The following is a 260,476-nucleotide window of genomic DNA, read 5'->3' on the forward strand; positions in this document are numbered from 1 at the left end:
GGTCACATGTGTTTAACCTAACCCTTCCGTGAGATGCTATGCCCATGCTAGTTTATGCATATTCCCATCGAGGTGAGAAAAAAGAGAGTTGGTTTTGTGTTGTTCACGCACCTCGTCCCGCAAATTATTCATCCATTTTAGCTTGGGGTTTTTATAAGTGGATTCTTACTCCAAGGACAATGCACAAAGTGCTAAATGTGTTCCCCTTTCCCCTGATTCGTGATCAGAACTACACAAGTTACACATAGCATATACCATCATGAACTACAAATTGATGGCATGTCTTCTTTGAAAATAACAGAAAGTATTTTGGTTTCTCTTTGATGTAAATGAGGGTTTGTCAACTAGTTTCTATGTGCTCTAACCTAAGTCTTGCATGAGAACAACCATAATGTGAGGTTCATGCCAAATGTTGTTGATCTCTTTGTGAAGGAGAGAAATGAGAGTTTGTTTTGTGTTTCTTGCTTGTTTATACGCCTTCTCCAGGCTCCCCCGACCATTAGTTTAGTTTTGTGATCCTTTGTTGTAAACCTTGTGTGATATCATTAATGTGTGAGGTTGGAGCTAACATTGCTTTTTACTTAAAAATAGAGAATTTGTTTTGCTTTGTCAAACACCTTCTCGTAAGATTATCATGAATCGCAAGTTAAAGACTAGTCAAGATTTTTTGTTCACCTAACAATCTTTAGATAATAGCCTCTATGACTGCTAACAACTATTTTAACATATATATTACTATATATCTCTCATGTAAGGGTGAACTCTTCCCTTGCGAAAAACAACTATATTGTTATGGATTGAGATGTCCAAACAATAATTTTATGCTACTAATGCCCACTTAGATGTATCAATACATATACTCTTGCATTCAACTTTTGTTCATATGGATAGCCTAACTTGTTCATTAAGTTAAATAAGGATATGTTCAATTTAGTTGTTGCTTTGTCTTAAAGATTTCAACATGCAGAAATTCATCCAAGGTGGAGATGACGAAATGGCTTATCGGTGACAAATAAAGAAAACATGTTTTGCCCATTCAACACCTTTGGAGATAGTCATCAATACTTATCCAAATAGCTTGTGTTAAAAACCTCCTCATAGACAATAGACCAAGCAAAGTAATAATAGGTGAATAGGTTGGATAGAGGAACCCGATCCTGTAACCACCCTTGAGCTATGATCAAAACATAGCCAACCTACCACCAATGTCCCATACTTATGGATATTAGGACAACTAATACATTGGAAGAGGTAGCACAATTATCGTGACAAAATTGTAGCTCACACCGTTAGTGTCTCGTGAATTCCACAACATAATGTACACATAACGATAGATAAGCTTCGTTTTATATATCTTCACAAGACTTCACTCATGTTTTTGTAAATATCAGTGACCTACTCTAACTGATGTTACGTGTACATAACATTATGTATAACTTTAAGTGGATACAATACGGTGATCTGCAGGGTTCGGATGATGTTCAATGGCAATGACAAGTGACCTTTAAGAATCGATGGCAATGACTTCACTTTTTTTCGAATACAATTGCTAGTCCGAAGTGGAATTATGTCATACCTTCTTTTATGTTGGATAGTTGATAGTATTGTTTTATATATGACATTATCTATTTGATCAAATGCCTATACTAGCTTTTGTATCTTACAATAAGAAGTGAGATGAAATGTCTCCTGTTTTTTCTATGTATAGTTTTCAAGTAATATATACTAAGGTGCATCTCTACAAGCAAAAAACAAACAAACATTATGTATAACTTAAGTGCAATATATTATGTTTGGTGTGCATAGATGCAAACAATGAGAGATCTATTAATAGAGTTTTACTTCGCAATAGTTTGTGCATGGTTTAAAACATAATATTGGCATTGAAATTAAAGTGGCCAGAGGCAATATACAAAAATAGTCCAATAGTCCAATCTTTCTAGGTAAAGATAATTACATTTCGCACACCCTCAAGTTGCATTCTCTCATAAAGCTTGAGGGTTTCATCACCATTTCCATTCTCAACATATCCTTATATTAACGTATTCCATGCCTCCACAAACTTTCAACATGGAAACAAATGCTATAGCATTAGGCTGGGCACCTTCCAAGTGCATCATTTCAAAACATTCCAAAATGCTAGTGCAAGGATATGCCTTTTTCCAAGGTCAACCAAATGAGTTCCATTAGGGGAAACACTTATATTGGCTATTTGTTGTGAAATTTGAAGATTTTTTCTTAAATTTGTCTTTACAAGAGCATCAATCTCAATGTTCATCACCGAAAGAGATGTTGTTCTAGATTTATTTAATTTCCTCAAAAGGTCCAATGCACTCCACTTGTACCGCCGCCAAGAACAAATACTGTTGAAGATGTGTAGGAGAACTGTCATCTTTGGTTCAACTTCAATCTTGCCATTGTTATCCAACAAACGTAATAATTGATTAGATGTTAAACTGCCTAAGTTTTCGAGAGTTGACATGACAAAATGTCTTTCATTGTTAGTTAAAAAATAGTTGAGGCATCCTCCTTAAGCAGTCACCAATTCAGAGTAATCAACTACTTATTTGTTAGCTAATATTCTTATCATTAACAACCTGATATTTCTGTGAATGACATTGGCTTCTTGAACATGTTATGTTCATTTTAGTTCCCAAGTAGTACATCCTGGGAGTTGGATAAGAAATTGTACGAGGTGATGATGATGGACATGATGAGATGATGTTGTTCAGGGGGGGGGGGGGAGGACTTGGCCAAACCCTCGTTGATGCAAAAAAGATAGGCATATGCACCCCAACACCCTAGACATATCACAAAATGTGGGTTAGAATTTTTTTCCCTAGCTTGACGACAATGAACAGAAAGGTTAAAGTGAGAAGCATGCACACAATCCTCCAACTTAACACCATCTAGTCGACGACATTTAATTATTTACGCAACCAAAATTTATAAGTTGTTTGTCCATTCACAAAACATGTTTAAGCAAACAAATGTATAAATAATGCAAGGTGTAAGTGAATGTTGGGATGCAAGCAACTTTTAATAAATATTGTTGTGTACTTTATCAATGGTTTGTGGTTTAGAATCGAGGTTGATGTTCCATGGACACATTTCATCTAGATTATACCCGTATGGTTTAGTAGTGATATATGTTTGATTGTGTAAATATTCAGTTGATGACAGATAGGGAAGTAGTAGGCAAAATCCATTTTAAAAAAATGGATATGTTCACGCATTAAATCATTGTTTTTTCATAACCAACTTAAGAAATTTTATATCTCAAAGATATTTATAGAAAACGTTGAAAGAATCGATGTTAATTTTACCAATTGTACTGCAGAAAGTGTGTTTTTGATACCATATTTAAGGAAAAACAATTTAAAGCAAACATATTGTTTTCATCCTTGAGTTGTGAAAGTGAAATTGTTGTGCATTGTTGTTACTTTGCCGACATTGGATCATGGAAATCACATTTTTGGGAGATTTATGAAATGAAGAATCAAAGCCATTTCAATAGACTTGAAGTCATAACCTTCACTTTTAAAAGCATAAGCCAATTTGATTGGGGCACCTATGACAATGTAATTTAATTGTGACCAAAGTAGCTCATGTTCATCAATATCTCATAAATTTTGAGTGTGTGGAACCACTAAGTTTCATTTACTTTTTCTTACAAGTGTGAAGGGTCCTGCTTGAAAGTTTACTATGTGACGTTGAAAGTGATGCTCACGTGGTGCTCTGCACGCAATGCCTCGTTCTCATCTCGTCACAAAGCTTCATTAAGAAATTGGTGTATGACATAAATTTATTCATTTGTTTGAGGCTAATGTGCATTCCCTTCTTTTGGTTACTTAATATGACAAATATTAACTCATTGTTTATATGTTTTAGGTTGACCTTAAAAGTTTTTCCTTGTTTCCTATATTAAGGTTCACATGGGCGTCATCGTAATGATGTTTCATCCAAGCATTTGAATCTCGTCTTCTTGAATTGTGTTCTTCTTTGCAAGTACCCCTATAGAATGCAACCATCCATGAGTGCAAATTTACTCATGTGTGGGTGTAATCACATGGTTTGTGGAATCCAAATATTAGACTCTAGAGCAAGGAAGATGCTCTCGAGGAATGTGCCAACAACCTACAATGGTTGATAAAATTAATGAACATTATGTGTATTATCACATATCAAACTAACGATGAGCGAAAGAATAAGACATTAATGAGAGGAATGGATTAAGGGTGCTTAACCACATTGACCACCATTGACCGAAGAACAAGAGACAAACATAAAACATCATCAATGTCCCATGATATTGTGTATTACCTTAAGTTATACCTTGGTTGTTGAACAAATGGTCCAAAGAAGAGAGCTTAGCCTCGCCTTAAAGTCTCGACAATGTTTGAAGATGTTGTTATGAGGGGGGTAGCTATTCCCCTTCATATAACTCAACAATTAAGGTTGCTCGACCGCCATGTCTTCCCACGTGTCATAGGTCAAGATCTTAAGATAACTTATCTCCTCACCATTGTACCCTTAACACATTCAAATTAGATATAGAATTAGTTTGTAAGGTTGTGCATATAACACATACGCACATGCAATGATGCACAACCAAAGCACAACATGAAAAAATGCTTATAAACACCCATGAATAGATATCACTAATGTGTTAGTTGCATTTGCCGACTTGGGGTCTAAGGGGATACCAAAACACCGACACTGTAAAACATATTGGAATGTTATAGCACGGGTTCCAAGAGGATTCCTAAATATTGGCAGATTCAAAGACATTGGAGCGGTGGACTACAATCCAAGAGGATTCCACAACACACAACAAGATGTTGCTAATGTGATAACGATATCGGGAAGCAAGGTGAAGTGTCGTTGCAAGGGGCAGAAGAAGAAGATACACTTGACAAACTATATAATGTCGTTATGTATGTCATTGAACTGGAGTTGACGAGAATTCCAAAACTTGAAGACAGTTGTCACATCAAGATTTTGATAATGCAATAAAGATATTGGGAAGTATGTAACAATCGACAACGGTTCGGTTTGAACCAAACCATGATCCCGTGGCTTAATGGTTTAAACGGTTCTATTTGGTTTCAACAGTCAGAGGTTTTACCGGTTTAACGGTTATTTATTTATTAGTTATTTTTTAAATTTGTAAAAAAATTGCAAAAAGTTATTTTTAAACAATATTTCCATTTGTAGACCTTATTCTCACATTTTAGGAACATCTTTACAATTTAAAAAATTTAAAAAAAATGAAAAAGTTTAAATTTAAAAATTAAAATTTGACATAAGTTGAAAACCGAAACTGAACAACGGAACTGCGGTTTTAACGGTTTAATGGTTTGAAAATTTTTTAACGGTTCGGTTTTGTCCCTCTCAAACCGAACCGAACCGTTGCCGATTGTTAGAAGTATGCGAGAGGGAACAAAATGTGTTACCTGGGGCCGTGGCACCACCGGAACATGTACGCACCATCACTCACTCACTCACTCACTCACTCACTCACTCACTCACTGCCTATGGCTCATTGCTAAGTATGTATCCTCAAAAGCAATACTGCTTCTGATTTTGTGATCAATCACTCTTTGACTCATGGCCATGATAAGTATCCACAACTCGCCATGTCTAGGCTTGAGCCTCTGCTCACCTCGCAAATCTCTTCCTCCTCCTCTGTTCTCCCACAGAAGAAAGTATCGCAATCGCCCAGTAGCATTGTTTCCCAACCATTCCCAAACCTCCACAGAGATGTCTCCTCCCTCTCCGAAAGAAGATATCCTCCGCAGATTCTTTGAGAACAGAATAGGACATGTTATACTCTCGAAGAAGCTCTTTGTTGCCGCCGCTTCCTTGGCTTTGTCTTTTTCTTTACTTGGATCTGGGGTGGATTCATACGCCCTTGTTTCATCCACCTCTCGACGATTGCAAAGTGATGAAGTCGCTACAGTGAAGCTCTTCCGAGAGAACACGCCGTCAGTGGTCTATATCACAAACTTAGCTGTCAGGTATGTATATTTCTTTGATTCAATGCGAGGGCTTATTTTCTATACAGTATGCATTTTATCATCATTGATATGTAGCTATTTTTTTCTTGAATTGACGTGACAACTTGTTTTTCACAATGGGTTTGTGGTACTTGGGATTGTGTTTGTTTATTAGTTGTCGAAATGCATTAAATAATAGGAAATGTCGCAAAAACAAATTTGCAGGAATTTAAGAGGTGATGTAATAAGAAATGCTGAGGAAATACCACAAATTTATAGGACTGCAAGAGAATACCAAAGATTTATAGAACTTAAGAGAGAAAATACCAAGAATTTATATAACTGCAAGAGAGAAAAGACAACAATTTGATGGAAATTTAGTAGAAGATTTAACAGGAAACTCAAGAGAATACCAAAAATAATAGAGATTAGTAGAATATAATGTGAAATGTTGAGAAAACATCACAAATTGTTAGGAATTTACTGTGTATTTTTGTTGGATAACCCCATCTATGCAGATAGAGATAATGTGTGATGTCCCATTGTGTGTTCGATGAAGATATGTATAAGCAGTAAGGGAACTAAGAAGATATCTTATTGGCTATATTTTGAGTGAGAATTTGAACTGGAAAGTCACAGAGGACTTCATAATTTATAGTGTGAATTGACGTTCTTTTGGATGAAACATGAAGGGGAACACCAATGTTTCTGCGATAGCCCCTGCCATTATGTTGTAAATAAGACATGAACGCTTTCATTTGGATCAGGTGATTTCTACTCCTTCCCTAGGTGTACTTGACACTTGATCTATTGGAGTGTGGGTTGAAGATATGAATGCTGGTCCTTGAGACTTGATTATATATGCAAGTTCTGTGTGGGTTGATGGTATGGGATGCCAGTCCTTGAGCCAAGGATTAGCTCATACTCGACTGGCGCCTGTGCTAGTTCAGTGTGGGTGAGCTTATATTGGTTCTATGTCTGGGAGAAAAGTGTGATGCCCATCCTTAAGGTTGCCTATTGCGAATTTGTCTGGGTCACATCATGCGTATGCCAGCCATGGGTAGAGAAACCATTTTCATGCGGTGCTTGTATGGCTTGGTCTCTAGAATAATGAATAACTGGCTAAGGAACTTATGTGAATATATTATATGACTGTATTTGTCAGCCCTTGATAACCATGACTACTTTATAGTATTTGTATATGTGTTCATTTTACATCTTATTATTATTTTTATATTTTTTATTAAGGATTTCACTGCTGCTGGGCAACACAAGTTGTAAACAGGGTTTTTGGTCTTGTACATCACAGTGGTATCTTGTAACAAACATTTCTTTCATCTTTCCCTGGTTTCAAGCAGGAAAAAAAGCATGCTGAAAGAAAAGTCCAAACATGCCATCAAGGCTACCCTGCAGAGTGGGACTTGTTACCAACTAGTGCGAACTCCCTTTAGCTAATTCTACCCTTTACTGGCTTAGGAGCTTTGCGGATTTCTGAAGGATGTGGTAGTATTTCTAGTACCAACAGGGTTCACTAGAAATGCTTAGAGTAAGATACATCTGTAACTCCCAAATACACTCCATCACTTTGCTAGGCATACACCAGATCAAAAACCCCCATGCCATTTATAAGGTCCATGTCGTTATTGCTGCCACATGCATTGCTGGTAAACTAGTTATCTCATGCTATATCTCAGGAAAAGGAGATTTACAAAACAGCAATATTGCTGCAACATTTCGAGTGACTATGACATACCATCACTGTTTGTCTATGGGAATTATTTCAAACTGATATGTTTGTTCAGTGAAACATAGATTCTCAATTCTTTTTGCTTATGCAGACGAGATGCGTTTACCTTGGATGTCATGGAAGTGCCACAAGGTTCTGGATCAGGTTTTCTATGGGACAAAGATGGGCATGTTGTGACAAACTACCATGTTATCAGAGGGGCGTCTGATCTTAGGTATACTCTAATATCTAGAACCTATAGCAATCCGTACCCTTCTGATAATACATACCATATTAATCTATTTATGTCCAATTGTCAGAGTGACATTAGGAGACCAATCAGTGTATGAAGCAGCTGTTGTTGGCTATGATGAAGATAAAGATGTTGCAGTATTGCATATTGATGCGCCTAAAGACAAACTTAGGCCAATTCCAGTTGGAACCTCAGGCGATCTTTTAGTTGGGCAGAAAGTATACGCCATTGGAAATCCGGTAGGTAAGTTGATTCAATGCCACTGTTTGAAGCATGGGCAGTTATTGCCGCACTGCTTGATTTTACGAAACTTACAAGTGACCATTGTATATGGTTTCCAAGTTCCAACTTCTAATTCAAACGAGAGTAATCTTGGATAATTTAGAATGTTGACGTGATCTGTTGTTCTTTTAAGAATTTAATGGACATAAATGCATGTTATTTCATATATTATTTAGATAGATATTGTACACGTTGTGTGAATTTTGGAATGGAATCAAATGTTTATATGCTGTAGATTATCTCTATTGTATTTTCTATGCAAATTTGACGACAGGTGCATTTAATATACCGATATGAATTGTTTTAATGGATAGGAAATTTGATGAACAATGAATTCAAGCATATGTAAAATCCATAAAAAACAGGCATTACATGAGGGAAAAACATATTAGAATATAGTCAAGTTAGTTTAAAGCTGGATATCCTTTAGGGTGGTGAGTTTTGGCTGTCATAGAAATACTCAATGGTAAACACTAAAAACCCTTGAAGAAATGTGCCATAGTATGAAAGTACGTATTCACTCTTTTTTCAGATTGGCTTGTAGGATGCTTAATGACAATCATGAGGCTGGAACATTATTTTTTCAGCACTTCACCTATTTCATATTTTGCTCAAGAGTGTTGTCGATGTTTTACAGTTTGGGCTGGATCATACACTGACAACAGGAGTGATTAGGTATGACTATTGCTTGTTCCTTCTTTCCTCCTATGATATGCTTGCATATGTTAACACTTCCTAATATAATGGCAGTGGCTTAAGGAGAGAAATTAGCTCAGCTGCTACCGGACGACCCATTCAGGATGTGATACAGACAGATGCAGCTATCAATCCTGGAAATAGTGGAGGCCCCCTTCTCGATAGCTCTGGATATTTAATTGGAATCAATACTGCAATATATTCTCCATCTGGTGCATCTTCTGGTGTCGGCTTTTCTATTCCGGTGGATACGGTAGGAGAGACATGTTTATGACTGGGACATACATTGCTTCACTGTGTTTGTGTAATCTATAGAAATATATTACATTATGTAAATGTCAATACTCTTTCCTTGACTAGCAAAAATATGCATCTTAGCTATAGTGTTTAGTATAACTCAATTTGCATCAGCCTTATAGTTTTAACCCTCATTTGGGATAAGCTCGTTTATTTGGCTTCTGTTCACCTCCTGCCTCCTCTCTCCGAGAAATAGGAGTGTACTACTCAATCTGAGCAACATCAAATAAACAAAAAATAAGTCAATAGAAGGATGGAGGTGAATCACAAGCAAAGGGACATCGTAATTTTAAAATTATGATATCCGAAAACCTAGCAACATCACAAACTGAAGAGAATGCATATGGAACATTCTCATGGCATAACTGATGGACAACATTGGTTATAAGAGTTTCACTTGATAATGTACAATCTATGAGATCCCAATTCAGATTGCACTACTCACTCTGAGCAACATCAAATAAAAAATATAAGTTTGAAACTCTTTGAGGCCATAAGGAGCAGATTGTTCGAGCCCACCATCTAGATGAGCTCAGTTTTAAGCATTCAGGTTGGGCTCTCTCTATTGTTGGGTTATAAGATATTATGCCAGTTGTGACACTGTTCACCCGGCCGTTATATATTTTTCGCTTCACAATGGTAGCTCCTTCCTCATGATCCTTTTGACAACTTTCATGTTTATAGGTGCACTTTGACCTTGCAATTCACATGCTGATTCAAGCATAAAACCTGATTTTTGGACATCTACATATGTGAAGATCCAACAAACATCATTCGGTTCGAGAGTGTCAAAACCAAACCATTTAAAAAATTTGAAACTTGAACCGAACCAAACCATATAAACCGAAACTGTTTGAATTAAAACCGTTTAAATCAAACTGCTACAAAAAATCCAAACCGTTAAAACTGCGGTTTCATGATTTGGTTTCGGTTTTCAAGTTAGGTCAAAATTCAAATTTAAAATTTTAAAGTTTTAAATATTTTTCATGATTTTAAATTATAATTTTTCAAAAATTTAAAGATTTTTCGTAAAATGTGAGAATTAGGCTTAAAAATGAAAAGGTTGTTAAAAAAAATCAACTGGCAACTGTAAACCATCAAACTGTTTAAACCGAACTGAACTGAACCGTTCGCTCCAAACCGAAACTGAACCGTTAAAAAAAACTTAAACCTGAACTGAACCGTTGCCGATTTTTATTGATAATATGAGCTCTTGTTGTGTAGGGTAGAGCCCATAGAAAGATGATATATTACTGCTCTGTTGAATTCCTCAAAACCTACACAATGTCATGAGCTAAACTCATGCAAACTATTGAGGTACCAAAGGATATGCGGTGGGGGTTTATGCATTGTATGAGTTGGAGTATCAGTATCAAATAAGATGACCAACACCCTTAGTGTGAAACATGTACCCAGTCGTATTGGGTAATGAGTTGGGTAGAGTCATACGTGTACTTCCATATGAAGATAATATCTTGACCGCAGACTCCCTAAAGGGCTTAAAAAACATCTTGAGGCTCTACTTGCATTGTGAACTTACAAAGAAGCCAGAAGCAATAATCCAGAATCATCACATGACATGTCTAAGATCTGATCCCTTTCTCTTCTATGTAAGTCATAACTTTTGTGGGACAGCATTGCAGACTGTGCTCTGTGAGATCTCCGAACTAATCCTGCAAGCTGCTAATCAATACATGTCTTTTGATATGCTGCATGTTTAATTTTATATTAAGGCGTATCTTTTAAACTCTGGATCAAGTGCTGACTTCTATTTGGATTGTCTGTGTAAGTGGCAATTGACACATACACTGCCTCCTGGTTGACAATTCTGTTGTAAAGATATTATCTGTTTTCTCCTTGAGTCAGAATGTCATGTACTTTCTTTTGAAAGGTGAGATAAAGCCCCTAATTATTTTTTATTATAAAGACTAAGCCAATGATTTGCATCTTGTTAGGGTACATGTATATATGGCGTCAAAAACTCTGCCAGACAAAGATATACCCTGAAAGATTCCTATAGTATTGAATATGCAACTTATTCCATATTGTCATAGTATTGAATGGTAATAGACCAATGATTTTTGCCGTAAAGCCAGATATATAATATGTACATAGACATATATACATATGCATCATTGGAACTGGAGGTTTGAGTCAAACCTGACGAGAATGTGGAAAAGCGAACAATAGTATGTGCATGTGGTTTGACTTGAATATGCTGAGAATGTGAACTAGTTAATAGCAGCATGTGCATGTTCACTTACAATGTATCATTTTTCAGAAATGATGTGATTGTTAACATTCCTCTACAGATTTGACAAGTAATCATAGTAATATGATCACTAATAATAGTCTGAAAGTTACTATGCAAAAAAAAAACATATACATTTCAGGTCAGTGGCATTGTTGATCAAATTATCAAGTATGGGAAAGTGACTCGGCCAGTGCTCGGGATTTCATTTGCACCAGAACAGTCTGTGGAACAACTTGGTGTCAGTGGTGTGCTTGTACTTGATGCTCCGCCATCCGGACCGGCTGGAAAAGCAGTATGGATTTTTTTGGTTTTGCCTTTAGCATGGATAAATGCTTACGAAAACTTAGTTAAAATCCCTGCTTTTACTGTTACCATGCATAGATATCGAGGAGAATTTACTTAATGGTAGCTCCTTTCCACTGTCTCACTGCTTCAGGGACTAAGACCTACCACTCGGGATGAATTTGGACGCCTTGTATTGGGTGACATTATTACTTCTTTGAATGGACAGAAGGTCACCAATGGAAGTGACCTGTACAAAATCTTGGATCGTTGTAAAATTGGGGACACGGTAAATTTCTTTAACTGAAAAGTCTAAACTCTAAGTCCTAAACTCTAAATCCTAAACTCATGCTAATGTTTTTTATAGGTTACAGTTGAGGTGCTGCGGGGTGATAAGAAAGTCGATGTTCCCGTGACTCTTGAACCTCGAGACTAACACCTTGATAATGTTTTTTCTATTTGTGGATATGGAAATGAAGATATAATCCTATAATTGATATGGTGTGTAAATTGCAAGCCTCCAAGCTGGACTCAAACGTCAATTCACAATTCAATGTCTCCCAGAATGATTAATTAAAGTTCATCTATCTCTTTGGTTTGGTTTAGAGGTGCTCAACCAACATGAAAAGGAAAATATCCACATCAAATATGCTATGAAATCAAGCAAATGCTACAAGTTTATTTTTCGCTTGTATGGCTATTATTTCGATGATGGGAACAGAGGTAATCCTTGCACTTTGTTATGCAATCAATGACTACTAAATTGGAAATTAGCTGCCTCATGTCTGAACTATCTAATGTTTCCTCAATTCTCTCCTCAAGCATTTACGTAATCCCTGCTTTTGAAGGCTACCAAATCAAAGAAAAATATCCTATTTTTGAAATTATCATGTCTCATCAGTTCTTTACCATAGAATGTTTTTGAAGGTAACCAAACCAAAGGGGAGATATCAAATTTAGTGTCGACTAGAAAGCCATATCAAAAAATTGTGGGATATGTACAAATAATTCTTTATCAATGCAGAAATGTTAGTGTTTGATAAAATCCTCTGTTGTAATGGAAATGCCATTTGCCTTGCATTTTTCTTATAGCTCAAATAATTTCTTGCTGCTTGAATTATGCCAATCAATATTATAGGACTAACAATTTCTCTATTTTATTGTATCACAATCTACAAAATACATGCAGAAAATTGCATGTTCTCCAATATATTCTTGTATGGTGATCATGAGAACCCTGTGAACAATCAGTTAATGTATGTTCCATTATTAGCATTAATGAAAACATCACGTGCTATTGTGTTTAATTGTCAACACATCCTTGTATCATAGTCATAGTATGGTCAGTACTAGATTGTAATAGTTTAATGAGCTATGTTATGGATGATCATCAATTATAGCAGTGTCCAAAATTAAACTGTGGCACACTAAGGGAGCTCTGAGATCCAAAAATAGTTTGATGTAAGACAATGTGTGAAATCTGTTGTAGAAACATGGGGAGGAGCTATAACATCTCAAAGGAGCATTTATATTACATTTGGGTATTCATTAGGCATTGAATGGCTATTCACAATCAAACCACTCCAAACATATCTACCTCAGATTCGCCCGACCTCGTCCTAAATCGTATCAGTTTGCTTTTCAACAATTGTTGACTGTCATTGTTAGCTTACACATGATTTGAACGCCGGTGAAATCTTATTTGGCACCTTTGAAAGTCTCCAAAATTTCCAGACATTTTTCAATAAATGGCTATTCTTGATTGGCTATGAATGACGTGTTATTGGAGAATATATATAATATATATAATATATACATAGGCTATATATATAAACAGAAACCAGTAAATCACCATGAACAAAATATATATACCCTCTCAAATAGGTAACACTAAAGTACATGTGCTCTATCTAGGAATTACCAATCATCACTCCATATGTTTAATAATAGAAAAACAAGATACTGAAATGCTACTCAAATCCCAGTTGATTTGGTTTTATTAGGCTTTGTTAAGCTGCTCGACATTCCGGCTTTCTTAAAGTTCGCACTCATGCCTTGAAAATCTACAAGATCTTCAAACAATCTGTCAGCAGGGTTAGCATTCTGTGATGGACTAGCTCCTTTAGTAGTCCCTTGCAATCGCTGATTACCAGAGACACTTCCAGATGAAGACAAATTCCCAATAGACGAAACTTGGGATCTCTGATATTGAGCATCTTGAATACCCAAATTCTTAGTCTGCTCTTCTAAGGAACTGACACTCGACGCAGCATATGTAGTCTGATCCGTCTGCTCCGGAAAGTAGCCATGCCTCTCTGTGTAGTTCGTAGGAGATCCAATGGTTGGTGGCAAATGTTGTCCTTCGATTTGAGGGTTATAAGAACTAGGTTGCTGGTGATTCCCAATCACTCCTGAATGCTGATTCAATGCACTTGACTCTGGCCTAACAGAGGACCATGGTGCAACATAACCACTGTAATCCAATTCTTGTAGATATTGAGAGGATATATTCATATGGGGGCCTGGATTTTCTGAAATGGGTATTCTTTGTTGCTGAGTCGTTTGTGGAGGTATGGCTGTAAAAGTTGAACCAGATGCGAATGGATTGTATAAAGAGTCATCCAGCTGCTCCTTTGTAGGACTTGTAAGAGCTGCATTTGCAGGGCTTGCAAGAGCACCTGGAGTTTTGGGGGAAGAGTCTTTAATGGACTCTCCACTGAGAAGATCTATTGTCTTCCCCTTTGTACCTGGAGGTGGATTAAGCTTTCTAATAGGCTGAGGTGGTGGTGGAAGTGCAAATGGAGCACTACTGGATCGGCCTTCTTGGCTACTAGGTGCACGATTTGGTCTTGAGCTTGGCCTGCATAAACAGTTTAAAACATTACATATTCATACAAATGCAAAGATTTACGAGCATGAAAAAAGTTGCACACTTATGTGCCAATTGGGAAAAGTCATCCTCAGCGTCATCATCCTCTGGAGCATATACAGGAAAACGTTTTGGAGATCCTGACTTGACCACGGCTGGTACCGTGGCCCCAGCCACAATAGCATCATACTTTGCTAGAGCACGCTGCATTTCATCGTTCAAGGCAAGACCTTGACACAACAATTGTTCATCCCTACACACCATTTAAAATGACGATTAAAAGTCATTTATACCAAACACAAATTCTAACACCTTTACAGAACTATAAAATTTAAAACTTACAATGTAGAATTAACAAGATTCAAGATACCATTCTGACTGGTCCGGCATTGGTCAACAAGTTGGATGATCACTTCATTTTTCACAGCCTACAAATAATCAGATTTAAATAAATGACAATGAAATATAGAGGAGCAGTAATAAGGTGCAAACAACAAAATGGAGGAGACAGCAAAAAAGTGAAGAAAAACCCAAAGGTGTTTTAAAGTGACTCATGAAATGTTGAGCAGTCAATTGAGTCATAAGGAAAGAACAATGCAGAACAATTGTAAGCTTGACTTGACGGTAAATGCCTGCCCAAAACTAGAAATACTGCTGGATCATAGTTACCCTTGAAGGCAGATTGACATAAATGGTCAGGCATGTGAAGATGTCCAAAATAATATTCAAGTCATTTCTTGACTCGAATATATGGGTTGACTATTAAAGAAGAAATATTCGAGTAATTTCTTGAGGTTTCACCATTTGGATAGTAAAGAGCTTTCAGGTTTGCAATGTTCTGCCAAGCATATCATATATCAGACATCGACTCAGTGAGAAGTCATTGTCTAACATCATAACTAATAAATGCTGCTAATCATGTCCTCAGTTGCATCACATACACCAAATTTGTGAATGTAGTTCTCTGCCAAGATTCTAACACGAGAATATCCTAGTTGTATTCCTTGAAGGCTTAATGCAATGACATGTGCTTGCATTCTAAAAGGTGGTGCACGATCTCTTATGTGGGAAAGAAACATTGTGCAGTCGTGTGTTAACAGATTGCGAACCTACCTACCAGGCCCTAGGCCCACATAACAGATTGCAAACCTACCTATGATGTAAATTAATAATTGATATGGTTTACATGAGAGCTAGAGGTAAAAGTTAACATGGTTAGAGGTTCAAGCTCCCCTTGTTTCATCTAATTTGCAGATTGCAGGTGGATCAAGCTTTCTTTCCATAGGTTTGCTGGGGTTTAGTGTTTCCATTTAGTAGGGCTTCAGGTTCTACTTTTGCCATTTTCTTCTTCCTTGCAGATTGCACCTTACACTCTTTCTACTCATCCACATAAGCCCGAAGCGTTGTCTGGTATGGTCCATGTTGTTCGTGGATAAACTAAAACTAAAGGTGCTCAAATTTTAGTTAAGTACTTCTCTTTAAATTGAGGCTGAAATTGTTCTTTTCTGCTTACTACCTGGCCAATCAGAGTTTGCCTATCAGGCCATCTTGGATCTAAAGCTCAGGTTATGATACTATCTTCCATCAATATTAATTCTTCGGTCCTGGAGTTTCAAGATGCCCTATTTTCAAGATGCCCTACCTTCTATTGATTTTCATCTGACATGTTTTCCAGTAGCTCCATGCAGTCCATTAACAACTTTCACCATCTGGTTCATAATTCTGTAACTTGATCCACTGGTGCTAAGGACAGCACCCAAACTTTGGTTTCCAGGCAGCTGATTCTTTTACTGCAAGTCATTCATAAAATTTAATTGCACCTGGTCAAGCATAATGGCTCGTGCCCTTCACTCATCTTGTAACATTTCTGAAGGGTGGCAGCTCCAGAACTGTACTTTCTTTCATCTTTACAGCTCGGACTGTCTCCATCTAAACATGACCAAAGTGGAAAAGAATAGTGGGATCTGAACTGATATTATTGACTTGGAAAACAAGATAACATGGATCAGCCCCAAAATATCACTTGGTACATAGATGGCCCACAACAAGATACACTTTTCACACACATTGGGGGATGGATTCATCATCAGGCCACCATATATGGACATAGATCTATCCAATGCGCTGCGCAGTGTGATATGGCAGCTGCGAACTTCATCACATCCGTTAGAGATTGAGGTGGGCTGATATACACGAATAACTCTAGAAGAAAGCATTTGCCAATTGTGTCATCAAGAGTGGAATCCGAAGAACACTATGTTTGTTATTCTAGTGTCTTTTATGAAATAAGAGGGAGATACCATTGCCACTTTAAACATGGCTTTGGCCCACTACGCAAGGTAATGGAATATGAGGACCAATGGTGCCTAGTTGTTGAAAGACAATAGTACTACCACACATGCTCATCCACAAAGAGCAATCGCAACTTTCTTTAGCCCCATCACTCCTACCCCCAGTCAATCAAGGGATAAACAATCAAGGAAATAAAAAAAAGGGATTACAATAGATCAGGCAATAGCAATTTGTCATGCACATAGGCCCCGGTTGCACAGACCACAACCTCACCACCCTTGTCATTGATAGATGAAGGCCATTATCTCCCACCATTGCAAGTGCTTCCCCCGCTTTGGAGACCTCTCCATTCTGCATTGACCTATGCTAGAGATCTTTTGAAGACAAAAGTTATAATATATCTAACTTGAGAATCTTACATGTGTTGAAAACCAGATTCTTTGGTCTCTTTTTATCCTATTTACTTTTATATTTACTTGATTTGTTGTTCTCAAATATGAGACGATATAATCTCTTGTTTGGTTTTATAGGCCATTTTGGCCTCTTAAAAGACGTTATCAACAGGCTCTGCTCTTTGGCTATATCTCTACTTTGTACAATTATTTTCCTACAGCTGTCTAACAGCATTCTCAAAGCTTGGCTCTGTCTATTTTATTTCCAACAGTTCAACTGCTGTTATTAACTACTTTTCTCACATTGTCTCCATAGCCTCAGCCTGATTTTTTGCCAAAGAGTACATAAACCTATATTCTTTTATTCCTCCCTCCCAACCCTAAAGAGGAGGTTCTCTTAGCAGTCACTTCCAATCCTAAGAGAATGTTTCCCTAATTTGCGCCTCACCTAGCACCAAGGGAGGAGTAGACAGCCTTTGAGCATCTACTTACAGCTGCTGTAAACAAACCAGTTGTAGTTCAAGAGGAGGATATCCATGGCATCACATGCCACCATTGTTTCGACAACCATTCCCCAACTCCCCAAGGACTCCATCTTGGAGGGGAATAACTACTTGCTACAGACCTTGCTACAGTACCATCATCTATGGAATTTGGTCAATGGTAGTGATAAGAACTACAATTATCTTCATTTACTTCAACCACATCAGGTGCTGGTTCACCTAGAGTTAGAACTGAAGCTTGGCTAGATAAGGACTCTTGTGCTCATGCTTTTCTTGTGTTTAATATTAAACCTACCATTGCCTGTCAATGAGCTATGGGAAGCCATCAACAGAAGGTATGATAGAGCTAATCCTGCTCAAATGATAGCTGTTGAGAACTCAACTAGTAAATTTCAAGATTCATGACACTCCAAACGTTATAAATCAAAACATACTATTTGTTAATCTCCAAAAGGAGCTAATTTCCTTGGGAAGCAAGTCAACTGAAGCTGAATTTGTGCATCGTCTAATGACCAAGTTGCCTGAATCATTCTCGGACAATTAAACTTCTTCCCAACACACGTAATATGAATAAATTTGTTGGCATGCTTCAAGAAACGACCACAAGGAAAAAAGGTGCTCAAACCTCTAATGAAACACTCTTCATGCCAAAAGTAAAGGAAAGTGGAAGCACAATGGCAACTCCAACAACAAACCCAATCCAAGACCAACAAAAAACTTGGCTTACAAGGAGTTCGCTTGTCATTATTGTGGCTATAAAGGCCAAATTCAGCCCGGCTGTTGGAAAAAGAGAAGAGACAATGCCAAGAAGTTTTCTTCTACCAAAGGTCAGCCTACACCAAAATCAAACACATCCCATCAACCAAAGAAACAATTTTCTTTGACATTGAAGAAAATTCTTCACATTTGGTTGGACCAACTACCTCCATCATTGATGAGTGGCTAGTAGACAAAGGTGCTATTGTACACATGACTTATGACAAATCTATTTTGCATGATGTCCCAGCTCCTTCCAGAATATTCTTCACATTTGGTTGGACCAACTACCTCAACCATCGATGAGTGGCTAGTAGACAGCAGTGCTACTACACACATGACTTATGACATATCTATTTTGTACGATGTCCCAGCTCCTCCCAATCTCCATAGGAGAGATGCCTCAAACCTTGAGATTTCCTGTGTGGGTAATGTGTTTCTTAACACTTCTTTGCATGATGAGCCTGCTGTTCTTCAAGATGTGCTACATGTGCCATCACATAGTTGAGGAGATCAAAGCACAAGGGGATGCCAAAGCCTCAAAAACTACTTTGTGCTCCATCCTTTCATGATTTATAATCTGTTGACAGAGTTGAGACAATTGATCATCATGGCTATTCTGGTAATCGCAGTCATCTCTCCAAGGCAGCTGAACTCGTTGTCATCATCATAGTTGTTTCTTTCTTTATCCAGTTAAATTCGTGGCAGGGTCAGGTGTCTGCACTTACAGGGCCTCTCCTTTCATTAGTAGTACCATTCTTCTGTTGGTTAATGCCTTGCTGCATCCTCTTTGTTTGAAGCCTACTGATAATGTTTATTCCAATCCCTCTCCAAAGGTATCTCTCTTTCTTATTTCTGCTGCCATCTATCAGTATTGGGCACAGAAAAAGAACTTAATGGATGAAAGAATCAGTATGGGCTCTCATGGGAGTTCAGTGTCTATCATTATCCATTACCTCTGCAATAGAAGAGAAAGACATGTCTGCAAATTTTACAATGTTCAATTTGTTTACCCTATCCCCCTTTAACAAGCTCAAATTACTCTAATAGGTAGAACTCGGCTTTGGGCCTATGTATGTCAATGTGCATCTCATACATTCCTAATCAATTCACTGCAGGTATGCTTAAGAACTGCTTATGATACATGACCTTAACTCCTACAAATTTGGTTATGCATTTTACTAAACTGTCTTTATCCAACAATTGAGCCACAATTCTAGTCTGTAAGTGGGTTGATAGTTTGATGAAATGCCACATGAGCCAAGTGAATGTTAGATTGTTTTCCTTCATTTCTCAAGAGAAGACAGTCCATATTTTAGATTAACATTGTTGTCAGAATACCTGCTTATCATGAGGGTCAATTGCATTCAACATGTCATTTAGAACATCCAGCTCACTCTGGGCTCTGTCCATGTCTTTTGAGCTGTGAAGGGCATAGTTTTAGGATTCTTGACCAGATAAGATAAGATAATATTATGAATAAATGGAGTCAATGCAAGAAAAAATATGCTCTTTCAACATCAAACATTTAAAATAACCTCACCTCCATACATGCCTACCATCTGCAGTCACAGCCATCATATCTTCTAGTGTTGATACATATGGTGGCGATCCATGTCTTGCATTTGGAAATGAAGATGAGAATGATTGTGGGTGTGTCGGTGGTGGGGTAAACATGGGGACAGCACTTTCTGCATCTCTTTCAGGAAATTCGACACCACAGCGCTACAAAAACAAATTATAGAAAGAGAAGGTTATAAAAACTGATTATAAATTAACCAGAGATTACTAATAATGCAAACCTCTTTCATTTCATGATGTCATATTAGGAAATAGAAAATAATAAAGTGAACAGCTTCACCAACCAAAATTATGCTAAAATGATCACCCAGAGCTAGACTCTTATTAGCAATGGGCACGGTTCGGTTCAGTTTCAAGGCAAAGAAACTGAACTGAACCAAAACCGAACCGTTTATATAAAACAAAAACCAAACCAAACTGTTTAGGGGAAAGTTGAAACCAAACCGAACCATTTAATAAAAATTTTAAACCAAACCATTTAAAACCAAACCGTTTAATAAAAAATTTACACCTAACCATTTTAACCAAACTAATTAAACATCTAAATAAACAAAAATACATTAAATTAAATAAGCATTTAAGTTAAATTTATTAAATCAATAAAAGAAACTTTAATTGAATCATTAAATTAAATAAACATTTAAGTTAATTTAATTAAATCAATAAAAAATCATTAATTTAATAAACTATTAAGGTAAAAAAAAAAAGTTAACCAATAAACTGTTTAACCATGGCTTAACGGTTCGGTTCGGTTCGGTTTGAGCCGAAACCGTGCCCATTCCTAACTCTTATGTCGCACCTCATTTCTGCATATCAGATGAATTCTCAAGATAATTTTGCATGGCTAAATTTTAGTGAGAACCCTAGAGCTTACCCTAAGGTCATCGTATGCCATATAATATTGTGGATATCTTCCAGAAATCCCACCAAAAGCTTCTTGCCAAGAGTCTAAAAGCACTAATATTTTGTCCCTCACACTCATATCTGTCTGCATGAATAAAAGAAACATATTTCACTAATGAGACAGTTTACCTTAAAAAAACCATTACTAACAACAATACACATCTATAAGAATGCATATTCTTTGTACCTTCTTCTTCACTATTTTGACCATTTCAGGTAAGATATCTTTTTCAGCGACACTATGATGAATAATTTCTCCACAATTCTTCATTATTGTTTCCAATACCTATAAATTTACATATGATTGAGTACTTAATTTTTTATTGATAATTTTTTGAAAACCTGCTGCTTAACGGAGAAAGCACATAAAAATTCTCCAATTACCACTAAAGCCAATAGTTGTACTTTTCCATTTTTATTTCCTAGGCGCTTTTTTATTGCTTTAACAACCTCACGTGCTTGCCTACATCCATGAATAAACAAACCCTTTAGTCATTATAGTTTAAGAGAGATTAATGCAATACAGCACCAGAAGAAAACTTTAATTTTAAAATCAATAACCAGAATTAGAAAGAATAGAAAGAATTACATATAATATCATTGTGAACTCTAACCAAGAGCAAAGTTTATTAAATAGGAAAGACTAAATGTATTGCTTATCAGCTCAGAGTCTGATGAACATTACCCAGTTAAATGTAAGGTAAATAGTATTTAATTTCCAATTATGGTTTCAAGTAAAATCTTCTCCTTGATACAGAAATCTTATCCATTTATGTTGTAGTTCAAACTATAATCATGCAAGCATAACCAAATTTCACGTTATCTCTTGCTTCCCTAGTCATGACTCATCATTATGTGCACAAGCTTCTAGAAATCAAAGATCGCTGTAATCTTAATCTTCCATAATATACGGTTGGTACCATCAAATTCCCTCCTGAAAGCTATAGAGATTCATCCTCAGGCAACCTCTTCTAGAAGATCAATGTGATTCACTAATCAATTTCACAATCCATCAAATTGCGCTTCTTTTCAATTGTTTCAACTTCCAGTTGTCAATGGTGATACTCTTATTCTTGTTCCTAATTTGCAACTTGCATCACCACTCTCGTAAACAGCTACATCATACACCTCTCTGCATCAATGGAGTCAAAATCTCTTGTTCTCATAATATGCACCTTTAATTTAATGCATACGCAACTACATTTCCATACATCTAGAAAACACAACCGGATTGCTTGCTTGATTAGAAATATTGGGGTGCAGTCAATTGACACCTAGATCGCCAACTATTGTTGTTCAGTCCAATGAGATAGCACTTCACATTTATCATAATACAAGTCACTGACTATCAATAATAACTTTATCTATGTCAATTATATATCTTTGGTGTTAACTATTTGTTTAAATATGTTTCTTTCCTTCATTTTATTCACAGTTCATAATTCATAAAGTGGATACATTTTGATGTCCTCCTGAATGGCAAACATTCACCATAAAAGAATAAATTCTATCCCATTTGGTTTCAAACTTTTCCTGGTGAATATATGCTGTATACCACGTCAATTGAATGATTGTTGAGAGTCATCACAGTTAAGAAGGAATTGCTTCAGTTAGAAAACTGCATGTGGATGTTTACTCAACTCGAAGCCGGGCGGTTGCACCATGTAAACTTCCTCCTCAAGCTCGCCTTGGAGGAATGCGTTCTTTGTAAGTCTCAGGTGCTTGGTCCACCTCAAACTTCATCATGAATGTATAGCGATGCACCATACTCGTACCCAAACCTTACTATTGGGTTCTTTTGTTGGCTTGATTGACGGACTTTTCCATTGGCCACCTCCGGGGCCTTCTTTACTCCTGGTGCCTCATTATAGACACACCATACTTGCCGTTGACCGATTGGGGTGATTGATTTGAGTCATCACCCAATGTCGTGCTCTAGGTCTCTTGCTCAGGCATCTTGCCCTTTTTTTTCTTTCTGTGGGTGTAGCACCAAGGTGACACAACATCAAAGGTTTCTTCATGCCATGTAAGACTCCAATTGCTGGACAACATCTCTGGTCCAGTCAGCTGGAGTGAGGGGAGACTCTCTGCTGGTTCTCTACCCATAATGGCCGTCAACCTCTCTTCTTCTTCACTCCCAAAATCTGCATCAGATCCGCTTGTTTCGAACAAGTGGGGGTCACTGATCCCAGGCCATATCATGATGCCACTTCATCAAATACCACATCTTAGCTTATTCGTGATTGCCAAGTGGCGGGGTTAAAACACTTATAACCCTTTTGCTCAAGAGAGTAAGCAACAAGGATTATCTTCTCCGACTTTCGATCCAACTTTCTCTGCTTCTCATTGGGTACATGCACATATGCAATGCATCCAAAAACCTTCCAGTATGAAAGGTGCGGCGTTCTCCCAAAATACTTCTCGTGAGGGGTGATGTCATGGACACCCTCGGTCGTGCACCCATTGATGAGATTCATGGCCGCAAATGCTGCCTCTGCCCAATAGATCTTTGGCACGTTCTTCTCCTGCAGCATGGCGCGGGCCATCTCAAGAATTGTGGGATTCTTCCACTCAGCAACATTGTTTTGTTGTGGTGTGTATCGGCAAGAGAATTCCCAGTGCATCCCCTTCTCTACCAGAAAGGCCGTGAACTCCGTTGAGAAGTATTCTTGGTCACCATCGGACCATAAGCATTGAATCTTGCGATTTGTCTCATTTTCTACTTGATTCTTTAACTTGAGAAAGTGAGAGAAGACCTCACTTTTCAACTTCATCGGGCATATCCAGGTATCCCTGGAGTAATCGTCAATGAAGGTAACAAAGTACCTACACTGCCAATTGTCTCGTTTTGACCAGGCCCCATAATCTGAGTGGATGATGTCCAGCAGGCCTTTAGTCACATTCCTTTTGCTCAGAAATGGATAACTATGTTTCTTGCCTATTGCTAGCACACCTCACATACATTATCAGGATTTTTCGAAGTAAATCATGGCAATCCATGCCCAACTCCTTTTGTTTGCATCGATTGGAGTTTACCGCGGTTTACATGGCCAACCCTTTTCTGCCACAACTCGATATCAAACTCAGCCTTGAGTCCCTTTGCATACATCGCTATGTCCACCTCAATCGCGTCAAGGATAAACGTGCAACCTTCTCTTTTTGCATGAGCGATAAGTTAGCCCTTATCCTCGATGAAGCAACATTCTTGGTTGAAACGTACTTGCATTCCTTGCTTGACAATTTGGCCAATTGAGACCAAATTCTTTGTGATTGTCGGGATATGCAGTACGCCCTTCATGTAGCCCTTGTTATCATGATTGTTAAAAGGCCACATCTCCAATGTGCTCCATTGTGTGTGTGGAGTCATCATTGGTCTCCACCACACCGGGTCTCTAGGTTTCCCTCATATTCATGAACCATTCTTGATGACTTGTCATATAATTTGAGGCACCTGAGTCCACGAACCAGACATCATCAGGTTGGGAAGTGCTTGTTATCATGCTATTCGCCCAGTGTCACATAACAAACATCCGCCCTTTGTTATCTAGACCAGCCATCACAGCGTGGTTCGTTGGCTGTCGGGGTGAGGCAGCCGAGTCATTCTCGTTCTTTCAGCACTCTGCTTCAAAGTCACCAAGCTTTCCACAATACCAACACTAGGTTTGCTAGTTTTGCCAGGTTGATGCAGGCTGGTGGAGCTCCCCCTTTTTGCCGGACTTCCCTTGGCTGCTTCGACCTTGCTGCCTGGAATTACACTGTTGTGGGCCTCGTCCACCTCTTCCTCGGCCATTCCTCCCCCGATTTCCACTACCGTGACCTCGACCGACATTAGCCTAGGTATATAGCATCTGCCCATTAGATGCAGCGCTTTTCGACTATGTAAGGTTCTCCTCGACCATTAGCATGGGATGCAAGTTGAAAAAGCTCCGGGGTTCTCCCTTGTTATGGCAGCCCGAAATGCACCATACTTTTGTGCGAAGCCACCAACGCAAATATGCACCATCTCGTCATCATTGACTGCGAAATTGATGGAGCCGAGTGAGTCACACAAGTCTTTGATCTAGACGGTATAGTCCGTCACGGACATACCCCTTTGCCAAATATTGTTCAAATCTTGCCGGAGTTGAAGTTTTTTGGTTGTGGTTGAAGCTGCAAAAACCTTCAAGTTTTCCCACGCTTCCTTTGGGGCCTTCGCATCTCGAATATAGCTTAACATGTGATCTTACACACATGTTGCCAAGCAGTACATTACCCTGCTAGCACCATGCTGCCATGGGGGTAGTTGAGATTTATAAGATTAAGGGTTGTTTCTTGAGTTCCCTTGATATAACTCCAGTACCCCTTGCTCAACTAGGTAGTGGTGCATCTTGTACTCCCAAGATGTGTACTTGTGCTTGTCCAACTTCTTTGTTGGAAGTGCGCTACCCAACTGTGCATTTATCTTTCGGATTTAGCTTGATTCATATGCTCATCTTGATGTGAACCTCTTGTTGTGCAACACTACAACAACGATGACCAGTTTGAAACGGCTCTCTAATTGCTCACATAGTTTCAATGGTAGAGCTCGGTGAAGGATCTCTAACCCTCACACTCTAATACCATGTTAAGAATCTAACTCTCGTAGAGTTAGGGTATGTGGAAGCATAGTGCATGTGTGAGAGTGGGTTTGTGAGCAAGAGAAGGAATCAGAGAAAATGACCAGAAATAATAAAATACACAGTAGGGTGAAAGATTATGCACTAAAGAGAAAACTATATTAATCAAATAAACATCATCAACTTAACACAACGAGCCAAGGGTGTTTCATATACAAGTCCTCAAGGGACTACCACATTAAATGTGGTTGGTGGAATCTAATCAAGATGTCCACTCGAGTACGATTTTGTCATAAGAATATCTTATATTCTTTTGACCACATTTACACTTGACAATTACACGGATTACAATAAAGTGTGCTCACACACTTTTTCACACATTGTGCTTTTCTTCATAAGCATATGTTCACACGAGTTAAGCTTGATTCTCAACAAGTTCGTAGTACATGTGTATATGATAATCATATACAATCAGGGTTTACCCTGGGAATTTTCTTTAGTGACAATATTTAACAAAGTTTGCTGTTCTTGCTCTTCACTCCATAGTTTGCATTGTTTTGGCAAATTGCAGCCCCGTTTCCAAGTTTTCCATAGGAGTTGTGGAAAACTAAGAAACATCAAATTTGAGGAGAACCTACTCAAGGGTAGTATTTTACTTGCCACCATTTCAAAACCAAAGAAAAAAAGAGAATGTTAGCACCTTTGGGGTAACCCTATATCTTCACATACATAGGTCATGATATAAAGGCATATATCATGAAACAAGCAAACTGCTACCAATATGTGTGTACCATTACTTAGATTTGAAACCTATTGTGGAACTCAAAAGGATCATTTTTGGTTCCATGTAAAACTAAAGTTTCTCAACAATTGAAAAGAGGGAGCTCCTAGAAAAGCCAATAACATTGATCTTTAGCCTTGAATAGAATAAAAAATCTCCCTCAAGTCCCAAAATAAGTTTCAAATTAATGTACTGGTGTGTATCATACATGTATAGGTATCATTATCATTATATATGACATGCATAGATAGCTTAGTGAATACAAAATTGAGGGTTTGTAAACAAATCGGTAATTTGAAGATTACATACAAAGTTTCATTGATGCTCATTACCATGTATTATGTAAGACACAGACAATGAGCCAAGGATGTTGACACAGCATGCCCAATCACACCTTCTACATGAGCCACTCATTGGAGATCATGATAACCTTTCTTGTAATAAGTATATGGGAAAAGTTATCTGTATTAAATGTATAATTGTAAACTTATATTCCCTCGCTCTTTCATTATGACCAAGTGGTTTACTGATCCCGTTTAGTACACAAAAAATATTGTATATAAACAAAGTTCTCCCCATGCAAATGACACTGGCTATTCTCCTTGTTTTTACCTTGTTAATCTAAGTTATTTGCCTTTGGTCACTCTCTGCACTTCTCTCTCCTTCTCCTCACATATACATATCACGTACACACACATACGTTCAAATGATCTCCACTGTGTTGTATCAAGATCCTCGGCAAAACTTTCTTAAGGTTGAGTTCTTCACAAAGAAAAATCTACTTACGCACATACCAGTGCTTCAAAATAAAGACTAACGGTTTTCAAATATTACTTTTGATAATTAGAAAAATAATTATAGGAGGGTTAAAGATACATAATCGGATTCAAAACTTCACCAATGTATGCAAAGTCTATTTACTCAAATATATTTCATGCGTAAGCCATTGGGAGGATATCAAAGAATTAGATGTATACACACAGACATGGTGTATTCTATAACTGGTAACAAAAAAATTCATAAGCTTGCATTATCTATGTTTGCTAGTTCTAATTCAACTCCTTGACAAGGTTGGGCTTTAAAGCACGTACTATGAATCCAAAAAGAAAGAAAAAGTAAAGACAAACTTGCCCTGGATCACCATTGATAGCATCGCAGATCTCTAAATTCATTCCCCAATCAGGTCCAATGAGAAGGTCACTAGTTGCCTTCTCGACGAGGCTCGCCATTATATAATTGTATGTAGATGTAGAAGCAAAACCCTTTCTCCCTACTTGTACAGAAATTCAAAACTGATCTGAAAAATCCATAAAAAACGTGGATTTTAAGTGAAAAGTATTTGAGTTCTTCTGTTGTAAAATTCAGGGTTTTGGCAGAAGAAAAACGGAAGGATCAGAATCTGTACCTGCCTGCACCTGAATCAATATTGCTGTTTCCTGTATTAATTTTTTTCCAGAGATTCTAAGGCAAGAAACGGGAAGAGGATCGGTATCGGTGTCTGTTGCGGTGGTTTTCTGTACAGTGAAATTTTTAGGGTTTAAGATGCGGCACACAGGGAGAAGATGATCTTCAATTCAGGTCGAGAGAGGAGGAGAATCAGGGCGAGGGCTTTGAGGAAACACAGTCGAGAAAGTGTGTCGTTGAAAAAAAACCAAAAACACAAAGAGGGGGGAGAGAGAGAGAGAGAGAGAGAGAGAGAGGGAGAATCGAAAAGGATGAGGAAAGCTAGGATTGAGGCAAGAAGTCAGAAGATGAAGATGAAGAAGAAGCCAAAGACGAAGATGAAGGAAGGTGAAGATTGATGGAAGGATTTCCAAAGAATGAACACACACACACACCCAGGTCCCAGGTCCCACACACACTCTTTGGGTTGGGGTTGGGCCACCGCCCCACTTCCTTCAGTGCCTTCAATTTTGTTAACATGCTTTCGGACCCACCCCCATTGACTCTCTCTCTCTCTCTCTCATCCATCCTCACATTCCAACTTTTTCTCTTTATAGCCGTCAACAATTCGAAAGAAACCTCTCTCTTTTAGCCCATCCGAATCCGGACTTCGTCTCTGTTGTGCCCCATCCCATATGTTTGATCCACATGACGAACATCATCGATGATGACCTTTCACCTTACATAAGTGTCAGTCTTTGTGTTATAGATTCCTTGACTCTTCCAACGAGAAAATTTTGCCCATAAGGGACTCTGAAGGCTTGAAGGACTCTAACACTATGAGGATTCGAAGGCTCATGGGACTCCACGGCTCGGACGGCTCGAATGCTTTTAGGGACTCAAAGGCTTGGAGGACTCGAATACTAGAAGGGACTTGAACATTGGGATGCGAACATAAGGAGCCGAAGCTTTGGCCTCTTTGACTTCCCTTCTCTCGTCTCCTCGCACTCTCTTCCACAAAGACACTTAGGAGTGATTAGCACGTGGGATTACGCTTAATACACTTGGTTAGCCAAGTACATGAGATTAAGATAAAATTGTCCACGTATTAAAGGTAGATATGCTCAATTAATTAAGCAAATCCCTTTATAGAGTAGGGTTTACAAAATGTTCATAGTGATTAAGAACAACATGGGGTAATTACAAGATAACCACTAAGCATAAAATGGAATTAGAATTTTGATTGTCCATAAAGAGGCCAGTTTTGACCTATGGGACTAGGGTATACATGTGTTCTTGATATATGTCTCCTTCCTAAGAAGGGTTATTCATACATTGAAGCACAAAATCTCTATGTGTGAATAAAGCATAGACATATGAGCTCAATCTTCTAGATGGTGTCTTAAGTATGGCACTTAAGTAATCACTCCCTCTTAGTATGTCAGTACATCTTGAACGAATTGCACTATATACTAAGCATGTGAAGAGCAAGTGAAATTCATCCTCTACCATGCCTTCATTGCATACTTTACATGTCTTCGAATTCGTTACATTTTGATACCATGATGCAACTTCAATACCTAACTTGTGAGATCGAGTGCGAAGTAGTGTAAGAACTCTGCGAGCATTACTACTCATATTGGTAATGAGATAATGTTGGATATGATCAATAGGGATTCTTGCTTTATATTGAGTTCAACATTAAGGGATGACATTTGCAATGTAATATTCTAGCTTTGTCCTTTTAGCATCTTCCCATTTCATCCTTAATGATTCCACCAACCTTTCCTCGATCATTACATAATGCACAACATCGCCTGACTAGATGAGAGAATATTACTCTTATGATTCTTTCGTAGCTTACATCCAACATTCCAAGCAAGATGTGATAATCGATGATTCGACATATTATTGACTTTTGTAATGTATTTATATACTCTTTGGAGTGTCAATATTTCTATGGGTCAAACACCTATTTCCAAGAGCATAACTTGGTAAGAGGTAGTGCATTTAACTCCTAATTGCCTCCTTAAAAACATCTTTTGAATTTTCTCAATTTCATTCCATGCATTAAGAGAGATGGTGCCACCCCATACTTCTACTCCATAAAGCAATATTTGAGTTACCATGGCATTGAACAACATTAGTTTTACTTCCCATCCACAAGTATCACTTTGGTTGCATTGGTTCTCCAAAAGGTAATACGATTTCCAACCAGCTCGGAGCCTAGAATCAAAGCATGCATTCCATTTATTTGTGGCGAGTACATCAATACCAAGATATTTAAAGCTTCGAACAATTTGCATATGTTCACATCTATATATGAGCATAGGGTAATGATGAGGTTGGATGGTTTGCACTACCATCATTTTTGTTTTCTCCACATTCACTACTAGTCCACTACTATGGCAAAATTCTTGTAATACCCCAAGTAGATGTTGCATACTATCAACATCATATAAGAAGAGTACCACATCATTTGCATATAGAAGCAATAAGATAACATGTTGCATCAATTTGGGGACATTCAATCCATCCTCTCTTGCAACCTTATTCACCACTTCTTCTAATTTATCAATACACAAGCCAAAGAGTGTGGGTGATAGTGGACATCCTTGCTTGACCCCCATGTTACTAAAAAAGTGCTTTGGAATCCACTATCCATTTTTAGTTGGCATTTAACTTGTTCATATAAGCGTGCAACTGAAACTTGGGGAGGTGGTCAAGTGGACTGTCGAGACCTTACCTACATTCAATGACAACGGCCTTCAAGTTGAAGTAGGGTTATCAAGCCATTTCGTACTCTCCTTCCACAACTAATATGTGAGGTTGTCGAACCCCTTCTTTGAAGTTGCCCATGTTGTCTCCTCCCTCGGAGATACACGTTCGATTACTCTCCCTGAGTAATCAGGTCAAGGGATCGTGGTTACGTAGGAGGGTATGACATGGTTGAACATGTCAATTAGTTATGAAATGGCCAGCCACAACCGGTCTTATGACGTATGACTTATGAATAGGATTAGAACTCAACGTAAAGATGAACATTGAAATGACACCAGTATTAAAGAATTACTGCATATATCGACAGTACTATTACTCTCTCTCTCTCTCTCATAACAAAAAACAGATCTACATATAGCATACACATATATAATTCTCTCTTCCACGCTCCCTTTTCTGGTGTTGCAACCTGCTTTATATAGTTTCTATGTCCCCTCGGCGCACTCCAACCACTCCTCTAATTTTAGGCCCTTATTCTCGGTTGCACGTATTTCGCTTAGCTACTTTCTTCACGCTTGGGTTGATTCTCCTTTTCACACTCGCCTACTTGTTTCCTTTATACGATTGGTTTCACACCTCTTGGCTTTTTGTCTCATGGCTAACAACCCACACGTAACGAGCTTGGTGATAACGAAGACCACCTAAGTAAAGAGAGGAGGTAGCGAAGAAGTGCAAGAAATGATATACCTCCATGTGAAAATTCAAGGTTGAGCTCCAAATACTGAAAGATGAATGTAAAAAATAGAGAGCTCTTCATTCTCCTCAGGCCAACAAAATGCAAAAACCCTAAAATAAGAAGAAAGAAAAAATTCTTTTGAACAAAAAAAATCGAAGAAGACTAAAAAACAATCGAAGAAAACCACAAATGAGTTCTCTTCCCCTCCTTTTATAGGGAGAGAGGCACCTCATTTCCATTAAATACAAATATTCCTCTTTTTCTTTGAAAAGTCCAGAAAATATTCAAACTCTGTACTTATAGTATTAAATCGATGGTCATTTTCCACATTCCGGCAAAGCCACATCATGACAACAATCGTTGCATCTCTTATAAGCATTGTTGTCATGGCTCATTCACAAAGGTGCGCCATTGTTATTTCTTTCACTAGATGTCACATTGCTCAAACTCAAAGCCAATCAAACATTTTGCCTCTTAAGAAAGAGAGATGAAAAACGCAACATGTTATGTGTCCTACACCACCACAACTCAAATGTAGATGGTTTGCTCAATATTGTTACTTCTTAGCTTTAGATAATGGCCCTCAACAACATGTCACCTTGATCTCCGTCCCATCTGTTGAAATAGTTTTCCTTCTTGTCTAGGCCTTGAAGGTGGTGTCTCTACCATCTAAGCATACATCTACTCTTATTTGGGGTGTAACATTTATAGATGATCAAAACAACACTCAAATAGACTATTATCACATTGCATAGCTCCACTAGTTGTGTATATAAGTGAATTTATGCTTCTGTAAAAAGGTAAGAAATAAACCTTTCATAACATAGCCCATGGTGGACTTCTTTCATTGTGCTTGGTGGCTAGTCTGAATGTATTTTACCACAAAACGTTTTATGCCACAGTGTTATTTTGCACTTCCAAGGGTTATTATAAAGTTCTATGGGGTTGCCTTCCTCATGATTGGTTCGTCCCATGATTGGGGAAATATAACAAAATCGAGCAAATTGTGGAATATAATAAAATATCAAAAAAAGGAATTCATTAAGGTTCTTAACCACAATTATGACCCTTGGGTGAAGAGCATGAAACAAATAAAAATTATCATCTTTGTCTCATACCATCCAATATTATGTCATGTTATACCTAGGTAGTTGAATAGAGATCAAAACAAAATATGGAGTGAAGTTGTAGCCACGCTAAAGAACCAATACAATGGCATCATAGGTGGATCCGATGGAGTCGAAAGACAACAATTAGCTTTCATCCAACAATAGTTGTCCTCTCCCTTTCTTGAGTCAATGGGCCTCCACATAAGATGGAACTTCGAGTCCCTTTTTGGGATTTGCACATAAGATTCTTAGCTATAAACCTTATAACTAATGGCATCACAGGTGGAACTAATGGAGCCGAAAGACAACGATTAGCTTTCATCAAACAATAGTCGTCCTCTCCCTTTCTTGAGTCAATGGGCCTCAACATAAGATGGAACTTCGAGTTCCTTTTTGGGATTTGCATATAACATTCTTAGCTATAAAACTTTATAACTAATGGAAGGAGTTTTGTTTTTTGGAAAAAAAATAAAAATCGGATCCAACGAAGAGAATTTGGCCTCACCTATATCTTCAATCGAAAATACTAAGCTCAAGAAAAACTATCACAAAATATTTTTACATAAACATGACATTATTTTCCTTACCATACGACTATAGGGTAGACATTTCCTCCATATGTTGTCTTGATGTGACGGGCTTGAAGGTAGAAAATGAATTAAAAAGGGGGTCCAAGTTCCAACCATAGTTACTATGAGAATAAATATAGGGCCATTGACTTAATACAACAAGGATAGAGTTCGAATCCGTGCTAGTGTGTATTAATGAATATTTGTTCTCCTTTTGTATTTTCGAAGTAAAAAGGGAATATTTGCATTTAATGCAAAATGAGGCGCCTCTTCTTATAAAAGGAGGAGAAGATGACTCATTTAAGGTTCTTCATTTTTTGGGTATTTTGGGATAAGATGGGGTCAGATTTAGGAGAAGAAAGAGCTCTTCATTCCAATGTTCATCTTTCAAGGATTTTGCATTAAGGTATACCGTTGTTTATTTTCACTTGCTCTTCTGTCCTCCTCTTCTACTCCAATGTCTTTGTTGTCGTCATCGCCACCACCTAGCTTGTTAGGCGTGGATGGCTTCGTGAAGAGATTCGGCTAGTGTGCTCAACGGTCGTTTGAAGGGAGCACAGAGTGGCTTGGGGACACTATGCCGACACCAAGGTGTCGTAGTTGTTGATAGTAGTCATGATCTCGAAGGTCCACTGGACTCACCCATTTTCGTGCTTTCATTTAATTTCGTGCTACCTCATTCGTGGCATATCATTTGGTGACATTGTTTTGTTGTAAGAAAGAGGCATTTCTCAATAATATCCTATATTTTGAACAATAATAACGTATTAGTTGCCTATCACCATTGTGTGTGAGTGTGACGAGGATTAAACGGTTGACAACAAACGAGTATTGCCACTCTTCTTTCATCTTAGGGGCATTCACTTCATTTCATTCCTTCACATCCTATATTCACATCATCATCTTACTTTTGAATCCCTCGTGATTCCGTTTTTGTGACAACGCTTCCAATAGACAATATCTTGTTTCAAGCAACTTGATGTTGAATTTGAACAAGGGAAGGCGTAAACTTCCCTTTAGTTACAAGATGATTGAAAACAATCATGAATTATTCTTGAGAGTTTAATTATTGCATTATCTCTTGCTAACGATCAATCATTATTACAAAGATTTAACCAAATAATAGTTAGTTGTTCAACTACAAACTAGCTAACACTCTTTTCACTCATAGGTATGGACAAAACTCAACTAAAAAAGATTGATAACTTTAGAGTCGTTCACCAAATTTATTTTTATTTTTGACAAAAAGATATGCCTTGGTAATATAAAATCATAAGAAATACAAAAGTTGTGTTGGATATACCAACTGATTCCCTTGTACTCTCATCATGCGCCTTAGTATATTACTTGAAAACTCTACATAGCAAAAACAGAAGGAGACATTTCATCTCACTTCTTATTGTAAGATACAAAAGCTACTACCTTCTTTTATGTTGGATAGTGGATAGTATTGTTCTACTTGTTCATATATGACATCATTTGCACTAGCTTTTGTATCTTACAAAAAGAAGTGAGATGAAATGTCTCCTTCTGTTTTTCTAATGTAGACTTTTCAAGTAATATACTAAGGTGTATCTTCCTTAAAATAAAATAAAAAGGTATGACATAATTCCACTTCGAACCAACAGTTGTATCCGAAAATAAGTGAAGTCCTTGCCATTGAATCTTATAGACCACTTGTCGTTGCCACAAAACATCATTTGAATCTTGCAGATCATCATATTGACCATGTACTGTGTGAACAAACCACATCCAGAATTCAATAAGCATAGCGTTGAGATGTATGTGGACATTGTTAAAAATATAATCACATCTCGCTTTCCACATTATCCAAAGAGACAATGACGTAATAGTATGCCAAATGACCAGATTTTTAATTCTAAACTGTGAAATAGAAGAAGGAAACAAGGTGAGAGAGAGGTGTCCATAAGAAAAACGAAAAACATGAGAAGCATGTATACTTTCATACCCCATTACCTCTCCATGAAGGACACCGCACAATACTGCACCCCCAAAGAATATTGAACGAGAGTAGTGTTGTCTCAACAATAAAAACAACTTGCTCCAAAATTCTTGATCTTGGGACATAACCAAAACACATGCAAAATCGATTCAGTAGGTGCGTCACAATGCAATCCACAAGCATATTGTTGATGTTTTTTGCTGACAAAAAGATATGCCCTGGTATTATAAAATCATAAGAAATACAAAAGTTGTGTTGGATATACCAAGCGATTCCCTTGTACTCTCGTCATGGCCGATTTGATGTTGATGTTGTCTCAACCAATCACCAACAGGAAGAACATAATGAATCAATGGAGAAAGTCGATTTTTGGTGGAAATGGTAAACATTTGGAGTTTTCCAATATTTAGTTAAGCTAGGTAGAAATTTGTTGTTGCAGTCAAAATATCAATGCTCTACTGCCATGAAGCACAAGTCTAAGACTAATGTGCAGGAATTACAACTTGCAAATTTTTGGAAATGGTTGTGGAGCATCCAGTTGCCAAAAAAAGTTATTTGCTTTCGTTGCATATTGATTGAAGCATTTCTTATCGTGTTCTTTAATGCTCTTCAAATAATTTCTTCATAAGTTCATGAGACCATCCAGTCCTATCTTTATCTCCATAATTTGGTTTGTTCATGTTAGCATCTTAGTGATGAGACATCCATTGATTCTCTTATTGAGATTTATCAAGAAGGCATACACCGCATTTGTAAGTACTTCCAACCAACTAATTTGAAATATCAACACCATGTATTACTGTAACAAGCAACAAGAAGAAAATATTCTAATTGTTCTGAAAAGGGATGATAAGTATGAAGCCCACATCTTGCACATATCAAATACTAACTTATCAAGGATTAAGAAGTAACCCCAATGCTATATATCTTGTATAACTTTTCGTAGTTGAATAACAAAAAGATCATTTTCTTGTAGGTGCAGGTGCAATAGAAAAAGCATCCCCCATATAAGGAGCAATATCAATTCTACCCCGTATTGTTTCTCAATTATTAATACCCCAATTATGAATATCAAGGGTTTGTACAATTACTGGCTAATTAAAACTCCCATGAAGGAATGGATGACCTATGAGTTAGCCATATCCTTATAGATAGTTTAGAATATATATTCCGTTAGTTCCTTCACATAATTGGATGAAACACGATATTGTACCACCAATCAAAAGCCAATATGGAGAACGAGTTACTCTCCTTGATATCTACGTTTTTTATTCTCTATATGCATAAAAACATGACAATCACTTTTGGAGGACATTTGAATTGTGCTCATGTGTGAAGCCATGAATGGACTAAATACTCACCATATATCTAATTAAGAAGCAACATTTTATCTTTTTCACTTAGTTTATCCTATTTTTAGAGGATTCAATAAGTTTTACACAATAATTGAGCATAAGGGACGAGTTCTCTATTATTATTTATATACAACGACAATTTTGCATCTAGAATTATGATTTTGTTCTTTCTCATTGGCTATGACAATAATTGATTCTCCCACAACAAGGTCAACATGACAACTATTAAACAATGACAAATATATGTGAGAAATGTGTAAGAAAAATCTCAAAAAGGTTATGTTGTCTTAACCTTATAACAAATTAATCATTTGGAGATTGGTTTCATATTTAAAGCAACACAATACCGAAATGGTTTTCAAGTGATTTGACTTACACAAAGAATATAGAAGACTACTTTAACCATGTTGAACAACAAGTTAGTCATGTTGACCCAAAAACTAATACATGAAGGCCATGAAATTTGAATAATGATTGTTGTTGAACTCCAAATGATGAAGATGGAGGGATGAAGGGTGGTATAACTTTATTGAAATGAAGAGGGAGGCAGTGAAGGGTAGTGAGAAACACTGAAGATGATGGAAGGCTGTGAAGACACATTGTCGTGACTACATAATGAAGATACTACTTAAAGAAGATTAAAACTACAAAAGTGAGACTATGGATATGTGTGGAAATGAGAATGAGAATGAGAGAAGAGTATGTTAAAACTTAGTAGGTTAGGGGCATGAGAGGTTGGGAGGAGCATTGTAACCACAACTAGTGAAGATAGAGGCAATGACATCGACCTTGGTTTTGATGTTGATGATGCCAAGGATATTAGCATCAATGGCGGCACACCAACACACCTCTATATCCAAACCGATAAGGTCAAGCAAAGCACAACAATCACTCTCCTTGGGGTTACCAAGGATGCCACGAAGAAGAGGCACACAAACTCCAAGCTTGACAATGTTAATGGGGCAAGTCGGAGGAGGAAGAGTTGTGGGTGGGGGAAAGGTAGGGCTAGATGGAGGTATACTATTTGGCGGGGGTGAGGCTTTTGGTATTGTCGGGGGTGATAGTGGTGTAGTAGGGGTAGTTGGGGTGGTTGGTGTAGTTGGTGAGCTTGGTGAGCTTGGTGAGCTTGGTGGATATGATTTAGCATGGTGGTGGTGGTGATGATGATGATTATGATGATTGTGTTTACTAGCAGGTGGTGGGCATGGCACTGGGGGATTAGCCATAGCCCCTTGCATCACCACCATCATGAAAGTCATGCCTAAGCAAACTAGGAGATTCATAGAAGAATTAGCCATTTCTAGTGCTTTGTCGATAACTGAGTATCATAAATGAGTAACTCATTCCTTATATAAGCAACCAAATCCTAGGGGGGACATATAAAATTTAAAAAATGTGACATCATCAAAAAGCTCCACATCATTGGCAAATATAAATTGTTAGCACGTCTGATTTTGGCTTTGGTGAGATTGCTCCCGTGACTCTACTAGGACCAACTATAGGGGTGAAAAACAAAAAAAATGTACACATAAAAGAACATTTGCTTTCTTTATAGTTATGTGTCTTTACCATCCAATGAAAATATGACCATTTGATAAAAAAACTCTTATCCCTCAGAGAATATGAGTTATTAAAATATGAGGATTGGGAAAACTCTTACATGTTAACCATTGGATAGCTTTTATGTAACCATCGGAAAAGCTTTTAAGTGAACTCTAGAGTAGCTTTTCTATCATAGAAGGACGAGGGTAAAAAACAAATACATTTTTCTCGTTGTTGTCTATATATTTTCATATATTTGATTATAGATAGGTTATTTCTGCATATAGACTTCAAAAACAAATTGTTTCATGTAGAGCCTCGTTAAAGACTCGTGTGAATATTTGCAAATGAGCCTTTTACATAATCCCCTTTAGTAAGGAAAAAAAAGGGACAATAGAAAAAGCTTTCAACCCATAAGAAAAACAAGACAATTTTGCTTGTTCACACTTTTATGTTCTAATTGTTTAGCATCAATTATCAACACCCTTCAATAATGGTGTATAGTCCTTGAAAAGCGACCACAACTTCATTTATACATGTTTTCTTGTAGCCATGCAAATTGGCTTGTAACATATGAGTTGTATATTATCCTATGTACTTTTTCTTAACTAATGGAAATAGTTTTTTTTTTGTAAAAAAAAAAAGCGACCACAAAGAAAAGCTTGTTTCTATCACTAGGTAAAGAAACTCCTTCAAGCATCCTAAGGCTTGCATAAAGGCTTTTTCTTTACAATTCAATTGGCTTTTTATCATGCATAACACTAGAGGAACTTACAAGAAAATAGAACTATATTTTTTCCTTTATAAATATTGTGCTAGGACAATTGTAATCCAGAAGCTCCAAAAATCAATCAATATTGAATTAGTACAACTTTTCTCCAAATTCCACCAAGATCTTTGCTAAAACTTCTGGATATAAACTTCCCAAAAGTCTTGTTTTACATAGAGAAATATAAGAAATTTTATTAGTTTGGAAAATAATGAAACTTTTGAGCTTTTATTATTCATGATTTCCAACCTTAAAATATACACTCTCGGGACGGTTAGTTTTGGCTAACAATAATCAAGAATTGTGTGTATAATTTACAGGCAAGCTTTGAACATTACCTTCTTGAATAAGGGTGTCTAATCCTTGAAAAGAGACCAAAGGAAAATGCATTAAATTTTTTACTCCTACATGCAAGAAGAACAAGTAAGGCATTGAGCCTCATATTTTATTGAGATTCTAACATAAATGATCACCCTTCTTGACAAGGACATGAGAGAACTTAAAAAGAGACCTTCAAGACAATGCTTTTTAGAAGCTTCTTCCAAGCACAATGCCTTAGTTGTCGACAATTGATAAAATCAGTTATCATCTCCTTCAATAAAAATATAAGAGTCCTTGAAAAATGACCACAAGGAAAAGTTTTTTCTAATCTAGAAAGAGCATTAGAATTTCCTTCTTCCTTCAATTTCCACTATAGTCAATGAGCATAACAACAAGCCAAATAACAAATATACCCTTGAATCCGAAAATTGCAACTGGTAATTTTGAGATATGGCGTTTGTAAGTAATATTACACTTTGGTGTACATCTTTTGAAGTTGAGATGTTTGAAAGTATTCCAATATGTGTCACAAAGGCCCACTAAAACAATTACTAAGATTTTGACAGAGATTGTGTATAACCTAAGAGGTTGTTTGGATAATATAAAAGGTGACACTCAACAAGTTGAATTGCAACAATTGAAGTTTCATGCCACATGGGACAAAGATCTATTTTATTGGCATTTTTTGATAAGATGGAGTGGTTTTACTCTACAATAAAATATTTATTTGAGTTGATGACGAGAATGTAAAAAAGGGGGAGATAGGTACATGCATGTAAAGTAATTTCTTTTACACCTCAAAGGAATTTTCTTAATACTAATGAATTATTTTTCATTGACAAAAAAAGAAGCTAACTAATTTAGAGTGGTGATACTATAACATCTCGGCATTCACTCATTTTTTATAATTATAATTTCCAATGGTTAGCCAAAGGCGATGATTTCACCTTGTTCTTTAACATATATTCTTTTGTTTATTTATATTGTTTCGGGGTCTAGTCGTCAAGGTGCATAGGATGCTATAAGACATGAAAAAGTTGCTTTATAGTTATCTTATCTCTCTATCTTTGGGGTGAAAATGTTCGGTAGCATTTTGTTGAGCGAAGTTTCTTCAAGTCAAGATAGAGACATGACACATGATCCTACTTCTTGAGGCCATATCACTTTCCATTAATATTTGTGCATAGAAATGGTTGTTAACTACATGCTTAAGGTTAAAACAATCCTCACTTTGACATTCTAAAATTGCTTGGGAAGAAAGTAAATAAGTTTAAAAGACACACAAAAACATAATTCAATGAGTTCAAGGTGGATGTAAGATATGAAGAAATGGTTTGGACGATGGAATGCATTACACTTACTTCACAATGTCTCACTATATTCCTCGGTGAATTGGGACTTTCACAAAGCCCATGTATCACTTCTTTGAAGATTTATTGAAGCTCACTTTCACACATTATATTACATATGTTCGGCCTTTGGTAAAAGATAATATTTCTTTAAATTCCCCTTCTCACAAGCCTACGATGTAGCCTCTCTTCTGTCTATCTTTGTCGCTTTTATAGTATGTTGGTTGATAACTTTCATCTCACACACAAGTCATTTTGAGCTTTAACAGACATTAACACTATATCTATCATTCACTTGTTCTTTATTTTTTTATCTCATTTCATTGGGTTTGTATTGTAGTGGTAAGTTTTTTTTCCCCAAAAACAAAACTTCTTCCATTAGTTATACAATTTTACAGTTGAGAATGTTATATACAAATCCTAGAATGAACTTGATAGTTCCATCTTATGTGGAGGCCCACTGACTCAAGAAAGGGAGAGGACGGTCATTATTGGATTAAGGTTAATTGTTGTCTTTCGGCTCCATTGTATTGGTTCTTTTGCGTGGCTACAACTTCACTCCATATCTCTTGCAATAACATCACTTGGTACATGGTTTGATTGGAGAAGACCCTCCTACAATATTGTTTCCAGACAATCCATAATGTTATTGGGTTGCCAATTCCAATAGGACTTGAGTTTTGGCATTGATGGGAGTTGAGTGAATATTGTGGGTCGTGGAAAACAAGATCTCTTATGCCTTTATCAACAACATTAACCCCTCCTCTTGATTTCATATCTATTAATTGGGGCCTACCATGATAACCAACATACATTCCCCCAGTTGAATGTGCCTTGCACCTAACATAATTGCAATAGTAGACTAAACCCCTGCCGTATTTGATGGGTAAGCCATATTTTTAATTAGCATATGCACCAATGTGTTCCAAAATTTCCCTTTGCACTATTTCACTAGACATGGTAAGGAATGTAAGAGTTGAAGTCATGGCTATACCATTGTGATGCAAATAGTAAGGTTCTCTATCATATTATTCATGTTTCTATACGTTCATCTTTTTGGGATGGTAAAAAACTATTGCCCTAACATTTTTACTTGACGAATCTAATAACTCTATTTCTCCACATAAAAGAGAATATGAAATATTGAGTTGTAGAAGGGGCAATCTAAAATGCAGGCCTTATAGAAAGGGTAATATATATTTGTAGACTTAAAATATGGGCATATACCGTTAATTAAAAGTAAGAGTCCTTATAGAAAGCGTAATATATTTTTTAAGTCCTTACATAAAGGGTAATACATTGTTATAGTCTTATAAAATATAGGCATATACCGCTAATGGATTAACCTACCTCACCAAGTCAATATGATTGTGAATATTTGTAGCCTATTATGAGCATACAAATCTTATGGCAAGAATCTCTCTAAAATGCATTCAACTTTTAGATTTAGAGGCAAATATTAATATCGCAACTCTTTCTTCTTGGTAAAATGCAGAATTGGATTTTAACTCCTAGTCACTGCTTTTAGGTATAGGTATCTACTTACTTTAGGTAGTCAGTTTGAAAAACTATGTAAGTAGTCTCATTTTCTGGATCTTGATCTGAGGGAGATTCCCCGTTTTGTGTATAAGCTTCCTTGTATAGTCTCCTTGTAATAATCCTTCCTAACTAATGGGAAAGTAGCTTTATTTTGGGGAAAAAAAAAACACTCCTAGTTTTTAAACTACAATGGTTAAAGTTGATATTAGATCAAGGCAATGGGGAAAGAATGAAAAACAGGCAAGTGATGGCGGAGATGATATTGGCAATGATTCTGTTGAGCGAACAAACAATGGGGAAAATCTTTGGGAGTCTATCAAGAAGCTTACTGGGACCATGGCGAGGAGCAGGAGCAGAGCATGGCGGGAAGAGGAAATGGCGAGCAGGAGCACGGTGAGGAACGCGCGTGCTGGCTAGCTGTGTGTCGCTGTCCAAGATCTCGCGCAGCGGCTATCGTAGGAGGGAGTTTTGGCCGCTCGTCAAAGGCTGTTCTACTCTGTGGGGCTGTCAGGGTTGCAGGGAGGGCGTCGAATGCAACCGATTCCTTTCTCCTACAACGAGTCAACGTCACAACAAACATTGGAGTGGTTGTCGGCTGCATAGAGCGCCTCAAATGAACCACATTGATTGTGAGTTTACCTACCCCTACAATGTCAGTTACGTTTTTATTAGGGAGTAAGGCTAAGAGTAGAGCATTAGAGGGCAAGGGAGCCAAAGGGCAACGGGCTACAAGAGAACATGGTGGCAAGGGAGCCATCTGAGGGTAGTAAAACAGATTCAATGTCATCGATTAAAGTACCAACGGGAAGGGTGCTGCCCGTGCGGTGGGTGGAGTCGAGGTATGCATTACCAAGGATGGTTAATGGTCGTGAAAAGCAACAGGCTGGGAATTTGGAACATAAGGAAGCAAGAGACGCTTGGAAAGTTGTAGGGAAACATATTAATGGAGGATCTGGCAGGATATGTAAGGAATTGGTGAATCAGACAGATAAGAGGGGATGGATGGAAGAGATGATTAGGGCCCCTTCCAGTAGTATGGCTACAACCCTCTTCGCAGGTGATGGCAATGAGGATTCGCGTGTGTGGGGAGAATCAGAGGTTTGGAAAGTAGACGCACGGAAGCAAGAAGCTAGAGGAGATCATGCCAACCTTGCATTATGGCAAACAGACGAAGAGGGGCAGCGGGGACTGCAAGGAGGATCGCCTCAATGGTTGCCTATGGTGGAGAGTGAGGCCACGGAGTACACGTTACAAGTGGAAAACCTTTTGAATGAATGTGGTCAGGCACATAATGCACATAATGCATGCATGAGAGGAGATCATGATAATGAATTGAAAATGGTGGAGACTTCTGATGTATTGGATGTTTTTCTGTCCGAAGAAGAAAGTACAATCCTAAATGCCGAGATCAAAAGACTAAAGAAATGTTCGTTCATTTGTAAGCTATTTGGTGGTAGGCCCAATAGAGGTATGGTCCGTGATATGCTACAGGTAGCTTTAATGGATAAGGTCCCGCATATAAAGAGCGTGGATAATATGGGACAGAATTTCTTTCACATTGAAGTGAATGAAGGGAGTGGTGTATCGCAAATTATCAATATGAAATGTGTAGAACTCAAATATGGAAGAGCTCTGTTGTTGGAGTGGCATGCTAATTTCAATGTTATGGATGAGGCTAAGAAAATTGGTAATCCCATGGTGATATCTATGGTATTCCCTAATCTGCCTCGACACTTATATCTGTTGATGCAAAATATTGGGGAGAAGATTGACACAATTTGTCCTTCAAAGGCAACCATGGTAGACAAAATCCGAGACTCCCCTAAGATTAGGGTGCTTGTGCAAAGTTTGTCCACACTTCCCTCCCTAATTAGAGTGCATGATGTGGAGGGAAGATTGATTGATGTGGATGTGGAATATGAGGGTTTACCTGGCCAATGTTTCTATTGTAAAAGAAAGGGCCACATTGCCAAGGAATGTCCAAGGAAGATTAATATAAATGTAAGGGGGGAGAAGGATACAGGGCCAATAGATAAGCAAGAGACGTTGAGGGCGTCAAGATTGAGTAACCTCAATGGGGCTGAGAAGGCGAACAATAGTGATGGTTGGACTCATGTTTTGGGACGGAAAAATGGCTTGCAACGAGTAGTCAACATGGATACGCCTCAGGCAGATTTGAGAGATCGTTTTGAAGTGTTGCAAGAAGAGGAGGACCTAGCACAAGACTCAAAGAAAACTATTGTTGAAGAGGTGGTAGTATGTACACCTGAGGTCATGTTAAAAAGTGGAACACTTACACAAGAATCTGCCATGGGCTCCCCTTCCTCCATTGGCAAAAGTGGAAGTATGGGATTGAGAGCAATGAAAGACTGGCTGCGTAATGGGAGGTGTCAAGAAAGCTCATCCATCACTCCTGAAATTCAGAAGTTGCAAGTGGTGGGACAAGGAAGTAAGGAGGCAAATGTTAGAGTTCCAATCAAATTTGTTAGGTCAAAAATATTGGAAGGGGACAGGCTGGACAAGGGATATAGGTTTAGTCAGCAAGCTCTCACAAGACTGACTGATTTGTCACAAGGGGAAGCTCTAGGGCTAAGGGTTTATGTAGTTGTTGCTGAACGAAACAAGCTGGTAGCTATAGGCATCTCTTTTGATCTAACAGACCTAGAGGTTACAACCAGTAACTTGCCACAGATCTCCAACTTTATAGAAGTTAAGGCACACAAATACTTCCACGGCCTGCCTATCACCTGGAATGGAGATCAATGGAGGTTGATGTGGCTGAATGCTGGAATGATATGTGGGAGTTTTCATGATTCTCGCATTAAAAAACAGATTTTACTATGCCTAGAAGAGACGATAGACTCCCTCGATGAGGTGTTGCACTTCCACGAGGAGGAAATGGCAGAAGCTACAAGGCAATATGTTGTTTTAGGATGGGAGAGGATCAAGGCAGGAGGTTGGGCATGGGCTCGTGGGGAGGGACTATGTCCGGCTTGGGAGACTTCACAATTGTTCTCATGAAATTAATCACGTGGAACATACAAGGTCTAGGCGGTAGCAAATGTATGTTGGAGAGGAAGAACCTCCGCCAAGAGTTCAAATCCCCTAGCTTTAGGGGTATCCCAGACATTTTGCTCTTGCAAGAGCACCATTTGAGTGTGAACAGAATCTCGAGTATTGGCAATCCTCTAGCGGGGGATTGGCATACTTTTTGGTCCCCAACACAAGGTGAGCATGGTAGAAAAGGGGGTGTTTGTACATCTATCAAGAATAATCCAGATATTATTGTTGTGGACCAAGGCACCATCGTGGAGGGACGTGCCATCTATGTGACGGTCAGATGGCAACAACGTATCATTGGAATAATAAATGTGTACGCGCCCAATTCGATAGCGATGCGGGCCCTTTTTTGAAGGCATTTGGCCGATGGATTGTCGATGGCAGATGCATGGATCCTCGCAGGGGATTTTAACATGACTTTGCACACAGAGGACAAGGTGGGGGGCATGCATACGGCGGTGCAGGGGTCAGAGTTAGTTGCATGGGATTTGTTGATGGGCAGAATGGGAGTGAAAGATGCTTGGTATGTACTAAAAAAGCCTCAGAGCTCGCTATGCTTCTCAAGAGTAGGCTGCAATATAAATGGCTATTGTATGTCTCGCATAGACAGAATACACATAAGCTCGGAACTGGAAAAATATGGCAGCAATGTTGAAATCATCGCAGGTTCAGCTTACTCTGATCACATGCTGGTTACGATTACGCTGGTCACTCAGAGGCTGAACAAAAGGGACTGCAACTTAAGGATTAGTAGTAAACTTTTTGAGGATGTGGAGGTGAGAAGTAAGATAAGGAGTATATGGGAAAATAATCTAGTTGGTTGCGGTGCTTTGGATAATCTTCAAGGAAAGATTATTGAAACTTCAAAGTATTCGCATGAAGAGACTAAAAATAGATTTGAGAGGTCCAAGGAAAGAGAGGTGAGACTAAGAAGATCGATAGTGGTTGCCCAAAGAATGCTTCAGAAAAATCCCAAGTGTCTTTGGTCGAGATCAGGTCTGGAGGCTGCTAAAGAAACACTACAGCGACTGATTGTGTCAAGAAATAAGATGGTATTAAGGAGTTCAACAGCTTGGTGGAGCAGGAATGGGGACAAGGTGAACCAACAATTTTTTAAGTTTAAAAAACTGAGCACAAATGGTAACTTCAATCCTAAATTGATCAAGGAGGATGGTTCACTGTCAGAAGATGTATCGGAGATCATGGAGGCAGTCACATCTCACTATAGTGGGCTACTATCAAATATTTATAGTCTCCCAACCCAGCCTTCGCTGGCAGAATTTGTATTGGAGGGAATGCAACCAAGAATTTCAGAGGTTGCACAAGTTAAGTTGTCAGGGCCACTCTTGGAAGAAGAGGTGTCAAACGCTTTGGCAAGTATATGTAGTACATCTTGTCCAGGCGACGACGGATTATCAAAAGATTTTTATGAAATTTTTTGGGAACTAATTAAGGTTGACCTGATTGCTGGACTAAATTAGGCATGGGATGATGGGTACCTCCATGAACATTTTAAAGAGGGACTAATATTTCTAATTCCTAAGGTAAAGGGTATAGTTACGGATGTGAGACAATGGAGACCGATTACACTGCTCAACACAATCTATAAGATTTTTTCTAATATGCTGGCCAAGAGGGTCAAACCCCTCTTACATGCGCTAATTAGTGTTGGACAAACAGGATTCATGGAAAATAGATGTATAATTGATAATGTGTTGACCTTTTGGGAAGCGATTGCCCTGGCGAAGAAAACCAATCAACATATTGCATGCCTCATGCTTGACTTTGAGAAGGCATATGACAGAGTACAGTGGCCTTTTTTAGACAAAGTCATGGAGCGGTTGGGACTACCCTCAAAATGGAGAGCAGCTGTGTTGGCCGTTTACAAAGGAAGCTTGAGTAGGGTGTTGGTATTAGGGCAACGGGTCCCATCAATGCCATTATGCAAGTCTGTCCGGCAGGGGTGCCCATTGGCCCCCTATCTTTATTTATTTATTTCAGAGGCATTCTATTTCTTTCTAAATAGACCGGATGCAGGAATTCAGGGTTTGGTTGTCCCACATGCTTGCAAGGACTTGTTGGACTCCATGTATGCAGATGACACTATGCTCTATTTGCAAGGCAATGATGCTAATTTACAGCAGGCTGAAAAACGGATTGAGTTGTTTTGTGAAGCATCAGGGGGGAAAATTAATTGGAAAAAAAGTAGAGGGTTTTGGGTAAGTCCAAACTCCAGGCCGCATTGGCAACCTAATGCTGATTTTCAATGGGTTCCTAATGGAAGGGCGGTTAAGTATTTGGGCTTTTTGGTGGGAGTAGAGATTCAGAAAAATCAGCAGCTTGAGCAAGTGAAAGACAAAATAAGAAAAAAGCTTCGGTTATGGACATCAATAAAGCTTTCCCTTGCAGGTAGAGTGGTTGTGGTAAACCACATTTTGTTGGCCACCATGTGGCACTCGTTGGCATGTTGGATGTTAGATAAAGATTGCATCAAAAATATTAAGGCAATGGTGAGAGGGTTCCTTTGGTCGGGTAGAGACCATGAGACAGCGTCAGCTAAAGTGGCCTGGAGTTGTTTGATCAAGGAAAGAAGTCAAGGTGGACTTGGGCTGGTGGATTCGGTTCACCAAAGTAAGGCTTTACTTGGTAATCTCTTGGTGCGAAGTCTCCAACCTGGACCAGAATTGTGGAAATTGCTTCTTAGAGATAGAGCTAAACTTTGGTGTCTGAGGAATGGCGGCCCTTGGACGGCAAAGACATGGTGGCTGTTTAGTCCAGGTCTAACGTTAAAAGAACCTACTAGCATGGAGGATAGGGTGGCCCGCTCCATAATGAGGGCATGGTCAAGTTTAAGAGAGGGGCTTGTCTTAATGCAACCAAAAACAATGGAGGAACAACTCCGTCAACCTCTATTTTGGAACCCCAGGATTCGAAGTGATGATGGTATGATGCTTGGTCAGAAAAAATACTTGCCATGGGGAAAAATGGTAGAGTACAATGTTAGTTCAGTAAGAGACTGGGAGGAGTTCAAAAGGAGAAGAAGGGAGGGACTGGTTGGTAGCCCTAGATTTACTGGCAGGCTGGAAAAGATTACCCATTTGATAGATAAGGTTGTTGATGGTCTAGCTAGGATGAATGAAGAAGAGGGGGTCTGGTTTGGGTGGTTTGTGGGTGAGGACGATGCACAAATTATCCGAGGCAGGTGCCCATCTAATAAGTATTGGTGGTGGGGCAACCTAAGTGCTTTGGCAGACAATGGCCAGTGGTTGGCAATACGAGTGGCAATGCTAGAAGGTAAGAAGTGGCAAGTAAACCCGGACCCAGGGAAGCTGCAATCTTATTGTAAGCTTTGGATAGTTGACAACAAGCCCATATGTGATCTGGATTGGGATCCACTAGAGGTGTGGTGGCAGAAACCGAGAACAGACAAACTTGAACGGTTTTTCGAGTACACTACCAAGCTAGGAAGGCAAATCATTGGATCTAAATCGATGGGTGTTGCCCTAACTCGCAATAGCTGGAAGGATAATGGCATTTCTGATGGCTGGTTGAAGTCATTTTGGAGGAGGCTATGGGCGTTCGATATGCCAAAAAAAATAAAGCTTTGGTTGTGGCTTCTCAGTCACAAAGCTGTACCAGTGGGGGAGTGGCTTAGGTGTCGTGGTGGTGAGGCTGGATGCAAAATTTGTGGTCACCATTTGGAATCAATTCCTCATTGTTTTTGGAATTGTAACGAGGCTATTAACATTTGGGGTAGAAGTTTCCGGATAGTGGCAGCATGCGGCGTGAATGGGAGAGTTGTATGGGGATCCGTACAGGGGCTGAAGTTAACAGGGGAAGGTTGGGCTGAACAGTTAAACCCTCACGGACATGGATTTATAGTGCAAGGTGGCAAGGTGTTTCAACGGGCTGGAGTTCGACCTAGCACTAACTCAGAACTTTTTGAAGAGATATGGAGGATGGTGGCTTGTTTATCGGTCTGGCACATTTGGACCAACCGATGTAAGTTTGTTTTTCAACAACAAAAGATCCCTAGTGGTGAGGTATTAATAAATATCTAGTTTGAGTTGGTCTCTTGGCTGCGGGGACGATACGACTCGATTAAGGGGGAATCTGATGCAGCTGAAAGATCTCGATCAAAGTTCTTGCCGAAATGGGGTAATTCTCCTATGGTCGGTAGATCATCGTCAGGGCCTCAATGGCACTACCAAGCACCCCGATGGTTGTTCCCCCCAATAGTTTCCAACAACGTCTAGGTGCTGTAAATTTATATAGTTATGGTACAAATAACTAGGTTATTAGAGTTGTTTGGATACGTTTGTTGAAAATGAGGTGGGGACTATGTCCGCTTTGGTGGGAAGGCCAGAGTGAGGGCTGTTGAGAGGAATTTTGAGAGTTCTATGATGTAATTTTGTTTGCTAACTAATGCGAAGCAGTATTTTTTTGGAAAAAAAAAGAGTTGATATTAGAAGACCATTTTTTTTATACCTCTTTATATTGGGTTATATTTGAACCTTCTTAGAGTAGTTCAAGCAACCAAGGGCTTGTTCTTGTAGTATACCAATGCATGCCATTTCCATTTGGGGAACAAAATCATCTTCTAGTAATTGTTTTGTCCATTGAGCTTTCCATACATTTATCAAATCATGTATGTTTTTCCACATTGTTGTTTATTGTTCATCGACATCTTCATCAAACTTTGTTTGAGACCTTGTACACACAGAATGCTTAACTATTAGAATAATCAAGTTTTGGTGTTTTTAAAGGATATGAATAACAATTGTGAATAAGCTTCATGTTACATCTGCAAACAAAATTTCTTTGTGGATAGTTGTAACCTTTTCATGCACAATTAAACCATCTTACTGTTTTCCAATCTCTAATTTGTGGAATAAAGTTTTACTATGCACTTTCATTTTACCACAATTCCTTATGTATTGTCACCTTCATCACCAATAAAGTTTCTTATGCCTAAAATCCAAAAAACTTTCTCTCTTGAGTTCCGCTTTATATTGTACCTATTATGTTGTGTATGTCCTAAGTTGTCGTATTATTAGGCATGCCTAAACATATGTTGCATAGTACAATAATATTCTTCACATTTGTCTCTTTTGTCTCAAATGCCCAATGACGTTCCTCGTGTAGGGAGAGTATAACAACTGCTATGATATTTCACCCCATGGTTATAATTTAGGTTCATGTTTTACTGCAACAGATGTTTTTAACTGAATTGTCAAAATTTGCTAAGTTTATTGTAAATTTAATCTTTAACTTATTACAGTGTGAATAACACATCACTATCACATATTGTATACATTCGTGTTCAATGTTTATGTGATCAATTCAATTAATTGGAAACCAAGAAAAGGTTGACCACATCCATAATATGCGACAAATAGAATCATAGATCAATATAGTAAAATACAATCACAAATGTCATCATCTAATAAAAAAACATTGAAATGAATATGATACGCATAGAATGAGGAGATCATAATAATATGGTCAAAGAGAGCGAGAGTAAGATAAGGAAGGGAAACAAGTAATATGTGTCTTCCTATATACTAGTATTCACTCACGAGACTTCTCAATGCCAACTTATATCAACATGAAAGAGGTGAGGTCGCACCTCAATGAGGTATCCACTTTCTTCTTCTTTTTTAAAAGAAAGATGCACCTTAGTATATTACTTGAAAACTCTACATAGAAATAACAGAAGGAAACATTTCATCTCACTTCTTATTGTAAGATACAAAAGCTAGTACATCTGATCAAACATATGATGTCATATATGAAACAAGTAGAACAATACTATCAACTATCCAACAGAAAAGAAGGTATGTCATAATTCCACTTCGGACCTACAGTTGTATCCGAAAATAAGTGAAGTCCTTGCCATCGGTTCTTATAGGACATCATCTGAACCTTGCAAATCATCATATATGACCATGTAGTGTGTGAACAAACAACATCCAAAATTCAATAAGCATAGTGTTAAGATGTATGTGGGCATTGTTAAAAATAGAGTCACATCTCGGTTTCCATATTATCCAAAGAGCCAATGATGTAATAATACGCCAAATGACCAGATTTTTAATTATGAACCGTGGAATAGAAGAAGGAAATGAGGTGAGAGAGAGGTGTCCATAAGAAAAAGGAAAAACATGAGAAGCATGCGTACTTTCATACCTCATAACCTCTCCATGAAGGACACCCCCACAATACTGCACCCCAAGAGAATATTGAACGAGAGTAGTGTTGTCTCAACAATAAAAACAACTTACTCCAAAATTTCTTGATCTTGGAACATAACCAAAACACACGCAAAATCAATTCAATAGGTGCACCTTAATGCAATCCACAAGCATATTGTTGATGTTGTCTCAACCAATCACCAACAAGAAGATCATAACGAATCAACAACCAAAGAAAGCAAATAACTTTTTTCGGCAACTGCATGCTCCACAACCATTTCCAAAATTTTGCAAGTTGTAATTCTTGCACATTATTCTCAAACCAGTGCTTCATGGCAGCAGGGCATTTATACTTTGACAACAACAACAAATTTCTACCTAGCTTAACCGAATAATGGAAAAACTCCAAATGTTTACCATTTCCACCAAAACTCGGTTTTTTCCTTTGATAATCAGTCGGATCCTAGTCCAAATTATGAAGAGGTTTTTTTTTAAAAACCCACAATGAGCAATACAACAAGCATTCTTGAAAGGGTGGATCCAAAGACCATTTTTTTTCCCGATTTTGCAACTACTTGAATAGCCCAAGTGTTGGTGGACATGGCTACTGATTTTGTTATCAAACATCACAAAGTCTCGTGATTTTCTATTTGTCAACCAACAAGCATTAGGTTAAATCAAGCACAACTTATGGCTTATGAAACTAAAAGAATCGCAACCGCTTGGACGTTATAAAATTGGTGGGGCAAATTTATTGCTGATGAAACCTTGGTAGTTTAAAAACAAGCCTAGTCTTTCTAAAGTTGAAAATATTTTGCTTCTCTTTGGCTAAATATTAGCTATATTATCTTAACTTATTGGCAAATTAGGCCAATCTTTAACAAAATATAACTCCTGATGATTTTACTAGTGGGTTAATGCATTTAATCAAGTAAGAACCCAAAAAACATGGTACTCATGCACTTCTAAGTAGATGTTTTTTTTAGAACTTGACCCCCCCATATGTGTACATCACACATTTAATCAAGCATGAACCAATCAAAACATGGTATTTATAAGTACTACGAAGGTTGTGTTTGTTTTAAAAGTAATGATATTGTCACAAAATTACATACAATTATAAGTGTGCACACACAATAAGAACATATCCATTCTTGCATTTCATCACTATTACCAACCTATCCATTTCCTTCAAGCTCAAGCACAATGTGAAGGTCTTAAATTTTAATCATCTTTAGTATGAATTGATGTGATTATTTTTTTCCAAGAAACAAACAAAAATAGATTGGTCTAGTTAAAGCATGAACAAGATTAAATAGAAGTTTTGTAGAGAAAGCAGATTTGTTGGTTTAAAAGGCATGATCAATTGTGTATTGGTGCAAATTGTATTGTTTGTTGCAAGTGGAAGGATGAACTATTTAAGTGGTCCAAATTTATTGTTGCTTAACTCATGGATGAAGGTGGGGGAGGTCAATTCTAATATATGTACTCAAAATCACATGTTCTAGTAACCAACATCTCTATACTAGCTATAATGTTTCCAAACTTGATCTTGTGAAAGGTAGTGTAAAGTAGCTCCAATTTGGCAAAAACATTACTATAGAGATCTCATACCATAACACGTAAAGATATATTCCAACAATTAAGTCCCAACGTTGAGAGACATGATATTATCCTTTAGTTCCTTTTATTGGAGATTTTCCTACATTGCTCGAACATTTTGGATTGAGATTTAAGGAGTATAAGAGTTGGGAAGGACCTACAATAGGATACCACACCTTATTTATACCAACATACTGGAACAATATCATCATCATAGAAAATGTTTGTGTTGTTGCTCCATCACACAATATGGAGATGAGAACTTTATCCACATAAAAGACAACTCGAAACTACACATGATTGATTATAAATCCAATATATTTTCACATCATACATCAAAGATGCACATATTGAAATATCCAACAAATCACAAACCCTGTCTACTCTAGATTCTCATTCCAATTTCATAAATATTTCACAACCCTTTGGCACCATCCAACCACTATACTCTCTACATTCACACCCCTCAAAGTACAAACTATCTTCTATCACCCAAACACTAGATTGTCAAAGTGATACAACAAAATTTGAACAATATATTGGCTTGTTACTTTGAACCAACGCATGTATATTTTATCCATCAAGGCTCAAATCAAATGCATCCTACAATATATTTATTTTGCACAATGCTATTTCAGTCAATCATTCTAACGTACGTATAAAACTCGCCACATATAGGCATAACCACCTTCATTTCTTACACATTTATGTAGCCCTTAACTTGCATTTACCTATTTAAACACCATGCATATCCATAGTCAGGGGATGAAGACACAAAAACCACTATGCCAAAGATCCTTTACGGGATTGGTTGTTCAAATGCACCATCTTCTCAGTTTATCAAGTCCCTCTCCAATGTTATATACAATAACTAGGAATCGTAGAGTCACTAGCTTCTTGAGACATATTAAAGCTACTTCATGTATAAATGTACCTTACAAGAATATATATCCATGTACACAGCATGGACCATTTTGCTATTATTCACTTATTGAATATATTTGGAATACTAACAATGAGAACCAGATTTTCTTATTAATCCATATTGACTACTGAAAATATTTGAGGTAATAGCATGGCAATAACATGAAACTGAAGTAGATCATTCTATTACAAATAGCATACGTTGACATGCAGATTATTTCATGGAAAAGAATGAGAGCCTCATTGAATGTGTTGGTCAGAGTTTTGAAGGTGTATGGAAGCAATATATATCTAGATAACAAGGATTCCAGATTTGGACCCATTAGGTGTGGAGTTCAATGCCTATCAATGGCATCATTATCATCATCAACATTAATGCCTTCATTATCAGTATCACAATTTTCATCTTTATCAATCGGAAATCTTTTCGAGAAGATTTCATCTGTCATTTTCAGCACAAACCGCAATGAAGGGTCTTTCGTGATTGAGCCTTTGGACTTGAGCCGATGCACAATAGAGAATCGAGGGGCAATTCTCTTCTGAAGGCTATAAGTGAGATACTCTGGATAATGCAAAATTTCATCCATACCCCTCTCTAGAACCTCAATCAAGTATTCAATCTTCCTTGCAATACTTTCTTCAGTGAGGCAAATAAGCCGAGGATATCTTTGAACCATTCGAATTGCGTCTGTGGGGGAAATACCATGATTGCTTTGCAAAGCTTCAAACCTTGATAGCAAAGTTTTGGAACTTCTAGAGCTCCAGTTTCCCAAAGCACAAAGACCAGCCTTAGTACTAATCTCATGACCAAAATGCTCAAGAAGCTCAAATCTCTCATACAATCCTTTATCTGACAATGTCAATATACTCGGATAAGTTCGCCAGAGCCATGAAATCGACTCATTATCCAATCCTCGATCCCGGAAGATATGAAGCTTAACACGAAGATTCCTCTCCAAGTTTAGGGCAAAAAATGATGGGAATCTATCAAGGATTCTTTTTATCCCCACAGAATCTAACCCAATTTCATCTCTAAGGAAGATCAAATGTCTTTCTATGTTAAGCAAAGAAAGAGAGATGAGAGACTTATTACCTGAGCCATGGGTGATGAGTTTGAGGAGGAGGCGGGGGTCTTGGATGCAAATATTGTCGAAGAAATCAATTTTTGATTGAATGTTGAAGAGTCTGAGGCGAACAACGTTTGGGCACTGAGCAAGGAAACGTGCTGATGCCGGCCCTGAGACACCGTGATTCTTCAAGAGAAGAAGTAATGAAGAAATTCTTGTATCAGAGACTGAGATGAAGAGTCTTTTGTTGGGTCCTTCTAATAATGACTTGATCTGTTGCTCTGTGAAGCCTTGCTCTTTCAGGATCTGAAGCTTTGATGTGGAGGGGGAAATGCTTTGGCGAAATTGCCCATCGGTAATAGAAACAGAGCAAGGAGGTGTAATTTGTGTGCAGAAGGAGGAACGAGAAGGGCATGCTAAGATTAGAGTTTTCTTGCGTGTATGTAGAAGAAACCTAATCCAACCACTACTCATCCCTGCATTCTGCATCAGACACAAAAACAGAGAGATCTAAGTATTAACTGAAACATACATTTTTACTTCAAGCATGAACTAATTACTAACCAAGGCTAAGATTCCACACTCTCTTCAGTGGCCCCTCCGAAATCCCATGCGGATGCGATGATGCGGCACAAAATCATTGGCCCATGGTTACGGGCGAGATTGCACAATGACATGGCACAAAATCATTGGCTCTTGGTCGTAGACGAGATTCCACAGTGACATGGCACAATGATGCAGCACAAAATCATTGGCTCGTGGTCACAGACGAGATTCCATGGTGACATGGCACAACATCACTGAAACCTAGGGGTCTTGCGAGCTGATACGTCACGTACATAGTTATTGGTTTCAAGATAAATGTGAGCCTGAGTCATGTCAACCACTATAAGGCTTGGATGAAAACCCCTATTCATGATGCGTCACAAAACAATTTTACCACATATTGTCTTATTATGTGTTAAGTCGAAATCATGGGCTCACAAAGAGTTCATGTACATACTGATGACAACGGAGTGAAACCAAAGAGTCAAGTCAGGAATGAACTAAATTTGCAAAGTTCCGTAGTAAGCTATTGAGCTTTTTTCAAATAGAAACAAAAATCTACAATGAGAAATTGAAAAACTTTTGAAGGAACATGCTTGGTTCAATCTACCATACCAGTTATGTGAGACTATATTTCAAAAAACTTCAAAAGAAAGATACCCAGTTCTATAATATCTCTCATCCAAGACTATGTTTATACTTACTCATATATCTTCCGCAAGCATATCTTTGAAAATCCTTCATAAAAAGGGTGCTTGATTTTTTTTTAAATCGCCTCTTTCAGGTGTGTACCAATTAAGAAAAAGTCCCCACAAAAATTCCAATGGTTTGAAAAACTTTAGTTTCTTTGCATAAATTCTGTACTCTATTAGTTCTAACAGGTAATATCAAGCTTACCCTGGTATGTATCATTTAGTTTAGCCCAATGCAAAAAGTACACTCTAAAATTTGATATTTTCTGTTCAACAAAAAGCACTGGATCAAATATGAATATTTGGATTGGCATTGAGATATACATGATTGCATATGAATAAAATGCAAAAACTAAGGGGCCATCACTAGTTTAGTGTGAAGCATGGAGTGAATTAAACAAATTAAGTAGACTTCCAATCACAGATGGTTGTGTGTGCAAAATTCTCCATTCAAAATTATTGAAGCAATATCGCCTAAACATGCTTTTTAAATGCATGGGAAACTCGATCTTACATGCAATTATTCTATGTAGCATCAAAGACATAGAAACAATTAATCAATTCAATCGAAGACAACATACCATGGTAAAGGCAGAAGAGCCTAGCATATGCATTGAGAGATCACAGTAGAGAATACAAAACCATTTATAACTTGGATCAAACAGAGAGCAAACATGAAAATTCCTTACCTTAGTCATTCCACAACAAAAGAAATTTCCTGGTAAATTGAGCATTCTAAATGCAGTCTATTGGTGTTATGCATCATAATGAAGGCAATTGTATTACATCTACAAGATCTTCCACATATAAAGGTTTTGGTAGAGCATCACCTTTCAGGTTCATAGAGAAGTTGCACAAAAAGGATATGATATCTGGTGCTAGAGGACATCTGACATATGCCGATCAAACAAAGGATGCAAGTTTTAGCAATAAAAGTGTACTAAAACAATTTTGTTCAATCATGTCACTTAGGATAAGTACTTTTTATCCATCTTATATGATTGGATAGGCAAGATATTCTTGTTAGCAATATTTCTAACTTCATTATTCATTTGTCTAATCAGTAAAATCATCACTCGAACTGATCCTGCTGCCTTTCTTTTGAGCATGTCGTAGCTTACAGCAACTTCTCTTTCATTTGACCTTAAGTGCTGGCAATATCTGTGAACATAGTTATAAACCTAATGAAGGGCAAGCCAATTTGAGAACATCTTGATATCCTTTCATAACCGGGAGAGATACATGTGGTTTGCCTATATACATCTATAAAAGAATAAAGACCTTGTCACATATTCTTCACATCATGAATATATTTATGATCAAAATACTCAAGATTTTTTTGGAATTGAAGTAATACTTTGGTACAGTGGTCTGATCTGGGTTTTAATGTTATGTATCCCCTTGAGGTTTCCTTTTCTTTCCAAGGATAGCTGCTCTTTCCATTCTTGTTCCTTCAAGCCGCCATTTCTTAAATGCCGTCATAGACTCTCGACCTGCCTGAAATACTATCACCCGTATTGAATATATTCAGAAATCCATCATTCAAGACTCACATGTAGATAAAGTAAATACAATGATGTGCCAAAATCCTTATTATTGTAATTAATATTCAAAAGAAAAAGTTGTTAGCACCCCAGAACACAATACATTATATTTTCACCTGATAATGTAGGATTAATTATTCACTTCAAATTACTATATTGTGTTCAAAAATAGATTCACACACTATGTTGTAAATATATGATTCCTAATCAGATAAAAGTTGAGGAAATGTAACTTACACAGTGTTTCTTCCCTGGATAAAAGTTGCATGGTTTTTGGTGTTGTGGAGATGGAAGCACTGTGTGCTTTGCTGAGAATATCTTTGTAGCGTCCCCGTAGAGTATACAACAGAAAGGATCCTAGGGTAGAGTCATTTGTTCTTCCAATGATTATACCACCGAACACCAAACAAATAAGTTAATAACATACGGAAATGGAAAGAAAAAGTTTGAAAATTTTACCACCATGAATCAGCCTGAAGTTGCAAAAACACTCTCTAAAGAAGGATTATTCTAAGGATGAGGTGACTCGACCATATAACAGATAGTGATACTTATAAATCTAACTTCGAATACTACTTACAACGGTGCCATCTTGCAGCCCACTTCATAGAAATAAGGACATCTAGATCTGATATCCACACAGCCGGGATCAGCTTGAACCTCTTTTCTAACCCTGCAAAACATAAAAGTAAAACAATTTGCCATCATTCAACCCAGATTGGACTATCTTGAACTAGTATGCACTAATTGATACTTATCTGAAATGTTTCATTTTTTAACAGTGTGCTCATTATTACCTTTGGTTGAAAAAACTGGGAAGATTAATTAAAGCAGCCTGTCTATGGAAAAGGTCTTCAGCAAGCCAAAGTGGCATATCAACTTTAGCACCTTGCTCAACCTGAATCATGTAACAAAATGTTAACACACGATTATGATCCACCAGCTTATCCTTGAGCAGCAATAGCATTATTCCGAAATGTTTTGAGATACTCGTATGAGATGTGTTTCGCGCTAAGCTTTTGTATCTTCATCAACATACCAGGAAACCAAAAATATCTAAATTGTCCACACTGGACAAAAGACGCTTTTGTCTTCTTCAGTGCATTTTAGTAATTTCTGATGGGTATGATCGACTGTACCCACGTATCTTTTAATGTTCAGATTTGCCTTAGCCTTTGAGACTTGAGGTTATTGGTGGTGATAAATGCAGGAAGGTGGAAATGCTTAAGGAATGAAGAGAAGGCTACATTTTAGCGAAATCAAGCATATCTGATATGCCTAAGGATAAGTGATGAATGTATAGAATGTGCAAACTTACATTATTGTCTTCTGAGCTCGGATCCAAAACTCCGACTCCATCAGCAGCCACGCGGAATATAACAGAAACGGGCTGCGAAGGAGAAAATGGATCGATACGGAGAGAGGAGAAGAAAATAAAGAGCTCTTGAAAAGGAGATGGAGTTAAGGTAAGAAGAAGAAGAAGAAGAAGAAGAAGAAGAAGAAGTAAATGGAACACACAGGACTACCTCTTCAGCTGCGAGGAGATCGTCGAGGTCATAGTATGAAGAGGAAGCAGGTGCCATGGCGTTTCTTCGAATTCTCGCGCGGGAAACAGGAGAGAGAGAGAGAGAGAGTGTGTGTGTGTGTGTGTGTGTGTGTGTAATAAGCATATGTATATGTACATATACATAGTTTTCTGAGACTTTTCTCTACATATGATGAGAAATTAGAATTATGATTCATAATATGTCTGACCACTTCTCTTTTTCAACACTAAAACTGACAATATTCCCAATTTCTCTAAATAGCAAAAAAGGAAGAAAGGAAAAGAGGTTCCGATGTTATACCTATGTATATACTTTCAGTTGCGATAGAGATACATTTGCATAATATAATTGTATGTAATGTGTGTATGTCATGTACATAGTTCTCTTTGTGTTTGTTATTATTCGTGTTATTACAGTGATGATGATGCTTTTACTAGCCGGGGATTGATCATCTCGTATGGCCGGACAAAGCATCTTATAGTGAAATATGGTTCGTTCAAGAGGGATTGTGTCTCATTGTATAATGTGCATATGTAACCCACAAAAGGCTTTTCGACCACGGTGGCCCCACACAGTAATGACGACTCCTTTGCCCATAACATATGCTACTTTTGTATGCATTATCTGATTAGTTTCGAGTGTTTTGTGGTAACAAGTTTATTCTCTATTGTTCATTCTCTTGTTGTTCTTGGGTGATAATCACGTGGTCGCTTTCATCAGATCATTTGCCAATTCTTGATCCACAATATAATCAAGGAAAGCTTATACAGTCGCGTGATCACTTCCATCAAATCGAAGACACGACACATTGCATTGAGATTCAAATTTCAATGCAATGAGTGTGAGTTATATATATATATATATATATATATATATATATATATATGTCTGGATGCAATGTAGCGCTTAAACGACAAAGACACTGGAACTCGGAAAAGAAGGCTACAAAGGAAGCATAATCGGAATGTATTTCATGTGGGTGTGTGTATGCCATATAATAAGCTAAGAACGGCGAACACAACCCATAGGGCAGGCATGGCTGACCTGTTTTCTCCGTCACCAAAGAAATCTAACCTTACAAGCATTGGATAAGGTTTGAGGGAGTGTGTGTGTGTGTGTGTGTGTGAATGAATAGGGAGAGCTGTGTGTGTTTTCTATGGAGCAGTGTGAAAAGAAGCTTTGTCTATGGAGATGATACAAACACTGAAGGTATCCTCATGGCATCATCACCCACAACAGGTAAAGACATTCTCTCATGATATCATACCTCAGAAGAAGTAATAAAAATAAATAAACAGAGCTTCTTCTTCTTGATGGAATCCATTGAAATGCTTAGTTTGTAACAGAAAGATCAGAAATCTTGGCTGTGGGTCTTGAGTAGTATCGCGGGAAAATACATTCAGTGTTTATGTTTTAGATTTCAAATTCTTTTATAATACCTCAAAACAGAGATCTTGATGCAAAGAACAGTCTAATCAAAATATAAGACACGATACAGAGAGGTGGAGAATTTAGGTTTCAAATGCTCTTATTGTACCCCAAAACAGAGTTTTTGATGCAAAAATAGAGTTACTGAAATGTAAGAATTATCAAAGTGTTATGGAAACGATACATAAAGGTGGAGAGTTTAGGTTTTAAATGCTCTTATCATACCTCAAAACAGAGTTATTGATGTAAAAATAGATTTACTAAAATGTAAGACACTAACAGAAAGGCGAGGTTACAATATAGGATATTTTCATGGATTGGCTAAACTATCCACAAACTAGTCATTTCTTCCATCATAATGGCAAAACATTTACAGACAATGTTGTCGAAAATCAGACTTATTGCCGACATACATAAACACACAGACAAATGCATACATACGTACGTACGTATACTATAAATACATAATTAAATGTGAGCATCCAATGGTTTGGTTTAGGCTGAATGCGATATTGAAGATAATATTTCAGCCAAACACAACTTTGAAGCTAGAAGAGTTAAATGAATTTTTCTGAAAGACCCATTGGCTATTTATATCCTGTTGGCATCTATTTATGTATATGATGAGCAAATGAGTTTTCTGTTTCATGATGCATGTCATATCAGTGAATGACTTGCCTGGAATCATGAAGAGACATGTCTTAAGTAGATCCCAAGGTTTATTTTGAGGATGATCAGCCTTCCTACATGCATGCACACTGAACATACACATACATATATATTCGTATGTAGTCACAATGAAGACGTGGTCTACACCTACAAGTTCTATTACTAGGAATGCATGATTTTGCCAGAAATCATGAACAATAAATCTTTGGAGGCATCCTCAAATGATGAACGTGAGACAATTTTCTTGTGCATGGGGTCAAATTTCTTTTTTTAAAAGATACATTGAAATTGCTAAAACATTCAAGGCCTTTATTTCTGATGACAATATACAATTTCAGTTCCAATGGCAATATATTAGGTTGGGTTTTCTGATGATCTTTTATGTTTAAATGTCTTTGATCAAAGAAATATATGAGCATGCATATTAAGGAGAAAAGGGCAAGTTTTTGCCATCACATTTTGCTAATATTGAAGCTAATTTCTGCTCAATTATTGCTGTGGCATTTGATAAGAAAGTGACGAACTGTTTTTTTGTTTTGTTTTTCAGTTTTTTCAACCAAAGTTTCTTTGCAATACTTCCTTTTTCCATCACAGTAATGCCTCAAACAAGAAGATCCAAAGGGATAGCTTGAGAATTCCAACTCAGAAGGAAAGGAACCTCTTAAGGTGTCATGCAACACTTGTTGATTTTCCAACAGATTATGATGAACTATTGAAGCAGGTTTTTACACCCATTACGTTATAATTGTTGTGTACATCATTATACATTTGAAATATTTTCAATTTCAGTACTCAAATACAGTTACACTATGTCTGAAACCATCAGTATAACAAATCAGTGCCATCCATGGGGCTGAAAGCGAAAAACATTTGCTTCACCTGATCTCTATCAATCTTCTCTTTTTCTCTCTTATTAGAGAGTTTAATGTATATGAAGTAATCATGCTTATTTAATAGAAATAGAGCGTAATCTCCATTAGTTTCTACTATCGTCAAGACACACCTCCACGATCATTTCACCATGATAATAACACACACATAACCTTTATACTAGAAACCAAGATCCATAAAAAATAAAGTAGAATGCTTGTAAATAATTCACATCCTACGATTCCCTAAGTTCAAGTCCACTATGCACGATTCATAATCAAATACATGAATTTTAAGCTGGTATCCACAACTTATAATCAAGGACCACAATCTAGAAATTTAATATCTCGGATAATGTAGCCACAAAATTTAATGTAAAATAGAGTTTGTCGTTATCAATGACCATAATCCAATTCATAGAAACCATTCTTTGCTATTCTTTTTGCTGTGATCCATAATGCCACAGGACTGTTTTTAAAAATAAGTAGTGGAATCAAATATTCCAGAATCTCCCTAGTACAAAAAAAAGATAAAAACGAGATTTCATAATGTAGTCAATTTTGGCTGGTACGTAATCCAAACCAAATCCATGTATGATTATCCTGATGTGGATATATATAGAGTTACATTACATCTACATAGTCTTTCACATAAGTAAAAATAAAAATAATTATAAAAGTATTTATGACATATCATATAAACCATCATTCAGGGTTGGAACAAAAATTCAGTTGAAACATTTTGTGCATTTTTATGGAAATGTTTTATTGATTTCAAGAGTAAGGAACTAAAGGGGCTCAAGTAATTTGCATAATCCAATTCATAGAAACCATTCTTTGCTATTCTTTTTGCTGTGATCCATAATGCCACAGGTCTGTTTTTAAAAATAAGTAGTGGAATCAAATATTCCAGAATCTCCCTAGTACAAAAATAAAAATAAAAACGAGATTTCATAATGTAGTCAATTTTGGCTGGTACGTAATCCAAACCAAATCCATGTATGATTATCCTGATGTGGATATATATAGGGTTACATTACATCGACATAGTCTTTCACATAAGTAAAAATAAAAATAATTATAACAGTATTTATGGCATATCATATAAAACGTCATTCAAGGTTGGAACAAAAATTCAGTTGAAACATTTTGTGCATTTTTATGGAAATGTTTTATTGATTTCAAGAGTAAGGAACTAAAAGGGCTCAAGTAATTTGCAAACTATCTTTGTTTAGTGATTAGGGTGGATAAAGGCTCTTTAAAAACAATTTGTACTCTAATGTTTAGTGATTCTCTTGTCATTACACTGTTTTATGCTTCATTCTTCCAAAGAAAATCTATTCAATTGGTTGTCTGTATGTTCTAGTTCTTATTTAGACCTTTAAGGTTAACTCATCTATTATTGCACACAATACTATTACTGATCTTTACCATAACTTAGGCAGAAAATGCTACAAAGGAAGCTTTGAAGGATGGGAAAAAATTGTTGGTAAGCCTTAAAGCCTATGAAAACTCGGCATTACAAATATTACAGTATGATATCTGCCATTTTTTGCTTTTCTTTGGAACAGGAAGTTGAATTTCCAACAGCGGGTCTTGAATCTGTCTCAGGTAATCAACCTGTATTTTTATATTGGAAATTGGATTGCTGATCGATCGATTATACTTACGTTGTAAGATCAAGAGCAATCTAATAGAAAACAATGCCACAAAATTGATGTTGAATACATTGTCCACATTTCACCATTATTACTTATCAAAGTTTCGAGCAAATACAAGATATGAACAAAATCTTTTGCACTTCTTTACTTTAATTTTTTAAAATTTCTGAAAATTATGGATTTTAGCAGAGATTCCAAGGAAATATCTATTGTGCTTGTTTAAAAGGAAACTAGTTTCTTAAAGCTGGTATCATTGAATTTTGATAAAGAAATATAATACATTATTAGGTCGCTAGCCCTAATAGATTTCAATATTCATTTACGTGTTGTGTTCAAATTTTGATTGGAGTTCACTATTCATTTACTCTTATGTGTTCGAACAATTAGACCTTAGTATTCCTTTAGTTTTCTGTGTTTGAACTTTAATTGGAATTCAGTGTTCATTTACGTTTTTATGTTCAAACATAAATTGGAGTTCATTATTTATTTACTGTTTTCTGTTTGAACTCTGATTGGAGTTCAGTATTCATGATTTTAACCTTTCGAGTTTAGCATTCATTTACTTTTTTGTGTTTAAACTTTGATTGGATTATTCATTTAAATTGGGTATCCAAACTTTGGGATTAATTTAAATTGTGTTGGAACTTCAATTAGAATTTGGTATTCATCTAATCTTTGTGTTTGAAGTTCAATTGAACTAAAGTATTCATTACTTTTTTGTGTTCAAACATTTGTTTTTCATGATTTCAGTGGTGCACTTGTTTTGCATATCTCTGTGATTAAATAGGAAAGATCAGCTATTTTTAGCTTACAATTAAAAGTTTGAATTGTATAAATTGTTTTTTGTCATTATGACAGGTGATGCAGAGGGAGGGATTGAGATGACTCGGAGTATGGTTTTGGTTCGTGATTTCTGTAGCAACTTCCTAGAAAACGAGCAATATGCTCGAACACGAATTGTGAGCATTGCATTACATTACTCAAATTACTATTTCAGAAGTTTCCATCTTATATTTTGTATTATCTTCATCTCATAAATAGATCTCTCATTTGTGAAATTTATTTCAATGTATTTATAGTTAGTTTGATCCATGTTTGCATATTTACAATGCTAGTTTTTCCCAGACATGAGTGAAGTGGCCAGAGCAAAGGCAGAGGTGTTTGAAGGGACATTTTTCAAACTAGATTACTTAACCAAGCCATCTGGACTTGGAGATCTTGGATTTACCGAAAAATTGGCGATGGCAGATCGGTTAAAGCCAACTGATGAGATGGTGGTGGTTGCTTACCCTTATTTCAATGTCAATGGTAATGATAATAAATGATGGATAAGATCAATGTCCTATTTCAGTTTTCAACTCTTGGCTATATAAAATGGTTTAGAAACACTGAAAACCTCCAACTTGTTGGGTATATTATATGGTGAAGTTTGCAACACTCTGTGGAAACTTACGAGCATTCTAGTACTTTGTGAAAACTTATTGTGCTCTCATAAGTAGTGAAAACACTTATGCGTATTTTGGTGAATATCCAATTTAAGGTATGGGCATTTTGGCCTTCTATAAATTATCAATTTGTCATTTGGTTTGCAGAAATATTAGCAGTAGAAGACCTTTACACGAATGCAACAGCTGGGTCAGAGATACCAATACTTGTCTTCAATGGAGAACTTGATAGAATAAGAAGCGGATGTATCCTTAAACAATACTTTATTATTCTCAATGCACTCATCATTTCCATAAGAATTACATGTATCACATATGAGTTGCCTTCTTTTAACTATCAATAGAGGGTTTGATAGATATTACTTACCTAAGATACCTATTTTGTCTCCACACAAGCTTTGCGTTTTATCTGTTTTACATTACATGCATGATATTCTATGATCTTAATGCCACTTATGAAGCATGTTTTCTCTCTTACATTAACTCTAAAGATTATCCATCATTCTTTTACCCTAAACTTGGAGCATTATCCAAGAATTTTCTACCAAAATTTGAAACAGTATATTACATCCATAACTTCAAGGGAAGGCATGGTGGCACATTGTTCAGGTAGGGTAATATTACCATCTCAAAGATCAAATGACCTTAAATCCCAAATCCACTTTCGTCTTTATTTTTGTTTAATAATGTGTCTTTAACATTATGTCCAAATTAGCCATTTTGGTCTTCAAAAATAAAACTCTGTATCTTAATTTTAAAACCGTTCACATATAAATGTAAACGGGTAGCTACTAATGAATTTCCTTTTATTTGGTAGAGTGTATATAGGCATTCAATTCTGTATATATGCACACACGGATAATACAAAAATTTCAACATGTGTGAGATCTTATTCCAAGTTTAATTTCTATGATGATTTGTAGAGCTTATCCTGGGCCGTGGCAAGTACTCCGGAAGATTGGTGATGTTCATTCATGCATTTTGCAAAGAGAAACAATGCCATCTTTGAAAGAAGTCGCCCTTGACATTTTACCAAATGCTTGACGAGTTGAATATTCATTTTTGTTTTGTAATTGAATGTGCATCATGTGTTTATAAACATAACTCTCATGGAAAAAGTATTAAAGTCATGTAAAGTATATGTTGTTTGCCTTGCATAAAGCAATACAGCTGATAGTTTTAATGCTATTGTTCTCACCGTGTTTTGATGCTACGTTGTTTTTGCAGTGCGTTTTCTCTCTATGTTTTTTTATTTCTTTGAGAAAATTGAAGCAATTTGTTTTGAAAATATTACTTAATGATCAAATGCACATATAGATAGAGTAGAAATTCAGTAATGTGTGACATAGCGAACCAAATTAACTACTAGTTACAGGTTTAGGGTTTAGGGTTTAGAAAAAATTGCAGACAAGTTACGCAGCCAAACTTCATATGCAAGCTAATATATGTATGAGATGGTTGAATACGATTCGGGGTCGAATGAATTGGTGCGAGGTGACAGTGTGAGAATTTGGGAGAAAAGGGGTATGATAATAATGCTTTGATGCAGATGATTGCATGTGCTGTGATGTTGAGTTTGGATCAGCCTGTTGTCTTGCACTTGCTGGACATTCCCCATGCTAATGAATCCTTGAATGGAGTGAAAATGGAGCTGATTGATGCAGCCTTTCCTTTACTTCAAGGTAGTAACACTGATATGATCTTCTTTTCCATTTATGTTGTCAGGATAATTGAGATGGAGGTTTATATACATGGATATAGAAGTGAGATTAGATGTATGGATGTATAAATCCTGACAGATGCAATCAGTCCTGAAACGGAATTCTTGCCATCTAGGCAATAATGCCCTTGAATGATTTCAGAGATAGGATCTAACCCATAGTAGCATGATATGCATGGCATGAATCTTGAACATTTAATAGAAGGACCATTGCAAATTTTCTTTGCCAGGGTTTTTGCTACAACAGATTTGGAAGCTTGCAAAACATTGCAAACATTGCAATGGTGTAAATATTTGAGCTCTTCTACATAGGATGGAAAGAAAATATGACAATAAGCAGTTGTGGGAAACCCTTGATTTGGCGTGTCAGAGTCTACAATTGACTTGATGACTAAAATTTTCAACCCCCACAATTTGAAATAGTATTTCAACTTGTATAGAAATTACGTGTCGTTCTATTGTAATCAATGTCTCATTTCATCCTGGACCTAAGATTTTATGGAGATTGACCCTTGGCGAACATTTTTACATGAGATGTTGAAATCTTTGGTAGGTAATGGATTTGTTTTAACTTTTAAACATTTGTTCTCTAAAGCTAAAATTTCAGGAGTGAACAATTAGTGTTCATGATCTCAAATTAAAGTTTTTGAACGTGCATTGCATTTCTATATTTTAATGTGAATCCCTATATTGTTTATAAAGCCAAAACGTTCATAATATAATATCATGTTAATTTATTAATGATTTTGTAAACAGTATATTTGTGTTATGCTTGCAAGTTGCAACTTAGTAATGTTAGATCAAGTTTTATATGTGGAATGTAAATGCATGCGTGTGTGAAACCTAACAGGGTGCATTTGTATACGAGAAGTTTACAATACATAATGTTGTATATGTATGTATTATTTTCAAACAAGTCAATAGTATGTTTGCATATGCATTTAGAATCACATCCAAACTTATTGATGATGCAAAATCCGTGGAACATTTATAGGTGTGGGTAGGGCACAAGCAAACCTTGTGCACCAAACAAACGAAATTCCAGTATGTGGAATTTATATTACATAATATATTAAAATAATGGTAATGGGTGCACAATCTAGAAATTGCTCTCATTTCCATATTAAGAATGAGATAGCTTCTCACAAATTACAATGGAATGCCATTTTTGGAACCTATATGTGATGTACACTATTTTGTGGAAACCTTTATTCTTTATGAAAAGCTCTATAGAACCCAATACTTTAGATAGGAAAGTAAAAAGGAAATAGTCACATTGATTTCGTAGGATTTGTCACCATTGTAGAATAATCCACATGGTTGAGCCCAAACGTCATACTAAAGAATATTGATAAAATAAGTATCTGCTTGGACAATTGCAACTTGCAAGCTAAATGCAAACACTTTGAACGACCTCCTTTTTGCATTTACATTTATATGGACACTCAAAGTGATGAGGATATTCTTCGTCTTTTATACACCATGACCTATACTTCATGAGTACATTGACTTGGTTTCACCGTAGCCTCAGGGCTCGTGGTTCGGGTGGTGGGAGGTAGGGGATTCGTGGATGTCAGCCGACCAATCGTAGTAGTCTATGGAGAGGGAGTCGTGGAGGTGGGACTTGGAGTTGAATTCGGACTCATCGGTGGTGTCGAGGGGGTAGGAGTTATGAGGAGGAGAAGAAGAGTGGGAGGAAGTGGTAGTGGTATTTTTAAGGCACCTCTAAAGCTTTTTTGTCCCAAACCAGTTTAGGGATCCGTTTGGTTAAGGTTTGAGAACCCCAAAATGGTTTAGGATTAACCAGTTTGGCTTGAATAATCGAGTACCCTATATATGTGTGTCGGTACATGCATAGCTTGGCAATGCTATAGTTGGGTCGTTAAAATGTTTTTTATTACTCAACCTAGGGGGAAAAAACAATCCTAACCATATGGTAGATATACTCATGATTAGTCGTTGCTTAAAACGTTAATTTTTTTACATAATGTGACTAAAGTAATTATTTATTTTGCCAAGAAAAATAGTGCATTAGTATTAAGAAATGTCCTAAGGTTGTTCATGGAATATATAGATATCTAGGTAATGACCTCCATGCTAAGTTCTAACTAGCGGCTTAAATAAATACTTTGGTGTAGAGTAGAACCACACAACCTTGTCCTAAATTTGCCTATAGATATTGTTGTGACTAAAGTAATTCAACTTTATATTATCTAACTAATCAACAATTATAATTAATCTTGGATAACAAGTGTAGATCCCAATCAATATAAAAAAACACGTTTGTTTATACGATTTAATGCATAATCGCAAAGCTATGGTTTACGTCAAGATAAAGATAACTACATAGACAAAGTTGACTAATTGAAGAAAGCCCCATTGTTTCGTTGTGTTGCTACCATTGTAATTATGTGTTTTATGTGAAGAAAAGTAGATTTTAAATAATGGTATGTAGGTGGCTTTGTAGTGGGCCATTGTTAATGTGTTTGTTCAAAACAAAGAAATAGCTAGAACCATGTAAAAGTAATAGCATCAATGATGCAAAATATAACATTTGATGGTAAGTCGGTCTTTGCTTCGATTTGAACTCCCTTAATCGACTCTTATCCCCATATTGGCTTTTTTTAAAAGTTGATTTCGGGCCTAATTGATTATATAACAATAAATGATAAATTAAGTGTTTAATTCAAGTATTTGAAGGCTCACATTAATCTTCAAAAAGATCCTTAATGTAGCATTTGGGTTAGAGTATTGAATAATAGAAAAGGATCGTGCATTTAATTAGAGGATATATTGATCTCAAAAACGATTTAATGCGAACCTAACATTTCCATTTAGAAGTGCACAATGGTTTATCAATCTAGATAGCATTACTTTTCACTCGGGTTTGGTTAAGGAGATGTCTTTCTCAATGTTATGCCACTTGTGGCCTTCATCGGGCCCTTTTTGCTAAAAATGTGACATTAAATGGGACTTAAATGTTTTAGAATCAATTTTACACCAGAACACAGTGTTAAACATTGCAATTTTTGTTACCTTTCTATGTCAGTTCGCTTAAGTGTCATTGAAATTCAGATTGTTGTTGGACCCACATGCTAATTAGAACTAACATTGGCCAATCTCCTAACATCTCAATTAGACTATGCTTCTTTGACGTGACCCTTTGAATGTTGACTAGAATGTGGAATTTCACACAATCTATTATATTCAAGGTTGTCTTTCATGCACTTAATGATTTTTAGAAAATGGATAGACTTTTAGCTTAGCTATGTAACTCACTACAAAACAATGAGAGACATTTGGCTTATCTATTTGAAGGGTCATTATTCTTCATACTTAACATAGATTAGACCAAGGCTCAAGAGGTGGTAGAGACAATAGAAGGTTGTGTAGGAAGGTGGACCATATGTTGTTCACTACAATTATCAACATCGAAATGCATACTTTGTTTTGGGGAATGATGTTTAGGATGAGTTCAATGGTATGCATTTATATTAGTTATCTCTAACTATGCATAAAGAGATAAAATTAGTTAAACGTTTCAAGTTCTCATGGTAACATGTATTGTTCGTGCAAATTATGGTTATGTGGTTTAATGAACAAATAGGGAGATAAATTTAGATGTGCATGTGAGAACCAACGTCCCAAAAATCAGGACTTTATAGGAACTTTTTTGGGGGACTTTATAGGAACTTTTCTCCCCTAGATTAATTTTTATGAATATTAGATTGAAGGTACAATAACTACCTCTAAATTATGAGATGGTTGTAACTAGGGTTAAAAGATCACCATCAACAAAATTAAGATGCTCATTACTGCACAATACATTGTCGTCTCAAGCAATTCAGATGAAGCTAGGTTGCATCGACACGGTGCAAAAATGCAAGCATTGGAGATGGGGTGGATCAAGACATGATGAGGGTTGCATGACACAAATGATCAACCTTTTAGATGCTAGTGAAAGATGGGGTTGGACAAAGGGTGGAATTTTGTGAGGCACACATCGAAGAGCAAAAAACTTGTGGTGGCTGAGGCACAAATGGACGGTCTTCTTCAATCTTAGGGGTGAACGAATCTTTGGAAGAGAAAAAAAAAATGATACTAGCAATACATTACAAAGATGTTATTCCTATTTAGGATTGCAAAGAATGTAAATTGTAAATTGTAATAATAACAATGAATGATCCAAGAATGTAATAATAATGATGATAAAAAATAACCTTTGAAATCTGTGGTGGCAAAATATAGTCTCAATCATTGCTCCTCTCTCTCTCTCTCTCTCTCTCATCCATGTGTAGCTAGCTAGCTAGGCTATATATGAAGAAGTAAAAAAGAACCAGCCCACAAGGTGTGTTAGATCAGGATAAAAAGAGGACCTCTCTTTCTCTCTCTCTCTCTCTCTCTCTCTATCTCTCTCTGGCTTGCTTGCTTGCTTACACCATCATGTTGGAGGGCAAAGCAGCCATGGGGGAGACAGACATGCCTGTGGTTATGCAACACCATGCCATGAGATGTGCAAGCAGAGCTCTGGATATCCATGATGTCAGTGATTGCCAGAGCATAGCTGCTTACATGAAGAAGGTGAGGCTTAATAATCCTACCCCTTTTCACACAACATTTGTTAAAGTCTTTTGTCTCATTAAAGATCAAATATTTCCCCAAGCTCATTATTTGTTCATTGGTATATACGCAATTTTGCATTCACTTGTATCCATCTCTTGCCTAATGGGTATGGATTGATTGGGCCAAATTAAGCTTTTCTGATTGGAGTTACTTTGCTAATTCACTGTCATTCTCTCATCATGCCAACTTACACTTGTTCTAATCACTAGTCCTAGAAAGCACCATCTAAGAGTCACATGTTAACCACTCCACATACGCCAATGTCTATCTATGGATATATCTACTCGTGGGGTAATGTTACATTAATGTCATTCTTCTCGATCTATGACTTCCCCTACACATACACAGCACTTGTTCAATGCAAGATCTAATATGCAAGAACCACATCCATCTCAATAACATATGCCAACAGCTTGATGTCATTCCTATTGATGATTATCTATAATGCTCAAGAAGCACATCCACATTGATAATAATATATGCAAATCCCATTCCTATTGGTACATGTTTGTATGATGGCATACACTTATAACATTATCTACATACTAACTCCTATATGTTCTTTGTAAACTTTAGATGATCCCAAGGTTCAAACGATGACTCATTAATATGTTACATGTCTATATAATTGATGCACTAATTGCCTTCTCAATTCCGCTTTTCTCCCCTAAGCCAAATGTTGTTCTTCATGTGGTCTCAAAACAAGTATCGCGTCAAAAGATTTGCTAATGGCATTCCTACTAGTCAATATGCATACTCTACTTCGTTTATCTTGTGTTGTATGACCAATTATTCTCTTCCATTCTTCATTAATGCAAACTAGTTTGTGGGAGTGCTTGAATCCATCTACATATGCTCATCATTAAGGCTTAGTATATCGGATAGTTTTCTAAATGAATGCTCATATTGCACATTCTGTTGTCTAACCCTCTAATGAAGTATTTATCTCGTCATGTTAGGTGATGAATGAATATTTATCATAGTAATGTATCAAGATGATTTTTCTTGTTTTATAAATGAATGCATGACATATTATACATTGTGTTGTCTAACTCTCTAATGACGTATTTATATTCATCATTTTAGGTGATAAATGAATATTTATCATATTAATGTATCAAGATGATTTTTTCTTGTCTCAGGAGTTTGATAAATGTTATGGTCCTGGATGGCAATGTGTTGTTGGCACACATTTTGGATCATTTGTGACTCATGCAAGAGGAAATTTTATTTATTTCGGTTTGGAGAAGCTCGCTTTCTTGCTTTTTAAAGGAGCACCCTTTTAAACCCAAAAGCCTCGACTTTGCATTACCCATACCATTGTTATCTATAATTTGCAAGAACAACCTTGAGAATACATTACATATACCATAGTTATCCATAACCTTTTCACCATTCTATTAATTGAGAGCTATCGTCCAGAAACATTTATCAATTTAATCAAATAAATGTCTTGTAAATACTTACATCCTTTGTTTTGATCTCTCTTTCATTGACAATGCAATGCAAAAGAAATTTATTCTTATTTTCCCCTTGCTTTTTGTGTCGGACATTACGATTTGATGTGCAACCTAGAGTCTACACCTTAAAGGGACATGTCTTTTTAGAATATGACAATCTTATTGGAATGTCAAATTTCTATCTTTGTAGGTAGTCCATCAATATTTGAAAAGCTCAAATACACAACATTTTCATAAATTCACATGATGTTATAGAAAATGTCGTGTATTTAGTTTCATAACTTGATATGATAAAACATGTAAAGTTTACTCAAACATACATATAACATTATAGAAAGATGAATCAATCCACCATGGAAACCAATTAATGAGATAAACCCATAGAATAGCATGAAAGATAATATTTCTACACATAGGTTAGAAAATACTCATTAATCAACACTATGTTTTTGAGAATGATTGGATTCTTCTAATTTGCGTATCTTTCCAATCTTTAAAGCATTTGCTTCGGATAAGCTCTTTGAAATTGGTATATCTATTGATAACCACAAACATAAATAAGCTTAAACTTTCAAGAGAGATTTGATTTTGATGCAACACGGGATATAAAACAATTTCTCACCCTCATAGTAAAATATCATCATTCTCCTTTACATTCTTCTTGGTTAATCAACGTACATGAATCCTTTCCAAAATGATTGCATAACACATGTCAACATGCTCACATATCACCTAATTTGTCTAGTTCTTGGCTATAGTACTTTTGACAAGAGAGCTTCGTAGTGTAGAATATAATGAGGTCATTCTTCAAATGATCACATAATGTAGTAATTAGATTCGTTATGTAGCTTTGACATAAATGGATCATATTAGCATTTATATGTCATATTTTTAATGCATGTTCACGTCATCACCTTTATAGATTAGACCAAAGGTGGGTTATGACCCGTTTAATGTTGTTTTTACATATATGACATTTCAAAGGCTCTGGATGGATGAATGGATGTCAAAGTCTTTACGAGTTGTCGGCGTTCTTGCTATCCCTATTTCGAAAATGATGGTTCAATTTTTTTCCAATGAGATTCCATGGATGAAATATTAAACACTTGTCCTTGTGGTGACCATGGATATTGGTTTTGATATACTTGCACTTTATGGAGTGAAATAAAATGAATTATTGTCAAAGTCTTCTTTGGCATAAAATAGTTCATTCGATAATTGCATCAAATGATCGCTACAAGACACCACACCGATTCATATCGATGCTAAGAACCATTGCAATAAGGCTCTAATAGAGCAAAGTAGAAAAGAATAAGCACATTAAATAATGAAGAAATTAAAAAAGAGACTTGTCACGGGCCATAACATTGGATATATGATAGAGAACAATGGATATTCACTCACTCTTGTAAATGCAATTAGAAAGCTTCTTTTGCAACCAATTGTAGCAAAGTTTTTGTACTTGGAAATGGAGAGAATCCAATCCGCAACCAATATTTCTTTCAACAAAATACTCATTCCATTTGTTAATGAAGTTAAAACCCACATTTCGATGCTCATAATGATCTTAGGGTACAATTTTTTCATAGAATTCCACTCGTTCAATTTATTTGTTGATAACAATTGAAGTTAATCATTAATACCTTGAACTCTTGAGTTTTTAGCATCCCAAGCAAGACAATTAGCTACACTTTACTTATTAAAGGCTTCATGCAGTGCAAAACCACCATTCTTCTCACTTCCATAGGATTAAATTATTATTTATGGTGGTGTGCTATAGGGTTATGTTATTTGGCATAGATATTGCTAGCTATATTTCTAGATCTTGGGTGTTTGAATGATACTTTTGCGCATAAATTTCAAATGGCACATGGATTGACGTGAACTGTCATTCCCCAATATGGTGCCCAAACAAGAGAGAGTGAGTACCCACCATCATTAACATATCTCTAGACCTTGATCAAACCATGGATTATTCATTTGCTCCAGTTTATTTATTTTGCAGGGTTGTGTTGTTGCTAATGGCACATATCGGGAACCACCTCTAAACCAAATACAAATGCTCGAAAGCATACTATTTAAAAGTAATCATCATTGTACGTAAAAGATAAATTTTTTGGGAGAAGATTTTGAGTCTTCTACATCTAACCTATGAAGCAATGTAGATACTAATAAGGTAAAAAAGAAAAGAAAAATTGAAGCATGTACACCAAGCCCCTATGTATGTAAGGGGGGATAATTAAGCTAAAAGCTTTCTATTGTATGTGTAGAGTCAATCTAATTAAATATAGTGTTCATTGTTAACATTCATTTTGTGTTTATCTTTTTTCTTTTGAGTACAAAGATATCGTGGCACAACTTCATATTATCTTTGTACTTTTGTGTATAAAAGTTCTTGTGTTCAACTCCCTATCCCACATTACCCTCATCACCCTACTCTTCTTACCCTAAGAATCCATGCCACTTTCCGTTAGCCAATTCTTCTTCTCGAATGTTGTCAAAATGATCATCATGCAACTCTAAGTGCCACAATAAATGGTGAGATAAGGCATAGAATGTTTCAAGCTAGAGTGAAAAATGTGTTTAAAACTTAGAAAAGTATGGCATGAAAATTGAAAATTGAGCTGAAAACTTAGAAAAACATGCAAGTGCTACAATAAATGGTTAAAAAGTGTACTTAATTTTGAAAACAAAAAATGGTTAAAGAGTCTTTAAAACTTTGAAAAGGATGGAAAGAGCAAAAAGTTCAAGATTTTTGCAACATTATTCATGAAAAAGTGCAAAAGTGTAGAATGTTGGAGACGGTTTATGTCATTGCCAATACAAGACCAAGCCAACATCCTCCATGGAAACAGGGGTGGATGGGCTATGAGATCTGAAATAATTAACGCTCTACTGATTAGGGAAGATGCTCATCAAAGGACGACAAAGGAGAAATGGATAGGTTACAAGGAGGAGGGCTCTTTGCTCCCAAGAGGTAGGGACACACCGCATAGGATTGAAGGCTCTGAACTACAGGACAATGAGACATCAACACAACATAAGGCAATTCGAGTACTAACATATACTGGGCATAAATGGATTGTAGATCTTGATCCAATCAAAGTACAACCAGATTGGCACATATATACTCATGAAAACACATGGCTACGTAAGGTCAGTTGGGACCCTTTGCAATGGACATGGTGTGATCCTTACGCGGGTCAAGGAAGCAAACCTATCCCTTTCTTTTAATTCACAACTAGATTGGGTCGTCATATTATAGCCACTCAATTTGCCCGAGATCTAGATGCTGCAAAGGTTTGGAAAACATATCATGTTCCTTACACAATTATCACCAAGTTTTGGCAGAAACTCTAGAAACAACAACACGCAAGGCGAATCACCATTTTCCAATGGCTATTAATACATAGGTCACACCCGGTTGGTGCATGGCAGCGTGGGAACCTCAACTCTCCTAATTGTGTAGCGTGTCCAACTCTAGTAGAATCAATACGACACGCTCTATGGGACTGCCCAAAGTCCCATCGAATATGGCGGGGGGTTGGCCGCTTATTGCAATTATGCTAGGTGCAAGGCTCAATCAAGTGGGGGAATGTATGTTGGCTATCATGGTAGGCCCCAGTTGACAGATATGAGCATCAGGAATAAGGGATGACTTTGGTTATAAAAGCACAAGAGGTTTTTTTTCTTCACCATCGACAATATCCACTCAACTCCTATTAGTGCCAAATCTCAAGTTGTGTTGGACTTGGTCAACCCAATAACTCTTTGGATTTTATGGAAACAACGGTGTAGACGAGGCTTCTCCAACCAAAGCGCGCAACCAATAATGTTAATGAAGAGATATGGAGTGAAGCTGTAGCCACTCTAAAGATCCAATATGATGACCTCAAGGGCGACTCCGATAGAGTTGAAATACAACGACTAGCCTTTATCCAACAATGGTCGTCCTCTCCTTTTCTCGAGGCAGTGGGCATCCACATAAGATGGATCTATCGTGTCCCTATAGGGATTTGTATATAATAATCTCATCTGTGAAATCTTTATAACTAATGGAATGAATTTTTTTTGGAAAAAAAAAGAACTTCTAGAAAAGATCCAAAAAAAAGAAAAAGTTCAACATTATTTATTGAAAAATGTGCCAATCTTAAAATGTGTTGCAATATTCATCCTTGATTACTCCCTCTTCGTGTTCTCCATCTTTCTTCCTCTTCATTCTTGCCCGTGTCTCCTACCTCTTCTTGTTTCTTCTACCACTCCTTCATTTCTTTCCTTTTGGTTCTTCTCTTATAGTTGCTTGTGTTTTTTTTTCCAAAACAAAAACTCCTTCCATTAGTTATAAAATTTTACAAAATAGAATGTTATATACAAATCCTTGTAGGGATGTGATAATTCCATCTTATGTGGAGGCCCATGGACTCAAGAAATGGAGAGAATGACCATTGTTGGATGAAGGCTAATCATTGTCTTTCAACTCCATCAGATCTACATATGAGGCTATCGTATTGGCTCTTTAGAGTGGCTACAACTTCACTCCATATCTCCTGCAATAACATTACTTGATGCACGGTTTGGTTGGAGAAGACCGTCTACACCGTTGTTTGTATATTAATAGGAGCTTTGGCATTAATAAGAGTTGAGTGGATATTGTCAAAGATGGAAGAAAAGATCTCTTGTGCTTTTATCACAAAAGTCATTCCTTCCTCCTAATATTCATATCTGTCAATCGGGGCCGACCATGATAACCAACATACATTTCCCCACGTGATTGTGCCTTGCACTTGGTATAATTGCAATAGGCGACCCATCCCTCACCATATTCGATGGGTCTTTGAGAAGTCCCACAGAGTGTGTCGTATTAACTCTATTGCATTTGGGCGCACCACATAATTACGAAAGCTTGGCTCCCATGCAACCATGCTCCAACCTGTAGTGACCTAGGTATTAATAGCCATTGGACATAGTAAATCGCCTAGCGTGTTGTTTCCATATTTTTTTGTCCAATATAGTTGCCCGTGTTTATGTACATATATCGTAAAAATATGATATGCATGTTTCAATAATGGCACCTTTCTCATGACTAAAACATGTCATTTCAAAGAGAAACATTACATGGTGATACGTTGGTCATAATAGCTACAACCTAGAGAAACCTCCTCTTGCTTCCATAGTGGAGTCTTTTGCTATGGTTGTATTCCATTTGATCAAGTCTCTCCACCGTTTCATAATCAAATATCTCCATCATTTCATGCTCGTGTTGTCATTTGTTAAGCTTTCTCCTCTACTTTAGTACGAAGTAAGCTTTTCTCATCTACTTTAGGAAGTTGTGTTGTGATTTGTTAAGCTTTCTCCTCTACTTTAGTGGGAAGTAGCCTTTCTCATCTATTTTGGGAAGTTATGAACTCAATTTTGTTGATTAAATTTTATCATTGTCTTCTTTCAACTTTGTCAATTTTGAATTTAAAAGTGAATGAGGACATATAATATCGAACAAACTACCAAATATAATGTCGATTGTGTAATGAAATTGAAAAACTACCAAATGTGTTTTTCCATTAGATAAGCAATTTGGTCATGCTAAAAACGCATTTGTCATGCTATAATATCTAGTCACCTTACCTATACACTCTCTTGTAAGAAGGAGACTGCAATCGGGTCATCGAACAACTTATTGGATGACATGCAAAAAAACACCACATGTTGCGGAAAGGGAAAGAAAACAACACGAATAATGAAAAGAAAGAGAAACTTTTGAGACAAGACAAACACAACAAATGAATGCAAAACTCGTTTGTAGTATAAAGAATCATAATTTGGAGAAAGGAAAAACAATTAAAAATGAATAAGAATAAAGTTTTAACAATAAGACAAAGCAAACCAAGGGAATGAGAGGAAAGGTTTTCCAACATGAGGATTAACAAGCTACATAATAGAAAAGCCAAACAAAGATTGACAAAGAAGGAGAAAGTAAATAATGGTGTTTGTGATAAAACAAATAAAATAATCAGAGAAATATTTTGTAACGAGGCAAAGGAAAGGATTGTTGACAAGAATGAAGAAGAACAAAACCTAATGGATAAGGCAAAAGAAATTAAAGAAAGATTTTGGTATTGCATGAATAAGAAGAAGGAATGCATTGTTGATGAGAAAAAAGACAATGAACAACAAGAGATGAGGGAATGTTATGGAAACAAAGATCTATGGGTCGATGCCAATGATGCAAAGAAGAATAAAAAGAAAGAGACATTGGTTTGTGACAAATAAACATCACATTGAAGGAAAACGTTACTCTACAAAAAGAGTTCCTATTTGTGGTGGTCCATGGTTGAGCAATCCTCCACAAGAAAGGCTCTTCCATCCAAGTTTCTAGAGCCGAGCCAAAGGTCTCATCTCCATCTCTTATCTTTTCTTGAGAAAGAGCTTACACTTGCATGGTAGGGTGTTGAGAACCCACTTGTGTGTGTACACTTTTAAATCAAATAGTGTCTTTGAGAATGGTTATTACTACCAAGGGGAATGTACACATATGATATCAAACATTGTTGACAATCAATGTTAAACTTTTCACTTGTAAGTTTGGGAAACACAAAGTGTTGTTGATAGTGTGAAATGCACATAGAAATGGTACACCACAATAGGGACAAGCAAACCATCAATTTCTATATCAAGGTAAATTTCGTTAAAAACTAGACGAATCTTCAACACTATGTTTTCTCATGTCTAGGCATTTTCCTTTATTTCACTTGATTCATGTTAAATTCTCTCCCTAATCATTTAGAAGATAGTGTTATGTTGAGATGTTATGAAGTTGAAGGCGAGGGTCAATGGGGCCCCTATCTAGTTGCTTGATGTAGATTGAACTTCCATTTCTGCAATTGGAAGTGGATGTTTCTATTCCAACTCCCTACAAAGGATAGTGTTATGTTGAGATGTTATGAAGTTGAAGGCGAGGGTCAATGGGGCCCCTATCTAGTTGCTTGATGTAGATTGAACTTCCATTTTTGCAATTGGAAGTGGATGTTTCTATTCCAACTCCCTACAAAGCCCTCTAACTCAATTGCTATGCCTCTTCATTTTCTCATTGTGTACTTTACCCTCTTCATTTTCGTGCTTCTTGAACACTAGGCTTTAGTAGTATGATGGTAATTATGTTTATTCCAAAAGACCACCTTCCTTGTCTTCATATTGAGAGTCTTCTCACGCTTCCATTTCAGGGGTCATCTTTCAATACAATCATGTCTGATGGGTCATATGAGCACTTCGGTTCATTTGTGAATATAAGATAAGTAATTCTAATTTGTGTCATATATCGTCTAGTGATGACGTGTATTTTGTTCATAGTAGTACTTTGCTACCTATAATCGAGCATAACCTTTTAATGCTTCCATAAAATATCACATATGATACCATGACAAAAGAGATGCACTTGCTCCCTTTGTCCAAATGAATTTCTAAGCCCATCTAATAGCTTGTTCTGTTTAGGGCATTGCTTTCAACATATACATATTTGAGTGTCACCCTTGATCATACAGAGAGATTAGTGCTTGTGTTTTCGTCGAAATGTGCCCCAAGCATGATTTAACAAGATGCTCGCAACATAATAAAACGAGGGGAACTTACAAAAACACTCCTCGGCTTTATAAAACACCCAAAATACTATACACTCTAATTATCTCTTTCAACTTGAACTAATAATCCATCTCTCTTGCAAATCGAACAAAAGAAAAGAAGAAACATTCTCGACAAACTGCCCTGGAGATGTTATGTAACTTCGAATGTATCAATACAAAAAATACAAATACGGAGTTCGGACACGGAAAAAAAAGGAGTCTCAAATGAGATACATAAATTGTACACAAGGGGTGAGATTGTGGCGGAGGAATGATTAAATAGCAGTTTTATAAACCGCCAGCAATGCATACATTCACCCCTTCCCTTCCTTTCATGACAATATAAAGATACACACCTTTTAGTGGTTAACGTGGCAATCCTGCAAATGATCCCCCACTTCAGATTTGAACCCGGATCGATTGACAGGGGAAGTAAAAGAAACCCGGCAAGACGGCAGGAAGCGCATAGCTCAAGCTTCTTCATCTCGAAAGTTCCGAGCAGTTATAATCTCTTCTTTCTGCTTCGTCACCCGCAAGCAGGCAGTGTTATTGTTGACTCTCCGTGCCGTCATTTGCTACCTGTGCTTAATCGTACAAAGAGAAGCAGCGTTGATCAGGGCCATTGAAAGTTTGATGGAAAAACGTGAAATTGCACTCAATCAATTGTCATACAAAGACTCCAGATTCAGATATGTATATGCAAGAATATTTGATAGAAAAGCCTGAGTCCGCAAATAATCATGCAAAGATTTACCGGAAGAATGCTCAAGACAAGAAAATAGATGGAATTCTAGGAAAACCTGACAATGAAAACAAGTCAGAAGTATTGAATCTGTTAAAACAACTGCTTTTAATGATGTACACAGCTAATCTGTTTTGAAGAGATTAGTGTACAGATTCATCTTTTATTTGAAGAGATTATTGTTCAGATATATGCAAGAATATTGGATAGAAAAGCCTAAGTCCACACATAATAATGCAAAGATTTACCAAAGAATGCTCAAGACAAGAAAATGGATGGAATTCGAGGAATACCTGATAGTGAAAACAAGTCAGAAGTATCAAATCTGTTAAAACGACTACTTTTAAGGACACGATGCAATTTTTTTCAAGAGATTAGTGTACAGCTTCATCAGCTCCATTTAATTGAAATGAAATTGGTGGATTTCGCCGCTGGATGAAACCTGAGATAAAACACGAATTTAAAGTTCTGAATCTGATGAACAGTAGCATTTAATAACATAGAAACTTTGACGAGACTAGTAGACTGATTACTTGAAACTGTAGAACAACTTTAAAGTACTGAAACTGGTAAGCAGACGTATTTAATGTTCTCAAAGCTTTGATGAGCCTAGTACATATATTTATCAGGTCCATTTCAATGGAAAACTAAATGGCGGAAATCTATAGATGAATGCCTGAAGCTGACAAATTTGTATAGCGTCAGAGAGAAAAATCAGGCATTTCTTTTCACATTCATTAAAGTATCAACATGTTAAGAGAAAGATGTAAGAACATCCAATCGAACATTTAGAAGACATGCAATGCGAAAAGCTTTATGAGGCCCAATGCCTTATTCAAAACTTGATGTTTCCATGACGTGTGTAGTTCCAGCTCATATTCAAGAACGTGGCAAAATGAGTAAGTATTGGATGAGGTTTTTGTGCCATGAATAGAGTGTGTGTTCTCATCGACATTATGGTTATGTGACTATCCTTCTGTTTGCACACTCTTTCTATTTTTCATGTATTAGTAGTTCTAGAGGTTTAACTCAAAGAAGTTTTGCTTCAAACTAATATATATGGAATGTTCTATTTATAGGTATGCTGTATTATTATTGCTTTATGGTGGGACTCCTATGGCTTACAGGTTTCTTTACTTAAAAGCAAACAGATTGATTTCGTAATTTTTGGAATGTCAACTAATTTATGGATTCTTTTGTAGGATTCGACACTACAAACGTCCTTCACCTTGCTGAAGCAGGAACTTTATGTATTTTCTGATGTCTCTATCTCAATTTATCTTGCATGCGTATGCCAGTGAAATACAAAAACTATGACCATCTTTTTCCTTTACTAGAAGGAAATTCATTGCTATGGTCAGGGGAAACTTAGCATCACTTTAAAGAATAGAGGAGGCAGCTTCAATGCATGATTGTTGAAACAAGAATAGCTTATGAATTATTTCACATGTTTAAGTGATACTCGAATGCACAACACTATAGTGACAATATATGCAAACAAAGATAGTATTTGATTAAGTATTAACCACCATGTAGCTTGTGGAAGGATAGTACATGAAGACAAAAATATTTCATGGATTAGTGCATATGGAATCTCCTGTTGCTGTGAAATCCCTCTCGCAGTGATTAAACCTTAATCACGCACTTAATAGTCCAATGCACTTGTAGGAGGTGACTCTTGATAGACTCTCACATGCAAGGGTGATACATCTCTTTCTGGAATAGAAGAAGCTGAATAAAATGGAATTTTATTTTTGAAATGAGAGGTATGCATCGTGTGATTATAGGGAGGGTGCTGATATCAATTTATTTAAGGCACTGTTAAATTCAACTGTAGAAAGAAAGGTCTAACATCTATTAGATCAAGGGTCGAGTCTGTCTAAGATTGAATGTGGATGAGATATTCAAAAATTCTCATTTGCCTCATGGACTGTCATACTTTAATTGCACGAAATGTTCATAGTGTATTATTGGTGTTTTCAAGTTTATATTTTTCTGAAAGAAGAGTGTTTTATTATGTGAGTCATGGTCCCAACTTCCAATAGGGAGAACTGAAAGAGAGATTCTAATTATTGTATGAATGGTGAGATAAATGGTTGTGAGCCACTACTCTTACCAGGCCCTCAAGAGTATTTCTAATATAAATGACTCAATTTATGGTCCTAGAAAATGCGAGAGTAGTGCATTTCTTCATCCACTGGCTGTGTGAATCAAAAGGGAATTTGCATTTGGAACTTGTATTTGCTTTCCCTCTTATTAGGAATATACAACATTTAATGAAGATGCTATGACAGAAGTTCTCCTGTGGTCACTGATTATAGCTCTTTCTACCATAAATATCAAGAGGATTTGACTTTTGAGAGAGATGTCTTCCTACATCCATGAATCAGTGAAACCTCAATAAGTTGAATATGGAGATCAACTTTAATATTTGAGACTGATTCTTGAGCATAAAGCTCATCAATCCTAATTCGTTGTTTTGTTTTTCAATTGCTGGTTTACTTTATAATATTTCCATGCAATAAGGCCAAAAAAAGGAATTTGATAAACATCAGCAACATATGAATGAATTAGATTATAACTTCAAGCCTTCTAGGCTTTTTCGTCATTTCCATTAATTTTCAGAGTAGAGCTGGTCAAGTGGAACTAACACTGAATTTGGTTTTGTTGCTTGCATATACAAGCTTATGAATGCTCTCGATTTAGCAAACAAACATCCGTGATTGCATTAGACTCTTTCTCTGTACAGTTCTTTGCAGTTACTGATTGTTCTGATCAGTGCTTGAACTGCAAGCCTTATTTGTTAGATGTTCCACCATTTACCCTGGAGTCACCAGTTTCTTATGTACAATTTACTTGCACATGGATGAGAGATGCAGTGGTCGTAAATAAAATTAATGGTGATTGTGAATATTCTGGTACTTTTGTTCCAAATCAGTACTATACGTACAATATAACTGCAAAACTCAATGGTCAGGCTTTCTCCAGTCAAATCAAAATTGTCTTCATCTCAGGTATTGATTTCATACAAATATTTCGTATAAAGTTTTGGTTAGTGGATTGCAGAAATATAAGCTGAATGTTATTGTACATGCATGTCTCATGATGGTTCTCAAATGCACATAGAACAGTTAGAATGTAGGATTAGTGGTGTTGACTTTAACAAATCTTGTAATATATGAGTTCATGCACTCGTTTATTTCTGGCCAGAGAGATTTGTGTTTCATTATAGATATTATAATTTCTTTGTGGGATTATCTCACCAGGGAAAGAATCTATATGCATTTGAAGATGACTCTGGTTCAGAATGTCCATCTATTTCACATCTATCATGCATTCCAGGATGTGTCAACATGGTATTATGTTATTAAAGACTGAAAATAAGCAACAGAATAGTCTGAACAGACTTTGCTAAACTAATCATTCTGGTTGACCCTCTCTTCTAGAAATTTCCTTTATATAAAAACATAGATGTGTCCTGTTAGACTACTCTCAAAAGATTTCAAGGGTATTTTTGAGAGAGGGAATGTAGATAGATCATGCTATACCACAGCATATAATGGTGACAGAACATGGATCAAGCTTGATAGACTCCCATGAACCTTGTATATTTTAAAAGGCTATTTGGTAGGATATCCACTTAAGAAAATAACAAAAGTTAGCAGTACTTGTTCTTCTTCATGCCCAGAAAGTTTTTGGGAGCCTGTGCTAAAATTTCAATGCTTTCCCTACGATTAAATTCATAGCATTGTCATGTAACTATTTTCAGAATTGTTTAAGTTTATCTCTAGAGGAACAGAAGATATTTTCACAATGCATTATACATCAGAACTGAACTAATTAATCAATTACTTGATAATTTTGAATGATATAACAGGTCCATTGTCTGTAGAAGATTGTGGTCCTCTAGAATGGTCACCATATTCCCCCAGATCACTGATAGCTGGGAAGACTGCCAATTTCACAGTGGCATTAAGAGATCATGTAGGATCTATAAAGAACACAACAACGGTTGAAGTAAATGACTCTGAGAGGATGATGTTTGCTGATGCTTTCACAGTGAGTTTTAAGAATGTAACCAGAAATTTAACATCAGGCTTTAACATTCCCGATGGATATATGTGGGTTTCTTTTACTCCTGTGACGTGTGGATCTTGGAGAGCTAATGTTGGTGTATCACATTGGGGTTTGGATTATTCATTCAAGGCATTTCAAGGTTCACCTTTTGATATGACTATTAAACCAGGTCGATTATCTTGATGCCTTGCAATTGGATCTCTTGATTTTTGTTGGAAATGTTTGCAAAATACATTGCAGTTTCAATCTCATGATAATGATAATAGAGATCATAACTTGGTGCCTAAATATTGTAACCATCATCATCATCATCACCACCACATCAGTAACCACAAGTATCGTTTTTCCGTTTTCCATTTTAAGTTTGTATTTCCAAACCATCATTATGAACAATAATAATGCTAAATGCTGCGATTATTTTTCTCAATATTGCATTAGTCCATATTTCTGTTAAGATATGCATTAAACATTCCAGTAAGGATATAATCTGCGGCATTTTGCATGCTGCATTCATATGTATATATTTAAGATTGTGTATGCTAATGTGAATCTGAAAAGAGAATGTCAAATATACATGTAGTACAGCGGCAAGACAGTCATTTTCTCGTTCATAAATAATTGTATACTCATCATGTTCATATATTTATATAGATTTACGTGTTTCGCTTTTGATCATGGATTTAGAAGATAACCATTGTATGCAATCAATACCAGATGTCTGAAGATATATAGTGTTTGTGCTGTTCAGGTGATGTTTCTGTAAATAATTCAAAAGGGTATTTGGTGAACAAAGTTAATAACTTGAGTGCTGGAGAATTTTTTACCCTGAAGGTGCTTTTGGTGGATGCGTATAAAAATAACATCACTGCAACCACAGCACAGATAGCTACTTATCCATTCCATGTTTTCTCAACAGCTTTGACTGCCAGGATTGCTCCTTGTAAAATTTTGAACTATACTGATGAGGCTGGATATTTAGTTATTAATGTTACAAATGAAATTATTGGTTCATATAGGCTGCATGTTGAACTCAATAACAGTACTCGAATAGTTGGATCATCTTTTCTTTACTCAGTGAACTCATCAGGTACTCATTTCTTTCTGGTTTAATAACGTTTATAGGGTATTTTGAAGGAATCACCTATAAAAAAGCTGTATCCATTTCTCCTTGAAGATATTGTTGGTATAAATATATTTTCTATAATTGTGTAATATAAGTTTCGTCTTTTGTGTTACTCTAATTAGTATCCGTTCATGTATGCTCACATAATTACTAGAAGTAATGCTTAATCAAAACTGACAATTACGATTTATAGAGATGATGATATATGATATGTCTTAATGTAACTAACATGACCCATGGGACCAATAATCATTATAAAGCAGTGGGGATTTTAAAATGCTTGACCAAAACTGAGATAGTAAAAGATGAAATGAAAAACTAAACCTGTTCCTAATTTCATTGTTTAGATTTTCCACTAGTTTGGTCCTTTGGTTCAGTAGATGATCAACAACCAGTCCTAGTTTCACGGGTGATGGTTCTGTCCTTTGTTAGGAGTTCTGTAGTACAATCTTGTAGGAAGATGTCCTAATATGGAAGACATTCCAAAGTGACATCTTTTTCTTGTTCTGGTATCTTCAGGCAGCATAGGTCACACATGTTTCTGCTCAATATTCAGCCAACCCCTAGTTTCCATTTTCAATGCTCGTGAGTGTGTGCGCATTAGTGTGATCACACATCTCGCTTGCTTCAGCATGAGCGTTGGCATCTGCCTGCACCCCTCTGTAATTTTCCAAATTTTGAGTATTAATGTGGCCTCACTTGCACTCACAATGTGTGGACTTTCAATGTATCTGAGTAAACATGACTCATGTTCTCATGTCCATTTCTTTTCTTGTGTGCACATCCAGATATTCTTTAATATGCCATCTTGCAATTTATTTATTGATTTCTTAGACTCAGCTGGAGGAAAGAAATTGCTTTTCTGGTCTGTGATAAGCATCCAAATTTCCATCCACCCTTGGGGAAGTGATTTTGAGGCATTTTGAATACGTACCTATAAATTTTTTGAAGCACCTAAAATTCTATTGGACTTCTTCCAGTTTCACAAAGCATTACAATCTGGAAACTTAAAAGCAAATTAAATTGTACCAAGAAACTAGGTAGCTACCTTATGGAACTAGGCTGAAATCAAGATACAATGATACAGGGATGATGTGTACAAGTAATCGTGCCCAAAGGATAAAAAATAGATGGGTATGATGCACAAAACAAAAATATATCTGCGAGAGATTGTAGATTCTCAGCAGGTCATCCCATGTACACTCTCATAGAATGATGTCATATGAGATTGATGATCTCTTTAATAAATTGTCTAGAGGTTCTTGCTCAAACTGGGGCAATAATATCATGTATCCTCTGATGCAGGCAATGTCTCTATGTGTTGATCTGGCCAATGAACTGCTCAAGTCAAGCAATATCCCTGCACAAGGTGGTGATTGTGCTTGCTCTTAGTTCTGTTGGCATGATCTTCTAATTTATAGGAATCAGCAACGTTTCAATTTGAGTCAAAACTGACCATGAAATAGTGATTAACAGTGACAGTATCATTAGATTGGAAAATGGTTTGGTTTGGATTGTATCAGTTCCGTGGTTTACAGTTTATCAAGCTTGAAACTGTGGCTTAAATTATCTTAAACTGCAAATGTGTGCTGGTTTAATGGCTTATAGGATCATTTTTATATTATAAATTAATATAAAAATCATAAACCCTAATAACGCTTAAAGTAAACAACAATGATTTAAATGCTTTGGTCTTAAACAGTTTAGGTTTGATGGATTCTTTCTTAAACAGTCCAGTTTAGGTTTGAGGATGTCTTCAATAATTTGTGGTTTTGAGGTCTAAACTTTAGCTTTCAAAATTTTAAATGGTTTGAGTTTGAGACTGCCAAATCCATTGGAACCGAATACAACCTCCGATTGACTGCTTCTAAAGAAGTTTGACATCTGTCTTTGCAGAAGCTTTGCTGGCTGCAAGAGGTTTCTCCGTTTATCTTTACTGATTGAGTTTTGTCTAAGTCTGCAATGATGGTCCAAAACTGGTCACTTAGTCTCAACTTCATACTTATCTTAACTCCATAAAGAAAGAAATATATTAATGTCTTTTAAGAGTCCAAAATGGCCTATAAGGCCAAATTAGAGAAATATAATGGCCTATATGCTTTCTTCCTTCAATGTTCAAAATCTATGTATCTGTTCGAAAACTGATAGAACAGCAGTAAATTATTTACATGGACTGCAAGCCATGATAAAGTTCAGGCCGGGTTTCATAAAAAATCGTAGTGACCATTGATTGATTCACGAAAATTGCATCCATGTGGATCTCAATACTGTGCCAATTGCCTATGAAACTTAAGTTGTCTGTAAGCAAGGTAGTTGTGCTATGTAACTACGTTGTCATCACATTGCAGTGATATAAGGACCATGACTATAAGTAATGTTAACATCCTTTGGAGGACGAACTCAACCTATGGGACAAATTGATACATCCTTATTAATTAGATTCCAATTTGGATGGAATATAGTGAAAGTCTTGGTTGATGTAAATTATTCTAAAAGTTGGATTCAACATTATTACATCCCTGGGGAAATATGTGGTGTTTTCTTTGGTTTGTGGAATGTTTGGATGTTTGTGTTAGCTGAGAGCTCTGTAAAATGCCCATTTTCCTTGGCTTCATGTTGGGGTTAAGAGAGGCTCTTTACTTGAATGAAAGAGACTGATGATGTTACTTGATTTCAGGAGAAGTGTACATTGAAACATGTACAGGAATGTGGAATAAGACAACATTTATAGCAGGACAAGTTGCCAAGATGACTGTGGTAATGAGAGACAAATATGGTAATGAAGTGACACCATTACCCGAACGTAACAACTTTAGAGAGTTTAAAGTGATAAGGTATGATAGCCCATTGAACAAATCCTATGAGTTTACCACAACCCTCCCAGTTCCTCCAACTCAACGTGAAATGGTGAGTTTTATTCCTACTAAAGCTGGGAGATTCTCTTATCATGTTGAAAGTGCAGATCGCCGGTCAATCAAAAGTACCCCAGGAAATATCACCATCTTACCTGGTACCCTTCTTGATATTAATTAAATATATCTTAATAAAATTTAATATAACTTTTTTAAATATTTGTCTCATTCATACAATCTATTGTAATAAAATTGGATGTAATGTTTTTATAAATTTTCATAAAATCTATCTTTATAAAATTGAACATAATGTAAATTTGTTATGTGCAGTCTTTGATTTTGCTATTTTATGCATAAAGTTTTACCATTTTGATGGTTGCTAATTTACAGTTCATAACTGCTTAAAGCTTAAAACACTCCAACTCACTCTAACCATCTAAACCACTTGCCATAACAAAATATGCGTCTGTAACTAAAATATGCCATGCGATATTTTCAAAGCATTGATGAAACCCTAGCACTTACAAATACATTAAATGTAGTTCCATTTGACATAGCTGCCAAAGGGTGCACTGTGTGGTGTAAGTGCTTCTAGAGACATGCTTTTTATTGTCTTTTACATGAGCTCGGTTGGAACCGCATGCCACAATTTGCAGTGCCAAGGCTTAAGACAATAATTTATAGGGTCTGAATGTCAATGTTCATTCCACAATAATTTCTAGTGAGAAAGTTTAAATATTCGACGGATGTTTTTGGTGAATCCCGAGAGTATAGACAATCATATGTAACCACACGCACATAGCCATTACATTAATGAATAACATCAACGAAATCAATTAGGCACACTAATATCTGGAATTTGAATTTGAATTCAAATGCAATTTGTGTGCATTCTTCAACGTATAATATAAGTCATGAGAAATATGATGACTTGTTAGACGGACATGCTAATTTAAGTGTCATATTCAAATGTCTACCGAGAAGGGTGAGCACATTGTGCAAGTATTATTTTCACATAGATAGGTTTTACTGCAAAATAACAAACCCCCTTCTTAGGAAGGACGATAGGCCTTGGCCCCATGAACCAGATACGCAATTTGTCGTGCACATAGGCCCTGGCCCCAAAGACCACAATCTCACCACCCGTGTGATCGATAGACATATAAAGGCCATTATATCCTGCCATCGCAGGTGCTTCCCTCGCTTTGGAGACCTCTCCTTTCTGGATTCACCTATGCGAGAGATCTTTCAAATACAAAAATTACAATATATCTGGCTTGAGAATCTTACATGTACCAATAACAAGATTCTTTAGTCTCTTCTTATCTTATTTACTTGTTTTACATAGTAACATTATTTTATTTTGATTTGTTGTTCTCAAAGACAGGACAACACTTAAGTTGTGACCTCTGGTTTGGTCTTATTGGCCATTTTAATCTCTTAAAAAAATTAAATATATCTGACTTGAGAATCTTACATGTGCCGATAACAAGATTCTTTAGTTTGTTTTTATCTTATTTACTCATTTTATTTAGTAACATTTATTTATTTGATTTGTTGTTCTCCAAGACGAGACAACACATAAGATGTTTGGTCTTATTATATTAACCATGAATGTGTTGGCTGCAATAATGGTTTTGGTTTGGATTCACTTGAGCTTCCAAACGTTTTGTGTTTATCCACCTTGACACGAGATAACTACTACAATATCATGTATATTGAGAGGGATTCCCTTAATAATGTGATTGACAAAAATTAACATAATCAAATAGTAAAATCCAAATAAAAGCTAGGAATGTTATGTGTTCTCACCAACCCAGCCATATATGGTTGAGTGATAGATATTGAACACATTCCTAAGCATTGCATTGCATGAAGGAAAATGCTGCTGAAAATAGTCTTCTAATATGCAAAATAGCCTAAGAATACAACAGACTTATCAATTGTTTCTTTTTTTGGATGCTTAAAATAGTCTTGGAAGGCGCAAAATAACCTAAGAATACAAGAAGCTAATCATATGGTTATTTATCTCACAATTTTCTGACAAACATTACATGCCATTACTTTAAAAGCATGTCTCACTCACTATATAGGCGTTCATGACAAATATAAGACAATGATACATAAGATGAATACAGAAGAACATATCTCACCAAATAAATAGGTGGTGAAACAATCAATTGCAAAAGAGACTTTTAAGGAAGTCAAAATGGTCATGGTTTTGTATCATTATAATTAAGAAAAACCTAACATGTTGATGTCTTTCCAGGTCCACTATTTATCCCACGTTGTAAAGCATCTTGGAGGAATGGAAGCAGCCAATTCTTTATTGGGAAACAAGCGGTTATGGTAGTGAAACTGGTGGATGAGTTCGGGAACAATGTGAATTTCTCGACTGTGCCGCCGCTTTTTAACCTTACGTTTTCATCCTCGAATGGAACAACTTTCTCACAACCTTATTCTCAAGAGGTGCATAAAGAAACAGGGAATGCACTCATCACCGTCAATGTTACTATTGGCCAAGGATTCTGGCCATGCCATGTCTTTTACAACTCAGAAGAAGTACCAGGCTCTATTGTCAATTTCGTAGTTTATTCAGGTGCGTCAAAATTCTTTCAACACTCTTACAAGATTTCTCTTTTTATGGATTAGGTATCACTCATACCTCAGGAAGCAACATCCGCAGTATTCAAACCATAATGTAAATGAAAATACGCAGAAAAAGGTTTACTGCAAACTGATCATAATGATTACTCTATAAACAAAGTTATCGAATCAAAAATCTATGTTGAGACCTTCATTTCTTGTTAGGATGCTAAGCAGTCGACTTAAGATAGTGGAGCTCTAAATGAAATTTTTAATCTACTCCAAGTATTGTCATCCAAGATTTCTCAAGCCTCTTCATTACTAATCTAAGGTTTATGTACAATTCCTTAGGGTTTTTGACCCAATCTAAAAAGAATTACTGACCACTTGTTATCAGGTGCTATTCTTTCTTGCTATGTCCGTGTGGCATGGAAAAACAATGTGAGCATATTTGAGGCAGGACAACCAATGTATCAAGTTGTGGATGTAATGGATGCTTCTATGAATCCGCTGGATCTAAAGAGTGTAAACTATACTGTAAGCTTTAAAATATCTGAAAGTATTGGCTCACGCTGCTACCCTATGGGTTACACAGTGATGGAACAATTAGGTCGCCTAGAGATGTCTCAAGTATGCTTACATGTGGGAGAATTTTCTGGTATTATTCTCATAAATGGCACTTTTATCAGCAATTTTATCTCATATCAAATAATCCCAGGTACCACATTGTATTTATAAGTCACACAACTCTCATTCATATTTGTATTACCTTAGACTGGAGGATTGATCAATGAATGAGTCTGCATTTGTATTGTTCACTTTGTTCATGCGTCATCCAAGAAAGATGGCATTTTGTATATAATTTATTCCAGCAAGAATTCTATGCATGCCAGATATGTTATGAACAATGCTTGACATTTCTAATCTGTCTTGACATTTGCATGCAGGACCTGTATATCTTCCATATTGTTTAGGCACCTTGAAAAATGGGATGACCAACTACACTGTAGGAGTAGATATTATTTTTGATGTTCTTCTCAATGATGCATACAATAACACTGTAAGCAAAGCCAATGGAAGGATGGGTCAAGCTGAGCTGACCTATGTGTTTACTTTTGTTGCAACTAAAAAAGCAGTTTCGTCACTGAACTTCACAAGCTTATCGGAAAGAGGTTCTGGCCATGAAACTATTAGCTTCACCTTCATAACTGCAGGTTCCTATATTTTACATGTCAATGGATACCAACAAGCAGCAAGCATATATGTTGCTGATATGAAAGGCCAACTAAATCTAAAAGAAATTAGCTCTAGACAAGTGGAAATAAGGGGTTCACCTTCCACATTCAAAGTTATTCCAGGTATAAATAATTCTATTAGGTTCTGAATATATATTGTTCCTGCATCAACAAATTGTTCTAGTAATTGTTCAAAGGTGGTGAAATTTTTGGGCACTTCAGTTCTGGCATTTGTAAAATCTACTCTTTCACATTGTGGTCAAGTAATTGTTTTGCCATGGCACATTTTTGAAGCATGAGTCACATATGAGAAGTAAAATGATATATAAAAGTAGAAAATGTATAAGTTTTCATGTTTAGGAGAGGCCGACATGCCTTAGGAGAGCGAATGAGAGATAACTTCTTCAAGCATTGTCTCATCTTTGAGAACAACAAATCTAAAATATATATATAAAGAAAAGTATAGTAAATTTGTCTAAGCTACAAGATAATTGATAAGAATCTAACTCTTGTAGAGTTGAGTATGTGGAAGCGTAGTGCGTGTGTGAGCAAGAGAAGGAATCAGAGAGAATAACCAGAAAATAAGAAAATACACAGTATGGGTTTTTTGGAAAAAAACACAATAGGGGTATGGCAACTTATGCACTGAAGAGAAAAATATATTAATTAACTAAAGATGATGAAGTAAACACAATGGGCCAAGCGGGTTTTATATACAAGTCCTCAAGGGATTGCCACATTAAATGTGTTGGTGGAATGTAATCAAGATATCCACTTGAGGACGATTCTGTCATAAGAATATCTGATATCTTTGACCACATTCATGCTTGACGTTTACAATAAAGTGTGTTCAGACACTTTTTCACACATTTTGCTTTTCTTCATAAGCACATGTTCACACAAGTTGAGCTTGATTCTCAACAATAATCTTGTTAGCTACAAACTTTAACATTCTGAACTTACATGGACTGAAAGTTCTATTTTTGAAAAATCTCCAACATGGGAAAGGTCTTTGAAGTGATAGAAGCACCTTTAGTGTCAGGTGGTAATGGCCTTGGATTTTAAATAACAAGGGTGGCAGAGCCATGATCCAGGTTGACATTGTGTACATGCAGTTGGGGACAAATTTCTATTGACTGATCTATTGCAAACCCTTTCAATTGTCGTGGTCAAGACCCTATTTTTGTAGCCAATGATTGAGTTTAGCATTACAAGAATTAATGGAGCTAAAGAATGTTATGATGATTCTTTGTTAATGAATATTTATTGTTTTCTATTTCAGCAGCTTCTCTCTATGCATCATGATTTCTTATGAGAAAAGTCCCAATCATCGTTGGTCTTCATACTCCATTATGGTGTGGAGAGGGCGAAGTTCTTGTTTGATGAAGCAACAGCAAACATAGTGTTCTGATTCCACATCATGATAGCACAATTGGAAGATCTGTTGTTCCATAGGCTTGCTTATGTATCTTCCTGTGTCAATCTCTCTATCTGAGACGAAGATCTCTTGGGACATTCTATCACACTATGAGCAAATGAGAGATGTGCATCGATAAAAGAGGGGCCTGATGATGAATCTGTCCTCCAACGTGTAAAAAGACGGCCTTTAGTGGGCCACCTTCCTATTAAACTTCTTGAGGGTTGATCCACGTTCTTTCATTATCCAATTCAAGTGATCTAGTGCATTCACATTTTTCCATTAGCTGAACAAATCTCAAAGATCACTTGCCCAACTCGGAACCAGCACGTTGCTCCTGTGCCTTATAGGGAAAAGGATGTGTAGACATGTTTTTGACTTTAGTCACATATATATAGACTCATTCTAGAACAATCACCTCAATTGGTCTTCTTTTTTATTTGTTGTTCTCAAAGATGAGACAACACTCAAGATGTAATCTCTTGTTTGGTCTTATAGGCCATTTTGGCCTCTTAAAAGGCGTTAATATATCTTTCTTTCTTGAAGCATACTAGAGTATAGTGATGTGCTTTTTATTCGCAAATGGTGCCAATATCTGCAACCCAATGTCCTTGTTGTGGTCGGTGGGCCAAATGAATAGCTTTGTCATATTGGTATAATTGTTCTTGCAGTTATTTATGGATTTATAGTATGCAACTTTCTTACTCAAGGCGGTTCTCCATACATTTTTTCCACTTGTCACATCTATGATTGATTGGATATCTACAACAAAGGTATTTTCTTACTCAAGGCGATTCTCCATACATTTTTTCCACCTATCACATCTATGATTGATGGGATATCTACAACAAAGGTATTCGGAGACTATGGAAATCATTGAGAGGTTGTCATTTTTGTACTTGAAGGTAGACAGGTGTCAACCATAAAATTCTAAAAAACATTTTCATTGATAAAGGGAAATTGATATATTAACGTCTTTTAAGATTCTAGAATGGCCAATGAGACCAAGCAAGAGATTACATCTCAAAGTGTTATCTTGTCTTTGAGAATAGCAAACCGAGATAAATGCAACTAAGTAAAAAAGTAAACAGAAATAGAATAATAAGATGTGACTAAAGAATCTCGTCATCTATAAACGTGAGATTCTCAAGTCAGATATGTTGCAATTTTGTCTTCAAAAGATCTTTAACATAGGTTGATCCAGAATGGGGAGGTCTCCAAAACAATGGTAAGAGATAATGGCCTTTATCTATCAATGACAAGGGTGGTGAGATCATGGTCCACGAGGCTGGGGCTACATGCACAACAAATTGTGTAGCCTTTCATTGACTTGTAGCGTGACTAGGAGTGGGAGGATAGAATGGCCTAAGAGACCAAACAAGAGATTACATCTCAAAGTGTTATCTTGCCTTTGAGAATAGCAAACCAAGTTAAATGCAACAAGTAAAAAAGTAAACAGAAATAGAATAAGATGTGACTAAAGAATCTCCTAAACCCTAAACGTGAGATTCTCTAGTCAGATATTGCAATTTTGTTTTCAAAAGATCTCTAACATAGTTGATCCAGAATGGGGGGGTCTCCAAAACAATGGCAAGAGGTAATGGCCTTTATCTATCAATGATAAGGGTGGTGAGATCATGGTCCACGAGGCCGGGGCTACATGCACAACAAATTGGTATTGCCCCTTTCCAATGTCGTGGTGGATCATTGAGTTGTGTAGCCCTTCAATGACTTGTAGTGTGACTAGGAGTGGGAGGCTAAATAAAGTTGTAATTATTCTTTGTTGATGAGCTTGTGTGGCTGTATTGTTATCCTTCAACAACAGTTTCTCCTTGTGTTTCTTGAGTTCTAGCAAGAAAAGCCCGAAGCATTGCTGGTCCTCATTTTCCATTACCTTTTGTAGTGGCTGAAGCCTTACTTAAAGAGGCAATGATATCTCCCTCTTATTTCATAGAAATAGTACAACGACATCTCCCTCTTATTTAATAAAAACGGTACAATGATAAGCATATTGTTCTTCAGATTACATTCCTTGATGACATGATTGGCAAATTCTTTCCTCTAGAGGTATTTGTTCATATTTGCTTGCCTCTATCTCTAACTGATGCGAAGAAGTTGGCAACTGCCTATCATACTACATAATGCATAGATATTCATGTGCTCCAAATTTAGCTAAATATGATCTCTTCTTCTTCCTTACGAGACATTGGAAGATTGTTCTTGCTTGTATGTGTGTATAAATCCCCAAGTTCGCATTGCAAGCATCTCATATCATGACATTCCTCATCGTACCAACTCTTTTGTATGATTCAACCAGGTTTGGTGCATTGTCAGTTTTGTGGGAAAAGGCATTTCTGGCTGCCTTGTGCAATGACCGTAGCAATACTTGTGTAAATTCATCTAGGGGTGTGAAAGGATCCAATTCTAGTATGCCATTATATACTCCACAACTATACACATAAATTGTATCCAGATTAAATTGGTATTTCGCCATCCCACTCTCCTTAGCGTATTCATCCCTTGTGCATCTATCCTTCACCTCAAAGTGTAGATATGCATGACCTATTGCCAAGCCAATAGGTCTATAAGAGATAGTGAACTTTGTTATTTCAGGTTTAAGAGATGGAGATCCCATCAGGTAATTGACTTTGCTTGCTCCTCCTTTTGGGTTCCATAATGTCAAAGAATCTGATCTAGGCTATTGTGACACATTATATATCACAAATCCATGTGCACTTCCGAAGGCTAGAAGGTGTTTGCCAAATTTTTGTTGCTTCACTCATATCTTGAGTTTGTTGCATTAGACCAACTTCTTCTGTGATAATTTCTCCATACATAGCCTCACTGGTGTCAAACATAGTTGGCAGTTCATCCTTAGTTCGTGCATTGAAGTCCCCAATTAGTAATATATCCCCATAGTACCAAATCTTAATATATCATCATAAACTTGCATCTACATCTTTATGCACAACATGCACTCTATGATGGCGATCCTTTTTGTACAACTCAGCCACTCTTCTGGCGCCTCTAGTGCTTTTTCGTATCTGTAGTTGGAGAGAAATAATTTAGATGGATGTGTCAACACTGGGCTCATTAAGTTGATAGTAGATGTTTAGTGTCGAATCTCTTGGCATGAGTCCAATGCATTTTCATGTGGGTACTCAATCTCAACTATCCATCATAATGTTGAACCACCAACGCCTCATACAAGAAACTGAAAAAGGTTCACGAATTATGTGCTTTATATATACATGCCACCACATCAATGTGGGAAGGATGTTTTTCAGTCCCGCTTTCTTTGTTTTCACATCCAATGCTTTAGCGTGACATCAAAGTTTGAGCACAAAGACTAGAACAAGCCATGAAAACCCCATAAAAAAACAAATTGAGGCAATGTCTTCAAGAAATTTGTAATTGAAGTGTCAATTTGGAGATATAAAATTATTGAACACCATATTATTAACTGTCTAAAATACTTAGAATAAGTTATTGGCCTCGAGGGATGTTACATTGTCCATTTTTAAATGAAATGAGAGCATGCATAAGTTGTCATTTCTTTTTTCAGCTTGAAAACAATGTTTAATTTCATATTAATCTGTAATATCTCTCCTTCAAACTTCATTTGCAGGTGATCCCTTCATGCGTTTATATAGTGCATCATGGTTGAATGACATCAATAAATTTCCACCCTCAAGCATGGCTGTTTTGAGTGTGATTCCAAAGGATAAGTATGGAAATGTAATAAAAAATGTATCTTCCAAGCCATACCCATTCATAGATCTGCATCTTCGGACTGTATTTGATAAAGAAAATATAAGCTCCTCTGTCACATTTGGAGTAAATGCAATTGCGCAGAGAATCGCATTCACTGTATCTACTAGGACTGGGAGCTCTCTGCTTCATGTTGGTGATGGAGCTAATACAGAGATTCAAGGTTCACCATTCTTTTACACAGTAGTACCTGGTCAGTATATTATATGACTCTTATGCCCACAGGAATACATTGACAGATGCTATTTTATTTTTTTGTTATCTAACATATAGATTCACATCCAACGACGCAAAGGTTTTAGTTTTCCTTTCTACGTTTTGCCATATAGAATTCATAGAAAATTCCAACCATTCAGTTGAATTCCAGTTAATTAACAATTGTGATTTTTGAGTTTTCAGGTTCTTCATTCCTTTAGAGCATTTAGATTATATTGTTTGTTTAGAATATGCTGATCACGACTACCAAATTTTAAGATGCCTGTTTCAGTAATAACCTATGTAAGGCTTTTTGGAAATTTTAATACCTATGCTTGGAGATTCATTTTCTTCTTGATTTTGTTAGGCCTGATATCGATTGCACATTGTAAGGGAGTTTGGCCAAGTAATTCAAGCAGTTTTATAGCTGGAAGTGAAGCTGCATTGCATGTGATCTTACGCGATTCTTATGGAAATATTCTTAGTGGCTTCATTAACTTTAATGTCTCATTTATAGAAAGAGTTCATAACACAACATTTTTACAAGTCACAACTACATTGGAACGAGGAAGCATCAATGAAACAATTAAATTTAAAATAACTAAAGCTGGAACATATGCAATAAGGGTGGAATTTAATAATACTAGTATTTCAGGGTCCCCCTTTCTTTTCACTATTACTCCAGGTATTTCAGGGTTCCCCTTTCTTTTCACTATTTCACTATATACATTTCATGATAGGGGATAGCTAACTCTGTAGGTCATGACTCACATATATCAATGTCATTCTTGCAACAGGACTTTTATCATCTGATGCCTCAACTGGTGGACCTTGGGAAGGATCTAAAAATGATTTCGAAGTTGGAAATCAAGCAATTTTGCTTGCCAAGTTGATTGATATCTATGGAAATCAAATTGCAGCTTCTGATGGTCTTCCAAAGAATTGGGATAGTTCTGTCACCTGCAATGGTGGGCAGTTTACATCACCAGTCAAAGTTGATCTCTTACCAGGACCCAACTCCAGCTATGTAAAAGTTGATTTTCTCGTTAATTTCTCTTCAAATTGTTCACTTTCTATTACAAATGGAACAGGAAATATTATTGGTTCCCCATTCCATTTCACAAGCTTTCAAGGTATTCCAAAGGGTTTTTCCTACATCAGTTAACTGTTGCGCACATGGATGATTTTTTATTTTTGCTGAATATGAGTGCTATTCAGGTAACTTGTCCATTCCCAATTGTGTTGGTGAATGGATGAACGCCACAAATATCTTTATGGCTGGGAAGCAAATGCTTTTTAAGGTTGTTTTTAGAGACACCAATAACAGACTTGTTCAACCAATATTCCCATATACACAATTTTCTGTAAACATCAGTAGATCAAAAACTGAGAAATATGCAGGAACCATCAACTTTGTGCCTTGGACAAGCTCTTCATATGGAATCATTGAGTTCAAGATTACGTCATCTGGGAACTATTCACTATTTGTTGGAAATAGCATTACTGAAATTGAAGGCTCACCTTTCCCCTTCACTGTATTAGCAGGTATATGTGCTTCTTATTCATTCTTTCTCAAGGTTAATTTAATAAATTAATTATTTCAACTAAGTGTTTTAATAGGAGGGGATGATACAATCATATGATGTACAAGATGATGGCGATCAGTGAATGTACCATTTCCCTCTTAGGTTGTTAGCAGCAATAATAGCTCCTTTATATTAATGTCTCTTTATATTAATTCTCCTTTTTGCATTATAAAAATCTGCACCAAATCTGAAAGTTTGTTCATCAATAACAATTTCCTGTCTCTTACATCATATTTCTTTATATCCCTATCTGTAGGTTCAGTATTTGGTGGATATTGTCAAGGCTCCTGGTTAGACAATGCGAATACATTTTTTGCTGGACAAAGTGCTACCTTCCTAATTGAACGATATGATGTATATCGAAACAAAATAAGTCCCAATGTGAGTGAGATTTTATATTATCATGTAACACATGCCGATGGAAGCTTGCTGAGTGAGGGAAATGGTCTTGATGGCTTTACTAGACATGATAATATTACCTTCATTACTACATTTTCTGGAACATTTCTATTACATGTTAGCGACACTGCACAAAATGATATCATTGGATCACCCTTCCACTTTATTGTCACTGCAGGTATTAAGATGTTCTAAATTCGATTTGAAAGTAAAGATTCTAAGTTAAATACACATTGTCTTTCATAATGCCCCTAATCAACTTTCCAGATTGTGATTATTTAAATTCGAGAAGAAAACAGAGTGACTGATATTTGTTTCATCCTTAGCCTTGTTACTATGTCTCATATTCCATAACATATAAGTTTATGTTCATACTTGAGCTTGAATTAAAGAGTCCTTTTGGCACAGTGCAAGATGTGTAAGGTCTCTCAGGAATGTTAGAAAAATTGTAGATAGGAGATGGCCAGGAGATACAAGTGTCACACTTACCACAAGGGAGATAATGGCTGAGCCTGAAGAGTCAGAGGGATGCCTTCATGCTCTTCCAGAGTTTAGGGCAGGTGCATTGGCACACACATTTTCATTAATTTCTCTATCTGCGAAATTTCATGGCATTACACAACCCTGCAAGTTGTTTATCATGCATGGATCTAAACATACCATCTGAGGGGCTTTGGCTATTACAATTGTATATTTTCTTTGTGTTATCCTCATAATTAGGCAAAACCGTAACTTTGACAGACTTTTTTTAGAGCTGATATAAATTCTTGTTTTTTGAAACCATTGCCTATCTCCTCAGCCTCTACTCCTGTAAGCTTTTCCTTCTTAAGATCACAACATGGAACCATTCAAGATGGAGAGGTGTCAACTGAGGAAAGCACCCTGTGTCAAGTGATAATGGACTGGATTGTCAATAGCTATACCTTGTGGAATGAATGAGTTCAAAACTTTCAGCTCCCCAAGCTGGATCTGCAGGGTTCTCCTTTCCAGTTAGCCATAGGGTTCTAAAACCCAAGTATTGGGACCAAATAAACCAGTTAGGGCCATGGGTCCAATGAATGTCTATGTGCACAGCAAATTATTATTGCCTATCTATTGTAACCCTTTTCAGATATTGTTGTTGAGCCCCCTGACTTGTATTGGCCTTTATTGACTTTGAGCATGGGAGAGAGGTATTATTGTGCTAAAGAAAGTTGTGATGGCTCTCTTTTTAATGAGGTTTTCTGGTCAGATTATTATCCTTCCAGTAGAATAGCAAACATAGTGTTCCTCTGATTTCACATCCTGATGGTGCATCTGTTCTTCCATTGCTTTGTCAATATCTACCTGATCTGAAGAGGTTTGATCTGCCATATCACACTGCTGAGTGCATGAGGGAAAAATGTGTCCATATAAGATAACGTACAAGGTTTGAGCTGCCATATCACACTAGGGTGTGCATGACCATTTTGTGACAAGTGTAAACATGGGGGCTTTATGGTGGGCCATGTTTCATACGAGCGACATTGTAGGGTTGATCCACCTTCCATTATCAAATTTAATATCAGCAAAATCCAAGCTATAGTAAAAAGGCAAAAATCATCCTGAGAGGAAAATTATACAACATTGTATGTTTGTACAAAGGAAACAGCACAAAAGAACTGTTAAATATAGAAATTGAATGTGAGGTGGTTATATATGATTGCAAAGGAACAAAGGTTCTAGCTTACCATTCCCCCTTCGCCCGCCCACCACAGAGTCCGAATACTAATTTCTTGGGATGTGAATTTGCATCTATAGTGCTGTATATAAAATACACTTATCGAATAAAAACAATTGTTACATATGGGATAGATCCCAACATTAGTAGCTTGAGATTGAATATTAAGACATAAAAAAAGCAAGAATACAGGTAACACACATAACATACATGCGTACATGCATATGTGTTCATATAACCATCAACTCTCTCATTAATATAGATTGTGAATTCTTTACTTACGGAGATTTATATTTCTCTGCGTTACAGGATATGTAAATGCTAAAAATTGCTTAAGTCGATGGCCAAATAATAATAATATTTTTGAAGCTGGCTCAATAGGCTCATTGCAAATACTTCTGATGGATATAAACAATAACAGCATCAAGCTATCGAGTGGACATAACCATAATTATGGATTGAAAGCTTTTGCTAGTTCCCCAAATGGTGCAAAAGGAGTTTTTGATTTAGTAGTGGTTCCAGATATCACAAGTGGCTATGTTAATGTAACTTTCTTTGCTGTCCTTGCTGGAAATTACCATTTACATGTGCAAATTCTTTCAGACAGCATCGAAGGGTCACCTTTTTCTTTTTCAATAGTAGCAGGTATGATCTTCTATATTTTCCTTTGTGTTCTCCCTATCCTGGATAAGGCCACTCATCAAACAATGTAAAAATCTATAAGAGTTATATAGATGTAAAATCTGATTTAAAAATTGATCTTGTAATCTGTATTAGTATCAGCAATTAATGACACAAGATGTTTCTCTGGATTTTCACCCTTACGAGGGATTTAAAGAGAATGTTTAAATTTAAGATTCCTAACTGAGATATTCATCCAAATCCAGCCTATATACCCCTCATACGCTCTGAGAGATCTATTGGATCCCTGTTTCACCACCTCAAATTGCATTAATGTGTTGTTTGGCTATTTTGTGTATAAATTGTCCTTCTCTGGGCATATAAAGTTTCAGCTAAACCAGCAAAGGGAATCTGTTAGTTTGGTGCAAATAACATCTGGGATATTGGTTGGTACACAATTGTTGCATATTTTCTAGATTGAGATGGAAGGATTTTCTCATTTCCTTGTCCTATCACTAATGAAGTGATGGAAATGACCGTTGGTGTTTTAGATGGACTTTCATCAAAATACTTTATATATTCCAAAGGAAAAATAGATTATATATTTGAAGGAGTTCATTGTGATCACTCTTGTATGTGCATTGGTGAAGTGAATGAGGGAAGGGGGTAATCAGATGAGGCAGACATGTCGAGCAACAAAGAAGGAAGAAAGAAAGATCTATTAAGAGGCCAAAATGGCCTATAAGATCAAACAAGAAATGTCCAAATGTTTTCATGCCTTTGAAAACAACAAACCAAAAACTATGTAACTAAAGAAAAGTTACTAAGGAATCTAGATATCTAAGCATTCAAGATTCTGAAATTAGATAGATTGAAACTTCTGCCTTCCCAGATGGCTGTTGTCACGTGAACACGCTTGCATGTGCTACTCCAGCAGAACCGCAAGGGACCTGAACTAGGGAGGACATGATGCTGTACAAAAAGACCTTTAAACCCCTTCGTGGGTTACCTTGTGTAGTTTCTCTTTTTGGGAAATAAAGCAATCAGAATCGAAGATTAGATTCAAGTTGAGGAAACCCTTTGACTCACTCAAGGAAACCTTAGAATCGAGCAAATTTTAAAGTTGAGGAAATCTTAGGCTCAAGGAAACCTCAGAGTACCGGATTTTCCTTCCTTTTACTAGCGCCTCAATTCGACCTCTCTCTCTATCTATTGGTGTTAAGTAAGGATGCCCACTCTCACCAACTCTATTAGGTCTATGCATTGATGAATTAGAAGAAATGGTTGTCAAGTTTGTAATTGGAAGAAATGTTAGTCTTACGCTTTTTTTTTATATGCAGATGATGTAGTGTTTTTTGCAAATACTTTAGGAGATGCACAAAAGCTTATGAAGGCATTGGAAAAATTTTACATGCATATTAAATTAAGTGTCAATAAGTCTAAAACAAAGATTCTGCTTGTAAAGAGCCAAAAAAAAGATAAACCATGCATTATGTACAATAATGAGCCACTTAAATGTGTGGAAAGCTTCAAATATCTTGGCCTTGAAGTTCCTTTAAATCATAGATAAAATAACTGTGTTGCACATTGCTTAAAGGTGGGAAAGAGAGCATATTATGCATTTGAGAACACATGCAATCATGGAGATATTAAGTGTTGGGTTCTCAAGAAGTACCTTTTCAACACTTTGGTGACACCGGTGTTTCTATATAGACATACATCTATCCTATGCACTGTGTAGTGTGATAGGGCAGCAACGAACTTCATCACATCAGTTAGAGATTGAGGTAGGCAGATATACACGAATGCCTCTAGAAGAAAGAATTTGCCAATCCAGTCATCATGGAGTGCAATCCAAAGAACACTATGTTTGTCACTATAGTGTCTTTTATGAAATCCGAGGGATATACCATTGCCTCTTTAAACAAGGCTTTGGCCTGCTATACAAGGTAATGGAATATGAGGACCAACGGTGCCTAGGACTTTTCTTGCTAGAACTCAAGAGACATAGGGAAAAGTTGTTGAAGGAAAATAGTACAACCACACAAGCTCATCTACAAAGAACAATCACAACTTTCTTTAGCCCCATCACTCCTATTAATGCTGTAAGTCAATCAAGGAAATAACAAAGAGGTTACAATAGATCGAGCAATGGCTGCACGTAGGCCCTAGCTGCACAGAGCACGACCTCGTCACCCTTGTCATCGATAGATAAAGGCCATTATCTCCTGCCATTGCAAGTGCTTCCCTCGCTTCGGAAACTGCTCCATTCTGGATCAACCTATGCTAGAGATCTTTCGAAGACAAAAGTTATAACATATCTAGCTTGAGAATCTCACATGTGCCAAAATCCAGATTCCCTTGTCTCTTTTTATCTTATCTACTTTTATATTTATTGAGTAATATTTCTTTTATTTTGATTTGTTGTTCTCAAAGACGATACAACACTTAAGATGTAATCTCTTGTTTGGTCTTATACATCAGTTTGGCCTCTTAAGGGACATTAATATATCTTTCTTTCTATCTCTTACACCAGAGCTAAGTATACTTCTTTATTACAATAAGACTAAGACCCCAAACTCTAGTTTTACTAGGAAAATCCATTTTACAAAATAGGGTATACAATGTTACAAATGGGGAATACAAAGAGACGTTTACAAGGGAAATAGTTGCATAGAAAAGGGAGTAATCTAGGAGGAAGGACTCTTGAGTTTTAGTGGGCCAAAAAAACAAGCAATGACGGTTGTGCCTTTCGTTATAGTTTCCACACCCTCTTTCATGTCCTCCTGAAGAACTTAAATGAAATATCCCAAAGAAGAGGAAGTATACACTCACCAACCACAAAACAACCCAAAGTAAGAAGAAGTAGAAGTGGCATAATATCCACTCTCACACCACACACCATAAAACCATAAAACCCAAGAAAGATGAAAGAAAAAAATAGAAACTCAAGAAATAAAGACCTCCAAACTCTTGAACTCCCAAAACCCCTTAAAACGCCTAACCTCAAAATGAACCCTCAACTTACCCTCTTTATAGTGGGAGAAGAGTCTAACCCACTGCATTAAATGCCCTCCACCATCCCTCCATAAAAATACTAAAAGAGAAATAATTAGTGACTATACACATGCTAGGATTTGAGTACGATACCTTTTCCTACACGTAACACAATCAATAGCCTTAACATCTAGGCCATTGACTTTTTATTACTCTGTACTATTTATATTTTAGTTACATATTTACATTGATTTCTACATTTTCTCTTTTTCCCTGCATTTGCCTACATTCCACCTTTGGTCCAGCCAGATGATGACACTGTGTGCTATGTGTGTGGCACATTGCTATTGGCACATCCATTCTTCTTTAGATTTGTGTGCATATTTGCCTATCTCAATTTCTAACTGATATACAGAGTTCCTAAGTTGCCTTATCACAATATAGAGGACATAAGATAGATGTGCCCATATAACAAATCCATCTAACAACGTAAGTAAAAAGAGTGCCTGGCCCTTACACTTGGGGGCCAAAATGAACTGAATTAGATATTACATCTTTAAATTGTCTCATCTTGGAAAATCACAAAGTACATTAGAGTGACATTGATATATCATTTGATTTCATTACACTTCATGAAGCAAGTTTGATGAAGATTTAGTTTTTTCACGTTATGTTGACACGTGCCACATTTTGCAGGAAAAGTATCATCTATCAACTGCATCGGGACATGGTTCAATGGAATTAATACGTTTGACACTGGGAATATAGCAAATCTTCTTATTGAATTTAGAGATGCATTCAACAACAATCTAACTGGACTGAACAGACCATTATTTCTCAACATTTCAGGCGAAGGAGAAACGGAGCTTGTAGAATATAAGATAAAACACATAGAGCTGAAACAAGGGTATGAAATAGTATCATTTCCTGTGACAGTATCAGGAAATACCTCATTACATGTGGTGGATGTCAACAATTTGGAAATACAAGGATCGCCATTTCATTTGACTGTTAATCCAGGTAGCTCTTATCTTTGTCTTATGTACAGTTAGAGTTTCCTTATTTGCATAAATATGAGGAAACGCTAACTGCACTTAACTAAGAACGTCATCACTTTAAATTATTGTAAAGATTACGCTGCTTAAATATATATAAGAGGATATAAGTGAAATTTCAACTTGAAGACCAGCATAATTGTTTGTATTGAATGTATTTGCCTGACTGTTACGAATTTGAAATCAATTCACGAAGCACATAAATTGTGATTTTACATTACAAATTTTTAACCAGCACATGGTGGAAGTGCATCAGATTATGCTTTGCACTCAATGTCTTGTTTAAGGTAATACATTCCCAGGAAAACACAATTACAGGTTTCTGTTGTCGTAAATAGGCGTGACTTCAATATCCTATAGCTTCATGTAGCTTTCTGCTGTGACATCAGTATTTTTAGTCTCTTAAGTCTATTTTCTTTCTTTCAGAAAGAAACATATATTGATGTCTTTGAAGAGACTCAAATGGCCTACAAGACAGAACAAAAGATTACATCTGAAAATATTGTCTCATCTTTGAGAGCAAGAGCAAATACCACTTCGACAGAAACATATGAAGTAATTCACGAAGGACTGCCAGCAAGATCTGTCTGACCTGTCTCTAGGTTGATTTCTTAGGCCATTAAGCCGTTAAGATTTCTTTCTTTCTTTCAGAGTATCTGCCTGATTGGATATTGTAAATGTCACTTAAAATATATAATTATCACTAGATACTATTACATTATTAAGATAACCATCAGTGATCCAAAAGAATACTAAATGAAGCCATATAATGAGCATCCATCAGGACAAAAACAGACACAAAATCAATCAAGACTTCAATACATGTAGTAAACCAAATTAAACGTGTGATATAAGTTTCATTTCTGAGGTGTAGGTGTAATCTATAACTCAGTTAAGCCCATCAAAGATATAGCAATGGATGTGAATCCAATGTAAGTCCAGTTGGTTGTATCTGCAATGTGTGTAGTTCCCAAAAGTTTACATTTGTTAAACCAATGCATAGATTATTATGGAAATCTAGCATTGGTATCTTAAAGCAAACAATTATGCAACAGGTCCACTTGCAGTGTTAAATACAACAGCAGAATGGCAATACGGGGTTTCAGTATTTCAAGTCTATGCAGCAGCCAAGCTATACATATACACGCGTGATGCATACCTGAATGCAATATCTATTGATGATGGAAAGTTGCAAGCTATAATTTACAACGAGAATTCAATGGAACCTTACCCTTTTCCAGACATGACAATTACACGTCATGAGACTCTAAATTGGATTCAAGTCTTGTCATTTACTACAGGAGATCCTGGGAAATTCAATGTCTATATAAAAGATATATCTCTTCAGAGTATAGGATCATGTCCTTACAGATTTCAGGTCTTTGAAGGTAAAGAGAGTTAGCAGAAGCTGGATTACGCTTATTCTATATAGAAACAACCTCCCAAAAGGGAAGTGTGATGTGCATATCAAGATTTTCATTATGGGCATAGATGATAATGCTTAAAACTCCTGTTGTTTTGTTTATGAGATTATTTTCTCACCATATTTTTTTAATCAGAATGAAAAGATGGAAACTCTTGGATTCTCATATCTTTCTTCTGACAATGCAGGTAGCATTGACCCAAATGTTTCAGTGGTGACTGGCTTTGATCAGAATGTAGGAATTGCTGGAAAACCGAAAGTATTCTCTGTGGAGCTTCGAGATAGTGAAGGAAAGCCCACAAATTCTCCCTCTACCTCAGTTTCAGCACTTATTAAGTATAAAGAGAACGATCTTCCAGCTAGCTTCAGGTATAGTGCAGGAAAAATATATGAAGTGATGGCAATCACGGATTCAACTACAATATTTAATGTGACCATGACCCCAGGAACCACACCTGGTTCTTTTGAAGCTACATTTACTCTAGGACCAGGCAGTTATGAGGTATATGTTTTGTGGACCAATGTACTACTGAATGGTGGCACACCCTATGTCATGGTAGTGAATTCAGGTATACTATAAATTTAAAAAAAGATTCTGTTAAAATAAACTTTTTGTTTGCAAACATTTTTGCGTTCACCTTATTGAAGATGATGTGTTTGAAAATAGAGGAGATTGATAGTTCATTGGTTTTCTTGAGGGAATGATACAGAACACTGGGTTCTTCTTCAGGCCACTATAAGAGTGTATCATATTGAATCTCTACGATTGTTCTTTCCAGAGGAAGCATTTTAAAGAATGCTTTCAGGCACTAATGAGATCTTTTGGAGATGATTTTATTATACTCCTAGTTCAAGAAACCATATGCCATAGTACATTAGCATTTTTGCAGGGGACATCTGCCTATAAAGTTCTTTTGGCATTGTAGCCAAAAAAAGAGAAACTCAGTCTAGTTAGTTAGATTAGTTTTGAATGCATTTATTGTAACATGGCTCAGATTTATTATCAGTCTCAAATAACTTTAATCAGATGCTTTTTGTTAAATGCATGAAGGTACTGTTGATACATCGATGTGTGAATGTTACAAGGATAAGTACATAGGTGAAGCACGAATCGGAGTGTGGAACTATATACATATAATGATCAATGATACATTAGGCTATGGAATCCCTGGACAGGCGTATCTTTTGGATCTAGTTGTTAGTTCAACTACAGGAAACTACAGTGAAACAGATATTATAGATACTGGAATGGGAAGTTATCTGGCAGCCTACAAACCTTATGCAAGAGAAGTGTACAGTATAAGACTTAAATATAAAACAGATTTTATAGCAGATTGCTCCATGACTGACAGTGCCTTGTCAGGTGAGGGTTTTAAACTGTGTTGTTTTATTTACTCGAATGATATTATGCACTATTTTTAATTAGCTCTTTGTTAAACATATACTTGAGAAATATAGATATTTTAAAGATTTCTGGAGCCACTCTACACTCTATAACCTAGTATGCTGGATTGGATTGTAGTGGACCACCCACTGGCAAATCAGGATAACTCAAGCATAATTCAAGGAGAGATTGCAATTATAGATGTATTGTCAAATGACATAAGTGGAGTTGGCACACTTTTGCTTTACAAAGTCTCTCAGGTATGTGCTCCGCAAAAGGTTCAATTTTATGCATGTCATTAACCTGTCTATCAGTTATTAAATGTGTCGGATGTAATTAATTAACGCATAAGTGATTGTGAAAACAAACACATTTCTTAGGCATTCAAGATTCAGTCTGATTTGATTTTACCCCATTTCTTTTCCATGCTCTTCTCATGTAATTGAATTTGGTGTGATTTTTGGTGTTTTTGTTCCTTTTGGTTTCCTATCCCTACATGTGTAGTTGTTTTTCAGTACGTACCAAAATTCAACTAGAGTCATGGACGTGCGTGTAGTTTAGTGAGCCTGGATCATGGATATATAGTCCATCCTTTTTGTACACGTTGTATCTTTATAACATTTTGTTATCAACTAAAATCATTACTAAGGACTAGATTGAAACTTGAGGTACTCCTCTCATTGTTCTATTTCTCCCTACGACCTGGGGTTTGCATTTTTGCTACCTACATTCCTTTCCTTTGTTCTCAAGCTACCCACAATGAGCCAGATAGATTCATGGACGTGCATGTAGTTTAATGAGCCTGGATCTTGGATATATAGTCCATCCTTTTTGTACACGTTGTATCTTTATAACATTTTGTTATCAACTAAAATCATTAGTGAGAACTAGATTGAAACTTGAGGTACTCCTCTCATTGTTCTATTTCTCCCTACGACCTTGGGTTTACATTTTTGCTACCTACATTCCTTTCCTTTGTTCTCAAGCTACCCACAATGAGCGAGATTTTTAATGTTTCCTGAAATAATCATGGGAAAATAGGTTAGATGTGTCTCTATTTCATGGAATAGATATAATGTGTCAATTGGACTTTTGTTTTCACAAACGGATGTAAAATTACCACCTTTTAAAATTTCATAATTACAAATATCAAGGTCTTTTTCTGTTATAGGAAGCAAAGCATGGAAGATGCCTGATTTATCAACAAATGATATTATATGTCTCACTTCCAGAGTATGTTGGGGATGATGTGTGTATATACACAATACAAAATAGTCAAAATCTGTATGACAATGGAGAAGTTTATGTAACCATTAGTCCTCGATTGCCAAAGATAGATATGGTATCTGGTGTAGTGACAGGACTTGAAGACTATCCGATAAATTTTGACCGGTAAGCATCAAGTGTTTCGGCATTTTCTATCAATTATGAAAACTTGAGATTGGTTTTATAAAACAGCGCAGTTAACTCACCGAGGATACATTTATACAGTGAGATTTATCCAAGATGTACCTTTCTCAATCTTCAAGACCAATAAAGAAGGGAGAGATATTTTAACATTTTTTAGGAGGTCAAAATGGCCAATAAAGAAGCAAAACAATTGATTATATCTTGAGAGTTTGTCGTATGTTTGACATCAACAACACATCAAAATAAATATAAAAAGAATAGTAAAACTGCCTAACGTACCAGATATTATCATTATCTATTGTTAACATTCTACGCTTGATATTAAAATATATCTAACATTGGTCAATCCAAGATGGAGAGGTACTGAAAGTGAGTGGAATACTTTCAATGTCAGGTGATATGACCTTGTTTGTCTACTACAGACTTGACGAGTTCTTTGCCTACATGCACAACCAAATTCTATTCCCTAACCTATTTAAATCTTTTTCAATGTTGTGGTTGAGATCCTAATTGGGTTGCCCGTAATTTCTTATAGCATGAGACAGAGGTGATGGTGCTAAAGAAAGTTTTGATAGTTCTCTGTCAATGAGGTTGTGCAGTTGTATTGTTGTCCTTCAACAACTTCACATATGTCTCTCGATATCTAGCAAGAACAATTACAAGCATCAATGATCATTATATGCCATTACCTTCTGGAGTGTACCAAAGCCTTGTCCAAAGAGGCAATAGTATCTCCCTCTTATTTTGTAAAAAACAGTTGGATGGAAAATCTGGTCATATTTTTGCTGTGATTCCACATCCTGATGGTACAATTGGAAATCTTATTCTTCCAAAGCTTTCCCTGCATATCTGCCTCTGTCAATCTCCAACCCTTGTGAAGAGATCCTGAGCTGCCTTATAATACTATGGAGCACATGAAGACATGTGTATCCATATAACACGGCCTGATTATCAATCCATTATGCAACAAGTGTAAAGAAAGAAGAAAGAAAGAAAGATATATTAACGTCTTTTAAGAGGCCAAAATGGCCAATAAGACCAAACAAGAGATTACATCTTAAGTGTTGTCTGGTGTTTGAGAACAACAAATCAAAAAAATAAGAGGGGTCATTATAGTGGGCCATCATCCTACAAAGAGGTTTATGGGGCTGATTCACGGTGTTTTATTGTTCAACATAATAATATCATATCCTTTTGGATCACTCTCTTCTATTTAATTTTGGTTATGTCCAACTGAGAACAATCCTAGGTATATTGGAATGGGGATAGTGCATTTATATTTGTGTCCTTTCATTTGAACCATTCTTTCATTTCAGCATACAAAGAATCAGTATTTCCTTGTTCTGACTGCTGTTTTGATGACGTAAGTTCCAAACTTTGCTTTGGGAGCGTTGAGATCCTAATTGGGTTGCCCGTAATTTCTTATAGCATGAGACAGAGGTGATGGTGCTAAAGAAAGTTTTGATAGTTCTCTGTCAATGAGGTTGTGCAGTTGTATTGTTGTCCTTCAACAACTTCACATATGTCTCTCGATATCTAGCAAGAACAATTACAAGCATCAATGATCATTATATGCCATTACCTTCTGGAGTGTACCAAAGCCTTGTCCAAAGAGGCAATAGTATCTCCCTCTTATTTTGTAAAAAACAGTTGGATGGAAAATCTGGTCATATTTTTGCTGTGATTCCACATCCTGATGGTACAATTGGAAATCTTATTCTTCCAAAGCTTTCCCTGCATATCTGCCTCTGTCAATCTCCAACCCTTGTGAAGAGATCCTGAGCTGCCTTATAATACTATGGAGCACATGAAGACATGTGTATCCATATAACACGGCCTGATTATCAATCCATTATGCAACAAGTGTAAAGAAAGAAGAAAGAAAGAAAGATATATTAACGTCTTTTAAGAGGCCAAAATGGCCAATAAGACCAAACAAGAGATTACATCTTAAGTGTTGTCTGGTGTTTGAGAACAACAAATCAAAAAAATAAGAGGGGTCATTATAGTGGGCCATCATCCTACAAAGAGGTTTATGGGGCTGATTCACGGTGTTTTATTGTTCAACATAATAATATCATATCCTTTTGGATCACTCTCTTCTATTTAATTTTGGTTATGTCCAACTGAGAACAATCCTAGGTATATTGGAATGGGGATAGTGCATTTATATTTGTGTCCTTTCATTTGAACCATTCTTTCATTTCAGCATACAAAGAATCAGTATTTCCTTGTTCTGACTGCTGTTTTGATGACGTAAGTTCCAAACTTTGCTTTGGGAGCGTTGAGATCCTAATTGGGTTGCCCGTAATTTCTTATAGCATGAGACAGAGGTGATGGTGCTAAAGAAAGTTTTGATAGTTCTCTGTCAATGAGGTTGTGCAGTTGTATTGTTGTCCTTCAACAACTTCACATATGTCTCTCGATATCTAGCAAGAACAATTACAAGCATCAATGATCATTATATGCCATTACCTTCTGGAGTGTACCAAAGCCTTGTCCAAAGAGGCAATAGTATCTCCCTCTTATTTTGTAAAAAACAGTTGGATGGAAAATCTGGTCATATTTTTGCTGTGATTCCACATCCTGATGGTACAATTGGAAATCTTATTCTTCCAAAGCTTTCCCTGCATATCTGCCTCTGTCAATCTCCAACCCTTGTGAAGAGATCCTGAGCTGCCTTATAATACTATGGAGCACATGAAGACATGTGTATCCATATAACACGGCCTGATTATCAATCCATTATGCAACAAGTGTAAAGAAAGAAGAAAGAAAGAAAGATATATTAACGTCTTTTAAGAGGCCAAAATGGCCAATAAGACCAAACAAGAGATTACATCTTAAGTGTTGTCTGGTGTTTGAGAACAACAAATCAAAAAAATAAGAGGGGTCATTATAGTGGGCCATCATCCTACAAAGAGGTTTATGGGGCTGATTCACGGTGTTTTATTGTTCAACATAATAATATCATATCCTTTTGGATCACTCTCTTCTATTTAATTTTGGTTATGTCCAACTGAGAACAATCCTAGGTATATTGGAATGGGGATAGTGCATTTATATTTGTGTCCTTTCATTTGAACCATTCTTTCATTTCAGCATACAAAGAATCAGTATTTCCTTGTTCTGACTGCTGTTTTGATGACGTAAGTTCCAAACTTTGCTTTGGGAGCGTTGAGATCCTAATTGGGTTGCCCGTAATTTCTTATAGCATGAGACAGAGGTGATGGTGCTAAAGAAAGTTTTGATAGTTCTCTGTCAATGAGGTTGTGCAGTTGTATTGTTGTCCTTCAACAACTTCACATATGTCTCTCGATATCTAGCAAGAACAATTACAAGCATCAATGATCATTATATGCCATTACCTTCTGGAGTGTACCAAAGCCTTGTCCAAAGAGGCAATAGTATCTCCCTCTTATTTTGTAAAAAACAGTTGGATGGAAAATCTGGTCATATTTTTGCTGTGATTCCACATCCTGATGGTACAATTGGAAATCTTATTCTTCCAAAGCTTTCCCTGCATATCTGCCTCTGTCAATCTCCAACCCTTGTGAAGAGATCCTGAGCTGCCTTATAATACTATGGAGCACATGAAGACATGTGTATCCATATAACACGGCCTGATTATCAATCCATTATGCAACAAGTGTAAAGAAAGAAGAAAGAAAGAAAGATATATTAACGTCTTTTAAGAGGCCAAAATGGCCAATAAGACCAAACAAGAGATTACATCTTAAGTGTTGTCTGGTGTTTGAGAACAACAAATCAAAAAAATAAGAGGGGTCATTATAGTGGGCCATCATCCTACAAAGAGGTTTATGGGGCTGATTCACGGTGTTTTATTGTTCAACATAATAATATCATATCCTTTTGGATCACTCTCTTCTATTTAATTTTGGTTATGTCCAACTGAGAACAATCCTAGGTATATTGGAATGGGGATAGTGCATTTATATTTGTGTCCTTTCATTTGAACCATTCTTTCATTTCAGCATACAAAGAATCAGTATTTCCTTGTTCTGACTGCTGTTTTGATGACGTAAGTTCCAAACTTTGCTTTGGGAGCGTTGAGATCCTAATTGGGTTGCCCGTAATTTCTTATAGCATGAGACAGAGGTGATGGTGCTAAAGAAAGTTTTGATAGTTCTCTGTCAATGAGGTTGTGCAGTTGTATTGTTGTCCTTCAACAACTTCACATATGTCTCTCGATATCTAGCAAGAACAATTACAAGCATCAATGATCATTATATGCCATTACCTTCTGGAGTGTACCAAAGCCTTGTCCAAAGAGGCAATAGTATCTCCCTCTTATTTTGTAAAAAACAGTTGGATGGAAAATCTGGTCATATTTTTGCTGTGATTCCACATCCTGATGGTACAATTGGAAATCTTATTCTTCCAAAGCTTTCCCTGCATATCTGCCTCTGTCAATCTCCAACCCTTGTGAAGAGATCCTGAGCTGCCTTATAATACTATGGAGCACATGAAGACATGTGTATCCATATAACACGGCCTGATTATCAATCCATTATGCAACAAGTGTAAAGAAAGAAGAAAGAAAGAAAGATATATTAACGTCTTTTAAGAGGCCAAAATGGCCAATAAGACCAAACAAGAGATTACATCTTAAGTGTTGTCTGGTGTTTGAGAACAACAAATCAAAAAAATAAGAGGGGTCATTATAGTGGGCCATCATCCTACAAAGAGGTTTATGGGGCTGATTCACGGTGTTTTATTGTTCAACATAATAATATCATATCCTTTTGGATCACTCTCTTCTATTTAATTTTGGTTATGTCCAACTGAGAACAATCCTAGGTATATTGGAATGGGGATAGTGCATTTATATTTGTGTCCTTTCATTTGAACCATTCTTTCATTTCAGCATACAAAGAATCAGTATTTCCTTGTTCTGACTGCTGTTTTGATGACGTAAGTTCCAAACTTTGCTTTGGGAGCGTTGAGATCCTAATTGGGTTGCCCGTAATTTCTTATAGCATGAGACAGAGGTGATGGTGCTAAAGAAAGTTTTGATAGTTCTCTGTCAATGAGGTTGTGCAGTTGTATTGTTGTCCTTCAACAACTTCACATATGTCTCTCGATATCTAGCAAGAACAATTACAAGCATCAATGATCATTATATGCCATTACCTTCTGGAGTGTACCAAAGCCTTGTCCAAAGAGGCAATAGTATCTCCCTCTTATTTTGTAAAAAACAGTTGGATGGAAAATCTGGTCATATTTTTGCTGTGATTCCACATCCTGATGGTACAATTGGAAATCTTATTCTTCCAAAGCTTTCCCTGCATATCTGCCTCTGTCAATCTCCAACCCTTGTGAAGAGATCCTGAGCTGCCTTATAATACTATGGAGCACATGAAGACATGTGTATCCATATAACACGGCCTGATTATCAATCCATTATGCAACAAGTGTAAAGAAAGAAGAAAGAAAGAAAGATATATTAACGTCTTTTAAGAGGCCAAAATGGCCAATAAGACCAAACAAGAGATTACATCTTAAGTGTTGTCTGGTGTTTGAGAACAACAAATCAAAAAAATAAGAGGGGTCATTATAGTGGGCCATCATCCTACAAAGAGGTTTATGGGGCTGATTCACGGTGTTTTATTGTTCAACATAATAATATCATATCCTTTTGGATCACTCTCTTCTATTTAATTTTGGTTATGTCCAACTGAGAACAATCCTAGGTATATTGGAATGGGGATAGTGCATTTATATTTGTGTCCTTTCATTTGAACCATTCTTTCATTTCAGCATACAAAGAATCAGTATTTCCTTGTTCTGACTGCTGTTTTGATGACGTAAGTTCCAAACTTTGCTTTGGGAGCGTTGAGATCCTAATTGGGTTGCCCGTAATTTCTTATAGCATGAGACAGAGGTGATGGTGCTAAAGAAAGTTTTGATAGTTCTCTGTCAATGAGGTTGTGCAGTTGTATTGTTGTCCTTCAACAACTTCACATATGTCTCTCGATATCTAGCAAGAACAATTACAAGCATCAATGATCATTATATGCCATTACCTTCTGGAGTGTACCAAAGCCTTGTCCAAAGAGGCAATAGTATCTCCCTCTTATTTTGTAAAAAACAGTTGGATGGAAAATCTGGTCATATTTTTGCTGTGATTCCACATCCTGATGGTACAATTGGAAATCTTATTCTTCCAAAGCTTTCCCTGCATATCTGCCTCTGTCAATCTCCAACCCTTGTGAAGAGATCCTGAGCTGCCTTATAATACTATGGAGCACATGAAGACATGTGTATCCATATAACACGGCCTGATTATCAATCCATTATGCAACAAGTGTAAAGAAAGAAGAAAGAAAGAAAGATATATTAACGTCTTTTAAGAGGCCAAAATGGCCAATAAGACCAAACAAGAGATTACATCTTAAGTGTTGTCTGGTGTTTGAGAACAACAAATCAAAAAAATAAGAGGGGTCATTATAGTGGGCCATCATCCTACAAAGAGGTTTATGGGGCTGATTCACGGTGTTTTATTGTTCAACATAATAATATCATATCCTTTTGGATCACTCTCTTCTATTTAATTTTGGTTATGTCCAACTGAGAACAATCCTAGGTATATTGGAATGGGGATAGTGCATTTATATTTGTGTCCTTTCATTTGAACCATTCTTTCATTTCAGCATACAAAGAATCAGTATTTCCTTGTTCTGACTGCTGTTTTGATGACGTAAGTTCCAAACTTTGCTTTGGGAGCGTTGAGATCCTAATTGGGTTGCCCGTAATTTCTTATAGCATGAGACAGAGGTGATGGTGCTAAAGAAAGTTTTGATAGTTCTCTGTCAATGAGGTTGTGCAGTTGTATTGTTGTCCTTCAACAACTTCACATATGTCTCTCGATATCTAGCAAGAACAATTACAAGCATCAATGATCATTATATGCCATTACCTTCTGGAGTGTACCAAAGCCTTGTCCAAAGAGGCAATAGTATCTCCCTCTTATTTTGTAAAAAACAGTTGGATGGAAAATCTGGTCATATTTTTGCTGTGATTCCACATCCTGATGGTACAATTGGAAATCTTATTCTTCCAAAGCTTTCCCTGCATATCTGCCTCTGTCAATCTCCAACCCTTGTGAAGAGATCCTGAGCTGCCTTATAATACTATGGAGCACATGAAGACATGTGTATCCATATAACACGGCCTGATTATCAATCCATTATGCAACAAGTGTAAAGAAAGAAGAAAGAAAGAAAGATATATTAACGTCTTTTAAGAGGCCAAAATGGCCAATAAGACCAAACAAGAGATTACATCTTAAGTGTTGTCTGGTGTTTGAGAACAACAAATCAAAAAAATAAGAGGGGTCATTATAGTGGGCCATCATCCTACAAAGAGGTTTATGGGGCTGATTCACGGTGTTTTATTGTTCAACATAATAATATCATATCCTTTTGGATCACTCTCTTCTATTTAATTTTGGTTATGTCCAACTGAGAACAATCCTAGGTATATTGGAATGGGGATAGTGCATTTATATTTGTGTCCTTTCATTTGAACCATTCTTTCATTTCAGCATACAAAGAATCAGTATTTCCTTGTTCTGACTGCTGTTTTGATGACGTAAGTTCCAAACTTTGCTTTGGGAGCGTTGAGATCCTAATTGGGTTGCCCGTAATTTCTTATAGCATGAGACAGAGGTGATGGTGCTAAAGAAAGTTTTGATAGTTCTCTGTCAATGAGGTTGTGCAGTTGTATTGTTGTCCTTCAACAACTTCACATATGTCTCTCGATATCTAGCAAGAACAATTACAAGCATCAATGATCATTATATGCCATTACCTTCTGGAGTGTACCAAAGCCTTGTCCAAAGAGGCAATAGTATCTCCCTCTTATTTTGTAAAAAACAGTTGGATGGAAAATCTGGTCATATTTTTGCTGTGATTCCACATCCTGATGGTACAATTGGAAATCTTATTCTTCCAAAGCTTTCCCTGCATATCTGCCTCTGTCAATCTCCAACCCTTGTGAAGAGATCCTGAGCTGCCTTATAATACTATGGAGCACATGAAGACATGTGTATCCATATAACACGGCCTGATTATCAATCCATTATGCAACAAGTGTAAAGAAAGAAGAAAGAAAGAAAGATATATTAACGTCTTTTAAGAGGCCAAAATGGCCAATAAGACCAAACAAGAGATTACATCTTAAGTGTTGTCTGGTGTTTGAGAACAACAAATCAAAAAAATAAGAGGGGTCATTATAGTGGGCCATCATCCTACAAAGAGGTTTATGGGGCTGATTCACGGTGTTTTATTGTTCAACATAATAATATCATATCCTTTTGGATCACTCTCTTCTATTTAATTTTGGTTATGTCCAACTGAGAACAATCCTAGGTATATTGGAATGGGGATAGTGCATTTATATTTGTGTCCTTTCATTTGAACCATTCTTTCATTTCAGCATACAAAGAATCAGTATTTCCTTGTTCTGACTGCTGTTTTGATGACGTAAGTTCCAAACTTTGCTTTGGGAGCTCCCAAATCCATTGCATACAACTCACTGTTCATAAGAATGACTCATTGCTATTTGGGCTGCAACCATCTCAGCTTGGATGACCTCATGGGACACTAATGCGTTGGTCCTTATCATGGAAGCAATCATCAAGATAAAAGGTTTGGTCCTCAAGTGCCACTTTGTAGAGAAGATTGGTGCAACAAGTATATCAAACAACCACAATTTTGTTCATTGTTCATGGTTTTTGCTACTATATATGTGCACACTGTCTTTCAAGGGCAGCAAAGGCTGCATATCCTAAGGAAAGTCAAACATAAGCAGTGTCCCATAGGGAGAACCAAGGTCCTATGAATGTTACTTTTAGGTATGTATAGGAATTGTGTATACGTAAATGTTGCTTTGCTCTAAAATAGAATTCAACATTTTAAGATGTAATCTCTAGTGTGATCCCATAAGCCATTTTGGCCTCATAAAATACATTAATTCATCTCTCCTTCTATCTTCTTTCTGCCAATAACAGTTCTAGTTCTTTTCTTGTTAGCCATGCTTGAGTGGTGTTAAACACTGACCCTTCTGTTTTATCAAGGCTTACAAAGAAGTCTTTCTTTTTTCCAAAATAACTTTAGATATATTTATAGTTGCTTCGGAGAGTCTGAAATCAACTCACTATCATGATTTGTAATATTTGTATGGTTGACCCCTGATAGCATGCTCCTGAAACACCCAAATCTCTCTTCACAATTAGATACCGCATCTATATATCGACCAGATTACCTCTTCTTTTCAAGGAGTTCATTACTATCTCCTTAAGACACGTTAGTGGTTCAAGGACTTGTGATGTATAGGGTAATAATCTATATAGTTTCTAGTTTGAGTGGTTTGAAGAAATTCTCAACCCCCAATTATTAAGTAACATCTGAATCTTAATGAACTACAATATTATATAGCTAACTGTTGGATCTTGTATCAATTTGGAATCATGTCTTGGAGATGAAAGTCAGCTTAGGAGAGAGATTGTGGATAGAAATGTGAGTTTCCTATACATAGAAGGAGAAAAGATACATAAAGAGAAATCATGTTTGACAGAATTAGAAGCTAGAATGAGCTAGTTGGGTTGTATATAACACTATTTTAACTCAGTACACATGCAGGATATGCATATCTACTTACTATGACCATCTATTGGTACATGATGACACCTTTTGTGGGGTTCACGTTTATTCCTTTTGCCAAGTCTCTTTAATTTTAATCAATGTTGATTTTTCAATAAAATAATTAGGTGTCTATAAAATTATTTTGTTCATGTAGGATTGGAAGTAGTATGGTTATATCATATTGGAATCAATTATCCATATTAACGGTGAATGTGCATGTCGACTATGGAACACTCTATATGGGAGCACACGACTCCAAAGTATGGATGCCAGTTTTGGAGGCAAGGAATACAACAGATAATATCACTTTCATAGGCTCTCTAAATGTGGTGAATGAAGCTTTGAGAATGCTCCTTTATATCGGGTATGCAATTTTCAATTTCTTTTAGATCTAAGAATACTATGTTCCCAAAAAAATGTACTTTCAAAAAAATCATAAACATCTTATTTGTGATACAACCTAAGTTTTAAGACTAACCAAATTCAAAACAAAGTGGAAATTAATAAATTTATCTAATAGGTTTTTACTTCAATTAATAGTAAGAAGCTAATTTATGATAAGCACGAAAGTAAGATAGCTAAATTCAGCCATTTCTGTTATGATATATTCTTATTTACATACATTTACATGTTTTACATATCATCTCTACTATGATATATTCTTATTTATCTATCATTAAATGAATTTATATCTTAGGCCTAGAAATTTCAATGGTAGAGATTTGCTCACAATTGTGGTGATAGATGCGTACAACAATAATGCAAATGCAAGCATAGATCTAATCATAAAACCAGTCAATAATCCACCATACATTATTGCTCCATATAAAGTGTTGCTTGATCGAAGTGGTGGAATGAAATATGGTTTCTACACAAACAAGAGTATAAAAAGTTTTAAGGAAGGCAACGAGTTCATAACAGTTGGTGATCCAGACGAACTGGATCCAAGAGGTAAAGTTGATTAGAAAAACACAATTCAATACCCCTAACTTTTTGAAAATCCCTAAAATTTTAAAAAATGTCAATATATACATCTGGATGTTGTACAAAACTGTAAGATCCAAAAATTTAAAGAATACCCAGCGTAGTACCAAATGTGTTCGGGTAACATATAAAAACTGATGATGTATGTTGATGTTTTTCCCACTTTTAGTTAGATAACCTAAATTTTGCACACCTTTTTTTATGCTTTTTTCTATTTTCATAGACTTTGGGGAGGAACTACAACTTCAAGTCCTCGTAGGAGTTGATATTGGTAATGTTTATATGACATTGCCTACAATCGCTCTTCAAGACCTTAAAGTATTTAGTGGAAGTACTGGCATGTGGGAATCATATAAACCTACTACACAAGAAGTTTATGATGTCATGACAGTGCATGCCCAAGGAATACTATTTTACTTAAATGTCAACGACTCCAATAATGCTATAAAGACGATTACATATGACGTAAGTATTTATGCCTCTTATAGTTTGTGTATTGTAAACTTAAGTTTAGACATGAGATCAACTCTTTTATTTAAGTTTAAAATGGATCTTAATTCTAATCATAACTCCTACAAAATGAAAATTTAAATTTGTAAATAACGTCGAATCATGATTATCTTCAAGATGTAACAAGAATATATCATGAACTCTTGTTCTGATCATGACTAGGTTCGTAATGCACTTCAAGCAAGAGTGAGTTATATTCTTATTACATGCACTTAAAGCAAGAGTGAGTTATATTCTTATTACATGCATTTGAAGCAAGAGTGATTTTGGACCATGATTATTTTCTTACTACATGAAATAAGGATCAAAGTAAGAGTGAGTTGATTTTTACTTACAGTTGATGAAAGCATATGAATGGAAACACTATTATAACTAACATGTAGCTAAAATGACCACAGCTAAGTAGTTTTTTTTATAGCTAATTTTTAGTGGGAAAATCTTAAAGATACATATCATTTATTATGGGGATGGAAATATTACCATTTATGGTTCACATTTTAGCTGGTCTTTATTTGAGATCACATTCTAATAATCCTTAAAATTGCCAAAATATGTAAATTACATGCAGCTTTTTGCATAGCTAATATGTCAAGGACATAGCCAATTGTTCCCATTCCCATGCTTTCACAAGTTTTAGCAAATAGTAATATGTATGCTTGTCAATTCCACAACAAGCACAACCATTCTCCATGTTAGAGACTCAAGAGAATCGTTTCGATATCATGGTGATGGCGTCAATATTGGATATTAAGCATCTATAAACTAATCTTTTGACAATACATTTCATGAAAAGCGAGAAAATGTTGTTTTTAAGTAAACAACTCTGTGTAGATAAATTATTGACAAATTGTTATCAATGTAGGGAAATAATGCAGCAACGCTTCATCTTATAGTGAATGATCGAGGATCATGGGGTTGCTCAAATGGTTGCAAAAATGAGGATATGTCAATACCACTCATAGCTGAAGCAAAGATTAGTTTGATCTTTTCAACACATGACCATGAAGGTAAGAAATGCTTTCAAGTGAAGTTGATAACAAAAAATTTGTATTGGTCGATAACGGTTTTTTTCCTCAATTGATTATTTTTTTATAACAAAAAAATGAGGGACTTCCTGAAATATACCTTGATGGGTTAAATTTTGCATGGACATCCTGAAAATTGTATCCTCCATCTCCTTATTTGTTACATGCATGTAAAGATCCCTCAGTTCTGAAAAATTATCAAAACACCCCTGTGTTGTAGTAATTGTTCGAAGATGGGTATTTTGCTAAGGCAAATTTGGAAGCAGAAGGTTATTTCCGAAATACTAAAAAACTTAATGGCATTTTGGTGTTTTCTTCTGTTTAAAAATGATGCATTATCAATCATGCACATTGCATGAAACGTGTAGGCCAATCATGTAATTTTATTGCCTTTGTCCTTAATTTTATTTTTGTTCAATTCCAAATAAGAAGTTACTTGTGATTATAACAATTAATATATTGCATTTTCTAGGTCCTTCAAGAGGAAAAATTATGGTGGCCATGGTGTTAGTAATAGTGTCAATCATTGGCATATATGTAATATTCATTATGGTACCTTGCTATATAGCAAAGCTTGACCAAAAGGAATATAGTAACAAGGATATTCGAGATAAGGTTGACTTAAATTTTTTCCTAAAAGAGGAAGAAAATCTACAGAATACGAAGGTAGTTTTTATCATTTCAATTGTCATTGGTTTATGGCTAATCATTTTAATTATAAAAGTATGGTTTTTAGGTTCATAATAGAAAAGGAGTTGTATTATTTATGAATATAATTTTGTTGTTGGAACATTTTAGGTGTATAACACTTTGTGGGTCCCTTCTGTAAGTGGAGATGGAGAGACTAGTGTAATCAATCCTATTTGCATCCAACGATGGGATCATGAATTGAAAAGAATGTATGCATTTGTTTCTATTATTTTTTAGCTTTGACATGTTTATGTATCCTAATGTTCTCATCCCTCGCTGTCATTGATTTTAAAACGTGTCCATTTGTGTAGGCTATCTCTAGCTAAAGAGAAGATGTCAACACGCTAAGTAGAGATCTGCCTTCTGTAAGTGGAGATGGAGAGACTAGTGTAATCAATCCTATTTGCATCCAACGATGGGATCATGAATTGAAAAGAATGTATGCATTTGTTTCTATTATTTTTTAGCTTTGACATGTTTATGTATCCTAATGTTCTCATCCCTCGCTGTCATTGATTTTAAAACGTGTCCATTTGTGTAGGCTATCTCTAGCTAAAGAGAAGATGTCAACACGCTAAGTAGAGATCTGCCTTTTGGGTGAAGGTTAATAAGTTATTATTTCCTTGATTGCAACAACTTAGTATTATTCCATATAAGTTTTGCTGATAACATGCATGAGATGGACAACAAAAATGTTGTCTTTTATAATGTTTGGATGTATGTACATCGAGAGCATGAGTGTAACTTCTATAATACATGAATTTGCATTGTATATTAGAGGATATATTTGTCAATGATCCACGGAAGTTTTTAGGTAGAGTGAATGGCACAAAATGACCTTAAATTGGTCATATTTTCCTTTTGAGGTATGATATATCCAAGCGCTATGGTAGTGCCTATTGTGGTTTTTAATTCTTGGTATAAGCTAGGAGTAAAACATTTTGTGTATTCAACCCAATGAACATTTGGTTACATGAGAAGTCAATAAACACGACATTTTTGCATAACAAAAGGGTAATAAAAAACAACCCTTGGTAATCATGTAGATGATAGTGAAACCAATCCAATCCATGTTAGTATATTTTTCTTTCATTTTCTTGAATATCCTTTAATGGTTTCAAACAAAAATCAATATATTACATTTGTATCACTTAATAAGTACTCTTTCACATTCTTCTAATTTCCGTCCTTTTTTACTTTCTTGCATTCTATTTATTCAAGGTTCATCATTATATAGCTCTCTAAGAAATCCTTTTCCAAAGACAAACAAAGTAGACACCCAAATCAAAATTAAGACATCATAGGCATTGCTTTTTTGTAAATGTGCTAAAAGATGCTATCAATTTTGGATATAAAACTAGTAAGTTTATTTAAAAGCAACCTTATCGCAAAATGTAAAGGGAGGAAACTAAAATAGGCAAAAGCTAGAGGGTTAATTTTAGGGAACAAAGAATAGAATAGGACTTCACATCATTACTAAAAAAGAAATATATGACATGATTCTCAACTTCATTCACATATATATAGCTTTTTAATTGCAAGGTCACAACAAACCTTTTCTCCTCTTGTACTTTAATGCATTGGACAATGTGTGATTTTTTTGTTGCAAAGTGCAAGTACAAGGGCTTGCGGTCCAAGTGTAGTGACAATGGGCCAATTAATTTGAATGTAGTTGAGACATGTTCAATCATTTGTCATCAAAAAATGCGTGGGTGCCTTTGAGATTCTTCATGTTTGTGCAATTAAGCATGAGTATAAGGCATTAACATATTACAATCTTTTTAGCCATTTGTATAAGTTGACACCATCACATTATCATCAAATTTCACATTTTAATAAGTTCCAACTCTAGCATTAAAATATCTCACAACCAATACTTTCCCAATCTTTGTATGTATGAATACCATTACACATAAAAAAGGATCATCATGATCTAACTCATACAAACGATAGCAATTCGACTCTCTATGAGGAACATAACAACATGCCAAATCAAGTTTATCTTTAGTGTTACTTCAACCCACATGTATCTCTCATATTCGTCATACTTGCACACTCGTATATAGTTTCCACGCCCTCACATTACATACATGCCACTCCTACTCACCAAACACTACTTCTAATGTCGGGCCATATAGATTATGCGATGTAGGCATTAGTATTGGGTATATGCTTGACTTCATGTTCCCATGTTTCAACTAGAAATATAATATGGAAAGCGCTATTTGCCCCCCCATTTTGGCTACTTGACATCTACTCAACATAGGAGGGCATACTATAGCCATACTTTCACATTGGACTCCCCATCATGAAGAATATTTATCACTCACTGAAACTTCTAGATAATTAGATATAAGCCAGCTGAGATGGGTAAGCGAAACAAAGAGTATGGTACTCACATTATTGGATGCCAAGAATCTCACATCATATACACACCTAGGGCCATTTCCATGGACACATTGTTAGCTCATCCTCACAGGTTCAACGTTCATTCATCATTTTCATACAGACATTGTGCTATCACCTTACATTGTTTCTAAACCTCTCTCTTCTCCCGCTTTTGACAGTTTTAACACCTCCTATATGAGAGTTATTGCGATTAACTCTAATCATCCAATTTTCGCCTGAAACCTCACAATACAAGCGCCTTTGTGTTGCATATGTACTTGACTTCTCACAATATTCATCACGATAATTTGACTGCACATCCATTTAATTGAACCTTCATTTTCTCCATTTCCACTTAAGGCTGTACTAATGCATTCAAATTCATGTCACGTACATCCACATACACTTGTGCCTACATTATGTGTATCTCTGCACTTTGGATTTATGTTCTTACTCAGCACAATACAATCTATCAAATACTTCTGGCTTAGGTTCACTTGTTTCCAAGTTGTTTCTAATGTCATTGAATTCATCCATAATCCTTTAATAAGCTTGTTTACGAAGGTTTATATGTTTTTACATGTTCAACGTAACAAGTTGATGCTCCAAAAGTCCAAATGTAAGGCTATGTTAATATTGCACTAGATTGAATCTGACATTTATAAGATGTGTGTTCCATTACCAGATATCACCCAATTCCCATGATGTATAATTTGCCATCATCATCCTCGAGATTGTTGTCAACAGTTGGTGATGCCCACATCGGCATTCCACCTTGTTTAGAAAAAACATCGTAAGCCTCAACTAAACTCCCACATTTAAGGTACATGTCCATAAGCGCATTATTAATAGCAACATTGTGCTGAAAATCAGATTGAACAATGTAATCATGAAAATACTGTCCGAAATCCAGACATCCCAGCATTGCACATATGCTCAACATGCACATGAAAGTAACTTCATTCGGTCGTATGCCTTCAAACTCCATTGCTTCAAAGACTTTAAATGCAACATCAATGTGTCCATTCTTTGCATAACTTGATAGAACTGAGGTCCATGAAATCACATTTCTCGAGGGCATTTGATCGAACACTTGGAGAGCAAAATCTAACTTTCCAAACTTTGCATACATTGTTAAGAGTGCATTTCCCATAAAAATGTTGAGAGTTATCCTAACATCAAGTATGTGCTTGTGCACCTTCTTGACTTGTTCTAAACTAGCACAAGAGTTTAGCACATTGACATACGTGATCTCATTGGGCTTGATTTCCCTCTTTATCATCTCCACAAAGCAATTCCATGCATCCCCACCATGACCATGCTTTGTGAAGCCAGTGATCATTGCCGTCCATGCCGCTACATCAGGCTTTTTTATCATTCTAAATATTCTCCTTGCTTCCAATATGCTTCCACATTTGGAATATGTGTGAACAAGTGCGTTGTGTACAAAGGTACTGGATTCTAACTCAAATGCCAACATGATAATATGGAGTTCTCGACACAAGTTTAGATCTCCCAAGCTAGCCAACACATCTAAAATTTTCAAGAAAGTCACATTGGTCCAAATGTGCCCATCCCAACACATGTGCCAAAAAAGCCTCATGGCCTCCTCATGATTGCCAGCCTTAGCATTTCCAGCAATCAGAACGTTCCATGATATAGCATCTCGATACACCATTTCATCAAACACCCTATGAGCCTCCTTTATACTTCCCCATGTAGCATAAAGATCTATGAGAGTGTTTGCAATGTAGACATTGTTTGATACACCCATGAAAAGGATATATACATGGATATGCCTTCCCTTTTCAAGATATCCTCCCCGAACACATGCACTCAGAATACCCACATAGGCCATCGCATCAGGATTCATGCCCTCTTCCTTCATTTGCTCAAAAAGCATGAAAGCTTGGTCAGCTTGCCCGTTCTTGCATTGACCTGAGATCATTATTGTCCAGGTAATTACATCTCGATCTAGTATAGCAGTGAACAAGTTCCATATGTCATCATTAAAAGACTCACTTTTAATGTGAAGGTTAAGAAGAACATTCCCCAAATGTGCATGAATAGGCATAGCAATCTCAGTCAGATAAGCATAAATTCTCTTAGACAATTTGTTATTACTTTTTGCTAAGCAAGATTTAGCTATGGCAAGAAAGCTATCTTCTTCGGCATCTACAATACCTTCGTTGATTAGGTGGACATACAATCGTAAAGCTTTCTCAACCAGTCCTTCTTTGACACACATCTCAAGGAGAGATTTCCATGGCAAATCTTGATGAAGGTAGATGTGGCAAAAAATGTGGTAAAATTTGTAGTTATTATTACCAAGCCATTTCTTATACATTCTGAGAAGCAAAGTGGCGAACCGGTCAGAATCTTTAACATGTCTCTTTGATGTGAGAGGATAGACATGGTTCGGTTGGGGTGTATTTGAAGAATCGGCAGCGACAGATGTTTCTAGAAGAGAAACAAAAGAGCGAATTAGGACAATAAATATGCCTGGTCTGTTGACGTTGCACAAATGGATGGAGTGGAGAAGCTTCACGGCCATGACAATGGCCATGGATCCATGCGTCAGAGGGTCGTTTAGATGTGTGTGTGTGTGTGTGTGTGTGTGTGTGTGTACATTCATATATCAATGGCCATTACTTAGAGAGAGGCGTGCGTACCAATAGTTTTCTTTGCAAACTGAACTAAGGGCTTCTTCTTCTTCTTCTTCTTCTTCTCGAGGTTGATGAGTGTAAACCAAACCTCGTGTTGTGTTCTGAATCCTCGTGACATGAGCCACCCAAGCGAACTTTATGTTCATGAAACAACACCAACCATCTCCTCGTAGTTGGGCTGGCCGGTCGGTACATAGTACATACGGTTGAGTGATTGAGTCGGCATTTTTCAGTGTCATGTAACCCACCTATCCTTCATTGTAGCCCTCCATCAAAAAGGTTTTTGGTCAGAAGTCGGTACATACGGTTGAGTGATCAACTCTGGATCCCACGTGCCATGTAACCCATCCAAGGCTGGTTGGAATGAGTCTGATGCTCTTTGAGTACCCATGTCCTTGGGCTTCTTTGTTGCTCCGAAGATTCTTGGGCCTTTTGGAGACTTCAAATATCACATTGTAGTATTCAGTTTACGGTAGTCTAGAAGCATCGAGTTTCATGTTCTCTTACCAATCACTTCTTTGAGTTAGCAAGAACATGCATCAACTGCTTGAAATCCTCTTTGTTGAGGTAATTTGGGAATTCTCTCTACCAAGAATTTGAGCAATTTAAAATGTGCATCTCAAAGTGTTTATCATGTGCAACTTGAAAAAACTTCTCGCCTCCCTTAATCTATATTTTAGAAAAAATATCGTTGCCTCTATCTATTGGGTTTCGAGAAGGTCCATTAATGGCTAGGTCATTGATGCCCAAGTAAGTAAGCACTCTCCAATCCTGGTTCATGTGGATGTGTATTAGTATATTCTTGATTCCACACATTTGTGGAGATTGTCTCTCATATGCAAATCCTTTCACATTATAAACTTTTCATGAGTTATTATGTGTAACGATTAATTAAAGTCCAAAGATTAAGGAAGAAGTTTTTCATGTACAATAAGAACATGCTCATCGCACATATGAGTCATGATGCAAAAGTTTAAGGTCAACGTAAGGTACAACGGGACAAAATGTAAGGAGAAGTAACCTAAGTAAGAGATGTAGCGATACTTAGTTGCAACATGAGAAAGAGAATAAGATGGTTGGTTCATTGGTTCATCCTCGACCGCAATGACATTGAGAAAACAAGCATGAAGAGCATAATTACATGTTACATTACCAATGGTGAATGTACACACAATCATTCCAATAGAATGAGGTTGACAAATCCTTCAATCTATTATACGAGTTGGCATCCTATCTATTTACAAGCATTCATGCATCTCTAATGAATGGTTTGAACAAAGACATAAATTCGGAGATCTCACATCATGTGATTATAGGTAATGTGCTAGAAAGCTAAAATATTCATGTGAAAGGGTGCTTAACAAATGAGAGGAGTTGTTAGCGAGTTATATCTAATCCTATGGATGATAAAAGAGTGAAAGAACTAGAAGTTAGAGATGTATAGAGCCACTTGGCAGGCATGAAGGATGAAGAACTCTTAACCCTTTTTTTGTTCTTCAAATATACAATTGTATTCACCTGTATGTGTTCTTTTAATGACGTTCTAGTACTCTGTGGTGTATAATGCTCGTTCATGACTCGTTTCTTACATCCTCGTTACTTTTGCCAACCTTCTCTTTCTTCTTCCTCTTCGCGATATTTCATCTCCTCCTTCCACCCATTCTCTTTTCTCAACGAGCATTTCTACACTTCGAACACTAATTACACTCAAGGTGAGTTGCTCTTTTAAATTGGCACCCTTTATTTTACTCATTCATGCATGCAATCCATGAATTCTTGCTCCACAAGCTCCTCTCTATTTGTTCTCTCTATATGGGATAAAAAAAGGTTTATACTCGTAACTCTATACAACTAGAATAAACAATTAATATGCAAAATATCTTCACTTATAAATGTACACATGTATTATGTCGAGTATATGCATGCATGTGTTTACAAACATATCCAACACACGAATTTACACAAACGTCATATGTGTATTATGTGGGCTATATGTATGTACGTTGACTTACACTTTATTTGCATGTTTGGGGTATGTGTAATATAATTTGTGCCTAAACAATCTTATTGATGCATATCAAGGCTTCCCATATACTGGGAAACATCCTTGTTTTGAGGCTTCATTTTTTGACCAATTGGTAATAGAAACTTGAAACACTTCATACACAATACTACAAGCATATTGTATGGAAAGTGTCCATGTTTCGAGGATGAATGTTAAGAGTCAAAAGACATCATACAATTTATAAACTTGATATGACATGTAGTGAAACATATGGACCACTAAGACATCATATAACAATTCGTAAAATAGATATGATATATGGTGAAACTTAAGCGCCAGCCCAAAATGTAATCTTAATAACATGGTGGAATCATATTAAATTGAATGTAACGAAACAACAATAATAAGGTTGATGTGTTCATATGTATTCATGGGGTCCTCATAGATCATAAATTCTGCACATATTTCCACACAATGATGTGAATTTGGTCATAGGAAATAGGGGCTTGGAGTAGTATGTCATGGTGCTTTGGTTCACCCTACACCATATTGTTCATCCGTATGATGGGTTAGATTGTAGAGTGTAATTTAGTCATGCATGTGCTATATGTAGAAAACCTATCTTGAACTCTTTGATGAGGTGTGCTCATCTAATAACCATTTATTTGTTTTTTTTTTTAAATACATCCCATTTTGCAGGCATTGTAAGGAGAGGTACTATAGTGACAATGTCCAAAATCCATGATCCAATGGAAACCGAGCAAGAGACAAGGAAGTTGGCTGGTATGCCAGGTTTGAGGCACACTGTTTGGGATCAACAAGACATAAAGTCTGAGTATCCCAAGATTGAAAAGGATGAGTCTACAGATGTTGTCATAGTTGGGGGTGGTATTTTCGGTCTAAGTATAGCTTATAATCTTGTGAAGGAAGGGCAAAAAGTAATCATCCTTGAAGCAAAAGCGAGAGGTAAGTTGTTGACGCTTCTAATTGGCAGTTCGAGAGAGAACGTGTGAACATGAGGCCTTGAATGCTTAGAAATACATAGTTGATAGCAATGCGTTAGGACCCTTTGATGTGACCAATTTTATCCTTTTTTATCATGTGACTATGTAGTTTGATCCTTTTTTTATCATGTGACAATTTGTTTGTAGGGAGTGGGATGACCGGAAGAACAACTGCTCACATTATGACATGGAATGATGATTTCTATTCTAAAATCACCAAACAACACGGAGAAGAGATTTGTAAGCTTGTAGGTGATAGTCATAGGGTTGCAGTCGATTTTATTGAACGTACCATCCTTGAAGAAGGAATCATGTGCAAATTCTCCAAAGTGGATGGGTATCTTTTTCCACATGAAGAGTCTAAGCAAGTCATGGACTTGTTACATGAGGTTTGTTAACGAGTGTAAAAGTGTATTGATGTAATCTTCAACAAGTCGGTTGTTAGGAACTTATTGAAATTTACATTGAGTAAATTAATTGATGATATGACTAGTTTCCGTTTTTATGAATTAAATGTTGAAAATGACACGTATTGGCACATAATGAGAATTGCATCTACTAACAATAGTACTTGGGCTAGAATTATATTTGGATTGGATCAATGAAATATTGCATGAGCATGTATAGTTTTTGAATGATAGAAGTATCAATATATTGTTTTGGTTCAGGCTAAGATAGTTTAAATCAATCTCACCATAGATTCAAGCCAATAATCATATTTAAATGTTGAGGGTTAGCTATATATTGCTCTAGAATAGTGTTTTGAACTCCAAAAATTGAAACTGAAACCTTTTGCATGCACGGCATTTTTTGTATTAATCCAATAACTATTTTAATATCAACAAGTAGTATTATCTAGTCAAATAAAGTTATTGTTCATACCTATAAATAATGTGATAGTAAGTTATTTTGGTTGAAGTTATCGGTGAGGCATGCATGATGCTACTATAGGAACGAGTGGACAAAACATTTACAAGATTTTGATATTTGTAGGAGTTTAACGCCTCAAAGCTAGCAGGATTTGATGTTAGTATGGTCGATCTAAAGAAAGATCCATCGCATGGAAGGATTTCAAAGGCCATTTGTTTTCCAGGAAATGGAGATTTTCACCCACTCATGTGAGATAAATTTGATAATATTTCTATGGGTGTATCATCCTCTTGCTCTAATGATTTATTAACATATGAGTCTTCTTAGGTATATCAATGGACTTGCAAAAGCAATTGTCAAAAGAGGTGGAAAAATCTATGAAGGGTGTAGAGTGAGCAAAAATGAAGGGCATCAAGTAACAACAGAAGACGGTGTTACAGTCACTGCTAGAGCTGTTGTCCTTGCTACACACTCTCCTATAAATCATAATCTTACAATACATGCTCGTCAAGTAGCGCATCGTACATATGTACTTGGATTTAAAATAACAAAGGGATCTGTGAAGTAAGACTTAAAGCTACTTAAGCTCTTGGCTATCATTTATTTTGTTTAATGGCTAGAGTCCATTTTCATTAGTTTTCTTAACAATATTATTAATTAGTTCGACAATATTAGCTATATAATGTTGTTTTGTTGTCATGTATTTTAACTGGAGATAGTTGAAAAGGTTCATATTTGTTTTGTTTTGTTTTCCAATGGCATTGCTTCTAAATTGATTCCTTCATCTCAAAATGACATTTGTAACTAGTTGCAAGGATCTTCATCGTTACAATTTTAGATTCCTAACTCTAATATATGAAATTTTATCATTTTAAATTATAGGAAAGCACAGTGGTGGGATACTAATGAGCCATACCACTACATAAGAACAGAGGAAAGGGAAGATTATGATGTGCTTATAGTGGGAGGCAATGACAATCCTGCAGGCATAAAGGCAGAAAGAGATTTGGATCCATATGGTTCATTGGAGCAATGGACTCGTGAAAGATGGTCCAATGCAAAGGAAGTACTTTATAAATGGACGGGCCAGGTGACTTTGTTTAAGAGAAGATGCCCAATATGTTAACCGCTAATAGTGAATACACATAATTTATTAATCCTAATTAAAGTTGTTTGGGTAAAAGATAAAGTTTGCATTACTCGTTTATTTTTTCACATGTAATACTTTTTTGCTACTAGGTTTATGAGCCAACAGATGGCCTTCATTTGATTGGGCACGATCCATCTTTTTCGGGAAATGTCTTCGTTGCTACAGGTAAGTAATTTGCTTTATGAGGTGAATTACACGTGAATTACAAACATTGAAATGAAGTATGGTGTTGTATTTATTTGTGATGGTTCCATATCACTGGTATATAACAATGATTTGTATTTAGGATACAATGTTCACTAGAGCTTAATTTTAATATTTGATGCTTTCAAATAGAAGAGGCGAGTCTCTATTTGACACATATTTTGTCTTTGTATGATATGTTGTGAAAGGTGACAGTGGTCAAGGTATGACCGGAGGAACAATTGCTGGTATGCTTATCAAAGATTTAATTTTGAAGAAAGACAATGCTTGGGAAAAAGCCTACAAACCAAGTAGACTCCTCCCAATAGACAAGTCAACTATTGAAACTACAACTGAGATAGTTAGGCATACATTGAAGGTTGGCTTCATAAAAAATGGTTGAAACTTGACATGGACACTCTTCAAAAAAGAAATTAATATTATCCATGCATGTTTTGTAACTAAAAGTTAGGTCGCTTGTAAACAATGTGCAAATGTTTAGTTGTCTCTAACATAAAGTTATTGTTTTTTCTTGAAATAGGGCTATGCAAGTAATGCACCGGCCGTAGGTGTAGATGCTATTGACATAGAAGATATGTTGCCTAATAGTGGGGCAATAAAACAAGAAGGCTTACATAAGGTCGCCATTTATAAAGACAAGAATGGACAAATCCATAAGTATTCAGGTTAGTATGATGAGTGTGGTGTGTTATCCTGTCATTTTATAAAGAATAACATGTTCACAATATGTTCTCAAACATAATAGGCCATGGTGTAAGACCACAAATTACCATGGAAAACATAATCATTTACATTAAAGTATAAAACATGGGGTAATTCCAAGTCACCCAATTGAGAATATCGTATATATGGAATGATAAGTTTGGTTGGAGATGTACTCACTTGATTCTTGATTGTTAAAATGATATTAGTCTTTAGGTTGGGAGTGTGTGAGCTTAACCAGTTTAGGAACAATAATTGTCGTATTTTTATTTTACAACTAAAAATTTTAACATTTTATTTTTGTAGCTATATGTCCACACATGAAGTGTATCGTGCAATGGAATTCAATTGATGACACATGGGATTGTCCATGTCATGGGTCCATTTTTGATGCCCTCGGACGGTGCGTGAATGGTCCAGCAAAAGCTGATCTTTCTATTGTAAGTCCATAAGGTGGGCACGTTTGCATCCATAGATTACAATGGTGAATTGTCATCTACTTGTCACATATATACAAAACTATAAGATGGGTGAGTGGGTCGAGTCTCAAATGCATAGCTTATAATAGTGAACTATCATCCACTTGTCATATATACTCTCGTGTCATATGGTTGTATCCATAATACTACACATATATACAAATCTATAAGATGGGTGAGTGGGCCGAGTCTCAAATGTATAGCTTATAATAGTGAATTGTCATCTACGTGTCATATATACTCTCGTGTCATATGGCCGTATCCATAATACTACTTGTTTTCAAAATTAAAATAGTTCTTTTATTGGATACTTGTCTTTAAGAGGTTTCGAAAGAATGTGTACAACTTTAATGTTATGACTTTAGTTAATATAATGTTTTTTCTTTAGACTAAAATGGTCATTATTAAATATTTAGTTAATATATTGCATGGATAGAACACAATTTATGGGGATTTTGTACGAAATCTCTCATCAAGCCTTGATGGGGTCGTAGCTGAAATTTCTCTTTTATCTTTGTTAATTCCGTGGTTGTAGTGTTGTATCTTTTTTTGGAACTCTGAATGGGGAAATTTTTATAAAGAAGATGCGTGTATAACTTAGAAATATGTTTCGTATTTCTTGATTTTCTTGAGGTTGATGCTCCTAGGACAAAAATGAAAAAGCACAAGGGATTAGAATAAATTTGATTTAGAATTGTTTCGATCTATTTTGAAGGGTTGGGGATTCCACAAGCAACTACTAGACCTAAATGTAAGTAATTGAAAATATTCTTTTATGGGCTTGGTTTCATGGGTCCATTTGGACGTCTCATGGATGATAAGTCTATTCTATTCTATTATAATGTGTGTCCTATCGCCTCAACTTTCAAGAATGTTATCTAAGGTTGGTCCAAAGTAGATCACACCCCTCATCTACTTTGGACTTTGGTGGGCAATGATATAACTAGAACATATTGGAGGGCGAGGCAATATAGGCTAGTCTAATGTGAACTTCAAGATTTAAATGCATATATGAAGAATTTAGGGTTGGGAAGGCCCTCTAAAGCTCTACGAAGTGAATTATTGTGAGAGAAAACTTGCATAAGATCTATCACGAATATTGAAGCCACCATCTCCGTGTAAGGATTGAATTCATGTACACCCTTGGTGTACCTTCGAGTGTTTTGTCGATGTTTCAATTGTTGACGTTATTTTGTATTCTTTTTTCTAGTCACATTGTGTGATTTGTTAGGTCTCATGCAGAATGAATCAAACCTTGAGTTGTCCTAACTCCAACAAGGATCACCACCCAAAAATGAGAATTCTTCTCGAATTTGAGTCAAAATGTTAGCTTGAATCATTTTTCCTAGGTAGCCTATTGAAGTTCGTAGGTGATGTGATGTAAGCACACATAATAGGTTAAAGCGTGACCATCATACATTGACCCCATGCCTCCAACTAAGTCATGGTTTAAATTTTAAATACATTAGAATTTTGTTTCGAGGAACCTTGAATTCCACCCAGAAGTAACTCTTCCACCACTTACAATTTTTGTTTGCAAGCAAGAGGTTGGCTTGAAGAACATTGAAAAGTGTGACTATTAATAATATCAACTTAATTGTGGTTATTGGGATTCACGCCCAAGCCTCTGCAGCCACAAGGTGGAATTCTAACTACTATAACTACAACCACTAGGATATTAAAAAATCTGAAATATTTAAAACTATTTTTGAATCCTAGCGATCAAATAACAACTACATATGAACTCCTTGTATGTCGATCCATAAAGGAGAGTGAATGTTCATTTTGCATTGATTCCATGCCTCCAATTTCTCGTCATAGTCAAGTCACAAATAGAATGAATGCCAAAGTTCCATTCCAACTTGAGGAATAAACACTTTGGTGATCCTACCAATGGCAACTATTGTCCTTAAAGCAATATCATTGCAATCATGTAGCTTTGAGAAATAACATGGAAATATGAATGGACCACAAAACAATTGAGTTGGCTTTTGTGGCCAAAATCCCACCTTAAGAGAAGTTCATTGAACCCAATGCTTCAGGTAAAACCATTGCAAATGTCTTTGGGCCCAAGAATGAGTTCCAAGGACAGGAGAATGTTGTGAGCATAGTACGTAAAATTCGTGTTCATCTAGCATAACATTCATTTTCCTATGTTGGAAAACGAATGTTAATGTTATTCAAACATTCTTGTGTTTTTTTCCACCTTTTTAAAGGTTTTTTTTTTTTTTCCATTTTTTAGGTTTATTTACCTCATAATAAATAGTTAATGAAGCATGGTATTTACCATTCTTCGAGAGTGTTTACCATATTCGAATGATTGAAACATTTGCGAATGCGAATGCACGTATGGTTCATAATATCGTTGTGAGTAAACATTCAATGATTGAGAATGTGGAAGGGCTTAAGAAAATGTTTATAGAAGTAGAATATGATAAAGGGGGCCTATGACCAAGTACAAAGAACTCGGTGAAGAGATAGTTATACCACGTATTGGAAGGCCCATGACTAGATAATTAATGGAGTTCTAATTCTATGATTAGATGTGCAAACTGGCTTATTGTAACCACTAGAGCCAAAGTCACTATGTTTTAATATTGGAATACTTATAACTTATCAAATAACGACATCAAGTTGATAGATATGCATGAGTGGCTTAACAAAAAAAAAGTGGAAAAACTCACATTTGTTTTAAGAGAAACCCATTGTTTTTTAAATTAAAAGAATCGAGGATAAATACTGAGTATACATTGGAGTACGAGGAGGGAAACAAATAATGGAATGTTGGAGAAAAGACATTACAAAATGTTCAAGAGAAGTTCTAGAAGGATGAGATTGAGGAGACACAAGTGTAGTTGACTACATCTTGCTAGAGGTAAAACATAACATTAAGGGATATACTGGAGTTATACATGCCCAAAGTGTAGGGAGAGATCATGCTTGACATTCAACACGAAGAGGATTAGGGAAGCAAAATGCAACATGACTCGCCCAATAGAATGATGATGCAGAATGAAAAGAACTGAAAAAATCATTATGACTATCAAGTAACCAAAAATAAAGCATGTTGTCCTAAATGGGAACCCATAAATTCAATGTTTGCATAACTAATTGATAATTCCATGGTGGTTCCAATGGTAGTGGTAAATTATAATTACATAATCAAATTGGTTGTTGTTTGGGTGCAAGCTTGAGAAGCAACATACAAAATATCTCTTAAAAGACTATGGTCAAGGGATGGAAAGCAGAAGCATTCGTGATATAGGAAAGGCGGTATCAAGAAAGGAAAATATATGTACACTTTGGGGTTGAGGGGGATGTAAACCCAAGGGTTTAGGGATTACCCCCAAAGAATTTGGAGACATAAATATATATGCATGTATGTGCATATAAAAGAGAAAACAAAGTAGCTCAATTAGTAAGGTTGTTGCGACATATGTTTTGGTCCAAAGGGTCATGTCCCTACTTTCCACAATGCATCTCATCAAGTAGTGCAATGATTAGTGGTCGTTTTAGGCTAAGAGTATAGGGAGTCTCTCTCTAGTTGCTACATCGTTCCACTTGAGCTACATTCAATAGTCGAGTAATCTTCATCTCGTCACTTTTTTCTTCTAGGATCTCTTCAATCAAAATCTGAATATGTTGAAGTTAATACAAATCTGATTGATGACTATGCCATTTTGTGTATATGCTCATGATCATATGACATTTTGGGTATGGCTTATATTGGTAAATATACAAACATAGTTAATGAGTAACAATTGGAGGCTCAAAGAGTTGGGGGGTGTGATGAGGGGTATTTTTCGTAATTTTGTAAATTACGGGTCATGTATGGTTCGAGTACATACATACATTATTTATTACATACATACTTGTTGAACTACAGGGTTTACTCAGAGAGAAGACTGTAGTGAGCCGCCAGAGAAAGAAGAACAGACGGGCCTCTTGAGCTATGGAGACTCATCCCTCCGTGAAAGCTATTTTCATTTACCCTGTCAAGGCGTGCAGAGGAATCTCAGTTGACACTGCTTTTCTTTCGACCACAGGTATCCAAGAGAAAAACTAAACCCCTTCGTCAATCAGACTCTGTTTTTTAACCCCCAATCCATCTCTTGTATACATGTAGTTCTGTTTCTAGAGAACCATACGTTTCACGTCCCGTGGAATATCATTCCAAGGTTCCACAAAAGATGTGCATTCACTACACGTAAATTTATTTCAATGTTCTTGTTAACTAGAAAGTGCAATCATGAATTGATCTAACAACTGTAGTTCTGTTTTTATTGGAGGGAATGATGCCTTTTGACAAGCATTGGTCATTGAATATATGGATTAATCTCATGTGAGAACAATATTTTGATCTTGCATGAGAAAGTTTTGGATATGAAATTCATCGTGTGATGGCTGGATTAACCTCAATAGTTTGAGCTATGAGGAGAGTTTCTGTTATTTCCCTACACCCCTTTAATCAACCCCACGAAATGAGAAAAAGGTGATTACTTGACCATGTAATTGCTCAATTAGCACACACAATTGTGAATAAGGACATGGATTGACCATTTACTTGCTCAAATATCACATATACGCGCTTTGTTCGGGAGTTGTATAAGGGCATTTGGGGAAATGATGTAAACTTACGGGAATTTGGAGCAATAAGAAGAACTCCACCGCCAGATTATTTCAGAATTTTAACTTAATATTTTCCTTGAATGACTGGTTATTTATGGAAGCAAATAATTGTTATCAATGGAAGGGGTGAATCAGTCGTCCAGATTAACATTAATCCTTGAATGATCCCCTTGAGAGCTCTCTGGTCAGCTATGAGAACACTGTTTGACTTATGAAAGAACTTGTTTTTTTTAATTGCAAATAGAAACGAGGGCACTGTCTAGGAATGAATCTGAGGAACTCATTCTTGAATGAGGTAAAGTGCCTGATATACTAGTTGTATATTACTTTCTTCTAATATCATGGTATGCAATCCTTTCTACTTTACAGGGTTCAAATGGGATCGAATGTGGATGGTTGTGAATTCCAATGGGCGAATGTTGACACAACGAGTTAATCCTGAGCTTGCTCTTGTAGAGGTCTCTTTGCCCAAGGAAGCTCTTTATACACCCTGGGATACGTTACCTCCTGATTCAGCATTAGGTAGGGTTAAACTTTCCAATTTTTCTTGCATTAAACATTTTTTATATATAAAAGCTACATATATATATATATCATATTCATATGGATATTCTTCAAATTTTGGCATATTCATATGTATATTGATATACATAGATGTTGGCATATGCAATGTTTATAGATATGGATATGGCTATGCATGTGCGTATGCATAGACATACATATGCAATGTGCATATTGGTACAGATAGGCATATGCATAGTCATAGTCATATGCATAATGCAACGTACATATGGATATGCATATGCATAGACATACATGTACACATGCACACACAGACAGCTACTCCTATGCATCAACATTTCTTTATACATGTTTTGATGGAGGTTTCCGTGCTCCTGGGATGGATCCTCTTCGAGTTCCCCTTGCAACTGCTGTGCAGTCTCGCGTAGTGGGACATGCTTCGGTTTGGGCATGGGCTGGTGTTGCTTTGGATGAAGGCAGTGATGCAGCGGAATGGTTCACAAAATATCTTGGAAAACCCTGTAAACTTGTACGATTTGATACTGGTAAGTTCGAGTGCTTTCAAATTTTCATATCAATTGAACAATATAATGGACTTCGTATTAATGTGTCTTTTTATAATAGTGCAGAATCGCAGATACGACCAACAAATCCTGCATATGCTAGTGATTTCAAGATTTGTTTCCCAGATGGATACCCATTTCTTGTCATCTCGCAGGTTAGAGTCTTGCAAGTTTCAATGTCAATTGGTTTGACCATTGCATTTTCGAGCACATGGAGACTAATTGCGCTGTATCTTTTTTCTTTCCCTTTTCAGGCATCTTTAGATGCTTTGAATGAGAAACTGGACAGTCCAGTATCTATCAACAGATTTAGACCAAAGTATAAAAGATTCTATGTATATGAAAAATATACTCTATAATGTAATGGTATAAGTGAAATGGCTTTGATTTTTTTAAATCCAGTGCAGTGCAGTATCCTTGTGCAGGGATGTGAACCATTTGCAGAGGATTTTTGGCAAACCTTTACATTAGCAGACCTCACGTTTCATGGCGTAAAGCTATGTTCCCGCTGCAAGGTTTGTTTGCTTATTGATACCTTGGAGTTAAATTTTCTGATATTGTAGCGATTTAACTTCCTTGCAGACATATTGGCATACATATATTCAAGCCTTACATATGTATACAGTCCTTACATCAATGTGTTGTGATTCAACATATTTTTATTATCAAAGTTGACAATAAACCATTTGTATTGAACAGAACTGCAAGTTCTATATCCATATTCATCGGAAAAAAGCACTTATCATGTGAATAGAAAACGATACTATAAAAGGTTATGGCGTTTACTTCAAAGAAATTATGTGGATACTGAAAGTTGTGATAATCTTCACCATTGAAGAATACGTATCTGTTGAGGATCTTTTATGTTTTACTCTAGTTATCGAAGGGTCACTATACATGTTGCTATTATTGAAACTAATGTATATAGGCTAAATGCCAACTACCAGTTGTTTCATGTGAATCGAGGGCATTGTTTATAGAAGCCCTTTTCAACATTCTATGGTTCCGCATAAGGAATGACATATTTTTAGTTTCAGGTCACAACCGTGAATCAGGAAACAGCTGAAGTAAACAAAGAACCCTTGATGACGCTTGGTACCTTTAGATCTGGGAAAATGATGTCACTCATCCAATCCAAAGAAAAGGTAACACTTTTTTCAGTTGTATTGTTTACTTCACCTCATGAATATTGTTTCTGCCTTTTTCTGAAAAAAATATATTTATACTTTTACACATTGGATAATTGTGCATAAATATCATTGTTGGACATTTGCTTCTGAAATGTATCAAAAGCTCCTGTCATTGACACCATCTCTGTCCATATACTTCTTTGCGTGTACGTTTGATCTACTGTGAATATCTATGTCTATTCAGCATGTTGCCTGAATAATAATTATGTGCTTTTACCTACAGTCTTATTTGGTTCTCATCTCTATTTTCTCAAAAGTTTTCATATGTGGCATCCATTGATAGGACTGGTTTGAACTCCAGATCATTGGTATATACATTAAGGGCCCGAACCACCACACCAACCTCCTGTGACCTTATCTATTAGCCTGAACATATATAAGACAATACCCTTATTTCAAGCTTTGGAAAATGGATTTGTAAACTCATTTTTTAGGAGAAAAATGTTATGTAATTATAATATGAATGTCAAAATTCAAATTGCTTCTTGCAATGAATGTAAGAGTAGACTGTTTTAGACTTGAAGCCGTGATGTAAAACTTATAATGCATAAAGTTTATCACCACACCATCACTTTCATCTTGGAAGCATAATTTCTCACCTGCACTAAAACATTCATACAATTGATTTGTAACTAGAATTGACACGTAAAAGTCAGTGGCTTCCATGTTATGCTTTTGTGGATAATGATATGAACTTTTCAACTGTGGATTATATATCTTGAACTAGATAGATTGCGGTTTTTGGTAACAAATGTTTTATGAAAATTCCATGCCAGATTTTTTTCGGGCAGAATATTGTTTGTGAGGAATGCCGTGATATTTGCAACAATGAGTACAAATATATCAAAGTTGGGGATACTGTGGCTATCCAGCAAAGATGGCCAGCTATTACAGAAAGTCTAGTTTGAATGATAGAAAATGGTAGGTTCAACCTCCAACACATCCACGAATCCAGATGGGTATGGATATCCTCGTTTTTGTAAGATTTATACTCAATAAAGTGTTGTGGTCCCACACTGTACACATGTACTTTTCAAGTTATTGTTGATGCTCAAATGCTTTATTTACCATGGATTGTATTTTATAGCCATGTTTCTTCATATGATGAGTTAAATAATTATGGAATGTTTTTTATATAGACATGCTTCTCCATGTGATGATTATGAGCATTTAACTAATGGTTGGGGCAACAAACACTTATTATCAATGAACTGCCCTTCAGAAGTAGATTTGAAGCAATTTTGCAATGATGGTGATATTTTTATGCCCAGTGTCCATTTGTAATGGTTATTGCACTAAGATAATAATGATTATGGTCATTCACTCAAAAGTCTAAGCAAAGTAACAATGATAAAAGTGCTCAACATTAGCGTTCTACTTAGAGACAAACTTTGAACATGATAATTATTTTGCTCCAATGGGTGACACAAAGGTCCAACAAAGAGATCCTAGCGATGCCAAGGGGATAAATTTTGAGCTATTTTAAAATTTTAATGATCGCGCTTCTCTTTGGTCCCGTTTGTGTAAACCTATCTGAACATAAGCATTAGCCCATACCTTGTTTTTGCAAATAGATCATGAGGCTCAATTGGAAACTTCCTTATTTCTGTATAGAATTTGATACCTGAAACAAATTTCTTACTTGTTTAGCAAAAGAAATTGTAGAAGTTGAATAGCATTCAATTTTAAGAGAATGAACATTGCAAGATGAAGTCACAATTCGAAAGGAAGATACCATTTTATTTGCATATTTGACTTAAATCCATCAGCTCAAAATAAATGTGGTTGAAACCCAATCTTGTAATTATATTTGCAAAAATGTGAAACCCCAAAGGTGAGTAATGGTTGGAGGTTATTAGAGAAGAAGATTTGAAGGAGCATGATAGGTGCAAGGCGTTATGCTCTAGTAGTTTACAACATTTACTCATCGTGGGTGGCATTGGCATCTATTGAATTTGTTAAGTTACATGAAGCTTCTTTGATCTTACTCATAATGTGTGGGAGTTGTCATTGTATGAAGTCTCTTTGGATTGCCTCTATTTATGTGAAAGCAAACCCAAAATCCAAATTTTGTGCATGTAAAATTGTCTTTCATCATATGCATGATTTTTAGACATGGATGACTCAATAGATTTTGCTTAACCTTGTAATCTTAATTGATTTGACAACTTCCTAACTCTTAACTAGTGTTCTCATTCTCTAGAACATGATTGACTCAAATGGGGCAACGATTGCTCTAAAGTTCCCGCATGCTCCCACAATGAACCATCTTTCCACTTAACTAAATGTTCCAAATGAAATTTATTCATAGCTTTTCAATGCCGAATATCTCAATCTATGTTAGGCTAATTTCAAAGAGGTCAAGGATGTTACATAGCTCATATCATTGCTCAAATGACAATGTTGACACCAATAAATGCCTTTCCTTGCTTTTGTTCATCGAACGTGTGAAACTAATGCAAGCAATGAACGTATTGTGCTCCATTGCTCTACATGAACCATCTGATCTCAAAATGCATTTGGCGCCATAGCTAGACCCAATTTATCTTCCCCAAAGCTGCATAATTGCTTCAACAAGACAATGTGGGGGAGTTCAGCCATTGCTCGCAACATTAGACCAAAACTTGGAAGGTGCAGATATAAAAAAAAGCAAACAGGGGAGGCCTCAGGCAAGGGTCGCAAAAGAATCGTAGGTCTAGGAAACTTTAAAGTCTGTTCACACCGGTGCTGCGTTTCCCTCAAAATTTTAAAGTCTATTCACACCACATCTTTTCTCATTCCCTTCCATATATATAATGTTCTGGAAGCTTCTTTTTCCCATTAGCTGTATGTCGCCATGGCTTCTCGTCTGAGGTTCGGTGTGCTTCTTCTTCTTCTCTCTTCTCGCCTTCTGATTGTTGTGTCTGATGTCGTGTTTGAGGAGCGATTCGATGGTACGTTGTTTGGTTCTTTTGTTCCCTTGATTATGTCACCGAATTTTGATTATTTGTGGTTTAGCCGTTGAAATGAATGAAATTCAATTCGAAGTCTTAAGAAAATGCTCGAAATTCAGTTCAAAACATGTCCAGATTTTATGATAATGTCCCAAATTCAGTTTGAACCATCACTAGGTTTTAAGAAATTGCTGAAAGGCAGCTCAAACCCTGGTTAGGATTTAAGGAATGGTTTAAATGCTACAAAAACAATGACTAGGTTTAAGATAATCGTTGAATCTCACCACAAACCTTGAAGAATAAAAAATGGCCTGAATTCAGCTTAAAACGTGGCTAGCTAGTTCCAAAAATGGGTTCTTGATTCTTAGAGCAATGGAAAACGTTTTTCCAAAATCTCGTTGTATTTTTTACACTAATATTGTCTTTTAACACTATATTTGTGATTTGCTGAATTGTGCACGAGTTTGATTGCTTAAGGGTCCTGTTTCGTACAAATTAAGAACCTTATTAAAACCTTTTTATTATTATTATGAAGATGGCTGGGAAAGTCGCTGGGTGAAGTCGAGCTGGAAGAAAAGTGAAGGTGCAGCTGGAGATTGGATTCATACTGCAGGAAAATGGCATGGAGATCCTGAGGATAAAGGTGTTGGTTTTATCATTCTATGGTTTCATGTTGATTGTTATTCAATTTAAAATGTAAACGAGGGAGAAATTCGCAACTACCCTTGAGTTTCTCTTTTTTCAAGGATATTTTGGAGTTTTTTATCGCTATAAACAAAGAATGACATTCATGATTCCTGTTGTTTGGTTTTCTTCCAGGAATTCAAACTAGCCCAGATTCACGGTTCTTTGCTATTTCTGCGGAGTTTCCAGAGTTCACCAATAAGGATAAAAACCTTGTTCTTCAGTATTCTGTGAAGCATGAACAAGATCTTGATTGTGGAGGGGGGTATGTCAAGTTATTGAGTGGTGATGTGGATCAGTCTAAGTTCAGTGGTGACACACCTTACAGGCAAGCACCTCCTTTATCCTCATTGTTAGATTCAGAAGTGTGTTTCCTAATATATGGTTGGTTTCTAGTAATTCAAACTTATTTTCTTCTTCCCCCATTTAGCATTATGTTTGGCCCTGACATCTGCGGATACAATACAAAGAAGGTGCATGCGATCTTGTCGTATAAAGGGGGAAACCACCCGATAGAGAAGGAAATCGCTTGTGAAACTGATCAACTTACTCATGTATACACTCTTATCATAAAGCCAGACAATACGTACAGTGTCTTGATTGACAATGTTGAGAAGCAGTCTGGTAGCTTATACAAAGACTGGAAAATGCTTCCTCCAGAAAAGATCAAGGACCCTAATGCTAAGAAGGTAATGCATAATGCTACATCTGTGCTCAAACTTCATGTGATGGATAATGTGGAGACACTTTATTATCTTCCTTGGAGTTGCAAATATCTATCTATCTATCTACATGTATGTATGCGTGTATGTATGTATGCATATATGTATGAAAGAAGATATGAATATGCCGAAGATAGATGGAATGTGTTTAAGAGAAAGTATTCATGCAGCCAGAGGATTGGGATGACAAAGAATACATTGATGATCCTGAAGACAAGAAACCTGAGGTCAAGTGTAATGTTTTTAATCATTTCAGTTAAAAATGGGCTATTTGATTAATAAAGACATCAAGTCGTCAGTTTTTTCTCCCGTTTGAGCCTATGTATTGACTTAAATGTTTTTACAGGGTTATGATGACATACCTGCTGAAATTGCTGATTCTGAAGCTACAAAGGTAAGCTATGGTCCAATTAGATTATCATGTGGAATGTTTTATGCCTTTTGTCATGGCTCTGGGTTGTGATCAGCCTGAAGATTGGGATGATGAAGAAGATGGTGAGTGGAAATCCCCAACTGTTCCAAATCCTGAGTATAAAGGTCCATGGAAGCCTAAGGTATATAGTTTGGCAGGATTTTGCTTTCATTTGCTTCTCAGACACAAATCGAGAGCATCAGTTAAGTATTTACATCTATGGTAATTATAGAAGCTCAAGAACCCTGCCTACAAAGGGAAATGGAAAGCTCCACTGATCGACAATCCTGGTAAATTCTCTTTGCTGAATGAAGATTTTAGAATAGAAAATGACTGCAATAATAGGTTTGCTGCATGACTCAGTATGGCATTGAGTACATCAAGTATTGATGTACTCTTGGTTAGAGAATTGTTATGGGGATAACTTTAGGGAGCAATTTTTAGAGGCAAAGTTCAATGGTTTTAGGATAAGTGAGCAACTGCTTATCCTAGGACTTGGGACAAACTCATAAAAACCAGTGACACATGGGAACATGTGGCAGCTTGAGAGCCTTACGATTTGAGCTATGTAAAGGGGACTATGCATCCCCTTCATTATGGCATCTCATAGATGTTATTGAGAATCTATAGGTGAGGCAAAGTCATTATTCAGACCTGTATTCAGCTTGAATCCAAGATATAATATGATGACTATATTTGGTGGCATAGGAGGCTGATGGGGTTTCTTATTTGTCATGTCCTTAAACTTCTCATTAACAGCTCAGAGTTAGTATTCCATTTTAGTAAGAAATAATGAAACCATTTTTTTGTGGCAGAATTTGAGGATGACCCTGAAATTTATGTCTTCAAAGGTTTGAAGTATATTGGCATGGAGCTATGGCAAGTAAGTGCTTTGTTCTTTCCATTCTTGTTCCATTCTATAAGAAAACCTTTGGTAAGAGACCTTGTGACAGGTCAAATCTGGCTCATTATTTGATAACATATTGGTAACTGATGATCCTGAGTATGCGAAATCTTTTGCTGAAGAGACTTGGGGCAAAAACAAAGAGGTAAGGCTGTCCATGTTTATTCAGATCATGCATATGTTTATTCAGAGCATGGTGGGCTGCCTGGTTTCGTTGCATTCATGTTACTTGTATATTTTCTTTTATGTCTGTATTATTATACTTATACTTGCACTCTAGCTTACTTTTCTCTAGAAATTTATGAGTATAAATAAAATGTATAGATTTTTTTCTTGTTTATCCTATAATAATGACATGGCTGGACATGGCAGGCGGAGAAGAAAGCATTTGATGAAATAGAAAAGAAGAATAAAGAGGTAAAATCTACTTGGTTAAACGTGACCTTGGGATTTTGAATATAAGGAATCTTGTGCTTATGTTTCCTTTAAATTACAGGAAGATGAGAAGTTTGACGAGGATGATGATGTACACTACGATTTTTTTCCCATCCACTAATTTCTTGTGTCAAAAGTTGTATTAAATCTTACATTTGTTTTGAATCATTGACAGGATGATGATCATGATGATGATTCTGAAGATCATGATGATGATAACCATGTGAGTCACCTCTCTCTCTCTCTCTCTCAACATATACCTGTATATTTGCAGAACTAGTAAATTCTGACGTGTTTGCAATTCCAGGATGAGCTGTGATTTGACTTGAATGTCATGACAAATTACTGCATTGTCATTCAACATACATCAGTAGTTAGATCACCAGAAAATGGTGGAATAACAGTTACAAAGAGAAGTTTTTAGATCAGGTTTGGAGACAATTTTGGGTTTGTATACTGAGTTATGGAATATAGCATCAGTCATATATTGCTAATTCAATTTTTGCTCTTTTTCATTCTTCATGAAGAATCAAGTAAATGATTCTCGGTAGTGATGCATCAACCTTGTTATCATAGATGTACAACAATAGGAATAACTGAAATCTAGAGGGGTATGTTGGAATTTTCCTTCATAATGTTTCGTACATTTCAACAATTTTACAGAGTCATGAAGTTTTCCAGGAAGGTTTCTTTTAACACAAAATTGATGGGAAATTGTGTTCATTATTTTTTGTTTCCATTGTATCGCGAGTCTCGCATTTTCTGAGACTATTGAAAACAAACACATTTCATGAGTAACCATGCTGGTTTCTTTTTAATTTTTGTATGACAATTGGTTTACAGAGTCAAGAAGTTTTCCAGGAAGTTTTCTTTTAATTTTTGTATCACAATTGGTTTACAGAGTCAAGAGTCTCACATTTTCTGAAAGCATTGAAAGCAAACACATATCAGAGTAGCCATATTGGTTTATTTTTTAATTTTTGTATTTACAATTGGTTGTTTATCTTTATTACATTTTACATTGCTTGCATTGTGGGAAAATGGCAATGTGAATGTTAGAAGCCAATTGTTAAGTGTGCTGCTGACAATGAATCCATCACTTTAAAAGTTGCAAACATGTCAATTTACTTTTTTGTAGTGAAGCATAATTATGCTCTATGAACAAACACACAACTTTAATGTTGTAATCATATTTATACATTTGAATCTAGGGTGAAGAATACTTAGATTTATATTTGTATGAGTGTCTATGCTTACCCATAGATTTATGTGCAATGCATACAAACATAAACCTAGTTTTTATCAATGCATCATACTACTGGTGGGATACAACAAAGTGAGATGGAATACCTGAACATAATTAATTCTGTCATTGAATCAATATATCGTTTATATCAACATGCTTATAGTTGTGAGATTATGAATGTGAAAAGAGCTCCATTGTTTGGTGAATTATATTTCATTTGTTTGTCTGATGCAATTTCTTTGTAGTTTATGGTATCTATTAGCATGCATGCCAAATTCTGTAAAAACATTATGAGAGCAAGTGATGATGATCCAAGCTTTGATAAATAAAATAAATTTTAACAAAGGGGTTTTTAGAGTAGACCTAGACAAACCATTTTCATATTGTAAGCACCATGTTCAATAACTAATATGTGACATGTAGTTCTCACATGATACATAGTTAGTACATCATATATAGATCCTCTAGTTTTGGTTTATTCTATATAGGCACACTTCTATGTAGAGTCTAGCCTCTAGGGATAGATGAAAAGGAATCTTTATCTAGATAAATCATTATTACATTTCCTATTGCCTCGGGTGATAGTTAACCTTCTATTTCAATATTCTTTCTTTGTAAATGCACATGCACCATCCAATGGTTGATTTAGATGAGTCAAGGCTTGTGGCATCTTCTCTTCTATAATTTACAAGCGTACTGTATATTTCTATTTAGATTTCTCATTTGCATGCTCATGCATAGAAAATGGGGAAGATGATGATGTTTCCATGAGTTAGCATAGCACATAATGAATTACTACAATAATAATTGTATGCATGCTCCTTTCTTTGAACTCAATTACTACACAAACAAGTGGCAAGTTTTGAGTGAGTATAGACTTTATTGGAAAAGCCATTTTTTTTGGTGTTAAGTGGTAAAATAAAACTGGCACAAAATAAATAGATAATAGAGTCTCAAATAGTTTGAACAAACTTCAAGATTTCTATAATGAAACCAAAATCAGAACACTTTTGCTTGCATTTTGCCCAAAACTTTTGAATAGGGATTCACAACTCAACTTTCCTTCTTGGCTACTTTTCCTTGGACTTGGGAGTCAACGTTTAATTCATCAACTCTTAGTCAACCATTTATTCCCTCGTTTTGTTGAGGATTACATAGGCCTATAAATTATTCTATATTTTATCCACATAGCAATAAGAAGAGCACCATCGGGTGTTTTTTCATTTACACAGAATCCAAAGAAACTACTATTACCATATTCTTGAAATATGTGAACCTAGAGCTAGTTCTAAACATCTATATTTCCATCTTGATGGTATGGACAATTTATTCCATTGTTGGTTTTTACTAGTACTGACTATAAAAGGTATTGTTTTTCTATGTGTGAAAATATGGCAGGTACTATTACAAGTCACCAGTGCTTGGAATAATTGAGTTAGCACTTGGGTCGCACAAAGGTTTTCTACAATGAATGTAATATTCTACCCCATCATTTTAGACTTGAACCCACAACTTGAAGGGTTGCAAAGATTTGATAGATCCATCATCCATTTGATACAATCATACAAGTGTGTCCCTTTCAGGTTGGGGGGGTTGCAGGGTTTGGGATTTACTATACCCACTTGCCAAGGTTTCTAGGAAAAATTTGATTTTCATTGAGCAAAATAGACAAATGGCCCATAAAAGATGGCTTGAAAATGAAATAGAACAAATCAACCTTGGAGAGGTTATAAATACGCACACACATATGTACAAACAAACACAACGTTCCGGGAGATGCTTTAAGAGCCCTGTCTAGAAGGAAATACTCAAAAGGCATCGAAGTAGAGAGGAAAATCATGCTGGTCCATAACAATACTTATGCTTTTTTTCGCCCTCCAATGCGAAGCCTATGTATTAGAGTGTGGTTTGCAGAGAGAGAGAGAGAGAGAGAGAGAGAGAGAGAGAGAGAGAGAGAGAGAGAGAGAGAGAGAGATCTACCGAAATACAGCAACCTTTTTGAGGTTTCCCAAAATACCCTCATGCCTCTATTTTTCTAAATTCCCAAAATACCCCTCTACTTTTACCGAAATACTCGGCCTTATATTGGTTATGCAAATACCCTCCTGCCTCTATTTTTCTAAATTCCCAAAAATACCCCTCTACTTTTAACCCCTAAACCCTGTCAACCCCCAAGCTCTCTCGCTTCTCTCCCTCTCCCGCGACAGTTTGGTACCAAGGAGCTTTCCCTTTCTCTCTGACAGAAGTTCGGGCGATGGCGGGAGAGATGAGAACCCCTTTCTTCTTCTACTTCCCCTTCACCACCACTTCTTCTTCTCAAGCTTTTCTTAAGTCTTCCTTTTCATGGGAAATATCTGCTATTCCATCTCGAATCAACCTTATCCTTGCATTTCTTATAAATGCACCTCTGATGCCGGTAAAATGTTGATCGATTCTCAAATACTTGCAGATATTTTCATAATCTTTTCTTCTTCTTAGATAAAGATGATCTCTGAATCGAGACTATTCTGTTAATGTAGAGAATAAAACATTTCTTCTTTGATCTTCCAAGGATGATAGCACCATTTCTTCATTCGAAACTGTGAAAATGAACCTTATTATTTATGAAGCGAAACCCTTAAGATGGAGGATAGAAAATTACTTCTTTTCTATTTGAAGAATTATTCAACATATCTTGATTCAAACCTGTGGAGTGATAATTCTAGTGTATTAATCATAACAGTTGTCAAGCTACAAAGTAAAACATATCAAAACTGTGAAAATGGATATGATTGTCTAGGAATCTAAACTGTTGAGATGGAAGATAGGCAATGGCGTCTTTAACCTCTGAAGGAAGATACAACATTTCGTGCTTCTGCATCATGGTTTTCATCACATCGTGAATTAATTGTTAATATGAACTTAAAACACAGCTTCATATGGATTTCTGTTCTGTATCAGACTACATGCTGTAGGTAAATTGTGCATTTTGGAAGTTCTTGGTATTTGTATGTTCTTTGGTAATCCATGCAGGCTTAAAAGCTTCTTCGAGATAAATATGATTAACGGTTTGGTTTCATGAAAATGTGTCCTCTGGATTACGTTTTTGCATGTTTTGTGTATGCTCAAAATTGTCAATATAGTTAATTTATGTCCAATTTTATGTATAGTCTTCCATAAGTGCAGTCAAACGGCAGATATGTCTATTAGCTCAGAGATCGCCCATTCTGCAAATGGCCTTGGTCAACCCTCCCAAAGAGAGAAAAAGGGGATGAATTGACCATATTATTATTACTTGTAACTTAACTGAGTTGGCCACACAGCGAAAACGTAGGGGCATTTGGGGAAACGAAGAACATCTCAGGTGTACTTGAAAGTTTCCTCAATTTAACTTGCTGCAAAATTCTAATATACGCCCACACTCTTAGTTTCTTATGGATATAACGCTACAACTTGTGATCTCATCACACATATTGAGTATATTGATGATCCTTGTGCATTGTTAAAACTATGTATGCCGTTACTTTATTTAATCAGCTGCTGTAATCTATTTCACACCTGCTGTAATCTATTTCACTCGTATTAAGTGTTGGATGGTGCAGGTGCATTGTCAAAGACAAAGAATATCTCTCAAAATGATACTTCTATTCACAAAGGCTTTGATACCTCCATTCCTAAAATTGAGAAAATCACACATACTAGTGTCGCTACCAAGGGGTCATTGTACGCATTTTCCTATGATGATCTGAGAGCCTCCACGAGGAATTTTCGTGAAGAATTGGGAGAAGGAGGCTTTGGTGTTGTATATAAAGGTTACATTGAAGAGAAAACACTCGTGCCATCGAGACATGGACAAGGAATTCCGGTAGCAATAAAGAGACTTAAAGTAAATGCACAGCAAGGGCATAGAGAGTGGCTTGTAAGTAGTTCTCTACCTTTAGTTTGCATCTTTTTATTGGTAAAGGTAATCTTTGTGGGTATATTTATTTGTAAAGTCCTTGTGTTATTGGTCCATTGATTAATAAGCATCGTTATTAGTAAAAGTCATTCTTGTTATGTTTTCAAGGAAGAGACGAATGGTGTCCATTGTCACAAAGCTCTGGTTGCATTTCTTATGTGCATGACTCCTTTGAGGGAGCAGATAGCATATGTATTTCTCTTCTACTTGAAATTTCAGCATGTGTATTTTATTATTATGATATCATATGTAATTATTGGGATTCAGGCAGAGGTGCAATTTTTGGGTGCCCTTCATCATCCCAACCTTGTGAAGCTTTTCGGATTTTGTGCTGAGGGATTCAATCGATTACTTGTGTACGAATACATGTGTTGTGGAAGCTTAGAAAAGCATCTTTTTAGACGTAAGTTGCTTATATCTGCTAAATTTCAGATTCATATCATTTTTTTGTTATGTGGTTTGGATTTTCAAGGATTGTTCGCAGGGGGTTATCAAACGATACATTGGGGCATCAGAATGAAAGTTGCTATTGGTGCAGCGAGGGGCCTTGCATTTCTTCATAATCCTGATAGACAAGTTATATACAGAGATTTCAAGGCCTCCAACATTTTATTAGATAGTGTGAGCACACTTAACTTGTTCAGTGGATCATATAGACAATAATGCAATGACTAGCCACACATGCATTTTCGCCGTATATCTATAGGAGAAAATGATAACATAAAACTGATTCTCACAGGAATATAATGCAAAATTATCAGATTTTGGGCTTGCAAAGACAGGTCCTGCAGGAGATGATTCACATGTTTCTACACGTATTATGGGAACCAATGGATATGCTGCCCCCGAGTATCTTGCCACAGGTTAGTAGTGTGTGATTGTAGTTTAAAAAGTGTTTATGCCGATATGTGTGCCCCATTATATACAGGGTAAAACTCCAAAATATGCCTGCATTTTTATTAATTTCCTGAATGCCCTTACTAGTATATATAGTATTTGAGGAAATAATGATAAGTATTGCAAAGCTATAGACTTTTATGGATGTTTCTAGTAATCCATACTGTGATTCAAGGATTTGATTTGACACAGTATGATTCTTCAAATATTAAGCTCTTACGTGCATAAATGCATGTAGGGCATCTATCGACAAGAAGTGATGTTTATAGCTTTGGAGTGGTATTGCTGGAATTATTGACAGGGCGCCGAGCTATAGACAGCCACCGACCATATGGAGAAGAAAAGTTAGTTGATTGGGCAAGGCCGTATTTAAGAAATAAACGGAAGATCTTGCAGATTATTGATGATAGGCTGGAAAGTCAATTTCCACACAAAGTAGCAGAAAAAGTTGCTAGTCTAGCTCTTCAATGTTTGAGTGAAAATGGGAAGGCAAGACCCAGCATGAAAGAGATTGTGGATTCCCTTGATACACTAATCACTCCATTGTAGTAGATGAATATGCACTGGTTTCAGATGCTGTTGGTCGCTTAATAATTTTACTTTAAACTAGTATATGTAGGTTACTGGCTCTTATGCCTCTTAAGGGTGAAGAGAGATGGAATTGCAGACAAGAATGTGATACATGTATATGTAGGTTACTGGCTCTTATGCCTCTTAAGGATGAAGAGAGATGGAATTGCAGACAAGAATGTGATATGTATTTTATTTCTCGATTGTATTATCAGTAATAATTGCATAATTTCCATATTGAATTATTGGATGGTCTATCAGTATTCCTATTTATCATGATGCACTTCCCTTCAGGCTTCTAATAAGAGAAAAAAGCAGGGTAGTTGGTGAAAATATGTACATATTGCTGCATATAGAATGAAATGAAAAAATGCTGTCTTTCATAATCTTTTACGATACTCAAAATTTAAGATGACAATATACAGGACCATGTTTCCCTTTATTGAAGTAAAGGGAAGCATCATATGCATGTTTCATTGGGGTAACATTGATAAACACTGTGTTACCATCAGTGAGCATTTAAGCATAAGTTGAGCTAACCTTTTGTTATCACAGTTTGGATGGCGTTTTTGCACTTCAAAGACAACGCAATGATAGGAAACACATAGCAATAACATAATCATAGGAATCAGCTGGAGCCAGATTTGAAATTATATTAGAATTAAGGAATTTACTCTCAGAGTAGAAAAGGTCATTCTTATAAAATAATCCATTTTACACTGTAATCTTTGCACCTACATGAAGAAGATTATTCAGAGGTTTCTAGAGTGGAATAGAAGCAGTCAGTAGCAAACACTATTCATATTGCTTGGTTTCATGTTCTGAGTTTAGGACAGCAGTAAAAGAGCTGTGGAGGAGTTCGGAATAAAATGCAACATTTTAAATGCTACAAAAAACGAATAAAACACATCCTAGCAAACTCAACATTTTCATGCTGTGCAAATCAAGTACCATAAATCTAAGGACCTTTTTTATTTACAGTTAAGTTCCTATATGTGCAAATCAAGTACCATAAATCTAAGGACCTTTTTTATTTACAGCTAAGTTCTTATATTATGCAATTTCAGTAAGGACAATTTGTATAATCAAAGTCTGAGCTAAGTTCTTATATTATTCAATTTCAGTAAGGACAATTTGTATAATCAAAGTGTGATAAGTAACAAAAATCCTTCATGACCTCTTTTGAGACCATGTAGCAACAGGTGCATCTGGGAGACTACCCCACTCAGTCCAAGAACCATCATATACAGCAACATCTTCTATACCGAGACGATTTAGTGCCTATATGACATCAAAGAGCCATTTGTAAAGAAAGAAGTGGTTTACAAGAACAAATGTTTTTAATGTAAACACTTACCAATGTCAGAACGCATGCAGTCACCCCAGTTCCACAAGAGGTTACTATCGGAAATTTAAGTTCAACACCTACAAAAGTGTAGAGAACCAACAATGTTTATTGTGAAATCAAACAAAGCCTAATATATTAAAATCTTTATGGTCAAAAGGCCGTCTATTATATTAGAATCAGAACATGCCATGAAACTATCAACCAAATCGAAGTGTTCGGTGCTATGGTGCTAAAATAATTGATGACTTGACAATTGATTATATCATATACTGCAAGGCAAGAACTTTATCCTATAATCAAGAATAAGCATAGCTTCTACACTGACTAGGCTATTTACCTGCTTCTTGAAACTTTTCCTTCAGTTCTGCTGCTTTCAGCAAAGTTAAACCGTCTTTGAGAACCTAGATTTCAAAGTTACAGGTTATTGAAGAAAATCAGGTGACTGACAATGAGATGTATATGGGTTGAATGAGTTTCCGAATTCATTTCCACCTCATTGAAAGGAATACATCTGCTTCCAGGTACATGCCCTCCTTTTACACCTTTCCGTGGTTCTGGTTCAATACCATCGAACCTAAAAGAAATTACAAGTATGATACTAAACTTCATAAAGAATCTGTCACGGTTTCAACACATAACCTTCGGATCAGTCAGAGACAATCTATTCCTCGATGTCTGTTCTACAGATATTTGCCATATAAAAGACTTTAGATGATGAATTTACCTGAACGCACTCCATTTCTGACGTTGAACATACAATTCTAGACAACTGTACTCCTAAGCACATTTGTTTCGGGACAGAAAGATTTAAGTTAATGCAAAAGTGATGGTGATTTTAGCTACCAACCTTGCATTACATCGGGCATCCACAAGCACACGTTTATTATCCTCTATATTCCTCTTCACCTGATTACCAAAGGCTAACCCTATGAAGTTTCACAAAAGTCTTCACATGGAATTAATACATTGAAACAAACAAGATAGCTTCTTACCTGATCAGCTGACCAGACACGTTCATGCTGAAGAGACACTTTAAAGTTTGGTGTTCCTATCTTTACAATAATACCAAGAAGTTAGCATCTTCTATCTTTATAGATTCCTGGACAGTTACAAAAGAACAAGAGGATATAACTGATAGGAATGACTGCTACCTATTTATTGTCCTTTTAATTTTATACAAAAGAGCAACAGGATATAACAGATAGGAATGACTGCTACTTTATAACAGTGGAATTGACACCGCCTATAACTGGGAGAGCATTTAACTAACTAAAAGAACCCAAATGGCTATCCTTTGTAACTATAGTGTAAAACTTGTGAGTACAAACTACTTGTTCAATGTAGATGCTCTATTACTATAGGATGCAAACCCTGCTAACAATGTACGATAAAGAATGCATTCACGAACAAGTATCCATAAGAAAACATGGGCAGAATAGATGAAATAATAGAAATACAACAAACACCTGCAAACAGGAAATCCAAAAGTTCCAATCTTTATCATATATGCACATAATATATCATACAGGAAATGTACGTCTCGGTCTAACAATGTTTCAAACCTCCTCTCCACGATAGAATTTCTTCACTGCTTCAGACGCACTTTCTATGCTTCCCAATATCTCTTTTGAAGCGTTGGTTTCTAATGGAAATCCATAGGAACGCCATTGTGGAAGACCGCCATCAAGAACAAAGACATTCTCATGGCCAAAAACTCGAAACATCCTGAACATGACAATGAAGAATTTCTAGATATTGGGAAAGGTAGAATTAAATGCTGGCAACGGAAAGTTTGACTCAAGTTTATGCACATTGCACGCAAGATAAGTAGAATTCAAGAAAATAATCATATACACACACACACACACACACACACACTTAGCCTTCGATCGCTACCAACCTCACAAGGATGTCATCAATTCGCAGGTGGTTATTAAGTAAAAAGTATAATATAAATGGCTACCAAAGTTCTTCTTTTGAACTTTCAAGAAGGCCTGAATATTAATGGATATATATATATATATATATATATATATATATATATATATATATATGCACAGAAAATTATATTTCGTCCAGTTACTTACCACCAGACTCTTGCAGAGCTGAAGATTCCTTTCCCATCATAGATGACTACAGTGTCACTATTGTTGAGACCCAAAGAAGAGACTGCAGCAGCAAATGCCAGTTCAGATGGAAGCATGTGCGGTAACTGCAGCTCCAGATTTGGATTAAGAACCCAATATTAACCATATAAACTAGCACAACATATGAATCATAAGTAGACATTTTATCCGCGATGCATCATATGCATGAAACACATACAAAAACACATAAAATATATCATAAGTAGGTATCAATATAAACAATGCAACATATATCATTAATAGGCAATTTATCCTGAATACATTATGATAGATATACTTACATTGGAGGTTAAATCTACCACACCATCAACGTCAAAAAATAATGCACCAGGAATATGGCAACCCTATCATGATACAGCGTTGGTCAGTTATGATGACAGAACTTTTTGCCATTGTATCAATAAAATCGAGCTCTTCGATAGTTAACCTTATACTCTTCATACGGATTCCTTTGAGCAGCAGGCATATACCATGATGCATCCAGAATCTGATCACAAAACAATATAAAGAAGCAGTCACGAAAGCAAGAAGGTAAACATATTGCAATTTCTCCCCGTAATATCAATCATGTGAACAATGATGAGATCAAGCCAGGCTCAGACAGTGGACTGATTTCCAAAAATTTTATACCATTCTTCTTTGCAAACATAATTATTTTTAACTTTGATGCCAGCTAAGTGCCTCAACAGTGGGAAGTGTAATGCAATTAATTACACATAATCTTTGATGGCAGTCAAACCTTTTGTCATCACCAAAAGGATTTAAAAAGACGGTGCTTTGAAAAAATGAAGAACAAGAATTTACACAATCATAAAAGCTTGAGAGCATTCTAAACATCACATTCTAGAATCATTTCCCATGTCCTAAAGTGTTGGAGACGGAAGATAGCAAAGTCTTAGGGCATGAAAATTTTGGAGATTTGAAGTACACGCAACTGATGAAATGACCATGATACTCAAAACATCAATTACATTTCTAATAATCACGATTTTACAATAATTTTGCATCAAAGAATCGAGAAACCAAATACATACCCTACTAATGAAGATTGAAAATTTGTTCTAATTACAAAATAAAGGACTGTGCAGAAGATGATACAGAGAATGTGTCATTAGTCTCTATTATGAGCTCTAAATAACTTGGCACAATCAAATAATGTAGAAGCAAATTCATTCCCTACAATTAATCAGATTACCGTCACTAGAAGAACAAAATATATATCGAAAGCATGGATTTCCAATCAAAATAACATAGATGAAAGAAGAAGACATACCTTGATATTGTCATCCCTCAGATGAGATAGAAGCCATTGTGCAGATACAGCAGGATCTGTAGCATTCTTCTGAGGTTCAATATTAAGTGGCTCAATAGAGAAGCTTTGGATTGCAGAAGAGATTGGATTCAAAAGATGTGCGAAATGAACTTCTTCTTCTTCTTCTGCTGCTGCTGCTTCCACAAGGCGAGTGGAAGAAAAAGAGGAGGAGGAGGAGGAAGAAGAAGAAGAAGAAGAATCAGGAAAACAAGAATAACTCTTCAAAAGGGGAGAAAGGACAAGGAAGAAGAAGAAGAAGAAGCAAAGAGAGGTGGCCATGGAAGCTTCTGGAAAAATAGGGTACTTCCGGCTTCGGGAAGAATTTCTGCATACATATATACTGTTTGGGGCTCGCTCATATTAATTAAAATTTAATATATACATAAGATACATACGTGTTGCGTGTGTCCAAATATGTACATAATGGGAGACATGGCCTCCAAAATGGTGGAACCAATCAATCTCTTCTTCCTATGTATACATACCGAGGTGTACTTACTAGTAGCACATACATAGTTAGAAACACCTGATTTAGTTTATTTTATTTTCTTCCAAAAACAGAAACACCAGATTTCTTCCTATGTAAATATATACTGATGTATCCTACCGTAGTAGTAATAGTAGTAGTAGCAGTTTGAAACACGTTTTGTGCATCATAAGAAAGAGCACACTGTCAATGAGAGGCATTCATCATCAATGCATGTTCAGAGAGGCATTCATCATCAATGCATGTTCGGCTGTTTAGACACCTGGTCCAACATATTTATTAGCGCTCATCGGTTTTATGGCTGCGCTTTGCTGACTGTTTTAGGTTGCTAGTCATGAGTTTTAAGGCTTGTTATAGAATCCCCAACATACTTCTTGGTTTACTATCTTGCTTGCCAACCATTTACTCACAATTTCATAATTTATCATTAAAAGTGTCATAGGCCAATCTCAATCTCTTCTAGATTTTACATCAAGACAAGTAATTCTCCACCAAAGCCTATATTATAAAGAATCAAGAGATAGATTCTTGTGAAGCGGAAGAGATGTGAGTTATGTGTGTGTGTAAGAGAGAGAGAGAGAGAGAGAGAGAGTGAAACACAAAGAATACGCAAGGTAAAAAAGTATATTGACAAAAGAGAAAGACTCAAAATTACACAAGGTGGGAGGAGGGTGCTTTATGTAGTCACCCTCTCTCTTCATTAACTACAAGCCTCATGGAGCATGGGGAATGTGAAAGCTCATAAGTTATGTGTTATAGAATATAATTCTATGACTCATACTAAATACTAGAATACAAAATGGTGACATAATGGTGACTCTTGACCGTTGGAGTGTCTCTTCACTCTCAAGGTGAGTTCACACACTAGACCAAGTTAAGCTTGATTCTCAACACCTATGAATGCAAAGTCAACTAGATTTTACATCAAAGCAAGGAATTCTTTGCCAAAGCTTATCAATGCAAAGTACTTCCCTTTAACATCCTAGGATGAAACGTCAACATTGTAAGAAGGCCAAAGATAAAACCTTTACTCATTGATATTCAAAAGATGACCATAGCACAATGTTAAATGATTCATTGTGAAGTTTGATCAAAACTCATAAGCCCTCCTCCCTCCATCTCCTAGGCGCAAGGCAACTTTAATCAATATGTTGATCAATTCTTTGTTGATAGGCTAGTGTGGGTGATGCAATTAGAAGAATTGGCACTCATCACTTGGCACTTTTCAAAATAATAACCTTCTGCTTTTTTCAAGTTGGAGTTAGAAAGCATCTATCTCGCCCTATGGAGTGGTGCTTTTAAACATTTTAACTTTTCAATTGTGGTGGTGGTGATTTGAAAAATACCCAAGAATCCCCACCAACTTGAGACATAGCCTTTAACCACCAAGGACACAAAGTACACCCATTCTCAATAATCCAATATCAATAGTCTAAATCAAGTACCTCATCCAAAACAAGCAATCATTCATTATCACAAACCAGCATAGATCTGGTTTCAATACAGGATATGAGTTTGTGAAAAACTGTAATACTATGTGACCACTGACATGTCTCATATTTAACTGCACTAATGCTTGATGAAACATTGCATAGCAAATTGCAGCATTCAAAATTTCAGTAAGTTAGAAACATTGTTTCGCAAATGCTCACTCTCATCACCATCACTGTAAATTAAACTGTCCAATATCAAATATATGATACAAGTGAGGCCTCCTTTGCATCTGCAAATTGCACCTTCACATTACAGCATCAAGCAATTACTTGACAAAATGCAAATATAATCGAGAGTTATAGTAAAGCCATATATTTCATTATTTGCCTCTAGCTATAGAGATAAATATCAATGGCAACATAAACAAGAATGCAAGGAATGCCATGGCTGCAGCTGCATTTGCTTGGGTTATAAAGTTGTTGGTAGTGTTCCAGCTCGTGGTTGCCCCAAAGGTTGCTGAGCTTCCCGATAACAAAAGAATCGCACAAATCTGATAATAGAAGAAGAAGAAGAAAATAATCAAAATGCTCTACACATTTCTCCACACAAACCTTACAGGGCTCTCTAAAATTCCCGTTCTATTGTTGTGTATCACATGCTATGGCAAGAAATAAACAAAAGTTTTCGTAAACATCCATAATGAATCAAAACACGTGTTTTCTGAAATGTGCATTCCATATTGAATCAACAACAGGATTAAAAGACATGATTTTTTTTAATGGCAATGAGCATTCAAAAAATGTCTTAAAAATGCATGATTTAACATTACTGACATTGCAAAGAATTACAAAGGATAAAAAGACATGAGACAGAAGATCAAATAAAGGTGAAGCAAATGATAGTACCAGATCTGATACTATAGAGGATATGGTGTAGAATCCGATGGGTATCAAGCTTTCTGATGTCATCAAACCACGGGCACAGAGGAGACTTTGTGCCAAGGAATACAAGAAGGGTAATATTGAGGAGGCAAGAAGGTAGCTGAAAATACATTCCAAATCTTCGAATGTGAGAACTTAGTATTTTTTTCAACAATAGACATAGCATGAAAAACAGCTAACTTATGAGAATGTAATGCACATGATCATATATCAGAAACATGGTCAAAAACTGGTATCGATGATCGCCTTTCATCGGCATGGTTGCACAAGCATATAAATCCATACAAACTCACACACATACACACATACATACACACAGACACACATACACACAGACAGACAGACAGAGAAATAAAACACATATGCAAGTACACATACATACATACATAAATATATGTTCACAAACACGTTTATCCGCACATCATTCAACCCATACATACATATTTTGTACACAAAGTAAACAGGTATCCACACAAGAAACCCTACCTCCACCCATACATCGATACTTATGTAAATGCATACATAAATTCATCCTTCTATGCGTACATAATCATCCAAATACAATCCCACATATATAAAACACATGCAAGATATAGGCCAAAGATCAAATTTATTCATCCAAACAGGGAGGGAGGGACATATGGTATGCGTGATCTCATTACTTCATGGGCACAACGACTGTGAAACCATGGTCTGAGGCGACGAGGCAGAGCGCGATGAGCGTGAGAGCAGTGACAGATAATCGCAGGGAAAGCTCAGTAATCGCAACATATGATCTGTGTGTATATCTGGGTGGGATACTATAGCCATAGCCAGCGCTCTTGCCTTCTTCTGCTTGTGTTGTAGCAGGGGCAGGGTCAGGGGCACTGGTTTCCATGGATCTGCGACGGTCTTGTTACAGAACGCCCATGGGAGCTCGAGTCTCTCTATCTCTCTCTCTGTCTGTTTTTTTTTTGGGTGTGTGAAAAGCTCTATCTCTCTATTTCTGTCTGTGTCCTTGGCCTTGGCCAAAGTCAACTTTGCTAAAGTTCTCATGAGTCATCATGACTCATACCCATAGTTCTAGCAATACGTCTCATTCGTGCCATGCTCATACGTGAAAATTCGTGAGTGGGCTGGGTAGGACGGACATCTTTGGACGCAAGGCGATTAGTTGTCAAAACAATGGGCAATCTAGGATTTTTGTCAGGGATTAGTTTTGACTAGGTCACCCGGAACTAGTTGGAGCTTAGACATATCTATTGATGAATTGCAACAATCATCGAAAAATCGCTATCCATAGCATCTATCGGTATGCATGAAATGGTATCCATAGCATCTCCTTTGAACTTGTTCAAATTCTTTCATGACACAAAAAAAGTATATGCTAATGCAGATGAATTAGGGCAAGCATAGAGAACATTTGTCGTGGATTTGCTCATACCAAATGGCTTCACAAATATTTATATGGCTAATGTGGTGCAAAATCATTTGCTGTAAGAAAGGTGTGGAAGATAACGTGATATTCGTTTTGTGTTTTTTTGCTAGGAAACATTAGTATTAAGAAACCCCCAGTGCTATACATGAAGTATGTACATATAGGCAATAACCTTCATGCTAAATTCTACTTGGCAACTTAAATAAATCCTGCGGTATAGAGTAGAACCACTCAACCTTGTCCGAAATTTGCCTATAAAATATTCCTTTGTCTCATATGGCATGAAACTCCAATCGTTGTAATTCTGTCCCTTGCATATATACTTTTTATGTTATCCAAAGAACCTCTGAGATTATGCACAATCTCTGTCCCGATTCCAGAAATTAAATGTTTATTGTGTGTTCAGTAAAGCAATGGAGCAATTAAATGGACAAGCAAGCAAATTGCACTAAGAAGGTATAAAACTTCCTCAACCATCCACTTGGGCATTCACTTTGTATGAATATCCAACTTTTATTTTAGTTGGTGGGGTGGGTGCTAGTATGAATCTACCCTCCAACTAGAAAAATTCTAAAAAAGGTGACATGCACTTGGAAGACATAAAAACCAAGCACACTACATTTTCTAATTTTGTATAGGAGTCACTCGTTTGAAGAATGTGTCCTACCAAAATGACTGGACATTGTAATCAATCATCTTTTTAGCTATAGACCCTAATTTCATGTAAAATGATGATGTATATGCAAGATACTAACTTATAACCATGCCGACAATGAGAATCAGCCTCGAGCAATGAGAATACAATGGAAGAAGCAAAAGAGAGTGAAAATTTGAGAAGGTAGGCATGCAAACATGAACCAAGAATTCTATATGTTGCATATGCTTGATATCAAGTGTTATGACATACATGAGCTCCTTGAACCTTTATTTATAAATAGTGGTAAGGCATCATGTCTTTCTTGAGGTTCTACATTGTTATCCATATGGGTTCACAATGTCCATATTTCTTATGTAGTTCCCTTAGTAGTAAAAGAGGTCGGGCAAGACAATCACAAAGTAGTATTTGAATATAGTATAAAAATTTAATCAAATATCTTAAGACTACTCATATGTAGAATTGATGCATTGCAAATTTCTTGTACTACTTTACACCCAACTGAATTTAGCTCATTTAGGAAATGTATCATGGAGGCATATTCTATTCTAGCTTCAACTATACTCTTCTTCATGCTTCATAGGTCTGCTAATCTTGAATCACATCAAAGAAGGATGACATAGGGTAATATAAGAGAGATTTTTTTTTTGCATATTTCATAGTGAATTTTCAAAATTTCATAAACTGCCAATATTGCCCTCTAGCTTATATTCATGTGCACAAAAGAATTTGAATTGATTTGTCAAATTTAATGCACTACTATATAACAAGGTTTGATAGATTGGTTCTTCAGAAGAGGACCAAATGACGGGCAACAATGATATAAGATCATGTGTAATTGAAACACGCTTTCTATGGTTAAAAGCATCAGTTCTTTAATACTCTGGATATCCTTTACTGTGGATCTTGTGTATATATTCAGCATCACATATCAAATCATGAATTGTGACATTAATTGATTACATGAAAGAAAGAAAAAATAATGAAGACGAGTGTTACTGATAAGCAATTACATTGGCATATTGCTGAAGAAAGAAAGAAGCTACCGAGAAGCTAAAAGCCTGGCCAATTCACTGACTGGAAGCCCTCCTGACTTAGGCACATCAACTGTATGAGTCTTATAAGGTTGATATTGTGGTCGATTCTGCTTCTTCTTGGGCTTACCAAAATGGATTCTTACTTCATCATCTGGTTTTCTACTCTTTTCTGTCTTGAGTTTCAGTGTACTGATCAATCTTTCTGTATATGAAGGCCCAGCAGGAGCTGTTTTTGCTAGTTCCCATGCTTTCTTGGCCACTACATCATTATCAGAATTATTCCCATTCAGCTCTAATGCCATTCCAGATGCAATAGCACCTTTCCATAGATCATCAATATACAAAACTATGCTGTCACATTGTTCATTGCTGTAAACCAGATCAACGCCATTTTCTTCTTCAGTCAGATTATCCATTTCACTTGTTGAAGAAACTAGTGAAGATACTATATTCGATCCACCAACAATATCATGCGACATTGCACCACTCTCAGAATCACTGTCACCATCACCAAAACTCTCAGAATCACTTTCACCATCACCATTTTCATCTTCCAAGGTGCCAAATGATACCAATGGTGAAGATGAACTCTCATCCTCGGGAGAAAATTCCAGTATAGTATTCTGTCCTAAACTTTGGGGAGCTTGTGTGTTAGACAGTGCAGAATTGCTTTCTATCCCTTTCCACATCAATATATGTTCATTATCAAAGGAAAGAAGCACGCAAGGCACTAGATCCTGCATGGAAAAAAATAACTTCAGTTTTCTTGTTAATTATCACAATGCAAGTCTAGAAAATAGCACTCCATGTTCATGTCCAGATTACCTTTAATTTTGCCCCAATTTTCTTGTAATCACTTGGATTCATCCCTCGACAATCGATGCGTACTAACTTGTCGACTTTAAAAGCAGCTCTTGTATCTTCAACAAGATTCAGATATACTCCATTCTTAACTGTCATTGAGATATCATCATATTACAATAGAAGTGGAGTTTCATAAAAAAGCATACCAAAAGATGTTTTTCCTTAATTTTATATTATATATTATCCAATAAAAAAACATGTCAGATCAAAACGAACATCCACACCATCTGAAATTAAAGATTGAACATTTGCTGTTCCATAATCTATGTCTAGAGCATGTTGTCTCAAAACATATCAACATTGTCATCACATCACCGAGAACACACATCACAAGGACTCAAGCTCAAGTTTCCAATATTTGCAGTGTCCCATTATCTCAAACAAGGCACCATCCACCATAAATGGGTTACATATACGTACATATCCTTACCTAGCTTGCACATTGGTTCAACCTTCTCACCCAGTTGGCGTAGCTTCTTTGCTTCTTCTTTGGTCAAACCATCTGGAGCCTCTTGGATGAGCTTTGGATACACAGGAGTGACAGGTTTCCATAGCATAAGAGGAAATTTGGGGCGATCCTTATAGTTGTAATTACGTCCTCGATAAAGATACAAAATGCCTCCACTCCGATAAATTATTTTTCCACCCGTTTTATCCTGTATGGTTTGCATGTTTACTTAATAACCGCACCCAAGAGCTGCATTTATTCTTCACAGCTAGCATGAAAAAAATTTGCAGAAGAAGAAATTGCAAAAGGATCCTAGATTCTTCTAGAAACCGATACATTCAACAGAACAAACCTCCACATGAAAACAAACATTGTCCATATCCAACGTAGGGACACCTATGCATTTGACTTTGCAAACCCTCCTTCTCTTCCAATGGCAGTGAATCAAGTCCAGCATGTTATGTGTTAATCCATCCCTACCTGCACAAATATGCAACATTCAGTTTTTCTCTGGTTGAATGAGAAGAATGAGCTGTAACCTAAAAAGCATCATTTCCCACAAAAAGTATTATGCACTGTACATATGTCATGTTACTAGTTGGGCTCATTTTTAAAGTCCACATACTATAAATTTCCATTCATCAAAAAAATAATTATGATATCCACAGATTTTATCTCTACATTCTCTTTCGTCCATAATCCTATAATGGACTTGAAATTTTTCCTTCACGTATATTAACAGGAAAGTTGGATTAAGTGAATGATAGCTTGCTAGTTTAACTAGCCTTGTCCTTTGCATGGCATTTCATTCCCAAATAAATGTTGGCCATGAGCAAAGACCTTGGAGCTCTAGTAGCCTATGAGCCGAAAGTGATGGCTTTTCAATTGACATTTGACCGGGATGAGACTCTAGTTACTATCATATATCCAACTTAGCAATTGTATTTTGTATACATCCAATCTAAGGAACTGCATTTTGTTATACATAAAAACAGACTGCCAGAGATAAGCCAGAGGAAGGTGAGGATTATGCCAAGTCAGCATGCCCTTATGCCCAAACAAAGGTTTTTTGTTTTAATGGCTAAACTTCTCATGATAGTCATATTTATGGTTAACCTTCTCATCACTCTCCCTTTTCTGATTGATTTGGTTCATGGATAAATAGCTCTTAATAAGAAAATATACATATAGATGAAGTTTGGCAAACATTCTAATAACAAATGTGCATCTATGCTCGAAGAGTCAAAGTTCTATCTTTGTATATAAGTGACAGCAATCATATAGAAATAAGTACGTTATGAAATAAGTGACAGCAATCATATAGAAACTGCATTGATGAAATCATTAATTCGTTCCTTTCTACCTAGCTATCAAGAATCTTCATGCTGACGTTTCAGTTCATGATTTCCCAGCAGATATGGATGTATAGTAATATGTCTCAATGAGATGATATCTATGTGGTTACCTACACAGCATACTACTATCTAACAAAGGAAGGTAATAAATATGAGATAAGTAATCCACAAATCTTTCTTCCTAAGTTCCAGGATCATACCAAGATTAAGTTGGCGCCTTTCTTTATAGCAACTCTCCACAAGCTCTGCGATCTCCTCATTTGACAAAGGTTCACCCATAATCTCATCCCTCGTCTTGGATGGTTTTGGGCCTTTACCTTCAGGATAAGGGCCTGGATCTTGAACAAACTTAATCCCCTTTCTGCTCTTAGGAGGCGGTTTGAAAGAGTCAAACTCTGGCAGTTTCTTCTTACTAGGCTTCAAAGGTGCACGTCCTGTCCATGGCCTATCCATGGTTGAAGGTCCAAAAGGAGAAAAAGGAGTCTCTCGGTAGCGCACAATTGGGGATTTGGGGGTCTCTGTGTAGCTGTACTCAAATTCAAAAGGTATATCTGGTATAGAATGTTTATGCCATGTAGCAACTTTAGGTTTATCCAACGAGCTAGATGAAACTTTGCTATCCATAACTTCAGAGGCGAAACTGGGACAAGGCGTCTTGTCTGGTGTTGTCATACTAGAATGATGATCATGTTGCATCACTGCATTATCATCTTCATCATCATCTGAATCAATAGACCAACCACTATCATATTCACCACCTGAATCACTTGTATCAATTCCAACCTCATTGACTGGACTACAAAAATCTTGATTTGGAACATTGACTCGTGACATATCATTGTTGATTCTTGTACGTTCTAAGTTGGTTATCTCATTGTTTTCCTCCTCATCATGACTCACTTTTTCGGCTATTTTATGCCTCAGATTCTTAGCATCTGAACTAAGAACTGATGGTCTGGAAGGATTGGAACGAGAACCGGTAGAGACTGGTGTGTATCTCCCTTTTTGCGTTTGAATAAGGGCTTTACCAGTCAATGAGTGTTGTCTTCCAGCTTTAAAAGGAATAGGGTTTCTATCAGAAAGTTTGAAAGTTGATTTCTCTCTAGAACTAACTCCTACATCATCTTTTTCCAGAGATGGCTTCGTTTCACTTAACATGCCCATTGCATCTGAAAGCGAAACTGATGATGATCTAGACGGGTTGGAGCGAGAACCAACAGACGTTGATGTACGTCTTTTCATTCTCCAAGGAATACTATTACCAGAAACATTAAAATGTGAATTTTCTCTAGAACTATCATCTTGCTCCAGAGATGACATCTCTTTGCAAAATATGTCTACTTCATCATTGAATAGGGAGCTCCTTCCCTGCTTATGATGATTTTGACCAGTTTTTCTTCCATTTTCTGAAGTGTTAAGGTTGATCCTCGAATTTTGCCAGCCTGTTTTCTTTGAATTCAAAGTAACATCCTTGTCTTGCACCATGTCAGCTTCTCCATATTGAGGATGAGAACTGTTACGTGATGAGACGTTATCATTCCCTGTTTGGAGGACTCTTACAGCTCTAGGATCTTTATGAAAACCTGGTTTCTTTTTGAATTTGGCCAATATCTCCTCGAGCTTGGACGAGAACACTGGAGCTTGTTCTCCATTGCTACCTGCCCCAATAGAATTCGGTGACTCGTGATTGTGAGCTTTGCCATTGTCAATCTGCTGGTTATCACTGTACAACGACATTTTCTTTTCTTGTTCATTAGCAGAGAATTTAAGTGGACGATTTTGAACGCTACGTTGGCCATTTTCTACCTGCTGGTCAATGTACGAGGATCTTTGATTTTCTAATTTGTTTGCAGGAATTTCGACTGCATTAACTCGATTGCCATGGTGGCCATTTTCAATCAGCTGATTACTGTACAAAGATCTTTGTTTTTCTTGTTCGTTTCCAGAGAGTTCAGAAGCATGAACACCTTTGCCATGGTTAAACTCAACAACATTTCTGGAAGCATAGAACCGGTTCTGAGAATGTGAACGTTGGGGAAACATATACTTCTGTGGCATCACGCCAAGCTTCTGTTTCTGAGAAGACAAATGTGTTTGCTTTTCTTCATCATTTGCAAAAAAATTAGAAGTATCAATACCATCCCCTAGTATATCTGGCTCAACATCATTTCGGGTGGCATAGAACTCGTTCATGAAACGTGAGGGTTCAGAGTTTATGGTCTTCTGTTTCTGAGGCAGGGATGGAGAATTTCTAAGTTTATTAACTTGTCCAAAATTTTTGAGCTTCTCCTTTCCTGAGAGAACTGATGTGTTCCGATACCTAATTCCGTCTGCTGAACGTTGTGAGTCAAGGTCTCCCTCATGGCCATCCATGGACGTGCCTTCTGTGGATTCATATGAATTAAAAGGGAAACCGAAAGAACGACATGCCTGGATATGAATAAATCGCGTGCAGCGTTCTTCTGTTCGATTGAGTAGGAAGAAGTTGCAGGATTTAGAGATGGAGGCGGAGGAAGAGAAGGAGAGGGAAGATGAGGATCGTGGAAGGGTATGCGGTGCATAATAAACCTGCGAAGAAGAAGAAGAAGAAGAAGAAGAAGAAGAAGAAGAGGAAGATGAAATAGTAGAAGTAGTTAGATAAGGAGGAGGCCGAGTCGCAGACAAGGAAGGTGAAGCTGCGGCGGCCATGGGCGGCGAAGGAGAGGAAAGGAAAGGAAGAAAGAAAGAGAAGGGAATGCAGGGCGGGAGTAAATGGTGTCAGCTCAGAGGATGCGAATGGCGGAGGAGGGAGGAAGAGAGAGAGAGGCGGAGGCGGAAGTGGACTGGCAGAGCCCCAGTTGGGGGAGGAGGAGGCTTCTTCTTGTATGGCGATGGCGATGGCGATGGCGAATCATCATCTCTCTGTTTCTCTGCCTCTGCCTCTGCCTCTGCCTCTGCCTTCCGGATGGGATGGGATGAGAATGCAAGTGAATGAAGAAGGGAAGGGAGATTAGTGTTATCACATACGCATAATCTATCACTCTCCTTAGGCCTAGTGGTAAGTTTTTCCACTACAATCTTTACGTCTTGGGTTCGAACCCAACGTTCTCACTATCTCTCTCTCTCTCTCTCTCCCCCCACCCCAACATACACCCATTTCTTTTTTTCCAAAAACACATACACCCATTTTAGACCGACCGACTTTCTTATATGTACATACACAATGTGAGTGTGTGAGCTAAACACCCCCATGGATGGATGGTCTTTCCTGACCCGGTCGACCAAGTCTCCAAGTATTCATGCCCCTACACATAAAACAACAATCAGGACACTTGGGTTTTTTGGTCGCACACCAAGGTATGTACCCCTATCCCAAAGCATGTGTGGCCGGTATGTGTGTGTGTGTCATAGAGTGAGTGAGTGAGTGAGTGAGATGCCCAAATGGATGTCAATTGGTAAGGTTGCCCAATGGAGATCATGAGGTCACGGGTTCAACCTTTACATTCTATAGTGACATCTAGTGAATTAAGAGATATGCATGAAGTATATAATAGAGAGGTGAGTGAAATTTGTGGTGTCAAGGTAGAGGAGCAGCGGAGCAAGAGGTGAAGCAGAATCGGAGTCGGAGCAGGTTTTGAACCGCGCCAATGCAGGGCGGAGGTCTGTAGACGTGGGGCACAGAAGCCCCTCTCTGCCCATTTCTGCAGACGACCCACAGTCGGTGTCGTCACAGCCTCCTGCTGCCATTGCCTCGTGTTGCTCATTTAGGTTTCCCTCTAAACAACTCTAATAGCAGGGGTCCTGTTGAGATTATTTTCAATAATGAATAAATGCTTCTACTTGAGCAAGAGATAGAGTGCCTTGAGCGAATAACAGTCATATGCCGCGTGATGGGATCACGACCAAACAGAGGATTGTTGCGAGGATATGTTGCAAGCTAAATTTCATTCACAAATAGGTGGTATAAAAGAAGTCCAGCCGCTTGGTAAAGGCTTCTATCAAATCATACTAGAGGACAAGGATTCCGCAGCGAACCTCATAGCAATATCTCCCTCCCAGGTCCAAAACTCATGGTTGTTCATGTGTAAATGGACACATGGTTTTAACCCAAAGAAAGCCGCGCAACAGGATGATTCCATGAAAAAGGTAACAATGTTGTTTCCGGGATTATCCTTAGAATACATGTTACTTCCTACTATTGGAAACTCCTTGGGTATGATGTTGACGAGGAACTAACGCTAGCGGACAGGCTAAAGAAATACCTAGGCCCTCCCTTTATCCGCCTCTTGGTGCATGACATCAACAAACTTCCTTCCAAGATCCTCATTCCGGGGAAAAACGGAATACAGATTGAACAACACATAGAAGTGATCGGCGCATCGGGACAATGTTTTGCATGCAAAAAGCTTGGTCATTTAAAAAAGAACTACCCCACGAGACGCATTAAGGATCCCACCATGGAGACCTTGGAAGGTCAGGACACCATAGGAAATCATAAGCCTCCCCCACCACGCCCTGATAAGGCTGTGATGGAATGGCGAGTGGTGGGAAAATCCCATGCCCTACGTAAAACTCCACAGTCACAAAATCCTTCATCACCAATGAGCCCCAATCATTTTGATCTACTACAAGAGCTCCCCCCCATAGATGAACACCCCCCTAGTGCTTTCTTAAGCCCCAAGGAAAGGCCCAAGGTGACTCCAAACACACAAGAGAAAATTCTCGTTAAAGCTTACAAAACAGGGAAGCAGTGAAGGATAAGTCATGTTAAGACCCTAATGCGGAGCTTTAACGGAACTGCACCCAATGGAGAAACCACAAACCAAGGCAATAGTTTGAATATCACGCCTCAGATCATAGCCTTCCCAACCATAAATGAGTGTGATACATCTAGCCAGGACCTTGAACCACACCCACAAAATGCCCTGAAATGGCTAGGTATAGGGCATGCAACAATGGACAAAATAAGGGTACATGTATCGATGGTACATTAGAATGGAGTACCGACGACCTCAATTTCCTTTCCACTCTTGCTTCCGACACAAGAGGATTGGTCCAAGTCCAAGATCAAAGATACCCTAAGCAGTCAAGCAACCTGTTTTGTCACAAAAATAAGAGATGAAGCCCTGATGAACGAACTAAAGAAGCATTGGAATACCACAGAATTCTGGTGCAACATGGATGAAGAGGAACCCCCGAGGAACCTCATCTCTGCCACATCCACCTGCGGACTATCATAGACACCCAAGTAACTCTAGGCTTCTTCTATTTTTATGAGAAGCAAGAAGGGACTATTGAAGCTCATCGGATAACCCACAAACTCCACTCTTGGATGTCTAAATGGTGAGTGCTACCCACTCACGACTTGTTTGTGCAAAGCACCAGGAACAACTGGCAATCTCCCACCCCATTCCATGAGTATGAAGATTGTAACATGGAACGTGCAAGGGCTCAAAAGTCGACTAGACCAACAAAACAAATGGAAACTGAGAAGGGATATTGAGGAATATTTTATGGAGTGTTGCTGACATCATCATGTTGCAGGAACACCACCTCAATAGCACGCAGTCAAAGGAAGTCGGAGACCTTCTACCAAGATCATGGCAAACAATTTGGGAGCCAACAATAGGGGAGGATGGAAATCATGGTGGTATTTGCACTTTGATTCGGGAACATCTAGCCCAAGGCTTAATACACCAAGAATCACTTATACCTGGTAGGGCACATTTTTGCACGTTGGCCATCCAAGGGCAACACTGGAATTTCATGAATGTTTATGCTCCAAATAGTAGAACAGAAAGGGCAACATTTTGGGAACGCATCCGCCTACAAGTAGCACGTGCGGAAGAGTGGTGCATTGGAGGGAATTTTAATATGATCGAATCCATTCACGATAGCTCTAACAACAACCTCATAGTTCTACAAGGAAGAGAACGTAAACAATGGGAGAAGTTATGTGTACACCTTAACCTGGGAGACATCTAGCATTCTAACAACTTCCAACAAAAAAGGGATTCTCTCTTATTCTCACCATCAGATGGGCGGAATAGTGGACCCACCATATCTCGCATTGACCGCATTTATGTGGGCGAGGCTCTAGAAGCGAAGGGAGGGTGGTGTCGCATAACTCCAGGCACGCCTTTCTCTGACCATTACCTAGTAGTTGGTCATTTTCAATTGCACCGAAAATGGGGCCCATTCTAGCCTCACATCCCACACACTATTTACACAATTATAGAGGTGAAGGAACAACTCTCCAACCAATGGTGATTACCCATCAAGGACTTATCAACATCTAACAAACTTCTAGCTAAATTAGCAAGAGCTTCAACTCTCCTACATGAGATTGTCAAGACCAGAAGCAAGGATGCTCAAGAAAAGCGACAGAGGACAAAACGGGGACTAATAGCCTTACAACGACTCCAACAGAGATACCCGTCATGTAGTTGGATCGCAGGACAAGTTGCCATGGCCAAACATGAACTTAGCATGGTGGAAAAGGAAATATATGACATGGAGTTTCATGGAAGCATGGCGAGATATTCGAGTAGGGAACAAAACCACGAAGGAATTCTTCCACTCCAAAGGCCCGAGCACGCTAGAACAATGATGCGTAGCCTCAATCGAAAGGATGGAACGACCACTAAGGATGGCAAAGAAATGAGGAATATTGCCACAAGTTACTATAAAAGCCTACTTACCGAAGATACTATGGTCACATGGGAAGGCATAAGAGAAGATATTATCCTCCAAAGCATACCCGAGAAAGTCACGACGGAAGTGAATACATGGCTCGTGTGTCCCCTATCAATCATCGAGATATGGGAGGCCCTCTCTTATTTGAATGCAGATAGTTGCCCCGGAATCGACGTCCTCACCACACACTTTTTCACATGCCTTTGGCACACTATTAAAGATTCAAACCTCCTCCAGGCATATGAGGAGATCATCACCTCTAGAAACATGTCGGAGGAATTTGGACAGGGGATGATACATCTCATTGCTAAAAGTGGTGGGAGTGCCAATGACATTAGCAAGTGGCGGCCCATAACTCTTCTATAGAATTTGCAAATGACACAACGGTCTACTTGCTAGGGGACTTGGAAAACCTCCAAAAGCTAGAAAGTGGGTTAGCCGTATTTTGCAAGAGATCCAATGCCATGATCAATTGGCACAAATCCTGTGCAATATGACTTTCTCATGAAACACATCCTGTGTGGCACCCACATCCCGCTTTCAAATGGATCAATCAAGGAGCTAGCACCAAATATTTGGGTTTCCAAATTGGTTTCAACATACTGCTGGAGATTATGATTGCACATATTATCCATTCCATTCAACAAAAGTTGATACATTGGAGTTCGAAAAAACTGTCGCTAATGGGTCGCATCATAGTGGCAAACCAGGTACTACTCGCAACAACATGGTACGGTCTATCATGTTGGACAATGTCCAAGGACATTATCCATTAGATTCAACGACTGGTACACAACTACATTTGGTGTGGTAAGGAAGATCATGTAACTTGCACCAAGGTGGCGTGGCCTATACTCACAACACCTAAGTCGAGAGGGGGATTGAGTCTTATTGATCCCCTTTCACCATCAAAAGCCTTACTTACCAAATTTGTGGTGCGAGGACTCCAACTAGGAAATGACTGTTGGAAAATACTATTGCGGTTATGTTTCGCTTACTTTAGGCCATGAAAAGGGGTCAATTGGGCCCCCCAAACAGGATGGATTCTAAACATGGATCTCAAACCTAGTGTCTCCCGCCAATTGGAGGATAGATTCAGTGCATCCATGTGGAAGGCATGGTGTGACATTAGACGAGGGCTCAAGTGCGATCAACCGAGTTTCGAACCTGCTTGGCTCAGTCAACGTATCCTATAGAACCCATGTATCAAGGATGAATCTAATCAACTACCGGGATCATGTAAGGGGTTGTCATGGGGATACATTGCAGAAGGTCTTGGAAAAAGTATAGAATGTTGGAGACGGTTTATGTCATTGCCACTACAAGATCAAGCCAACATACTCCGTGGAATCAAGGGCGGATGGACTATGAGATCGGAAATCATTAACGCTCTACTGATTAGGGAAGTTGCTGCTCAAAGGATGACAATGGAGAAATGGATAGGCTACGAGGAGGAGGGATATTTGATACTGAGAGGTAGGGGAACAACTCTGAATTGCGAGACATTGAGACACCAACACAGAATAACGCAATTCGAGTACTCGCGTATACTGGTCATAAATGGATTGTAGATCCTGATCCGATCAAAGTACATCCCGATTGACACATATGTACTCATGAAAACACATGGCTACTTAAGGTCAATTGGGACCCTTTGCAATGGACATGGTGTGATCCTTACACGGGGCAAGGAAGCAAACCCATCCATTTCTTCCAATTCACGAATGTTATTCGTTGTCTTTCAACTCCATCGGAGCCACCCTTGAGGCCATTATATTTTCTCTTTAGAGTGGCTACAATTTCACTCCATATCTCTTGCAATAACCTTGTTGGATGCGCAGTTTGGTTGGAGAAGACCCGTCTACACCGTTGTTTCCATAGAATCTAAAGAGTTATTAGGCTGACCAATTCCAACACAACTTGAGATTTGTCATTAAGAGGAGTTGAGTGGACATTGCTGCCGGTGGAGAAAAAAAACCTCTTGTGCTTTTATCACCAAAATCATCCCCTCCTCCCGATGCTCATATCTGCCCCACAATAGCCCCACTTGATTGAGCCTTACACCTGGAATAATTGCAACAAGCGGCCAACCCCCCACCATATTCGATGGGACGCTGGGCAGTCCCACAGAGCATGTCGTATTGATTCTACTGCATTTGGGCACTCTACACAATTAGGAGAACTAAGGTTCCCATGTTGCCATGCTCCCACTGGTAGTGACTTATGTATTAATAGCCATTGGAACGTGGTAATTCGCCTCGCGTGTTGTTGTTTCCATATTTTCTGCCAAAACTTGGTGATAATTGTGTGAGGAACTTGAAATGTATGCCAAACCAAGGAGGTTGCCGGCTCTCGGGCAGTTTGAGCAGCTAGAATGTGGCGACCCAACCAACAATGGTCGTCCTCTCCCTTTCTTGAGTCAGTGGGCATCATCCACATAAGATGGAACTATTGCGTCCCTAGATGGATTTGTACATAATAGTCTCATTTGTAAAATTTTATAACTAATGGAAGGAGTTTTTTTTGGAAAGAAGAAAAAGAGAGTTTCGAACCCAAAACGTAGTGGCTTGTAGTGTAACAACTTACCAATAAGGTAAGGTAATTACAAAAGCAAAAAGCAGAAAGCAAAAAGAGAAAGAGATAGACTGGCTTGTAGTGTAACAACTTACCAAAGCAGGGTAAGGTAATTACAAAAGCAAAAAGCAAAAAGCAAAAAGAGAAAGAAAGAGAGAGAGACAGGTATGTATACATATTGACCGAAGAGAGAATTAAGGATTTTCATGTTCATCTCTCTTTTTGTATGTACGAGAGAGAGAGAGAGAAGAGAGCATGAACGATTTTCATGCTCTATCTTTCTTTTTTGTCTAACTACATACATACATACATACTTATTATTAGTGTGTTGTAGTGGGAGAGGAGAATATGATGCTCCGCAAACAAGCTCACTGGGGTGCCTTCCAACAACACTACAATCGGAACCCTAATTCCCTCTCCCACTCTGCTACCCTCAGCCTCCTCGTCACCGCCATTCTCCTCCTCGGCTTCTTCTTCCCTCTCATCGCCCTGCATCAGAAGAAGACCCCTTTCATCCCACCAAAGAAGACGAAAGCCGAGGATCCGCAATCTCTAGCGGAATCGCTGAGGTGGAGATCGTACACTCTCCAAGAAGCTCTTCTTTCTGTCGGGCAGAACAAGACCGTGATTGTGTGTGTTGTGAGCGAACCTTACTTGCCATTCCTCGCGAATTGGCTCATCAGTTTGTCTAGATTTGATAGGCACCATAGTGTTCTTGTCATAGCTGAAGATTATGCTACATTGTATGAAGTGAATCGGAGATGGCCTGGCCATGCTGTTCTTATACCTCCTGCTCTGCCTCTTCAACAAGCTCACAAATTCGGATCTCAGGTATGTACACACTTTGATTTTCCTTTCCAACGTGTTGATCATCAAGAATGTGGCTAAAAGTTGCATTTTCTAGTTGTGGACATTGTTGCTGCCGCCTTCTTCATCTTCCTTGAGATCCATATGTGATTTTTGTTTCTAGGTGGATGATCGTATGAACATATATGCTATCATACACTAATGGAATGAATTCGGCCAGAGGTAGGCGTACGATCTCAGAGGAGGACCATTCGATCTGTCACAGTTTAGATGTTACGGTTTGGACAGACATAGATTTATTCCAGTGATTGTGTTCAGAATATATACACAATCAGACATTGATGTATTCAGTTAGGCCAGACATAGAGGTCATCAGCTAATTGAAAGACCATCGGGTCAGCTATTGTTTTGATGTTATAGTATGAAGGTTTATTTGTATAAGTAGGTTCCAGACATACATTTTTTGAGCCAATTAGATAAAAGGTAGGACGATTAGCTCAGTGGACTTTGGTTTGGTTAGCCATATGATGGATCTATGGTCTTGACATAGATCAAAGTTTCGTTGGTACGAGCATGCGTGTGATCCACAATATGGTTCTCATGGTTTTTCCATATAGATCTAATATTAAGTGGCATAAATAGGTAAGGCTGGTTATGTTATGAGCATGCATGTAATCATACAATAGTGGAATGAGTTAGACCATAAATAACCCCTTACCCCAGTAGATGACCATTTGGTCAGGTGTAAACTTGGCAGTTTGGTTTGTGGATACACATAGGGGCTAAATTGGCATATAGTGGGATCATGATCTATTGTGCATCTCTTCTTCCTTCATGATGTTTGCGTGGAGAGCTCCCACAAATATAGAGATTGTGCAACTCTCTACAATGTTCACCGTCTCATGAGAGGACCTCATGCCAGATGATGAGCTTTATCTCAGGGATATTCAGTTTAATTCTTTTCTTAACTTCTTTGATTATGTTATTGTGTTGATTAGAAACTTGAGATTATTAGAATCATTGCTCTCTTACTGATCTTTCAGGGTTTTTTCAATTTCACTTCTCGAAGACCAAGACATTTGCTTCAAATATTGGACTTGGGATACTCTGTTTTGTACAATGATGTTGACATGGTGTGGCTGAAGGATCCATTCCCATACTTCAAAGGCGATTATGATTTATATTTCATGGATGACATGACTGAAGTAAGAATCTTATCTTGTATGTGGTAGGTGTTTCATTTCATGAGGCCACTAAGTCTCCATCAGTGCACAAACATGATCATGACTTGTCTAGTTAAAAACAAGGGTTTACATTCTTGGCTAATTAAAGTGAATGTTCCAGTTGAAAAGTTCAAAATGATTTAATGCTGGCTTGAGATGGGGAAGAGTTTGGTCTCATTCGTGACATGTAGACCCATTCTTTCCTACTAGTGAATGAGCTTTCCTATATCCTTCTACGGGAGTGAGAATAGATCATATCAATGGGGGCAAATATATATCAATTTCCATATTGCACAAATGTGAATAGAACTAATTGTTTGAATGGGTTCTCTCTATCCCAGAGGAAAGCCAAGGTTGTGAAGTCATTTGGCATGTTTGCGTAAGTCCCATGTTAAGATCATCTTCGAAATTCCACTGGCTGCCCTACTGTGAAGCAGGTTAGCATTTGAAGATACAAAATGTAAAACCATGTAAACGACTGAGCCATCTACGTTTACTACTGATATCTTCTTTTCACGGGTAGTTGGCAACATCAAATTGCATTACCTCATTGGTGATGGTTTCAGAAAGTCATAATTCATCCCAATGAAATACTTACTCTGGGCCGTGGTTATCCCACTTCAAATAACTGAAATGGGGGTGAAATGTTTCAACAATATCTGAAACAGCCTGGAAGAAATGTGTCTGAAACAGTCATTTTTTGTTCCCAAAATTTGGGGCCTTTTTCTCTTATTTTGGATTGTTTTTATGGATGGTAATATACAGTTTTTGTTTTCTTCTTCTCATTCTCCCTCACAAGGATGGATGTGATTTTCATGGCAGATCAAACCAGCCGGCCATTCACATAAACTACCTCCTCCAGGGAAGAAGGGACGAACATATATTTGCAGTTGCTTGCTCTTTATGAGGCCAACATATGGTGGAAAACTCATTTTAAAGGAATGGATTAATGAGCTTGAAGCACAGCCGTGGTCCCCTAAAGCCAAGGCTAATGATCAGCCTGCCTTCAATTGGGCACTCAACAAGACAGCCAACCAGGTGCCCCTTTTTTCTATTGTGCTTTAGTTAGATCTGTAGTAAATATAAATACATATGTAAGATCTATATATACAAAAGCACATATACATTTACAAGCATATACATATAATCTCCTTATAAGCTAATGGCTTTGCAAGTAAAAAAAAAAGCATATCCTCGTATACCAACCAAGTCATGGATCTATGCAGGTGAAGCTTTACTTATTACCACAGCAAGCCTTTCCTTCTGGAGGGTTGTATTTCAAGAATGAAACTTGGAGAAGTGAAACACATGGAAAACAAACTATCGTTCATAACAACTACATCACAGGATTTGACAAGAAGATCAAACGTTTCCATGAGTTTAATCTCTGGTTTATTGGTGATGACAATAATCCAACAGAAGCTTTGATGAAATTTAGATCACGCAAAAGCTAACATTCTACAAAAATCTCAGATGTGGAAGATAAATAGTACCCAAAAAAGCTATGTATCCTTAAATTGGAGGGAAGATCAAAATCTTCATATATTTTTATTGGTGCGTGAAGAGGGCAGAAGACGGCAGCTTAATGTAGTATAAATATTGTAAAACAATGATTTGGGCCATGATATTCTTGTTTTCTTTTTGAGTTGTAATCAATTTATTTTTATTATTTTGCTCTTAATTCTGGTTTCGATGGGAGCACCAAAACGTCAGCCTACTGTATCGCATGTATGCAATATATATATATATGTGTGTGTGTGTGTGTGTGTGTGTGTGTGTGTGTGTGTGTGCGCGCGTGTGTGTGTGTGAAACAATTATTTAAGCTATGATATTCTTGTTTTTGGAGTTCTAATAAATTTGTATGGGAGCACCAAAACATCACTGTATCGCATGTATGCAATATATATGTGTGTGTGTGTGTGTGTGTAAAACAATTATTTAAGCTATGATATTCTTGTTTTTGGAGTTCTAATAAATTTGTATGGGAGCATTATAATAAAATACTCCTTTATATATATGTATGCAATGTATATATAATATTTGTAAAACAACGATTTAAGCCATGATATTCTTATTTTTGGAGCTCTAATAAAATTGTATGGGAGAATTATAATAAAATACCCCTCTATTTTATGAGCTTGAACAACAAGATTATACATTATGCATGTTGGTGCTGGGATGGTAAGGCAACGTTTTACCAAGAAAGCAAACCTGTCTAGGCTCAAGGACCTGATACCTAGAGCTTAGGTTTCAGGTAACCCCTTGTGTTTTAAATACCATCAAAATATAGCTCATAAAGTTGGTTTATCCTTGAGGATTCCAATTATTTTGAATAGCTTGCACAATATTTTCTTTGAGGGCATGATGTAATTATGTTCCTTATTATTCTCAATAATACAGCATCATCTAGTATTTTGGTCCAAAAATGCATCTAATTAAGATGCCTCATGTTCTAATTCAATGTTTATTAATTATTTTGAATACAATTTCAGTATTTTGATTAAAGAATCAAGATGCTTTATTGGGCAGCGATTTTAAGGAGAAACTACTTTCATTTAGTGATTGAATTCAGAGCAATACAATTTCGTCTAGTATACATGAGGAATGGGCTCTTATTTCATGATAATCGCCATGGAGTACCATACTAGCTAGTAGCCACCAAAAGCAAGATTGATTTGGTAGTTCATGCATTGAGTTCTATAGGTCCTTTATACCTAGATAATATATATTGTAAGGAATGGCTTTTATGTCAGCCAGTCTTACAACACCTTCAAAGGGTTTACCTTACTGATTAAGATCCTAATGATTGTCATAGGTTGGACAACGGGTTTTTGGAAAGAAGGGATCCCAGCAGATACTGTTCACCATATGTCATAAGATATTGGACCTTGATTCTCCTTGGAATCTTCCGATTAATTGTCACCCATGACTTTTTGCTTGTCAAAAGACTTCTCAATCTTAAATTAATATGAGTTGCATCAAGTTTGTTATATATGTGTAGATTCATATTGATTAATACCCAATTTGGAACAAGCATTCATCAAAATTTCACCATGGCCGTTGCTCCATTACAATTCTTCATCCCCCTCCTTGTCTGACCTTGTTTCGTAAGTTACAACCATTGCAACAAGACTAGCTGGAGACCAGCCTCCAGCTCCTGCAAGAAAGACGAACGGCACCACTTATCATCACGTTATGCAGTCCCATCATGGCTCTTCATGAGCCAGCCAGTACCAAATCATGTCCCACGAAAGTTGATCTCATGAATCAGCTTGGTATGAGAAGGTACATAACGACTAGTTCACTAATTTGACATGTTTTACAGGCCTTTTACATACAATCTAGCTAGCAAATCCTGCATGATGTGACTTCATTAAATTTGCATGGTTCCCACGAATTACTTGCATACTTACAAGGTGACTTGCCATTCATCCAAACACCAGCTGCTAACATCATATTATGTGCAGCTCACTAAGGGATGGCCCCATGGCGAGGAGTGCATCCAGCACGGTAGTCACGTATGGCTGAGAAATATCGAACGCTCCGAGGGCAGACCATGGCATTACGGGACACGAACAACATGGAATGTGAAGGAACTCCATGGCCACGTGGATTAGCCTAGCCTCCTTTACCAGAGGATCAGCTTCCAGTTGAGACAATTCCAATGTTGGTAGGGGAGAGTGCCAATTCTTAGTACCTTCCCGTTGTGTGATTAAGGCCCAAGGGTGGCATTATCCCTCCATCTTCTTCTAGTAATTTGGCATCAGCAAGACCACTTTGAGACATTTGTTCTTCCTCTACAACTGTGGCGGAGCCCCCATATAATATTAGTGGGAGCGCGAAGGTGTAGGGAGACCCTGCAAGATCATTATTATTACTACTACGAATGTATCCCTTCACATTACGTAATAAAGCTGCTTCTTCTTCCTCCATGTAATCAATCCCAGCCTTATTTTCTTCGTCTTGTATACTTGCTTGTTGATTATTATTTCATATATATGTGTGTGTCTGTGTTTGTGTTGTGCTTTATACCGATGTTCTGTATTACTTTTTTATTAGAGACAAGCTAGCAATAAATTTTTGGGATGCCCCTAACACATGTTTGTGTACACGCTTGGCAATTCATGCGTTATGCGTTATGTTTCTTTTTCCCTTCTTCGTTATGCGTTTGCAAATTGCAACCCTTGTCTTTTATATTTTGAAAAATTGCTGAATTGTCCCTCCCCAAAAAAACACATTTTTTTCAATCGATACCCAAAGAATTACGAGCGTGTCCATAATAATTAATCCAATGCTCTTCTATGAAAACTTCTTTATGTAAATTTGTTGGAGTGTCAAATAACATAGTCATAGTTTGAACTTTGGCTATTCTTTCATGAATAACATAATTCTCAAAAACCTATGTATGGAATAAAGGTGCCCTGATTCACTAAAACCACAATAATGATTATTTTTAACTTGTGCCGAAATTATTTATGACTTAGTCTGGCAAGTAAGCAAGTAACAAGCATCCATTAGAGGGACTTGTGTTGCTAGCTTTACCAACACGAGGTCTAGTCTTGATACTTTTACAACCTTAAAGGGGTGGATTAGTTATTTTCCAATCTCTTGTGCAAGGAGGCAAGTTCTATGTCATCAACTGATTGAAACTTGGATATGATCTCTCTCCATTGTGGAACATGAAAGTGTAAACAATTGAAGGAAAAATAATGGAAAATGTAACATTACTGAAGCACAAATGAGGTTGAATTTACGATTGCTCTCATGATATTAATGATTTAAATATGCACAAGTTGAAAGACTAACGGTAAGGTGTCAAAAGAAGCATGAGTATATGCAATGGTAGAAAAATTAAATGCTTGGTTCTTAAAAAAAAAAAAATGTTATGGGGTTAAAGTATGGACCCTAGCATTCCTTGTAGCATCCCTAAGTCCACTTGCAAAGAGTTGGAAAATGTCCAAAAGCTCTCCCTTATCAAGCTTCTTCAAGTCAAGCTACAAATGTCAAGACATTCTCTTACCTCTTGAGACAAGAACCCTTCCCATTGAGATTATGGGAATGGGAAGGAATTTCCACAAGTACACATTTTAGATCCAAAACTCTTCACATCGAATTTCTAGGATCACATTATATTACATATTTGCTCCAAATTGTAACAAAACCATCATTTAATAAAGCACATCTTTGTTTGCCATAATGTTTCTTCCTTATGATATAGCCCATGTTCTCTTCAATATGAGACATTGCATTAGGACACAAGTGAAGAGTCTCATCAATCATGCGTACACATAATGTGACTTTGAACAAGATCATGAGTCAAAGTATCACACTTTAATACAACCCATTGCTTCCAGATATATTCAAGTTTCCTTTCCACACATCATCAATCAAGTCCACTCCCAACACATTTTCCTCTTACAAACCACAATGTGCACCATTAACTTTAGATGTAAAATTCTTGAACATTCATAGTCACTACTCAATTTAACATTGGCTATTGGCTATGTAAAAATGTTTGACCTTTAGTTCCATTGGTTCCACTTTGAACCTGAACGACAATAATAAAATCTCTCTTTATTTTAACCTAACATAATACACATCTTTATTTAATCTATTCTACTACATAGAACTATATATTCTAGTCATCACATGATATCGAAGTGTGAGAGCTTGTGTAACCCTTAGCATCCTTGTTTGCAAACAGTTGGCTCATACATGTCAACGTAGTTGACCATCACAATTAGAGTTCGGCTATGTGGTTCACACATCAAAGAGTTCACCAACAAGATGAGTATGCAAGAGACAACCTTAATAGAATTAACTACACAAGTTGGAGGTATAAAATGACACAATTCCTGGTTAGAAAAAGATATTTAAGTTCTATCGAAGGCGACCTTGCCACCACGCCCGGCATGACACATGTGGACTATATGGGATGACAACAAACTGCAACTTTGTCATGTATTGTCTTGCAACATGTATGCGTGAAAGGGCAACAAAAGGGTACATATCCATCAACGACTAAACCCTAAAAATCAACCCAGTGTCTTCTCTGACCTCTGTTCACATTTACTAGCAAGATTGTTGGAAATAAAGTATTTAGCATGTCTAGTATATTAGCATGATAAGAAGCGGCCCTTGTTTTTATACAGATATGCAAGAAATTATTCTTGGGAAAAAAGAACAGATAAACACAGAGACTGAATCAGCCAACACACAAAAAATATGAGAGATACATGACACGGGTGAGCCTCTCCCAGAAATCGGTATATATTTTTGTGTTCTCTTGTTCCCATCATAATAGGTGAATAGACAATCATGTCAAATAAATTCTAATATTTTATATGGAGGTACTAAGACTCATTTCAATGGCGACTACAAAAAGAGTATGTTAGCACCTGCATTCTCAACAGCAAGAACAAGGTAAATTTATCCAGCATCACTCATAAAGAGTGCCCATTGAATGAACGGAACTCTACTAGAAAAAGTATGTGTGTTGAAATAATAATTACGATATAATAATAAAAATTGTGACATGAGAATTTATGTATTGGTAGACTTTACAGTATGGGGGGGAGTCCCAGCTAACCATCCCCACACTCCCCCTGAGCTCTCTTTCTCCACAGTGGTGGCTGCCTCCTGATTCGCTGCAGCCATTTGACGACGCAATATTTCTACTTCCTTCTGCAATGCATCCATTGAATGAAGTTTCTGGTGTAGTTCTGCAAGATCAACCTGTGTAATAAAAGTAGATATTTTGCCAAGATGTGTTAAAATCGAGCCACTATCTATCTGTCAAAAGATCCTCTATATAGAATGTTTAAAGACAGTAATTTACAACGTGGCTCATTTATGACATGGGAAAATACAAAGATGTGGACGTCTAGGATTTTAGAAAAGCACCGATGTGATGATAAATCATCAGACATCCGCTCTCATTGAGTCATTACATGTACTTGTATGCCGACTTTTGTGTGACAACTAAAAATCTGCAGTGGGGATATTTCAAAGTTTATAAGAAGTAATACCATATAGAGTGTTTAAAAGCCAGTACCAGACAACCAGCACGTATATCTAATGCAACTAACAAGCTGTGCGGATTTAGGCAGCTCGTGATACCAGATGTTTTGTCAAAATGTGCACTATTTTCTGTGCAAAAGCGTATAAATACCATACAGTGTTTCAAAGTCAGTAATAGACAACCAGGTTCTAGTATGATTCAGCCAAAAAAAAAGATGTGAGAATTTAGGAGCTCTGGATACCTCCAATCGGAAACACCTGGACTGTTCATCATCAAGTTGTCCTCGCACAGAACGCAGTTCCTGGCACAAAATATCAAGAATGAGACACTTTTCACAGTTCAAAGTCATCCAGATATCAGGCAAGCAAGGGAATTCAAAGTGTGAAACAAACCGTTGTAAGCTCTGAATTTGAGGATTGAACTGCACCAAGATCCTGTTTCAAGCGGTCATTTTCTGCCTGTAATGTTGATAGAGTAGACTTCAGATCTCCAACATCTTTTGATGTTTGACTCTGTTAAACAAAATTTGAGCATGTTATTACGCAGAAAGATGTGGCATCAACACATTCAATCAGTCAGTGTACTTACTACTATGGTCTTGGAATCTGGGATATCCTGTGAGTGAGTACCATTCGCAATTGGTATTTCAGGTGCAGCATAAGCAGCTTTAACAGAAGCTGCAGCTGCAGCTGCTGCAGGTGATTCGAGATATTTTGGCTGAGACTTTGCTTTCTGATTTGTTTTCATGGTATAAACCTGTACATAACCACCTGAAGAGTCAGAAATTGTACATAGATAAAATAGGTATTTTCCCTACAAGAATGTTCAATTAGAAAAAGGCTTATGAATATACATCATTGTTGTAATGACCATTGTAGCCACCAAAGGCAATAAGAACTTCTTCACCGTTCCCACAAGCAGACACCACACTGAGCCCCTGGGAACATAAAAAACAGCAGTTAATCAATCAATGGACACGTGCAATTAAGGCAAGCACTATTTTATCTTAAAAAAGAAAAATGTAAAAGTGCAGTTAAGAATTTAGTATATTAGCATGTTTCATAACGTCTTCATTAGAAATATTCAGTCCTGCATTAAAATTAGGTTTGATTTTTACCTAACAGCACTAAACTGGAAAGAAATCTGAAAATACTGCAGAACTTACTTCACTTGCAATAGGTGTTCTTCCCTCCACTGAGGTAGCTACAGACCACACAAATGTTGACATATTTAGAACCAGGGTCTCTGAAATACCTGTCTTGACAAAGCACAAATCAGTAAATTGCTTTGGACTTTAACAGATAACATCGCCTCCAACACATGAAAGAAGAAAGCACAATTTATTTCATCAGACAGGAGCATAATAATTGCAAGTTCCTAGAATATTGCCTAACTAGATACGTAATCATTCATTCAATAGACATTTGACCTTCCATGACCACTGAATATTAAGCTGGTGTCTAAATGATGTTCTAGGAAAACTTTAAAATGCTCTCAGGAAAACATTTCACTTCCAAGAAAACAAAAAATTACTCAAAACCACTTGATCATTCCCTCGGCAAACAATGGTTAATCTATACATTAAACTGCGACAAATGATGGGTGAATGATATACTGAATTGATTTTAGAGCTCATTACTAGTCACCCATTTTATATAAACAGTCAAGGTATAAGACTGGGAACACACAAGTATGCCATCCACCATGAGCACTTGTGATAGAAGCCTAGTCCTGACAACAATGTGAGATGAGACTTCAAAACATGCAATCAACAAAACCATATAACCTAACAGTCGGTTGTCTTGGTAACAAAAACCTTGCTGGCAATGTATGGTCATATCAGAAATATTAGTTGGCATGCTACTGCATGATGGTATTCCATATTATTTTCCCTAATGAAAGCTGTAGATGAAATCAGAATATGAATTGACGGGAAAACTTACCACTCTTATTGTCTCCTCCTCCAATTATGAACCAACTATCTCCTATCGTAACGCCAGCATGCCCTGCTCGAGGGGTTGGCAAAACCCCTTGAGGTTGAGGTTGGGACCATTCCATCTGCACATCTGAGAATAGTCTCATGAGAAACAAATATGCCAGATGCATATTGAGCATATCTACTGTCTTGCAATGTTACATGGATTTGAAATAACAATCAAGGATAAAACAGGTTCTTTCTTATAAATTAGACAATGATATCACAAAAACTACTCAAGCATTTCTGTAACATAAGATCCTCTCTAAACATATATAAAAGATGAATGCAAGTCACAGTGCTAAACTATCATCATTCTCTCTGTCATATCTATAAAATACAACTGAAATAAATTCATGAATGAAAAATATAGCAAAAAGGTTGAAATAAGGGAAGGTTTAGCAATCACTACTTACACTGTCAAGATCAAGTACATTAAGATCATTGAAACATGTTGAATGTGAGCCACCACCAAATACAAGAAAATATCGCCCTGCTTGAACTGTTGCTGTGTGATCAGAGCGAGGTGCAGGTGGTACTCCTCTACACAGCAAATATTCTTTTTTTAATGCAGCTATCACATGAAGGCCTCCAAATAAAATAAGAAAAAATAAAAAGAAGTGATATGCATTATGCCTGATCTTAAATATGCTCAAATTCTTCAAGTTATTGTGAAAATTGTCTTACATAGCTTCAACATCTTCCCAGGTCATAGTTTCAAGATCAAGAATATTCAAGTCATTGAGAAGGCGGCGCTTTCCATCTTCTCCACCAAACATGATTAGATTGGATCCCACTAAAGTAACTGATTGACCTCCTCGTGCTACCTATAAAATAATCCATGTTTAAGAAATAAATGCGATTAGTTACATATAGCAATTGAAATATCTGTTCACATACCGGTGCCTTCCCATATGACGTTAAAAGAGACCATGAACTTGTCTCTAAATCAAATGTACGCACTGTAACAAGAAACGCGGTAAATTTCATGCAACCAGTGCAAAATGCATGTACATACTGCTAAATTTGTTTCACCTAAAACTGTATCAGAAGGCTCCTTGGAATGCCCAGCAACTGCCAGAAGCTTATTGCCCCATCGAACCTGAAGGAAGGGAACTCTTAGCTTCATCGATAAAAAACAGGTACATGACTGCTGTCTACAGATTAACATATGAACAGAGAATAAATGCTACCAGACTATGGCCAGCTAAAGGTGGCAACACATGAGAAGATTCTACTGTGGAGGAATTCTGATCCACCTTCGACCATGTGAAAGTTTTCAAGTCAAACAACTGCATAGAAACATAAGGCATAACTTATTTTTGGATACTTTATCTATCATGAAATTATATCAGTTACAGCACTTCTATAAGAAATAAATTGCTCAATCGAGAGAGCAATCACTGCTGTGTAAAGAAGTATTACCTGCATATCATTTAGGTATCGACCATTATGATTTCCTCCAACAACATACATTTTGTCTCCAATAATTTCTGCTGCATGCTGCCATCAGTATGCAAGGAGATTAACAAGGTTTTTTGTACGACTCCACAGTATAACAGGATAGGTCCTTTCAATACCTGGTATCGAGGTGTGGGCCTACGTCCAGATACTTTAGCAGAGACCCATACATTACGATCAGTTACCACAGCTATTCCCTCAAACAAAACGCCCTTGTCTTGTATTTCACTCAATATTCCACTTTCCAAAGTGCTAGCTTGATGTGATTGTGGCTCTGCTTGCGATGATAATGGCAATCCCACATTTAGACTTCTTTTCACATCTAACCTTGGAGATTCCTGGAGATATAATATTATCATTGTTCTTGCTAATGAGAGCATGGTGGCAGCATTAGCACACATAGACATGTAGATAAAGGTTGATTGGTTGATATATCGATATATTCAAAGTTATGACAAATATGGCTCGTTGGACGAAAATGATTCAAAACAAGCTATATACACTCTTGGACTCACAGTTATTTACTACTTAACCCAAACAGCACACACACACACACACACACACACACACACAGAATTTAGATAAACAGGGAAACAAAGAAAGACTCTTCAATATTTCTTAAATCTCAAATTCATCCCATGAGACAAATCATTTGTACAAAAGTGTATGTCTGCGCACTATTGCAAATCGAACGTGAGATAAGTTGTATTTGTGTCTGCAGAAGGAAAACTCGCCCTATGAGACAAATCCCTATTAGGAATGTTTTAACTCCAGGAGTGCTTACCCACCAAGTCTCTTTATTGATTGAAGAAGCACACCTTTTTAGAACCATAAAACCTAGTCAATCTGTGACAGCAGACTCCAGATTCACTGTCTAGACATGAGGCTCAGATGGGCTCCAGGAGGCAGAAACCATTCTCAGATATTCTGGGGGGATTAATTTCCCCTTCTTCTGATGTTCGTGTTCCTATATGCAGGAAAACGTACAAATTTTGAGCATGCGTGTACAATCCATTGCACTCTAGGATACTGCGCCTGTGACTAGGATTTGCAGTATTTGACAAACCTGCCCATACATTTCTTTATAAATTTATTCTTTACTTATGATACATCAGAGAGATGCACAATATTGTGTGTTCTTATAAGTTCCCCATTCCTTAGAACATTATGTTTTACCTATTATAAATCCAATGAGGTGGACACTGTTATATTTCATTTTGTGTCATATGCAAATCTTGTCTGTTGTAGAGATTATAAGATTTCTTTCTTCTTTGGCCCTTCCAAGTTCCTATCATAGAATCCGTGATTGCGTGTTATGTGCTTTTTACTACACATTTAAAATACAACCCAAATCTCTCTCATTCATTGGTACTAGATTTCTGGTTTCCAGAGATTCCATGGATCACAACCCATATCTTACCAAAAACTGGCATCCTTCATATCATAGTTCATATATGGCAAATTACCTTCCCATATCTTATTAACACAAATGTGCCATTGTTACATGATGCCATTGATTCATTGGGTGACACTGTCTGTAAAGATAGAATATCTTTAAAGACTATAATCTTCTGCCTTTCCAGCATGATACAATGATAATATTGTACATTGTTTGGAGGTCAGAAACATAACCTATGGAACCGAAAAAAACATTGCAAGAGGACTCCTCTCTTGCTGGGCATTACAAGAGTGTTGAGACACATGTGGCCAACGCATGTTTCTTGCTCACTCAGCTTATGTAGAGAGCATAAATATGTGCCTAAGATGCAGAGATGGGTCCATCAACTCCTTGGAAAAGAGGGGGAACATCTATGAATATGTCTTCATCTTATTTACAAAGGTTAGAAATATCTCTTTCAACTGTGTGACTATTACTTAAGATTGGCCAGTTGCAAACAAATTGTCATTCCTGCACGATAAGAATACTAAGAAAGAGGGGAGAATGTGCAATCATTAGCCATAGAAACTCAAAAGAGGATTAGAAACAAAATATTTCAGCAGTAAAAGTGGCTTTACCTCTTGTTCAGCATCTTGCACTTTTGATAACCACGCTGGATCTTCCTCCTGAAATAAATTGATTCAACTTGCATTGTAGAGCTAAAATAGGATGGTATAAAGAATTGAAGATGGAACACACACCTCTAAAATTTTTACAAACAATCTCATTGCTTCAATTGAAGACATATTTCCAAGTGCCTGCCAGCTGCAAACACAGTTTATGAAGATTATCTTAAAGATCTGTGCTAAATGAATCTGTTAAACCTAGAGCAATAGAAAGTATGAAATCCTGAGAATCACTGATTGCAGTTCAACTGTTCCAAATTTTGTGAATCAATGCCACAAATAAGGATGGGTGTGTCAAAACTGATGGATGAAATCCTATAATGTTGAAGTCATTCAAGCCTTATAAAGTCAAACTAGATCAATATCAGCTAACAAATGCTCCCTTAACGTTCACTGGCATAAATTATGTCATAACATGGTAGAGAATTGGTCATAGCACTAAAGTTATCATAACAGAAGATAATTTGCTCTCTCTTGAGTGATCAGTATCCATATCACTTACACTGGTTATTATGTATGTCTCGTGCCTTACAAGTTACACCCATCTCTTGTATCTCTCACCATTCATGCATGTCTTATTAATCATATAAATCAACATGTTTTCTAGCTCATTCATACTGGTTGTGATTGGTTGGGATCATTCTATTAAACCCATGTCACCAATGCCCTCATGGATCTAGGTGACCCAAATGTGCCATCTATGAATCAACATCGAATATCCAGCATTGTTGAGATGATGCCATTGAGAAAGAAAACATAAATTGAAAATTTTCCTGCTTCCACATTAAAATGGCTCATCAATCTTAAACTTTGACACAAACCTCCACCCTCTATTTGAATTTCTCCTGTCATAAATGTTGTGCTTCTTCTGCTTAGCTAATGCATTGAGCTCATCATTCTACTACATTTTGTTTGACACAGTAAATTTAATGTGTGACAATTTTCTCTGTAGGTTTAAAGGTTCACAGAAATAACCATGTCAGCATCTTAGTTTTAGCTCAGAAGCATACGTCTTCAGATGTTTTTGAAGAATTGTCTTATCTTCACATCCATTACTATCATTAACTAGTCTGTGTGCATACCAGTTGTGACTATAACTATAATATTAACCAATGAATCCAATTATGTCAGAGGTTGACCCAATAGCTAATAGATAACCTTCTGGTCAGCTATGAGCTACTGAGAGATAGAACATACTATCAGAAATAGTCACATACTGCATTGCAAGGATTTAAAGGCTTCCCAAAATCATCAAAATGATACACACGATTATTATGTCTCATTGCTTAAACTTTATTCAATTTAAACCATGGCTAACCTCTTCCATTTCTCATGCTCCCGAGCATTTCGTGTGTTGGGCTTTGGGGCCTTGCAAGGTCCTATACTTGCCTGCAAATAAAACCTTACATTATGATCCACACAAATTATGACCTTGATATAAATTTACGTTAAAAACAAAGGAAATTTTCAAAATGCCCATTTTTTTCTTCATTTCTCCAAATTCCTCTAATCCAATCAGATCCTCAAACAGCAGTATTTTTGGGATTCAATCAAGATGAAATATCACAACATGATTTTATGTGTATGAGACATCAGAACCAGTACACAATATATTCCACATTATGATTCAGATCTATATTTTATCAGCAATATGAATCATAAAGGAAACATAAGTGAGATCAGATCAAGATGAAAGCAATATGGACATCAAATAAAAAAGAAAGAATTGTTCCAATTGGATCGATTGGATCAAACGAAACCATTATGGAGATCACATAAGAAAAAACATAAACATTATCAAGATCAAAATATCTCTATTGAAATGCAAGAGCAGAAAACGTAAAAGAAAATTATCAAGATAGGACTATGGCCAAATGCAACATTAAGATCAGATCAAAACCAAAGATTATTTGAAATTAAACCAAGATCAAATATAATTCAGGATATATCAAAATAAAAATCTTTATTTGAAATCATCTAAAAAGGAGATGCATAATTGAGATCAGATGAACATGGAAACGTTATTCAGGTTCGGATAAAGTTAAATGAATTATTGAGACCAGATCAGATCAATCCAAAAATATTTAATGGATGGTAAGATCAGACAAAGAAAAGGTTAGATCAACAGAAAAAGAACGAAAAGACTCCAAATCAGATCAATTCACGAAGTTCTCAGAGAATCATTCCCATAAATTGGTGAATTGTATCGAAATATACGCCTTTTTTAGAATAATTTCTCCAAAATGACATGAGCTGGTGGGAGAGAAGCGGTTCACATTTTACACACCTGTTGATAAAGAGCGTAAAGAATGGTATTGGATTCGTCTGAGAAGCGAGGAGGAGATCTGGAAGGTGAGTTTATCAATCCAAATCCTGCGTACGAGGCTGCAGAGAGGAATCGGTCAGGGTAAGGAGGTCCACTCCGCGCCATCGCTGCGGGCTGCGGGCTGCGAGCTGCGATGGCTCTGCTTCTGCTTCTGTTTCCGCAGCTTCTGAATTATGAATGTAGTTCTTCATTTATCATACACACAGACATACGTACATACATACATACATATACTGTATACATATGTGTGCTCTACAGGTATGTACATTTGAAAATACACCCTCCTCCGTTTCCCTTTATTTTTTGGGAATGCCCCTCCCCTGTGTTTCCTTTATTTATCTGAATGCCCCCCTCACTTTTCTTCTATTTCCCAAAAGCCCATCGTCCATCCCACCCACCCACCCGAGCTTTACCATTGTATTATTCCTACCTGCTCTTAGATACATGTGTTCTAGGCCTACCTGTTTACCGTCGTCAACACACACCTACCCCATGCAAAAACATTATGTTATGTTCTTGGATAAACAATCTCAATTATTTTTCCCGAAACAAATTTCAAAATTACAAGAACTTCATCAACGCAGGATATGATCGACTCATGAACTTGACATAATACCTTAACTTTATCGAAGGCAAAGTTAGCAACTTAGGGTCAACTACATAGACCACAAAAATATCCCCTAGACTAAGGGGTTTTGAGGTGGACCTTTCTCTTTAAATTTATAAACACAACACTATTGTTAGATATTAAAGCCCTAACGAAGAAATAGAGGTCGTGGTAAATCAATTACAGAATGCCCCTACATCAAAAGAGATGCTCCAAGAAATCAAAGGAATATTCACTCAGGGTGAGAATATATGCAAAATTTTCATTAATAAATTGGCATTACTATAACGCCACTTAACGATGTTAGAGAAAACCCAACCAATGCCAAACATCTAGATCAACATTTGAAGTTTTACTAGGAAAACAATAAACACACAAACCCCAAAAGCCAACTATCTCATGATTTGTTATAAAAAGGTTAAACATGTAACACAACTCCACTTTTCATCATTTGAAGAGTGACAATGCCCACCACTAACTTGGGAGTAGCACCCCTATCCATAAAACTACTACTCTCCTTAATAGAAAGGGGACAACATGTAGTTCGCCTTGCTAAAATAGTTGAAAGTTTTTCCAAATTAGCAAACTAGTCCAAATGTTTATTGGATATCGATAAATGCTTATAACCACGTGAAGTGCTTGAAGAAAATCCTTTAGGCATTCGAGCCCATTGCACACATCATGTGTGTTGGAACCTTTAGGTTGACTTTAAATGAACAAGAGAACGTTTGGTTTTCAAACTATCCCAAATGAAACGTTACATGATTTCACACACATAAGAGTTTGTCACAAACTGCACAATATGAAGTATGACGTGGAATGCAATAGATTGATTGTTCTTGATTCACCATTGAGAAGCTAAAGAGATGTTCTAAGATTATATTAGGTGCACAAAAGGCCTACTTCATAAACCTAAAATGGGAGATAAAATTATACACAATAAACTTATGAACTGATTTGTTCATGGTTGTATGATTCAACCCTAAATTTCCTCATAGGCACAATGTATGCATGATTGTTTGAAGCGTGTTTAGTGTTCATGACCATGGAAGACTCAAGTATAGGGCTACAAACACCTCTCACGATGGCTATAAACCCAAATGGTCCAATGTTGTATCCCTCCACTTGAACCACCCCAAAGAAGGACAAAAAACCTATTGCATACACCATGTGGGAGAATATAAAGTATTTCACATGCTAAGGGCATTACACAACACAAATACCCATATGTTCATAATGTAGGTAAAACTATTGCAAATGGCGTAATACTTTTGCCATGCACAACCTAGGCAATTGTTGAGAACAACAAGCTAGGATATTTGAGCAAGGGCCTTTTGTAGAACAACCATGACACAAATGCATGTATGTCACTTAGTAGGTAAAAATATTGCAAATTATATAAGACATTTTACATGCACAACAGATGCAATTGTTGAAAACCACCAACTAATATGTTTGAGCAAGGAATTTGTGCAAAACATCCTCAATCACACCTTTCTAGCACATTGGAAATTTTGCCACAATAATCATCATGCATTAGGATGTTAGTGTCATACAGTTGGAGTATGACCTAAGGTAGAAATTCATGTTGGGGGAGTCACCAATTGTTGAAAACCACCAACTAATATATTTGAGCAAGGAATTTGTGCAAAACATCCTCAATCACACCTTTCTAGCACATTGGAAATTTTGCCACAATAATCATCATGCATTAGGATGTTAGTGTCATACAGTTGGAGTATGACCTAAGGTAGAAATTCATGTTGGGGGAGTCACCAATTGTACGCACAGGACATACATGCTTACCTCGACCAAGGGTAGTCAAAAATATTGTCGTACCTGAAGTATATGAAGTACCGCACAAAGAGAAATGAGTCTATACCCATGAGGATCCCTATATGGATGGGCATCAAATGTGACAACTATAAGGGTTATCACATGCTGAGAAACTACCCTACGAAAAATGAGTATTGTAATTTAAATGCTACGCACAGGACATACATGCTTACTTCGACCAAGGGTAGTCAAAAGTATTGTCACACCTTAAGCATATGACGTACCGCACAAAGAGAAATGAGTCTATACCCATGAGGATCCCTATATGGATGGGCATCAAATGTGACAACTATAAGGGTTATCACATGGTGAGAGACTACCCTACAAAAAATGAGTATTGTAATTTAAATGCTACCAAAGTTATGCTCAAAATGTTACGAGAAATAATATCATGTCTTTTGGTTTTTAACGACCCTATAGGGCTTAATATTTTCAGTCTAGAATATGGTCATATTGTAATTTGTGGGGAATTACCCTATATTAGGTGCAATTAGTTAATGTTCAATGGGCCCTTCAGGATTTCCAACTTGTATAAAAGAGCAAGAGCTCTTATGTAAATAGGGACTTTGGGTGCCAAAACTTTGGGGTCACCTTTTGATTCACAAACTCTCTCTTTCGCATTCACTAAGAGTAACGTTCCTCCATGTCGCTTTTTGCACAAACTAATTTTTACTTAGTCATTGTCTATTTAATTGAGATACTCCATTCTTTCATCATTCAGTTATTATTTATTTAACTAATGCAAACATATTTCTTAATTAGTGTAGAGATGATGTGTGTGTTAATGTTAGTTCAATTTAATAAGCCTTTGAGGCTTCCACAATTGAATGCAATCGAGAAATGTTAATTTCTGTTGAAGTATGATATGGTCTTTATCATTAGGGAGTGATGCCCCCAATCTCTCACTTAGCCTACCATGAGGAGGCTATTGGAGACTAAGACCGTCAATATGCGGAAACAAGGATCAACACCTTTGTGAAGCACAACAAGATGAACAGAAGACAAGATCAATTGACAAAGTGAGAGGGAGAGAGAGAGAGAGACTCAGAGGCACACAATATACAACTTGTATTATTCAAAATGGAAACCATAACAATGAACAACCTTAACATCTAGGTTACAAGAGTTAGTTTAAATACCAACTGACTTAGGGCGACTGCCCTTTCCACTATTTACATAAATAACCTAAAATCTAGTATGTCCAAATGGGACAATGTGAATACATCCATTAAGTACCCGTATTCGACAGAGGCTAACCGCTCTCGACTCAATAGTGACTCTTCAAAATGCAACATTTCATGTATGAGTCATTTTAGCCTCTTTGAGGAATCTTGATTCGCCAAGGAAGTGCCTCATTATTAAACAAGCCAACCACATCTATTTATCAATAGATATAAGGTTTAATAGCTTGATTCCAAGGAGAAGGTACTTTGTTGAGGCTATGGTGGGAACACCTTGTCCCAAATTTCCCCATGTCGTTTCTAGGTGTCTTGCACCAATTGCACATCCTTCTCTTTGTAGAGTTCTATCTCCTTATTAAGGTTGTTTGTGGAGTTGGACCTTTGTTTATCCTTTTGTTGGCAAAAGAGGCACCAATGGGTGTAAAGTAGTCTAAAGATAATATTAAACTTAGACAACTTGTTTCTCTCCTCTATTAAATAATTATCTTAACTAAGGAATTACGTAATGTCACAATGTGGTTTACTTCACTTTTTTGGGGAAATTAGAATTAGAATTAGTATTTTTATCGTCTATAAAGAGGCCAATTTTGGGACTAGAGTATATATGTGTTCTTGATATGTGTCTTCTTCCTAAAAAGGGGTATTTATACATTGAAGCACAAAATCTCTATGTGTGAATAAAGCATACACATATGAGCACAACCTTCTCGGTGGTGTCTTAAGTATGGCACTTAAGTTATCACTCCCTCTTAGTATGTCAATATATCTTGAATGAATTGCACTATATGTCGAGCATGTGAAGAGCAAGTGACATTCATCCTCTACCATGCCTTCATTGCATACTTTGCATGTCTTCAAATTCGTTACATTTTGATACCATGATGCAACTTCAATACCTAACTTGTGAGATCGACTGCGAAGTAGTGTAAGGCTCTACGAGCATTACTACTCATATTGGTAATGAGATAAGGTTGGATACGATCAATAGGCATTCTTGCTTTATATTGAAACCAACATTCAGGGTTGACATTTGCAATGTAGTATTCTAGTTGTCCTCTTAGCGTCTTCCCGCTTCATCCTTAATTATTCCACCAACCTTTCCTCAATCATTACATACTGCATAGCATTGCCCGAAAGCTCTAAAAGATCATCCACACCCCATCGTCTAAACCATTTCCTTAACAACCCAACCGGATGAGAGAATCTTACTTTTATGATTCTTTTGTAGCTTACATCCAACATTCCAAGCAAGATATGGTAATCGATGATTCGACATATTCTTGACTTTTGTAATGTATTATATACTCTTTGGAGTGCCAATAGTTCTATGGGCCAAACACCTATTTCCAAGACCATAACCTCGTAAGAGGTACTGCATTTAACTCCTAATTGCCTCCTTAAAAACATCTTTTGAATTTTTTATAATACCAAGGTGTATCTTTTTGTCAAAAAAAGAAGAAAAAAACATCTTTTGAATTTTCTCAATATCATTCCATGCATTACGAGAGATGGTACCACCCCGTACTTCTACTTCATAAAGCAATACTTGAGTTACCATGGCATTGAACAACATTAGTTTTACTTCCCATCCACAAGTATCACTTTGGTTGCAGTGGTTCTCCAAAAGGTAATACGATTTCCAACCAACTTGAAGCCTAAAATCAAAGCATGCACCCCATTTATTTGTGGCGGGTACATCAAAACCAAGATATTTAAAGATTTGAACAAATTGTATATGTTCACCTCTATATGTGAGCATAGGGTAATGATGAGGTTGGATGGTTTGCACTACCATCATTTTTGTTTTCTCCACATTCACTACTAGTCCACTACTATGGCAAAATTCTTCTAATACCCCAATTAAATTTTGCATACTATCAACATCATAGGGAGAGAATAAAGTGGGGATATGCTCCACTAAGGTGGCTTTTTTAACCCCCCATTATGGAAGGATCCCGATTTTAGATGTGTAAATGAACTTTCTAATTGCTATTTGACATGTTGATTGATTTGGGTATGCTGGTTATGTTTTCATGTATGAGTTCTTTGTGGCCTTTGGGCATATTTCCATTGATACCAAGGTGAATCTTTAAAAAAAAAAAGTGGTTTGATCATTCTACTCGATGGTTTAAATAACATACAAAGCACACAACACAATCACATACTCAATTACCTATCATAAGCAAATATAAAAATATTAGTGTAAGACCTAGAGTTAAATGCTTGGCATTAATCTCATGAAAAATGAGAGAAGAGGGGTTCATCAAGTTGAGGAGAGAGGAGGGTTTGATGAGAGGTGGATGTCATTGTGTGTGGGATGGAGAGAAGGATGTGAAATGTGTTCTTGTTGGGAGGGCAATTTGGTAGAAAATCTGATGGTTTATTTGGAAGGGGGAACAAGGTAACGAGGGAGGTAGTTGCGCCAAAGATAGAGGTGATGCAAATATAATGGAGTAAGACAAGGTGTAAGTGAGTTGTTGAGTAGGCAATGGAGCACATTGATTTCATTGAATATTTGAGGGGAGGCAACTAGAAGTTTTGTATGAGCTTGGTGATCTCAAGAAACTCCGTCAAGTTAGAGGTAGAGCAAGACAACTTGGTATATACTTAAAACCCAAACGAAGCTCTATGTTAATGTGATGCAAAAACAATGGGGCAAAATCTTCTTGTTGGCATGTATGTTGAATGTTAAACCTTAAGCTACAGTATTTTGGCATGGCAAAGACCACATGCCATGGTTGTGAGCAGCCAAATTTGATCTGAGCAAGCGGTGGAAGAAAGTCTTATAAGGTCAATCTTAGACAATCTTTTATCACATTACGCTAAAGAATAATGCAAAAACAATGCCCTTTACTATTAATATATAAACTACTCATTCTTGCCATTATGATCTAACAATATACTTTTTACCATTTTGAGAGCTTGTTTCAATATAATATGATCATGCACTGATCAAAAGTTTGTTTTATAATCATTTCAAACCTTTGGGTTGTGGAAAATGGAGGTCACTTTAACTTTTGGGCAATGAAAAGCCAAAAGGGAAAACAACATATACATGTTTTCAATCCTAAATACATGGAGATACATCAAGGTTAGGTCCTAGGAAATTAGGTGTAGTCAAGGTAAACTATATAATTATTGTAGTACTACAAACATGATTTTCCGTTTTAAGTTCAGCTACACTAAAGTGCATTAAACCACCAATACAATGAAAAGAGAAACGAAACAAAAGAATAATAAACAAGTATGTTCATCCTAAAGTACAATATGAAATCATGGCCTCCAATATCACTTACAAACTTAAAATATATATGGACCTCCACCAACCAACAACACACTTTTCGAGTATTTGAATCTTAAAATCGTGGGTACATGTCGTAAGACAGTATGCTTTCATTATAAATGTTCACCATGCTTTAGTATGAGATCATGCATAGTAAAAACCTGATGCTTAAAGTAGCATTGATATAGATATACTCGTTCTTATACTTTAGGAAATGACCCTCGACAGAAACACAATTCGGCCTTTAAAGTTTTTGTACTTTAGGAACGTACCTTCTACCTCATGCATTACTCAATTAATAAAGCACCATCAACTCAACTAATCTTCACCTTGTGATAAGACTTAAATAGCTCCTAATCACTTTCGATACCTTTAATTCTTTTCAATCACTCACCAATTGGCTATTACTAGTTATAATGTGTGCTTACTAAGATCATACATATTTGTTTTGTACTTCATTGATACACCTCATGATTCATGTCGCTACATTGATATTATTGTATTGGCAAGTCATCCACTTTGGCACATAAATAGGGTGCCTTTTATAGCTAACAAATATCGATGGAGAACAAGTGGAAAAACGATTTATTAATGAGAGACAATACCATAAGGGATACAAGTTACAAACACTTGTATCCAAGTTTCTAGTATTGTCTACCCAAAGATAATACTATTGTACTATTTCCGAGTTGGTTAACCCTTGTTATAAACACAAACTCTAAGATATCTATTCAACCAAGTAATAGCAAAAGAAAAGATGAAACAAGATATTGATTGATGCGCCAAGGTACAAATAGTCTTCCCAAAAGAGAAAAACAAGTATGATGTCAATGACCTTCAAAATCATTTCAATCAAGTGATACATATGTTCTCTTATTACTTTTTATGTGTGACGTTTAAAAATATTTACTCTCCTTAACATTTCCCTTATGACATAGAAATTAGTTATGCTTCCAATGTTGTTTGAGGAGAGACAAATTTCAAATAATGCTAAGTACTTTTTCTTCTATATACATATGTACAATAGCAAAACCAATCATACAACCACATGAATTGACTGTTCATACCAGTTACAACCCTAAAGGTTCTTAATACTTTATGACTTCTTTGTGATACTTTTTGAAATATTTATGAACTTTTCAGTACCCCAACAATTAAAGCTTCAAACCAACCAAACTTGAACATTCAACCTAAAAGTTGTTTATGCTTTACAATAATTTTTTGTTTCTTTCAACTTTGGAGCATAAAATTTCAAGAAACAATGATATAGCTTTTGATTCGAACAAAGCACATCTAAGCTACCGTCAGCCGTTCAAGTAGAGACATAAACGTATTACATCAAACTCATTCAAAGAAGAAAAAGAAAATGTCTTACATCAAACCCATTCACAGGAATAAAATAACATTTAGAATATGATGAAATGGGATGACTTTAGAAAGCCATTCCTTGGGACCAGACTTTGCATTCGACAGGTGGTACCCAAACGAATCGCAGAGGGGCACACTGATGCCGAGCAGCACGATGGTGAAACGAGCAACACATGAGATGGGACGGAGTTTCAAGCGCACAAGGATAGACAAAAAACATCAAAGTGACACACAAGAGACTCAAGAAACACTTCGAACAACTTAAAGATTCAGGAAAGTTCGTGTTTTTCGTGATCGAGAAAGCATTGCGGCTACCCGAGAAGAGACCCAATGCAAAGAAGAGCAACAGAACACACTGAAATAAAAAGAAACAGAGTAATCATAATAATAATAACAATGAGAGAGAAGATGTAGATATGCTGGTTAATAATCACAATGAGCAAATAATGATTCAAACTAATGTTAATAGCTAGATATTTAGTGTTTGGAGGTCGTTCAGGAAGACACAAGGGCAGCAGCGGCTGCTGCTCTTCCACGCATGTCCTCCAAAAATACACCATAGTTCCTTGACGATGATCCTGACGCCCCATCCGCACCAGTAGCAGCCATGGCTGACCTCCTCACATCTTCACATCTCCGCCTCACCTCCGTGTCTTCCCTCATCACCTCCCTCACTAACCTCGCCACCTCCCCTGCCCTCGCCCCCTCCTCTATCCTCACACCCACCTTCCACACCTCCGCCACGTAGTGCGCGTTCATCCTCTGCTCCGCAAACCCACCCGCCCTCGCCAATATCGGGACTCCCGCGGTAATACTCTCCAAGATAGAATTCCACCCGCAGTGCGAAAGGAAAGCCCCCACCGAAGGGTGGTTTAGTGCCTCCAGCTGTGGTGCCCATGGGACCACACGGCAGTGTTGGAGTAATTCGGGTGAGGTGGTCTCCGGGTTCAGCTCAGCACGGAGGGCTGTGAGCGGAGCACCACCCTGGTCCGGCCGGACTGCCCACAGGAATGGCACACCGCTGTCTTTTATGCCCTCGATTAGGTTGGCAAGCTCGCCCTCTGACACGTTTGCAAGGCTGCCATATGCTATGTAAAGTACAGAGCCTGGCGGATGGGTGGATAACCAGCTGTTGCAGAAGCAGTCCTCAGTCCATAGGCTAGGGGTTGCGCCTGATAGGCTGCTTGCCAACCCATCACCATTGGATGATGATGATGATGATGATCGGAGGATGGCATCTGGCAAGAGAGGGCCGATGGGGAGATAATTTGGTACCTCTGCCTTGAAAGCGGCAGAGGCATCCGGGTCAATCTCCGTCCATGTGTTCCCTAGGTTCCACACCGCCTCCAGGGGGCGGCGCATACAGAGGCGCAGGTGCCATTGGAAGAGGAAACCCGTGGTTTCTTCCACTAGGAAAAAGGAGATATAATCTTGGAGCTTCATGGGTGCGATCCCAGGGATGCAGGTGATCACCTCGGAGGCCTTGGCAGGATCTGGAATTCAGCACATGGGACAAGCACATAAAGAGGAGGCACAGGGCAGCATATATATACATATATATATATATATATATCAATCAAGCACATACATAAGGCTTGAATGAAAGTCCAGACACAAATGCTAGTTAGAGGATGTGAGGATGGATGGGCCTTACCACGGAGGGGTGAATAGCCGTGGTCCATGAGAAGAGACTGAAAGTGGTAGGCCAAGCTGGCGTGGGTTGGCGTCGTCCACAGCGCCACGCGGGGCACGCCCAATTGGTCCGCCACGTCCTGCATCCAGGAGCAGAAGGAGTCGGCGATGATGCACGTGACAGGCGGCGGCATGACAGCTGAGCCGTTGGCCGGCTCAGCCTGCGCCTGTGCCTGGGTTTTGATGAGCTTGGCCACAGGGCCAGGCAACGCCAGGATGGCGGCTGTTATCTCGATGAGGTTCTCGTTGAAACGGCCATGGTGTGGGGGGAGGCCGTCGGGGACGTGGAGGAAGCGGAGGTTGGGGGTTTGGAGGAGGGATTGGTTGTGGCCGGCGGCAAACATTCGGCTGTGGTTGTGCTCTATGTTGATGAAAGTGACGAAGAAGCCGTCGGAGAGGAGCTTTCTGGCGAGGTGCATCATGGGGTTGATGTGGCCCTGTGCGGGGTAGGGGAAGAGAACGGCATGGGGTTGAGCAATGGCAGCAGGAGTCACGTGATGGGCATGGACATCGCCGGAGGATCCTTCTTGGCCGCCCATCTCTTCTTCTATCTCCGAAATCCCCACCTATAGATGATGGATGGGCGGGCACTTCGAAGAGTGGTTCTTTCCTTTACATGAAGGAGCTAGCTAGACAGATAGAGATACATAGATTAGACTATGGGGAGGATGGAGCCAAAAAAGTAAGCAAAAAGGAGTAAAAGGAAGAGCGCTTTTTGGCGGGTCGGAGATATGGTTAATAAATATATGTACATAAATATAGCTGGGCTGGCTTTTGGGTGTAAACATATAGATATTGATGGCCAGATAGATGTGAATATGTATATATTTTCTCTTCACACGTGCTTACCGGTATTTTTGGGGGATCGGGTCTGCGATCATTATGGTCCACATAAACCTCCCATGTTATTCTCTCTCTCTCTCTGTTTCTCTCTCTCTCTCTCTCTCTCTATTTTCGCATTTCCTGTCAGTCTGGTCAATTTGCGCATACAAAAACCCCATATGCTTTGATTGCCCTAACTTTAACTTTCTTTTTGCCCATCCCCGTGTCCAACTTGGGCCCTCTTCCCCTCCCCTTCATTTTCGCACATGTTCTTTCTTGTAGCACGCTTCATTTGAAAACATACAAGTTACAAGAAGAATTATGTATGAAATGAGAGTTAAGTCCTCTTAGAAAAGAAGAATTATGTATGAAATGAGAGTTAAGTCCTCTTAGAAAACAATGATCTTTGGTGATGTCATGACATAGTATGAAGCATACGTACCATTTGTGTGTTCCCATTCGCGAACATTCTTATCATTCTCGTAAGAAAAATACCCTCGAAGTATGATAAATACCATACTTTGGCACTCATTATTTATTATACGGTAAACTTTTTTTTGGGTAAGAAAGTTAAGGTACAAAGTGTTAAAAAAAACGAGAATGTTTTAATAACATGCTCATTCGTTTGCATACGTATGAAAACGAATGTTTGGGCTAACGAACACGAATATTACGTACTATGCATGACACTATGTTTGAGTTTAAAAAGAAAAGGATCATTTAGCTAATCAACCACTACGGTTTAGCGTACTACCATAATAACCGTCATTTATGTACATCTTAGAAACCAATGATATTTGGTGATGTCATGACACACTATGGTTGAGTTTAAAAAGAAAGGGATCATTTAGCTAATCAACCACTATGGTTTAGCTTACTGCCATAATAACCGACATTTACTAACACCTTCACATCTCTCTAATTCTCATGCCTGAAAAGAAACTAGCAAAAACAATAGCTAGTTTTCACGAAAATATTTGATACACCAAATATTATTCTTTCATCAATCCTATGGCCTTATCAATAATACTCAATATTTGAAATTTCAAAATTGTTCTCATTTATTTTTATTATCGCATCTATACAATGATGTTTCTTATATAGTATGTTCACAATACGCCCAGAGCAAGTTAAATTTGTAGTTATGTACACATATCCTATTTTGACCATAATTTGTAAAAGCGGTGTTAGAAGTACATATGGTTGACAACCCTAGCTGGAAATGGTGTCTAGTAGAAAAGAAGAAAACAAGCCAAAAAGTTCTTAAATAATTCGTAGCTCATTCAACTTTTTGCCATTTGGTGGTTTGAAAATGTAATATTATGCCATTACTTCGTCTTGGATTTGCCAACCCTTACTGTTTCTTGGTTGCTGCACTGCATTGTTACAACAATGCAAACATACATGTAATATTATGATTTTCTTTATATGGATTCCCTAGTTCTTTTGTACAACGTAGCATTTGATATTTACCTACATGGATGGACCACCTCCTTTCATTTCTTGGGAAGGGAAGCTGAATCTGAGCCATGTGCAGTCCTCATCAGCACACCAAGCAGGTCTGGGAATATGATGATCAAGGCCAATACAAGTCCCTAAAAAGCAGTTAGACAGCATGAACAGAATGGAGTTACAAGAAACATAAGGCCACACAGCCTATGGTTGGAACAAAGATGAGTTGTTCACATAACAGGCTAGAATAACAAATTTATACAACGTGGAGATTGATGGAGTTTCACTCAGACAAAAATCAGAAATCGAACTTAGACCCAAAAAGAAAATGAAGAACACACAATTTACGTGGAAAACCCTGATTTCAGGGAAAAACCACGGGAATAGGAAATTTCACTATGAGTAATTACGGAATACAATCACAGAACAATAAAACCTGATTTGGTATGGGAGTGTGCTGAAACCACGATTTCAGCCGAGCGCATCCAAACCCTAGCACATAGACGTCTATTCCTTTTGAAGCTTCCCAAGCTTCTCTGTCTTTCACTCTCTATTTCTCTTTTGATTCTCTCTTCTTTTCTTCTCTCTTAGCTTCTGAGTACGTATACTCTTACACAGCCACTACTGTGTAGAAAACTCAGTCGTTCTCAGAGTTACGCATACAATACAACTCGTTTTTCCCTCATACATATATACTGCCAGGCCTGTTGGCATATATATGCTAGGTCATTTCTTCTTTATATGGAAGAAGGCATATGTATATGTATATGTGTCCATTTGATTGAGTACGAATTCGGCTTTCTCACCGAATTCGGTCAATTGACCCCCGATTCGGTTCTTCGGCAAACCGACCATTCTTTTGCTCTCCGACCGACTTCGGCCAAATTCGGTAATCCGACACATTTCGGCTTCTCAACCGATTTCGACCAGCCGACTCTTAAGTCGACTTTTCGGCCGACCCCCCGCAAGGAGGGACACCTTTACACAACAGAGATGTGGTGGGTGAAGTGGCTATTTGGTAGCATGTGATTGGTTAAATCGATGGTCTGTGGTAAAATGACCACTGGAGAACTCAAAACAGTTGCACTTAAGCTTTCAATAAATTGGCAATATAATCTTAGTTGATAATAAATTATAGTGAGAGATCATCCAGGAGCAGAGAGAATGTATTGAGAGAGTGTGTGTGCAGGTTTGGAACTACCTCCACTCACATCCAGAAATAAGGTCCAACAATGGTTTTCTTGAGGAATCAAGCAATAGTTTTTTATCAAAATGCAGTAGTAAACAGATCAGCCAGAATTACTTGAGTGAACAATACTCTTGAGTTCATGACATAGGATTCCATTGGCTCTCGAGCAAAATTGCAGTATACTTATATATCTTTTGTTTTACCATGAAAGGCTAAGTTTGTGCAAAGCATTGGCAATTGGCTCTTAGTAAGAACTTTAATATGGGAGTCAAACGTAAGGGCGTATGCAAGTTAGTGCATAAACTTATAAAAAGAAAGGGTGAGTGTCCATGGAGGACTGTTCACGCTCAATCAACAATCCTGGTATTGTGCTAAAATCTGCATCATAACATCATCTAGCAAGTACTACGCTTGGATGAGTTACAATTATGAGGGTAAGAACATTGTGATGTGTTAAAGGCCTGAAGCCTACATAAGATAATGAAGCATTTGAGCATAATAAAACATTTTGCTGTCAGATTCATTCATTGTCTCATGAAAGCATAAGTGAATACGTTGTGCATGGGAGGTTTCCTCGAGGGGAACTCCAACTGTGTGCGAGAAAACCACCAATCTTGCTTTTAAGACAGAGAGAATGATTAGATGGGATTGGATCCAGCGCCTATCTCTTGAGCAACCACGTGGGTGACCACTGAAACATAGGTATGAACTGTGGATGCTTTTGAACAGTAACCTATTCTTGTCGGTTGCCCTGTGAGTGGAACACGGTTGGGATTCCATGTGAAGGGAAACACATGGTTCAACACTGACATATCTCTTCTTTCAGCTTGACAACATAAATGTGGATGAAAATGTGGACAGCCCACATGTATTCATAGTGTATTCATAGTAAAGGATTTTATGAAGCATTCTCAACTAAAATTAAGCAATACCCACCTCTGCAGCATTGATTCAATGCAAAAAAAAAGCCTCAAAACTATCCTCTAGAAGGTAGCTTATCTGCTAATCCAGCAACTACCATCCAGTTTGCATCCGTTGATGAATAGTTCTTATGCAATTTTTGTCTTTCCTTATGTGCCAAAATCTGTTTGGGATGAATAATTTCATCCAATTTGTTGTGTTTGGGTTGTTCCTCAAATGGTAATTTCGCTGGTACACCACTTACAAAAGTTGAAGAAGACTCAAATGGAATGCATTATGTATCCTCCAACCTTCAGGTTGCCTTAACCAGTAAGCTTTATAACATATATTTCTGAAATGTGAAAAGGTTCATCAGAATGCCTACTAAGCTTTGGAAACAATAGCAACAGTAGCTATCACAAGGTTTAAACACAAGTCATGACAGTGATGGTTAACAGCTATCTTCTCTTAGTTTTGAGTCTTTTGAACTGCAAACATACGTTCAGCTTCAGCTGCTGATTTTGGATATAATTGTTGACAAATGAAACGTAAAACAAAATTAGTAATTACCTAAGAAAATCTAAGCTACCAGTTCTGTGGTCTACCACATAGGCATTGATCGAACTGCCTAAATCTCCAAGGAAAACAACATAAAAGACAGTTATTCACCATCAATTCTGCACTCATCAAATTCCTTGTTTTCAAACAATACAACTCTAAGGAAGATTTTTCTCTTGAACATGAAATCACCAGACTTCCTTAATTACCTAAAGAAATCTAAGCTACCAGTTCTGTGGTCTACCACATAGGCATTGATCGAACTGCCTAAATCTCCAAGGAAAACAACACAAAAGACAGTTATTCACCATCAATTCTGCACTCATCAAAGTTCCTCGTTTTCAAACAATACAACTCTGGAAGGAAGATTTTTCTCTTGAACATGAAATCACCAGAATTCCTTAATTCATCAAGAAAAACAACACAAAAGTGGTATTTATTATCTCTATTACAAAATTATTCATCCTAACTCTTGTCTGTTAAAAGAAAAAAATACAAGACAAAGGCTGTGAATCATAAAACTATTGCATTCTATACGTATCAAATCCCACTATAGCTACCAGTCATTACCTCAAGCACACATGTATATCACAAACTACCTTAATGTTCCAGCAAAAAGAAAAAAAATCTGGTTCGTTTCTCAATTACATATGCATTCACCAACTTTACGCCATCTTCAAATACAAGAATAATGACAAAAACCAAAGAATCTCGTACCTTTTGCATTCTCTGGTACTTTGGGACCGACAATACTGAATAAACTGAAATCAGAGGCCAAGATCTCGTTTGAAGCGTGTCACAGCACGTCCATGGATAAGTATGATTCTAGTAACACTAGGTCTATGACACAGAGTAGGTTTCCAACCCTTCTTCTCAGAAGAAGAAGAAGAAGAAGCTCGGTGTTCACGAACGACGAATTTCTTTCTGACACGTGTAACCTGCTCAAACCTTGTTTCATATTCTATGTATCTCAGCTAGTCTTCTTTAACCTTCAAACGGCGGTCGAGGCGGAATTCGAACTCCCGTCGTTGCCTTGCGATCTCTTTGATTTCTGCGACTGAGAGAAGGCCCCACTTCTACGGTTCATAGAGCTGTAGCAGTAGGTCGATATGAACGCTGTGTGTGTGACTTTCTTATGTACATAGGTCGATAATATCTATAGCAATATTTAGGTTCAAGATCGGATCGACGGCATAATAACTTGGTTCCAAAGAAAAGCTACATTCTCTAGGGCCTAGGCTCTATAGTTCGGAACACCTAATCCCAAACTTCCCCACGTCACTTCTACGTGCATTCCACCTTAAAATTCTAACTCCATAATATGTCATGTTGTGGAGTTGGATCATCATCCGCCCATTTGTGGGCAAAACACTATCGAGCTACTATTGCTCGTGTATTAAACTTAAACAAACTTTTTCTCTCAGTTGTTAAATAGTTGTTTGTGTTCACTAATAAATTAGTAAAAGTCACAATGTGGTTGAATCAAGCTACTTAATTGGTTAAACATCATATAAATCATACACGTGGCGCATGTCACAATCACATATGACTTTAAGTAAAGTGCTTCATTAAACTCGTGCAAAATGAGAGAAGAGAGAGGTTTGTTGAGCTGCCAATAGACAAGATCGTCCAACCAACAAGGATATCCTCACTTATCTACAAGTTTCTAGTTATGTGAATCCCATCAATCAATGACATTCAATTATTTGTGAAGTCGGTTAACTGCACATCATAGTAATATATTGAAACAAATAAGCATTGATTGAACAAAAGTAATAACACAAGAAAAGGTGAAACATGGAATAGGTCAATACTCCTAGATACATAGAAATCTATTGAACCAAACCATAGTTATATGTTGAAACAAATAAGCATTGATTGATCGAAAGTAATAACACAAGAAAAGGTGAAACAAGGAAATGTGTCAATACTCCTAGATACATAGAAATCTATTGAACCAAACGAATAGCACGAGAAGAGGCGAAACAAGAAGTAGATCAATACCATGCAGGTACAATACAAATAGAAGAAGAAAAAGGGTTCTATCTATGATGTCCATCCCGTTCCAAACCATATATCTAACACGTGACACTTGTTCTCTTATTCATTAACTCTTTTTCTTTTCTTATTCACGGCAGGGTTCCAACCAATTTCAAATAACGTTAAAATTGTTTTGTCTTCTATATTCGAAAAGTGCACAAACACACTCAAATAAAACAAAACATATATCTAACACGTGACACTTGTTCTCTTATTCACTAACTCTTTTTCTTTTCTTATTCACGGCAGGGTTCCAACCAATTTCAAATAACGTTAAAATTGTTTTGTCTTCTATATTCGAAAAGTGCACAAACACACTCAAATAAAACAAAACATATATCTAACACGTGACACTTGTTCTCTTATTCACTAACTCTTTTTCTTTTCTTATTCACGGCAGGGTTCCAACCAATTCCAAATAACGTAAAAATTGTTTTGCCTTCTATATTCGAAAAGTGCGCAAACACACTCAAATAAAACAAAGCACAACAGTAATATGGTCCCAGACGGAAGAGTCGTAATATGAAAAAGGGTAATGCAGTTATTTCTGGTCACGACTGGCAATGAGCAGCAGACAATATGCTTCTGCTAAAATTCTTTGTTTTTGGCCGGCTCAATCATGCCATTGCGGCTGCTCGTCGACGCATGTCCTCCACAAAAATTCCATAGTTCCTTGACGACGATCCCGATGCCCCAGCCCCACCGGCGGCAGCCATGGCTGACCTCCTCAGATCTTCACATATCCGCCTCACTGCCCCTTAACCAGTAAGCTTTATAACATATATTTCTGAAATGTGAAAAGATTTGTCGTAATGCCTACTAAGCTTTGGAAATAATAGTGAGAGTAGCTATCACAAGGTTTGAACACAAGTCATGACAGTGATGGTTAACAGCTCTTAGTTTTGAGTCTTTTCAACTCTCTTAGTTTTGAGTCTTTTTAACTTGCAAACATACGTTCAGCTTCAGCTGTTGATTTTGGATATAATTGTCGACGAATGTAAGATAAAACAAAATTATGAATTACCTAAGAAAATCTAAGCCACCAATTCTGTGGTCTATAGGCTGGGAATCATAAACCTATTGAATTCTATAGGCATCAAATCACACATGTATATCACAAACTAACTTAATGTTCCATCGAAAAGCAAAAGAATCTAGTTCGTTTCTCAATCACATATGCATTCACCGACTTTACTCGATCTTTAAATACACGAATAATGACAAAAACCAAAGAATCTGATACCTTTTGCATTCTCTGATACTTTGGGACCGACGATACTGAATAAACTGAAATCAGACGCCAAGATCTCGTTTGAAGCGTGTCACAGAAGAAGAAGCTTGGTGTTCACGAACAATGAATTTCTTTCTAATACGCGTAACCTGCTCAAACCTTGTTTCATGTCTATGTATCTGAGATAATTAATCTTCTTTAACCTTTGAACGATGCTCAACGCGGAACTCGAACTCCCGTCATTATCTTGCTATCTCACTGATGGCAACAACAGAGAGAAAGCCCCACTTCTACAGTTCATTGACTGTAGCAGTATGTCGGTATGAACTGTGTGTGCGTGCGTGTGTGACTTTCTTATGTACATATGTCGATAATATCTATAGTAATAGGTTCAAGATCCGACCGACGACGTAATAGATTGGTTCCAAAGAAAAGCTACATTCTCTAGGGCCTAGGCTCTATAATTCGGAACACCTAATCCCAAAGTGTTAGGATCGAAACCGGCCACAACCGGTATACGTATTCGGGTGCAAAGACAGAGGTAAATGTGCACAGACACACAGAAAACGAAATAGATACAGAGACACTGGATATTTTACGTGGAAACCTAAAAAGGGAAAAACCACATTGAGTCCACAAACTCCAAACATATCACTATGATAGGAGTACAATGAGAAACTTCAAGGCAACAACCTTAAGCTCTCCTTCGTCAGATTGACGGTCATAGAGTTACTCGCTAACTCTCACTCTCTCACATTTATAGAGGCAACAACCTTCTCTAACTATACAACAATGATCAATAAATACACATTATAAAGTTTGCCCTAGTTGTATTTATACATATACAACTTTCTAACTATTTACGTACATAGCCCACAAAGGGGCTCATTTAGACTATTTACAAATATAATCTTTCGAATCGATCATTCTATTTCCGTTTATCGATTTCGATTCTCGATTCCCGATTTTGGCCTCGGCCGAAATACTCATCGACTCCATGGGAATCGCTTCTCCCTTTTTCTCTTGATTCGTGTTCCACTTCCATCAAGAGGGACCTGTCATCCAACACAAACTTCCCCACGTCACTTCTAGGTGGAGAGCACACATTAAAGTTGTAACTCCATATTAAGCTCATGTTGTGGAGATGGATTATCGTCCACCCTTTTGTTGGCGAATCATTCTTGAGCTACTATCGATTCTATATAAACTTAAACAGACTCCTTCTCTTGGTTGTTAAAGGGTTGTGTTCACAATAAATTAGTAAAAGTCATGATGTGGATGAATCAAGGTACTTAATTGGTTAAACATATAAAAGCACACATATGGAATATAATACACTCCCATAATGTTTGGCTTAATGTAAAGTGTGTAACATTAACCTCGTGCAAAATGAGAGAAGGGAGAGGTTTGTGGAGTTGCCAATTGACAAGATCATCCAACCAAGAAGGATATGCCCACTTATGTAGAAGTTCCTAGTTATGTGAATCTCATCGATCAATGTTATTCTATAATTTGTTGAGTTGGTTAACTGCACACCATAGTTATATAATGAAACACATAAGCATTGATTGTAGGACAGTAATAACACAAGAAAAAGCGAAACAAGGAAAAATAGGTTGGTACTCCTAGATACATATAAATGTATTGAACCAAACGATAGCACGAGAAGATGGGAAACAAGAAGTATAGCAGAGTCGGTAAGGTACAAATAGTAGACGTTTACATCCTGAAAAAGAGTTCTATCTATGATGTCGATCACGTTCCAAACCATATAAAACATGCAACACTTTTTCTTTTTCTGAATCACGCCATTTATTAATAATGAGGCTTCACTCAATTTCAAATGACGTTAAATTTGATTTGCCTTCTATATTCGAAGTGAGCGCCGAGGCGGAAAAGTCATAATATGAAAAAGGATAATGCAGTTATTTCTGGTCACGACTGGCAATGAGCAGCAGGTAATATGGTTGTGCTAAAATCCTTTGGGTTTTGGTGGGCTCAAGCATCCCATTGCGGCTGCCCGTCGACGCATGTCCTCCACAAAAATTCCATAGTTCCTTGACGACGATCCCGACGCCCCACCTCCACCGGTGGCAGCCATGGCTGACCTCCTCACATCTTCACATCTCCGCCTCACCTCCGCGTCCTGCCTCATCACTTCTCTCACTAACCTCGCCACCTCCCCTGCCCTCGCCCCCTCCTCTATCCCCACACCCACTTTCCACACCTCAACCACGTAATGCGCGTTCATCCTCTGCTCCGCAAACCCGCCCGCCCTCGCCAATATCGGGACTCCCGCGGTAATACTCTCCAAGACAGAGTTCCACCCGCAGTGCGAAAGGAAAGCCCCCACCGAAGGATGGTTTAGCACCTCCAGCTGGGGTGCCCATGCGATGACCCGGCAGTGCTGGAGTAATTCCGGCGAGGCGGTCTCTGGGTTCAGCTCCGCACGGAGGGATGTGAGCGGAGCACCACCCTGGTCCGGCCGGACTGCCCACAGGAACGGCACACCGCTGCCTTTTATGCCCTGGATTAGGTTGGCAAGCTCGACCTCCGACACGTTTGCAAGGCTGCCATATGCTATGTAAAGTACAGAGCCTGGCGGATGGGCGGACAACCAACTGCTGCAGCCGCCGTCCTCAGCCGATAGGCTAGGCGCGGCACCTGGTAGCCTACTTGCCAACCCATCGCCGTTGTTGTGAGATGATAAAGATGATGATCCGAGGATGGCATCGGGCAGGAGAGGGCCGATGGGGAGATAATTCGGTACCTCCGCTTTTAAAGCGGCAGAGGCATCCGGGTCAATCTCCGTCCATGTGTTCCCTAGGTTCCACGCTGCCTCCAGGGGGCGGCGCATACAGAGGTGCAGGAACCATCGGAAAAGGAAACCCGTGGTTTCTTCCTCTAGGAAAAAGGAGATATAATCTTGGAGCTTCATGGGTGCGATCCCAGGGATGCACGTGACCACCTCGGAGGCCTTGGCAGGATCTGGACTTCAGCACGTGGGACAAGCACATGAGGAGGAGGCGCAGGGCAGCATATATATGTATGTATGTATGTATGTATGTATGTATCAATGAAGCACATAAAGGGTGAATGAAAGGAGTCACAAATTCTAGTTATGAATGATGGAGGATGGATGGGACGGGCCTTTACCTCGGAGGGGCAAATAGCCGTGGTCCATGAGAAGAGACTGAAAGTGGTAGGCCAAGTTGGCGTGGGCTGGCGTCGTCCACAGCGCCACCCGGGGCACGCTCAATTGGTCCGCCACGTCCTGCATCCAGGAGTAGAAGGAGTCGGCGATGATGCACGTGACGGGCGGCGGCGGCGGCTGCGTTACAGCTGGGCCACTGGCCGGTTGAGGCTGCGCCTGGGTTTTGATGAGCTTGGCCAGAGGGCCGGGCAGGGCCAGCGTGGCGGCTACAGTTTCTATGAGGCTCTGGTTGAAACGGGCATGGTGAGGGGGCAGGCCGTCGGGGACGTGCAGGAAACGGAGATTGGGGGTGTGGAGGAGGGATTGGTTTTGGCCGGCGGCGAACATTCGTTGGTGGGTATAGTCGGTGTTGATGAACGTGACGAAGAAACCGTCGGCGAGGAGGTTTTTGGCGAGGTGCATCATGGGGTTGATGTGGCCCTGTACGGGGAAGGGGAAGAGCACTGCGTGGGGCTGCACAATGCCGTTTCTTCCTTCATGGCCGCCCATCTCTTCGATCTCTGGTTAAATGGCTTTCGTGGGTAGCAAAGGACGGAGTGTTCTCCTCCTTCGGTTCTTTGTAGATATAATAGATCGATTGGTTGTGGGGACGAATCTGGATCGAACCAATACCAAGCAAAAGAAAAATGAAATAAACGTACCCAAGCTAATACACATGCACATGCACATAATATACACGTTGATATGGATGGCCCTTTCAAGGTTTTCTTCCACTTTAAAATTACATAACACCATCATTAGGTTTCGATTTGGGTTTGCTCTAGTTGGCTCCACCGAAACAGTGTTTTACCGTTAGATGTTAAGAGTCTGATCGTCATGCCTCAATTTTACATTAAAAAAACTTGGTTTTACAGTGTGGTGGTTTCTTGGGACGCCATTGTGTCAACCTACCGAGTCGTACACGTAATTGAAAAGTGCAAATTGAGTATTTCCCAAAAATTGAACAAATCATCAATTATTGTTGGAAGCTCAGCAATAAAGACAATGGGTCGATAGAAAATAATTTAAAATAATGTACGTCCAATTTTAATTTGAAGTATAGAGTGAGAATGGACATTCATCACAATACTATTCATATGACCCGTCTTTTCATTTTAAACTTTAATTGGTTGAATAATATGATATTTTCTTGAAAAGAAGCATGTGCCTTAAGTGTTGATCTTGTGACAATAATTAATGATGTGAAAATGGTAGGTATTGGTAGGAATTTTGTGTTCTTTTCTCTTAATGAAACACTTCTTACTCTCTCTCTCTCTCTCTCTCTCTGTAAAAGCACACAATTATATTAATTTATGTGAGATCCACAATTATAACATTTCTTAGTCTTCTCTACCTACCTATCCTATGTAGGGAGAGGGATGCCTTGTAATGTCATTAGAAAACCTGAATATACATTTGAGGAAATGATCCCTTGAAGCGCTAATATCTAGAAATTCCACATAAGAATATCTTTCAACTTCTTCATATAAGGTTTCACCCCATGTTTACTATCAAACATGAAAGCATTACGCATATTCCAATTGTGTTGTAGTCCCCAATAACTTAAAAATGAAACAATATCTCCATCTCATCATTTTGAACATACTGAGAAAAAACTCATTGTTGAGGTCTCAAATAACAATGGGTTAAAACTTGTCAAATGGCTCATAAATACGTCCAAATGGTACATGCTATAGGACATTTAATGACCCTATGTGTATTGTCCTCCAATGGATTGATCTTAGTCCTCATCTCTTTAAGACTGAACTTAATGGGAGCCCACTAATCATAACTCTTCATATGAATACCTTTGTGTAAAGAATTGAGTGTGATTCTATGCAGTAGAATAGATTAAGGATTTGTGGTGTGTGTGTGTGGAAAGAGGAGAGGAGAGGAGCGAAACACAAGATAGATAGATAGGAAAAATGAAATACTCAAGAAGATGTATGTATTAGGAAGTGGAGAACAACTACAACAATACGAATATTACAAAGGAGATTAACCGACACATTATAAAGTAGGAGGGTGCTTTATGTAAGGTCACTTTCTCTCGACATTCTCTCACTAAAACGCCCACTCTCTCTCTAGAACCTTGCTAGGGAATGTGGAAACTCATTAGTTATCGAATATGGAACTCATTAGTTATGCGTCATAGAATATGATTTTATGACGCATAATGTGTAGAAATGATGGAAAAACAGTCGACACTTTCCAAACTTCACCTCTCGGCTACAACCAAGGAAACACACGAATCGTTGTTGCAGTAAAATGGGAAATGCGAAAAAATAGAGTGGACACACGATTTAACGTGGAAAACCCTGTATGGGAAAAACCACGGGAGTACAAGACTCCAAATCAAAACTATGCACAGAGAAATATACAATGGCGAGCTGCAAGGCGACGACCTTGAGCTCGCTGTCCTCGCCACAGGCGGCGGAAATACACAGAGGCGTCGACCTCTTCCTCTCTCACGCTCTATCTCTCTCACGGCTGCTCTCTCTTCACTCCTCTTGAGTGGAAAAACAGAAAAATAAGTAGCAACATAAAACTGTTTGCCCTAAGTCATATTTATACACATATGACTTTGGGGCTATTTACAACTATAGCCTCAAGGGCCCTTAGCAAACATATTCACGGATATGTCCCCGCATCCGGATCTCTCTCCGGGTACATTCGTCATCCAGCTCCGAAGCCGGGGTCTCCATCATCCGGTTCCGAAACCGAAACCGGGCTCGTCGGCATTCATCTCCGACATCCGATCATCCCATCCGAAGGGACTGTAATCCCAACAAACTCCCCCTTCACTTCGGCATGGGATGTCTTTCCAATCCGATCCTCTTCCGGCATGCTTCCAGCTTGTCGGGTGTGAGCACCTTGGTCAGCATATCCGACCCGTTCTCGTCCGTGTGGACCTTCGTCAGCACGAACTCCTTGTCTTCTATTCTTTCCCGGATCCAGTGATATCTTCGCTGGATGTGCTTCGTCCGGGAGTGATAGGCCACGTTCTTAGCAAGGTGGATTGCACTCTGACTGTCGCAGTAGAGTCGGTACTCCTCCTGCCGGATACCGAGCTCTCTAATGAAGTCCTTCATCCATATTATTTCCTTGCCGACTTCAACAGCCGCCATGTACTCCGCCTCCGTGGTTGACAACGCAACCGTCTTCTGCAGCCTCGACTGCCATGAAACAGCTCCCCCTGCATACGTCATCACATACCCTGATGTGGACCAGCTGGTATCTGCATCAGCCGACATATCCGAATCGGTGAAACCGTCAAGTTCGGGCTTACCGGAGCCGAATCGGAGGCACACGTTTGCCGTGCCCTTCAGGTATCGGAGTATCCACTTGGCCGCGTTCCAATGCTCTTTGCTGGGATTGCTCATGTACCGGCTCACCACTTCGACTGCATATCCGATGTCCACTCGGGTACACACCATTGCGTACATCAAGCTCCCGACGGCAGAGGCATATGGTACTTTCATCATGTCCTCCTTCTCAGCCTTTGTCTTGGGGCTCTGCTTGCTGGACAGCTTGCAGTTTGTCGGGAATGTTGACCCGACCGGTCTTGCTTCCGACATGTTGAACCGGTGAAGCACCTTTGTCACGTACTTCTCCTGTGACAGCCACAACTGCTTCTTCTTCCGGTCCCGGATGATGTGCATCCCTAGTATTTGCCTCGCCGGACCCAAGTCCTTCATTGAGAAGGTTCGGTGAAGAGCCTTCTTCAGCATCCGAATCTTGACCTGGTCCCGTCCGACGATCAACATGTCGTCCACGTACAGGAGGAGTATTAGACAGTCTCCTCCTTCGAACTTCTTTACAAACACGCAGTGGTTGGACTGCGTTTTGAGGTACCCTTCGTTGGTCATGAAAGAGTCGAACTTCCGGTACCATTGCCGGGGAGCCTGCTTCAGTCCGTAAAGGCTCTTCTTCAACCGGCATACCAGGTGCTCCTTCCCTTTCTTCTCGAATCCTTCCGGTTGCTGCATGTAGATCTCTTCTTCGAGGTCACCGTGAAGGAATGCCGTCTTCACGTCCCATCTGTTCTACCTCGAGGTCCATGCTTGCCGCTATGCTCAGCACCGTCCGGATGGAGGTCATCTTCACTACCGGGGCAAATATCTCGTCGAAGTCGACGCCCTTCTTCTGCTGAAACCCCTTCACCACGATCCTGGCTTTGTATCTTGGGGGGTTTCCGGCATCTCCCGGTTTCAGCTTGAACACCCACTTGTTTCGAAGTGCCCGCTTTCCTTTCGGCAACTCCACAAGTTCATATGTGTGGTTCTCATGCAGGGAATCCATCTCGTCCTGCATGGCACTCAACCACCTGCGGCTCTGGGTGTCATGCTTTGCTTCTTCAAAGCTCTCCGGCTCCCCCTCGTCGGTTAGCAGCACGTGCTCTGGTTCCGGAAATCTCCGGGGGGCCCTTCTCTCTCTTAGAGGATATCTCCGTTCCGGAGCTTCGGTAACCGGTTCTTCCGATTCTTCTTCATCCGAATCCATTTCGGGATCGGGGCCGGTTCCGGTATCATTTTCATCTTCTTCGGCCGGTTCTGTTCCTTCACCGTCTTCGGCCGGATCCTCGAGTGCTAACCGGTCCCTTGCCGGTCGGGACTGCTCCTCGTAGAGTTGATCCTCACCGGTCGACTTGGAGCTCTTCATCTTCTTCTCCGACTCCCAGTCGGCGAGTGTCTTGTTCTCCATGAAGATGATATCATGACTCCGGAATATCTTCTTGTTGACCGGGTCCCATACTCGGTAGCCGAACTCGTCATCGCCGTAACCGAGGAATATGCATGGCCGGGTCTTTGGATCTAGCTTTCCTCTCCGGTCCTTAGCCACATGCACATATGCGAGACACCCGAACACCTTCAGATGCCGGTAGGTGACTTCCCTGCCGGTCCACACTCTCTCCGGTCCTTAGCCACATGCACATATGCGAGACACCCGAACACCTTCAGATGCCGGTAGGTGACTTCCCTGCCGGTCCACACTCTCTGCGGCGTGTCTCCGTCCAAAGGTACTGAGGGTGATCTGTTTATCACGTATGTCGCCGTCGACATTGCCTCAGCCCAAAACCCCTTGGGTAATTTCGCATGCGCCAGCATACTCCGGACCCTCTCCATTATGGTCCGGTTCATCCTCTCGGCCAGCCCGTTCAGTTCCGGCGTCTTCGGCACAGTAAACTCGAGCCGGATTCCCTTCGAGCGACAGTACTCTGCGAACTGCCCCCGGTATTCCCCTCCGTTATCCGCTCGTATCGCTTTCAGCTTCTTGCCGGATTCCCTTTCCACTCTCGCGTGGAGTTCTTTGAAGACGCACAACACTTGGTCCTTTGTCTTCAACGGTGCCGTCCACAGCTTCCGGCTGTGATCATCAATGAATGTTACGAAGTACTGGGCTCCGCCATGTGACTTCGTTTCTACCTGACACACATCAGTGTGCACCAACTCCAATGGTGCGCTACGTCTCGTCGGTGGCCTTGAGTGGAAGGAGGTTCGGTTCTGCTTACCGGCCAGGCTATCGGTGCACTTCTCCAGGTGCACATGCTTCACTGGAATAAGGTTGTCTTCTGCAAGCCTCTTCATCCCCTTCTCACTCATGTGGCACAGTCTCTTGTGGCACAGTCTCTTGTGGCACAGCTCACCGGCAGTGTCGACTGCCACGTTCAACTCTTCCGGACACAGCCAGGCATTCATAAGGTACAGTGTGTTGACTTTCCGGGCTCGAGCCACTATCAGGCTCCCCTTGCTGAACTTCATAACGCCGTTCCAGATGCTACCTGTGTAGCCTTCATCGTCTAGCCTCCCGGCCGAAATCAGGTTCAATCGAACCTCCGGAACGTGTCGGACATCCTTCAGTAGCATTTTGCATCCGGTCGGGGTTGTCAACCACACGTCTCCTATGCCGGCAATCCGGCAGGTACCTTCATTTCCCATCCGAACACAGCCATGCTCACCGGCTGTGTAGGATGAGAAGTATCTTCTTTCCGGGGTCAGGTGGAACGACGCTCCGGAATCGACCACCCAGGTAGTCTCATCGCCGGCAATGTTTAGTTCACCTTCTTCGGTGATGAGCATGATCTCCTCTTCACTTGCCGCGAGTGCCGTCGTTCCTTTCCGGTCCTGCCCTCGCCGATCCGAACCATTCCGGTCCGTGGCTCCCCGGTAAGCACCGTTCCGTTCCGAAGACTTCTTCGAATCGGTGTCGTCGGCTCCGTTGTCCTTTCGGTAATGCCGACAATTCTTCCGGAAGTGCCCCGGCTTCCCACAGTGGAAGCATGTGGGTCTTCCTCTTGACTGCGACCGGGTCCCCGACTTCTCCCGTCTTTGCGGACTCCGGTTCCGTTGTCTTCCCCGATCCGATTCGGTAAACAACATCTTCGGATCGGAGGCCGGTTCTTTATCTCTCCGACGCGCTTCTTCGTTCAAAATACTTGTCTTCACCGTTTGTAGGGACAAGTTATCTTCGGTGCAGGAGGTGCTGAGAGTCACCACCAAGTTCTCCCAGCTTTCCGGCAATGTACACATCAGAATGATGGCTTGCATTGCATCCTCCAACGGGAACTTGATCGCCGCAAGCTGATTCACGAACCCCATGAACGTGCTTACGTGTTCCACCATACTCTCGCCGTCCCGGTACTTGAGGTTCACTATCTTCCTCATCAGGGAGGTCCGGTTCAACGCATTTTTCCTCTCGTAGAGGCCCGACAGCTTCTGCCACATCTCATATGCGTTGGTGTCGTTCGCCACATGTTGTAGAACGCTCACGTCTACGTATTGCCGAATGGTTGCAACGGCTTTCCGGTTCAGAAGCCTCCATTCCGACTCAAGTACCCCCTTCGATATTTCCGACCTGTCAATCGGTTCGTACAGGTCCCGAACAATCAGAAGATCCTCCATCTTGATCTTCCAGTCGGCGTAATTCTGCGCATTTAGCACCATCATCCCCGGCTGCCCGCTGCCGCCGCCTTCCATTTTCTGCAGCAACTCGCTCTGATACCAAATTGATGGAAAAACAGTCGACACTTTCCAAACTTCACCTCTCGGCTACAACCAAGGAAACACACGAATCGTTGTTGCAGTAAAATGGGAAATGCGAAAAAATAGAGTGGACACACGATTTAACGTGGAAAACCCTGTACGGGAAAAACCACGGGAGTACAAGACTCCAAATCAAAACTATGCACAGAGAAATATACAATGGCGAGCTGCAAGGCGACGACCTTGAGCTCGCTGTCCTCGCCACAGGCGGCGGAAATACACAGAGGCGTCGACCTCTTCCTCTCTCACGCTCTATCTCTCTCACGACTGCTCTCTCTTCACTCCTCTTGAGTGGAAAAACAGAAAAATAAGTAGCAACATAAAACTGTTTGCCCTATGTCATATTTATACACATATGACTTTGGGGCTATTTACAACTATAGCCTCAAGGGCCCTTAGCAAACATATTCACGGATATGTCCCCGCATCCGGATCTCTCTCCGGGTACATTCGTCATCCGGCTCCGAAGCCGGGGTCTCCATCATCCGGTTCCGAAACCGAAACCGGGCTCGTCGGCATTCATCTCCGACATCCGATCATCCCATCCGAAGGGACTGTAATCCCAACAAGAAAATAGTGGTGACCTTTGACCTTTGAGTGCTCATAGATTCTCAAAAGGTGTGGTACCACACTAGACTAGGTTGAGCTTGATTCTCAACACTTTGCACGAAATGGTAGATGGGAATGCCACCCACGTTGTAATATTTTCCACCACCTTGCATTCCACTTACATACATTCCATACTGTAAAGAATCGGATATGATTCTTGTGTAGCGGAATGTTAAGCGCTCGAAGCGCACCGCGACCGGTAATGAAGAAGAGCGTATCAACAAGGACGTAGTATGGCTAAAGGACCTACGAAGAGGGAATGGCAAGAGGAAAGAGGGCTAAGAGACATCTAAGTGTGAAAGGTCCATACCTTAAATGTAAATGCTATATAAACCACATTGTGGTCACTGGCTTTGTAAGGGTTCTTCCATTTGTAAAGATCTCCCTATTGATTAAGAGCTAGAGCTTCCCCTCCTCCTTCTTATAACCTTTAAGATTAAGAGAGATTAGTGAAGTGTTTAGTTAGAGAACACCAATCTCTCTTCCTTGTTGGTGCTAGACCTCTTAGCAAAGAGGGTTAATAAACATATTCATTACTCTTATTGTCTATATTCATTACCCTATTGTCTATGAGAGCGAGCTTGAGAGAGTGAGAGAGACATCGTGCTTAATAATCTATTAATCGTTAAGTGAGTGTGAGGCTCGGAGGTGTCCGAAAACCATCTCCGCCCGATCCGCCATCAAAAGGGTATACGCCGGTCTGAACTCCGCAAACGACATCGAGGAGTTAACTCCATCGATACATAGATCCTAAACACGGAAGAGATGTGTGTTATGTGTATGTGTGAGAGGAAAGAGAGAAGAGAAGAGAAAACACAAGATAGATTAGATAGAATGGAAAAATAGAATACTCAAGTAGAAGGTGTATATTCACAAGGAGAATATGAGATACAAAAATGTGGCATTACAAGGAGTCACAACCGACACTTTATGAAGTAGGAGAAGGGTACTTTATATAAGGTCACCCTCTCTCTTCATTATCTCACTACAACAACTACTCTCTCTTGGGGAATGTGAAGACTAGTGTTGGGCAAAGTCTCTAGCCCCTACCGGAAATTTTCCTGCTTCTTATGAACCTAACTGGAATTTTAAAATTTTAACCGGCCACTTTCCTACAAACAATTATGTCAACCGGAACACGTTGAATTTTTTTTTAGCGCATACCAGATCAAATAAAGTTTTTTTTAGTACAATACCAAATCAAATAAATCACAAACAAAAATAGTGTTTTCCTTTGCCTTTCCTATTTATTTGTGGGCCATAATGTAGAGCATGTAAGAGTAGCATAATCTATGGATTCAATTTACAACCTATTTGGGGGTATTGATCTGAGCTCTCAATCCCCCGAGTTGATATAAGGCTAACAACATAGCACCAAAAACATAAAGAGGTCACTTTTGGGGAAGGGAGTGACACAAGAACGAAGAAAACGACACAACAGAAAAGCCATCACTCGTCTCATTTGCCAGTTACAACGTTGTCAAAAACTGTATACATATAGTGTAAGATGGATCTTATCCAAGACAACAACAATATTATCTTTGCATACACAAAACATCATTTACAACAATTGTAAATATAAAATTCTCATCATTCTGAGATCGCATTTAAAACTCATCATTTGTGATTTGAATGCCATTTCAACTCTTATATAAAATTCTCAACTAGGCTAATGACATAATCGCCAATTACATAATCCAAGGGTTATCAAGGCTTTTTTTGACAACCCTAACATGAATTTCCAAATTTTTTCTTGAGAGGTGCACTTTAAGATGCATAAATCTATGTCTAGTACACTAACGTAATTGATCAATTTAAGAGAGCAAACTTACTTATCCCAACCGCGACTTCAGCTCCAAGTACAACAACAACGTATGATGTCAATCCCCAGTTTTGTTTCCTTTGTACTTTTACTCCTATTCTTCCATGTTGGAACTCAATATCACTCTAGGATTCTCGAGGAATACTTTTCTTTACCACTCCTTGAGTGTAGTTTAAATGAAGCTTTAGAACCTGAACATAATTGTGTTCTAAGACACTATTGAATGACTTTCTGAATAAAATAAACTTTGAATATTGCCAAAACTTGAGCTAAACCATGAAATATATTTGAACATGGAGTTATTTTGATTGACAAACAAGTATATATTTTGCTCAGGACTAACCTAACATGATTAAAACCTCAAACCATTAAACTAATCCGTTGTCGCGTTGTTTCGCTTACGCGAGTGAAATAAGGCGGGACCACAGGGGCCCTAAACCGAGGAGTAAGAGAGACAAGAGGAAGTGAGAAGCACGCAAGTGTAAGGCCTGCTAGATCTATCAACAACCGATAGGACTTGCCCGCTGAATGAACCACCAACGTGTGTACCGACTTAATCAAGAAGCACACTCGAGAGAAATGAAAGAGGAGACTCCCAGAAACACATATAGACGAAAACAAGAGATTCGGTTCAATAACAGTGACGATTACAACGATTGCAACCTTGCAGAGAACGATGATAAAGGAGGAGAGAGCTCGGTTCCCAGTCCGACAACACCTCGTCCTTACCCAAAACATGATAATTTCTTTTTCTTCTTCTTCTCCCCTCTCTTTTATAGGTCGCCGAGGAGACCGTTACATCAAAACATGTCAACTTTATTCTCTGTCCCTTCGGGCAGAGATACGCATCGATTTTCCTAATTAACAAATATATCATACCTAGTATATTTACATCAGTTGTTCTATTCCTAGTTATGTACAATGTATAGATTCGCACGCACTCTTGCAAGGGCGGGTTCACGCCTTCAATTCCTTGATTCCTCTTAGGGCCAGTTTTCTTCACAACACCGCCTCTCTAATTTTAAGATAATTTAGGAAAGAGATTGTCAATTGTGGTAGCCAAATGGCCTGATAAATAACTAAACTAGCAATGAGCATAATACCTTGGCACCTGACAATCTTGCATAAGTTATAACATTCATAAGATCATCATCAATAGCTAGGATTACACAGTCACCTTCAACGTCTTCATACTGCATGCCAAGGTCAATGTGACACAATAAATCACTTGATACCAATTAGCAAACTACAGTTTGGAACAAAAAAAAAAACCATTATATGTGGTGATTTTACTGACATCAAAATCATCACCAAGTCTTTGTGCTATTGTGGAAAGTAGTTTTGTCAAGCTCTCAATTCCGAAACATTCAACATTTGCATAACTTCAATTCCAAATCAAGGTCTCTAAAACCATAACCTATTTAGCATGTAAACTTTAAAATGAAAATATTACTATTGAAACGATGAACGTTGCCCATGGTTTCCTATTATATTTCATGCATGAAAACAGAACTCATGCAATATTTCCCAAACTATGTTGTCAAGACCAATATGCAAATATAAGTACGTTAAGGAACAACCAACCAACACACACTTTTGCAATTAGATTGTAGATGTGGAGAGATTTTTAGATAGTAGCTCCATTCTTCATAACATTAACCGTGTGGCCTCTTCCACTGGACTGCAAAATCTTATCCTGCTCACAATAAAGGAAAAAACAAAACACAAATATCAAGTTTTGCAATACCCTATTACATATGAGGAGGTGACTGGCTTGCGAGAAAGAGAGCAAATAATCAAACAATATTTGAGAAACAATGGAGAATGAGATGCAAAAAGAATTGAACGAGATTGGGAGAAGAGTAAGTTTTACCTATCCACCTGCTATTTCCAACCACATTACCTGTCATGATATGGCAAGACTCGAACCCATGACCTTATGCTACATAGGTCGAGCTCTTGACCATTAGACCATACATTGTAATACGTAAAATATTATTTATGTTTTATTATAGAAAATTGATGTATATTCCCGATTTCTCTGGAACATTCTAGAAACTTTAGGAGTATTCCTCAGAACACTATAAAAGGAGGCACAAAGCATTATTTCGAACCAAATCGGTGCAACGCCAGTCTTAAGCCTCCTAGCTACTACTGTACATTCTCTTCACATAAGATAGATCTTTTCTTATCATCACTCTCTTTCTCTTTCTCTCTCTCTCTCCCTCCCTCCCTCTCACTCACTCTTTCCTTCTCTCGAGAGTTCTTCACCTCTCTTAGTACTAATACTTCTTTTAGTACTAATTCCTTCTATGTCTTAGTATTGTTCCTGACGATTTGAACCAATTTCCCTCGTTCTTCCTTCTGTATCTTCCTTTCCTCCTCTTCCTTTTATCTTCTTATTAATCCTCTTATCCTCCCTAGTAAAATGGAAACTGTTAGTGCTCAGGAATACCAATTTGTTTTCTCGGAGCTCCAGTGCTTAAAAGAGAAATTTGTAGCACTAGAACAAGAAAATCATCGTTTGTTGGGGGATCTTCAACAAATAGCGCTAGAAAAATAACAACATGGGGAGCTGACGTTACGTGTACAACAACTCGAAGCGACTATCGTATCATTACAACAACAAGGATCAAGCACTCAAGGGATTCACAAAGAACGAAAGATCGGTCTTCCTGCAAAATTTGATGGGACCCGATCACAGTTTAGAGGGTTTTTGAATCATGTACGTTTAGTGATACAAATGCATCCTTCTCGATATCCCACCGATGGATGCACCCCATTTATTTGTGGTGGGTACATCAATACCAAGATATTTAAAGATTCGAACAAATTGTATACGTTCACCTCTATATGTGAGCATAGGGTAATGATGAGGTTGGATGGTTTGCACTACCATCATTTTTGTTTTCTCCACATTCACTACTAGTCCACTACTATGGCAAAATTCTTCTAATACCCCAATTAAATTTTGCATACTATCAACATCATAGGGAGAGAATAAAGTGGGGATAAGCTCCACCAAGGTGGTTTTTTCAACCCCCCATTATGGAAGGATCCCGATTTTAGATGTGTAAATGAACTTTCTAATTGCTATTTGACATGTTGATTGATTTGGGTATGGTGGTTATGGTTTCATGTATGAGTTCTTTGTGGCCTTTGGGCATATTTCCATTGATACCAAGGTGAATCTTTAAAAAAAAAAAGCGGTCTGATCATTCCACTCGATGGTTAAAATAACATACAAAGCACACAACACAATCACATACTCAATTACCTATCATAAGCAAATATAAAAATATTAGTGTAAGACCTAGAGTTAAATGCTTGGCATTAATCTCATGAAAAATGAGAGAAGAGGGGTTCATCGAGTTGAGGAGAGAGGAGGGGAAAGATGAGGGTTTGATGAGAGGTGGATGTCATTGTGTGTGGGATGGAGAGAAGGATGTGAAATGTGTTGGGATTACGGTCCCTCCGGATGGGATGATCGGATGTCCGGATATGAATGACGGCAAACCCGGTTTCGGAGCCGGATGATGAAGACCCGGTTTTGGAGCCGGATGATGAATGTACCCGGAGAGAGATCCGGATGCGGGGACATACTTGTGAATATGTTTGCCAAGGGCCCTTGAGGCTACATTTGTAAATAAGCCCGAAAGTCATATGTGTATAAATATGACTTAGGGCAAACAGTTTTGTATATGCTACTCATTTTTCTGTTTTTCCACTCAAGAGGAGTGAAGAGAGAGCAGCCGTGAGAGAGATAGAGCGTGAGAGAGGAGGAGGTCGACGCCTCTGTGTATTTCCGCCGCCTGTGGCGAGGACAGCGAGCTCAAGGTCGTCGCCTTGCAGCTCACCATTGTATACTTCTTTGTGCATAGTTTTGGTTCGGAGTCTTGTACTCCCGTGGTTTTTCCCGTCTAGGGTTTTCCACGTTAATCCCTGTGTATTCGTGTTCTTTCTCTGTGGTTCCTATTTTCTGCTGCATTGATTCGTGCTTACTCGGTTGTGGCCGAGTGGTGAAGGTTAATCGGAGCGTCGATTTCTCTACAAACTGGTATCAGAGCGACTGCTGCAGAAAATGGAAGGCGGCGGCAGCGGGCAGCCGGGGATGATGGTGCTGAATGCGCAGAATTACGCCGACTGGAAGATCAAGATGGAGGATCTTCTGATTGTTCGGGACCTGTACGAACCGATCGACAGGTCGGAAATACCGAAGGGGGTACTTGAGTCGGAATGGAGGCTTCTGAACCGGAAAGCCGTAGCAACCATTCGGCAATACGTAGACGTGAGCATTCTACAACATGTGGCGAACGACACCAACGCATATGAGATGTGGCGGAAGCTGTCGGGCCTCTACGAGAGGAAGAATGCGTTGAACCGGACCTCCCTGATGAGGAAGATAGTGAACCTCAAGTACCGGGACGGCGAGAGTATGGTGGAACACGTAAGCACGTTCATGGGATTCGTGAACCGGCTTGCGGCGATCAAGTTCCCGCTGGAGGATGCAATGCAAGCCATCATTCTGATGTGTACATTGCCGGAAAGCTGGGAGAACTTGGTGGTGACTCTCAGCACCTCCTGCACCGAAGATAACTTGTCTCTACAAACGGTAAAGACAAGCATTCTAAATGAAGAAGCGCGTCGGAGAGATAAAGAACCGGTCTCCGACTCGAAGGCGCTGCTTACCGAATCGGATCGGGGAAGACAATGGAACCGGAGTCCGCAAAGACGGGAGAAGTCGGGGACCCGGTCGCAATCAAGAGGAAGGCCCACATGCTTCCACTGTGGAAAGCCGGGGCACTTCCGGAAGAATTGTCGGCATTACCGAAAGGACAACGGAGCCGACGACACCGATTCGAAGAAGTCACCGGAGAGAAACGGTGCATACCGGGGAGCCACGGATCGGAGAGGTCCGGATCGGCGAGGGCAGGACAGGAAAGGAACGACGGCACTCGCGGCAAGTGAGGAAGAAATCATGCTCATCACCGAAGAAGGTGAACTAAACATTGCCGGCGATGAGACGACCTGGGTGGTCGATTCCGGAGCGTCGTTCCACCTGACCCCGGAAAGAAGATACTTCTCATCCTACACAGCCGGTGAACATGGCTGTGTTCGGATGGGAAATGAAGGTACGTGCCGGATTGCCGGCATAGGAGACGTGTGTTTGACAACCTCGACCGGATGCAAAATGCTGCTGAAGGACGTCCGACACGTTCCGGAGGTTCGATTGAACCTGATTTCGGCCGGGAGGCTAGACGATGAAGGCTACACAGGTAGCATCCGGAACGGCGTAATGAAGTTCAGCAAGGGGAGCCTGATAGTGGCTCGGGCCCGGAAAGTCAACACACTGTACCTGATGAATGCCCGGTTATGTCCGGAAGAGCTGAATGTGGCAGCCGACACTGCCGGTGAGCTGTGGCACAAAAGACTGTGCCACATGAGTGAGAAGGGGATGAAGAGGCTTGCAGAAGACAACCTTATTCCAGTGAAACATGTGCACCTGGAGAAGTGCACCGATTGCCTGGCCGGTAAGCAGAACCGAACCTCCTTCCACTCAAGGCCACCGACGAGACGTAGTGTACCATTGGAGTTGGTACACACTGATGTGTGTCAGGTAGAAACGAAGTCACATGGCAGAGCCCAGTACTTCGTGACATTCATTGATGATCACAGCCGGAAGCTGTGGACGGCACCGTTGAAGACAAAGGACCAAGTGTTGTTCGTCTTCAAAGAACTCCACGCAAGAGTGGAAAGAGAATCCGGCAAGAAGCTGAAAGCGATACGAGCGGATAACGGAGGGGAATACCGGGGGCAGTTCGCGGAGTACTGTCGCTCGAAAGGAATCCGGCTCGAGTTTACTGTGCCGAAGACGCCGGAACTGAACGGGCTGGCCGAGAGGATGAACCGGACCATAATGGAGAGGGTCCGGAGTATGCTGGCGCATGCGAAATTACCCAAGGGATTTTGGGCTGAGGCAATGTCGACGGCGACATATGTGATAAATAGATCACCCTCAGTACCCCTGGATGGAGACACGCCACAGAGAGTGTGGACCGGTAAGGAAGTATCCTACCGGCATCTGAAGGTGTTCGGGTGTCTCGCATACGTGCATGTGGCAAAGGACCGGAGAGGAAAGCTAGATCCAAAGACCCGACCATGCATATTCCTCGGTTACGGCGACGACGAGTTCGGCTACCGAGTATGGGACCCGGTCGACAAGAAGATATTCAGGAGTCGAGACATCATCTTCATGGAGGACAAGACACTCGCCGACTGGGAGTCGGAGAAGAAGATGAAGAGCTCCAAGTCGACCGGTGAGAATCAACTCTACGAGGAGCAGTCCCGACCGGCAAGGGACCGGTTAGCACTCGAGGATCCGGCCGAAGACAATGAAGAAACAGAACCGGCCGAGGAAGATGAAACTGATACCGGAACCGGCCCCGATCCCGAAATGGATTCGGATGAAGAGGAAACGGAGGAGCCGGTTACTGAAGCTCCGGAACGGAGATATCCTCTAAGAGAGAGAAGGGCCCCCCGGAGATTTCCGGAACCAGAGCACCTGTTGCTAACCGACGAGGGGGAGCCGGAGAGCTTTGAAGAAGCAAAGCATGACACCCATAGCCGCAGGTGGTTAAGTGCCATGCAGGAGGAGATGGATTCCCTGCATGAGAACCACACATATGAACTTGTGGAGTTGCCGAAAGGAAAACGGGCACTCCGTAACAAGTGTGTGTTCAAGCTGAAACCGGGAGATGCCGAAAACCCCCCGAGATACAAAGCCTCTATCCGGACGGTGCTGAGCATAGCGGCAAGCATGGACCTCGAGGTAGAACAGATGGACGTGAAGACGGCATTCCTTCACGGTGACCTCGAAGAAGAGATATACATGCAGCAACCGGAAGGATTCGAGAAGAAAGAGAAGGAGCACTTGGTATGCCGGTTGAAGAAGAGCCTTTATGGTTTGAAGCAGGCTCCCCGGCAGTGGTACCGAAAGTTTGACTCCTTCATGACCGATGAAGGGTACTACAAAACGCAGTCCGACCACTGCGTGTTTGTGAAGAAGTTCGACGAAGGAGACCTTCTAATACTCCTCCTATACGTGGACGACATGTTGATCGTCGGACGCGACCAGGTCAAGATACGGATGCTGAAGAAGGCTCTTCACCGAACCTTCTCAATGAAGGACCTGGGTCCGGCGAGGCAAATACTAGGGATGCACATCATCCGGGACCGGAAAAAGAAGCAGTTGTGGCTGTCACAGGAGAAGTACGTGACAAAGGTGCTTCAACGGTTCAACATGTCGGAAGCAAGACCAGTCGGGTCGACTCTCCCGGCAAACTGCAAGCTGTCCAACAAGCAAAGTCCCAAGACAAAGGCTGAAAAGGAGGATATGATGAAAGTGCCGTATGCCTCAGCCGTCGGGAGCTTGATGTACGCCATGGTGTGTACGAGACCGGACATAGGATATGCAGTCGGAGTGGTGAGCCGGTACATGAGCAATCCTGGCAAAGAGCATTGGAACGCGGCCAAGTGGATACTCCGATACCTGAAGGGCACGGCAAACGTGTGCCTCCGATTCGGCTCCGGTAAGGCCGAACTCGATGGCTTCACCGATTCGGATATGTCGGCTGATGCAGATACCAGCCGGTCCACATCAGGGTATGTGATGACGTATGCAGGGGGAGCCGTTTCGTGGCAGTCGAGGCTGCAGAAGACGGTTGCGTTGTCAACCACGGAGGCGGAGTACATGGCGGCTGTTGAAGCCGGCAAGGAAATAATATGGATGAAGGACTTCATTAGAGAGCTCGGGATCCGGCAGGAGGAGTACCGACTCTACTGCGATAGTCAGAGTGCCATCCACCTTGCAAAGAACGCGGCCTACCATTCCCGGACGAAACACATCCAGCGTAGATACCATTGGATCCGGGAAAGGATAGAAGACAAGGAGTTCGTGCTGACGAAGATCCACACGGACGAGAACGGGTCGGATATGCTGACCAAGGTGCTCACACCCGACAAGCTGGAAGCATGCCGGAAGAGGATCGGATTGGAGAGACATCCCATGCCGAAGTGAAGGGGGAGTTTGTTGGGATTACGGTCCCTCCGGATGGGATGATCGGATGTCCGGATATGAATGACGGCAAACCCGGTTTCGGAGCCGGATGATGAAGACCCGGTTTCGGAGCCGGATGATGAATGTACCCGGAGAGAGATCCGGATGCGGGGACATACTTGTGAATATGTTTGCCAAGGGCCCTTGAGGCTACATTTGTAAATAAGCCCGAAAGTCATATGTGTATAAATATGACTTAGGGCAAACAGTTTTGTATATGCTACTCATTTTTCTGTTTTTCCACTCAAGAGGAGTGAAGAGAGAGCAGCCGTGAGAGAGATAGAGCGTGAGAGAGGAGGAGGTCGACGCCTCTGTGTATTTCCGCCGCCTGTGGCGAGGACAGCGAGCTCAAGGTCGTCGCCTTGCAGCTCACCATTGTATACTTCTTTGTGCATAGTTTTGGTTCGGAGTCTTGTACTCCCGTGGTTTTTCCCGTCTAGGGTTTTCCACGTTAATCCCTGTGTATTCGTGTTCTTTCTCTGTGGTTCCTATTTTCTGCTGCATTGATTCGTGCTTACTCGGTTGTGGCCGAGTGGTGAAGGTTAATCGGAGCGTCGATTTCTCTACAAAATGTGTACTTGTTGGGAGGGCAATTTGGTAGAAAAGATGATGGTTTATTTGGAAGGGGGAACAAGGTAATGAGGGAGGTAGTTGGGCCAAAGATAGAGGTGATGCAAATATAATGGAGTAAGACAAGGTGTAAGTGAGTTGTTGAGTAGGCAATGGAGCACATTGATTTCATTGAATATTTGAGGGGAGGCAACTAGAAGTTTTGTATGAGCTTGGTGATCTCAAGAAACTCCGTCAAGTTAGAGGTAGAGCAAGACAACTTGGTGTAGACTTAAAACCCAAATGAAGCTCTATGTTAATGTGATGCAAAAACAATGGGGCAAAATATTCTTGTTGGCATGTATGTTGAATGCTAAACCTTAAGCTAGAGTATTTTGGCATGGCAAAGACGGCATGCCATGGTTGTGAGCAGCCAAATTTGATCTGAGCAAGCGGTGGAAGAAAGTCTTATAAGGTCAAGGTCCTAAGTAGTTATCCTCAAGATGTTACATTAGACAATCTTTTATCACATTACGCTAAAGAATAATGCAAAAGCAATGCCCTTTACTATTAATATATAAACTACTCATTCTTGCCATTATGATCTAACAATATACTTTTTATAATTTTATAAACTATATAATTATTGTAGTACTACAAACATGATTTTCCGTTTTAAGTTTAGCTACACTAAAGTGCATTAAACCACTAATACAATGAAAAGAGAAACTAAACAAAAGAATAATAAACAAGTCTGTTAATGCTAAAGTGCAATATGAAATCATGGCCTCCAATATCACTTACAAACTTCAAATATATATGGACCTCCAACAACCAACAACACATTTTTTGAGTATTTGAATCTTAAAATCGTGAGTACAAGTCGTAAGAGAGTATGCTTTCATTATAAATGTTCACCATGCTTTAGTATGAGATCATGCATAGTAAAAACCTAATGCTTAAAGTAGCATTGATATACATATACTCGTTCTTATACTTTAGGAAATGACCCTCGGCAAAAACACAATTCGGCCTTTAAAGTTTTTGTACTTTAGGAACGTACCTTCTACCTCATGCATTACTCAATTAATAAAACACCATCAACTCAACTAATCTTCACCTTGTGATAAGACTTAAATAGCTCCTAATCGCTTTCGATACCTTTAATTCTTTTCAACCACTCACCAATTGGCTAGTACTAGTTATAATGTGTGCTTACTAAGATTGTACACATTTATTTTGTACTTCATTGATACACCTCATGATTCATGTCGCTACATTGATATTATTGTATTGGCAAGTCATCCACTTTGGCACATAAATAGGGTGCCTTTTATAGCTAACAAATATCGATGGAGAACAAGTGGAAAAACGATTTATTAATGAGAGACAATACCATAAGGGATACAAGTTACAAACACTTGTATCCAAGTTTCTAGTATTGTCGACCCAAAGATAATACTATTGTACTATTTCCGAGTTGGTTAACCCTTGTTATAAACACAAACTCTAAGATATCTATTCAACCAAAGTAATAGCAAAAGAAAAGATGAAACAAGCTATTGATTGATACGCCAAGGTACAAATAGTCTTCCCAAAAGAGAAAAACAAGTATGATGTCAATGACCTTCAAAACCATTTCGATCATGTGATACATATGTTTTCTTATTACTTTTTATGTGTGACATTTAAAAATATTTACTCTCCTTAACATTTCCCTTATGACATAGAAATTAGTTATGCTTCCAATGTTGTTTGAGGAGAGACAAATTTCAAATAATGCTAAGCAATTTTTCTTCTATATACATATGTACAAAAGCAAAACCAATCATACAACCACATGAATTGACTCTTCATACCAGTTACAACCTAAAGGTTCTTAATACTTTATGACTTCTTTGCGATGTTTTTTTGAAATATTTATGATATTTTCAGTACCCCAACAATTAAAGCTTCAAACCAACCAAACTTGAACATTCAACCTAAAAGTTGTTTATGCTTTACAATAATTTTTTGTTTCTTTCAACTTTGGAGCATAAAATTTCAAGAAACAATGATGTAGCTTTTGATTCGAACAAAGCACATCTAAACTACTGTCAGGTGTTGAAGTAGAGACATAAATGTATTACATCAAACTCATTCAAAGAAGAAAAAGAAAATGTCTTACAGCAAACCCATTCATAGGAATAAAATAACATTTACAATATGATGAAATAGGATGACTTTAGAAAGCCATTCCTTGGGACTAGAGTTTGCATTTGACAGGTGGTACCCAAACGAATCGCAGAGGGGCACACTGATGCCGAGCAGCACGATGGTGAAACGAGCAACGCATGAGATGGGACAGAGTTTCAAGTGCACAAGGATAGACAAAAAACATGTTGAGCGGCTAGCTCAACCGGAGCCGGATCGGCTGAATAAGCCGGAGCCGGTAAGCGAGACGGATCGGGCGAAACGGATCGGTATGACGGTGAGCAACCGAACCGGCAAGCAGTGGAGGCCGGGTGCAATCCGTAACCGGCAGTCCAATCGGAAGCCTAGTATAGGATAGACTACTAGGTAGCTATAGTCTCGTAGTAAGTGTCAGATGCTCGTGTGAGCATTGAAGTACATGGTACTTCTATCAGTCCCAAGAGGACTTGTATAAATAGTGCTACTTAGCATAGTGTGTAGATAGAGTCTTGATATAATTTTGAAATTACGTTCTGCTCTCTCTCTCTCTCTCTCTCTCTCTCTCTGTTGTTCTCTGTTTTATGCTTCCGCAAACACTCACGTTTACATGGTATCAGAGCGCGAGGGTTGAGAACCTCTGCTGCATACATTTACTCTTGAGAAGAAAACCCTAACAGGTCGAAAACAGACACAGTAGAAGACATGGATAGAGGCATGGCTACGTCGCTCCCTGTGGAGAAGCTCGACAGGAGCAACTACGCATCCTGGTCTTACAAGATGCACCAGTACCTGCATGGACACGGGTACTGGAGTTATGTCGAAGGAGTGAATGATGCGGCACCCGACTCGGCACAGAAGGACTTCCCGGTATGGGAACAAGCGGCAAGCAGGGTGATGTACTGCTTCGCGTCCAGTGTCGGCGATCAGCTGCTCAGCCACATCCGTGACGCCAAGACACCAAAGGATGCTTGGGGGAACCTGAAAAAGGTTTTCGCCGCAAGCACCACTGCCCAGAAGTTGCAACTCAGACATGAGTTGAGCAATGTTCGACAGAAGAACATGTCCGTGGCAAACTACACGGGCCGGATAAAGGAGATCTGCGACTCGCTCGCCTCTATCAATATTGCCGTAAAGGAAGACGAGATGGTGCAGGTATGTCTCGGAGGCCTGGCGTCCAAGCTCGGAGCGGTCCGGACTGCGGTGTGTACAAGGGAGAATACCCCCTCATTCTTCGACTTACAGTCGATGCTCCTTGTAGAGGAGAACCACGCCGGTGCATCTACCAGTGCATCCCCGGACAGCCGAATGTTGTACACGGGAACGGATCGGTTCCATGGGCGTGGTGGAAGAGGTGGGTCGGCACGCAATGGAGGCGGCCGGCAAGAGCAGGAACGGAGGCACTATGAGTGTGCCGACAGCAGTTCCGGGACTTCCACAAGCAGGGGGAGTCAAGGCGGTGCCGGAGTCTAGCAAGACAAATCCGCTACGGAATGCTGGTACTGTGGCAAAAAAGGCCACAGGGAAAGCGAGTGTTGGAGAAAGCGTGCCGATTCGGACAAATCCGGATCCAGCAAGACCGGTAAGGATGGCCGGCAAAACTCGCACTACGCGAACGGATCAGGAGGATCCGGAACCGGAAAGGCCGGTAAGGGGCCAACCTTGGTGATGAATCACAAGGCAAACTCAATGAAGAAGACCACTTCCAAAACGGAGGAAGTGTGGTATGTTGATTCCGGCGCGTCGAACCACATGACGAGCCACAAAGAGTGGTTCTCCTTTATGGAGAAACCGGATCAACCAGGAGTAGTCGAAACCGGAGACGACACTCCTCACCCAATCGTGCACGTCGGAGAAGTCTCTCTAAGCCACGTTGGACAGAAAGGGAAGCTGATGAACGTATTCCACGTTCCGACAATCACGAAGAACCTGGTGTCCGTCGGTCAGATTGTCGACCAGGGGATGCAGGTGCGGTTTACGCACCTCGGGTGCTTCATTGAGGATGAGGGCGAAGTCATTGCGCAAGGGCGTAGAGACGGGAGGATGTTTATCCTCAACACCAACGGTGTGGCCGAAAGGAAGAACCTGACACTCGTCGAAGCGGCAAGGGCAATGCTGGAGGAGAAGAGCATGCCCCGGTTCTACTGGGCGAAGGCGGTCCGGACGGCCGTCTACATACAAAATCGCATTGGTGACAAGGTGTCAGCTCATGAGCTGTATTTCGGGCGCAAGCCGAACTTAAGACACCTTCGGATATTCGGCAGCATAGCGTATGTGCATGTGCCGGATCTGAAGCGGAGAAAGCTGGATGCAAAATCGGAAAAATGCATCCTAGTCGGCTATGCTCAAGAGCAAAAGGGGTATAAGTGCTATAACCCCCGGACGAAGGAAGTTCGAGTTAGCCGGGATGTCGAGTTCGATGAATCGGCATCTTGGTACTCCGTACTGACTCCGACTTCCGATCCCGACCCAATGACGGAAGATCAGGCTAGTGAGCCTGAATCAACCCTGGCAGAGGATGATGAAGCCGGGACTCAAGATGAGAGTCCAGAATCGTTACGGTTGAGTGGACCGAACGAGCGACTGAGTCTGTTGGACCAGTCGGATGAAGAGACGGCAAGTGGTGGAGACTCTGTCGTGCTCTCCCCGCGCAAGGAACCGAGGAAACGGTTCATGCGCAAAGAGAAGGGGAAGAGGAAGATGCCGGAATTCGAAACCGGCAACGATGAGACAGATCGATGCGTATCCGACTCCGGAAAGGAGAAAGGCGGATCTTCGGCAACGAAGACCGAACTGGCCAAGAAGGGCCTCAAATCAGGTGACGGTGCGTTGCGCCGATCAACCCGCCAGAAGGATCCCGTCATGCGGTACGGGTACAATGAATACATGGCGCATCATTATGCGTACATGACTAAGGTGACAGAAGTGCGTGAGCCGGAGAGCTATGCAGAAGCGGCAAAGGATGCAAATTTGCGTGTCGTTATGGACGAAGAAATGCGGGCACTTGATGCCAACGAAACTTGGGACCTAGTTGATCCTCCCCGTCACTGGAAACCAATCGGATGCAAGTGGGTGTACAAGGTCAAGTACAATGCCGACGGTTCTGTTAACCGGTACAAAGCCCGGTTAGTGGCGAAGGGATACGCGCAGACCCACGGAATCGACTACGACGAAACCTTCGCTCCTGTGGCGAAGATGACGACAGTTCGTGTGGTACTGGCGGTTGCTGCGGCAAGGGGGTGGCATCTTCACCAGATGGATGTGAAGAACGCCTTCCTTCAAGGAGAGCTTGAAGAAGAAGTCTTTATGACTCAGCCCCCCGGATTTCAATCGGAGATGAACAAATCGGCGGTATGCCGACTGAAGAAGTCGCTTTACGGCTTGAAGCAAGCCCCCCGAGCTTGGAACGCGAAGATCACGCACCGGTTGCATAAGCTGGGGTTTGTTGTCTCTAAGTCGGACTCTTCGTTGTTCATCCGGCAAGGCTCTGACGGTCCGGTATGTATACTCTTGTATGTGGATGATTTAGTCATCACTGGACCGGGTCTTCCCGAAATCAACCGCGTCAAGTCCCAGTTGTCGGACGCATTCGAAATGAAGGACCTGGGGGACCTTCGTTATTTTCTTGGGATCGAAGTGATCCAGACCCCCGACGGCATATTGCTCTCACAACGACATTACGTGTTGAATATGCTGTATAAGTTCGGCATGATGGATTGTCAACTTGTCTCCACACCCCTAGATCGGAACCAGAAGCTCCATCCCAACTCCGGACCGGCCTGCAATGAGAAACGGTTTCGACAGGTTGTCGGAAGCCTGATCTACTTAACCATCACCCGACCCGATATCAGCTATCCGGTCGGCATGGTAAGTCAGTTCATGCAGAAGCCGACCGTGGAGCACCTTCAGTGCGCACAACGAATATTACGGTATGTCAGTGGCACTAAGGATCGGGGTTTGCTATACCGGCGAGGTATACCCGAAGAGCTTGTCGGTTACACAGATGCTGACTGGGCCGACGATGCGTCTGATCGCCGCTCCACTTCCGGATACATGTTCTCCATAGGTAGCGCGGCCGTTGCGTGGAGCAGCAAGAAGCAGCCCACAGTGGCTTTGTCAAGCATTGAGGCTGAGTACCGGGCCGCTACCGTTGCCACTTGTGAAGCCATCTGGCTTCGGCAACTGCTGCGAGACTTGCGGATCGAGGTACCGACCCCGATCCCGATTTACTGCGATAACATGAGCAGCCTGCAGCTCGCCAGGAACCCTGTGTTCCATGCTTGCACAAAGCACATCGAGGTGCACTACCACTTCGTGCGTGAGCGGGTCCTGAGCGGTGAAGTTGACCTACGGTATGTTCATACGGATCGGCATATTGTCGACATCTTCACCAAGCCGCTCGGATCGGACAAGTTGCAGCACTTTACCGACATGCTTGGTATTCAGCATCTTGACGTGCCGCACTTGAGGGGGAGAAGCAAGGGCAAAGTCTCTACCGAAATGGGCAAAGGCCAAAAAATCGTTGAACCCGTCGGAAAGAGGAGAGCCGGAAGAAGAGGAGACAAGAAGATGAAGGAAGCCGAGTCGACGAAGGAAGTCGACACATCCGAACAGGTCGGAGTAAGCGGTTGTGAAGAAGAGTTGTGCACTCAGGAAGAGAAGTGCATGTTGTGCGGAGGTCATCACGACGGTACTGACCATGATACAGAGTCAAATGAAGAATTCGATTTCAGTTCACCGGCTGAAGAAGCCGAGGGAAGCATGGAGAAAGCCAAGCCTCGGAAGTGGTCCGATGTGGTGAGAGGCCTGGAGCCGGAAGTTGAATCGGAGTGTACCGATTCGAACAAGAGCTTGAACGAGTCGGAGACAACAGACTCGGATCATTAGATGGATCCGGATGAGTCGGATCGACTGAAGGCCAAGGGGACACAGACACAGCGGAAGTCGATGCCATCGTGGGAGAACCGACGGATCGGCAAGCGCCGGAGTCACAACAACGTGAGTGCTGAGATGGGCCTATTGAGCAGACGCCGACCGAGAGGGTCGAGGCGCGCAGAACCAAAGGGGTCGCGGCAAACGGGACCGGACCAGACGAGGAGCGCAAGCAAGGCGGAGTGACGCCAGGAGAAGTCGGTTGGAAGAATCGACTGCCACAGAGGTTGACACTACGACCCCACCTTAGGTTGAGCTTGAGGGGGAGTGTTGAGTGGCAAGCTCAACCGGAGCCGGATCGGCTGAATAAGCCGGAGCCGGTAAGCGAGACGGATCAGGCGAAACGGATCGGTATGACGGTGAGCAACGGAACCGGCAAGCAGTGGAGGCCGAGTGCAATCCATAACCGGCAGTCCAATCGGAAGCCTAGTATAGGATAGACTACTAGGTAGCTATAGTCTCGTAGTAAGTGTCAGATGCTCGTGTGAGCATTGAAGTACATGGTACTTCTATCAGTCCCAAGAGGACTTGTATAAATAGTGCTACTTAGCACAGTGTGTAGATAGAGTCTTGATATAATTTTGAAATTACGTTCTACTCTCTCTGTCTCTCTCTCTCTCTGTGTTATTCTCTGTTTTACGCTTCCGCAAACACTCACGTTTACAAAACATCAAAGCGACACACAAGAGACTCAAGAAACACTTCCATCAGGAAAGTTCGTGTTTTTCATGATCGAGAAAGCATTGCGGCTACCCGAGAAGAGACCCAATGCAAAGAAGAGCAACAGAACACATTGAAAAAAAAGAAACAGAGTAATCATAATAATAATAACAATGAGAGAGAAGATGAAGATATGCTGGTTAATAATCACAATGAGTAAATACTGATTCGAATTAATGTTAGTGGCTAGATGTTTAGTGTTTGGAGGTCGTTGAGGAAGACACAAGGGCAGCAGCGGCTGCTGCTCGTCCACGCATGTCCTCCAAAAATACACCATAGTTCCTTGACGATGATCCTGACGCCCCATCCGCACCAGTGGCAGTTATGGCTGACCTCCTCACATCTTCACATCCCCGCCTCACCTCCGTGTCTTCCCTCATCACCTCCCTCACTAACCTCGCCACCTCCCCTGCCCTCGCCCCCCCTCTATCCTCACACCCACCTTACCTTCCACACCTCCGTCACGTAGTGCGCGTTCATCCTCTGCTCCGCAAACCCGACCGCCCTCGCCAATATCGGGACTCCTGCGGTAATACTCTCCAAGACAGAATTCCACCCGCAGTGCAAAAGGAAAGCCCCCACCGAAGGGTGGTTTAGTGCCTCTAGTTGTGGTGCCCATGGGACCACCCGGTAGTGTTGGAGTAATTCCGGTGAGGCAGTCTCCGGGTTCAGCTCCGCACAGAGGGCTGTGAGCGGAGCACCACCCTGGTCTGACCGAACTGCCCACATGAATGGCACACCGCTGTCTTTTATGCCCTTGACTAGGTTGGCAAGCTCACCCTCCGACAAGTTTGCAAGGCTGCCATATGCTATGTAAAGTACAGAGCCTGGTGGATGTGTGGACAACCAGCTGTTGCAGAAGCAGTCCTCAGTCCTTAGTGGCTCAACGTCAGCATGGTTTGCTCCATTGTTGGAAAAGGAATCTCCATTACTAAACAATTTTGAAGAATTTATAAGTGAGTTTAAGGCCTGTTTTGGAGATACTGACAGCATAAGGACTGCAATCAACAAAATCCGGCGATTACGCCAAGGTGACCGTCCAGCCTCCTCATACGCTGAAGATTTCTGCCTACTCGTTGCCGATATCCCTTGGGATGATCACGCATTGATGGAGCAATTTCGTTATGGCTTACACAACAATGTCAAGGATTTACTCTTGACCTTCCCCGAAGAGCCGAAGTCATTAACAGAAGCAATCAGTCGCGCGTTAAGATGCGACAACTGCCTCTTCGAACGACGTTCGGAATGACAATTCTAGATTCCGAGGGCAAGATCAGAGCCTACCTACACCTCAGTGGTAGCGAAACCTTTTCCGAGGGAGTCATATAATGCGCCTCCAGTAAGTACTCCAACTTCGATGGAAATTCAAACCACACGTCGTCGTGGACCGCTATCGGAAGAAGAAAATCAACGACGCTGAGCAAACCGACTATATGTCTTTATTGCGGTGGACCAGGGCATATCGCGGTAAACTGTCCCCGTAGGCCAAGAAGGCAGGTAAACCAAATAGTTGCTAGTTCTGATTGTACTAAACCCGAGTCTATTTCAGTAGGGATATCTGATAGTCCTGACTCCTAATAGTATTAATAGCCCAAATCTAGTGAACAAATTTGATGTCCTTAGTCAGTTAAAAGAAGAGTTAAACAACTAAGTCTAGCCAAAATAGGAGCCGTTTGGTTGGACAACCCTAGATCTGTGCAGCCCATTAGTGGTTCCATTCCCTCTAAGCAAGTTAGCAATGTGTTCGTAGCCCAAGTAACAGTTAGTACTAAAAGTACCCCTCCAGTACATGTCTTAGCACTTCTAGATTCCGGAGCTAATTCTTGCTTCATGGATAGGAACTTTGCCCAAGCTCATCAAATATCACTCAGAAAACTCCCATGTCGAGCCTCTGTAGTAGTCATTGATGGTCGTCCCATTGCTTCCAGAAATATCATAGAAGAGTTAGAGTCCATTAATATTGTCCTAGATAATCTAGCATGTGTAGTATCATTTAATATAATTAGCATCCCAGAACACCCCATTGTTTTAGGATTACCATGGTTCGAATTACATAACCCAAACATAGATTGGAGAACAAGAGAAATCCAGTATCGAAAATCCCGAGGGTCTACTCTTGAGATTGCAACCATTTCGCTACATTAGTTGCGGGAAGAAGGATGCAAGGAAGAAATGTTTCTCTTCGCAATATCAGTAAAGCCCTTAGACACCATTAAAGAGGAGTCCACCGTTCAACTTCCAAAGAAGTATCATCATTATGCCGATGTGTTCGATAAAGTACAAGCCAATACGCTTCCTCACCATCGACCGTATGATTACCCCATCGATTTACAACCAGGGAAAGAGCCACCATGGGGACCGATCTACAATTTGTCACCAACCGAGCTAGAAGTCCTGCGAGCCTATATAGAGGAGAATTTGGAAAATGGTTTCATTCGGCATTCGAAATCTCCAGCCGGCACACCCATTTTCTTCGTCAAGAAAAAGGATGGATCATTTCGTCTCGTTGTAGATTACCGTGGCTTGAATAAGGTGACAATCAGAAATAGGTATGCACTTCCCTTATCTCAAGTCTTTTAGAACGGATCAATGGTGCCAGGTTCTTCATGAAGATCGACTTACGGGGAGGAGCCTATAACCTCGTACGGATCCGACCAGGAGATGAATGGAAGACCGCGTTTCGCACAAGATATGGGCACTTCGAGTATACAGTCATGTCGTTCGGCCTCACTGATGCGCCAATAGTCTTCCAACACATGGCAAATGATATATTCCGAGATCTCTTGGATGTTTGTTTGATCATCTATTTGGATGATCTACTGGTTTATTCGAAGACCCAAGAAGAGCATGATTCTCATGTACTATTAGTACTAACACGACTTCGAGAACAAGGTCTTTATGCAAAGCTGGAAAAATGTAGTTTTGGGTGTAACCAGGTGGAATTTTTGGGCTATGTCATTTCCTCAGAAGGCATCTCCATGGACCCAGCTAAGGTCAAAACTGTGGTAGAGTGGCAGACTCCGCGTTCGGTGTGAGATGTGTAATGCTTTTTAGCCTTTGCCAGTTTTTATCGGAAGTTCATATAGGATTACTCAAAGCTCGTTCTGCCTCTCACACAACTTACTAGGAAGGGACAATTGTTCGTTTGGCCTAAAGAAGCGGACATGGCTTTCGAGAGTCTTAAAAAGACATTTACATCGGCTCCAATTCTAGCTCATGTCGATCCGGAAAAACCATTCATTATCGAAGCAAACGCATCGGATTTCGCATTGGGGAGCATTCTGTCACAACGGGGTAATGACGAGAAGCTACGTCCTGTGGCTTTTCACTCACGCAAGTTTGACGCCGCCAAAATCAACTACAAAATTCATGATAAGGAGCTATTGGCAATAGTGGACTCTTTTACGCAATGGAGGCATTTTCTAGAGGGATCCTCTCATCAAGTCACCGTATTCAATGACCACAGAAACCTTGCCTACTTTTAGGATGCTCGTGTGTTAAATCGACGTCAAGCTCGGTGGGCCCACTTCCTCACGCATTTCGACTTCAAAATTACATATCGTCCGGGGAAGCACCAAGGGAAGGCAAATGCATTATCACGGCGTTCGTACCTAGCACCGCGTCTCAGCGAGCCAACTTTTGATAACCAAAAGCAAGTAATCTTGGGACCGACACAACTGCAAGCAACACAGGTCTTTGGCATGCCAATGGATTCCCACGTTATCGATACTATACTTGAGGACTTGAAGACCGATGCTTTCGCCCAAACCATTCTAGCACAAATTGATCCCTCTCAAGTGTTGTCCGCCGGAATAGTAACCGACGGACAAAAGCGTAGGAATAAGAAATAATATAAGATCATAACGCATGTAACGGTTCATGCAGGAAGCGTGAACGACTAAATAGACCCTGCGTATATAAAGGGCAGAAAACCTCTGATAGAGGGAGCGTGTAAATTTGGGAATGTAAGAAACGTCTCATAATAGAATTCTATCTTCTCTGATTCTCTGTGTATAGCTACGGCTAATCCGTGTGTAAGAACGTAAGTGTAACCTTTGTTAAGGATTCGGTTGTAGTCGTCTCCCTTATACGCAGATAGGTTACAGGGAACATTCCCCTACGCATTACGCTTAGATGCGTATTCGTTGTCCCACACCCACTTGGAGGTCTAGGTCGAAGGATTGACCGCGGACCGTGTTCCTAATCGGCAACACTTTTGACACGCACGGTGATCTGTGTCTTCTCACAGACGAATAACAACGAATGGATGTTTAGCCGCAGACGCCCCAGAGAACCAACATGACAAGACCGGCCAATAACAAGGTCCGTCACACGCAAGGCAGAAGAACGCACACGACAAAAGTCGCGCCTTAGCAATCTCAGTGCTACCTACTGTGAGTACAAATTCTTCGCTCTCCAAATACCTCGACGAGACGCTGAGACTATGCTCACCACAGCCACCCAGTGGTCTTTCCTGATCCGCCGTACCCCCCACCATGGCCTTTGCCTACCCCCGCTTTAACGGCGAAACTGACGCCGCAATGCATATTCGCATGTTCCTGAATGTTTGGAATGCGAACCACATGGCGCAGAGCCTTTCGGAGGTGGTAGCACACCAGTCGGAAATGACGGGCGAGCGGCATTTTGGCATTCACAGATGGATTTACCAGCAATAACAACCTTTGATCAGCTGCAGTCCGCGTTCTTGTGATTCTTCCATCGGAGGGTTCCACAACGCGAAATCCTCGGACAGTTTTATACGATTAAGCAACTGCTCACAGAGACGATAGCGGACTTCAGCTTACGTTTCCAAAATTTACGACGGAAATTGGAACGGAGCCCCGCGGAAGTCGAGGCTCGGGAAACATTTCTGGCAACTTTACGCCGTCCCATCCGGGCAACGCTCAACAACAATAGCGTGAAAGGGGAAACGACGAATATGGTAATTGAACGAGCGTTACAACTCGAGTTGGATGACGAGGAGGAAAGGTTTTCTATGTCCTGCTTACGACAAGCGTTACCTCAGGATGAGGAACGCCACTTTCGTCAAGCAATCCAGTGCACGATTTGCTTGAACTCAGGGCATTCCACAGTGGACTGCAATATGCGAATCCACTGCCCAATCTGCCACTCGAAGGCTCACACAGTCGACCAATGCGAGTACAATAAGTTAAACAGAGCCAATCCCGCAATCCGCAGCATGGACACACAACGTCAACCACACCGGACTGAACAAAGGAGGCAAGAAGACCGACCCCGGTATAAGGATCGCAAACCACGGGAGGACCGGTACGACTGGAATCACCGAAATCACAACAATTCCGAGGAGGACGAACCAGAGGACGAGGATTATCGTGGACATCAAAGGTACGCCAAAGGGGGTCAGCGCTACGAGAATCAACGGCCGACAAACAAACGGGGCGGCTTCAATGGTTATCGTGGTAAGCCACGGCAATATCGGGATCACCGGCGTTACGACGAAAGCTCGGGGGATGAGTGGCACCAGGAACAACGACGGGACCAACAACAGCCACCGCGTACGTTCCGACAAACGAGGCCGGATCGCGAGGAGCAAGTAGCACTAGGGGAGCGGCACACTCCACCAGTAGCCGAGAAGGGTGAATCAAGCATCCATTGTTTTATTTGTCAGCAACCCGGACATTATGCCACGCAATGCCCAGCACGCAAGGGAAAGGGGCCGGCTGTCAATACGATTACGGCGGAGGTGCAGCAAGTCACGACACGCCAGCAAACAAAAACGGTTGATTGGGTTGCACAAGAAGAGGTACGCCGACAAGCCCAAGCGTGGGTGGAAAAAGCAAACGTGACAAATACGGAACGTATGCGGAAGGAGTCCGCGAACACAATCGAGCGAGCAGAGGACGAAAGACTGGTCCCAAACCCCATTTGGCAAGCGTTAGCGGGCTGTGAGATAACGTTAACCATGGAGAAACTGTTGCAGCTAGTCCCACGCTTCCGCCAGACCATGGAAGAACGGGTGACATGCATACTCGGGGTGAGTATCGCTACAAACCTTGCAGACGTTAGCAGTGGACCGCCAATAGTGGATCAACATAACTCGGCTATTACATTAATATTACACGGACAGGAAATACCTGGATGTGTAATCGACGGCAGCTCAGGCGTCAATGTAATTAGCACGAAAACTTGCGAGCAGTTAGGCATTTCAGAATGGGAGGCTTGCCCATTCTGGCTCCGAATGGCAAATACCCGCTCAGTACGACCATTAGGGTTAATTCGCAAAATCGGCATTATCGTGGGCAGGCACCGATTCGACATCTCGGCGGTCGTCCTCGCCTTGGACGCCCCAGGGGCATACCCAACGCTTCTGGGCAAACCATGGCTTCGGGTAGCAAATATCAAGCAGAGCTGGCAACACAAGTGTATTAGTTTCCGACACAGACGCACCAAGGTTCGCGTACCTACGGAAGGAAGCACGCCACAACCGAAGGGTATAACACCATTAAACGCAGAAGATATAAATATGTTGGCTGGGGTGGACGATGCAGAATTAGAGGCATACCTCGACGAGCACCCTCGGATTATTCCGCTGTTTGAAATAGACGTCATCGCAACCGCAGCAGAATATGCCACGGCCACTGTTCTCCACGACGAGCCTTACGAACCAAACCCAGAGTCCATATTGGAACTCAGCAGAGCACGGGCGACATTCGAAAGGGAAATGGAGATTTCACGATGAGTCACAGCTTCCGCCCTTGAAGAAAGTTCTATCAACATAAAATCAATTTAGCAACCAACGCAAAACCCATCCAACAGCGCCGCTACCGCATGAACCCGAACTACGCGACCCGCGTGAAAGAAGAAATTGACAAGCTCCTCAAGGCGGGGTTCATACGACCAGTTAAACAAGCGACATGGTTAAGCCCGATAGTGGTCGTTCCAAAGAAAAACGGCAAAATACGGGTATGCGTAGATTACCGATAATTAAACGGCGTCACCATTATAGACGCATTTCCCTTACCTTTCACCGATAGCGTACTAGACGCCATCGTAGGCCATGAGATGTACAGTTTTTTAGATGGCTTCAGTGGCTATAACCAGGTATGCATGCATCCCAAGGACCAAGAAAAGACGACATTTGTCACGGACTAGGGAGTATATGTGGCAGTCGTCATGATGTTCGGGCTAAAGACGACGTTGGCAACATTTCAACGGACAATTACGGAGATCTTTGGGGAATACATTCCGGCGTTCATGCAAGTTTTTTTTAGACGACTTTGCGGTTTATGGGAGAACAATAGACCATTTTTCGCACTTACAACTGTGCCTGGAACGTTGCCGCACTGCACGCTTAAGCCTGAATCCCACGAAATGTGCTTTCGGCGTGACCAGCGGGACTCTCTTGGGCCATATAGTCAGCAAGGAGGGAATAGCAGTTGACCCGAACAAAATCTCCACGATTACGCAAGCCAACACTCTGACAAACGCCAAATCACTCAGCCGGTTTTTGGGACAAATATGGTGGCATAGTCGGATGATACGGTATTTGGCGGACTTCGCCACGCTGTTACACGCTGCCGTACATCGGACTCCTTTCCAATGGACTGCAATGGAGGATAAGTGTTAGGAAACAGGTCCCTCCGGATGGGAAGTGAAAAGGACAGTGATGATGAGCAAACTCGAATGTGGAGTACCCGGGCCTCGGCCGAAACCAGATGTGGAGTATCCGGCTACAGAAGACCCGGTGAGAACCGGATGACGAGTACCCTGCAAGAGCCGGATGGTGAAGACCCGGTGAGAACCGGATGTGGAGTACCCGGCAACGGAAGACCCAGTGAGAACCGGTTGACGTGTACCCGGCAAGAGCCGGATGGTGAAGACCTGGTGAGAACCGGATGTGGAGTACTCGGCAACGGAAGACCCGGTGAGAACCAGATGACGTGTGCCCGACAAGCGCCGGATGATGCAGGCCCGGTGAGGAGTGCTCACCGGATGAAGGGACATATTCGTAAATATGTTTCTGAGAGTCTATCAGGGTTATATTTGTAAATAGCCGAAAAGACATATTAGTATAAATATGACTTAGGGCAAACTTTATGTCTGTTGTTGTCATTTCTTGTTGGTGCAAGATTTGAGAGCGTAACCGTGTACAGAGAGAGAGAGAGAGAGAGAGAGGAAGAGGTCGTTGCCTCTATTGTAACCGCCGCCTGTGGCGAAGATAGAAAGCTCGAGGTTGTTGCCTCGGTGCTTTACTGTTGTACATTGTAACATAGTGATAGTTTGCAGCCTGTGGGCTGCCGTGGTTTTTCCCTAGTTTGGGTTTTCCACGTAGACATCTTGTGTACTCTTCTCTTCACTATGTCGTGCATTCATTATCCGTTTTCTGTGTTTGATCGTAGCCTCGGTTGTGGCCAAGCGTTGTGCTTAGGGAGCGTGTGTTCCTGTCAATAAGCCCTACGAGGCACTTAAGATAATGCTCACACAGGCTCCTGTCGTACAACCACCAGTTTGGGCGAAGCAATTCCACGTGTTCGTCGACGCCTCAGACATAGCAATAGGAAGTGCACTAATGCAGCTCACCGAACCAAGCTGGTACCGGCCAGTATACTACGCTAGTCGCAAATTATCAACAGCAGAGCGTAACTACTCCACAATGGAGCGAGAGGCGCTAGGGATGATCTATAGCATCAATAAATTTTGGCACTATTTATTAGGAAGGAAATTCACGTTCCACGTGGATCATTCGGCATGACTATATTTGGTGGAGAAACAAGCCCTGACAGGGAAATTGGCGCGGTGGATGCTGTTGCTCTAGGAATTCGATTTCGTAATCCAACACCGACTAGGGACGCAACACGCAGTGGCGGATTTTTTGAGCAGACTCGAGAATGGAGAAACAGTATAGAAAGACGACGATGATTTTCCGGACGCCGATATCCTACGGGTAGTGACACTAGCAGAAAGAACGGAATCGACCTTTCCAGACCGATGGCTTATGGAAATGACGTACTTTTTGACTACGAGACTACCTCCACCACAATTACCACGGACGAGAAGAAATGACTAGCCGTTTGAAGCCGTCACTTCTGCCTCATCGAAGGCGTTTTATATCACAAAGGAAGTGACGGCATTTAGTGACGTGGGGTACGACAAGATGAGAAGGAAGCAGTTTTACGGGAGGCACACTGCGGCACGACAAGCGGCCATTATGCGGGCGATGTTACAACCCGGGAAGTATGGCAGGCGGGCCTATGGTGGCTAACAACGCAGAAGGACGCATCCGCGTATTGTAGAAAGTGTGATTTGTGTCAACGGATGGGACAACCCACGAAGGGCACAAGGATGCCACACCAGCCCGTATTACCGCTAGACCCCTTCCAAAAGTGGGGATTGGATTTTGTGGGGCCCTTCACACCGACGACAATTCGTACATGCAATAAATACATATTGGTAGCCACGGATTATTGCACAAAATGGGTAAAAGCAAAGGCACTACGTGAAAATATGGCGGCCGTCACAGCCAGATTCCTTTACGAGCACATCTGGTGCTGGTTTGGCTGTCCGATTGAGCTTATCAGTGACCAGGGTAGCCACTTCCTCAATACGGTTTTTCGAGAATTAACACATCATTAAGCCGTAGTTCATAAGAAGAGTACGCCATATTATCCGTAGGCGAATGGATTAGCAGAATCCACCAACAAGACGTTGTAAACCGTTTTGAAGAAAATCGTCAATGAAAATAGAACGGATTGGGATACCAAACTACAGAGTGCGTTATGGGCGTACAGAACCAACTACAAAACAAGCATACAGTCAACACCGTTTCGACTAGCGTTTGGGCTGGAGGCTGTGATGCCGGTCGAATTTCAGGTACCGAGTTTGCGAATTCATGTACAGAACCGACTATCAGAAGCCAAGTCGGAGGAGGTACGGCTCCACCAACACCTCGAACTAGGGGAAAAACGCATCCACAACATGGCAGTGTTGGAACAAGAACAACGACGGCGTAAAGCGTTTGTGGATCGACATCAGAATGCAAGGGAAAAAGAGTTCGCCATGGGTCGAGCAGTGGAAGTTACGAATCCGTTGGACCGGCCCATACTGGATAATTGGAGCGGAACAAGGCACGTTCCAACTAGGTACGCTGGCCGGGGAAGTAGTCCGGCAAAAGGTGAATGGGTTTCGGCTCAAACCTTACCTGGGCCCTACGCCACCGAACCCATTCACCGCCGAACAGGACAGAGCCGGAGACCCGCATCGTAAATGAGCGGCCCCACTTGTACCATAACGTAAAAATAGGTTGTAGATAACCGTTACGAAAAAAAAAAACCGAGAAGATAGCGACTATTAGAACGACTAAAGACATGCACAAACTCCTAGTTCAAGAACACGAGGCACCACGATGGCTCACCGCCCAATGAAACCTAAGCCACAAAAAGAAGGAAACAGAAGATTTTCTGCACAAAACAGAAACTCATCTTCTAGCTATCAGCGCTTCCATCGCTCCTCCCCCTCACCTTCTCCTCCATCCTATCACATAGCTACAGCCCACTGCAACCACCAATATCCTTCCCACGAACCTCCTCTGGCGATGACGATCTTCATCTCTACTGCCTTACGCCGATGGCTCGTGGAGAAACGCCTGGATGGGTACTTCCGGGTCGCAGAAGCACCCCCACACCCGGATGCCATGGACATCACCAAGAAGCTTAACATCGACACGGTCACCAACTCCTCCATTCGGAAGAAGTTGGACCTGTCATCACTAGGCAAAAGGCATTTCGACATCCCTCCTGTAGAGGTGTTGCAGCGATATTTCGGGCCATATTCCTCCTCCGCCAAGGCCTATAGAACCAAGCAGATTCCGGATCCCTTCTTCCGTGAAGTTGCCAAGTTCCTGCTAGAAGTCGGCTGCGTACATGTCAACGCATATGGGATGCCTAAGCAGAAGGCATGCATCATTATTGATACCTTTGAGGGGCACGCGGTCGATTGGGGGGTCATCACAGGACCGACGTTAAGGGAAGGCCTGCATGCATACCATGCAAGCAAAAAACTCAGGCCGATCATACAACAGTACCTTACGATACTATTTCCACCCCGAGGCCTGCCGGCACCGCAGCCCAACCGGCCCACGCCCCCGCCCCGATCCGCCAAGCGCAGGTTAGCGGAGTTATCGGCCCCAAAGTGGGAAGAGGAACCCCAAACCGCCCAGCCTGACCCAAGGACAACACCACCTACCGACCAGTCGGACACACGGACAACGCAGGAGGAACAACCGGCACGTTCCATGGAGGCAGCCCTAGAGCCAGACACCGAAACACGGCAGGATAGCCCTAGACCGAAACAACGTAGATTGGACAGGAAAGATGGGCGGGGGTTGGTCAAAAACGTTTCCACGGCGACAGAAACACCGATCGAAGGCGATGGCTCCTCAGCTACCACCTTCGAAATCATCCGGGAGCCACGACCGATCATTACGACCTAGTCCCAACGAGGGAAAGCCGTATTGACGGCGAAAAGCGAGATTTTGGAATATCCGGATATCCCGGATACGACACATGAGTTCAACACCCTCTTACAATTCGGCACTTCTTTTGAGTTCATGGAGTTCTTGGCAAAACAACAGGTAAAAGCTGCCCAACGAATGGCCGAAGAGCATGCGGAATGCCAAATGATTGAGCGCGCCCTAACACAAACCATGGAGAGCGACGATGAGGACCAGTTAGCCAGGGTCGGCAGACAGAGGAACGTTGGGGTACGCCGAGTGGGGATGGAGATACCCCCATTAAACACGGCCCTAGTTGAAGTCCATCGGGAACTGGCAAAGATCAGCACGGGCGCCAAGGAGATGGCCATAAAAAATAAGAATGTCTGGAAAAAGGTGAAATTGACCCAAGTTGAAATACAAAAAGCCAACGAACGCATCGTGGAGTTGGAAGCTCACGCGGCTACGGCGCAACACGCAACTTTGCCACCAAACCAAGCCATCGACGCTTTAAAGGAAGAAATTGAGGCTCAGACCGCCATCGCCTCAAAAGCGAAAAGGGTCGTGCAACTAGCGGAATCAGAAATTGACCGCCTTCGAGCAGAACTACGCCAATCCTCAGACAAAGAAAAGCAGATACGGGCTAACGGCCGGAGGGCAGTAAAAACCCTTGAAGAGAAACTCGCTACGGAGGTAGCTCAGCACATTCGGACAAAAGACGACAACGCCCAATTACAAGAGGACGCGAAGAAATCGGAGGCGGCAAGTTGGTGGTCGAACAAGACGGAAGGCATCAGCTCGAAATCCGCCTAAACAATGAAATGGGGAAATTAGATGAACAACATGCAAAGGAATCCCAGCTGTGGGCGGGCCTGAAGGCCACGTACGAGGAAGCGGCGGCGGTTGAACAACAAGAAATCGCAAATCTCCAGAAGTCGATGGAAGACGCACGCAACTGTTGCTAGACCATCACAGATAACATGTGTATCCTTCTCCAAACAAATCGGGAGAGGTTCACAGCGCAATTGAAAACGGCGTTGGACAAAGGATGGATGGCATGGGCAACCCAAGCAGTGGAATTGCACACGTATCGTGTGGACTGGGAGAACTGGTGAAAAGACGGTCGAGGTTTCAATAAACTAAATGAGGAGAGCATTGTGGCCGTACGAGAGGACCTAGCGCAAGACTATTGTGCGCTAGCGGACCAAGACTCCGAAGAACTCGCGCAGCTCTTAGATGATTTTGGTGAAAGCCAGGAGGAGCTATTTCACCAGATCACACAAGTCGGCAACACGCGCACAAACGAGGAATCCAACGCGACGCCAATTCCGGGCATGGCCGAAGAAGAGGAACCTCAGGCCCGATCACCAGAAATAACAACGATGGAGAACAACGGGGACCGACGAGCGGAGTTCCCCACAGGACCAGACAACGAAACCACTGCACAAAAAGAGGTTCATCCGCACGAGCCCACGCTATCATCAGACCACACGGAGAACGGTGCAGGCCAGGCGGAATCTCCGCCCCACTCCCCGAAACGTAACACCACGGAGGACGTAACAATGGAGGTAGAGCCGCAGCCGATTGCAAGCACGACAACGGCGGAGCCCAACCCACTAGCTCAAGAAGAGCCCATCGTACCCGAACTGCCCACACACGGCGACTGTGACTCTGGGAGAAACCAACCCGACCAAACAAGGGAGCCACACCACGATGCACCTACGGGCCCTACGTCACCTCCGAACGCGGACGCCGCAGCAAAGCCAAACATCCGGGCCATTTTGGAAGAGGATTAACGGGATGGGTCCGACGTGCCAGGGCACTGTCCCACAGGTGTGCCAGGTGTTGTCCGCCGGAATAGTAACCGACGGACAAAAGCGTAGGAATAAGAAATAATATAAGATCATAACGCATGTAACGGTTCACACAGGAAGCGTGAACGGCTAAATAGACCCTGCGTATATAAAGGGCAGAAAACCTCTGATAGAGGGAGCATGTAAATTTAGGAATGTAAGAAACGTCTCATAATAGAATTCTATCTTCTCTGATTCTCTGTGTATAGCTACGACTAATCCACTATGTATATCTTGAAGACTTAAGCGTGTAAGAATGTAAGTGTAACCTTTGCTAAGGATTCGGTTGTAGCCGTCTCCCTTATACACAGATAGGTTACAGGGAACATTCCCCTACGTTGTCGTGAAGAATTTCGGCCAGAGGCGGAAACTGGGAAATGTTGGCTACATCGGCGGGGTGCGGCATGCGCTCTCACCTTTGTACATTTAGTGTGAATAACGAGGGCACCTTTATGGCGCCGAACAATAGTTAAGTCGGGATTTATCCCACATTGTAACGCATCCCTCTCCTTGTTCTATAAAAGGGAGGGAGCGCCCCTCTTCGAGGGGGTTGCCCATTTTTTAGTCTTAAGGGTATATACCGTTTTGTGTTTCTTTCTAGGGTTAGCGACATCCTTTCTCTTCTTCTTTCTTTTTGCTTCTTCTCAAGGAGTCGAGCAGTAGCTATGGCGGGAAAGCTATTAGGTTAACTCTTCTTCTCCTATGCGTACCCGGCTCGCGGCCAGGGTTATATCTCTCCCTGTTGCAGCTTGCTTCAGCTCGGCCTCTTGCACAAGACCTCGCTCAGCACGACAAGCCCGTGAGCTCCCCGATCGGCGGCTTGGCAGCAGACCGCTGTCGTAACCTACCTTGGTCTGGCTCGAAGCCGGGGATGTATTTTGTTTCTTGTAATATATACATTTGCGTCTGTCTGTGCATATTCGTGTCTCTGTTGGTGTCGGGTGCTTCCCTTCCCTGCGTTTCCTGTACATAAGGGCGTGAGTTGGGTCGGCGTGGTGTGTGTGCGTGCGTGTGTGAGTCGGTGTCAAGCGCGCGCTCCCCCCTCTTTTCCTTTCTCTCTCATTTGGTTGCTTCCGGAAAGCGTCCGGAATCGTCTTCTCGGCTTCCCTCCTTCCCTCGTTCGAGACCCCCGTGGTCCCGCCCTTCTACACGCACGCGCATAACAACGCGACAACGCATTACGCTTAGATGCCTATTCGTTGTCCCACACCCAATTGGAGGTCTAGGTCGAAGAACTGACCGCGGACCGTGTTCCTAATTGGCAACATCGAGCATCTTGTTCACAGTCGCAACCACCAGGTATGGACTATCAGCAATTCAAATACCATGATGGATTACTATTCTTTAATGAACTCTTGTATGTTCCTAATGGTTATTGTTGCCTTCGAGTAGTCCAAAACTGTCATGGCACACATATATAGCTGGGCATTTTGGTAGTACTAAAACATTAGATTTAGTACAACGACCATTTTGGTGGCCTCGTATGCGACAATTGTCGAAGATTTTGTTCGGACTTGTGATACATGCTACAGAGCGAAAATGCCAAGGCATCATCCATATGGTTTATTAGAACCATTACCAATTCCAAGCAAGCTGTGGCAATCCATTGCTCTAGACTTCATCACAGATCTTCTAGTCTCTAAGGGGTTCAATGCGATTCTAACAATCGTAGATCGATATACGAAGATGCCTCATTTCTTGCCATGTACTAAGAAAATATCCAGTGAAGAAACTGCTAAAATTGTCATGCGCAAAGTATGTCGGCATCATGGCCTTCCCGATAGTATCATCAGCGACCGTGGACCCTAGTTCGTATCGAAATTTTGGAAGCACCTTTTTAAAATGGTCAAGGTCACATGTAACCTCTCCTCCGGCTACCACCCACAAACAGATGGCCAAGCAGAATGAACAAATCAAACACTGGAGCAATATCTTCGGTGCTTTCTAAGCTATCATCAAGATGACTGGGTAGATATTCTCCACTTCGCCGAATTTGTCTACAATAACTCTGTCCACGCATTGACTAAAGTTACGCCATTTTATGCTTATACGGGTTCTCACCCCCGATGGTGTGTATTTGAAACCCCAGAGTTGTCCACAAATCCTTGCGCAGAGGAACATTTAGAGCAGTTATGCAAGATATAAGCCGATTTATCTACTCATCTCCAACAAGCTCAACAAACACACAAGGTTTATGCGGATCGTCATCGACTTCCATCCAGTTTTAACATTAGAGATCGGGTATGGCTACTATGATGACACATCAAGACTACTCGCCCATGCGAGAAGTTGGATTATCGGCGATTAGGTCCTTTCCGTATTATAGGAAAGATTAATGATGTCGCTTTTCGTCTCGATCTACCTCTGCAACTTCGGATATATCCGGTGTTTCATAGTTCTCTCCTCGAACCCTATCAAGAGAACACCATCCCAAGACATATTACACAGCCTCCACCCCCGATCGAGCTTGAAGATGGACTTGAGTACGAGGTTGCCGCCATCCTTGATTCCAAGATTGTTCGCAACAAGCTCTACTATCTAGTCGATTGGCTAGGATATAGTCCCAACGAGCGTACTTGGGAACCGATAGAGAATGTGACCAATGCTCGTGCTCTTCTTGAAGACTTCCATCGTCAATATCCAAACCAATCGGGTCCTCAATCCAAGGGGGGATAGTGTCATGATATGGCAAGACTCGAACCCATGACCTTATGCTACATAGGTCGAGCTCTTGACCATTAGACCATACATTGTAATACGTAGAATATCATTTATGTTTTATTATGGAAAATTGATGTATATTCCCGATTTCTCTGGAACATTCTAGAAACTTCAGGAGTATTCCTCAGAGCACTATAAAAGGAGGCACAAGGCATTATTTCGAACCAAATCGGTTCAACGCCAGTCTTAAGCCTCCTAGCTACTACTGTACATTCTCTTCACATAAGATATATATTTTCTTATCATCACTCACTCTCTCTCTCTCTCTCTCTCTCTCTCTCTCTCTCCCTCCCTCCCTCTCACTCACTCTTTCCTTCTCTCGAGAGTTCTTCACCTCTCTTAGTACTAATACTTCTTTTAGTACTAATTCCTTCTCTTTCTTAGTATTGTTCCTGACATTACCTACATATCCCCCGAGTAAAGAGTCTTATATGCCTTATGGTTATGAAACAAGTGGTTCTTATCCTCCTGCTACTTATCCTCCACCAGCTTATACCCAACCCCTCCCCAATCTCAAGGTGTATCATCTACCTATCCACCTTCATATCATCCAACCATTAAAGGTGATGTAAATTACCCACACCCATATCCCCCTAACTTAGATGGTGCCTATCTACCTGCCTATCCACCTCTGACTGGTGTAACCTATCCAACTTCAAGGTACCCTCCATCTGAGAAATTAAGTGTTTATCCAGTGAATCTTTATCTTACATTAGAGGTCTTGACAAAGCGAAAGGCAAAGAGCACAAGGACAAAGACAAGAATGACACATCACATTGTGCTTGCACATAATCTCTTCTTTCTGTATATAAAAATTTTCAAACATTAAATTTGGGAAAAGAGCAGAATGCACCAACATGTGTATTTGGCTCCCACTTCCATGCAACCTTTAGTTTTCCTATCTCACCCTTTTGTGGATTAATAAGAGCACTTAGTGTGACTTCTTCTTTTCCAACCATACTCAGCATAGAGATCCTACAAAAGAGCAAGAATGATTTGATATTGTATATTGCTACAAACTTGTTAAAATACTGCAACTTCCATACACACAAGTAGGACGAATGAAAGAATCATAGAGAGAGAGAGAGAGAGAGAGAGAGAGTACTGAGGGCCTAGTAGCCATGGTGAAACAAGAGCATAATGCTCTGCAGAAAAAGGGTGGGGGGCTTTGCTTGTTTTAGGGGAAAGAGGGGGCACACGAAATTCAAGGTAATTAAACCTAAAAACGTTTTTTATATAAAAATACATAAATAGCCGGTTTTAAAAATATGAACCGGCTAGATTTCGGTTATTGGGAAATTCTAGCCGGAATCAATTTTGGCTCTCCCCCACCTTCGCTAACAAAAGTCCCAACCCAACCGGAACGCTGACACTGTTCTTGGACTTTGCCCAACACTGGTGAAGACTCATAGTCATGGGGAATATGAAACTCATTAGTTATGTGTCATAGAATCATATTCTATGACACATAGTTAATGTGTAGAGAGTAGTGGTATGACTCTTGACCTTTGAGTGATCATAGATTCTCAAAGGGTGTTTCACACGTTGCACTAGGTTGAGCTTTCATGTGAAACATCTTTCATTTCAAACTCTAATTGGTTGCGTAATATGACATCTCCTTCTTCACCCCAATTATGCAATATAAAGAGGAGAAATCATCATCCCTTCCCATCATCATAAGTATGTTAAGTGTTTAAATGAGGTTGTTACAAATGCATAAATGTGCTATGTACTTGAGCGTAATATTTGTGAACGTTCATAATGCCACTCAAATAATTGGTTATCACATCATATTGCTCAATTAATAGCATCCATAAATGATTTCATATCTTCACGAAAAGTGAGAAGGAAGATATTCAAATAATTGCATAGCGGATGATGAAATTGGTCCATTAATGCCTATTCATCCCAAGGAATGTTTAAACTTAAATGCAAGAAGATGAAGTATATGCCCCAAAAGCCAATACATGGCAATCTCCTTGTCTCAACCTTAAAATATATTTTAATTCTAATTCTTATAGTGTTCTTATCCCCAAAACTTGCTCAAATTCTTTATGAAACCATCAAAATCCTCCAACAAAGGGAGGTTTATTGTCTAATAATGCTACATAAACCATGCAAGTGTTGTACATATAATTAGGAGTGTTTTTATCAACCCAAGTTAAGATGTATACATTGGATTTATGTTGGGAAGCACATGTACACCTAGTTTACAAATCCAGCTCCAAATTTGACAAGTTTGACGAATTTGTACCCCATGAAATTGGAGGGTGCATGTCAAATCCTAGTTGGCAACTACAATCTTTGATCTTATGGCCGATGTAATCATTTATATTATCCACCCGTTGTCATGGGTAATAAATACATATGATCTCGTACACATCGGCAAAGCCCACGAGATAATTCTTGAGAGAGCACTCAAAGCAATGCAATCTTATAATTGGTAACTCATCAACGATACCACCGATTAGGAAGATATGCAACTATAGGATCCTTGCACATGCCAT

The 260,476-nt window shown here is 38.8% G+C and overlaps 20 protein-coding genes and 1 long non-coding RNA gene across 33 annotated transcripts; 9 read left to right on the forward strand and 12 right to left on the reverse strand.

Annotated features, from left to right (window-relative positions):
- Positions 1-5,551: 5,551 nt before the first annotated feature.
- LOC147863649 (protease Do-like 1, chloroplastic) lies at positions 5,552-12,394 on the forward strand. Its single transcript, XM_087319803.1, has 8 exons — positions 5,552-6,020; positions 7,838-7,960; positions 8,046-8,217; positions 8,898-8,935; positions 9,011-9,209; positions 11,647-11,799; positions 11,944-12,078; positions 12,157-12,394. Exons 1-8 carry the CDS (start codon positions 5,611-5,613, stop codon positions 12,223-12,225), a joined length of 1,299 nt encoding a protein of 432 aa, XP_087175929.1. The 5' UTR covers positions 5,552-5,610; the 3' UTR covers positions 12,226-12,394.
- Positions 12,395-13,645: 1,251 nt separating this feature from the next.
- Positions 13,646-28,148, reverse strand: LOC147863650 (TOM1-like protein 3). Of its 2 annotated transcripts, XM_087319371.1 has the most exons (10): positions 27,867-28,148; positions 27,593-27,758; positions 21,470-21,548; positions 21,273-21,371; positions 21,057-21,170; positions 20,145-20,326; positions 19,943-20,024; positions 15,001-15,086; positions 14,723-14,911; positions 13,646-14,649 (listed from the first exon to the last, which is right to left on the reverse strand). In XM_087319371.1, exons 2-10 carry the CDS (start codon positions 27,688-27,690, stop codon positions 13,764-13,766), a joined length of 1,815 nt encoding a protein of 604 aa, XP_087175497.1. In that variant the 5' UTR covers positions 27,691-27,758; positions 27,867-28,148; the 3' UTR covers positions 13,646-13,763. The 2 variants fall into 2 exon arrangements, with proteins under 2 accessions (XP_087175497.1, XP_087175498.1); XM_087319372.1 differs by lacking the exons at positions 21,470-21,548; positions 27,867-28,148 and having other exon boundaries at positions 27,593-27,730.
- Positions 28,149-36,554: 8,406 nt separating this feature from the next.
- LOC147863651 (uncharacterized) lies at positions 36,555-37,631 on the reverse strand. Its single transcript, XM_087320220.1, has one exon. The coding sequence runs from the start codon at positions 37,593-37,595 to the stop codon at positions 37,017-37,019; it is 579 nt and encodes a 192-aa protein (XP_087176346.1). The 5' UTR covers positions 37,596-37,631; the 3' UTR covers positions 36,555-37,016.
- Positions 37,632-53,762: 16,131 nt separating this feature from the next.
- On the reverse strand, positions 53,763-55,207 carry LOC147863652 (transcription termination factor MTERF8, chloroplastic-like). Its single transcript, XM_087320286.1, has one exon. It carries the CDS (start codon positions 55,151-55,153, stop codon positions 53,933-53,935), a length of 1,221 nt encoding a protein of 406 aa, XP_087176412.1. The 5' UTR covers positions 55,154-55,207; the 3' UTR covers positions 53,763-53,932.
- A 1,352-nt stretch (positions 55,208-56,559) lies between these two features.
- Positions 56,560-59,105, reverse strand: LOC147863653 (DNA replication complex GINS protein PSF3-like). 2 transcript variants are annotated; one of them, XM_087319156.1, is made up of 7 exons: positions 58,973-59,105; positions 58,765-58,836; positions 58,244-58,344; positions 58,027-58,119; positions 57,684-57,823; positions 57,260-57,407; positions 56,560-57,165 (listed from the first exon to the last, which is right to left on the reverse strand). In XM_087319156.1, exons 1-6 carry the CDS (start codon positions 59,027-59,029, stop codon positions 57,292-57,294), a joined length of 579 nt encoding a protein of 192 aa, XP_087175282.1. In that variant the 5' UTR covers positions 59,030-59,105; the 3' UTR covers positions 56,560-57,165; positions 57,260-57,291. The 2 variants fall into 2 exon arrangements, with proteins under 2 accessions (XP_087175282.1, XP_087175280.1); XM_087319154.1 differs by having other exon boundaries at positions 56,560-57,407.
- Positions 59,106-60,096: 991 nt separating this feature from the next.
- Positions 60,097-66,253, forward strand: LOC147863654 (protein LPA3-like). The gene is made up of 9 exons (XM_087319982.1): positions 60,097-60,232; positions 61,638-61,811; positions 63,401-63,448; positions 63,531-63,570; positions 64,479-64,579; positions 64,736-64,928; positions 65,213-65,311; positions 65,557-65,674; positions 65,989-66,253. The coding sequence occupies exons 1-9, from the start codon at positions 60,179-60,181 to the stop codon at positions 66,107-66,109; spliced, it is 948 nt and encodes a 315-aa protein (XP_087176108.1). The 5' UTR covers positions 60,097-60,178; the 3' UTR covers positions 66,110-66,253.
- On the forward strand, positions 60,251-61,354 carry LOC147863655 (uncharacterized). Its single transcript, XR_015529831.1, has 2 exons — positions 60,251-60,909; positions 60,940-61,354. It is a non-coding gene; the product is annotated as an uncharacterized LOC147863655 (long non-coding RNA).
- Positions 66,254-71,143: 4,890 nt separating the features above from the next.
- Positions 71,144-72,937, forward strand: LOC147863656 (uncharacterized). The gene is made up of 2 exons (XM_087320541.1): positions 71,144-71,366; positions 72,551-72,937. The coding sequence occupies exons 1-2, from the start codon at positions 71,229-71,231 to the stop codon at positions 72,692-72,694; spliced, it is 282 nt and encodes a 93-aa protein (XP_087176667.1). The 5' UTR covers positions 71,144-71,228; the 3' UTR covers positions 72,695-72,937.
- Positions 72,938-82,319: 9,382 nt separating this feature from the next.
- LOC147863657 (uncharacterized) lies at positions 82,320-125,020 on the forward strand. 8 transcript variants are annotated; one of them, XR_015529775.1, is made up of 29 exons: positions 82,320-82,350; positions 82,426-82,473; positions 83,908-84,237; positions 85,101-85,469; positions 86,049-86,387; positions 89,101-89,433; positions 91,545-91,874; positions 92,259-92,579; positions 92,809-93,219; positions 98,142-98,477; positions 98,847-99,164; positions 99,277-99,612; positions 99,698-100,024; positions 100,322-100,642; positions 102,473-102,808; positions 106,478-106,801; positions 107,892-108,224; positions 108,448-108,828; positions 109,311-109,622; positions 109,782-109,903; positions 110,815-111,035; positions 120,876-121,085; positions 121,419-121,672; positions 121,929-122,170; positions 123,078-123,222; positions 123,713-123,906; positions 124,039-124,139; positions 124,242-124,369; positions 124,472-125,020. XR_015529775.1 is itself a non-coding variant. In XM_087319376.1 (28 exons), exons 1-28 carry the CDS (start codon positions 82,326-82,328, stop codon positions 124,506-124,508), a joined length of 7,356 nt encoding a protein of 2,451 aa, XP_087175502.1. In that variant the 5' UTR covers positions 82,320-82,325; the 3' UTR covers positions 124,509-125,020. The 8 variants fall into 8 exon arrangements, 3 of the variants coding, with proteins under 3 accessions (XP_087175502.1, XP_087175503.1, XP_087175504.1); XR_015529776.1 differs by lacking the exon at positions 92,259-92,579; XM_087319376.1 differs by lacking the exon at positions 124,242-124,369.
- Positions 125,021-127,006: 1,986 nt separating this feature from the next.
- On the reverse strand, positions 127,007-128,884 carry LOC147863658 (pentatricopeptide repeat-containing protein At3g20730-like). Its single transcript, XM_087319301.1, has one exon. The coding sequence runs from the start codon at positions 128,882-128,884 to the stop codon at positions 127,007-127,009; it is 1,878 nt and encodes a 625-aa protein (XP_087175427.1).
- A 10,419-nt stretch (positions 128,885-139,303) lies between these two features.
- Positions 139,304-143,621, forward strand: LOC147863659 (uncharacterized). Its single transcript, XM_087319381.1, has 8 exons — positions 139,304-139,444; positions 140,397-140,549; positions 140,912-141,094; positions 141,179-141,267; positions 141,367-141,431; positions 141,525-141,627; positions 142,150-142,257; positions 143,079-143,621. Exons 1-8 carry the CDS (start codon positions 139,351-139,353, stop codon positions 143,208-143,210), a joined length of 927 nt encoding a protein of 308 aa, XP_087175507.1. The 5' UTR covers positions 139,304-139,350; the 3' UTR covers positions 143,211-143,621.
- A 1,461-nt stretch (positions 143,622-145,082) lies between these two features.
- LOC147863660 (calreticulin-1-like) lies at positions 145,083-149,118 on the forward strand. The gene is made up of 14 exons (XM_087319380.1): positions 145,083-145,235; positions 145,771-145,878; positions 146,055-146,247; positions 146,350-146,608; positions 146,812-146,868; positions 146,988-147,035; positions 147,109-147,195; positions 147,286-147,343; positions 147,869-147,936; positions 148,007-148,102; positions 148,330-148,374; positions 148,454-148,483; positions 148,568-148,615; positions 148,700-149,118. Exons 1-14 carry the CDS (start codon positions 145,139-145,141, stop codon positions 148,709-148,711), a joined length of 1,206 nt encoding a protein of 401 aa, XP_087175506.1. The 5' UTR covers positions 145,083-145,138; the 3' UTR covers positions 148,712-149,118.
- A 2,730-nt stretch (positions 149,119-151,848) lies between these two features.
- LOC147863661 (putative serine/threonine-protein kinase PBL11) lies at positions 151,849-155,081 on the forward strand. 3 transcript variants are annotated; one of them, XM_087319384.1, is made up of 6 exons: positions 151,849-152,054; positions 153,220-153,536; positions 153,843-153,978; positions 154,060-154,196; positions 154,315-154,438; positions 154,774-155,078. In XM_087319384.1, the coding sequence occupies exons 1-6, from the start codon at positions 151,982-151,984 to the stop codon at positions 155,019-155,021; spliced, it is 1,035 nt and encodes a 344-aa protein (XP_087175510.1). In that variant the 5' UTR covers positions 151,849-151,981; the 3' UTR covers positions 155,022-155,078. The 3 variants fall into 3 exon arrangements, with proteins under 3 accessions (XP_087175510.1, XP_087175509.1, XP_087175508.1); XM_087319383.1 differs by having other exon boundaries at positions 154,711-155,067; XM_087319382.1 differs by having other exon boundaries at positions 153,843-154,196; positions 154,711-155,081.
- Positions 155,082-155,990: 909 nt separating this feature from the next.
- On the reverse strand, positions 155,991-160,131 carry LOC147863662 (thiosulfate/3-mercaptopyruvate sulfurtransferase 2-like). 2 transcript variants are annotated; one of them, XM_087319385.1, is made up of 11 exons: positions 159,811-160,131; positions 158,965-159,024; positions 158,819-158,881; positions 158,478-158,602; positions 157,953-158,115; positions 157,383-157,442; positions 157,238-157,296; positions 156,883-156,964; positions 156,728-156,791; positions 156,400-156,467; positions 155,991-156,301 (listed from the first exon to the last, which is right to left on the reverse strand). In XM_087319385.1, exons 1-11 carry the CDS (start codon positions 160,126-160,128, stop codon positions 156,185-156,187), a joined length of 1,179 nt encoding a protein of 392 aa, XP_087175511.1. In that variant the 5' UTR covers positions 160,129-160,131; the 3' UTR covers positions 155,991-156,184. The 2 variants fall into 2 exon arrangements, with proteins under 2 accessions (XP_087175511.1, XP_087175512.1); XM_087319386.1 differs by having other exon boundaries at positions 155,991-156,323.
- Positions 160,132-162,003: 1,872 nt separating this feature from the next.
- Positions 162,004-163,675, reverse strand: LOC147863663 (CASP-like protein 4B2). Its single transcript, XM_087319387.1, has 3 exons — positions 163,374-163,675; positions 162,676-162,811; positions 162,004-162,320 (listed from the first exon to the last, which is right to left on the reverse strand). Exons 1-3 carry the CDS (start codon positions 163,586-163,588, stop codon positions 162,150-162,152), a joined length of 522 nt encoding a protein of 173 aa, XP_087175513.1. The 5' UTR covers positions 163,589-163,675; the 3' UTR covers positions 162,004-162,149.
- A 1,998-nt stretch (positions 163,676-165,673) lies between these two features.
- LOC147863664 (uncharacterized) lies at positions 165,674-171,190 on the reverse strand. The gene is made up of 5 exons (XM_087319388.1): positions 168,688-171,190; positions 167,485-167,612; positions 167,115-167,340; positions 166,646-166,773; positions 165,674-166,557 (listed from the first exon to the last, which is right to left on the reverse strand). Exons 1-5 carry the CDS (start codon positions 171,173-171,175, stop codon positions 165,826-165,828), a joined length of 3,702 nt encoding a protein of 1,233 aa, XP_087175514.1. The 5' UTR covers positions 171,176-171,190; the 3' UTR covers positions 165,674-165,825.
- Positions 171,191-178,059: 6,869 nt separating this feature from the next.
- Positions 178,060-181,435, forward strand: LOC147863665 (UDP-D-xylose:L-fucose alpha-1,3-D-xylosyltransferase MGP4-like). The gene is made up of 4 exons (XM_087319393.1): positions 178,060-178,567; positions 179,587-179,748; positions 180,589-180,804; positions 180,993-181,435. The coding sequence occupies exons 1-4, from the start codon at positions 178,085-178,087 to the stop codon at positions 181,218-181,220; spliced, it is 1,089 nt and encodes a 362-aa protein (XP_087175519.1). The 5' UTR covers positions 178,060-178,084; the 3' UTR covers positions 181,221-181,435.
- A 4,652-nt stretch (positions 181,436-186,087) lies between these two features.
- On the reverse strand, positions 186,088-194,818 carry LOC147863666 (acyl-CoA-binding domain-containing protein 6-like). Its single transcript, XM_087319390.1, has 18 exons — positions 194,575-194,818; positions 193,606-193,676; positions 192,363-192,426; positions 192,240-192,287; positions 190,343-190,561; positions 190,188-190,265; positions 189,956-190,054; positions 189,798-189,864; positions 189,663-189,724; positions 189,450-189,589; positions 189,179-189,305; positions 188,731-188,845; positions 187,953-188,041; positions 187,641-187,724; positions 187,376-187,543; positions 187,180-187,299; positions 187,029-187,088; positions 186,088-186,501 (listed from the first exon to the last, which is right to left on the reverse strand). The coding sequence occupies exons 1-18, from the start codon at positions 194,716-194,718 to the stop codon at positions 186,310-186,312; spliced, it is 1,947 nt and encodes a 648-aa protein (XP_087175516.1). The 5' UTR covers positions 194,719-194,818; the 3' UTR covers positions 186,088-186,309.
- Positions 194,819-203,246: 8,428 nt separating this feature from the next.
- Positions 203,247-205,266, reverse strand: LOC147863667 (linamarin synthase 2-like). The gene is made up of 2 exons (XM_087319392.1): positions 204,543-205,266; positions 203,247-204,381 (listed from the first exon to the last, which is right to left on the reverse strand). Exons 1-2 carry the CDS (start codon positions 205,117-205,119, stop codon positions 203,384-203,386), a joined length of 1,575 nt encoding a protein of 524 aa, XP_087175518.1. The 5' UTR covers positions 205,120-205,266; the 3' UTR covers positions 203,247-203,383.
- A 9,377-nt stretch (positions 205,267-214,643) lies between these two features.
- Positions 214,644-216,495, reverse strand: LOC147863668 (UDP-glycosyltransferase 85A5-like). Its single transcript, XM_087320500.1, has 2 exons — positions 215,929-216,495; positions 214,644-215,760 (listed from the first exon to the last, which is right to left on the reverse strand). The coding sequence occupies exons 1-2, from the start codon at positions 216,473-216,475 to the stop codon at positions 214,745-214,747; spliced, it is 1,563 nt and encodes a 520-aa protein (XP_087176626.1). The 5' UTR covers positions 216,476-216,495; the 3' UTR covers positions 214,644-214,744.
- Positions 216,496-225,464: 8,969 nt separating this feature from the next.
- On the reverse strand, positions 225,465-226,808 carry LOC147863669 (CBS domain-containing protein CBSCBSPB3-like). The gene is made up of 3 exons (XM_087320607.1): positions 226,712-226,808; positions 226,543-226,632; positions 225,465-225,630 (listed from the first exon to the last, which is right to left on the reverse strand). The coding sequence occupies exons 1-3, from the start codon at positions 226,745-226,747 to the stop codon at positions 225,565-225,567; spliced, it is 192 nt and encodes a 63-aa protein (XP_087176733.1). The 5' UTR covers positions 226,748-226,808; the 3' UTR covers positions 225,465-225,564.
- Positions 226,809-260,476: the final 33,668 nt, after the last annotated feature.

Source organism: Azolla caroliniana, unplaced genomic scaffold (genome assembly GCF_043228905.1).
Source record: "Azolla caroliniana isolate FFs.n. ecotype wild unplaced genomic scaffold, voAzoCaro1.0.p SCAF_5, whole genome shotgun sequence".
NCBI classification, from domain to species: Eukaryota; Viridiplantae; Streptophyta; class Polypodiopsida; order Salviniales; family Salviniaceae; genus Azolla; species Azolla caroliniana.

What these genes read in the sequence shown, in the direction of transcription:
- LOC147863649 (XM_087319803.1), top strand. Translation starts at nt 5,611, where the DNA reads ATGGCCATGATAAGTATCCACAACTCGCCATGTCTAGGCTTGAGCCTC. An exon ending in AGAGGGGCGTCTGATCTTAG is followed by an intron (nt 7,961 to 8,045) that starts GTATACTCTAAT and finishes TCCAATTGTCAG; the next exon opens with AGTGACATTAGGAGACCAAT. An exon ending in TTTCTATTCCGGTGGATACG is followed by an intron (nt 9,210 to 11,646) that starts GTAGGAGAGACA and finishes TATACATTTCAG; the next exon opens with GTCAGTGGCATTGTTGATCA.
- LOC147863650 (XM_087319371.1), bottom strand. Translation starts at nt 27,690, where the DNA reads ATGGCGAGCCTCGTCGAGAAGGCAACTAGTGACCTTCTCATTGGACCT. An exon ending in GCTATCAATGGTGATCCAGG is followed by an intron (nt 21,549 to 27,592) that starts GCAAGTTTGTCT and finishes TCATGGATGTAG; the next exon opens with GCAAGCACGTGAGGTTGTTA. An exon ending in TTTTCCCAATTGGCACATAA is followed by an intron (nt 14,650 to 14,722) that starts GTGTGCAACTTT and finishes CTGTTTATGCAG; the next exon opens with GCCAAGCTCAAGACCAAATC.
- LOC147863651 (XM_087320220.1), bottom strand. Translation starts at nt 37,595, where the DNA reads ATGGCTAATTCTTCTATGAATCTCCTAGTTTGCTTAGGCATGACTTTC.
- LOC147863652 (XM_087320286.1), bottom strand. Translation starts at nt 55,153, where the DNA reads ATGCAGAATGCAGGGATGAGTAGTGGTTGGATTAGGTTTCTTCTACAT.
- LOC147863653 (XM_087319156.1), bottom strand. Translation starts at nt 59,029, where the DNA reads ATGGCACCTGCTTCCTCTTCATACTATGACCTCGACGATCTCCTCGCA. An exon ending in CGAGCTCAGAAGACAATAAT is followed by an intron (nt 58,345 to 58,764) that starts GTAAGTTTGCAC and finishes TACATGATTCAG; the next exon opens with GTTGAGCAAGGTGCTAAAGT. An exon ending in CCCAGTTTTTTCAACCAAAG is followed by an intron (nt 58,120 to 58,243) that starts GTAATAATGAGC and finishes TATGTTTTGCAG; the next exon opens with GGTTAGAAAAGAGGTTCAAG.
- LOC147863654 (XM_087319982.1), top strand. Translation starts at nt 60,179, where the DNA reads ATGGAGATGATACAAACACTGAAGGTATCCTCATGGCATCATCACCCA. An exon ending in CCCTTATTTCAATGTCAATG is followed by an intron (nt 64,929 to 65,212) that starts GTAATGATAATA and finishes TTTGGTTTGCAG; the next exon opens with AAATATTAGCAGTAGAAGAC. An exon ending in CATGGTGGCACATTGTTCAG is followed by an intron (nt 65,675 to 65,988) that starts GTAGGGTAATAT and finishes GATGATTTGTAG; the next exon opens with AGCTTATCCTGGGCCGTGGC.
- LOC147863656 (XM_087320541.1), top strand. Translation starts at nt 71,229, where the DNA reads ATGTTGGAGGGCAAAGCAGCCATGGGGGAGACAGACATGCCTGTGGTT. An exon ending in TAGCTGCTTACATGAAGAAG is followed by an intron (nt 71,367 to 72,550) that starts GTGAGGCTTAAT and finishes TTCTTGTCTCAG; the next exon opens with GAGTTTGATAAATGTTATGG.
- LOC147863657 (XM_087319376.1), top strand. Translation starts at nt 82,326, where the DNA reads ATGGTGGGACTCCTATGGCTTACAG. An exon ending in CAATTTCGTAGTTTATTCAG is followed by an intron (nt 91,875 to 92,258) that starts GTGCGTCAAAAT and finishes ACTTGTTATCAG; the next exon opens with GTGCTATTCTTTCTTGCTAT. An exon ending in CCCCTTCACTGTATTAGCAG is followed by an intron (nt 100,025 to 100,321) that starts GTATATGTGCTT and finishes CCCTATCTGTAG; the next exon opens with GTTCAGTATTTGGTGGATAT.
- LOC147863658 (XM_087319301.1), bottom strand. Translation starts at nt 128,884, where the DNA reads ATGGCCATTGTCATGGCCGTGAAGCTTCTCCACTCCATCCATTTGTGC.
- LOC147863659 (XM_087319381.1), top strand. Translation starts at nt 139,351, where the DNA reads ATGGAGACTCATCCCTCCGTGAAAGCTATTTTCATTTACCCTGTCAAG. An exon ending in ACTTGTACGATTTGATACTG is followed by an intron (nt 141,095 to 141,178) that starts GTAAGTTCGAGT and finishes ATAATAGTGCAG; the next exon opens with AATCGCAGATACGACCAACA. An exon ending in AGCTATGTTCCCGCTGCAAG is followed by an intron (nt 141,628 to 142,149) that starts GTTTGTTTGCTT and finishes TTTTAGTTTCAG; the next exon opens with GTCACAACCGTGAATCAGGA.
- LOC147863660 (XM_087319380.1), top strand. Translation starts at nt 145,139, where the DNA reads ATGGCTTCTCGTCTGAGGTTCGGTGTGCTTCTTCTTCTTCTCTCTTCT. An exon ending in CTGAAGACAAGAAACCTGAG is followed by an intron (nt 146,869 to 146,987) that starts GTCAAGTGTAAT and finishes ATGTTTTTACAG; the next exon opens with GGTTATGATGACATACCTGC. An exon ending in TTGGCATGGAGCTATGGCAA is followed by an intron (nt 147,937 to 148,006) that starts GTAAGTGCTTTG and finishes ACCTTGTGACAG; the next exon opens with GTCAAATCTGGCTCATTATT.
- LOC147863661 (XM_087319382.1), top strand. Translation starts at nt 151,982, where the DNA reads ATGGGAAATATCTGCTATTCCATCTCGAATCAACCTTATCCTTGCATT. An exon ending in TAAATGCACCTCTGATGCCG is followed by an intron (nt 152,055 to 153,219) that starts GTAAAATGTTGA and finishes TGGATGGTGCAG; the next exon opens with GTGCATTGTCAAAGACAAAG. An exon ending in CCCCGAGTATCTTGCCACAG is followed by an intron (nt 154,439 to 154,710) that starts GTTAGTAGTGTG and finishes AAATGCATGTAG; the next exon opens with GGCATCTATCGACAAGAAGT.
- LOC147863662 (XM_087319385.1), bottom strand. Translation starts at nt 160,128, where the DNA reads ATGGCCACCTCTCTTTGCTTCTTCTTCTTCTTCTTCCTTGTCCTTTCT. An exon ending in TGAGGGATGACAATATCAAG is followed by an intron (nt 159,025 to 159,810) that starts GTATGTCTTCTT and finishes TTTTGTGATCAG; the next exon opens with ATTCTGGATGCATCATGGTA. An exon ending in AATTCTATCGTGGAGAGGAG is followed by an intron (nt 157,443 to 157,952) that starts GTTTGAAACATT and finishes ATTATTGTAAAG; the next exon opens with ATAGGAACACCAAACTTTAA.
- LOC147863663 (XM_087319387.1), bottom strand. Translation starts at nt 163,588, where the DNA reads ATGGAAACCAGTGCCCCTGACCCTGCCCCTGCTACAACACAAGCAGAA. An exon ending in ACAGTCGTTGTGCCCATGAA is followed by an intron (nt 162,812 to 163,373) that starts GTAATGAGATCA and finishes ATGTATTTTCAG; the next exon opens with CTACCTTCTTGCCTCCTCAA. An exon ending in CCTCTATAGTATCAGATCTG is followed by an intron (nt 162,321 to 162,675) that starts GTACTATCATTT and finishes TTCTATTATCAG; the next exon opens with ATTTGTGCGATTCTTTTGTT.
- LOC147863664 (XM_087319388.1), bottom strand. Translation starts at nt 171,175, where the DNA reads ATGGCCGCCGCAGCTTCACCTTCCTTGTCTGCGACTCGGCCTCCTCCT. An exon ending in ATGTTTGTTTTCATGTGGAG is followed by an intron (nt 167,341 to 167,484) that starts GTTTGTTCTGTT and finishes CAAACCATACAG; the next exon opens with GATAAAACGGGTGGAAAAAT. An exon ending in AAATTGGGGCAAAATTAAAG is followed by an intron (nt 166,558 to 166,645) that starts GTAATCTGGACA and finishes TTTTCCATGCAG; the next exon opens with GATCTAGTGCCTTGCGTGCT.
- LOC147863665 (XM_087319393.1), top strand. Translation starts at nt 178,085, where the DNA reads ATGATGCTCCGCAAACAAGCTCACTGGGGTGCCTTCCAACAACACTAC. An exon ending in CTCACAAATTCGGATCTCAG is followed by an intron (nt 178,568 to 179,586) that starts GTATGTACACAC and finishes CTGATCTTTCAG; the next exon opens with GGTTTTTTCAATTTCACTTC. An exon ending in TCATGGATGACATGACTGAA is followed by an intron (nt 179,749 to 180,588) that starts GTAAGAATCTTA and finishes TTTTCATGGCAG; the next exon opens with ATCAAACCAGCCGGCCATTC.
- LOC147863666 (XM_087319390.1), bottom strand. Translation starts at nt 194,718, where the DNA reads ATGGCGCGGAGTGGACCTCCTTACCCTGACCGATTCCTCTCTGCAGCC. An exon ending in GCCTTCTGATACAGTTTTAG is followed by an intron (nt 189,725 to 189,797) that starts GTGAAACAAATT and finishes TTCTTGTTACAG; the next exon opens with TGCGTACATTTGATTTAGAG. An exon ending in CGTCATATGGGAAGGCACCG is followed by an intron (nt 189,590 to 189,662) that starts GTATGTGAACAG and finishes ATTATTTTATAG; the next exon opens with GTAGCACGAGGAGGTCAATC.
- LOC147863667 (XM_087319392.1), bottom strand. Translation starts at nt 205,119, where the DNA reads ATGGGCGGCCAAGAAGGATCCTCCGGCGATGTCCATGCCCATCACGTG. An exon ending in CGGCTATTCACCCCTCCGTG is followed by an intron (nt 204,382 to 204,542) that starts GTAAGGCCCATC and finishes GCTGAATTCCAG; the next exon opens with ATCCTGCCAAGGCCTCCGAG.
- LOC147863668 (XM_087320500.1), bottom strand. Translation starts at nt 216,475, where the DNA reads ATGGGCGGCCATGAAGGAAGAAACGGCATTGTGCAGCCCCACGCAGTG. An exon ending in CGGCTATTTGCCCCTCCGAG is followed by an intron (nt 215,761 to 215,928) that starts GTAAAGGCCCGT and finishes GCTGAAGTCCAG; the next exon opens with ATCCTGCCAAGGCCTCCGAG.
- LOC147863669 (XM_087320607.1), bottom strand. Translation starts at nt 226,747, where the DNA reads ATGATTTTGATGTCAGTAAAATCACCACATATAATG. An exon ending in TAAAATCACCACATATAATG is followed by an intron (nt 226,633 to 226,711) that starts GTTTTTTTTTTT and finishes CTTGGCATGCAG; the next exon opens with TATGAAGACGTTGAAGGTGA. An exon ending in CAAGATTGTCAGGTGCCAAG is followed by an intron (nt 225,631 to 226,542) that starts GTATTATGCTCA and finishes AATTATGTTCAG; the next exon opens with GTTCTAAAGCTTCATTTAAA.